Source organism: Bufo gargarizans, chromosome 1 (assembly GCF_014858855.1).
Source record: "Bufo gargarizans isolate SCDJY-AF-19 chromosome 1, ASM1485885v1, whole genome shotgun sequence".
Taxonomy (NCBI): Eukaryota; Metazoa; Chordata; class Amphibia; order Anura; family Bufonidae; genus Bufo; species Bufo gargarizans.
The window spans coordinates 40,933,151-41,221,508 of NC_058080.1; the positions used below are offsets into that span (position 1 = coordinate 40,933,151).

The following is a 288,358-nucleotide window of genomic DNA, read 5'->3' on the forward strand; positions in this document are numbered from 1 at the left end:
GCATCCATTATGGGATTCAGCGTCATGTTAATATCACCACCTATTAATCTGATTCCTTCAGCGAAAGAGGCAAACATCTTTAAGGTATTGACAAGCCATTTTGTTTGACCTCGGTTGGGACAGTACAGACTGGCTAGGGTCACTACTTGGGTGCCTATTGAGCCCTTTACAAATACGTAGCGCCCTTCTGGGTCATCCTGTATGCAAGATAACTGAAAGGGTACTCTCTTTGATATGGCAATGCCAACTCCTCTAGCTGCACTACTGAACGCGCTAGTGAACCAGTGCTGGAAGTAGGACTTGGGGAGAGTAGGCACATGTGCTGACTTGAAGTGTAATTCTTGGAGGAAACAGATCTCTGTGTGTGATTTTTTTTCAACACACGTATAACCTGCGACCTCTTCTGCGGTGTGTTAAATCCCCTGACATTAAAGGAGGTACACTTAATCAATGCCATGACATATTCCAAATGTAGACCTTAGAGCTACTAGTTGTTCGAAATCATGCGTGCGACCAGGGAAACAAAGTAAGGTGTCTAACCTCAAGAACAACCGGGGAGTGGAGAAAATCTCCAACATAGGGTTCGGGTGACTTGTGCCTAGCGCGCAGCCCAGCAAAGCAAGGCAAAGCGCGAATGGCCCAAGCCAGCCTCTTGTAAGGCGCTTGCACCAGGGTTGCGCCAGTAGGTCCCTGGTGAGTGCCATGTAGGTCTAAAGGCAAGCGGCTATACGGGAGGGAGTAAGCCAGCCTGTCCCGCGAGCCACAGCAAACATAACGTTGAAAACATTCAGTTGCTTAATCTAGCCAATAGATGAATGGCATGACCGAGCCAGGGGCCATTCAAAAGGACTGACACCCCATACCGCCATGCCATTACTATAGGACAATCAAGCTTATAAACAAACTCAGTATAAAACATGTAGATCAAACATGTGGAATAGGGTAATACGTATTGACCACAATAGTAGTGATGCGCTAATACGACGGCAGTTCACGGACCGCCAGTCCGGGCCGGCCCGACCCAGGATTCCCCCGCCCGCGGACCGTCTGCCCGAGACATCACAAATCCAGTCCCTGGACCGCCAGGCCATAGCCGGCGACCTGAAGCAGGCTGCAAACAAAGAAGGCACATATGGCTGTAACATATACTTGCGCTCAAGGACCCGAAGATCGTCCGCAACTTCCAGTAGCCCGGCAGCATCGGTTCTGTGAGCTACTGTCCGCTAGTGGGGCAAAAGCTGTCAATCAAGGCGTAGGGCCCTACAGCCTATTGTTGGCCTTTCTCTTTGTAGTAGCTTTAGACCATCTCTGCTCTTCCGGCAAGTCAGGCAGTGGGACTCCTGTGTCGGCCGACGGGAGCCATGATGGTATATCCAGGGGGGTTGTCTGAAGCAGAGTCCACGCCGCTGGTAAGTCTGCTGGTGTACGGATCGTGCATCTCTTGCCCTCAGATGCGAAAGTCAAGCCAAATGGAAAGAGCCACTTGTAGGGCATTTTAATAGCCCTCAGATGATCTGTAAGCGGTCGGAGTATCCTTCGCTTGTTCAAAGTGGAGGGTGCTAGGTCTTGAAATAAGAGGATCTTGGCCCCCTCATAGAGCGGTTCTTTCTGCTCTCTTGCAGCTTTAAGGATCGCTGCCGTGTCAACATACCGTAGTAGGCCACAGACCACATCCCTCGGTGGGTCATTGTCCCTTGGCTTCGGCCTGAGTGCTCTGTGGATACGTTCCACACAGATTTCAGCAGCTCTATCTGCGCCTAGCAGGCTGGAAAAAATGGCGATTGCCGCCTCAGGCAGTGCTTCGTGCAACACCTGCTCTGGGAGACCTCGCAGCCGGATATTCTTTCGTCGGCTGCGGTTCTCTTGGTCTTCTATCAGGGCGTAAGCATTGTCCAAGGAAGTAGCGAGTGCAGCACTGTTATCGCCCAGCGTGTGAGCAAAAGTCAGGATGGCCGCCTGTGTGTGCTCCAGCTTCTCAACGCGGTGCCCGATGTGTTTCACGTCGCTCTTAATTTCAGTGAGGTCTTGAATCACCGGAGCCAACGCTGATGATAGGGCTTGTTGGACGAACTAGCGCGAAATAGGTGCTGAGGTGTTGGTACGGGGCCCGGCGTCCAGATCTGATGAGACGCCGTCCGCTCCCTCTGCTTCCTGCAACCAGTCCTCGTGCTCAGGCAGCGCCATCTTGGCGGCACTCACGGCCGGAGGCCTCTTGTTCAGGAATTTATCCATTTCTTGAGGACCTCGATCCAATCTGGCAGGTTCTGGCTTGTCTCTAGGGATGTATCTTCCCACTTTGTCCATTCTTTTCAGGCTAGATAGCGAAATTAACCAGTTTGCTGGCTCACATGGAGAGGAGCTCTCTCACATGGGTCTGGCTTGGCCGGAAGTCAAGCTCCGCCCCATAGTAGTTATCTATAGTAGTTATATTCTTGTACATAGGAGCAGTATTATAGTAGTTATATTCTTGTACATAGGAGCAGTATTATTGTAGTAATATTCTTGTACATGGGAGCAGTATTATAGTAGTTATATTCTTGTACATAGGAGCAGTATTATAGTAGTTATATACTTGTACATAGGAGCAGTATTATAGTAGTTATATTCTTGTACATATGAGGCAGTATTATAGTAATTATATTCTTGTACATAGGAGGCAGTATTATTGTTAGTTATATTCTTGTACATAGGAGCAGTATTATAGTAATTATATTCTTGTACATAGGAGGCAGTATTATAGTAGTTATATTCTTGTACATAGGAGCAGTATTATAGTAATTATATTCTTGTACGTAGGAGGCAGTATTATAGTAATTATATTCTTGTACATAGGAGGCAGTATTATAGTAATTATATTCTTGTACATAGGAGGCAGTATTATAGTAGTTATATTCTTGTACATAGGAGCAGTATTATAGTAGTTATATTCTTGTACATAGGAGCAGTATTATATTAGTTATATTCTTGTACATAGGAGCAGTATTATAGTAGTTATATTCTTGTACATAGGAGCAGTATTATAGTAGTTATATTCTTAACCAAATTTATTTTTATTCAAAGAGTAAGGCATATTAATCGATCACAAACCATCGTAGCATCACTGGTAAGGCATAGTCACAAATCAGCCATGGACGTGACCACAATTGCATGTCAGTGCAACACATGTTGTACAAAATGATACATCAAATGTGACAGACAATAAAAATCTAATATAACACAAATAAGAGGAAAGGAGAGGGAAAGAAGGGAAAGGAAGGGGGGGGGGGGGGTAGGGGAGTTTTCCCCAACTCCGTCAGGGGAACTTCCTATATGTCTTCCAGGGCGACCAGATTTTCAGAAAGCGGGAACGCGTGCCAGATTCCCAGTGGGCCAGCTCCTCAAACCTGTAGATCTGATCCACCTTATCCCTCCACATTGAAACAGTGGGAGGTTCAGTATCCTTCCAAAGCAGCGGGATAAGCAGTCTCGCCGCCGTGATGAGCATAGTAGGAAGATCAGATCTACAGGGGGAAAGCGAGTCATTAGGGCACCAAAGCAGGATCAGTTTAGGATCCAGCTTAACCTGCTTAGCACACACCTCATTTATCAGAGCTTCTATACTGGTCCAGAACGCTTTAATCTTTTCACAGTGCCACCAAATGTGTGACAGAGAGCCTACGTCTTTTTTACACCTCCAGCACTCACTTGGGAAATCTGCGTTAAGCCTATGCAAAAACTCCGGGGACTTGTACCATCTCGTAAGCAGCTTATACGAGTTCTCTTGCACCTTAATACAGCGGCTAAAGCCGTGAGAGTGCGTAAGGACAAAAGCCCTTTCCGGGTCTGTAAGGTGGATGGACAATTCCCTTTCCCATGAAGAAAGGAAATGTAGCTCAGGAGGGGAGGCTGAGAGTAACTCCTTATATATGGTAGACAGCGGTTTAGGGATCCTACGGGCGTCTGATAGTCTCCTAGACAGCCAAGAGGGGGTTCCAGAGGTGGTAGGGGGTGGTAGCTTAATCATCTTAATCTCCTTCTGCAGGGCAAAACTCTGCAGGAAGGAAGCTTTTTTGACTTTAGGGTCATTCAAGACCGTGGACCAATCCAGGGACCCATCCGGGGACCGGATCTCACTTAAAGGGATCTCGGCCAAAAGAGGCCAGATACCTGAGGGCTTCTCAGCTTCCGGATGGACATAAAACTGTAAAGAGGAAAGCGGAGTACCCGGTATGGGAAACTCAAGTGTTCTATCCTTAAACTGCTTGGCCCACTCAACAAACATACCCTTCCATAGGAGTGGCAAAGAGGAACTACCCGGAGAACAAGGGGACAGCCCCCAGAGAATCCGCTTCATTCTAGTGGAGAGCAGGGAGCGCTCAAGACACACATATGGAGCACTATAAGTGCTATTGAGGAGGGATAGACCTCTAAATAGTTGAAAGGCCACATAGTAGGAACGTATGTCGGGCAGACCAAAGCCGCCAAACCTCCTCTCTCTGGTCAGCACCGAATAAGCAATTCTGGAGGGTTTACTTCCCCACAAAAAGAGGGAGAAAACTCTGCGGATGTCCACAAAAAATGAGTGCGGCAGCCAGATAGGCAACACCTGCAGAAGGTACAAAAATTTAGGAGCTATAAAGGTCTTGAGGTAGTTCCTCTTGCCACACCAAGAAATAAACGGCAGTCTAATAGAGTGCAGCTGCTTCCTAACTGAGGACAATAAGGGGGCATAATTCAGAGCAAATAAGTCCTTCGCCTGAGCCGGGACATGCACACCCAAAAATACTATGTCTGTTGTAGCCCAGTGAAAGGGGTTAGTATCCTGAAGGGCCTCTTTAACCGATTCTGGACAAGTAACGTTTAGGGCCATGGACTTGCCATAGTTAATTTTAAAGTTTGACACATAACCAAACTCCTCAAAAAGAGACAAAAGCCTAGGGAAGGATGTTTCGGGATTGGAAGTCATAATAAGTAGGTCATCTGCAAATGCGGCTGTCAAGTGGGTCCGAGAATCAATGGTCAAGCCCCTAACAGCAGGATCCTGCCGGATCTTACACAGCAAAGTCTCCATCACTATGACAAACAGAGATGGGGAGAGAGGACACCCCTGCCTTGTCCCATTGGATATGGAAAAGGAGGGAGAAAGCGTACCATTTATTTTGAGTCTGGCAGACGGGGCTGAATACAGAGTGAAGATCGCAGATATAAACGAATCTGGGAAACCAAACCTCGACAGGGCCCGTGACATATAATGCCAACCGACCCTGTCGAAGGCCTTCTCCGCGTCCGTGCTCAGCAAAGCCAGAGGCGCGGAGGAGCTTCTAGCCCAATCCATAAGATGGAGCAAACGTATTGTGTTTTCACAGCCCTGCCTGCCACGTACAAACCCCACTTGCTCGCTATCAATAAGATCCGGCAGGATCAGCTGTATTCGCTGCGCCAGTATCTTGGCCCACCACTTGACGTCCGCATTTAGCAGTGAAATCGGGCGATAACTGCCACAGTGGAGGGGGTCTTTGTTTTCTTTATGGATTATAGTTATGTGGGCCTCTAACGTTTGGGGGGGTAGAGAACCTCCAGTCAGGAGGAAATTACAAAGTGCCTGAAAGTGAGGGGTCAAAACGTCTTTGAAGGTCTTGTAATACGATATAGGGAGTCCATCCGGGCCTGGACTTTTGCCTGAAGGAATGGAGGAAAGGACCTTGCCAATTTCCTCTCTTGATACAGGGGCGACTAGTTGGGAAGCTTGCAGGGGACTAATAGAGGGCAGCTTCAGAGTGGACAGGAACTCATCTGTGGCTTGCTCAATAGAGGCTGAACCAGGACGGTCTGGAGTGGGGAGGTTATATAGATCCGCATAAAAAGCACTAAACGCTTTCGCTATATCGTGAGTCGACTTGTGCTTATTGCCTTCCGCATCTAGAATAGCAGGGATAAATGAATCCACGTGACGTTGCTTAGCCATGGCAGACATCAGTTTATTACCTTTGTTCCCATGGGCATAAGCTTTAAACCTGGAGCAGAATATAAGTTTCGCTGATTTGGCGTTGAGCAAGTTTTTCAGTCCCGTCCTGGCCTCCGCTAATTCAGCAGCCACAGCCTGAGCCTGGGTTTGCTTATGGGTCAGTTCAAGACTCGCTATGCGGGACAGCAGGTCATCTACAGCCTTGGAGCGCAACTTTTTAACATGCGAGCCCAGGGAAATTAATTCTCCTCTAACCACCGCCTTATGAGACTCCCACAAGATGGAGGGAGAGGGAGGAGGGTCGCCCACTGCATTAAGAGAGAAGAATTCAGACATAATCCGGGAGATTCTAGCCGCATTGGTAGGGTCGGAGATCAATGTGTCATTAAGACGCCATATTCTCTCACGTTTAGGAAGAGCTGTCAGAGACACCCGGAGAAATACTGGGGCGTGATCAGAAAGCGTAATGTTCCCAATCCTCGTGTCTACCACCTGAGAAATATGGGGGGAGGATAAAAACAAGTAGTCCAACCTATGGAAGGATTTTTTAGCGTTTGAATAAAACGTATAATCCCTACCAGAGGGATGCATAGTGCGCCACACATCAATAACCCGCAACTTCTTCAGCGCAGTCTTCAGACGTCGCAGAAGTTTGTGGGACAACTCAGACCTCTGAGAGGACGAGTCAAGGCCTGGCTCCATAGTCACATTAAAGTCGCCTCCTAGTATAAGCATGCCCTCACTAAAAGCCTGTAATTGCTCAAGAGTCCGAATGAGCCAGGGGATCTGACCCCTATTAGGGGCATATAAATTAGCCAGGGTAACAGGCGCGTCAGCGATGTGCCCCTTAACGAATAAGAAGCGACCATCAGTGTCCGCAAGGACAGCGGAGTGTTTGAAGGGTAGGCGCTTGTGGACGGCCACGCTGACGCCCCTGCTAGCAGAGGCAAAAGAGCTATGAAACCATTGAGGGAATGCGTTTTGGGACAATTTCGGGATCTTCCCTGATTTAAAATGAGTTTCTTGGAGGAATACAACGGAGGCCTCATCTTTCAGTAACAAAGAGAGCACCTGAGACCGCTTACATGGCTCGTTCAGACCCTTGGCATTCAGTGAGGCAACTACAACAGAGGCCATAGTGAAGACAGAGGAGGCCTGTCGGCCCAGAGCAAGAGGACATCCAGTCTAGAAAGCCACGGACGGAGTAAGAGGAAGAAAGGGAGGAAAGAGGAGGAAGGGAAAGTCAAAAGAAAAAACATAACAAATGAGACAGTAACACAACCCAAATAACAAAGAATGTCTCCCCATGGACAGGGAGCACGTGACCCCACCCAGCATCTGACACAATGGAGATCCTTTTTCATAGCGGCAAACAGCCGGGATCTGTCAGAGGGGGGCTCCTGTGGGGCCACCGGGGGTGGAAAGGAAGGGGGTGAGGGAGAGGACATAATCAGTAACATAACTGACAATAATGCAGGCATACAACCCCCGCATAACTAACAGTGCAATCAGTGCTCTAATACACAGCTTGTAACCTGCGTCTCATGCAGGCAAGGTAGTAAAGCATAGGGTCCGGCCCAAAACCCCTGAGAACGGGGCAGTGGGCCAAGACCTAAAATTAGTCCAAATGGACAAACGATGAAACTTCAGCTCAGGCAGAGCCAGACAGAGTTCCTACGTCTTGGGACCCAGCAAAGTCACAGAACATTGAACTCAATGGAGAGTGAACAAAAGCGCCTTCAGCGCTTCCCGGAGCAAAGTCAGGTAACAGGTGCTTGCGACCGGCCTTTTCCTTGTTTCCCAGCTCTGGAAGGTGAAATTTGCTGCCACGAATCTATACCCGGAGGGGTAGGCAGGGGGTCCCCTTGATCAGCCGGCATCCACGAGGGAACTGTGATGGGTTCAATCCCAAGAGGGCCCCATATTGCTTTCAGGTCTTCCGGGGTCCGCACCGTATACTGCCTCCCATTTTTCAAAATGGCCAGACCGAAGGGATAGAGCCATCGGAATGGCGTAGCTGTGGCTTTAAGGGCCTCTAGGAGCGGCTTCACGATGCGCCTCTTGGCTAAGGTGGAGGGGGCCAGGTCCTGGAAGAGAAGGACTGGGGTCTCACCGTACATGATGCGGTCGGCCTCCCTTCCCGCCTTGAGCAGTGCAGCAGTGTCCACATAGCTTAGGATGCCGCATACTACATCCCGCGGCGGCTCACCAGGTTTTGGCTTGGGCCTTAAGGCCCTGTGGATGCGCTCAATCACAATCGGAGCTGCTCTCTCAGCTCCCAGCAGGGAGGAGAAAATTTCGCATGCGACTGAATGAAGCGCATCAATCGCAATATTTTCGGGTAGGCCGCGGATGCGAATATTTCGCCGCCGGCTCCGGTTCTCCTGATCCTCTATGCGCATCAGCGCATCGTTTAGCAAGTCTCTGTGGGTTTGCAGGGCTGCGCTGGTCTTACCCTCATGCACCAGGATGGCTTCCTGTGCTAGCTCCAGGGACTCCACACGATTCCCAATCTGTCGCAGGTCTACTATTATCTCCTCTAAGTCCTTTTTAAGAGGTGCAAGAGCAGATTCCAGAATGTCCCTGAGATCTGCTTTGGAGAGTGAGGAGCTCTTTCTCAGTGGTCTGCAATCAGAGACATCAGAAGTGCTTCCTGCCTCAGAGCCTTCATCTGCTTCAGAGAGCTGCCGCGCCTTCTTGTATGTTTCAGCAGCAGGAGTCCTGGACTGTTTAAGGAATTTATCCATCTCAGGTTGCCTGGAACGGGCCCCTGTCGGCTCTGGTGTCTCAGGGTGACGGTCCTTGCCTGGTTTCCCCATTGGCACCGAGCAAATAGCTAATAAAAGGGGCTATAATAGCTGCCAGGGAGAGGAGCTCAGGAACAAGCAACCATGCAGCTCCAAGGTCCGGCTCCGCCCCCTATAGTAGTTATATTCTTGTACATAGGAGCAGTATTATAGTAGATATATTCTTGTACATGGGGGCAGTATTATAACACTTATATTCTTGCCTTGGGGGCATTAATATAGTAGTTATATTCTTAAACTTGGGGAGCAGTATTATAGTAGTTAAATCTGGGAACACAGGGGCCAGTACTATAGCACTTGTTGTTAGAAATAGTTGCTGGTATCACATATGCATCTGCTTTATTATCACTCAGTCACATACATTAGAATAAGTTGAAATTTACTATTAATCTATATACAAGTTGTAGAAACACAACATTCATCTACTATCGAGAAATACTAGCAGGTGGTTAGTCCGCGTTGTGTTTCCAGGAATATGTCAAATAACAGGACTGGATGTACTTCAAGCATGCTGGAAAGCCATTGACTACTGCAGGCACTGTCCTTCAGGACAGGGACCTTGGCTCAAACATTACACTTGTAATTATCATATGATTTTATGCCAACCATAGAATCAAAATATCCATGACCCGATCACATTGTGAGTGCAAGCTGTGACAGATCCATGTAGCACCGATATGTTGAAGCCTAATTCAGGTTTTCTGGGATTTCTTTTGTTTTTAGTTATGCCCTATAGTATGTATGACCTAATGAGAGAGTCATGCTCACCTGCTCCCTGCACATCGGTTCCCATTCGGCCATCTTACGATCCCCGGCTTGTTTACTGTTGGTCGGGGTGCGATCTTGATCACATGCGATGCTGCAGACAATGGCTGGCCTCAGCAGTGACATATCATCAAGCGGAACATGACCCAGCAGTGGCATGCTGCTTGGGGACATGTCACTGCTGAAGCCAGTCATTGGCTGCAGCAGCGCACCCTGGCTGTAGGTAAACAAGCCTAGGACCAGAAGTAGGCAAGTATGACTCTATTAGGTCATACACTCTATGAAGTGTAACTAAAGACTAAAGAAACGCCAGAAAACCCCTTCTCTATAATTCATGTAACGTACTGCCAGAGGGCAAATCATTTCCTTTCCTCAGTTCTCCTAGTTATGAATCACATCTATAAAAATGTATATAAACTACAGCGCGGCGGGCGGCTGATTAGTACCTGTTACACTGGATGTGATCGCTATCTTAATGACCGTCAGCAAATCACAGTAATGTGGAATAATACGCTGAGGAGCCAAAAGCCATTACTACAGTTCACAAAGCAGCCATAAGGTATCCCTGTCCTGTCATCAAACATGGAGAAGCTCATTACATTGTATTCTGGTCACACCCTACTGCTTATAATGGCTCAGGTCAAAGCTCGGAGAGCCCATGGGTCACTTAACGTTACGAAATGTGTTAAACACCGTAGCCTAGCACTGTGGAAAAGGTATACTGACGACTGTCTGATAATGTGGGAGGGTGAGGAACAAGGGTTAAAAGACTTCCTCAATGACATAAATAATAACAGCTGGAACCTAACGTTTACGAGTGATATCAGTTCTGAGAGTATCAACTTTTTAGATCTCACAATATTTGTGCAGGATAAGAAACTAAAAACGAGAACCTTTTTCAAGCCTACTGATGGTAATGGGTATATTGACACAACCAGTTTCCACCATAGCCCCTGGATAGATAATATCCCAAAAGGACAACTAATGCGCATCCAAAGAAATTGCACGGAAAGAGAGGACTACAGAGAACAAAGTGAAATTAAGATTAAGAACGATTTGAAGAGAAAGAGTACAACAAGGACGCTTTAGTAAAGATCAGGGACATTGTAGAGACAAGGGAGAAAAACCGTAATTACCGGTAATTTTGTTTCCTTGAATCCACCATGACGGCTACAATGGAGAACTACCAGATTACTAGGTAGAAGGGGGAATCGCTGCTTGCAGAATTTTACAACCGAAGGTCAGGTCTGCACTGGCTGAAACATCCAGACGATAGTGTTTTATGAAAGTATTTATACTAGACCAAGTAGCCGCTTTGCATATAGTATCCAGTGAAACACCGGCCTTCTCTGCCCAGGAAGAGGCCATAGCCCTAGTGGAATGGGCTCTAATGTTGGTTGGGCTATTCAGGCCCTCCATGGAGTAGCAGCATGAGATGGTAGATTTAATCCATCTACCGATGGAGACTCTTTTTTCTTTGTTCTTACCGGCGAACTGGACTAGGAGGTTATTTTCTTTCCTAAATTCTTTAGTAGCGGCCAAGTATAACACAATGGTGTCTCGTACATCAAGGAGATGGAATTGAGATTCTTCCGGCTGAAGGACATCTGGAGCAAAAGATGGAAAAATAATTTATTGATCCCTGTGGAAGTTCGATACGACCTTGGGGAGAAACCCGGGATCTAATTTTAGAACTATCCTATCTGGAAAAACTGAGAGGTAAGGTTCTTTACATGAGAGGGCCTAGGCGTCTTCTGGCTGATGTAATGGCAATCAGAAAAGCCGCTTTGTATGATAGATGTTTTAATGAGATGTCTGACAAAGGAGTGAACGGGGGTTTTGTCAGTCCTCTTAATACCAGATTTAAGTCCCATTTTGGTACTTTATTCGTAAGGGATGGTCTTATTCTGGAAGCCGCTCTCATGAATCGTTTAAACCACCTGTGGTTTGATAGGTCAGAATCAAAGAATGCTGCTAGGGCCGATATTTGCACCTTTAATGTGTTAGGTTTAAGCCCCATGTCTAGGCCCTTTTGGAGAAAATCTAGAATTTTCTGGATGCAGGGTGGTGATTTGTTAGGGCAGGTATCCCCTAGCCAGGAACAGTACCTTTTCCATATTTTTATATATATGGCCGTGGTTACTTTTTTACGGGTCAATTTTAGGGTATTGAGTCGATGACTTTCCCTGAGAGACCTTTACTTTTCAGCATTTCGCCCTCAGGATCCAGGCTGAAAGACGGAAAAGGCTGGGGTTCTGATGACTGATTGGACCCTGTGACAGCAGGTTCGGCTGGTATGGGATTTCCCATGTTTTCCTCTAAGGCTAGGTCTTTCAGGATGGAGAACCAGCTTCTTTTCGGACAGAATAGGACCACCAGTATTACTGTTGTTGGATCCCTCTCGATTTTTATAAGTACCCTGGGGATTATGGACCAGGGAGGAGAAGCGTATGCCAGGTTCCATGTCCACCTGGTTGAGAACGCATCGATTGCCCACGGTCGGTCTCTGGGATTCAGGGAGCAGAAGCGTCTGACTTTTGCGTTTTCTTTTGACACAAACAAATCTATTTGAGGAGTTCCCCACTTTTCGCAAATTTTTAGGAAAGCATCCTGGCACCGGGACCACTCTCCCTGATCTATAGTTTTCCTGCTCAGGTAGTCTGCTTCTAGGTTTTCTGAGCCCTTTAAGTGGACCGCCATTATTGATAGGACATGTTCTTCTGCCCACTGGAAAATTAGTTCTGCCAGTCGGATTAAACCTTGTTTTTTTTTGCCACCCTGGTGTTTTAAGTAGGCTACTGTTGTCGTATTGTCCGAAAATACATTTAGGTGTTTCTTTAGAAGTTGGCTTTGGGCTACGTTTAAGGTTTCCCACACTGCACGCAGTTCTCTGCAATTTGAAGATTTCGTACTTACTGCTTTTGACCATTTGCCTTGCCAATTTGAGGAGTCTATTTTGGCACCCCATCCCTGACTGCTTGCGTCCGTTATGATTTGGACCTCTGGGGTTGTTTCCCAGGTTACAAAGGGAGATATGAGATCTGCACGAAGAGGGTGCTCGAAGAGGACATGCGTCAATTGATTCCTAGGAGAAATCCACGGCACACCATATGTTCTTCATCAATTAGTGTTTTTTAATGCATAGTAATTTTTACATAATTTTCGTCCCATCCAGAGCAAATATTAAAGCAATACAATTGGCCTAGCAGTACAACCCCAACGTTTCGGTCAGTTGTCGACCTTTATCAAGGGATCGGTGGCTTAAGACATTCCAAATGCACTCTAGAGGGAAAGCAGGCCCACAAGCTTGAGGACGAGTTCCCTCCCGTTGCTCCACCTCTGCCCAGCATTGGAATGAACCGCAGGAGGGACGAGGGAGTTCAGGATGATTTCTTCAGGTGTATACAGGTACCCATAACCATCCTAACGATACCTCCTGCCGGAGGTGCTCTGTGTAGGTGCTCCAAAGGGACAGGAAAACACAGAGGGTGAGAGTGGGTGGTGGCCTGTTCCTGCCCCTATAGAGGTCAAGGGTCATCTCTCCATGGTAGTCGCCATGGTGGATGATAAGGAAAAAGATGTAGGGAGGAAAAAGAGAAGGATTTTAGGTTTATTTTTAAAAAAACTCGCTACGCAAAAATTGGTCAATATTAAAAAATGACCCGACTTTGGGGGATATTATCCCTGACAAAGAAAGGAAAACACCAATTCACATGGGGCAGTTTCTGCATTGCTTGCAGGAACTGCACCATAGAAGATGAAAAGAAAAGGAATATTCAAAAGATAAACATCTAAAAATGGTCAGATGTATGATATTAAGGGAGAAATCACTTGTGAGCTTATGGGGGTAATATATACCTTCTAAAATGCCTCTGTGGATTAATATATATTGGGAGGACCATGCGTAAACTAAAAAAGAAGAATCCAAGAACATATTAATAATATTAAAAAAAGGTCTTGAGACCCACAGTGTGTCCATGCATTTAAAAAAAATGCATGGAAAAAATCCAAAAGGGATTGTGGTTTGCAGGGATAGAAAGAGTTAAACAGAATTGGAGAGGTGGAGATCCGGTGGCGGCTATTAATCCCCGGGAAGTAGAATGGATTTTCAGAATGCGGTCCTTGCAACCGGATGGTCTGAACATCGACTTTGATCTTAAACCCTGCCTGGTTGATCAGCTGGGAGTAGTTGGGTTTAGTAGCGATATATGAATCAGAGTAGGAATTTTCATTGGCTAGTAAAAATCCCGGGGTGGACTTTTTATGAATGGATCTATGACGCACGAGTATAGTGAAATTATGCTAGGTAGTAGATTTAGTGTCCTTATGTTCTAAATTGTTTGAATAATAGGATTTGATAATAATTGAAGCTGTTACTGTATTATGTTTAAAGAACGTTACAATTTATATATTTTATGGAATTTAAGAAAATGAGTGTTTTAAATGGAAGGGGGTGGGAGGAGGATGTATGTTTTCTGTCATCCCAAGACCCATATAAAAGGAACGCCCATATGTGGGTGTAATATCCGCTCCTGATGAAGCTATCGTGGCAAAACCTGGGTTGGACGGTCCTGTAACTACGGTCAACTTTTACACTTTGTTCTATGCCTACTGATTTTATACTTTTGTGAGTATAATAAAACCTATTTCTATACCGAAGATTGGCGGGCCTTCACCTTTATATCCACAGAAGGGTTGTTTTGTGATAAAGACTATCCTCTGGTGGAATCTCAATGTTTGGCAGCACAAAAAAAAAAACTGACGTATCCTATCCTTATTAAGACTCAGGAAATATAGCCAAAGTGAGGCAGCGCGACTCCATCGTTGAATTGACCGTAGCCTAGAGGGTAAAATACAACGGGAGGAAGTTAATACAAGGTACTTACTAACGTATTGCTATTGTCCATATTGCCTCCTTTGCTGGCTGGATTCATTTTTCTATCACATTATACACTGCTTGTTTCCATGGTTACGACCACTCTGCAATCCATCAGTGATGGTTGTGCACACAATAGGAAACTAGCCTATGTGCACTCCCATGGTCCCAGCCACCAAGTTGTCCGGCACTTTTTCCTATAAACGTGCAAGCACGACCACCACTGCTTTATTGCAGGGTGGTCGTAACCATGGAAATGAGCAGTGTACAATGTGATGGAAAAATAAATCCAGCCAGCAAAGGAAGCAATATGGACAATCACAATACATTAGTCAGTGCCTGGTATTAACTTTGTCTACATGATAAATGTAATTTGCTAAAGTGAGACAACCCCTTTAGGAGCATCTTCTGCCAGTGCAAAGTGGAAGCAAAGACCGGCAATAAAAAAATAAATAAAAAATGGCTTTGTAAATGACCCCCAATAAGTTTCACAGTTCGCTGCAGTATGTCATGTCTAGTGGAGAACCTGAGGAGAAGGAGCATGGTACAAGAGATTCAAAGACCATCATCGAAGCAATCCCTGTGTCATGCAAAAAGTATAACATTATGTATTTGTTTGCACCAGGATATGTTGGAAACAGTCAACAAGCTGGCCACTAAACAGCTTAAAAGACCAAACCGACCAAGGACAACACATCATGGAGTTTGTATGTTCTCCCCGTGTTTGTGTAGGGTTTTCTCCGGGTTCTCCGGTTTCCTCCCACATTCCAAAGACATCCTGATAGGGACCTTAGATTGTGAGCTCCATTGGGGACAGTTGGATGCTAATGTCTGTAAAGCGCTGCGGAATATAGTAGCGCTATATAGGTGCATAAAATAAATAAATGGGTTCTTCAGGAATGGATGATGATAACCTATCCTGATAGGTCATCTTTATCAGATTGGCGGGAGTCCGAGTCCCGGCCCCCGATCAGCTGTTACAGGGAGCCACAGCACCCATCGCATCTCTGGTGAGCGCAGCCAGCCCTCCAAGCACAGCGCCGTACATAGTATAGTGGCTGTGTTTGGTATTGCAGCTCAGCCCCATTCACTTCTATGGGGCTGAGCTGCAACTAGACCAAGTGACTGATGTACGGCGACGTCACATGGCCTAGGAAGAGGCTGCTGGGCTCACGGAGCGACAGCCTCTTCTAAAAAGCTAATCGGAGGGTGTCCCGGGTGTCAGACCCCTGCCGATCGGATACCGATGCCCTATCCTAAGGATAAGTGATCAATAATAATTACCAGATAACCCCTTTAATACAGGGCAGTTCGATTTCCTAAAATCCTGCTGCAAATAAGGCTACATGCACACGACCGTATATGTTCTGCGGTCCGAAAAAAAAAAAAAACGGATGACGTTTGTGGATCCATTGTAATAATGCCTATCCTTGTCCGCAAACTAGAAAAAAAAATTAGGACAAACAATATTTTTGGGGCGGGGCAACGGAACGGATATACTGATGCAGACAGCACACGGTGTGCTGTCCGCCTTTTTTTGCGAACCCATTGAAATGAAAGGGTCTGCATCCTATCTGCAAAAAAAAACAAAACGGAACGGACACTAAAACAAACCACGTTCGTGTGCATGTAGCCTAAGGCATTTCCCAGAATGCTAATCACTACAGCGCACAACTGCAGACGCAGCTCCTACAGGTTTTGCAGAGATTTCAGCTCTGAAGCCTGCAGAATTTTATTTTGATTTGCATTGTAAAGGGTGAAATTCATGGTGAAGAACAACTGCAAAATCCGCAACGCAATAGGCATGTTATGGATTTGAAAATCTGCAGCGTGCCATGATATCTACGGTGGAAAAAATCTTCTAGTAAACCCCACTCCCATGTACTGTGCGGTATGGTACAGGTAAGGGTTGGATGTAGTGGTACAGTTAGACCTCAGTCACCTGGGCACCTTAATCAGTAGGATGAATGGCCCCATTCTGCCATCCCTCAGCGCCTACACAGTGGAGAGAAGCTGCACGGAGTGTCGACCATACAACTGCATGGGTGGTGTCAAAGGCAGAGCGCCTTCTGGGCCACAGCTCCATACAATTACAGTACTGGTCTGGCATCCCTGTTATCGGGCCCCAGTGTTCAGACCCCCGCCTTCTGGGCCCCAGCTCCATACAATTACAGTACTGGTCTGGCATCCCTGTTATCGGGCCCCAGTGTTCAGACCCCCGCCTTCTGGGCCACAGCTCCATACAATTACAGTACTGGTCTGGCATCCCTGTTATCGGGCCCCAGTGTTCAGACCCCCGTCTTCTGGGCCACAGCTCCATACAATTACAGTACTGGTCTGGCATCCCTGTTATCGGGCCCCAGTGTTCAGACCCCCGTCTTCTGGGCCACAGCTCCATACAATTACAGTACTGGTCTGGCATCCCTGTTATCGGCCCCAGTGTTCAGACCCCCGTCTTCTGGGCCACAGCTCCATACAATTACAGTACTGGTCTTGCATCCCTCTTATCGGGCCCCAGTGTTCAGGACCCCTCCATGATGTTCTACAGTAGCTGAGGTGTGAATTATTATGCCCTGTAGCAGATACAGCATGTATCATGATGTCCTGCAGCAACCAAGATGTGTCAATCATAATCGATTTCCTGCACCAGCTGACGGATGCAGTCAAATAAAGCTTTATTAACTCCTTCCTGACCACACACACCTTAAATTTAAAAGGTAGTAGTTGGGTATTTAAATTTGGCGCCCACTTGCAGAAGCCATAGCTGCCAGACACCTGGGACTAATGTCTGCAATTGGTGATAACACCGATCGTAGACATTTAATCCTTCAGATGACATTGTAAAATGTGACCATGGCATCTGAGAGCCAAAAACCCAGAAGAGCAGAGATTCCGGGGCTGGAATTGATTCCCCTAGTGAGGAAGGTGAGCCATTCATTTCCTGAGGCAGCCTCTGTCTGTCCCCCTGAATGATCCAAGGATGCAGCAGCCATGTTCCTATAGAGCGGGCTTGATAATGCTAATGCATTGGACTCTAAAAGAGATGTGAGCCGATGATTGCATGTTCAAGTTCCCTAGGAGAACTTTAAAAAGTGTAATGTAATGTAAAAAAATATATAAAAATATAAATCAACCCCCTTTCCCTAAAATTATACCAAACAATTAAATAAATAAACCCCATAGTCATTGCTGCACCCGGAAACACCTGCACTATTAAAATTAAAAAATATTTATCTCATACAGCGAATGGAGCAACAGGGGGGAAAAATAAAAATATCAAAATGGCTGATCTGCTGTTTTTTCGCCTACCCAAATGTTTTTTTTACAGTAGTAATTCATTTATGAAGTTATTATGCAAAGTCTCGTAAGACTTCGCGAAGTTATAACATCGGCTCATCTGAGCCAATACATTCTAATACTGTATGGAGCGCTCGCTCCGTACAGTATTCAAACCGAGTATTATGCGAATCGACTTCGGAGGTTTCATCCGAAGTCGATACGCTCATCTCTAATTGCAATGTACAGCTCACCCTGCAAAAAATAAAAAGCTAAGGAGGTCAGAATACAGCCATGCAAAGGTAAAAGTCGTTTTCAGTTTTTTCCAAAGTTTTTATTTTAAGTTTTACACACGATTGGCACAATATACTTTACTATAAAGCTATAGATACTCATCCATTTTACAATTGTAAACATTTACAGGCAGAGGTCCTCGTAAAAGTCCCACCTCTATAAGCACAGCTGTGATGTGGAGGACGCCAGGCAGCAGCTGTAAAGGCCAGAGTTCATTATTCCTGTAGTGATTGCAGCTCCGCTCACCGCTGAATCCAGCTGCTGGAGTCCGCCACCGCTGTGTAAGGCACTATCTGCTATATTAACCCTCTGGCGCCGAGCCTCTAAGTGTAAGTCCTTGAGGTTTATTTCATTGGCTGCTTGAGGTCAAACAATCCAGTGCCTCCTTTTACAACTTTCCCAACCACCAGACATGCGGACGGAGACTGAAGATGGTCCTTGGCACCTGGAAAAACATAACAATCCTTGTATTAGAAGCATTGGTTACACACATATGTAGCAGAGCTGTGCAAGATCATGAAGCGTTATCTCCGGATCGGTCGGGGTCCAACACCCAGCACACCCACTGATCAGCCGTTGGACTAAACAGTGGATGGGGCCGGAAGCAGAAGGCTCCATGCACGGTGTAGTGCGGCTCTGCTCCCATTCAGCGCCGCTGCCCCTTTACTTTTTAACAACGCTGTAGGTACCTTCACCAGATATCTACAACTTTAGACCTCATCCATCTCCAGCTCACTAGTGATAAATGAGATGAGAGCAGAGTTGTGTATGCAGCACGTACAGCAGACCCCGCGTTCATATAAACACAGTGCTGAGCCGCATTCACAGTGTATACACGCACCGCCATTTATGGCGAGGAGACCGGATCCAAAAATAGGGGAGACGCCCGGGTGTCGAGTGCAGCCGCCATAAGGAATGTATAGAAATGCCGGAGGACGGCACCAGCCGCATCACATTTACCTGCTAAATTTTTGTTGGAATAAAAAGATTCACAAAGCAAGATATTGCAAACTCAGACCTTTACACGGGGTCCGTCAGATTAAGACATGAAACTGATGTTCACACATTGACAATGTTATACATAAATTTGGCTTCCAGGGCACTAGTCAGTCATCGATTAAGTGTGAAAATAAACAAACTAAAAACAAAAATGCCTTTTGTCTCTCTTTTATATGTCACTTACTCAACTAACATGGGATAAGCTATGGCTGAATAGGTAAACGATCACTCTTGAGGAACAAGCGGAACTGGTCACATGGGCTAGAACCAGACTGTAGAGTCGTCCCCCCCGGTCTGCAAATTTAACTCCTACTCTCGGTCGGATCTGCATTTTTGACATGCGCCAACCACGGCTCCCACACCTGTAAATACCTTCCCCTAGCATTATATGTCCAACCCACTAACTCTTCCATACGACATATATCATCCATTTTCTCATACCACATTTTCAAGGATGGTGGTTCCTCGTCCCTCCATTTTATAGGTATTAAAAGTTTAGCTGCTGTGATCATATGCGTGGATAGGTTCGTTCTGCCCGGCCTAAAGTAGTACCAGCTCTGGTGAGAGTTTCAGATTCGTAGAGCAAATCCGGTTATTTATCCTCTCAACATCTTCCCAGAACTACTTCAGCCTCGGGCAGAACCACCAGATATGTGATAAAGAACCTTTATCCCTGCCACACCTCCAACAAAGATCATCGGATGTCAGGCCTATTGTATGCAGTAGTTCAGGGGTTCTATACCACCTGGTTAGAACTTTCAGGGAATTTTCCTGAATCCTAATGCATTTGGAGAATCCATGGGAGTGGGTCAGTATGTAATTTCTAGCTCTGTCATCTAGGGAGCAGTTCAGCTCTCTCCCCCGGGCTCCTATATATGAGGGTTGTTATATCTAGCTTTCAGCAGTTGTGTGTAGATAAGCGATATGCACTTTGGAGGGGCTTTTGGAAGCAAAGAGTATGTTTCCAACCAAGTGGGTTCCGGAAGGGGAATAAACTTAGATTTTTTTTTAAACTTACTACATGTGGCCTCAAAATCCTTTTCTTGCAAGAAATCACATTTTTTAACGTGCTCTCCGGTAAAAGTAGCATAATAATCATCTCGGATAGGTGTTTTTGCCAGGTCTCCTATCACAACTCCCGGCAGGGATAGCAGCTAGCTCAATACGTGTTGTATTAAGTATATGTGGTAAAACTCTAAGAGGTGCTGGTGGGGACAGTTTCCCCAGGCCCATATTGAGAGTCAATGTTTTATTAAGTGATGATAGTGCCTCTTGTGAGATCACTGATCAGGGAATCTTTATCCGTTTTTTTTTTAAAGGGAACCATAGCATGTAGTCAGCTGAGTTGTCCAACAGAGCTAGCTCCATCTCCACATGCATAGGTGGGGGAGCAGACCTCGTCAAGGCAACCCATCTCTCCAGATGTATGGCTTGCATATATTGTTCTAGGTCCGGGAAAGATATATGCCCCCTTGTTTCTTTCTCCTGGTGAGCAAGGCCAAGGGAAGCCTAGCTTTTTTATTTGCCCAAATATACCTCCCTACTATCGATTTCACTTTAGATATGTAGTTGGCCGGTAGATACAATGGTAGGGACCTCAGAGTAAACAACAGCTGTGGTCAAATATAAGCCGTAAATGACACTTTTCCTCCCTAACCAAGACAGGAACCGTATAGAACTTTTGGCTAGAAAGCTTTCAATCCTGTTCAGCAGAGCAGGGGATTTCAGTCTGAATAGTAGCTTAGAATCATTAGGAATGTTAATTCCCAGATATTTAATAGATGTTGAAGGCCACTTAAAGGGAGTCAAATTCTTAAGCTTATTTTGCTGTGTGGAGGAGAGTGAAATTCCCAACGCTTCGGATTTGTCTAGATTAATCTTAAAGTTTGACAATCTACTAAACTGCTGGAAAATGTTTAGAACCTCGGCCATAGTTTCATAGTTTCAACTGGGTCAGTAAGCATAAGGAGCAGATCGTCGGCATCTTATGGGTGTATGCACCAATTCTTAATCCTCGAATAGTAGGGGATTGTCAGAATTTTAGGAGCAAAGTCTCTAAAGTAAGTATAAAGAGCGTGGGGGACAAGGGGCATCCCTGCCGCGTGCCATTTCGGATCAAAAAGGCGTCCGACGGAGTCTCGTTTACCAAAATACATGCCGATGGGGAGGAGTACAATGAAAATATGGCTTTAACAAACTGTTCTGGGAAGCCAAATGCTTCTAAGGCGCTACGCATAAATAGCCAGTTGACTCTGTCGAACGCCTTTTCAGCATCTGTCCCTAGTAGAAGAGGTGGGATCCGGCTTCTCCTAGCATGGCACACGGCATGGACCACTCTGCTGACATTATGTCTTCCTTCACGACCCGGAACAAACCCTACTTGCTCTTCCCCTACAAGCCCAGGCAGCAGTTTTGAGATTCTAGTGCTCAACAATTTGGCCCACCATTTTAAAATCAGTGTTAAGCAGGGAGATGGGTCTATAACTCCCACCGGCCTCTTGGTCTTTCCCCTCTTTGTGTATCACCGTAATACGTGCTGTCTGAGCCTGAGGGGGCAGAGTTTCACCTTGGAGCAAGGAGTTGCACATTTGTACAAAGTAAGGGATAAGTATAAGTATGTCTCTAAACTCTTTATAATAAGCTATGGGAAATCCGTCCGGTCCTGGACTTTTCCCAGATGGGATGGTGTTCAGAACTTGTGTCACCTCCTCTGCTGTAAAGGGTCGAAGTAGACTAGACTATTCTCTTCCGAGAGGGTGGGAATTTGTCTTTAATATGCAGAGCCATATCAGAGTGTGGGGCTGTGTCTTTCAGGTTATAAAGGGATTCATAAAATTTACAAAACTTCTTTGAAATGGCCGGTGTGTTGGTGAGTCTACTACCTTCTGGGGATTTTATCGCCTGGATGAAAGATTTCTCTCTCTGAAACTTTACCAGGTTAGTCATTAGCTTGGAGCTTTTATTACCATGAAGGGAGTGTTTAAAACGCAATGCCTGCAATATTTTTGCTGTTTTAACGATAAGGTCTTTCACCTGTCTGCGTAGGGAGATAAGAGACTTCTAAACCTCTTCAGATTGCGACCTCTTATGTAAGCTCTCGAGTGTGGATATTTGTAGCAGTAAGGAGTTCAGCTCTTTTAATCTCTGTCTCTTTACCCTGGTGCCCAGACTAATAAGTTCACCTCTAATCACCTCCTTGTGCGCTTCCCACAAAATGGAGCTTGATACCTGTCCCGAATCGTTATTTTTGAAATAATCCCTTAATTTTTGTGAGATTAACTGCGCGTGTTTGGCATCATCTATTAGGGTGGTGTTTAATCGCCAAGTCCAGGATCTACGCGGCAAGTCCGCAAACTTTACCTTTACACTGAATGGGTGCATGATCGGAAATTACCATATTGTCGATTCTAGCATCTGTGACTAACGGGAGCGATTGGTTAGACAAGAAAATATAATCCAATCTCTGGTACGAATCATGTACCCTAGAGTGGAAAGTATAATCTTTATCCTTCTGGGTGGAATAGTCTCCAGACATCAGACACTCCCAGATCTGATAGAGTGAGGTGAGGTCTACGGAGCTGTATGGCCGACATGTTTCTGGCACTGGTTGTAGTATCTTTCAAGGAATCAAAAATCATGTTCAAATCTCCTCCTATGACTAGTAAACCTTCTGCAAAGGATTTCAAAGTCTCAAGCGTACGTAGAAGCCATCTAATCTGGTGACAATTAGGGGCATATCAATTTGCCATAGTGACGGTTAAATTAAGAATCTTCCCTTTAACCAGGAAGAATCTACCCTCCGGGTCTGCGAGTTTTGCTGACATTTTTCCCAACACCAATAGAGACCAATCTCGAGGCCGATGAGTGGGATGCTTGATACCATAAGGGAAATTGCTTGCTGACTACATTGGGTATGCGCATATGCCTGAAGTGAATCTCTTGTATAAGGGCAATGTCAACGTGCTCCTTCCTTAGGATGTGATAAAGTTGACCGCTTTTGAGGTATATTTAGGCCATTGACATTGAGGGAGTAGATCTTCACTTCAGCCATAACTACATGTACTTACATAAATGACTAGCAAGACCGCAAGTGACAAGGGAGACATGACAAGAACAATAACAGTTAAGAACTCCTATAAACAAATCAAATGGGCTATATGGCCCGGTGGCGTTCTATAATGCTAGGAAGCACACGATGGCCAAATAAGTAAGGCCGGTGGGGGGGAACATGGATGGAGAGGTCACAAGGTCTCATCTCCATTCACCCGGCTTATCATGCTGGTTTAGTAATACCCTTACTAACATCTAATAACACTGTATGATTGCAAATACTCAGTTGTAGAGACTAGTGGCTATTCCCTTTGTGGGCAAGGTAGCTATGCTACTCCGCTGTTAGACGTTAATACTCCAAACACAAATTGTCTCACAATAAAGACGAACAATGGACGCTCTATAGAGCAATGAACCTCGCTAGTGGGGTCAAAGTCCTGCTCCTCAGGAGGTCTTCTTCCTCGGTGAGCGGCTCTTGGTAGCTGTCTGCCATTGCAGATTCTGCGGGAGTTGTGGCAGATCTGGCAGGAAGGCTGTCGGCAGCCAGGTGAGGATCTTAATGGCTCCCTCCGTAGCGCATCCCACATCTTGGGCAAATCTTCTGGTGACCGCACCATGAGCTGTCTACCATCTAAGTGGTAGTTAATCCAAAGGGAAAGAGCTATTTCACAGGGAGCTTCCTCTCCCTTAAGGCATTTGTCAGCGGGCGAAAGGCTCTTCTTTTAGCCAGTGTACTAGCCTCTAAGTCCTGGAACGATAAAATCCTGTGGTCTTCTAGCATTAGGTCACCCGAATCTTTCGCTGCTTTAAGTAATGCCGCACTGTCTAGGTAGTTCAAGAGAGCACACACCACATCTCTGGGTGGATCAGTGGCTGGTGGTTTCGGCCGCAGGGCTCTATGCGCCTTTTCAATTATAATGGCGTCAGCGCGTTCTTTGCCTAGAAGCATTTCAAACACATGGCGCACTGTGGCGGTCAGGTCTTCTGCGTTGACCGACTCGGGGGTCCCTCTCAGGCGGATGTTCTTTCACCGTCCCCCGTTTTCTTGGTCTTCCAGGTACAAGAAAGCATTATTCACCTGTTTACAGACCGAGGCGAGTTGTGACTGCATCCCCATGCTGTGTTGCGTCATGAGGGTATGTGAGTCTTCTAAGGCCTCCACTTTGTGTCCCATATGAAGGACCTCTGTCTAAATGTCTGATAATTCCTTTAATACCGGGGACAAGGCCTTGTCTAGCGATTGGGCCAGGGATTGTTGCAGGAAGGCCCTGGTTATCGGCAAGGAGTCATGCTCACCTTGTGGCTCGGAGCATGCATCGGAGCTGTCCCCTTCAGAGTCGTCTTCCCGCGCCGCCTCTGTCAGTGCAGATCGCGCCATTAACGAATTTGCTCATATCACTCTGTGTATTCTTCACTTTCGGGGTACTCTCCACATCTCCTCTTTTCTCTCTGCCGATTTACCCCCCATAATTGAGATGGGTAGCTCTGAAATAGGCTGTAAGACCGGACTTATAGTGAGGAGCTCAGGCGCACACGTCCTCCACCATGCTCAGTCAGCTCCGCCCCCCCCCCCCCCCCGACTACCCCTACCTGCTTAATTTTTGGAAGTGCATTGCACTTTATTCATTTTGGACTAAAAGCATTTTTTCCAATTTGTCTTTAATAAAATATATTCAGCCATTTTTTGAGATACAAGTGTAATATTAAAAAAGAAAGAAAAATCTGTCTATTTGCAGACTGAGCCTCCTGAGTTCCATTAGCTGACGGCTCATGTGAAGCCTTTATCTCTGATCTCCTGACCTCATTAACACTCATTAGCGCTAAACGCTTTTCAAACATAGAGAAGATAAGAATATGGCTTAAATGAGTGTTTCTGAGATCAAAGATAAGGCTTCACATGAGCAGTCAGCTGACGGGACAAAGTAGTTTTACTCTGCAAACAGACTGATTGTTTAACCCTTATATCTATGTAAAGAAAAAAATCTGAAAATTTTTAATAAATACCAACTGAATAAAATATTTTTAGCCCAAAATGAGTAAAATGCGATAATAATAAATAAATAGCCCCAAAGGTGCACTTACCCTTTAAAGATCTGGAAGACTACAGCCCCGTACTCCGTGTAGTTCCTGTGCTGGTCCATTCAAGTGAACGAGAGCGGAGCTGCAGGATCTCAGAAACTACACAGTGTACGGAGCCTTCTGCTTCCATCCATACACTGTATAGTTTCCAGTACCATAAACAACTGATCGGTGGGGTGCCGGGTGTCGGACCGCCACCAATCTGACTTAATCAGAGGATAGACCATCAATATCTCTAGCCCAGGCAATCCCTTTAAACATTGTACCATCGCAAATACGGCATCTGATCTACCTTGTACCGATTTCACTTCTGCTCCATTCACACCCTGAGCTGCAGTCAAAATTCTACTGGCTTATTCCGACTGCACAGCTTTCTGGTACTAGTAGAATTTTGAATGCAGCTTTGGCGGTGGCTAGAGAATAAAAAAGAAAATAAAATCAATTTGTAATACAAGAAGGCAATTTTTATTAGGCCGTCTATGGACGGGGGGGGGGGAGAATGTGTGTGTGTTCTGTGAGGCTTTATTTACAAATTGATAACAGCTGTTAGGGTCTATTCATACATCCGCAATTTCGTTCCGCATTTTGCAAAACTGAATTGCGGACCTATTCATCTCTATGGGGTAGCACGATGTGCTGCCCGGATACGGAATTGCCGCAGTTGCAGACAAGAATAGGCATGTTCTATTAGTGCCGGCGGTCCGCAAAATGTGGAACGCACATTGCCGCTGTCCGTGTTTTGAGGATCCGTAAAACACACACGGATGTGTGAACGGACCCTTAGAGCACGACAGGACTGCAGATTACTGGCCTCTCTACTAAAAGGCCAGAATGGGTGACTTGTGGTTCCCATCCATGAAATGACATATGATCTATACTAATAGTACAATTGTATGACAGTCACCCTTCTACCACCAGGGCAAGTTGGCACACGCTTACTCCAAGAGCTGACAAGTCGTCAAGGGCATAGAAATGTTATTGGGAAACTTCATTACAAGTAATTTATTTTATGAGGACATGAGCAAATTCCTGCCGGGAACAATCATTGGATGAGAAGGAAGCAACTCAGGATGAGCAAACTGCGGCAGCTCAGAAAAGTCGCTTGGCACAGACATGGAGCTTTCTCTGGCACAACTCATCTGAGCAAACGAAGGGAACTGACGACTGTAGATTAGATGCCATTCCCCAACATAAATTCTTTAAAGGAACACTACAGGCAGAATGGATACATTGATTTATGCCTCGAACAGGGCCTAAGGGTACCCAGCAAGATGGTAATATCCAAAATAAAGCAGCAAATTGGACAGTTCAATGCGGGCGGTGCCAGCAAGGTTAGGCCTTAGCCCAGCAGGCCCCTGATCATCAAGGATTTGGGAGAAATACTGCAGCACTCGATGTCTTCAATGCAATTCCTAATTTATTCACCAAGAGTGCGACGTTTCGACTATAAGGAGTCTCTTCGCTCTGCTTGAAAAAAAGACTCATAGTCGAAATGTCGCATTCTTGGTGAATAAATTAGGAATTGCATTGAAGACGTCGAGTGCTGCAGTATTTCCCCCAAATACCCAGCATGAGGGCCACCTCTACATCTACAATGTGGAGCAGTAACTGTGCCCCTTTCCTCTTCTGGAGTACTCACCACTCATTGTAGCATCCTTCAAGAACTTGTAGCTGGTCTCAAAGGTCATTTGTTGGAAAGGGGAAGAGCTGGACTGAATCCCGTAGCGGTTGAGAGGCCGATAAGTTCCCTCAAAGCACATGTAGTCTGCTACCAGGGACAGGTGTCGGGGGTCTACCGCAATACCTGTAGAAACCGAGGCGATAAGTAATTAATCCTCCATGTTACACACAATTCTTAGCAGAATTTTGTCCTTAAAGGCTATGGACACCTTTGAGGCAATTTTAATTTTTTTTTTTATGATTGCATGTTACTCATTTTGGGCTTAAAATAATGATTTCCATTGGTCTTCATTAAAAATATTCAGCTGTCTGAGATACAGGGGTTAAAAAAAAAAATAATAATTGGTATGTTTGCAGAGTATCACTTCCCAGTCCCATCAGCTGACAGCTCATGTGAAGCCCCGGATCATAAACCTTCACTAGAGCTAAACTCTTATCAAACTGATAAGAATATGGTAAACAGACAGATTTTTTTTAACCCCTGTATCTCAAAAACAGCTCAATATTTTAAATCAAGACCAATTGAAAAAATTATTTCAGTGAGTAAAATCATAAAAAAATGCCCTAAGGTGCCCATAGCCTTTAAAGGCTATTTCTTATTGTGTATCCAGCTTCTGTGCAAACCTAAATATCTCCATGGTAACAGACTACAGCTGTGTAGTCTGCCATTATACTCCTTTCAATCTGTCCACTGACCTAGCGAATGCATGTTAGGGCGGGTTCGCACTTGTGTTAGGCGATTCCCTTATAGGTTTCCGGAATATAATGGAATTCATAAGACGGAATGCAAAATGGAAGCCTTTAATGAGGCAACGATCCGTCATAATAGAAGTCTATGGATCTGTTGACAGGACTTTTTTTTTCCATTTTGCATAACGGAAACAAGACAAATTCGTTATGCTGCCCCATAGACTTCTAATATGACGGATCAAAACGGAAGGCCTCCGTTTTGCATTCCCATTACATTCCGTTATAAATGGAACCTATAAAGGAATACCCTAACACAAGAGCGAACACACCCATAACAAGACGTCAAGACAGATGGAATGGATTATGACTGCAGGACCAGACTACACAGGGCATGCTTGTAGTCTGTTACTATGGCGATGCTTAGGTCTGTATAGCAGCTGTAGATAATTATTGGAGCTCCTTACCGTATACAGCAAACACATCTTTAATTTCTTTCTGCACCACCCTCAGCGCAGCCTCTATGCCGTACGTGTTGGCCATCGCATGGATATCATTGGTATACAGGCGTCTCAGGTTCAGGATCTATGAGGGAACGAGACACCAACGAAATGTATAAGCATGAGGGATCACTGGTGACAGAAAAGATATATGGCAAAAAGCTAAGGAAAATATTAGGATATGGATAATTTCTAGTCGGGTAAACATTCAGATCCAGTGGACGATGTATATGAAGAGAAAGAAGCGGAGTGGCACTGCAGTGAAACACGAGAACCCTACAGATCCAGTGGACGACCCCTCAAAAGTTGATCTGACACAATGTGCATAAATGTATGGGTCCAGATGGCGGTCCTATTCAATAATAAACACCCCTGCCGGAGTGTGCACAGATATAGCGGTCCATCAATGAGTGGGGCCGCCTACTGGAATCCTAAGTCCAGAGCAGGGAGGGACTTAAAGGAACACTCCAAGCCAAATCGAGATATTGTATTATGCCTAGGGGGTGGAGCATGACTTCAAATTTTTGCATCTGCCTCCTCCCTAAGTGGATAACGACATGTTATCCTGAATCTTTGCACTGCAGAGACACTATAGAAAGTATTATACCTTGATAGCATATCCCATATATCACTTACACATTGCATTTACGGTCATGATTTATTCCACTGGGAAACGTATCGGCGTATCTCATTCTGCAGGAAGTATTATTGTATAGTCTCTTATGAAACTCTGCAGGCGGTGCTGGCGACGTGCCCGCTGCGCATCAAAGAATAACTGAGGGACGCGGGCAAATCTCAGCGGCCGAGCAATAGCTCAGTAAGACATTAGGAAGTCGATTGTTCGGCTCAGTAGAAGGCTCCCAGGTTTTACTTTTCATGGTTTCTGTAGTGACCTCTGAATTTTATACCCATGGATATGCAGAGCAGGTGGACAGATAGAACATGGCACAAATAGACTGCCCCATGCCAATAGAGTCGGGAATGTCATTCAGGTTGTCATTTAGTTTGCCCGCTGTACCCTCACATTCTCTTCCCCCCCCCCCCCCTCAATTAAAATAGTTCTCCACCGCTTTGCCCAGTAGGATACACAAGATGAAGTGGGCGATCTCAGTGCCCGCTAGTTTTACTCATGGAGAACCCCACATAAAAGAAGAACCCGTCACTACTCCCGACACGTCTGTTATGGAAGCTACTCTGGACCATCTTTTTTTATAAAACTATGCATTGGGCTACTCCACTATTATTGCTCCTGGAAAAGTACAAATAATTGACCAGTGGGTGACTTTAAAGTAGGATGTCTCTATGACAAAGTCAACCCTGTTGGACAGGGGGGTAGAGAAACACCCAAGAGACAAGAAGGACAGTGATGCCCACTGATCAACTTATTTCTATGTTTCCAAGAGGAACGGCACAACTCAGAACTGTCGTTATTTCATGGGGAATCTGAGCAGTTACTAAAACAGACATGTAAGCAAAGCGTCGGTGTTGTTACAGCTCCGCTTTATTGCCTCTTGATCTGACAAATACCTAATGTAATAATGGAGGACTTCTCGATCATGCCGACTTACATCTGAATACTTGAACATCTCCTGGAGATTGATGCCCTCTGTGTTCAGGATCAGCTCCTTCTCTCCTCTATGGTTAGTGGTATCGTTGAGGAGACAGCGGCTTATTCCTCTGGTCTCGTGGATCACGACATTTTGTGCCAGGGACGAGATGAGAGAGGAGATATCGAAGTGGACCTTCATGAGCGGCAGCTTCAGCGTGATCTGCAGAGTAGACGTCAGCACATTGCAATACAATAGTATAGAGATAATGACAGTAATGCAGCAGACAGGACAATACTGATGCTACGCCGTTATATACTGACGACTGGGGATTATAGAGGTCGTCTTATCAGGGACTGTAGGAGCCACAGTGATCAGGAATGTTAACATAGCTTCCATTAATGATTCAATATACTAGGGCACCAAAGAGCGGGGTCTCCCAGGCACTCTAGGACGACCTCCACGGGAACATTTGAAGGTGTTCCTTGTTGTAACACTACATTTATTCTACAGGGGCTTCTAATTCTGCTGCCAGGGGTGATCTGGTCTTGCAGACAGAACAGTGCTGGGGGTTGGCTCCGAAGTGCCTGCTGCAGCAAGTTGACACCAGGCATCCGGGGGCAGGCACATCTCACAAAAGTGAGTCCACCCCGCACATTTTTGTAAATATTGTATTCTATCTTGACTTTGATACAATGTAAAGTAGTCAGTGTGCAACTTGTATAACTGTGTAAATTTGGTGTGACCTCAAAATACCTCAACACAGAGTACATGCAACAGAACTAGAGGAGAGAAAGTGTCACGTAAGGACATCGAGACGGAGGAGAGACAAACAAGACAGGCTGGCATGTCACCAAAGAGGCTTTTGGCAAGGAATAGAAGACATACTGGGTGGTAATAGCAGGATGAACTGCGATAGGATGGAAGCCTCCAGCAGAATCCGGGCACGTTAACCTGAACAGATATACAGGTCCTTCTAAAAAAATTAGCATATTGTGATAAAGTTCATTATTTTCTGTAATGTACTGATAAACATTAGACTTTCATATTTTTTAGATTCATTACACACAACTGAAGTAGTTCAAGCCTTTTATTGTTTTAATATTGATGATTTTGGCATACAGCTCATGAAAACCCCAAATTCCTATCTAAAAAAATTAGCATATCATGAAAAGGTTCTCTAAACGAGCTATTAACCTAATCATCTGAATCAACTAATTAACTCTAAACACCTGCAAAAGATTCCTGAGGCTTTTAAAAACTCCCAGCCTGGTTCATTACTCCAAACCACAATCATGGGTAAGACTGCCGACCTGACTGCTGTCCAGAAGGCCATCATTGACACCCTCAAGCAAGAGGGTAAGACACAGAAAGACATTTCTGAAGGAATAGGCTGTTCCCAGAGTGCTGTATCAAGGCACCTCAGTGGGAAGTCTGTGGGAAGGAAAAAGTGTGGCAGAAAACGCTGCACAACGAGAAGAGGTGACCGGACCCTGAGGAAGATTGTGGAGAAGGACCGATTCCAGACCTTGGGGGACCTGCGGAAGCAGTGGACTGAGTCTGGAGTAGAAACATCCAGAGCCCCCGTGTACAGGCGTGTGCAGGAAATGGGCTACAGGTGCCGCATTCCCCAGAAACAGCGGCAGAAGCGCCTGACCTGGGCCACAGCAAAGCAGCACTGGACTGTTGCTCAGTGGTCCAAAGTACTTTTTTCGGATGAAAGCAAATTTTGCATGTCATTCGGAAATCAAGGTGCCAGAGTCTGGAGGAAGACTGGGGAGAGGGAAATGCCAAAATGCCTGAAGTCCAGTGTCAAGTACCCACAGTCAGTGATGGTCTGGGGTGCCATGTCAGCTGCTGGTGTTGGTCCACTGTGTTTTATCAAGGGCAGGGTCAATGCAGCTAGCTATCAGGAGATTTTGGAGCACTTCATGCTTCCATCTGCTGAAAAGCTTTATGGAGATGAAGATGTCATTTTTCAGCACGACCTGGCACCTGCTCACAGTGCCAATACCACTGGTAAATGGTTTACTGACCATGGTATTACTGGGCTCAATTGGCCTGCCAACTCTCCTGACCTGAACCCCATAGAGAATCTGTGGGATATTGGGAAGAGAAAGTTGAGAGACGCAAGACCCAACACTCTGGATGAGCTTAAGGCCGCTATCGAAGCATCCTGGGCCTCCATAACACCTCAGCAGTGCCACAGGCTGATTGCCTCCATGCCACGCCGCATTGAAGCCTCCTGGGCCTCCATAACACCTCAGCAGTGCCACGGGCCGATTGCCTCCATGCCACGCCGCATTGAAGCAGTCATTTCTGCAAAAGGATTCCCGACCAAGTATTGAGTGCATAACTGAACATAATTATTTGAAGGTTGACTTTTTTTGTATTAAAAACACTTTTCTTTTATTGGTCGGATGAAATATGCAAATTTTTTGAGATAGGAAATTTGGGTTTTCATGAGCTGTATGCCAAAATCATCAATATAAAAACAATAAAAGGCTTGAACTACTTCAGTTGTGTGTAATGAATCTAAAATATATGAAAGTCTAATGTTTATCAGTACATTACAGAAAATAATGAACTTTATCACAATATGCTAATTTTTTTAGAAGGACCTGTATGTCATCGGGTCTTCTGCTAACAAAGAATGGTAGACCGGCTTGGATTTATCTATAGGCAGAGCAGGCCTGTTCCTATAGGTGGCCGTATGGGAAGGACACCTCCTGGAGGCTTTACTTATATATGAAGATGAAACATTGCAGTACATAGCTACAATGCTCTCTGGTAGTTTGTTGCAATGTGTAAGTCAGACTACTACTCCAATCAGACAGTGATGGGAAGAGCAATTAAGATGCTGATCCCTTAGTCCTGTCAGGATTTTACCCTCTTGTCCATCAGTAGTGTTATTTCATGGCTGCAGGAATGTCCTTACTGTAGAAAAGGGTTAATTACTCTGATCGGTAATTGGATTTTCCAATAGCCTTCCCCAACGGCACTGACAGGAGGGTGCTCCCCGCCCCCAGGACCGGACACAACACGGAAGCTCAAACTTTAAAAAGGGCCCTCTCCTGCCCTTACCTAATCAGTAAATAACAAAGTACACGGTAGTGAGGCAAGAACAAAATTATATTCGTCCAACCGGAACACAAGAATGAACATGAAATTACAAATGCAAGGAAAACCACAATGAAGGGTGGGAAACCCCCCAGTGCCCTCGGGGGAGGCTAATGGAAAATCAAATTACCAGTAACAGTAATTAACCCTTTTTCCCCCGGCGCCTCCCCCAACGGCACTGACAGGAGGAATAACAGAGTCTTACTAGGGTTGGATTACGGCATAAAGAATTCTGCGCCCAAAGGCTAAATCCTGATTATGCGTGACATTTAATTTGTAATGGTTGAAGAAAGTCATTGGATTAGGCGCAAATCTGTTCAATCGAGATGGTCACATTTTCTGCCCAAGAGGTAGACATAGCCCGTGTTGAATGGGCCCCAAGTCCCTTCGGAGGATCTAGGTTCTTTTAAGCATAACAGAGAAATTGCCTGCTTTATCCACCTTGCAATGGTGGCTTTACTGGCCCAGGCAAGCACAAGTCGTCTCACATCCAGGTTATGAAAGCGCCTCTCCAGGTCTGTCGAAGGCGACGGACAGAATGATGGTAAAATGATTTCCTGGATACTACCTTCGGTAGAAAGGATGGACAATGTCTTAAGATTATCCTGTCATCCAGGATCCTAAGATAAGGAGGACAGCAAGAGAAGGCCTGTATTTCCCCCACCATTTTTGCTGTTGTTATGGCCAGGAGGAAGGAAGTATTTAAAGGGGTTCTGCAGTTTGTTTAAACTGATGATCTATCCTCTGGATAGTTCATCAGCATCTGATCAGCGGGGGTCCGACACCCGGGACCCGCCGCCCATCAGCTGTTTGAGAAGGCAGCGGCGCTCCAGCAGTGCCGTGGCCTTATTACTGTTTACTGCAGGCCCAGTGACGTCATGACTAGTATCACTGGCCTGGGCGCGGCTAAACTCTGTTCACTTGAATGGAGCTTAGCCCCGCCCAGGCCAGTGATACTAGTCGTGACGTCACTGGGCCTGCAGTAAACAGTAATAAGGCCACGGCACTGCTGGAGCGCCGCAGCCTTCTCAAACAGCTGATCGGCAGGGGTCCCGGGTGTCGAACCCCATCTAATTAGATGCTGATGATCTATCCAGAGGATAGATCATCAGTTTAAACAAACTGGAGAACCCCTTTAAGGTCAGGAGTTAGAAAGAAATATGCTCAATAGGCTCAAACGGAGAGTCCACCAGTGCCGGAAGGACTAGGTTCAAGTCCCAAGGTGGAATGGTAGAGTGTAATCTGGGGGAATCTCTGATTGCTCCCTTGATGAACCGTCTGATTAGAGGATGATCAGAAAGATTTGTGTCTAGAAAAACTAAAGCGGTGATCTGAACTTTAAGGTTGGATGGTTTAAGCCCTTTGTTTAAACCCGTCTGTAGAAAATCTAAAATGACAGGTATGTTAAGTAAGGGACTTTGCTGAATCCTGTCACTAGAAAACAAAAGGAAGGCTTTCCACGTTCTGAGATAGATCTTGGAGGTAATAATTTTTCAACTCTTTATTAAAGGTAGAGATTACAGGGTCAGAGAGACCCTTCTTTTTCAGATTTTTGCATTTAATCTCCATGCTGTCAACTTCAGCTGAGAGATCCCTGGATGGTGAACTGGCCCTTGTTGAAGAAGGCCTGGAAACACTGGAAGGGTCCAGGATATTCCTTGCGACAGCTTGAGTATGAGGGGAAACCAGGCCCGTTTTGGCCAACATGGAGCAATCATGATGACCTGTGCTGTCTCCCGCCACTTTCATCAGGGTTCTCGGAATCAGGCTGAATGGGCCCCCAGGCCACTATCTCCAGACCCCCTAGGGGGGACAGGGAACAGAATCTTTCTACTTTCCTGTTCTTCCGGTCTGCGAATAAATCCAGAACCGGAATACCCCACATCTTGGTAATCTGAAGAAAGACATTGGTATGTAAAGTCCATTCTCCCTCTTTTAGAGTTTTTTGACGGCTGAGGAAGTCAGCCACCATATTGCGGTTTCCTTTTAAATGCACGGCCGTTAGAGAGGATAGGTGTTTCTCCGCAAAAAGAAAGCTATCCCGTATCCCTTGATGCTGCCAGAGATCTGCTCAGAGTACCTCCTTGCCGGTTTAAATAAGCAATAGTCATATTGTCCGGCAGGATTTTGATACGATCGACAGAGGTTCTTGAGTGAAGGGCTAGAAGAACTTTGTAGACTGTTCTGAGCTCTCTTTGATGATGCATTTAACATAGAGTCGTCCCAGACTCCTTAAACCACAAGGTTCCCCGCATGACCCCCTCCCAGCCTTGTCTGCTGGCATCTGTAGACACCACTAGAAGATTTTCTTGACGCCAGAAGACACCTCTCTGCAGATTTCTTCTTATCCTCCAACAAGCCAGGGAACGTTTTACGAATTGTGGATTTGAAACTTTCGTGTCCAGAGAGATTCTGTTGCCATCCCAAGATGCTAGAAGAAAGGCTTGCAGAATTCTGGTGTGGCTTTGTGTCCATCTGACAGCAGGGATTAAGGATGTCAGAATTCCCATGATTGTCATGACGTTTCTGATGCTAGTGGATCTTAGACTGCAAAACGGATTTACTTTTAGTTGAAGGGAGGACTGCTTCTCTTCTGGAAGGACATCAGTAAGCAAGAGTCGAGACGAACACCATAAAATACTTTTTGCTCAGCCGGAACGAGGTTGGATTTTTTGACATTTATGATCCATCCCAGATCTGTGAAGGTCTTTTGAACAAGGTCTAGATGTACTAGAAGCTGATCTTCTGATTCTGCTGCCAGACTCCACTGCAGCATTAACTCCGCATGGAGCCTAAGAAGGAAGGAGATTCTTCAGCCACCACTTTTTCAGCACATTTGGGGCAAAGTGATTTCTTGGCTTTAGATATAAATGACTTTTTGCAGATAGCACATTTTTTGCGACTATAATCAGACTCAGGTGCCTCGGAGGTGGAGGTGTCTCTACCCAATGAAATTTAAACAAAAATAAAATAAATAGGGTTCAGAAAACTTCCAAGGAATAGACACCAGCACCAGGCAGCCAAGGTGGATAATAGGCGTAACCCATACACCAATATCTGCCCAAGTCAGGAGAGGAGGCTTACTGGGCTGATGGTGCTTGCGGCCACATCCAGAGGCTTGCGGGCGGAATCTGGGTCAGTAGGAGCCGACATCGCAGGAAAGGGAACAGCACGTGTCGTTGCTCCCTGGATCCGGCCTTCTGAGTGATGTCTGTGACGTCATGACGTCCGTGCGCGCGAGACGCCGCAGCGCAACACCCCCTACCAGAACAAGACTCCTCCCCCTTCAGGAGTCTCCACCCATCGGAATGCCGCAAGAATATCCTGCTCTCCCCAAACGGAGCATGCAGGATAGAGCCCGGGGCTGCCTTACAACAGGACTTACGCCAAAGGTACAGTGAAGGGAGGCCACGCATCCCCGGAGCCCCTGTCCACTAAAACGGCCCTCCCACTAGTAGGGGGAAGAGACCAGGCCGTACGCTTGGTACTGCTGCAAACCTACTCAGGAACACAGGAGGAGCTTCCACGCTGTCCGGGACAGAAAACAACACTGATTATGTAAGGAGAGGAGGCCCCTTTTAAAGTTTGAGCTTCCATGTTGTTTCCTGTCCTGAGGTCGGGGAGCACCCTCCTGTCAGTGTCGTCGGGGGAGGCGCCGGGAAAACACAAAGCTGAGTAATATTTATTGCCTGAGAAGCAGAAGTAGGATTCCTCTACACGGCTTCTAAAATTACCAGCGCCACCGTAGGTCTAACCTGTTCTGCATAATTTATGAAGTGTGGTGAATGGGAGTCCTCAGGTGAACCTACCCTCATATTCTGCAATGCCCGTGAGCTGTAAAGCTACAACCATTACTGAACTGCAAAACCCACCGGTTAACATATTATATGCTCTCTGCAGTTTCCGTAACTCTTAGACTTTAAAAGCACATGGATGGTGATAAGTATTGTTCATGGGAAAACCCCTGTAAGGCTACTTTCACACTTGTGTTAGCCTCCTCCGGCAGGCTGTTCTGGCCGAGAGGCGGCCGGAATAAAACTGCATGTTTGCCGCGCTGTGGCTGGACTACCGGCCCGCCCCCAATATAGTGAACGGGGCTGGAGCAGACTTCCGCCAGCACGGTGGACTTGGGGTAGCACGGATCCAGGAGGCTGTTCCCTGCCGGTAAAGGTTGCCGCCAGTCTGAAAGTAGCCTTAGTCCTTTATAACCAAATGCTGAAGCCTGTTCCTCAGGAAGAAACAAGCAGCAATCACAATCTCATAAAAGGTTCCTCGTAGGCGGAACCCCATTTTCACCAACTAAGATTACAAATTGCCTATCCATAGGCAATCGAAGTAGCCAATGATATCTGCTAAAAATATTGCAGAGGTAAACTAAGAGTGACATTAGGTTTCTCGCAGGCGGAACCTAGTTTTCATCAGCTGAGTTTACAAAAGAGTGGACCAAATGTTAAAAAATCCCCTTGTGGTCCTTATGCAGAACCATTCACTTCAATGGGGCCACAAAAAAGACAGAAATGACTCAGTGTGCATTCCGTGTCCGTATGTCCTGATAGCCGTTCTGCAAAAAAATAGAACATGTCCCATTATTGACTGCATTACAGACAAAGTATAGGACTGTTCTATTAGGGGCTGGCCCTTCCATTCCGCAAAATGCGGTCTGCAAAACACCCAACGGTCGTGTGCATGAGCCCTAAGATTGAGCGCTTATCCACAGGTAAAGGAAATAGCAACAGATATCAGATGAACACACTGTACATGTGCGGAAGTAGACTCTCTACATAAGGCCTCATGCACACGTCTGTCCGTTCATTGGGGACTGCAATTTGCGGTCCCCAATGCACGGGCAACATCCGTGCAGCTGCTGAAGACGGATCCAGACCCATTCAACTTAAATGGGTCCGTGATCCATCCGAACCACCCGCAAAAAAAACAAAGAACATGTTCTATTTTTTTTTGCGGTGCGGAGGCACGGAGAGAAACCCCACAGAAGCACTCCGTAGTGCTTTTGTGGGGTTCTGTGCCTCCGATCCGCACCAGACCTTCCAGATTGCGGACCCATTCAAGTGAAGCTGTTTGCAGGCCACAATACGGGCATGGCCGGAGAGCGGCCATGTGCATGAGCCGTAACCAGCATGGTGGCCCACAGCAATGTCTTATTAAATAATGACCGTGGAAGCTTCAGGCAGATTCGGACAGTGGAGTCCACTGTTGTACCTCTTTCTTTAGGAGACCAGAATGACAACTCCTTTCTTTGAACTGTATTTTTGGTCTGCCTCACACGTGTCCTGCCGTATCTCACCTGACACCACAAGCTTCTTTCTGCGTCATAGGAGTAGTCTTCGATGCTGGGATTGAGATCCAGGACAGCGTTCACCCGGCCCTCTGACAACACGTTCTCCGTTATGTTTGTTTCGGTTTCTCTCTCTTTGGAGGAAGGTGAGGGACTGCGATCTTCTTCATCCTCCTCACTCTCAACCTTTTCCTCAGTGGAAGCATTCTCCTCGTCCTGCTCCTCTTCATTCTCCGCTCCCTCTTCCTCTCCACTTTCATAATCGACCTACCGGAGAAATGACTATGAAGACACTGCTATAAAAGCACAACATAAACCAACATGGCTGACACTTCAACCCATGCGCTGTAAAGACTGCATTATGTCCCTCATACAAGCAAAACGAAGAAGTGCAGAATAAGACAATTCTCAGTTATCTGGGGAAATAAATACTGGTTATACACCTGCTTGACAGAGGCCAAAAGTACAAGTTTTTGGCCTGTCGGATGACCTGGGGTCCATGAAAACGTCAGTGCATATGAAAAATAGACATTGCAAAAAGTTCATCTTGAAAGGTTTAGTGAAGACATCTCAGACACTTTACCTCCTCCTCTTGCTTTTTTTTCCGCATTGCATCTGTAGCATCGGCATCACCCTCCTCAGCATCAGCGTCCACAATGTCTTGTTCTTCAGCCTCGGCTTCTTGGTTCTCCTAAGAAACACAGGAGGGCAAGCTCTTACATGGATGAGGACAGAATGCAGGAGAGAATTGTGCACTTCGATCACCCCTCCGTTTCTGAAGTATGAGGCAATGGACTTCAAAAGGCTGTCCCCTCTCCGGTCGTGTTTGTGTCAGTAACCAATTCTATTCCCCATCTAATACTAATTCTAAACCATCTCTTATTACTCTATATTGTGCCAACCCTTTATTATTCCTGCTAGAAATCGTAAAGGAATTGCTAGCAGTTTGCAATGAAGGTCCAGCTGGGTGTTACCAGTTGAGGCTGTATCCCTGCACAGTCTGACCCTGGCTGCAGTAACTGAATAGTGTCAGACTGTGCAGCGACATCCCCCCCAACTGGTAACACCCACCTGGACCTTCACTGCAAACTGCTAGCAATTCATATATTCTAGCAGGAATAACAAAGGAATGGGACATCAGAGTTATAAGAATAGATACTCCAGAATTGCTATTACATGGGGAATGCAAGCAGTTACTAATAAGACAGACCTGTCAGGAGAGGGGACGGGGGCTCTCTGCCGCACCTTTAACCACTTCAGCCCCGCTAGGTGAAACCCCCTTCATGACCAGAGCACTTTTTACACTTCGGCACTACACTCCTTTCACCGTTTATCGCTCGGTCATGCAACTTACCACCGAAATGAATTTTACCTCCTTTTCTTCTCACTAATGGAGCTTTCATTTGGTGGTATTTTATTGCTGCTGACATTTTTACTTTTTTTGTTATTAATCAAAATGTAACGATTTTTTTGCAAAAAAATGACATTTTTCACTTTCAGCTGTAAAATTTTGCAAAAAAAACGACATCCATATATAAATTTTTCGCCAAATTTATTGTTCTACATGTCTTTGATAAAAAAAAAATGTTTGGGCAAAAAAAAAAATGGTTTGGGTAAAAGTTATAGCGTTTACAAACTATGGTACAAAAATTTGAATTTCCGCTTTTTGAAACAGCTCTGATTTTCTGAGCACCTGTCATGATTCCTGAGGTTCTACAATGCCCAGACAGTAGAAAAACCCCACAAATGACCCCATTTCGGAAAGTAGACACCCTAAGGTATTCGCTGATGGGCATAGTGAGTTCATAGAACTTTTTATTTTTTGTCACAAGTTAGCGGAAAATTATGATGATTTTATTTTTTTTATTTTTTCTTACAAAGTCTCATATTCCACTAACTTGCGACAAAAAATAAAAAATTCTAGGAACTCACCATGCCCCTCACAGAATACCTTGGGGTGTCTTCTTTCCAAAATGGGGTCACTTGTGGGGTAGTTATACTGCCCTGGCAATTTAGGGGCCCTAATGTGTGAGAAGAACTTTGCAATCAAAATGTGTAAAAAATGACCGGTGAAATCCAAAAGGTGCACTTTGGAATATGTGCCCCTTTGCCCACCTTGGCATCAAAAAAGTGTCACACATCTGGTATCGCCGTACTCAGGAGAAGTTGGGGAATGTGTTTTGGGGTGTCATTTTACATATACCCATGCTGGGTGAGAGAAATATCTTGGCAAAAGACAACTTTTCCATTTTTTTATACAAAGTTGGCATTTGACCAAGATATTTTTCTCACCCAGCATGGGTATATGTAAAATGACACCCCAAAACACATTGCCCAACTTCTCCTGAGTACGGCGATACCAGATGTGTCACACTTTTTTGCTGCCAAGGTGGGCAAAGGGGCACATATTCCAAACTGCACCTTTCGGATTTCACCGGTCATTTTTTACAGATTTTGATTGCAAAGTTCTTCTCACACATTTGGGCCCCTAAATTGCCAGGGCAGTATAACTACGCCACAAGTGACCCCATTTTGGAAAGAAGACACCCTAAGGTATTCCGTGAGGGGCATGGCGAGTTCCTAGAATTATTTTTTTTTTGTCGCAAGTTAGTGGAATATGAGACTTTGTAAGGAAAAAAGAAAAAAAAAGAAAAATCATCATTTTCGGCTAACTTGTGACAAAAAATAAAAAATTCTAGGAACTCGCCGTGCCCCTCACGGAATACCTTGGGGTGTCTTCTTTCCAAAATGGGGTCACTTGTGGCGTAGTTATACTGCCCTGGCAATTTAGGGGCCCAAATGTGTAAGAAGTACCTTGCAATCAAAATGTGTAAAAAATGGCCTGCGAAATCCGAAAGGTGCACTTTGGAATATGTGCCCCTTTGCCCACCTTGGCTGCAAAAAAGTGTCACACATGTGGTATCGCCGTACTCAGGAGAAGTTGGGCAATGTGTTTTGGGGGGTCATTTTACATATACCCATGCTGGGTGAGAGAAATATCTTGGCAAAAGACAACTTTTCCCATTTTTTTATACAAAGTTGGCATTTGACCAAGATATTTTTCTCACCCAGCATGGGTATATGTAAAATGACACCCCAAAACACATTCCCCAACTTCTCCTGAGTACAGCGATACCACATGTGTGACACTTTTTTGCAGCCTAGATGCGCAAAGGTGCCCAAATTCCTTTTAGGAGGGCATTTTTAGACATTTGGATCCCAGACTTCTTCTCACACTTTCGGGCCCCTAAAAAGCCAGGGCAGTATAAATACCCCACATGTGACCCCACTTTGGAAAGAAGACACCCCAAGGTATTCAATGAGGGGCCTGGCGAGTTCCTAGAAATTATTTTTTTTTTGCATAAGTTAGCGGATATTGATTTTTTTTGTTTTTTTCTCACAAAGTCTCACTTTCCGCTAACTTAGGACAAAAATTTCAATCTTTCATGGACTCAATATGCCCCTCACGGAATACCTTGGGGTGTCTTCTTTCCGAAATGGGGTCACATGTGGGGTATTTATACTGCCCTGGCTTTTTAGGGGCCCTAAAGCGTGAGAAGAAGTCTGGAATATAAATGTCTAAAAATGTTTACGCATTTGGATTCCGTGAGGGGTATGGCGAGTTCATGTGAGATTTTATTTTTTGACACAAGTTAGTAGAATATGAGACTTTGTAAGAAAAAACAAGCAAAAAATTTCCGCTAACTTGTGCCAAAAAAAATGTCTGAATGGAGCCTTACCAGGGGGGGGGGGGGGGTGATCAATGACAGGGGGGTGATCAATGACAGGGGGGTGATCACCCATATAGACTCCCTGATCACCCCCCTGTCATTGATCACCCCCCCCTGTAAGGCTCCATTCAGACATCCGCATGATTTTTTACGGATCCATGGATACATGGATCGGATCCACAAAACGCATGTGGACGTCTGAATGGAGCCTTACAGGGGGGTTATCAATGACAGGGGGTGATCAGGGTAATCAGGGTGATCACCCCCCTGTCACTGATCACCCCCCCTGTAAGGCTCCATTCAGACATCCGCATGATTTTTTACGGATCCATGGATACATGGATCGGATCCACAAAACGCATGTGGACGTCTGAATGGAGCCTTACAGGGGGGTTATCAATGACAGGGGGTGATCAGGGTAATCAGGGTGATCACCCCCCTGTCACTGATCACCCCCCCTGTAAGGCTCCATTCAGACATCCGCATGATTTTTTACGGATCCATGGATACATGGATCGGATCCACAAAACGCATGCGAACGTCTGAATGGAGCCTTACAGGGGGGTTATCAATGACAGGGGGGTGATCAGGGAGTGTATATGGGTGATCACCCGCCTGTCATTGATCACCCCCTGTAAGGCTCCATTCAGACGTCCGCATGTGTTTTGCGGATCCGATCCATGTATCCATGGATCCGTAAAAATCATGCGGACATCTGAATGGAGCCTTACAGGGGAGTGATCAATGACAGGGGGGTGATCAATGACAGGGGGGTGATCAGGGAATGTATATGGGTGATCACCCGCCTGTCATTGATCACCCCCCTGTAAGGCTCCATTCAGACGTCCGTATGCTTTTTGCGGATCCGATCCATGTATCCGTGGATCCGTAAACAGGGCCTGACAGGGGGGGTGATCAATGACAGGGCGGTGATCAATGACAGGGGGGTGATCAGGGAGTTTATATGGGGTGATCATGGGTGATCAGGGGTTTATAAGGGGTTAATAAGTGACGGGGGGGGGGTGTAGTGTAGTGTGGTGTTTGGTGCGACTGTACTGACCTACCTGAGTCCTCTGGTGGTCGATCCTAACAAAAGGGACCACCAGAGGACCAGGTAGGAGGTATATTAGACGCTGTTATGAAAACAGCGTCTAATATACCTGTTAGGGGTTAAAAAATTCGGATCTCCAGCCTGCCAGCGAGCGATCGCCGCTGGCAGGCTGGAGATCCACTCGCTTACCTTCCGTTCCTGTGAGCGCGCGCGCCTGTGTGCGCGCGTTCACAGGAAATCCCGGCCCTCGCGAGATGACGCGTATATGCGTGACTCTGCGCAGGGCTGCCACCTCCGGACCGCACATCTGCGTTAGGCGGTCCGGAGGTGGTTAATATGTAGCTAGCCGACTTTGTTAAATCAGGCCACGGGTGTTGCAGGATCCTCTCTGTAGTGCAGACCAGCACCCGGGTTGATCTAGTGCCACTGGGCCCTTCTTACCTATTCTTAATGAAGCTCTACAGGTTTGGAAGGTGGCCAAGTCTCAAACTTTGATAGCTCGCTCTGTGGGACAACCCTGCTCTTTCGCATCTCACCTCGGTGGGGCGGCCAGCGCTAGCAAGTGTCCTGGTTGTTCCAAACTTCTTACATTTAAGAATAATGGAGGCCACTGTGCTCTAGGAAAATTTTGGAGCAGCAGAAATTCTTTGTATCCTTCTCCACACAATCCTGTCTCTGAGCTCTACAGGCAGTTCTTTCCTCCTCATGGCTTGTTTTTTGCTCTGATGTGTATTGTATAAACCAATCCACTGTATTTACCACAGGTGACTCTAATCAAGGAAACATCTCAAAGATGATCGAGAGAAATGGGAGGCCCCAGGGCTAAATGTCAAGTGTCTGAATACTTATGTCCATGCATAGTTTTTCCTTTTTAATAAATTTGCAAACTTTCGTAAAAATTCTGTATTCACTTGCAGATCGATGGGGGAAAACTTCATTTTTTATTTCAGCACAAAGCCTCAACATAACAAAATATGGAAAAAAGTGAAAGGGTCTGAGAGCTTTCTGGATACACCGTATATTATCATTCACTTTAAAGTCTGAAATTCATTACAAAGCAGTTTTGTTTTTGAAAATGCAGTGTTTTTTTCAGGCATTTTTTCCTTAAAGGGCATCTGTCAGCAGATTTGTACCTATGAAACCAGCTGACCTGTTGCATCTGTGTGGGTCCCATGTTCATAGGTGCCCGCATTGCTGACAAAAATGATGCTTTAATATATGCAAATGAGCCTCTAGGAGCAACGGGGGCGTTACCATTACACCTAGAGGCTCAGCTCGCTCTGCAACTGCTGCTCCCTCTCCACTTTGATTGACAGGACCAGGCAGGGGTGATATTTTCACTGCCTGGTCCTGATATCTTCAATGCCCTTTAGGGTCCATTCAAATGAGCGTAAGTGTTGTGCGGTCTGCAAATTGCGGATCCGGAAAACACGGCGGTGTGCGTTCCGCATTATGAGAGAAATGCCTATTCCTGTCTGCAGACAAGAATAGGACATGTTCTATCTTTTTTGCGGGGTTGCAGAATGGAACTACAGATGCGGACAGCACATTGCGTGCTGTCCTCATCTTTTGTGGCCCCATTGGAATGAACGAGTCCGTCCCCGTTCCGCAAAAATCGCAAAACGGATGCGGACCCAGAAATACGGTTGCGTGTATGGACCCTTAAGCATCTCCATGGAAGCTGGAAAACACCTGAAAAAAGGCCAGTATAAGCTTCTGCAATAAAAAAATAAAATATTTAAATATAAAAATAAAAAAAACACGGAAAAAGCAAGACAAAAAAGGTAAAAAGGCACAGTATTTTTAATGGCAAAGAAAAAAAAATAGCCATAAAAATATTGTGTGCTAAGCAGTCACTTCATTAACATGTGACGGTCAATAAAGTGCAGCAGGCTGGCGGTATCCGTGCTTGGCACAGGCAGAGTCTGCTCACAGTCACGTCTGCCTTGTATTATGACTGGGCGCTTTCACATCGGAGCCCAGAGATAAGTTTATTGATTTTTGCCTGGATTTATGATTTGAAAGTGTTGATAACTTGTCGAGAGGACAGAGATCAGCGAGGGTTCGGCGTCTGGGTCCTCTAAGACAGTATCAGTCATGGCTGCCTATAGAAAGGAGGCCACACATATGCGGTGGCTCCCAAGTAAAGTGGATGAAGATGGGCAGACCCTCAGCCCGAAACTAACAACATAAGACCCCTTTAAAGAGGATCTGTCAGCATCCCCGACATATCAGTTTTAATGAATACATGTTTTACCTATAAAACTCTGGAGCACTCCCTGTTGCACTGTTCCTCTATTATTCCTCAAGGAAACGTATGAATGAACTGACAAATAGGTGCCCACTGTGAATGGGGTGCGTCTCTACAGAAATGGAGCTGTCAACACACAGACAGGGGATGGTAACACACACAGTTGTCAATATATTAATACATTTCCAGGAGGAATAACAGAGGAATCACAAAACACATTTACTACAGGGAGTACAAATAAAACAGACATGTGCAGGTAGCAGACGTGTCTACATGGACTTTAAAGGGGTTGTCCCATCTCATTGTTTTCACGGCAAGATGGGACTAAGTATGGGCCCCTAGGTGGAAACAGCAAGATGCAACAATCCCTTGAAAGGACTAGAATTTAGGATAGGCCCATCAATATGAGATTGGTGGAGATTAGGGATGAGCGCTCCGTGCAGTATTAGAACAAAGTTTTATGCGAATCGACTTCGGATGTTTCATCCGAAGTCGGTTCGCTCATCCCTAGTGGAGATCCAACTCTGAGTACCCCTACTGATCAGCTGATTGAAGGGCCCCCTTCACTGTCTACCAGGCACAGCTCCATAGTTTAACTAGTGGCCATGTCTGGTATTGCAGCTTAGTCCCATTCTCTTTAACCCCGAAATGACTTGTGCCAAATATGTAGGGTGCAAGTTGGGGGTTTAATTTAAACACAGCGCCTGATTAGAAGCCGACAGGCATCATAGTTGCTGGGCTCCTGCTGTTTTACACAGCAGACACCCAGAGGCATTGTCCATGATTGGTAATAATGGCGATCATGAACATTTAACCCCTCCAAAAGAGTGGTAAATTCCGGATGTTCCCCCCCCCCGGGAGCGCTTCTGAAGGATCCAAGGACTGCCACAGCAATGCCCCTATGGAAGATGCTGAAGACTAGCCGCTATGATAAAGTTTTTCAGGGGTCATGCGACCAAAGCGTGGCTTGAATCACCTACTGACTAAATTTTTATTTTTAATACATAAAACTTTTACTTTTATTATTGATATTTAAAATTTAACACTCTAAATTGATTTAAAAATTCTCAGAGCGAGCAGTGAGTACTGATATATATTCCTGTGTACCTCTGCTCAGAGTACACCACTGTGTAGGATAGCCCCTGATATTTTTCTCAGGGCTTCCCAAATTTCCTAAGCCTTTTCTGCAACTTTATGTTTAGTTGCACATATATCTCTACTATAGGGAAGCAGGAACACCTTAGATTTTAGAATCAGATGGGCATCGTGAGTCTCCATAGTAGAGATATATGTGCAACTAAACATAAAGTTGCAGAAAAGGCTTAGGAAATTTGGGAAGCCCTGAGAAAAATATCAGGGGCTATCCTACACAGTGGTGTACTCTGAGCAGAGGTACACAGGAATATATATCAGTACTCACTGCTCGCTCTGAGAATTTTTAAATCAATTTAGAGTGTTAAATTTTAAATATCAATAATAAAAGTAAAAGTTTTAAGTATTAAAAATAAAAATTTAGTCAGTAGGTGATTCAAGCCACGCTTTGGTCGCATGACCCCTGAAAAACTTTGTTATATATTTAAACAGCGTGGCCACCCACTGTAGGACCTATTAGTCTGTTGCACACATAGCCGCTATGATGTCTCCCATACACAGATCCTCTTCCCCTGTCTCTATGTAGCACACATTTAAAGGCGGCATGAAGGACATTATACAGCAGTATTGAGCAGTGTAGCCGTGAATCCAGCACTGGAGTGAGGTAGAAAACTTACTAGAACAAGAAGCAGCATCTCTGTCCCCCTGTCTAATTCCAGAAGATCATACTCCCTCAGTGCCCTCTCCTCTCCATAGACACCCATGGGCAGCAGCTGAAACCCGATCCCTCAATGTGCTGGTAATCTGTCTCGTTTCTTAAGATGGATTTTAGCAGTGAATTGAGGGTGAATGATCAGTGCAGGAGGTCGGGGACATCTAAGAAGCTGCTAGTATTATAAATGGCACATGGCAGGTGGAGAGAATCCTTTTACAGGAGCTGTGCTTCAGCGAGTACCTATTCAATGTTACCGACCTGCGTTGCTGCCGCTTCCCCGCCTTCATCCTCCACATCTTTTTGAGACGCCTTTCTGCTGGTTACATCCCTGTAAGAGGCAAGTTTTGCACTTCTCCTTTTGATGGCTTCCAACATAATTCGGAAGAACCTGCAGATATTGCAATGGTCAACATGCATTCATCATACCTCAGACACAGGATAACACGACAGGAATAACCATGGTAAGGCTAGGGTCATCATTCTTTAATGCCTCAGTACACTGCACCATATCCCTATGACTTCCCCCATACACAAGTAAAACCAGCAAGGATCTTCTATACAAGTCAATCGAAAGAAGAGCATGGAGAGCAACCACTGGCTCTCCAGATGATGCTGCAAAACTACAACTCCTAGCATGTCTGCAGCTGGCCTGCTAGGAGTTGCTGTTTTGCAACATATGGAAACCCACAGATTGAAAACGATTGCTTAAAATACTTGTTCTACTCCCGGGTTCTGTAGCTAGGGGCATGACACGTAGGTTCTGCTTTTGCAAGATGACTGCTGGGGCCACATGATCTGCTATAGCGAGGGAAAAATGGCCCCCAACTGGTGGCTGAACACAATCCGAAGCCCAAATTGCTCCCTCCTCTCCCGTATGTACTACATGAAAGAGAGAAGCTAAGTGAATATGGTAAATATGCCCCTTGCAAATGGCTCCTGTGTGGCTGTGCCAAGCTCCAGGAAGGTGGAGCTGTCCTCGAAATTTTGAAATCAGGCATACATACCTGGTCTCCATAATGCGTAGCACATCCTCAGGTCTCAAGCACTTCTCCCGCCGATAATATTCATATGGCAAGAAGTGGAATTTTATTTTGTAGACGTGAAATTTCTGGCATTTCTCTTCAATGCGGAAGGTTTCTTCTGCATCCAGCTTGTGCAATACCTAGAACAGGGAAATTACCACTCCGTGAACACCACCACTAGGGGGAAGCAAACTGAAGATGTGCAGTTTCATTGAGTACATTGCTGTAGTATGAAAAAGGTTACAGGCTCAAACATTCATTATTTTCAAACACCCCTAATTCAGTTGATCCTAGTTTCTAAGTTTTCTCATATAGACATATCCCTCCCAGATATATATTTTTTGATCTGTGTGTTCAGGATGCTGCTGCCTTCACTTGCTCTCGTATATCGGCACAGCTTCATCCCTGGACTGATTTCTTCTACATGTTATGAAGGATCTCTTCTCCCTTGTGCAGAAAGTCACTGTTGCTAAGGAGTGTGTGAATCCCACCTATCTGCATATTCTGCCATGGGTGCTCCGCTCTATCTATATTCTGATACAGAACAGATTTTGTGATCGGTCTTCCCTAAAAAAATTAAAATATAAGTGTTCCTTAGGCAGCCCATAGCCACTGCTGCTACGTTCTCCGAGGTGGGCATGAGCATTGTGCTGCTCACCTCCGCTCCGGCAGCTTTCATTTGCTCCCTCATGGCAGGCCTAGCTGTTGGAGCCGACTGGCTGTTCCTGGCTGTAGGCTTCTTCTTGCCGGCAAGGCCTCCTTCCTTTGCCCTTAGGGCATGCTCAATCACCCTCCAGCTCTTAAAAAGGACCAGTGTGCAAGCATTCTAATTCACACCAACCAACGCCTGATCACATTAGACTACTTAAAGGGTAACTGTCATGTTTTCATCAAAAAATCCTATTTAGCATATGTTACTGCTGCAGCAGCATTATGCATAAAGCAATGTTTAGTTTCTTCACATACCACTGTTTTCCTTGAGTTTTCCCCTTAGTAACGGATGTTTGAATCCTACAATATGAGGATCTTCTCAAGATGGCTCCTCTGCCAGTTCTCTCAGGCCAAAACTGCCTTCCCTCACTTCCCATACACACTTGCTGTAGCCAGCAGCTCCCTGCCAGCCAATCAGATTGGATTACTGAGAGACACGCCTCCTCACTCTGAAGACTAATGCAGCCATGCAGTGTGGAGGACCGCCCCTTCATCTTCTGTTTATGATTAGCCGGAGACAGACGAGCCATAGCAACGGTCTTTTAATGGAGCAGTGGAAAGGGACAGATGATTTTAATGAAAGCTGTTATTATAAGGTAATTACAGATCTTTTGACAATCATTGACAGACTAACTCAAGTATACATGCCTAGCTCTAATAAACTGGCAAATAAAATAAAAAATATATGACAGTTATCCTTTAAAGCAACTTCCTATATGGGAGAGTGCCTGATTAATAGGTTGTCTAGCCTGCTAGTTCCCTGGAAAGGTGCCTCTCTGACTGATCTCTGTATCGACACTGAGCTGCCCACCCTGACCTCGGACTGTTCATGAGATTTCACGTACTCTGCCTGCCCTGACCAAGGCTTTATCTGATCCCCAAGCGCCCTGCACTGGTGTCTCTGAAACCCATGGGTCAGCAGTCAACCAAACAGAATACTCCAGAAGGTAGCAGCCTGGTGGTTCCCCTGCAGCGAAGTCCAGGGTGAAAACCAGGGGAACGCCAGGAAAACGCCCTAAATTAACACAGTGGCAGCACACTCTCTGAGTATCAGCAGGGAGGAGAAGATCTAACAGAGAGGAGGGACAGCAGAACTGCGAGCTGTCAGAATCAGCAGCACCAACAGCTAGGTGAAGGAGTTACATAAACTTTGCAACAGCAAAATGGTAGGAAATGTTTTTTTTTAATAAATAACTTAAAAGTTACTTCATTCTGAAATCAGCAAATTGCACAAAAAATAAAAATAAAATAAAATCTGTGCAAAGATGTCTGAAACATTTTTGCCATCAAGAGGCCTCACAGTAGCAGATCCAAATAACTATTAAATATCATGTAGAGAAAGCACTGTGCCCAATCATAGAGCCACACAGACCTCCTTATCTCCACCCAGGACTGATCAGTTTGACTAGGCGGGAAGGCAATTCTGAACACAATATGCACCTCACTAGGTTTCAGATTCAAGTCAGAGACACAACATATCGCTGGAGTCTAAGGAGGTAACAAAACAAGAAGGGATTCCTCTACTGTACTCTAAATTACTAAGAAATGAGGCGTTACCACTAGACCAGGAGGGAATCAAATATGAAGCCCCTTCTTTTTACACTAGACACAAGAGCACCAAAAATTAACCCCCTTTTCTAACCTTGACTGCTGAGGAACGAAAGCATTACCCCTAGGCCACCAGGGAATCAACATCTTAAACATATCTTCTATCTTAGACCACCAAAGAAGGGGGCTTAACACAAGACCAAAAGGAATAAAATATAAACCCCTTCTTCTACCCTTCGACTATTACACTCGTGTTTTTTTGGGTGGATCCGATCTAACAAACGGAAATCCAAAACGCGAGTGTGAAAGTAGCCTAAGGATGGCGGCATTACCCTAGACCACCAGGGAATCAAACATGAATCACTTTTTCTACCCTAGACCATGTAAAGGAAGATTACCCTAGGCCACCAGGGAACCAAAAATTTTGCCCCAACCTTTTACACTAGATGCAAGAGAATCAAATATTAACCCTATCTTCTACTCTAGACTGCAGAGGATGGGGAAATTACACTAGAACACCAGGTAATCAGAAATTAACACCCCCCACCCCCTTCGAATTTATACCCCAAAAGAGCCCAGCCAAATATTTACCCCGTCTTCTACCCTAGACTGCAGAGCCTTATCCTAGACCAGCAAGGAATCCAATATTAACCCCTTTTTCTACCTGAAAGGAAGATTACGCCACTAGAATATTATCAGTCCTGTAGATTAGATCACCAAGGAAGAGGTCATTTTCTTAGGCCATAAACAAAAGTGTGTGATAAAGTTGTGCGCAACTTACAGAAAAGCTATCGGAGATAAGATAATGAGCCTCACTTCTCTATTCATCTCATCGTCTTTTCTGCGGAATGTGAACAGCAATCAATGCTTTTATTAAATATCTCATATTGGATAAGGAAAAATGGGGCAGAGAACGTGAGATGAACAGGATCCCTATTCTCGCTCTACCTGGGCTTGCTGTACTAAGTGGGCTTGTGAATAAGTGGAGTTTAAACCCTTCAGGACCCTGCCATTTTTCACCTTAAGGACCCTGCCATTTTTCACCTTAAGGACCAGGCCATTTTTAGCAAATCTGACATATGTCACTTTATGTGGTAGTATCTTTAAAATGCTTTTACTTATCAGGGCCATTCTGAGACTGATTTCCCGTCACACATTGTACTTCATGACAGTGGTAAATTAGAGTCAAAATATTTAATTTTTATTTATTAAAAAATATACCAAAATTGACCCAAAATTTAGAAAAATTCTCAATTTTCAAAATGTCAATTTCTCTGCTTTTAATGATAACTCCTAAAATAGTTATTACTTTACATTTCCCATTTGTCTACTTCATGTTTTGGATCATTTTGTAAATTACTTTTTTGGGGATGTTAGAAGGCTTAGACGTTTAGAAGCAAATCTTGAAATTTTTCAGAAAAATTTCCAAAACCCACTTTTTAAGGACCAGCTCAGGTCTGAAGTCCCTTTGTGGGGCTTACATAATAGAAACCACCCATAAATGGCCCCATCTGAGAAACTAAACCCCTCAAGGTATTCAAAACTGATTTTACAAACTTTCTTAACCCATTAGGTGTTCCACAAGAATTCAAGGAAAATGGAGATGAAATTTCGAATTTCACTTTTTTGACAGATTTTCCATTTTAATCAATTTCTTTCGCTAACAAAGCAAGGGTTCACAGCCAAACAAAACTCAATATTTATTGCCCCGATTCTGTAGTTTACAGAAACACCCCATATATGATCGTAAACTGCTGTATGGGCACACGGCAAGGCACAGATGGAAAGGAATGCCATATGGTTTATGGAAGGCAGATTTCACTGGGATAATTTTAAGTTGCCATAGCACACCCTGATGCACCCCTAGAGTAGAAACTCCCCCAAAAATTATCCCATTTTGGAAACTACAGGATAAGGTGGCAGTTTTGTTGGTACTATTTTAGGGTACATATGATTTTTGGTTGCTTTATATTACACTTTTTGTGAGGCAAGGTAACCAAAAATAGCTGTTTTGGCACCGTTTTTATTTTCTGTTATTTACAATGTTCATCTGACAGATTAGATCATGTGGTATTTTTATAGAGCAGGTTGTTACGGACGCGACAATACCAAATATGATAACTTTTTTAGTTATTTGTTTCAGTTTCACATAAAAAAAAGCATTTTTAAAAAAGGGCCATCGTTTTTTTATATTTTTTGGGCTATTGTTTTAGGTAGAGTCTCATTTCTTGCGGGATGAGATGATTGTTTAATTGGTACGATTTTGGGGTGCGTATAACTTTTTGATCGCTTGGTATTGCATTTTTTGTGATATAAGGTGACAAAAAAAACAGCTTTTTTTACATAGTTTTTATTTTATCTTTATTACGGTATTCACCTGAGGGGGTAATCGTAATTTAAAATGTATTTTCACAAATGCCAGAAGTCTAGCTAGAAAAATGGGGGAGCTGGAGGCTATGGTACTAGAAGAACACATAGATGTAGTTGGTGTGGCTGAGACATGGTTGGACTCTTCACATGACTGGGCTGTAGATATTGAGGGCTTTACACTATTTAGGAAAGACTGGGTCACTAGAAAAGGTGGTGGCGTGTGCCTGTATGTGAGGAGTGATCTGAAGACAAGGGTGAAAGAGGCAATTGTGGGTGAGGATGGTAAGTATGTGGAAACCTTATGGGTGGAAGTTCAAGGGGATATAAACACTGAAAATATAATACTTGATGTAATCTATAGACCCCCTAACATCACAGAGGAGATAAAAGCCCAACTGTATAACCAAATAGAGCGGGCGGCACAGGCTGGTACAGTGGTCATAATGGGAGATTTTAACTTCCCAGACATTGACTGGGGTCATGGTTCTGCCTCAACCGCAAAGGGGAGAAGATTCCTCACCTTGCTGCAGGACCACTTTATGGGCCAGTTTGTAGAAGCTCCCACTATGGGCGATGCTCTGTTGGATCTGATCATTTCTACTGATGCAGAGCCTGTTGGAAATGTTACTGTTCGAGAAACACTAGGTAATAGTGACCACAATATACAGTAATTATATTCCCCCTAAACTATAAGAAGCAAACTCTGTCCGGCAGAGCAAAGACACTGAATTATAAAAAGGCTCATTTCCCTGGGTTGAGGGCAGCATTTCAGGGCATAGACTGGGGGCAGCTACTGTCACATAATAATACTGAGGATAAATGGGAGAGCTTTAAATCCACATTGAGTAATTGCACTAAAAAATGTATTCCTTTAGGTAACAAGTATAAACGGCTAAAATTAAACCCCCCGCAGCTACTGTAAAAAGGGCAATAAAAGACAAAAAGAGGGCATTTAAAAAATACAAATCTGAGGGGTCAGTTGTAGGGTTTGAAGATTAAAAAGGGCTTAATAAAATCTGTAAAAATGAGGGGGAAAAAACGTATCAATGATGTAACTATGACCTCAATGGGCATGTCTCCCATGTAATATTCTAATTTATAAGCTGGTTTATAGGATTAACTAAACGCTTCCTTCCCGAGCCGCAGCCAGAAGTAACGCACACAGCCGAATCAAACATCTTATCTGCTTACAAGAGAATAAACAGCATTAGAGATAAAGCACCAAGACAAACACAACGATTATTACGCTGCCCTGTTAAAGGGGCAGAGCCAGAAAAACTTTCCTTATATCCCAGGCATCGAGGGGGGTCACAAATTAAATCTACAACAGATCTGCCCATCCTGGCTTATGCTCCCCTCTTCAGAGTTTACATAAAGATTAATCTACAAAAAAAAAAGGTTGCGTAGCTTGGTAAATACTTGGTATATCTTACAGCCTCTTTACAGTCCAGAGCTGAATTCACAATCCTGCAAGCTTCAGAGCTTAACTCTCCCAGCATACTGTGCTGGAAGAACGTCCGCAAAAGAGCTTGCAAAGCATGTACGCAACGCCTAAGGCATGGAATTCACAATTTTGCAAGCTTCAGAGCTTAAATCTCCCTGCATTTAACGCTGTAGCAATTTCCGCAACAGAGCTTGAAAAGCATTTACGCCACGCCTAAGAATGGAATTCACAATTCTCCAAGCTTCAGAGCTTAAATCTCCCAGCATTCCGTGCTTGAGGAATGTCCGCAACCGAGCTTGCTCTGGTGTTCTGCAAAGCATTTGTGCCATGCCTAAGCTGCTGTCACTGCAGCTGCTACGGTACTATTTATCCAGCTGCAGTTATGACATACCCACCATGACCATTCCAACCAATCGCTGTCCACAGCGGTGTATTGTGCACCGATCAAGTGGTTATCGGCCCGTCCTCACTGCAGCAAGTTAAACATGGGCCACTGCTGCGTTGGTGAACTTCATCTGGTGCAGAGACGTTCTTCTGTTGTTTAATGGCATTCCCTTTAGTCTATTTTTTACTAAAAAAATCTGAGCAGAATTGTGAATGCAGCTCTTGTGGTATAATACTGGTTGTGATTTCAATTAATAAAGTTAAGGTCCTTTACATAGGCTGATGCACAGGCAATTATCAGGAACAAACTCTTCGTTCCCGATGATTGCCTGATCATTGATTCGAGGGAGGGTTTCCACTACATGCAGTAATCCTCCCCTCTGTATGGGGGAAGGACAATCGTTACTACGATTGTTCATCCCCATTCAGATTCGTTGTCTGCCGCTTTGCACAGGACAATCTGCTGCCAGCAAACAATTTTATGTGCCACAAAAGATGACCACCTGATGAAGGACATTTACTCATTCGTTGGGCGATTTGCGACAATCATCACCCGATTGCATGATGGCAATTATTATTGTGGTGGTGGTGAATTCCTTCCCGACTCCAAATTAAAATAACCCCCTGGATCAATCATCCATATAAAGCAATTAAGCATGCCTTCCATAAAAAAGTGCAAACACAGATACATAAACACAGGATATGGTACTTATGACCTTCCAACACTGCACGTAGCAGAGACGAGTTAGTTTGGAAGCTCTTTGAGATTACATAGCTAGTCCATTGTGACTTATGCAGACGATCCAGCTCTGCTACATCCGTATATTGTAACGCAACAGCATCCAGCTATCTGATGGTGGAACCGCGATGTAAGCACCAACATACCGACACAACCCCGCCGTCAGCGTTCTGCTTACCTCACCCAGACACACACGGGTCAGTTGCTTCTTCAGTTTTTGTACTCTTCTCGTAGCTTTCTTAGTGGGCAGGACGGGCACGCTCATCATGGGAGTTTTAATATTGGAGCTTGCAATCAACAAAATTTCTCTGAGTCTGAAACACAAAAAAATAAATAAAGATACAACCTTAAAGTGACATCTATTAGGACGTACGGACGTAACGGTAAGGTGTCTTCTGCTCATCATCCCCCTATCTATGACCCAAAGTGGGAGCAGCACAAGGATCTTCGCATGGCTATTTGTAATACCGCATTTTACCTGTAGTGGCCGCTGCAGGGAAAGTGAGCAGCTGAGCTGCGTGGGGATCCCGCTAGGGAACGGGAAAGAAACTAAAGGGCGAGCTGATTCCCGGAAGCTTAAAGACACTTACCTGGGGATACCTAGAGTGACGTTCATCTCTCCTCTGCCTGCAAAGTGGAAGGTGTTCAGTGTCATCTGGGTGGAGGGTTCTCCGATGCTTTGAGCTGCGAGAAGGCCCACCGCATCCCCGGGGTCACACAGGGCTCTCTGCCATTTCAGCTGCAGCAAAGTCCTTAAACTGTAATAGTAAAGTAGTCATTTCAGGGACCTGTACTACAAAATGCAGAGCAAGGACTGGGCTTTCCTGCGAGATGTCCTGCATGCCAGGGTGCCATGTCACCTTATAGTCCCCCGCTGGTGCACAGTGTATCCAGAAAGGAGCCTCTATACAGCATGTCAAAGCCAAGATGTTGTATGGAAGACTATGCATAAATGGTTACCCTCCATAGGGGGTACGTGTCTGATTGGTCCTAGTGGTCAGACCTCCATGATCAGACATGTCCAATGCCGCACCGCGAGACTGCTGGACACTCAGTATAGTGCTCTCCAGCAGGATCCATCAGTCCCACAGAGATGAATGGAGAGACGGCGTGATCTGTGCCCCTGCTTCAAATGGGGCGGGAGATCATGACCAGCAAGGACCAGAGCAGTCAGACCCCCAACAACTAAAGGATCAGGCATGCAGTCTACTCCTTATGTCCCCTACCTCAGAGCCAGGAGCCCACATACAGTTTGGCCGTCAATCTAATAGTATGGCCAGCTTTAAGGTGGATTTAGACTGCCCGATCAGGAACGACTGATCCTGCAAATGGTTCTGACAATCTGCCCATGTAAAATGTGCCGCCAAATACTCGTTCATCAGGTGATCCTGTCGTTCATGCAGGCACCACCAATCATGGCTTGTGGGCAACAGATCGCGCGGTCTAAACAGCGATCTGCTGCCCAGAAACAAGGATTCTGTATGGGGACGAGGGATCGGTATAGCAGCGGTGTCCTTCACGGAGCGAGCAGCCGACTGTCAGGAAGGAAAGGCCGTAAGGCTGTGTGGTGTAAACCCGCCTGTAGTTTCACAGTTGCAGTAAAGCAGATCTACGGTGGATCTCTCGCCCCCTTTAGTGAATCCAGTATATCGCTCATCCAGCACTGAAGGGTTAGGCTACTTTCACACTAGCGTTTTTGCTGGATCCGGCAGGGTTCGGCAAAAAACGCTTCCATTACTTATAATACAACAATCTGCATCCGTTATGAACGGATCCGGTTTTATTATCTTTAACATAGCCAAGACGGATCCGTCATGAACTCCATGGAAATTTAATGGGGGACAGATCCGTTTTCTATTGTGTCTGAGAAAACGGATCCGTCTCCGTTGACTTACATTGCGTTTCAGAACGGATCCGTCTTGCTCCGCATCCTATCGCGGACTGAAAAACGCTGCTTGCAGCGCTATTCTGTCCGTGATGGGAGCGCAACCAAATAGCCGGAATGCATTCTGGTGCGCTCCGTTTTGTTCAGTTTTGTCTCTATTGACAATGAATGGGGACAAAACGGAAGCGTTCCCCCCCCCCCCCCACCGCTATTGAGATCCGTGAGGAAAGCGCAAGTGTGAAAGTAGCCTTAAAAGGCATTTCCATCTTTATTGTGAATACATCTGAAACGCTCAACTGTCACACGGTCTTATTCATGACGGATGATGGCAGCGGTATGCCCTGGAAGGCGTTTCAGATGTATACCTTTTAACCCTTCAGTGCTAGGTGAGCCCAGGCCCCTGGGTCATTTTCATACCAATTCACTCCCCCTCCTCCGCGTCTGCCCGCCCATGGTCTCTTCTCTATATTTCCTCCTACTGTCCGTAATCCCGCGCATGCGCTGTTGACCGCGATATCGGCGCGTGCGCATTGTATGACCACAGTCTGGCCGGGGCATCACAGTTTACTGTGCGCATGCGCCGACCCCGGCCTAACTTACGTTCTTGCTGTGATCACGGCAAGAACGTAAGTTAGGCCGGGGTCGGCGCATGCGCACAGTAAACTGTGATGCCCCGGCCAGACTGTGGTCATACAATGCGCACGCGCCGATATCGCGGTCAACAGCGCATGCGCGGGATTACGGACAGTAGGAGGAAATATAGAGAAGAGACCATGGGCGGGCAGACGCGGAGGAGGGGGAGTGAATTGGTATGAAAATGACCCAGGGGCCTGGGCACCGGCCGTTGTAAGGCCGCCCCTGGGCACCTTCACAGCCTCGTTTCCATACGGAATAAAAGTGTTTTTTGGACGAATTATGCTAGCAGGGAACTAATGGTGAGAACAGTTTTAATAGGGGGGATGCCGTGGACATAAGTGTGTTAATAGGTTAATAGGGTCAATCGGCGTGAAAGACTCCCTTTAAGTGGTTAAGATAGAACAAAAGGTGGTATTCCCAGAATGAACACTTATCACCTATCCACAGGGTACACAGGTAAGGGTCTTTTTCACTGGGGGTCCCACCGACCACGAGGACAAGGAGTTTTCCATTATTTTTATGCTGATGTCCTATCCTCAGGAGACAGACCCCCGTGGATCTCTTAGGATAGGACATCAATATCCTGCTAAAACAGCGATAAATATATTCTGGGAAAACCCCTTAAAGAGGACCCATCCCCTCTCCTGAAACGTCTGCTTTAGTAACTACATGCCTCCTCCCCATGTAACAACAACAACAACTCTGGAACATCTATTCCTTTGACTCTCCGATGTAGCATTCCTTTATTATTCCTGCTAGAAGATATGACTGAATTGCTAGCAGTTTGCAGTGAAGTTCCAGATGGTTGTTACGACCTGGGGACGTGATCCAATCAGTGCTGCCAGTGTCAGACTCTGTAGAGACACACACGCAACTGGGAAACACCCATCCGGACCTCCATTTCAAACTGCTGGACAATCATTCATAACTTCTAGCATGAATAATAGAGGAACGACTCAACAAAGAGTCATATGAATTGTTATGACATAGGAGATGCGGGTAGTCTGAGGTAGTCTTTTTGCATAAAATTCCGAAACCCGCTAACCTGGACTAGTGCTACCACCACACACTAAGGTAGACTTTGCTGTCAGTTACCTGTCAGATGGCACCTTTGACTTGCCGTAGCTGGAGTCGCCCCGCGTTTCCCGCTGCTCCATGTACTGATCGACTTTGTTTTGAAAACTTTCAGACACGGATCCAAAATAAAGATCTGGACGGAGGACTGAGAGGCAAGGGTCAGGCAGGCGAGGGGACCGTTTTATGTACTTCCTCTGCAGCTTTGGGTCCAGGGCACGCCAACTATCAATCAGCTGGAAGAAGAAAAATATTAAAGGTTTCTACGCAAGTCTTCCACCGTAAATGTACATCAGATGTCAGGTTTTTAAACATGTCTCCCGCTCAGAAGCCGAGCAGGCACAATGGGCACAGCAGACTAGGGCAGGCTAAGTCGGTGATAAGCAATAAATGCCGATCACAGGCATTTAACCTCCCAGATGCCGTGGTCAACGGCAACCAAGGCATCTCAGAGGGCTTTCCCTGGAAGCGCTGTGATCTCAGGGCCCGAACGGCTCCGCCGCGCCGACATTAGGGAAGCCATTCAGTTGCTGTGGCAGCCTCAACCCCTCTGAAGTATCAGAGGCCTGCCATAGCCATTTTCTTATGGAACCCTGCCTGTGGTTCCATAGGAACGTAGCGATTCTCCCATAGACTGCAATGGCAATTCACTGCAGTCTATGGGAGAAGCAATAAGATGATCAAATGGTCAAGTCAGCCTGGGGGAACTTAATAAAAATGTTAAAAAGTTTTAGAAAAATATTAATAAAATATAAAAACGTAATAATCTTCCTTTCCACATACATATATATAATAATAATAATAAAAGACCACAGGTATCGCCATGTACCAAAATGCCCAAACTTCCCCTCAAACAGAGCTCTGCTGTAATAACAGACACAACCATAGGGCAGCTGTGGCGCTGTTTTCCAAAGAAAGCAGTCATAATGACAACCCGTTCAGACAGTCTTGGTCTATAGGTTACACGTCGCACATAGGTCACAGTAACTGCGCTCACCTGAGTGACGGCCTCTTCCCGTCCATATTCACTCAGTCCCTCAGGTATGTGCTCTTTAAAAGCCGCCAGCTTCTTTTGGGAGTACAAGAGGAATGCCCCAAGCCTTTGTGAAGAACCAGCAAGTTTGTCTCTCCACTTCCGGATAGCCTGGCAGTAGCGGTTAGCCTGCTCGGAATCCATTTTACACAAGACTTCATCCAAGCGTTTCAACTGTCTGATCACCTAATAAAAGAGGATTCCAACAGAGGATAAAGGAAAGCTTAAAGGGCATCTCCAACACTGGACATTATTTTATATATAGATGTATTATGTACACTATGTATACTCCAGAGCTGCACTCAATCTTCTGCTGGTGCAGTCACTGTGTACATACATTACCTGTACTGATACTGATGTTACATCCTGGACTATACTCCAGAGCTGCACTCACTATTCTGCTGGTGCATTCACTGTGTACATACATTACTTATCCTGTACTGATCCTGAGTTACATCCTGTATTATACTCCAGAGCTGCAATCACTATTCTGCTGGTGCAGTCACTGTGTACATACATTACATTACTTCTCCTGTACTGATCCTGAGTTACATCCTGTATTATACCCCAGAGCTGCACTCACTATTCTGCACATTACATTACTTCTCCTGTACTGATCCTGAGTTACATCCTGTATTTACAAGCAACTCAATCAAATTGAAGGCAACGCCCCTTAAAGCAAACAGCATTTAAATCCTCACTCGCTCCTGATACAACACAAACCACTGAGGAAGGGACCAAAAGTGTCCCGAAACGCGTCTGGTCTAAGGAAGCAGTGAGGACGAAAGGATATCCACCACTTGGAATTATTTAACTTCCGCAAAGAACATATTCTTCTCAGCGAGAATCTTTTCAAATACCCCGCAGCAAAGGAGATTGGCCAATCAGGAACCACATCACCGTGTGACGTTGACCCGCATCATCATCACGTGCAGCATCACATGGTAAGGCGAGAGATCACGTGGGACGCCACGCAGGTCCTTGCATAAAGGAGTACACCGTAACGGAAGAAGAGGGGTAAAGTACAACCTTCTAATTACTAAGTATTCCATTAAACGGGACGAATATATCAATAGACTGCACCGGGAAACTATATAATATATAAAAGACTACTTCTATATATATTCTATATATATTACCAGCAAGGTACCGTTTCTACCATTAAAGGGCGGATGTTCCAATATTGGTGAATCCAACGAGTAGAAGAACAAGTAATGCAGATTCCCTAACAGTAAATATCTGACATTGTTCATAATATCACTCACACCATTATATTATATTTTATAATCAGTACTGATTATCCAATTTTTTATTATATTTTTTATCGTGCACTATATATTTGAGTGACCCAGCACCAATTTTTGCACTATTTTCTCATCTTATTTCCTTTTTTTCACGCTTTTTTACTATTTTCACGATTACTTTTGCATCAAAAACATATTGGATTACCTTGTACTTACAAGGTCACTGTACATGGACTGAAGAATACAAATACTCCAGAAAAACATCCCAACTATATGACTCTATATTCCAGGACTCATTGAATAGACTTTTTCAATATTCTGAACACCTGATACAATTTTATTTTTTATTTTTATTTTTATTTATTTTTTCTTCTACCTATTTCTCTCATTTTTTATATCTTTTAACATATGTCCAGATAATTTTTATACATATATACAATTAAAAATTAAAAATATAATTAAATAAGCCAATCTAGTACCTAACTGTAACTAATAAATACTATTTATCCAACCAAATGTGAGTGTGCCATCACAATTCTGTTTTCTAATACAATACATTCTCGCGGTTTTTAGGTGTACCGGTGATTGAGCACCTCCATCCATATTGACCAATCGGTGAGCCTCAGTAACACTTCTAATCACATCCTGTATTATACCCCAGAGCTGCACTCACTATTCTGCACATTACATTACTTATCCTGTACTGATCCCGAGTTACATTCTGGTTTATACTCCAGAGCTGCACTCACTATTCTGATTGTTATTGGAAACAGTCAGCAGGCTACTTAGCAGTCACATCCCTGAGAGCTTAGCTGAGCTTCCATAATACAGTGGAAGAGGCATGTTCACATATGGCTTTCTGTAATATTTGTTAATTCCCATTTTTCCTGCAGCCTGAAATGTAACAAATAAATGCTAATCTTTACAAATCATCCATGTTGGATATTCATACAAACCAGGAAAAAAATAAAAATAAAAAAAATAGATAAAATAAGATCAAAAGTAACAAGCCTGCCTGCTGATGCTTTCCAGGTATCTACCGCTCTTTTCTTCATTTTAAAATGAGCCCCTGACCAATAATGTGGCTAATTGCTCCTAAAATTCTGAATTTTAAAAGAGTTTTTGGCTCATTATTATTAACGAATAATAGGCAGACAGCGAATGGTCTCCTGGTTGTTTTAGGAGCATAAAGATCACTAAATGATGAATCCAAAGGTTATGGTGTTCAAAGGATTCATGCATGGGCCCCAAAAAGCCAATAGCAAACATCATAAATTCCATGTGTAAAGATTATTTTACGACCCTGTGGTATCAGCTCACTGCCATATGTCATCAGGTAAACGTTATATCCCCCCTATCACTCAAAAGGTCAATAGCAACCGATAAAAAATAGCAAGGTAATCTTACTCCGCTGCCCTTATCATAGGCTTCCTCTCATCACAGGTTTGATATTCCAAATGGGTTTGCAAGTTCAAAACGTACACGTGTCTTACATGTGAATTTATAAATTACAAAATATACATCCCAGGAACAGACAGAAGTAATCTGAAGTAACTACCATAAACTATACAGCGTATATAATACTGCCCCCTATGTATAAGAATTTAGCTACTATAATACTGCTCTCTCGGGGGAGAAAAGTGCATCTTAGGCCTGATGCACATGCATTTTTGCGGATCGGATGCGGAACTAATTACTTCAATCCGTTGCTCTGTTCCGTGGCCCCGCAAAAAAAAAGCCATGCCTTATTCTTGTCTGTTTTGTTTCTATAATGGGCAGCCCGTTCCATTCTGCAAAATGCAGAATGCACACAGCCAGCATCTGCAAAACACAGCACAGACGTGTGCATAAAGCCTTCTAAAAGGAAAAATATGGTAAGTACTATAATACTGCCTCCTATGTACAAGAATATAACTACTATAATACTGCTCCCATGTACAAGAATATAACTACTATAATACTGCTCCTATGTACAAGAATATAACTACTACAATACTGCTCCTATGTAGAAGAATATACCTACTATAATACTGCTCCTATGTACAAGAATATAACTACTACAATACTGCTCCTATGTAGAAGAATATAACTACTATAATACTGCTCCTATGTACAAGAATATAACTGCTATAATACTGCTCCTATGTACAAGAATATAACTACTATAATACTGCCTCCTATATACAAGAATATAACTACTATAATACTGCTCCTATGTACAAGAATATAACTGCTATAATACTGCTCCTATGTACAAGAATATAACTACTATAATACTGCTCCTATGTACAAGAATATAACTACTATAATACTGCTCCTATGTACAAGAATATAACTACTATAATACTGCTCCTATGTACAAGAATATAACTACTATAATACTGCTCCTATGTACAAGAATATAACTACTATAATACTGCTCCTATGTACAAGAATATAACTACTATAATACTGCTCCTATGTACAAGACTATAACTACTATAATACTGCCCCTATGTACAAGAATATAACTACTATAATACTGCTCCTATGTACAAGAATATAACTACTATAATACTGCTCCTATGTACAAGAATATAACTACTATAATACTGCCTCCTATATACAAGAATATAACTACTATAATACTGCCTCCTATATACAAGAATATAACTACTATAATACTGCTCCTATGTACAAGAATATAACATGGTGTGCTTTCTGCACCTTTTGTGGCCCCATTGAAATGAATAGGTCCGCATCCCTTTTTGCAAAATTGCAGAATGGATGCAGACACAAATATACGGTCATCTGAATTAGCCCTCACTGTCAAAGCTTCTAATGGAAGATATGGCTGCTGGAAGTGAAAAGAAGGAACAGAGTGCGATATTACAGAGGTGGACGGAAAAGTAAGGAAAAGAAGAAACAGCAGGTGGCGCTATACAGATACATTTTCTTGAATAACTCAGTGGCTGTACTAACTTTTTAATTACATTATTAGAAGTATTAAAATCAAGGTGCTGCTTTGAAAAATATAAAATATTTTGGAAATAGACCTAAAGGGGTTCTCTGGGAATTAAGAAAATGAAAATACTTAAATAGTACTTCATTATAAATACATTACCAAATACCTTTCATTAGTTAAAATGGCTCGTTTTGTCCGTGGAGCAATCAATAGGAGTAGGGCTGAAACATCCGAAGTCGAGTCGCATAAAACGTAGTTTCTGTACTGTATGGAGCGAGCGCTCTGTACAGTATTAGAATGTATTGGCTCCGATGAGCCGAAGTTATTACTTCGCGAAGTCTCGCGATACTGCGCATAATTTCAGAAATTGATTTATATTGTAAAAAAAAAATTGGAACCGGGAAATGTTTTTTTACAGTACAAATTAATTTATGAGGTTATTACCCGAAATATCGCAAGACTTGACAAAGCAATAACTTCGAATCATCGGAGCCAATACATTATAATACTGTAAGGAGCTCCTGCTCTGTACAGTATTAGAACAACGTTTTATGCGAATCGACTTCAGATGTTTCATCCAAAGTCGATTCGCTCATCCCTAATTAGGAGAAATAAAATGGCCGCCATCCCGTTAGTACACACAAAACCTGTCCCGATTACACAGGAGGACAAGTTAAAGAGCTGCGCCATCTTCCTCTCTTACTTGTCAGGGATTATTATGATCTTGAATACATTTTAATATGATCTTCAGATGAAGATCTGTAGGAATGGAGTTCATGAGGAGACATGAAGTACAGAGAAGGTGGGGATGTGGATAATGAGCAGCAGCTCTTGTACGCAGTCTCCATGACCTCCGTCTGTCCTGTCCGTCCTCTCTGTACTTCATGTCTCCTCATGAACTGCATTCCCTCAGATTCAGCTGAAGATCTTATCATCTGTATTCAGGATCATAATTCCCGACAAGCAGAGCAGAGAAAAGGATGAGGCAGCTCTTTACCTCAGTGTTCTGAAGTAACGTGTCCCCCTGTGTGATTAGGACGTGTTGTGTGTGTACTAATAAGACGGCGGCCATTTTATTTCTCATAATGATTGCTCCCTAGACAAAATTAACCATTATAGCTAATGAAATGTATTTGGGAATATATTTATACTAAAGTAATATTTAAGTATTTTCATTTTCTTAATTCCCTGAGAACCCAGAAATAAGGAAGCCAAACTCTCCCGCTACCGTTTCCCTTTCTTTGACGATTGGTAAATGTGGCCATTCCCATATGTGTCATCCTTTAGGCCTCTACTCCACACCTTTCTAGGGCCCTAGTGCACCCTATAGTTTAATCGGGCCCTTGTCATAGGTTCTCACAGTCTATGACTTGCTAAGTTTTTCCTCTTTTGCATCATTGTATTGGACTGTATGCCTTAGGATTGGGGCGCCTCGAGTAATTTGGTGTACCAGTGGCTTATGCTTTGTGGGTTCTGTCTTTTTCTTCTCCTTTCTTTTTCCTTCTTTGTCTAGCTTCCAGGATGTATCCAATGGGTGCCTCACGGTACAGGACACAGGACACCCTCTGATTGTATTTTTTGCCATTTTGCGCACTCCGCATTCTTAAGATTACATTCCTTGCCTATTCATTTTTATTAGTAATGTGTGAAATGCTGTATTACTTCATATATTCTGCTCATCCAAAACTTTATGCGCCTTGGTTTCTTGTTCAAAAATCTATAAACTTGATTATTCATAAAAAAAAAAAAATATAATAATGATGATTTAGAACTGCAAAATTTCCAGCTGGACTTAGACCCCGCTAGGAGGAGCCGAGGAGTCAAATGTATACTGATTATACATAGAACTCTATAGTAAAACAGTCTACTGGAACTTCCTTAGCTCCCCCTAGTGGTAGCTGTAAATAGTCAAAATGTTAGCATATAAAACTGTCACAACTCTTTGACCTTTGACAGTCACTTTACGCTGGAATTTAACTCATGTGTTACATACCCCGTGGCTAATAATTCACAGCTTACCCTCCTGTGGGTCACTCAATACAACAAACAACCATAGATTGTAGAGACAGGATGAGGATCAGAACTGTTAACTATTAACATGGGATTAGGTTATTGACTGTGCCGTTAACTCACCTTCCTCAGAACAAAATAAAAGAATAAAGCCTTAAAAATATTCACAGGATTCAAAAGTCACATGGTACTTGCGCAGGAGTCCTGGGTGCAGCGCTAGTAATCTCACAGGGACATACCTCGTAGTTCTCAGCAATAAACGGAAACTGATTCGGCTGCAGAAACTGCGTCTTGGGCACGTCCAGTCCGTCTTCGCCGTACAGGAACTGCACCACGCTGCCGTCGCTATCACGCACTGTGAGGTCATACTGAACCACCAGCCCCTCGAGATGCTTGATGATGCACCTAGAAGAGGGAGGAAGAGTCGGCTACTCAAAAGGGAGCTTTTCATAAAAATAAAAAAAAATGTAAATTAAATAAGAAAAAGTTATAAAACTAGTAAATCTGCAGGCTGCACAGAAGAGTCTCATAAGAAGACCATCATATCCAGAGTGAAGATCTATGACCACCTGATTATCTCAACCATTGTGTGACGGCAACCCACTGACCTCTGGAGATAACCGGAACGACTTGTCTTCACAGCAGTGTCCACCAGACCTTCTCTCCCGGCCATACAGTGATAGTAGAACTCCTACAGTAGGGCAAAAGGATACACAGGTTCAGGAAGCAGGAACATTTTTGGTTGGTAATTTTTATTTTTATTTTTTTATCAAAGATGGCTACAGCTTCTTCTGGAACCAAGTTAGACCTCAATCAACTGCCCGCTCTCCGATTCTGTTCCATAGTGCAACTCTAACGGTAGAGAAAAATGGGGGGAAAAAAGTGCTATTTATGTAGCAGCAGACAGCCACTATATCCATTAACTGGCTGGGAGGTAGCTTGCTGCAGTAGAAAGCTTCTCCCCAGTGAAGGAGAACACAGCTTTAAGGGGTTGTGTCATTTCAATAATGTCCGATAGGTGCAGGTCCCAGAGGTGGGACCCGCACTTATCTCTAGAAGGAAGCCCGCAAAGTGAAGGAGAGAGGACCGCAGCGGCCCTCCACTCATTTCTATGGGACTGCCAAAATTAGCCGAGTGTTGGCTCAGCTATTTCGGTCAGCCCCATAGAAGTTCATGGATGGGTGGCCACGCTTGCAGGACTTCTGAATTTAGCAGAGTGCGCCAGGGCAACCGCACATGTGTGGTCCTCTCTCCTTCACTTCATGGACTCCGTTCTGGAGAGAGGTGCGTATCCCAGAAGGGCACCTATCAGACATTGGTGCTTATCTTCACTTAAACGGTGACGGGCACAAACACCCTAGAGGCACTAGAACAGGAGTCGAATTAGAGCTTATTAGGCCCACCGGTGGAAATGGGTGCAGACCCACACTCCACCTTCAAACACAAGTCCATGGTATTTATATGGTGTCCATGGCTTCATCATCATTTACATCTAGAAGGTTATATGTAGAACTCCACATAAAGGCAGGATTGTCCATTGCTGGAGCTTATGGGCCCAGTTGTGGTGGAGCCTTAATAGGTCAGAACCTGTGTGCATTATAAGATCTCATCCATCTCTGTGGGGTGTGGAGAACAAAAAAATAAATACAAAATATTGACTTTCTTAAAGGGACTATGCCATGATTGATGTACACAATAAAAATCAGACATGATATAGTAGTGACATGTCTTTCTAACGAAGCTAGAACCAGCCCTGAACCTCACATGGATCCAGAGATCCCCACCACTCATTGCTCCAATTTATTTCACGCTGAAAGCTTGGGGGGGGGGGGGGGGGGGGGGGGGGATTGTCCTTTCTACTGCAGCTCTCTCCTTATAACAGCTCAGGAGGCATCCCTTTTCTGCTGTAGCTCTTTCCCTGCAAACGCCACAGCTGGTGGCAGTTGAAGATTTGAACTGGGCACGTGCGACCACCTCGGTGAGGTGGACAAGAAATAAGCAAAAGAAGAAACAGCAGGTGGCGCTATGCAGATACATTTTACGGCCGGTTGAGCAGGCAAACCCCAGGAACAAACCATTCGGCCCCGATAATGGTCTGCTCATCTGCCCATTACAACTCATGTTGACGAGCAATCACTACCTCGATCGCTCACCCCATAGAGAGTCATTGTTTCTGGGTCACAGAACTATCTGCTACCCAGAAGCTGTGAATTTAGTGTCTACTTCAGCAATGCTTTCACCTGATGAATGAGTGATCGGCGGCACTTTTATATGGGCTGACTATCAGAAACAAGTTTTGTATATGGACCTTCAGACTGTGATCTGGGAAAAAGTGTTGGTTCATTCCTCATCTTCTACTGTGAGGTCTATCAAACATCCCTCCTTCAGATAACTTAAAGAGCACCCGCTACCATGAAGGACTCCATATAAGAGGTCCACTACTTGTTTCCTCATAGTTTGGAATAGGTCGGAGTCTTCGAGAACTGACATTGTGCCATTCACACGGTAGAATAGTCACGTACCGGAGGTTTGATGCCGGTGAGGAAGCGTCCAGTCACAAAGCCGCCGGATCGTGGTGTAAAATCATAGGGTTGAAAACAAGGTAGGGATTTCCCAGAAGGCATCAGTGGTGGCCGCCGACCTTCCAATTCAATTTGACCCAAAAGGCAAGAGATCTGTTAAATAAAAAAAAAATGGAACATAATCAGACACTAGCACAGCGGCTGTACAAAGATACCCATATAAGAAGCATGTGCCTTGACCCAGCTTAAAGGGGTTCTGCAGCTTGTTTTAACTGATGATCGGTGGGGGTCCGACACTCGCCGCGGCCTTCTCACTGTTTACCGCAGGCCCAGTGACGTCACGACTTGTATCAATGGCCTAGACGGGGCTAAGCTATGAAAACTTTAAAATTTTTCGGACCTCCATAACTTTTTTTTTATAGTTATATCTGAGCTGTGTGGGGGCTCATTTTTAGCGGGGCGATCTGTAGTTTTTATTGATACCATTTTGGAGAGTGTGAATTTTTGGTCACATTTTATTAAATTTTTATGGGGAAGAGAAGCGATGATAAAAACGGTGAATCGCCATTTGTACACTTTTTCCTGTTACACCATTCACCTTATGGGATAAATATTTTTATATTTTAATAGTATGGGCATTTTCAGAAGTGGTGATGCCCATGTTTATATTTTTAATGTTTATGTATTTATTTATTTTTATTCTAGGGAAAGGGGTGCGATTCATTTTTTTTTTATATTTTTAATGTTTTTTTTTTTTACTGTTTTATAGCCCCTCTAGGAGGCTACAAAATACATTACTTAGATTTATGACAATACATACTGTATTCCCATTTAAGGACTGTAAAAGTTGATTTTGCAGATATCCTATGTTGGCCTGTCACCTGCTGGCCAACATAGGAACTGCAGTTCTAATACGCTGGGTCTCTTCAGAGAGACTTAGATTTTTAGAATGAATGACCGGCATTCCCGATCGCCGCAAGGGGATTCTTGTCTTAAAGCGGACCTTTCATGGGTTATTTTAATTCTAGATAAACACCTTTACTTGCTGCTGCTACCACCCTGCCCGTTTCTCCCTGGCTATGACGGTCTCTGCTGTGATTGGATTGTGGCATATCCAGGGAGAAACCCTGGCGTCCCTGTACTGATGCTCAGTATTTACATACCGAGCGGGAAAACTACAGGGGGCCAGTCGCAGACATTACCCGCGGGTCTCTCTCTTTGAAACAGCAGAGACCTGTAAGGGCTCTTTCGTGATTGACATAAAAATAAGATATGACATTCTCTTTCTAACAAAGCTAGAACCAGCCCTGTACCTCACATGGATCCAGACATCTCCACATACATTGCTGCAGCTCTCTCCCTAACAAAGCTCAGGGATGTGTCCTTCCTGCTGCAGCTCTCTCCCTAACAAAGCTCAGGGATGTGTCCTTCCTGCTGCAGCTCTCTCCCTAACAAAGCTCAGGGATGTGTCCTTCCTGCTGCAGCTCTCTCCCTAACAAATCTCAGGGATGTGTCCTTCCTGATGCAGCTCTCTCCCTAACAAAGCTCAGGGATGTGTCCTTCCTGATGCAGCTCTCTCCCTAACAAAGCTCAGGGATGTGTCCTTCCTGCTGCAGCTCTCTCCCTAACAAAGCTCAGGGATGTGTCCTTCCTGCTGCAGCTCTCTCCCTAACAAAGCTCAGGGATGTGTCCTCTCTGCTGCAGCTCTCTCCCTGTCCTGTCACAGCTTCTAACAGAGGACAGGGTTGGTGGCAGTTTAAGAATGGAACTGAGCATGCACGTCTACCTCAGCAAGGTGGAAAAAAATAAAAGTTAAAAACAGCAGGTGGCGCTATATAGATACATTTTATTAAAGGACTCTGTGGCTATACTAAATTCTTAAAGAGGCACTTCCGCAAAAAAATGTATTCTCTGACCTGTTAGAGAGTTACATGATTTAAACTGTAGTATAGGTAATGTTCTTACCAGTGACTGTATTTGCGAGTTATAACCTCCCTTCTGATTCTCAGCTGTGTCATGTGACCAACACTTTGATCTCCAACTGACACAGGGCAGGAAGTCAGTTACTTTTCTGACATTGAGGCTCCCATAGGAAAACACAATGAAACTGGCTTCCTGTCCACACATAAGATGCTGTGTTATTTGGAGAGTCAGAGTGAGGTCACATGACACAGCTGAGGATCAGAAGGGAGGTTATATACCCCTTATAAATATATTTAAAAAAAATGAAAATAAAGATGAAAACAATTATCTAACAATAAAAAGTAGGTGCTGCAATTAAAATGCAACAAAGATTATTGACTGGCCCAAATTTTTTTATCAGATCATTTAGGAACAAAAGACTGTGGTCTTTAAGGGGTTAATAATTGCTCCGGTTTCCGGATGTCGTTTTTGCGTTTGGATGAACCCTCGTTAGCAAGTACCGCGCAGCGTAATACTGCTGCTGATTGCCTGATGAACGAGCAAACTCATTAGTTTGGCAATCCAAATTTTTTGACAGATAAAAAATAAAATAATAAAAATCATAATTTGCAGACGGCAGATTGTGCCGTCTGATAATCTGCCGCCGTTAAAGCACTATGCAATACGATCACTCCTCCCCATGTTGTGGAGGAGATCACTGCATGTTATAGCAGCCACTAACATGGCAGTATTGTGGTGTCCAATATGTAACACTATGCAGAGATGATGCAAGCCGTGATTGGTACCTGCATGGTATTGACAGTGGATCCTTTAGCTCCAGACTGGACCATCAGCTGTAAATTATTCTCTGGGAACCGTCTGTGGAGACCAAGCGGCATACACACCTAGAAGATACAAAAGCCTGAATGAGGTCAACCTGGAAGACACTGTAGCCCAAGGAGCTCCTTTCGGACCTTGCGTGCCTTCAGATCCTCACCTGGTTTATCTCATTGCTCACTAGATTCACTTCCTCCTTGAACTTCAAGTCAACCATGTTGAAGTCCCTCTGGTCTTTACTTAGATGGGCGTCCTCCCATTTCTCCTTAGCCTCCTCATCGGAGGCCAGCTGAGAGAGGTTGAAAGCTGCTCGGATCGCCTAAAAGGTGAGAAAGCCCATCGTCAGCCTTGTCCTTTAATGCTATCTTTTGAAGTTTTGCCCTGACCCTTTGAGGGATTTGTAGAATACACCGCTCACGCCAACACGGCTCAGTTCCCAGTCATGACCTACCTGTGGACACCAGTTTATTGGACTCACTAACGTTTGCTTTGTTTTCTCCGTCTACTCTCCTTGTATTTCCAAGAAATAAAAATTCTAGAGCATAATTTCTTAGACCTCTGTGTTGTGCCATCCCTCTGTAATTCCTCCTGGAAACGCAAGACTAAAGGCTTCATGCACACAACTGTGTTTTGAGGATAGCACACTGACCCGTTCATCTCTATGCAGACATAAGCACACATTTGTATTTTTTGCGGATCCATGTGACCGTTCAGCAAATTGTAGAACATGTCTTATTCTGGTCTGCACTGCAGATGAGGATACCCCTTTGTATTTATGGGAGCGTGAAAAATGCAGAAAGCACGGAGTACCTGTTTGAGGACCAAAATATTGTGTGCATGAGGCCTAAGAGTTCCTGCTCTCCTTGTGAGCAGGACACATTGTTAGAACGGATAGGATGGTGCAATGGGACACGCTTTATTAGAAAAAGGGGAATGGAAATGCCCAGTGGTCAACTTATTCATACATTTACCAAAGGAACAACAGAGGAACAGCACAAGGCTATGTTTTAAAAATAAAAATAGGTATTGACTGCTAGATAGGATTCCTTTTTTTTGCCTGTGGATGGGGATGGTGAAATATGCAAATTCGGGGAGGCACATAAGACTGGTGGTCCCCTTTAGCTTTCATTCATCCTGATCAGCTCCGCTGTTAGAGGTACTCTATTCCGGGAATGGGAGGATGACCACCGCGGACATCCATGCTACTAATCACTGGGGCTCCCAACAGTTGGATCCCCCCACTGATGAGACATTTATAACCTAATGTTTGCAGTGGGATAACCCCTTTAAGGGCGCACCATACAGCCTATGGGGGCAGTCCAGCTCGGTCACCATATTGCAGATCTGAATTTGAACAGGAAACATGACGGCTTTTAGTGATTTTCATACAGACAGACCTACGGACCGTGTATACACGGGGATCAATGAGACATTCAGAACGATTTGGTGTCAGGCTGAGCAGAGGGAACAGCTGGGTCACTGCCGATAACGTATTGATGGGAACGAGTGGTGACGCAATGGGTTCATTTTATTCCTCCAAAAGGATCAAGTCCAGGGGAGGATTATTGATTTTATCACAAGACACGGAGGCTCCTATTGCATTAAACTCTCTTTACAGTTACCATAGCAGCAAGGAAAGAACATGTCAATCAAAAGAAAAAACCATAACAACTGACTCCTCCCCTCCCTCCCAGTATATATTGGCTCCACACTCTGAGACCATCCTCTTTCTTTGCTGCTGCCATGGCAGATAAGTATCCTTTGTTCTGCTGTATATCATTCAATGTTTTGGGGTTTCTTTTAGGTTTGTCCTCATTACTATTGCTAGGCCAGGTCTCCCCTGGTCACCCTATTCCCCAGTAGCCCTGCCGGGTTCTGCGGGTATATGCATATTTATATATTTATTCCCCTTCCTTGTGTGAGTCGCCGGTGGCACTTGTTATCCCACTGGTCGCCCCATACTGGCACCGCTATATTGTTTATCGGTTTTTCTCCTTCCCCTTGTGTTTTCCTACCTACTCCGGCTGCTTATCTTTCCGCGCTCCGTTCCGGCCGAAGTCTCGCGATCTGCGAGATTTCGGCCGCCATCTTGGTTTCCCCTCATCTGCGCTCGGCCGAGATCTCGCGATTCGCGAGAGTTCGGCCGCCTTCTGCTCTGAGGATACCTGCGTCGCGGGATTAGTGTCCGCTTCCCGCCCTCTTCTTAACACGCCCGTGGTCTCGCGGGATCTCGGGTCTTCCGGTTTCGGCGCGCTCTCTCCACGCTCACTCCGGCTCCCCAGTGACACCCTTCTCGTCTTGCCTGCAATTCCTTTAGGTAAGATTTGGCTATCCTATCAGCGCTTTAGCATTCCTCTAGGCGCAGGCCCTCATTAGTGTTTCTTTCTTTCTTTATAGGTCCGTTCTTTCAGGTGGTCTGGGGTGACTAACTCCTACCACTCTGGTGATGTCTCGCCGTAGTTCCTCATCCAGGCAGGATGCCCCTAGTACGCCCCCTGTACAATCCAGTGCCCCCGCCCGCAATGCAGACCCACAAGGGTTAGAACATACTGCGCTGCAGCAGTCTATTTCGGACGCAATCATGGCTGCTATGGGCTCTATGTCCTCAGCGCTATCGCAGTCAATTTCTCAGGCCCTGTGTGCGCAACCCACTGGGTCCATGCAGGACCAGGCCTTGGATATCGCCAGGTCATCTGCCTCCAGAACTGTTAGAACTGATGGTAATCCATCCCGTGACCACGCGGTTGTCCCGCGGAAAAGAGCCTGCGCACGACAGGCAGAACGCTCTCGTGCATGGAAAACGGCCAGGACTATGCCTGAGCCACTGTCTGATTCTGAGAAGGAATCGAACGAGGAGGCGCGGAACGAGTCCCTATATGACTCCTTAGATGAGCTGGAGGATGTTGAGGTTGATCCTCTTGATTTATTCCCTGTTCCCGGGCCGTCCACACCAGCGGTTTCCGCACCGGATAACCAGCCTCTCCCAGATGACCTCCTGGTTGACTCCCTGGGCACCCCTCTCTTCAACCCTGACGAGCTCCATCATCCCCGCTCTGCGGAATGGCTCCCCGCCACTCAAGTGGCACAGTATTTAGAGGCAAAGATCCGTGCTCCTCTAAGTAAGGAGTCCCGGAACAAATTACGGGCGGAATGCCCTCGGCCTTTAATCCCGAATAAGGTGTGTGAGACGCCTACGGTGGACCCGAAAATGGTCCAGTTCCTCACCAAGACTAGATTCAACCCGAAGAAAGGGCTGGATTCCGCTTTGCGGGCCGTTCAGGATAAGCTCCTGGACATCACGGGACCCCTCGCCAGAATCTTCGACATGGCGGAGTCCGCCAAGGCGGAGGGCAGGCCTGTCGACCCAGTAGAATTGGGCGGATGGGTCCAGAGGGCCATCTGCATCACGGGCAACGTGAACACCTCTCTGGCCATAGAACGGAGGAAGGCCATCCTGATGAAGGTGGAACCAAAGCTCTCCAATTTGGCCTTGTCTGAGGCGGGCAAGAATGCCCAGGGTCTCTTATTTGGAGACTCATTCATTAAAGAGCTGGGCAGATACGTAGGGGCCTTTACGGCTTTAGACAAGGCCCAAACGTCAATGAAACGTGTGTTCAACAACCGTTTTTCCAGTAGGGCCGGCAGCTCTAGGGGCCGTCTGTCCGGCCGGTCTGATTTCCACTCCCGCGGAACGGGACGAGGCTCCTTCAGTTATCGACCCTCCCTCCAGGACCCTAGGCACCAGCCGTCCTTCTTCCCGTCCAGGGGCACTTCGGGACGGTCCAGGAATTACCGCGGGGCTCCTTCCTATCGCCGACCAGTTGGTGAGTGCCCAACCAATTCTTCCTTTGCTTTCTTCAACAGGTTGTGTCGGGGGCAGACTCTGTTTCTGTTTCAATGCCTGGTCCGAGATCACCTCAGACCAGTGGGTACTCCAAACCATCAGGGGATTCACGATAGACTTGGTGGCCCCACCAAGCCAGCTACCCGCTCCCCGGCCTATTCACTTAACCGGTTCGCTACTGCGACTCTTGCACAGGGAGCTGGTGGAGTTGGTCCACAAGAGGGCAATAGAACACGCCTCACCTCGCTCCGCCAGGGTGATCAGTGGCATGTTCCTGGTCCAGAAAAAAGGCGGCCAGATGCGCCCAGTCATCAACCTAAAAGCTCTCAACTCACTGGTTCAGTACCGTCATTTCAAGATGGAAGGCATCCATCTTTTGAGGGATATGCTACTCCCCGGCGATTGGATGGTCAAACTGGACCTCAAAGATGCATACCTCACGGTGCCGGTAGCTCCGGCTTCCAGAGACCTGCTGTGTTTTCTTTGGGGGGACCAGGTTTGGCGGTTCACTTGCCTGCCGTTCGGTCTCTCGTCCGCTCCTTGGTGCTTCACCAAGGTGATGAAACCGGTGGTGTCTTGGCTCCGCAGCAGAGGGGTGCGCATGATCATTTATCTCGACGATATTCTTATCATGGCGCACAGTCCATCCCTTCTCCAATCTCATCTCTCCTGGACCATCGACCTCCTTTCCCGCTTGGGTTTTATCATAAACCACGAGAAATCTTGCCTCACTCCGGCTACCTCCATGGAGTTCCTGGGGTTCAGGGTGGATTCCGCGTCCCTATCTCTTCACCTCCCTCTGTCCAAGGTCCGTTCCATTCGCAAAGAGCTGCGCCACGCTCTTCTTCGACCACAGTTGTCGTTGCGACACCTGGCGCGTCTCATTGGCCTGCTGGCATCCTCTATCCAGGCCATTTTCCCGGCACCCTTGCACTATCGGGCCCTCCAGAGGCTCAAGATTGCCCATCTTCGGGCGGGATCCACATACTCGGACTTGATCACGCTGGACACGGAGACGAGGGACGAGTTACGGTGGTGGATCCAGAATCTTTCGGTCTGGAATGGCAAGGCCTTGCTGGGTCCTTCACCAGACCTGATCATCGAATCCGACGCCAGCTTGCAAGGCTGGGGTGCTCACTGCAACGGGATTTCCACCGGGGGCCCTTGGTCCCCAGAGGAATCTCGACTTCATATCAACGGCCTGGAGTTGCTGGCGGGGTCTCTGGCGATTCGCAGTTTTGCGAATGGCACGGTCACGACATGTATCAGGCTGCGGATGGACAATGTGTCCGCAGTCCGTTACGTCAACGGGATGGGCGGAACGCGCTAGTCGGTTCTGACGTACCTGGCACAGGACTTTTGGGAGTTCTGCCTCGCCAGGGGTATCGTGGTGGTTGCGGAGCACCTCCCCGGGCTCCGCAATGTGGTGGCAGATTGGAATTCACGTTACTTTTCAGATTCCAGCGACTGGAAGCTAGACGAGGAGGTGTTCCTAGCTTTGTCATCCCATTGGGGTCCTCCCTCGGTGGATTTATTCGCGAACCGCTTGAACGCACAGACCTCCAGGTTCTTCAGCTGGCGGCCGGACCCGCTATCAGAGGCGGTAGACGCTTTTCTCCAGCAGTGGGGGGGTACGCTGATGTACGCGTTCCCTCCATTTGCCTTGATTCCCCGGGTTCTCCTTCAGGTTCGACGCCAGCAAGCGGAGTTGATCTTGGTCATACCTCTGTGGCGGTCTCAGCCCTGGTTCCCGACGGTCCTGGACCTGTTGGTGGACTCTCCGTTCCTTCTTCCAGATCTTCCGCATCTCTTACGGGACCCCTTGGGGGAGTTCCACCCCCTCATTCAGTCACGCCTACTTCGTCTTCTCGCCTGCAGGATCTCGGGTGTTCCGGCACGCTGTCTGGAGTTTCGGACACGACTGTTTTCCTTTTGGAAAACGCATGGGCTCCAGGTACCAGACGTGCTTACCGAGCCGCCTGGGACTCTTGGGCTCGCTGGTGCGGAGAACGGGATCTGGATCCCCTTCGAGCACCTGTAATGTCGGTCCTGTCGTTCTTATCCTCCTTATATGATGCGGGCAAGGCTTACCGTACAATTAATCTGTACAGGTCGGCCATATCGTCGCGGCACGAGGGTTTCGAGGGTTGTCCTGCTGGACAGCATCCTCTTGTGTGTCGCTTGTTGAAGGGCTCTCGTTTGTCTCGTCCTCCCAGGCCTCGTTTTTCTGCAACTTGGGACGTGGGGTTGGTTTTGTCTTTCCTCCTTTCTTGGTCTCCTAATGACCAGCTGTCTCTGCGGCATTTATCTGCCAAGTTGGTTACACTTATGTGCCTCATTTCTTGTAAGCGGGTGTCTGACGTCCGGGCTCTGGATTACGATGCTCGATCCTTCACGCCAGACGGGGTCTCGTTTAACATTTCTAGGCGCACAAAGACGAACATTCGCTCGGTGTCTTACCCGGCATTCCGGCAGTCTCCTCTATTGTGCCCGGTGGCGTGCCTTCAGGAGTATGAGTCTAGGACTGCTGTCCTACGTGTTGCTTCTTTTCCTAATTTGTTTATTTCCTTTAGGAGGCCCTATGCTCCCGTTTCTAGTGTCACCCTGTCTCGCTGGGTCAAGGAGATCCTGGGTCTGGCAGGTATTGACACCTCTATCTTTACGGCGCATTCTGTCCGCAGTGCTTCGGCTACGTCCATGTCGGTCTCGGGGGCCCGTCTGGAGGACGTTATGCGTTTGGCGGATTGGTCCAGGGTGTCCACATTTCGGGAATTTTACTTTCGTCCCGAGTCGCATGCCTTTCATTCTGTCATTTCCCAGCTTTAAACTTGCAATAGGAGCCTCCGTGTCTTGTGATAAAATTTCATGATTTTCCTATTCCATGACGTAAAGTCATGATTTTATTAAAGACACGGAGGCGAGTATTGCCCACCCTCCCACCCAGTTTGGTTGTTTTTCTTGTCAATTGTATGGTATTTATCTTACTTACGCATTATTGTCCATCTTGCTGTGTTTATTTCCATGCTGCGCATTTCTTTGTTTCGTGCCGTGGTCATGTGATTTTACCTCGTGTTTGTTTTGTCCTACAGGTTGATTGGTCTCCTGGTTCATGGTTATGGTTCAGTTGGCGCTGTTGCCGTTTAGGTTTTCGGTGAAGTCTGTGTTCCCGGTCGGTTCCCGGGTCGCTTCCGGGTCAGGGATGTCGTTTGTGTTACAGAAGGTCCAAGATCCGTCGAAGTCCGCAGTTGGTTTTGCTGATCAAAGAAAGAGGATGGTCTCAGAGTGTGGAGCCAATATATACTGGGAGGGAGGGGAGGAGTCAGTTGTTATGGTTTTTTCTTTTGATTGACATGTTCTTTCCTTGCTGCTATGGTAACAGTAAAGAGAGTTTAATGCAATACTCGCCTCCGTGTCTTTAATAAAATCATGACTTTACGTCATGGAATAGGAAAATCATGAAATTAATGACTTTAAAACACACAGTCACGCCCTAGAGCATCAGACTTCAAGGGGGATGGGGCGAGACACTTACAGTTTTGTAGTCTCTCCAGCACAATGTATGCTATAGACCAGGCACCCTCAAACTGCAGCCCTCCAGCTGTTGTAAAACCTCTAATCCCACAATGCCCTGCTCTAGGCTGATACCTGTAGGCTGTTCGGGCATACTGGGAGTTGTAGTTTTGCAACAGCTGGAGGGCCAGTTTGAGGATGCCTGCTATAGACACACAGCATTGTGTGGAGATCGCCATTGCTCACATAGGTCACGGTCCGCACTGGGGCTCACAACCTAAATTCCAAATTCACCCATCAACATGTTTGCAGCTTCATCTCTCCCTGCATGGAGACCGATGCAGAAGATGACATACAGAAGCACATATGGAAGCTCCTGCAAGCTTAGATGCAATGCTCTACATCACCATTGCTGCCCGGGTGAATGTACCCCTCTTACTAATAGAAAGGACGATAACAACAATTATCACTATTAGAATGGAGGATCAAATCCTTAAAGGGATTATCCAACCCCAATAATTCCCCCCCAAAGGTTATACTTATCCTGGCACCCACGTTACTCCTGATGCCCACATAGCCCCCGCTGCATCTCCCCGACGCACGGATCAAACCATCTGGCTGTGGTAGGTGTGGGGCAGTTTCGGGGTGGGCGGGGGAAGTGGAAGCCAACAGCAGGCCGCGACGGGATTATTTAAATGGGCTCATCTCAGACAATGGAGGCATATCGCTAGTTGGGGGGACTCACACCTACACAGAGAATGGAACCCCGAAAGCTGTGGAGGGCGCGTTGTGCATGCCCAGCCATCCCCCATTCATTCCTATGGGGCCACCGAAAATAGCTTAGCGCTGGCCACAGAAGTGAATGGGAGCGGTGGCTGTTCATGCGCGGTGCACTCCCTTTCTCTTCTATGGGGAGAGCGCTTAGTGGTGGCTGCGCTCCCTACCGAGGCCCCCTGCAGCCAAAGGGGGCATCGGTAGTTGCAATTAACACTGTAAGCCTCACTGAGGAGGCATCTAGTGTTTATGCTGCAATTCTTATTTTGGCCACTAGATGGCAGGCCAGGATAAGAAATTAACAATCTGCAGTCCAAAACTCATTTTAAAAATCCCTGATAGCACAAAATGAAAACTTTAAAAACAGAATTTATAGGATCTTATATGAGCTTCAAAATCACAAAAAATAAAATATAATTATTTATATATATATATATATATCTCTATCTATCTATCTATCTATCTTAACTCACCCCCTCCCTTTTCATATAATAAGAAAATAAATGAATACCTAAATAACAATAAATATAAACATCAAAACATCATGGGTATTACCGTGACCGAAAACGCCCGTACTTTTAAAATATTTTAAAAAATTCCAATACGGCGAATGTCGTAACCGAAAAGTGTCAAAATGGCCGATTTGCCTTTTTTTTAATGCTTCTCTTAACCAAAGAAAAATTTAATAAAATGTGATCCAAAATGGTATCAACAAAAACAACAGATTGTCCCGCAAAAAACGAGATTTTTGTATAACTTACCAGTAAAATCTCTTTCTCGCTCTTCCTTGGGGGACACAGGAACTCTTGGGTATAGCTTATCTCCATAGGAGGCGTGACACTAAGTAAAAGACTGTTAAGCCCCTCCTCCAGCAGCTATACCCTCAGCCTGGAGAGAGAGACTTCCAGTTATGTGCCCAAGTAGTGCAAGACAAAGGCAAGGAGTAACCAAACCAATACCAACAAGTCAGAAAAAAACACCCGAAGGCCAACAAAAAAACAATGGGTGGGCGCTGTGTCCCCCAAGGAAGAGCGAGAAAGAGATTTTACTGGTAAGTTATACAAAAATCTCGTTTTCTCGCCCAATTCCTTGGGGGACACAGGAACTCTTGGGACGTTCAAAAGCAGTCCACAAACAGGGAGGGACCACAATCAAAAGCGAACCAGGCACCGTAAACATTAAGGCACCGCCGCCTGCAAGACCAAGCGGCCCAAAGCAGCATCCGCCGAGGCATAAGTGTTCACCCTGTAAAACTTGGTGAACGTGTGCAAAGAAGACCAGGTGGCCGCCTTGCACAGTTGTTCAGCCGAGGCACGATTACGCTGAGCCCAGGAAGCCCCGACCGCTCTGGTAGAATGAGCGGTAACACCAAGGGCGGATCCCTGCCCCGAGCACGGTAAGCCTCAACGATAGCCATCTTGAGGAAGCGGGCAACAACCACCTTAGACGCCGCCAGCCCCCTGCGCGGACCCTCCGGAATCACAAACAGAGAATCCGAGCGTCGAAAGGGTCTGGTCACATCCAGGTAGATCCTGAGAGCCCGAACAACATCCAGACGGTGAAGCTCCCGCTCCCGGGGATGCGACGGGGACGGACACAGAGAAGGAAGGACAATATCCTCATTCAGGTGAAAGGCGGACACCACCTTCGGAAGAAATCCGGAACAGGGCGGAGAACCACCTTGTCCTGGTGAAAAACCAAGAAGGGCTCCACGCAAGAAAGAGCCGCCAACTCAGACACACGCCGAAGAGACGTGATAGCGACGAGAAAGAAAACTTTGCAAGACAACAAGCGAGGGGAAACCTTGCGCAGAGGCTCGAAAGGGGAAGATTGGAGAGCCGCCAACACAACGTTAAGATCCCAAGCAGGAACGGGAGGGCGATAGGGGGGAGCACAGTGAGCAACCCCCTGAAGAAAGGTCTTAACCGGACCGAGCGGAGCCAGAGGACGCTGAAAAAGGACCGAAAGAGCCGAAATCTGACCCTTCAGGGTACTGAGACCCAAGCCCAGAACCAGACCAGACTGCAAAAAGGATAAAACCGTAGGAAGGGAAAACCTCAGAGGGGGAGTCCCCAAGGCCTCACAGAAAGCCAAATAGGCCCGCCAGGTACGATAATAAATCCTGGCCGAGGCCGGTTTTCGCGCACGAATCATGGTACGGACCACGTCAGCCGAAAACCCCCGCCGCGTCAGGACCGCGGTTTCAATAGCCACGCCGTCAAACGTAGCGACCCTAAATGCTGGTGGAAGATCGGCCCCTGAGAGAGGAGGTCTTCTCTGAGAGGCAGAGGCAAGGGAGCGTCTGCCAGAAGCAACATAAGGTCGGCGTACCACGGACGACGCGGCCAGTCCGGGGCGATTAGGATTGCTGGCGTGCCCTCCGCCGCAATCTTCCGAAGGACACGCGGAAGAAGAGGCAGGGGCGGAAACACGTAGAGGAGCGAAAACTCCGTCCAGGGGAGGACGAGCGCGTCCGCGCCGTAAGCGTCCGGATCCTTGGCCCTGGCCACGTAGATGGGAAGTTTGTGGTTGAATCTGGAGGCCATGAGATCCACGTCCGGACGACCCCAACGGAGACAAAGAGACTCGAAGACGTCGGGGTGCAGAGACCACTCCCCCGGGTCGATCGTCGTCCGGCTGAGGAAATCCGCCGCCCAATTGTCCACCCCCGGAATGTAAATGGCCGAAAGGGCCGGAACATGAACCTCCGCCCAGCGAAGGATCAGAGACACCTCCCTCATCGCCGCCGCGCTGCGAGTGCCCCCCTGGTGATTTATGTACGCCACAGCCGTGGCATTGTCCGACTGGACCCGAACAGGGCGACCCTGAAGCAACGAAGTCCAGTGTCGGAGCGAGAGGAGGATGGCCCTCAGCTCCAGAACATTGATCGGCAGTCTGGACTCCGATGGAGACCAAGTGCCCTGGACGGACCGAGGAGGAAACACTCCCCCCCAACCCCGCAGACTGGCATCGGTGGTAATCACCAGCCAAGTCATTGGCAGGAAAGACTTCCCCTGAAGAGGGGTCCGCAGCCACCAGAGGAGAGAGGAACGAACCTGGGGGGAAAGGGGAAAATGCCGATCCAGACTCTCCTGGGACTTGTCCCAGGCGGACAGAATGGCCGTCTGAAAGGTGCGGGAGTGGTACTGTGCGTAAGGAATCGCCTCGAAGCAGGACACCATCTGACCCAGGACCCGCATGCTGAACCGGAAAGAAGGACGGCGGTGGGACAGAAGGCTCTGAACCGACCGATGGAGGAGCAGGCGCTTTTCCAACGGAAGCCGAACCACCGCTGAATCCGTATCCAGCAGCATCCCCAGAAAGACCAATTGCCGGGAAGGAACAAGAGAGGATTTGGGTAGGTTGATAACCCAACCGAACCGGCGCAAGGTCTGCAGCGAGAGATCCACGCTGGCTGAAGTCAGTGACAGAGAAGGCGCCTTGATTAGGAGGTCGTCTAGATATGGAAGCAGAAAAACTCCCCTGGAACGAAGTAAGGCGAGGACCGGGGCCAGGACCTTCGTGAAAACACGAGGGGCCGTCGCCAGCCCGAAGGGAAGGGCAACGAACTGGTAGTGGTCGGACCCCACTGCAAAACGCAGAAAGCACTGATGACACCGTGCGATTGGAATGTGAAGGTAGGCGTCCTGGATGTCGATGGAGGCCAGGAACTCCCCCTGTTCCAGAGAGGCCACCACCGACCTGAGAGACTCCATCCGGAAACGCTGAAGACGAAGGAAGCGGTTCAGCCGTTTTAGATCCAGAATGGGTCGCACCGAACCCTCCTTCTTGGGGACCACAAAAAGGTTCGAATAGAACCCCTTGAACCTGTCTCCCATAGGAACCGGGGTGATGACTCCTTTGTCTAGAAGAGTCTGAACGGCAGCAAAGAAATCGGCCGCCCCTCGGGAATCCCGGGGAACCCGAGAGCGAAAGAACCGAACTGGGGGAAGGGACGCAAGCTCGAGTTTGTACCCGGAAGACACAACTTCGAGAGCCCAGGCGTCGGAGACGTGCGCCTGCCAGAAGTCCCTGAACAGGAGGAGACGTCCCCCCACCCGGGTGAGTGGGGGCGCACCTTCAGGCGGGGGCCTGCTTGGTCGCGGGAGCGCGAGCAGGTTGAGATTTGCGCCAGGAGGGCTGGGTCCGAAAAAAGGGTTTCTTACGCCTGTCCTGGACAGGGTTAGTGGACGGACCTGAGGCGGAGCGAGGAGCGGAAGCCCTACGAGAAGACCTGAAACGGGAGAAGGTGGGACGACCACGAGTGGAGCTCCTAGCCTTGGATTGGGGAAGATGGGTACTCTTCCCCCCCGTGGCTTCAGAGATGATTTCATCCAAACGGGTCCCGAACAAACGAGCACCAGAGAAAGGAAGGCTAGTAAGAGACCGCTTTGACGCGGCGTCCGCCGACCAAACCTTTAACCAAAGCTCCCTCCTAGCCGACACGGCCAGGGCAGACGAACGGGCAATAAGAGCCCCTGCATCCAGGGATGCTTCACATACAAATTTTCCAGCCTGAACGATAAGTTGAGCCAGGGCACGGAGGTCTTGAATAGGGACGTCGGATTCAAGCTCCAGATCCAGCTGAGACGCCCATTCTGAAACCGCTTTACCAGCCCAAGCGGAGGCAAAGACTGGCCTAAGCGCGGATCCGGAGGCCGAAAAGATACCCTTTGTAAGGGCCTCTATACGGCGATCCTCAGTGGATTGTAAGGAAGAACCATCTGCGACGGGAATAGCCGTGCTCTTGGACAAACGGGCCACAGGGGGGGGTCGACCTTAGGAGGAGACGCCCAGTTTGTGATGCAATCCGCCGGAAACGGATAACAAACATCTAACTTTTTTGGCGGGGTAAACCGTGCATCAGGACGGGCCCAGGCCTTAGAAACCACTGACGAAAAGTCAGCATGGAGGGGAAAAACCGCAGAAGCCTGCTTCTGGCGAAAAAAGGAAACACTGGTTTTCTCAGGATCAGGAGGATCATCGCGAATTTTAAAGGTATCACGGATATTGTTTATAAGGTGGCCCACAGCGGAAGCCAGCTTTGAAGGCAGTGCCGAATCCATATCCCAATCGGAATCAACCAGCTCCCCTTCAGAGGGCAAATCCTGCAAGGAGGAAGGACCCGACTGAGAACGCACCCTTGGGGGGGATACCGAAGCATCCGAGGATGACCGGTGATCCGCCCTTGACCGCTTCTGGGATTGGCGGGCTCTGGAGGAGTCGCCTGCAGAGAGAGACTCAGACGGGTCGGCCAGGACAGCGGACCCGGAGGGCCCAGCAGGGGAATCATCCGGCTGCGACAAGGGCAACACATCTGCAAGTCGGCCCACAACGCTAGTGAGACTAACCACAGCCTGGGAGAGGGATCTAGCCCAGTCAGGGGGATCCAAGAGGCCAGGGGGTGACACAACAGATGGCGGTCCCTGCGATGGGTCTTTGCAAAGCGAGCAATGCGGGTCAGACTGCCCTTGAGGAAAGGGCGCCTTACATGCGGTGCAGGTATGATACCAAGGACCCACAGGCACTAAGGGGTCAGACATGTTGGTAGGAGCAATAGAAAAAAACCTGAGTCCAGGCCAGGGGGCTACAGTGAGGAAGGGTCAACAGTCCTACCAGGTCACATAGGAAGCAGAACGGCAGCGGCAGCAGCAGAAGAACGGCGGCGGCAACCAGAGCAATGGTCCGTCCTGCAGTGAGTTCCCAGAAGCACGCAGGCACGAGAGTGGGCGGGACTAGTGAGGCGCGGGAAGAAGGGCGTCCGGCCCCTGACTGAAGACCAAGCAAGACGCTGGGACGGTCCGAAACTCCGCCCCCCACCGAAAACATTATCGCGCGCGCGATTCAAATCCCGCTCTGAACCATCACAGGTCTCCCCAATGGCCCCCGCCGCAGCGGAAGCGAGAGGTAGGAAGCCGAAAGAGGAGGACCGGGTGTAGGCGTCCTGCAGAGCAACGGCACAGCGGTCGCATACCCGGCCGCCCCCAAACAAGCCTCCCCCATGAGCGCCGCTCAGCTCTCCTGGGACTTGTCCCAGGCGGTACAAACAGGGCGCCAGGCCGCCTCCGAATCGGAGCAACGAGGCCATCAGCAAAAGGGAGAGCCAGAACGGAACGGAGAGGAGGGGAAAGGAAGGGAGGGGGAGGGGAGCGGAACGGCTGCACTAGCCACCTCACCTGCGACGTCTTCACCCTCTAGTCCATCCAGCTGGGACGCCCCTTCAGCCACTGGCACAAGAGTGACAGTAGCTGGAGAGGGGCTTGCAGGTGGGCGACCCAGTGCTGGCGGGATGCAGGGGAGCATGAGCTGCCCTGGTCCTCCTTTTCTTCTGTGGGGGAGGCAGCAGGGCGGATAACCGGCCCTGGTGCAGCTCAACCCCGGGAAAACAGAGAAGTCTACTGCGACTCTGTTGTCCCTGTGGAAAAAACCAAGTGAAAAAAATAAAAACTCTAAAATCTTCTCAAGACAACTCTGCAGTGCAGAGAGTGTCTTGCCTCCTTGACACTAAGCAAAAAACTGGCAGTCTCTCTCTCCAGGCTGAGGGTATAGCTGCTGGAGGAGGGGCTTAACAGTCTTTTACTTAGTGTCACGCCTCCTATGGAGATAAGCTATACCCAAGAGTTCCTGTGTCCCCCAAGGAATTGGGCGAGAAAGTGAGCCCCTATATAGCCCAGTGGACAAAAGTATAAAAAAAAGTTATGGGGGTCAAAATATGGTGATGTAAAAATTTGGGGTATCTTTGTAATCGTACTGATCCAGAGAATAATGGGCATGGGTCAGTCTTGCCGCAAACGAAACGCAGTGGGAACAAAACCCGTAACACGGTGGAAGAATTGCGGTTTTTTTCTTCCAATTCCACCCCATTTTGAATTTTTTTAATCGCTTCCCACTACATTTTATGCCATAATTAATGGTGGCATTAGAAAAGCACAACTAGTCCCGCAAAAAATAAGCCCTCAAACAGCTATGTGGAAATATAAATAAATATTAAAAAAAACAAAAAAACAAAAAAAAAAAAACACTTTCTTTGCCTTGGTTTTCCTGCTTAGAGCATCCCAATTGCTAATTTTGTTAAAACACGTCACAATCCTATTGGCGCATTTGTATTTTTAGGTTGTAAGGGTAACACCCAGGTTTTTGCTAATAAAAAAGGTCTTCTTTTGTTTGAGAGGAGGAAGACTCAAATACCACCATGAGTCATTGCTTCTCATTCTTTTACCCCTATACTAAATGTACAGATCTGGAGCATTGCAGACAACAGGGTTAGATCTCTTATTTAGGGATCATACAAAAATTCTACCATGACACCCCCCTCTGTCGCCATCTAGCTTACATACCAAATACTGCACCCTAGGTATTTCCTTGTATATCCTGTATTATGAAGGATTTAGAAAATATGTTCTAAAGAGACAACAGGTGAAAAGGACAGGATCCACAGTGTATCTCAACCAGCTTTCCCAGAATGTCCAACCTGCCTAGCCCTCTATTTGATGGGCATGCAGGAATGCCGGCCGACATCCCCGATGGCTGCAGAGATACGACAATGACATACCTTCCCACCACAAAGTGTGGAGCTTTCCACGATCTTCTGTCTGGCCGCATCAGCGTAAGGTCGAACCAGAATGTCCTCCACCCCTGCAAGGAAACGCAGTTACCGCACATGGAAGAAACGGACAATGTGACAGCTGGAAAGAAGGAAAAATTCATTGTAACTTACCCATGGTGAAGCCCCGGTAGAGCTGCAGGTAGGCTGTGAAGAGGCGGGCTAGGCAGGTCAGCAATTTCCCGCTGGTCTCGCCACCATAGAGCTCATAGCAGCAGTGGACAAGACCGAAGGAGGAGCTGCCATAATGCGCTTTATCCAGCACCCCGCAGAGCAGCTCTCCATCTTGTATGATGACCTGGAAGAGTAGACGTTTACAGGTAATCACCAGCACTAGTAAAGTTCTCTCTACTGGGGAGATTTCAATTCTACAAAGTGACAATTATAGGGGGCTTTTTGGATGGACCGAGTGGAAAGTACAAAAAAAACCTCAAGATACTCACCTTCGACTCGCACATAGAATCCGAGTCAAAACCAGGGATGGGCCGGGGGGTCTCCTTCACCCACGCTTTCCCATTGATCTTTGCTTTTCCCGTCAGGTTGAGAGGTATATAGTGATCTGGGATGACGTTGATCAGTAACGTAGAGACCACCTGTGATAGTAAAGATGGGAGAGAAGTAAGGAATTCTGGGTACTATTCTCTATAGAGAAGGAGGCCATCAAAAACCACACAAGATGTTTGGACAGTATTATATTGGGCGGTGACTGGTATGGCAGCTCAGTCCCATTCGCTTCAAATGGAGCAGAGCTGCCATACCAGACACAACCCATGGACAGGGGTGGTGCCGTTTCCAAAAGGAAGCAGCCATGCTGGTCTAATTCTGAACAATTCCAACGTGCCCTGGTTTACCCAGTAAGCAACACAGTTCTACCAGAGTAAATGCCACATGCTACAAGCACGTATTCCCCCAATGTGCTTACAACCTAACGTGTAAGTTGAAGTGTTAAATACTTTCTTATCACCGCTTTAAGATGGAGAATTTAGATGAACCCAAAGTGGTGGCCATCAAGTACCTTGTGTGTTTGGCCAGCACTGACAATGCTGCGGATGTTGCTCCCTAGTGGTCATAAAGTGCAACAACTGCTATAAATAAGTCGATGCCTGTTTTCTACATTTTCAGAACTGGACAAAATAGATTTTTTTTAACCCCTTAAGGACCCGCACCGTACATGTACGGCGCTGGTGGACGTTTATTTTTTGTCATTTACAATGTTCATCTGACAGGTTAGATCATGAGGTATTTTTATAGAGGTTGTTACGGACTCGACAATATCAAATATGACTACTTTCTTTGGTCGTTTGTTTCAGTTTTTGATTTTTTTTAGCGTCTCCATATATTTGGGCGATTGTCTTAGATAGGGTCTCATTTTTTGCGGGATAAGTTAACGGTTTGATTGGTACGATTTTGAGGTGCGTATGACTTTTTGATCGCTTGGTATTTAACTTTTTGTGACGTAAAGTGACAAAAAATTGCATGTATTGTTACCTTGCCTCACAAAAAGTGTAATATAAAGCAACCAAAAATCATACCAACAAAACTGCCACCTTATCCCATAGTTTCCAAAATGGGGTCATTTTTTGGGAAGTTTCTACTCTAGAGGTGCATTGAGGGTCTTCAAATGTGACATGGCAACTTAAAATTATCCTAGCGAAATCTGCCTTCCAAAAACCACATGGCGTTCCTTTCCTTCTGCGCCCTGCCGTGTGCCCGTACAGCAGTTTTACGATCACAAATGGGGTGTTTCTGTAAACTACAGAATCAGGGCCATAAATATTGAGTTTTGTTTGGCTGTGAACCCGTGCTTTGTTAGTGGCAGTGCACGCCGAGAGACAGCTGGACTAAGAGTACTACATGCACTACTTTTAGTCCGGCTGCCTCTCGGCGTGCGCTGCTGTGCTATAGTCAATGGGGACGGAGCGGCAGTCCGGGGGCACACGTGAACTAGCGGCAGGACGGATCCGACAGGCTGTTTACCAGCAGTAACAGCTTGCTGTAGTCCCCTGCCACTAGTGTGAAAGTACACTTAAACGGAATGTTCCTCGAAAAATATTCTACATCTTTCAAATGAGCACCTGAATCTGAATATTTTTGTAATTGCATCTAATAAAATATTTTGTATAGACAGTGTGCTATTCAAGAAAACATATCCGTATAGCGCCACCTGCCGTTTGTTCTTTGCCTTTTTTCTGTATCCACCTCAGTAACCTCGCTGAGGTGGCTGCACATGTTCAGTTCCATCCTTCAACTGCCACCAGCCCTATCCACCTGCAGTAGAAAGGACATGCTTCCTGAGCTGTCATAGGGAGAGAGGTGCAGCAGATAGGACACGCCCCCTGATCTCTGATAGGAAGAAAGCTGCAGCAAGAAGTACACGCCCCCTGAGCTGCCAGGCTGAAGATAATCCAGCAATTGGAGCAGTGCATTGGAAGATCTCTGGATCCATGTGAGGTGCAGGGCTGGTTCCAAGGCTGGTTTGTTAGAAAAAGATTGCCATGTCCTATATGATGTATGATTTTCAGTTTTTACAATAATCATTTAATAACCCCTTTAAATAGAAATCAAAATGTCACCTGTTTTCCAGTCCATAGTCTGCAGGGTTTCATAATTGCAGGTGGAAGGGTTTTCACCCGGCCCTTCTTATCAGTCAGACCTCTGTATACCAGCTCCATGTACTGATCTCTGGTAAAGAAGCAACCACGGATGGTCATGCTGGCTCCAGACACCATGTGATCTTGGATGAGTCCGGCTAAGGGAGTGCCATCCTGACAGACGGGAATGGAATAGATTAGCCTCCAATGAAAGGTTATAGACACACTAGATAGGTCTTCATTCACACAGAGGTACTGTGACCCCCCCCCCCCCCATGAGCAGGGTGCAACAATTGGTGCAGAAGGCGGCTCATACTAGAGTAAGGCCAATTTCACACTAGATTGCCTCTATAAGCTACCATTAAAGGACACTTAAAGGGGTTCTCTAAGACCGACATATTGATGACTGATCCTCGGGGGTGGACTCCTCACAGCGCCGTACATTGTATAGTGGCTGTGCTTGGTATTGCAGCTCAGCCCCATTCACTTAGGCCATGTCACCCATGAACGTAACATCTCAGGTCTAGGAAGAGGTCTAAGCGTTGTTGCCTCTGCGTATAGCGGATCACGATCTCCGATTGATGGCCTATTCTGAGGAAAGGTCATCAATATGTAAATCCTGGAGAACCCCTTTAATGCATTTTGTGTTATTAAAGGGCTGTTCCAAGTTAGAAACATTCCCTATTCACAGGAATTATCTGATCAGCAGGGGTCCAACTGCTAGGACCTCCATCAATATGAATGGAGAAACAGGTTGTGCATGTTCACATGCGCTCTATTCAGTGTCTATGGAACTGCCGGAGACAGGCGACCTCTGGAATTCTCCACCCGTCTCATACACATTGAATGAAGGGGCAGCGGACCAGCACAACCCGCTACTTCATTCATAAGGGTGCACCGGCCAAAGCCTATCCCCCTCCTTACCTTGGGCACTAAATACTGCTCGTCGGTACACGCTAAGGTGTAGGCCTCAGCTCGACCAAGTTCACTTTGAGGAAAATGAGCGTTCATTTCGTCTCCGTCAAAGTCGGCATTATAGGCCTTGCAGTTGGCGTAGTGAAGTCGCAGCACTTTCTCTCCTGGGAGGATTCGAGCCTTGTGAGCTTGGATGGACGGTCTGTGCAGTGTGGGCTGCCGGTTGAGTAGCAGGACATCGCCATTCTTGACGTGACGATAAACCTGGGATACACAGAGAAGCGGGTAACGATAAGTACACAGCCAGCCGCATAGTATATAGAAATCAGCGTATAGAGGCAACAGGGACAACGCTGGAGTCAGGAGGGGCGAGTAAACAACTGGACATCAGGTTTGAAAAATTGACCCCTTCTCTGCCCTAGACCACCAAGGATGCAAATATGTCCCCCTTTGGCTTGTTTAGTGGTTCAAGGCTCTAAAACGACCAGACGTCTTGGCATTAACCCCTACCCTACTCTAGACCGTAAGGAACATGGTAATAAACTCTTCCAGAACATAAGGGATGACCACCAGAGATGTATTAAAGGGGTTTTCTGACTGTTTTATACTGATGACCTATCCTCAGGACAGGTAATCAGTATCTGAGCGGTGAGATGCCTGCCAAATCAGCTATTTGAGGAGGCCAGAGCGTTGCAGCCTCGTCACAACTTACCAAGCACAGCCCCGTAAATTGTATAGCGGCTGTGCTTGGTATCGCAGCTCAGCCCCATTTACTTGAATGGGACTGTGCTGTGCCCAAACCACGTGAATGATGAACGTGACGCCATTGGCCTTGGGTAAGCTGCAAGAAGGCCATGTCGTTCCCCAGTGCTGAAAGTTGGGGGTCCGAGATACTGATGACATGTCATCTGTATAAAAAAGTTGGAAAACCCCCTTAACCAATTCACTGACCTAGAGCACCAGGATTTTTAACAAAATGCTTTTTTTATTCAAGGCCTTCATGGTTCTGGGTATTAAACCCTCCTGCACTCTAGAATACAACCGAAAATGTAGACAATAAACCCTTCACTACCCTAGACCACCAAGAAACTTACCATAAGCTCCTTCACTACCCTGCCAGGAATATAGGCATTGACCCCTTCACTGCCCAAGACCACCAGGGACGTTGGCACAGACACTAAAAAGCCATTTATCTAGACACTGAAAAAAAACCTTTGTCTGAAGGGACGGTACTGTGTAGCTAGCTGTCATAGGGGTATATGGCAACATTTACACCATTTTGGAACTACATAGTGCTCAGGTCCCTTACAGCAACACCCACTAGTAACAGTGGATACAGGGACCATCGCCTGCCACCCAGCTTCTCTAGATACAAATATAACTTAAAAAGGCCTGAGTGGGTGGCCAGAAAAGTACTGTACATGGCACACGACTGCGCTGTGTCCTCCACAGTAGAAGTCAGTCAACCCAACATAGACGAGGACAAGCGGGTGACCTCACTTTTAGGAGCCGCAAGGTGGATAAAGATGTGCACAATTATTGTATATTTCTGAGACATTTAAACACAAAGTCACTTACGATTTTCGAAGTCAACTTCTGTGAACCGGTGGATGGAGTGAGCAGCTGCTTGGCAATGGCTTCCCGCTGTGAAAGACTAGAGGTCAATATTGTGCGAGACCCATCTTCACAAACCACCATGGAGGCCCCGGGATGCACACTGGGTCCGTTGATGACCGCCTGCCTCAACTCCTGCACGTTCCACGTTGTGACAGGCTGGGGATAGGTTAACTTGGTGGCAAATACCTACACAAAAAAACAGCACAGGGATGAATATACTGTTAACCGCAGCGTTAGGCCTCATGCACATGACCGTATCAGGTCAGTGTTAAAATCTGCACGTTTTGAGATCAAGTATAAGACATGTTCTAAGTTTTTGTGGAACGGACACGGACAACAGATGCGGAATACTGTTTCTATACAACACAGGCTGCAGCAAGCTCCCTCTAGTGGTGGCTGCAGGCAGGCAGCAGGTTATCTTTTAAAACTATGTCTAGCTGGAGGATTTGGAGCTTGCATTAGAAAATTAAGCTCGCTTTCCATGAGCATTGTCCACCGGTAAGAAAAGATAAAGGGTCTCTTATGTTCCATTTCTGCCCCTCCTCTGTACTATGGGAAAGGGGAGCAGTCTTGTTGTAGAGCAGGCATGCTCAACCTGCGGCCCTCCAGCTGTTGCAAAACTACAGCTCCCAGCATGCCTGAACAGCCTACAGCTATCAGCTTACAGCAGGGCATTGTGGGAGTTGTAGTTTTACAACAGCTGGAGGGCCGCAGGTTGAGCATGCCTGTTGTAGAGCTTTTGCTCCAAATAAACACAATACAGATGCCCCAAAGAAAAGGGGACCACATTTCTGTGGGTACCTTCAGATACATACCATTGGGATGCCAATCTCATTAGTACTGATGTACATATCAGGGCAAATAACAGACCGAGCTGCGTAGTCCACACGTTTTCCCATCATGTGTTTCCGAAATAGACCATCCTTCTTCTCCAGTAGCTGTAATAGAAGCAAAGGATTCATATAGCGCGGTGATCAGTCATATACAGAAGTAATCTACATAACATATATGATAGTGCGTTGCAACCAGTACTGTACTCCAGAGCTGAACTCACTATTCTGCTGGTTTAGTCACTGTGTACATACATTACTTATCCTGTACTGATCCTGAGTTACATCCTGTATTATACTCCAGAGCTGCACTCACTATTCTACGTGTAACCCGCTGCGAGAAAGAGAGCCAATCTCCGCTCCGGACAGCAGAGACACGGAGCAGTAACATAATTGATGACGCTCCGTGCCTCTTTGGTCTTTTTACTACAAAATCACAGGGACAACTATCTCACTGAGAGGCACAGAGCGTTATCAGTCATGTTACTGCTCCGTGTCTCCGCTGTCCGGAGCGGGGCTTGGTTCTCTTTCACGCAGCAGATTACCCGCACGGCATCCGCTCATGTGAAAGATCTCTTAAGATTGGAGTACCTCTTTTAAGATAGTCATAATGGCCGTGAATCAGGAGGAGGAGGAGACAGAATGCACCAGCATCCTACCAGTAGCTATAGGGGAGCCTCCACATACCTGACGGATTCCAGGATACTTGTCCGTCATCAGTTTGTCCATCTCGCTATCAAACACGATGTTTACGTGCCCTTGTAAGCGAACCCAAGAGTTATAAAGCTTATCTGTGAGACTTCGGCCCTGCAGTGCCATCAAGAAGGATCGATCAACGCTTTGCACAGGGTTCGTGCTGTCCTGAAAACACACAAAAATAAAAATAATTATTAAAATTACCTTGAAGAGAACCCCCTCCCTGCACAATAACCTCTGCAGAGGTCACAAAGCATGCCCACACCACAAAGAAATCACTTCTCAACAGCCATCTCATCATCACAGGCAAGATTAACTAGGTAATATTATATAGATATAATAGATATAGAAGTCAAGGAGTCCCCTCTAGTCCATTGCTTCTATGCTCCTATGGGCTATTAAGCATCTCTCTAAAAGCTATTAACAGAAGCTCAAGATAACCTAATGTAAAAAAAAAATAAGAAAAATAGGATTTTTTGTGCTTACCTGTAAAATCCTTTTCTCGCTGAGTTCATTGGGGGACACAGGAGACCATAGGTATAGCTGTGGCCACTAGGAGGCGACACTAAACAAAAAAGGTGTCAGCTCCTCCTCTAAGCTATACCGCTCCTGCTGACACTGAGCTAATCAGCTTGTACGAAAGCAGTAGGAGAAGCCAACAGAAAATAATAAAAAGGAAGAAAGACTGAGATGGGTCAAAACCAAGAAACGGAGAGACCCATCAAGGAGAGCCAGCAATGTACTTACGGGGTGGGAGATGTGCCCCTAATAAACTCAGCGAGAAAACGAGATTTTTGTATAACTTACCAGTAAAATCTCTTTCTCGCTCTTTCCTTGGGGGACACAGAAGACCTTGGGTATAGCTTATCTCCATAGGAGGCGTGACACTAAGTGAAAACTGTTAAGCCCCTCCTCCAGCAGCTATACCCTCAGCCTGGAGAGAGAGACTGCCAGTTGCGTGTCCAAGCAGTGAGAAAAGGCAAAGTCCAACAAGGAACCAACAAGCCAACTACCCAACGGGTAACAAAAACTTGGAAAACGTACAGAGAAAAAACAATGAATGGGTGGGTGCTGTGTCCCCCAAGGAAAGAGCGAGAAAGAGATTTTACTGGTAAGTTATACAAAAATCTCGTTTTCTCGCCCAGTTTCCTTGGGGGACACAGAAGACCTTGGGACGTTCAAAAGCAGTCCAAAAGGGGGAGGGACCACAGCACCAAGGTGAAGCACCCGAAAGGCATCAATGAACCGCCGCCTGTAAACCCAGGCGGGGTAAGGCAGCATCTGCCAAAGTCAGAGTATGCACCCTGTAGAACTCAGTAAGGCGTGCAAGGCAGACCTGTGGCCGCCGTGCCCAAATGCACGGCCGAAGCCCAATGCCTCCGGCCCAGGAGGCACCGACCACTCTGGTGAAAGGAACGGTGACACCAAAGACAGAATCCTGCCCTTGGTGCGGTAACCTCAGCAATAGCCAATCTGATCAAGCGGAGGAAAACCACCCTGGAGTCTGTCAACCCTATGCACAGCCCTCCTGGAAACCCAAGAGGCCGAACGTCTGCAAGAGTCGGAGATCTCCAAGTAAAAACGGCAAGGCCCAAACAACGTCCAAATAGGTGAGGTGTTGAAGCGAAAGGCAAACACCACCTTCAGAAGGAAGGAAGGAAGGAAGGAAGAAACGGGATGCAGAACAGCCCTGTCCTGGAAAAGACAAAGCTCGTAACAAAAAAAGGGGCCATTCCGGCACCCGTCAGAGACACGACTGATACGGAACACAACCGTACAGGACAGAAGGGGTAGAGAGAACTCCTGTAACGGCTCCAAGGACAAGATTGGAGCGCCGAGAGTACAGTACAGAGGAACCAAAGAGCCACTCCGAGGAAGAAGGTCTGGACAGGCCCCGAGGGCCGGGGAACGCTGGAAGAGGAAGGACAGCGCCGACACTTGACACTTCAAGCAAAGGAGTCCCAGTCCCAGGTCCAGGCCGGACTGGAGAAAGACAGAACCATGGGGGGGAGAAGGGCAGAGTGGGGAATGCCCAGCTACCCACCGACACCCAGACAAAAAACCCTAAGTCCAACGACAGACAGATCCTGGACGAAACACAGCCAGGAGCGAACAGTAGCGAGCCCGCTGGAGTCACCTGGGCAAGCGGATAAAAACCCAATGTGACCAGGCGCAGACCAGTAACACGGGCAGAAGGGTCGGCAAAACTGGTCCCGTCGGCCTCCGAGCAACGTTGTCCCGTATCCACCCGGAGTGGGGGAGCAGAAGGACAGACGGAAGGGAACCGAAGGGTCCGCCCAGCATCCGCCAGATGCCAGGACAAGACAGGCTAAAGTCCATGCTTATGTAGCCACCACAGGAAGACTATCTACAGTCCTGGTGTGGGAGATCGAAGGACAATCTGGACCGAAGGGCAGTCCCCCCAAGTTACCAAGAAGGTAAGTCTACAGCAGGACCACAGCCTAGAATGGAAAACGCAATCTGCACCCAGCGGGAGGACAGAACGCGGTAGACCCAGCAAGAGGCACACAGCTAATACAGCCAGTGTGAACAAGGGAGACAGTACGAGACCAAAGGAACACCGGAACCATCCACATGAACAACCATGCTCCCCCCAGAGGGTAGGACAGTGAAGGAACAGCCTCTGAAGCCTGGCCGGGCAGAAGCCACATCGGCGTGATCTGTACCGAACGGGGAGCCAAACAGAGCCGGCGAGACAAGGTAGTCGAGACAGAGGCCGGCATCACACCCCCCAACCGAAAGGAGGAGTGGGCAGCAGGGAAGTCATAGGACAGCCCAAAAGCAGAACCCTGCTACACTGTGAGACGCCAGGTTCACCGCCTCGCAGAAGGCAAATACCCTGAAGAACCCAAGGTGGAAGTCCTCCGGACCTGGGTAATAGAGCATCCAAGAGAAGTTGGGTGATCTACCCGAGAAGAGTGGCCCGAACCTGGTAGCAGATCAGACCGAAGCGTAGAGGGCGCCAAGAGGAAGGACTCATACCACACTGCATCCGAAGAGGAGAAAATGGTAATAGGCGAAGGAACCATAGTCCCGCCAGAGCCAACGAAGAATCCGAGGGGCGCTGCAGACAACAGCACGCATCTAGGAACCACGAACACTTCCCGGGAGGAAGGGCCAACGAAATGAATGAGTACCACCCAGCTCGGTGCAGTAGAGAGCACAGAGCCCTCCGGGTCAGGTGGACAGAACGATCTCTGTAGAGACGAGTGCAAGGCTTGCGGCAAGTAACCCAAGAGAACAAAGGGATGTCGCAGGAAGGAGGGGAAGCATACGTACGAGCAGCCCCGTAAGCAGTGAGAAGGCATAAACGGCCCAAACAACGCACAAGAACGGCCGCTCCCTGCAAAAAAGTCACTCAGAGAAGAGGGCCAGCCACAGAGTGCCCCAGCATCTATGGAAGTGCAAAGTGCAACCTGAAAGGGAGTTATGCATAAGCCTAGCATGGCACGTGATGGAACGTAAGCAGTCCGCCCCGAAAGAGGGGAAATGTACCTGGCAAACTGCAGTCGGCAAGAGTGCAAAGGCCCACCCCAAAAGGGGGTGACGCCTAAGGCCGTACCTACTCCAGAGACATAGGACATACCATACAATCCTGCAGGAGCGCAGGAGGTCCACCTAGTGAAAGGGGGACATGCACAGGGTTATCCTAGCATTAAGAGAGCGTGCAATAATTCCCCCAACACCGAACTTTGTGAGAGTGCAACCACTCCGCCAATGAAGGGGACATGTACAAGTCCAGCACAGCACGTACAAGGACAGCCGTGAATCTCATGAGCGTGCAAAGGTCCGCCCATGGAATGAGGGGTGGTCACACACAAGGCCAGCACCGAATCCAATGGGAGTGCAAGCGTTCCACCCATGTACGGCGCTGGTGCGATGTGTAAACATGACGCCCGCTTGCACGTGCAGCGGGCGTCATGCACATGGCCAGCATCTCATCCAGGGAGAGTGAGAGCACCCTGCCATGTACGGGAGTCATGCACATAGCCAGCAACGTACTGGCGAGAGACAAACACAGTCAGTGAGAATGTGTGTATGTCGCCTGAGGAAGGGAGGCATGCCCATGGCCGGCAGCGAATGCGAATCCAGTGAGAGTGCGTACACCGCCCACGGAAGAGGGGCCATGCACATGGCTGACAGCGGATCCAGCGAGAGTGCAAGCACCCCGCCATGGAAGGGGTTCATGCACATGGCCAGCAACGCACCGGCGAGAGAACAACCACAGACAGAGGGAGTGTATGCATGCCGCCTGAGGGAAGGAGGCGTGCCCAAGGCCGGCAGCGAATCCAATGAGAGTGCAGCATACCACCTATGGAAGGGGGTCATGCCTATGGCCAGCCGCGAATCCAGTGAAAGTGCAGCGTTCCGCCTATGGAAGCGTGTCGTGCACCTGGCCAGCACCGCATCCGGTGAGAGTGCAGATTTCCGCCTAATAAAAGGGGGACATGCACATGATCGGCAACAAATCCAGTGAGAGTATAGCGTTCCGCCAATGGAAGGGGGTCACGCACATGGTCGACCGCGAATCCAGCGAGAGTGCTGCGTTCCGCCAATGGAAGGGGGACGTGCACATGGCCAGTACCGTATCCGGTGAGGGTGCAGTATTCCGCCTATGGAAGTTGGTCACGCACACGGCCGGCAGCGAATCCAGTGAGAGTGCTGCGTTCCGCCTATGGAAGGGGGACGTGCACATGGCCAGCACCGTATCCGGTGAGAGTGCAGTATTCCGCCTATGGAAGGGGGTCGCGCACATGGCCAGCACCGTATCCGGTGAGAGTGCAGTATTCCGCCTATGGAAGGGGGACGTGCACATGGCCAGCACCGTATCCGGTGAGAGTGCAGTATTCCGCCTATGGAAGGGGGACGTGCACATGGCCAGCACCGTATCCGGTGAGAGTGCAGTATTCCGCCAATGGAAGGGGGACGTGCACATGGCCAGTACCGTATCCGGTGAGGGTGCAGTATTCCGCCTATGGAAGTTGGTCACGCACACGGCCGGCAGCGAATCCAGTGAGAGTGCTGCGTTCCGCCTATGGAAGGGGGACGTGCACATGGCCAGCACCGTATCCGGTGAGAGTGCAGTATTCCGCCTATGGAAGGGGGTCACGCACACGGCTGGCAGCGAATCCAGTGAGAGTGCAGCGTTCCGCCTATGGAAGGGGGACGTGCACATGGCCAGCACCGTATCCGGTGAGAGTGCAGTATTCCGCCTATGGAAGGGGGTCACGCACACGGCTGGCAGCGAATCCAGTGAGAGTGCAGCGTTCCGCCTATGGAAGGGGGTCGTGCACATGGCCAGCACCGTATCCGGTGAACCTGCAGCAATCCGCCTAAGAAGGTCATACACAGGGCCAGCCCGCAGCCAGGGAGAGTGCAGTATCCCGCCTGGGAGGGGGGGGGGTCATGCCCATGGCAGGCACCATACCTGGAGAGGGTGACGAATGCTGCCTACAGAACTGACCGCATGCACTTGGCCCGCGCTGCATCCCGGGAGAGGGCAAGAAACCGCCTAAAAGGGGAAATGCACCTGGCAGCGACGCAGGCTGGGAGCGCGAAACCATGCTGCCTATGGAAGGGGGGCATGCAGACAGGCAGCACTACTGCGATGAGGCTGCAGCGTCCTGCGCAGCCCACAAGAATCTGTTAGACATCTGTTTATTCATTATTATTTCATATTTTTTTTTTTTTTTTTTATTTAAAACAGCCTCTCTGAGGCTAAAGGGGAACCACCATATAGGGGCACAGATTCTCTTGATGCAAGAGAAAAAAGGGGTGGCCAACCATACAGGCCCATTGGGAGCCGGCCTGCACCCAAAGGGTTAACAGGGAGCCGGCCTGGGGGCCGGCGCTGCGATCCACTGGGGGCGGAGGAAGCCCCAGGCGGGAAGAATTCGCGCCTGGAGAAGTACCCGCCCCCTCCAACAAAGGCCAGAATTTCGCGGCCTAGTAGGCCGTAAAGCCGGGGCCTAAATTTGTGCGGCGCCCGGCCGACCGGGGCCGCATAGTATTATATACCGCCGGGACTGAGGCGGAGCGGCGCATTAAACCGGCCGCGGGAGCCCACCCCGCAGGCCGGAAGAGTCGGGCCCAAATGGAGTGCCGGAATTGCGGCCCCGCAGGCCCGATGGCGGCCCAGCAGGTCATTGCGGCGCCCGGCCGCACCGGAATGTCCATGCCGGCCGGAGGCGAGGTCTGTCAGGAGCGGGCCCCAGGCCCTGAGCAACGCTCCGGTAAGGAGATGGGGGGACCCCGAGATCGGGTGCCCGCGTAGTATCATATACCGGCGGGACATCAAAAGATAAAGGGGGACAGCAGCTGCATGTCCTATGGGGCCAGGAGGGGGAGGGGGGGAGCAGGGAGCAGATTGCCGCCCTGCGGCACCCCAGGGGCCAGCCTAGATCCAGCAGTGGAAGGGTTAAGGTTTGTCCAGGGATTCGAACTCATGACCTCTGCCATCAGAGGCAAGGCATTCACCATCACAGCTATGAAAGCTGTTCAGAGAGGCACAGTATGGGCCATGGGGGGGGGGGGTTAGGCCCGCAGGAGACCGGGTGGTGGTGGTGGTGGAAAGGGGGGGGTCGTAGGGCTGGAGAAGCCAATCTCTCACCATAGCCGTCTTCACCCTCGGTCCATTCCAGCAGGGTCGCCCCTTCAGCTACTGGCACCGTAGTGGCAGGACGCTGGAAGAGGGGCTTGGCGTGCGGGCGACCCTTGCGCTGGCGGGATACAGGGGAGCTGGGCTGCCCTGGTCCACCTTGCCTTCTGTGGGGGAGGCAGCAGTGCGGTGACCGGCACTGGCGCAGCTCGACCCCGGGAGAAACAGAGAGGTCTAGTGCGACTCTGTTGTCCCTGATGATCTGGAACAAAAAGAAAAGAAAAAAGTAAAAGTCAAAATTTAAACAAGGAGAATCAGCCCTGCAGTAGCAGGGAGTGTCTTGCCTCCTTGGACACTAAGCAAAAACTGGCAGTCTCTCTCTCCAGGCTGAGGGTATAGCTGTGGAGGAGGGGCTTAACAGTTTTCACTTAGTGTCACGCCTCCTATGGAGATAAGCTATACCCAAGGTCTTCTGTGTCCCCCAAGGAAACTGGGCGAGAAAAGGATGTTACAGGTAAACACAAAAAATCCTATCCTTGCTCATATCACAGACACAGAAGACCATGGAACATTAAAGAGCAGTACCATGGGCAGGGAACAAGACCAGAGCAAATCCAAAACCCTTTATAAGGCCCCACACAGAATTGCAGGGGAAGGACATACCAAAAAACCCTAAAAAATTTTTTAAGAAAACGGGCAGGAAGAGCCATTCCCAGGAAGGCCAACCAGAGAGCGGCTGAATACACAGAGGCCAGGGACGGGGGTACCGATGTCAAGATTAGAAGCATTGGCTGCCCCGGAGGCATGCGACCGCTGTAAATGCACCGCAGGGCCTGGAGGAAGGTGAGGGGGCTGGGGACGGGAGATGAGACCGAGGGCTGGTGAATAATGGGCTACAGAAACAGGGCCGAGGTTCTGAAGGAAGAAAAAAAAAAAAAATTTCCTGTGTTCACGAGAGAACACAGGAGAGTGGGCCCAGCAGGGAAGATTAACCCCCTAGAACCCAAAAAAAGGAGGAGAAGGGGGGTCTCAGGCAAAGTGGGGCCAGCACTGTCACCTTCCTCATTGTGCTGCCCCTTGGGGAGGGTGTCTACACTGGTAACAGGGGGGGGGGGGGACGACGACTTCTAGAAGTAGGAGACAAGGTGACACTGTTGCTGGCGGGTAACAGCGGATTTGAGATCCACTGTTCCTCCTTGTCTTCCAGAGGTGGGGAACGAGCAGCGGGCTTGAGGACCCACTGGTCTCCCCCCTCAAGTGTGGGGAAAACAGGTGGTTGGAGCCCGCCTGTAGCCCAGACCTGAAAAATAAAAATGGAAAAATGAAAAATAAAAAAAGCTTTGGCAGACCAGCAGGAAAACATGTCTGCCTCCTATAGACACCAAGCTAAAACTGATTAGCTCAGTGTCTGCAGGAGGGGTATAGCTGAGAGGAGGCGCTAACACTTTTTTTGCTTAGTCTTCTGTGTTCTTCAATGATACGAGCAAGAAAAAAAAACTGCAATCAAAAAATAAAAAGTCGATTAGAAAATAAAGTGTGTGTGTCGGTATCTGGTTTATAGGTGATACATAGCCAGAAGGGACGACAGAAAAGGGAATGGACGTCGCAAACAAAGCAGTCACTCCCTCTGCTGGTGATCCTAAGCATGACAGCCCACTAATGCTACTTTAATACCGTATAAATATGAATATTTTAATACAGATGGAAATGTTTAATGCTGGAGATATTAGACGCGTTCAACGTGTGTGGATTTCATGCGATAATCTCAAATACTGAAACCATTTCCCAATTTCACTTGGGACAATTCGGAGTGAAGGTGCCACCTACTGTTCACATAAAATACTACATAATCTAAGAGTTATGGTGCCATCTACTGATCTCACAAAGTATTATCGTCAAAATATCCAAAGCTATGACGGGAAGGCGTTAGCGCGAATTTATAAAAAATAAATAAATAAAAAAAGTAATAATTAAGTAGGTCATCAGTATCTGATCAGTGGGGGTTGCGACAAGAATTTCCGCCTGCCGATCAGGTCATCTCCATCTAGCTTGTACTGCCAGCGATACAGCCTTCTGAATCATAATGGTCATGTAGATAAGTTGTCTGCTCATATTTCCAGGTGCTAAACGACCAGCACAAGTCAGTGGTCGTGTATTGTCGAAGGGAGCGGGAGATCACTTGACAACACTAAACCCTACAGTCTTCCGGTCACGTAATCCTACGCCACTGGGGCTATACAAACGTCTGCAAGAGTCGAGCGAGACTCTCAGATCACATCTTACCTCGATGACTTCTGTCTCTGTACCATTTGGAGTCTTTATTTGCTCCTCAGCCATCACCGCCAGCAACTTCTGTATGGTGGTCACATCTTTGAGGACGGCCTGGAGGTTAACCGTCTGCCCGTTGGTGTACATCTGATCTGCCTGGCGATTGATCGGGCGGAAACTGTGAAACCAGAAGTGTCCATTACAAGAGAGACAACACGAGAGGGCGATGTGTGAGGGGAGCCTAGTGGGGTAGTCACATCCCTTCTCTGACCCCAAGCACGACACAGACCCAGATTTTGGAGCCCTAGATTTTTGGACAGGAAGTAGTTGTCTGACGTTTACTATTATCAACCATATTGACTTTTTTGCGGCCAATTTCTTGGTCACACAGCATGCCGCCCGCCTACAATCACTCTTACGTCCATCAGCGAGAGCCCTATTCTTCCCCCTTATATTTCATTGTGCAATACTGTTAAAATACAATCTGATATCAGTGACCAATATGTCCATAATGGAAGGTCACATGCGAGAGACATTTCTAGGAAGCGACTGTCAATGCCAGATGTGGCTGACGACTCCTCCTAAAAAAGTGTTGTGAGTAACGAGGAAGAAATTACCGAGATGGAGGAACCACTACAAGATCAAGGAAGAACATGTCCAGGGAAAAGTTGTCGCCGATCGCCATGCCAGAAAACAGGCACTGGAGGAAGAAACCTGGAAACAGAACAAGCAGCAGTCACAAGACAGAAATTAAAAGGGAACCTGTCACCTCCTGAATGCCAGCAGTACCTCGGGGCAGCCCGAAGTGTGATACTAATCATACTTTTCATCCTGCAGTCCGATGCTGCATAAGGTCAGAAAACTATCTTTTATCCTCCGTCCGCGCTAATTTGCATGTCAGCTTGAAGTCAAGGGGGCAGCGGCCTCCTTGCTTCAAGTCAAGGTAAGGTAACCTAGCCCCCTCTCTTGCCTTTGAGTGACAGCCCACAGTTCGGCTTCACTTTCCCAAGTCTCTCTCTCTATTTTACTGTCAGGGCATCGGACTGTAGGATAAAAAGTATGATTAGCATCACACTGCGGGCGGGTTTACGTGCATTTAGGAGGTGACAAAATTATATAGATATTGGAGGATGTCGTTGACCAAAATAGTCAGTGCCTAGCCTAGCATATTGCTAGGATATGCCATGTCAGATAGGACCCGCACCCATCTCCAGGACAGGCCCACCCAAAGTTAAAGAGAGTGCACTGCGTAAGTGCGGCCACCATCCATTCACCACTATGGGAGTTCCAGGAGGTCCCTAGATGTCCACTGTCCATGCAGAAGCAGAGTACTCTCCACTCACCAATATGAGGCTTCCAAAACAAAGCGCGCTCACTTGGCTATATTCTTAACTCCCATTGCAGTGAATGGAGAAGACGCGGCTCATGCCTAATGTGCTCTCCTTCACTTTGGGGACTGCGTTCTGGAGATAGGAGAGGGTCCTAGGGGTGGGACCTGCACCTAGGATATTGATGGCATGTAGTAGCAATATGCCATCAATGACCTAGATGGTAACAGAACTTTAACCTCTTGCTCCCCTTAAGCGTCCATTCACACATCCATGGTGTGTTGCGGATCGGCCGGCACCCGCTATAGAAATGCCTATTCTTGTCGGCATGGCCAGAAGTACGTGACCCTCAATTCTAATGGCTTTTACCACCCCTTGTGTACCAGGCGATTGGCATAATGGGCCTTTCAGGCATGGTCAGGATAGGGAGTGGAGGGCAGAGGGAATTGAAGCAGCATCAGGATGGCAGGGGGGGGGGGGGGGGGGAGCATAGTCATTCATTTATGTCTGACATCACTGCCATCAATTATTATGCAGCTAGAATACCCCTTTAATTACAAGCATAAAATAATGCATCAAGTCATGTGGCAACAGAAACCAACCATTGTCCATAGTGATCACCACTTCACCCATCTTTGCATCAACACTGTGGCTGGTCATGTGGCACCAGATGGCATGCGCAGCGCCAAACAGAAATTATGAATGGCGATTTACTATTTAAGGCCTGTTTCGCACTGGCGTTACTCGATCAGCCTGCTGCCGGAACGAGTAACACCAGAGTGAAACAGGCCTATAGCCTGCAGGGGGTGCAGAAACCCCCCCCCAGGTTATATTGTGTGTCAGTAGGCACAGCATCATCGCGGCATTACCTTCTTTTTCCCAAAGTGCTTCTATGTGCTCCTTAGTAGTGCTAGGGGTCAGGTAGCCTCGCTGTGTGAGCTCGGCGGTGTCCTTAACTGAAAGAAATAAGAAAAAGTGAGAATCCCAGGGCCGAAACACCAAGAGAAGGAGTAAAGTTCTAAGAAAACACTGAAACTTCACACATTTTATTACATACTATGAGCCAAGAATCTACTAGGGTTCAAGCAAAACTTGGGCATGATGCCACCAGTGGCAGACGTACCGTGGTGGCAGTGCTTGGTAACACATCTCAGTCCCAGTCAAGCTGCAGTACCAGGCACTGCCACAACTTTATGTATGGCGCTGTGCTTGGGTACACAATGAAGAAAACACGATGCTTGATGCAATGCCGCTTCCCCTTTGCTTATGCCAGGCAAAGGACCCACACCGATCAAATAGTGGTGGTCTGTGCCAAGAATAACACCACGTGAGTGGTCCCTTCATGCAATCTCTCTCTAAACAAAGCTTATTCTTGCACAATGAATAGTTTTGCAACTTTTAAAACTCTTTACAAGTGGATTCATTAAGTTTCCTTGAATGGAAACTTGGGCACTGTAGCAAACAGGAGACAGGATTTGCCCACACAGCATTTCCCGAGCTGGATAAAACTGAAGCTCCTGGGAGTAAAAACAAGATTGTATCCATTCATTGACAGCAGGCAGAGCTCTTGGAAAGACAAAGAATTGACAAATAAAGTGCATTATACCAGTGCCGAAGATTACTTTACAGCTCCAAATAAAAAAAAAAGTCAGAATTAAAGGGACCACTTTGTTGACCTTTGATTCACCCACAGATAGCACGGGGGGGATCTAACTCACTTTCTGAGACTTCCTCGTCCGTTTTCTTGGAGCTCATCATGATGGTCAGCTTGCTGTTGTGCTCTTTTCGTACTATGGAGCGCGGTGCCCTGAGCGACAAAGAAATCATTGTAAGCAGCAGAAATAAAGCTGTAAGCGCCGCCTCACGCCGCTCAAGAGAACCGCTATATGGACGTATCCAGATGTCACATCGTAGGTTTTGGAAAGGTTGGGCGTCTGCGGATTCAGCTTCCTTTACAACTCATAAGGGGGCGATCATTCAGCTTTCTCAGGCAACCCAATGGCAAGACTGAGTACTGCAGGGGCAGGCTGTGTATTTTTGAGATCTGTACAGGCAGAGGACCTCCACCCCCTTCACTCAAACACTAATAATACCATTAAAGAGCTCAAACTTTTTCTATAGAAATTAAGACTTGCTATAAAATGAAGCAGAAAAAAGGGTTTGATGACCTGGTGGTCTAGGTAACCTGCGGCCCTCCAGCTTTTGTAAAACTACAACTCCCACAATGCCCTGTTGTAGGCTGTTCTGGCATGCTGGGAGTTGTAGTTTTGCAACAGCTAGAGGGCTGCAGGTTGAGCATGCCTGATGTAGGTGAATGTGGGGGCAGGATGAATTCCGGTTTCCCTGGTGGTCTAGAGCAGTGAAGGGTTTTTAATTCCAACTTCTCCGATGATCTAGGGCGGGGGATGTTGAAAAACTACAACTCCCACGACCCCCTTTTGTAGGCTGTCAGGGAATGATGGGAGTTGTAGTTTTGCAACAGCTGGAGGGCCGCAGGTTGAGCATGCCTGATCTAGAGTAATGGTGGACTGCCAGCACCCCTGGTGATCTTTATTAGTGAGAGGGATCTGCTTCCCTGATGATGTAGGGGAGTGGAGGAGCTTAAAAGGGTTTCCATGATTTTATAACTGATGACCTATCCTCTAGATAAGTCATCAGTATTTGATCGGTGAGGGGTCCGACACCCAGGACCCCCGCAGATCACCTGTTTGAGAAGGAAGTAGCCCCACTGTGAGAGCCAAGCACCGCGCCATACATTTTATAGTGGCTGTGCTTGGTATCGCCATATGGCCGATGAACGTGCTGTCACTGGCCTAGGAAAAGCTGACAGAAGGCTGCGGCGCTACTACGAGTGCTGGTGCCTTCTCAAACAGCTGAGCGGCGGGGGTCCCGGGTGTCAGACCCCCACTGATGACCTATCCTAACGATAAGTCATCAGTTAAAAAGCCTCAGAAAACCCCTTTAATGTCTGCATCCCTGGTGGTCTAGGGTAGTGAAGGGATTTAAAGGTTATCTCGTTTCAGAGGGAAACCAGCACATACAGTCCTTCCGCAATAAGCAATACATTTTTACGTAACCGATAGATCCTGTGCCTCTGCTCCGGTTCTCCTGGCTGGGCTGCGTTTAACCATCTGCAGTGGTGACCTCACATCGATGCTGCACCACTCACTGGCCTGTTCAGTGAACTGCTGAGGCCTCTGACTGGCTGCTGCGGTCAAGTGCGGTCAGCATGACATCAGTTCTGTAAAAATGTATTCCTTATTGAGGAAGGACTGCATGACAACCCCTTTAATTCCAAGTTCCCTAAAGGTCTAGTGAATGCTAGCTTCCTTCACGATCTATAGTCGCGAGGCGGATTAATATCTGCGGTAGTCGAGGGATTTAATGCCTGAATCATTGGTGGTCTAGGGTAGTGAGGGGAATGTCTGCTTCCCTGGTGGTCTACAGCAGTGATGGGAATTAATTTGAACTCTCCTGATCTAGTGGAGGCCAGCTTTGAAGGCATCTATAGTAAAGAGGAGGATTCATATTGGCATCCTCAAGAAGAGGCAGAAGGGCTGCTTTGAGCGCTCTCCACCTTCAGCTCTTATTGGCTTTGCTCCTCTGTCCATGCATATGAAAATATATGGGATTCTTACTCCACGCGCTCGGACAGTCGAGCTGAGGCGATAAGACAAAAGGTGCAGCTCACTGTTCCCGTTGACTGTGGAATGAATATGCTTCCTCGGTGGTCTAGGTAATGGGGGGAGTTTAAACCTTAGGCTGGTAAGCTAATAAAGCTCCTCAAGGTGCAGTTTCTTCTCCCTGCCCATTGAAATTGGTGGAAAGAGGGACAGAACGAATGGCGCAGCTGGGATTCTTACTGCTGGCGTGGCGGGCTTTCAGGAAAGTCTCATCTTATAGGCAAAGATCTCAATGTGGTCTCCTGCACAACTCACTTGCAATGAGGACATTTCTTGGAAGCCATTTCCGTTTTCCAGAAGTCACTTAAGAGCTTGTTCCTGGCCAAACAGATATTCTTCACCTGAGAAACAGAGCAGTAGAAGATCATCAGTCCAAGAAGGTAAGTACCGGGATAACACCACCACCATCCGGATACTTACACTGGATACGTCCCGCTTCTTCGGGTAGGCTTTAAGCACTTTTTTGGTGTAGGTTTCCAATTCCTCCTGAATCTCGTTACCGCTGACTCCAGTGTTCCCTTCTAAGAACTGGAGGCAAAAAATGGAGCAGAAGTAAAGTCCTGAATCTACGACTGGTCATAGAGGACGCTATACGCAGTGCTTCGCTTACCCGGCTGAGGACGGCCTCTACTTCGTACATCTCCTGGAGGGCTCCTCGGTCCAGTAACTTCAGCTGGTTAAGCAGCAGATGAATGGTGGAGCGAGGACATGTCAGCAGGTGACAGCGGAAGCAGGAGCCTCGCACAAGGAGGTACAGTTTCTGAACAAGGATAAAAATGAAATAGCATAAGTCAGCAGGGTCAACCCTATTAAACTAGGTAGGCCAAGCCATAAATGCCCAGTAGGTGCCTGTCCCATCTCTGGTATCCAGCCCGTCTGGCCTTTGTCAGGCCGGCATACCTTTATTGCAACTGTATCCTATAGAAAATGGCCACCACAAAAAGTACATTGTTCAGTATATGTTTTTTTTTTTAAGGACCTGTCTTTGCCGAAATGCCCCCTAAACCACCCACATTACCTCACAGCTGGTCTGGTTTCTAATGATGTCCTTGGCTAATTCGTCTGATGGGTGATGTATGCAAATAAGGCTCTTGAAGTCAAGCTCGTCGCGTCCCTTTCCTGCTCTTTGCTTTTGATTGATGGCCTTGACTTTATGTTCCTTCATGTGCGGTTCCTCAGGAGATCTTGCGCCTGCGCTGCACGCCCCTCTGTAGTGCACTTGACTTGGCTCGTCCCTGCAAGTCGGCGCCTGAAGCCAAGTACATTAGAGCAGGGCTCTAGGGCGCGAGATCTCCTGGGGAATCACACATGAAAAAATAAAAATACAATATAAGCGAACGGGCAGGAACGGGGGCGCAGCAAGTATGACGTCAAGCTCCTTGTTTGCATACAGTGAGTGGTGGGATAAAAGTTGTCTTCTCCCGATTTTGCCCATCAAGGACATCGTTGGAAACCAGTTGACTTCCGCTGTGAGGTACTGTGGGCGGTAAAGGCGGCATTTTGGTGGAGACAGGTTCCCTTTCATCCTATAATTCAAACAGTCTCTGATCTTTGTGGTTACTTATCGGCGCTGCAGTTCCACCAAGCGACGTGGGTAAAGTTCGCTTCACAGTCAAAGCTCTACCAGTTATACGTTGCGAGTGTATACCTCCGAAACAAGGCTCGAACGCTTTGTATTCACAGCCTTACCCCATTTACACAGTTCTGCGCACTTTCTTTCACATAATAATAAAAATAGCAGCAGGGAGGGGGAGGAGGCCGTATAAAGAAAATCAGAGAGTGGAGAGAGGACAAGCATCCAGGCTGCACGCCATCACGGTTTGCAAGAGGATGAAGGCGAATTAAATCGGCGTTGTAGGGAGCAAGCATCCATAGGAAACTCTACCGTGGGAGGAGAAGGAAATGTCACACCCCCAGCATCAGTGACAGTCACCACACGGGAGAGGAGATCCCTTAGGAGCAGTAGGAGGATGAAGCTGGACTGATACAGGAGAGAAAGTGAAGGCAGCAGCATCCAGGACACACAGACCTCACATCCAGCATGCATGTCCTTCACACGGACACGGTAATATTACAAATGGCAGAGATGAGTGATCACCTACATCAAAGAGCAGAGGATTATATACAGTGAGAGGCAGCTCGATGTGGCCCAGGTGTCCGGGGCAGCTAATGAAGTCCTGAGAGCAGGTGGCGCAAAATTCTTTGTTGTCTGGGGGGCCCAGGGCCAGGTCATACAGGCCGTTTATCATAGGATTGCCCGCCGGGTCCAGGTACTGGGGATTGGTGATGGCTTTCACACTCAGCATCCTAGAACACAAAGACACCGTCACAACTATCAGAAGGAACAAATACTTTCTGAATTTAGAGATTTCATCCAGTCCAGGGGTGAGAGCAACGACCAGCGGTCATCACACGTCTTCTGACTGGTCAGGATCTCAGCAATGTAATGTATGGACACAGTGACTGCACCAGCAGAATAGTGAGTGCAGCTCTGGGGTATAATACAGGATGTAACTCAGGATCAGTACAGGATAAGTAATGTATGTACATAGCGACTACACCAGCAGAATAGTGAGTGCAGCTCTGGAGTATAGTACAGGATAAGTAATGTATGTACACAGTGACCGCACCAGCAGAATAGTGAGTGCAGCTCTGGAGTATAATACAGGATAAGTAATGTATGTACACAGTGACCGCACCAGCAGTCAGATAAGCAGACGGACGCCATTCCTTCAGATGCTGGGCTCGGCAGTATAACACCCCTGTAATAGACAGAACAGCCGTTACCTGATCTCATCTGAAGAGTAAACGGCGAATGAGATGCGCTGCAGGCGCCGCCATGGCACATCCCTGGAGAACAGCATGGTGCTGAGTGCTAGCTCTCCGGCCAAGCCGCCTCACTGCTCCACACACGTGTAGGACCCGGAAGCGGAGTCCTCCACTGTGCAGCCTGGACAGGGGGAGCGACTGGGGAATATGACCTGACACGCACAGCAGTCGGTTTGACTGTTCTACATTATATGGGTATAACAGACGTATATTATAATATTATTTTATACTAAAGAAGCTAGGTTACAGGATGAGGCGTATGTGTATGACATAAAACGCCCCCTCTCTCTCCCCATTGGTACAGTCCGGTAGCTGAGGCTCTGTCAACATGGCGCTGCCCTGTGGGCCGCTGCGGGCTGCCTGTCTCAGGACGGGTCCACTGCTCAGGTAGAGGGGGGCACTGGAGGGTGGCGGTTGGGTTTGGGGGAGCAGAGTGTGCTAGGTTTATGTTTTGGGTTGTAAGGACGAAACCATTACATTTGTGGGGGTGATTGGGGTACATCACCTCTGTTAGAGGGCAAAGCTTCATTACCCTCAACCAAGATCAGGGAGCCTGGCGTCTATGGGATAGTGTCCCTGGGACTTGTAGTACTACCCCTGTATCTGGAGCTAGTGGCGTTTCGCTGTATGTCCCTTTCTGGCACTTGTAGTTCCTTAAAGGGATTGTACCGTTAGGATTTAATCTGGGACTGTGTGACTAGGTTGCATTATTTAGCATTCACCTTGTTCTGCAGACTGTATTGCTGCACAGTTCTGCTGGATGGAAACCGTCAGCAAGCTTGTTGTCCATGACAATACAATACATAGGGCTTACTGTGCAGAGCCCACACTTCCCAAGCTCAGTGCAGACGCTGAACCCGCAAGGAGAGCGAGATTACAGCTCTGAAGCCTGCAGAATTTTGAATGCAGCTCCGGGCCCTCACAGTACTGCCTGGAGCTCGCATTTTGCTGATCACTGCGAGTTACCCCCCTATGCTGTGGGACTATTAGATTAGTGGGGGGCCCCGCACCTTGGTCGAGCATGTCACAGGGCCCCCATTCTCATGATTGATGGAGGATGCGGCCTAATAATTATCCCCTATGGCTGGAATACCCCTTTAATACGGCAGTTGCAGAGAGAGCAGAGCCTCTAGGTGTAATGGTAACGCCCCCGTTGCTCCTAGAGGCTCATTTACATATAATAAAACATAATTTTTCTCATATGAACATGGGACCAACACAGATGTCCTCAGCTGCCGAGCGCACATGTAACAGGTCAGCCAGTGTCATAGGGACAAAACTGCTGACAGAGAAGCTCCAGCATACTGCTGTTCACGGCACCTGTCAGATCTGCCTTCAGCAGTTTGTTTCCAAGTAGTAATCCAAATTCTTTTCTATATTAGGCAAATAAAAATGCGTCGTTTTGCAGTGTTCTTGTCCTTTTGACATTTCTCTTCCGTTTTTTCTTGCAGACAATGGCCAAAAACCTCCCCACTATCTGCAGCTGGCATAGCAGGTAGGTGCTCCTCGTAGTCATGTCCTCTTCGAATGGGCCAACATGGCCGCCTTATAAGACTCTGTTGTGTTTCTGTCCCCAGCTCTCGTCCGGCCGCTGGCGAATCCCTGCGCGTCCGGCGATGTGCGACTTTTTTCTGCGTTGTGCTCCCCCCTCACCAGATCCGTCCTTCTTCCAGCGTCACATAGGCTCGCCCCCACCCAGGGCGGCTCCATTCTCGGCAGGTAAGTGTCCATGTCCATGCCTACATGTCAGCGTTAGCCTCCCCTGAGACAGTCTGGTTGCTAGGAATACTCGGCTTAAAGGGGTTGTCCACTTCTTTTGGGGGGGGTATGACAAACCTTTCTCCTGGTCAGACCTGCAAAATGGAAGCATACTTACCTGCTCCCCGCCCCTGCTTTGACACTGCTGCAGCCAGTCGATGGCTGCAGCGGTGACCTGCCCCCCCCCCCCCTTGCATCACATGACCAACTCGACTGATACAAGGGGAGCAGGTCACCGCTGAGGCCAGTGATTGGCTGCAGCAGTGTCAAAGCCGATCTTGACGGCGCAGGATCCAAGCGGGGCCCGGTGACAGGGAGCAGGTAAGTATGCTTCCCTTTACCAACCTCTGATCTGGAGCTGTCAGACGGCATTGCTCTAGTTACCAATCAGGACAGAGGCTTGGCAATGCCTGTGCCCTGGTGTTCCGTAGACCCTGTTGCCATAGTAATCATAAACTTGGGTGGAGACCCCCTTTAATTGCCAGGGAATATCGTGGTTTAGGCGCTGTTCACATTTGTGTTGTTGCCACTACCCTGTGACTGATCCATCCAGCGATGGACCCCAGTCACTTACAATAGAGCCTGTCGGGTACGTCATTTTACCGGAAAAAAAGTACCTCTGCTTGCTGCTCTGTTTTTCTGCCAGATGCAACAGGATTTGCGACTGAGGCTCAAGCAGATGTAAACTCAGCCTTAGGCTCCATTCACACGTCCGCAATTCCGTTCCGTATTTTGCGGAACGGAATTGCGGACCCATTTATTTCTATGGGGCCGCAAATGTGCATCCCGGATCCGAAAATGCGGACCCGCACTTCCGTTCCCGAAAAAAATAGAATATGCCCTATTCTTGTCCGCATATTCTATTAGTGCCGGAGATGTGCGGTCTTCAAAATGTGGAACGCACATTCCCGGTGTCCGTGTTTTGCGGATCCGCAAAACACACGGACGTGTGACTAGACCCTTAGGGCTCACGCACACAAACGTATTTTTGGTCCTTGTCTGTTCCATATTATTTTTATTTTTTTGCGGCCCATTTGGGGAGCCATTCATTTCAATGGGGCCGCAAAAAAACGGAAATCACTCCATATGCATTCCATATCGGTGAGTCCGCTTCGCAAAAAAGTGGAACGTGTCCATTTTGCAGGCAAGGACAGGCGTTACAATGGATGCGCAAAAAAAAAACCAGATGTAACACGGACGTCACACAGATTTGCCGATCCGTGATTTGCAGACCGCAAAATACATATGGCCGTGTGCATGAGCCCTTAAGCCTCTTTCACACGTCTGCGTTCGTGCTCAAATCCGTGAAAGTCGTCAGTGCTGCCTCCGTGAAGAATCCGTGTGTCTGTTTTTTGCTGTGTCATCCGTGTTTCGCAGACTGAAAAATTAATTTTCAAAGGATCTCTTCCTAATGATCCGTGAAACGTGGATGACATGCGAACGGCACCTGTGTTACATACGTGGTTTTCACGGACCCATAGGCTATAATGGGCATGGGGGGAAAAAATAGAGCATGCATCCTTGCTAAGAACACGGACCGTGGTACAAAACGGAAGTGCGAATACACACATTAAAATGGATGGGGAACGCATTATGTCCGTGGAATGCTTACATGTGAATCAGGCTTTAGTCATATCTAGTTCTGTGTTTTGTTTTTTTTTCAACGCATTCCTAATGTTTCAAGCATTCCCATTCTTTATTTATCAATTTCTTACCGTTTTCAAAATCTCTGCTTGCTGTCAGCGAATGAAAACACACTAGTTTCCATTCACAGGCAGTAAACCAGTACATAGCTGGTATCCAGTCTAGACAATGCTGTGGACCCCAGACTGATACATTGTAACAAACCAGCTGCTAATGTTCAACTCCCAGAGCATTGTCCAGGCCAGGGGTTGGCAACCTCCGGCTCCCCAGCTGTTGTGAAACAACTACAATTCCCAGCATGCTCCCTTCATTTCTATGAGAGTTCTGAGAAGAGTGGAGGAAGTATGCATGCTGGGAGTTGTAGTGCCGCAGTACAGTTGTATCCACTTCTCAGCACAGAGCACGACTAGGCATGTGCAGGTTTTGTAGCCTCTGGATGTAAAGAAGTATAACCATTCACTGACAGCAAACGCATATTTTGAACATGGTGAGAAATCGGGGCGTAAAGCAGATTACAAAGTTGTCCGTTTTTTTGCCTCCTTAGCGTGACTCCGTTGCTTCCCGGCCTCCTTCAGCAGCCTTCGAGGACGGTCACGTATATAAGCCTCCGGAAGGGGAAGAGCAAGACTGTGCGGTCTGTAACCCAGCGCTTTATGCGCCTGCACTGCGGCCTGTGGATCCGGAGAAGGGTAAGATACGTGGAAGTCTACATCCCCCTCCCAATCTCCAGCTGTTGTGGAACTAAAAGTCCCAGCAAGAACGGTGTTGCAAGCTTGCTTGCTGGGAGTTGTAGTTCCACAGCAGATGGAGGGTGTATATCTATGTCCTGCGGTTTCTAGATGGACGTCTTGCACCTAGAGCAGTGACGGCTAACCTCCGGCACTCCAGATGTGGTTAAACTACGACTCCCAGCATGCTCCGTTCATTTCTATGGAGCATCTTGGAAGTCGTGGTTTTCCCACAGCTGGAGTGCCGGAGGTTAGCCGTCACTGCTCTAGGTGCAAGACGGCTCTAGGTTAGCCGTCACTGCTCTAGGTTAGCCATCACAGACCTAGAGCCTCCATCTCTACAAAGAGATCTCTCTCTGAAGGACCTGACACATCCACTCATTACAGAGACGGTCCACTCTTCCACACGACCGTATGGCTTTTTCAGTGTTTTGCGGTCCGTTTTTCACGGATACGTTGTTCCGTTTTTTTGTTTCCGTTCCGTTTTTTCGTATGGCATATACAGTAATTAAATAGAAAAAAATTGGGCTGGGCATAACATTTTCAATAGATGGTTCCGCAAAAACAGAAGACATACGGAGTACATTCCGTATGTGTTCCATTTTTGTTTTTTGCGGACCCGTTGACTTGAATGGAGCCACGGAACGTGATTTGCGGGCAATAATAGGACATGTTCTATTTTTTTGCAGAACGGAAATACGGAAACGGAGTGCACACATTGAAATGAATGGTTCCGTATACGGTCCGCAAAACAATACGGAATGGACGCAAAAAGAAAATACGTTCATGTGCATGAGACCTAAAGGGGTCACCAACCAGTTGTTATGTAATTGCAGCTCCAAGCATGCACAACTTGCTCAAGTGTCCTCTGAATTCCTATAGAATGAAGCATGCTGGGAGTTGTAGTTTCACAACAGCTGGGGTGCTGAACCAGGCCCTATTTGCTTGAATAGTTACAGGTCATCCCGCTGCCGAGATCTCCAATGATCAGTTGGAACCCAGCAATAAGTGTCCGGCTCCCCTGCAGCGCCCCCACAGGGGAGATGATGCATTACACAGTGACTATTAGGCCTCCTGCACAACCATTTATTTAATTTTTTTCCGTTTACAGACCGTTTTTTGCATTCTGTATACGGCCCGCATATGAAACCATTTATTTGAATGGTTCCGCAAAAGAAAACGGAATGTACTCAGTGTGCATTCCGTTTCCGTATTTCCATTCCGTTGAAAGATAGAACATGTCCTATTATTGTCTGCATTACGGACAAGGATAGTGCTGTTCTATCAGGGGCCAGCTGTTCCGTTCCGCAAAATACGGAATGCACACGGATGTCATCCATATTGTTTTGCGAATCTGGTTTTTTTGTGGACCGCAAAATGCATACGGTCGTGTGCAAGAGGCCCTAAACTTTTACTGAAAGCTCAGAAGATGTAGCAGTACCGCACTCCGCATGCTGAGAAAGCAGAGCGTGCCCTGAAGCGCTGCTGCACCTTCCGTGCTTTGCGTAAAGTTTGACTTCCCCCTTTAATAGCTCTAAACGCGTCTGCAACCCACCTTTATTTCTAGTCTCTCAAAGCATGAAAAATGAAGCAATTTTGTAATAGGAATTAATTAAAAATGTCCTACCGCTTTGTGTCTACAGCTTCTATATAGTCTGTGTCTCCATGGTAACAGACTACAAACAATCTCTGTAGTCCTGCAGCTCTCCAAAGTAGGGACAAATGGAAGGACGTGTGGCAGGACTGCAGTACAGACTTTGTATGTTATCTGTAACCATGGAGACACATAGGACTGTACAGGGGCTGCACACAGACAACAGTAGATTATTATTATTTTTTTAATTGGGACCAATTGCTCATTTTTGTATTTCCGATCTATTAAGAGAAAAAAAAAAAGAGGTGCTGAAGGTGGACATAGCCTTTAATGTTTTGATAGTCAAGGACTATGATCCCTATTGGATGGAAGCATTTAAAGGAGTTTATTATTGCTGGCCTATATTTCTGATAGGTCATCAATATCTGATCGGTGGGGGTCTGATCAGTTGTTTGAAGAAGCTAGGGCACTCAAGTGTGCTTACCAAGAACAGTGCCGTACATTGTTTAGTGGCGGTGCTTGGTACTGCAGCCCAGGCCCATTCACGTGAGCTGCGCCTAGGCCACATGACCGGTGAACGTGATGTCAAGAGGCCGGAGCACTGTGGCCAGGAGTCGGACCCCCACCGTTCCATTTTTCCGTTTTTTTTTGCGTATCGCAAATGGCAACGGAAACATGGCATTTACAGTAACTACATAAAAAAATTGGGCTGGGCATAGATGGTTCCGCAAAAACAGAACGGATATGAAAGACATACGGATGCATTCCGTATGCGTTCAGTTTTTTTTGCGGACCCATTGACTTGAATGGAGCCACGGAACGTGATTTGCAGGCAATAATAGGACAAGTTCTTTCTTTCAACGAAACGGAATGCATACGGAGTACATTCAGTTTGTTTTTTGCGGAACCATTGAAATGAATAGTTCCATATACGGAACTCAAAAAAAGGCCCGCAAACGGGGAAAAAAAAAAAAACGGTTGTGTGAAAGAGGCCTTATCCTGAGGGTTGAACTCCCAGAAAACTCCTTTACTGACATGATGATGCATGTATAGTAGTATAATCACTCCCATCATTGTAGTTATGGAAGTTAGGAGCCCACCTTGTTCTACTGTCCATCTCCAGGCTGGTTATAAGAAGAAGCTGTGGAAGAAGAAGGCGGCCCAGAAGAAGCGACTCCGAGAAATCGTCTTCTGTAACAAAACCCAGAGCAAACTGCTGGACAAGATGACCACCTCCTTCTGGAAGAGGAGGAACTGGTACTCCAACGACCCCTACCAGAAATACCACGACCGCACCAACCTCAGAGTGTAGCCCCCCACCATGTGCGCCCCTTACTGTGCAGTGTAATAAAGTGCGTCTAAGCGGAGTCATCGTCTGTGGTTTTCACTTCCCGGAGTTCAGCATCAAAAGGGTTTCCCTGTAATATTGATGATCGGTCAGCAGCTTCCGGCACTCCAACTGTGGTGAAACTACGACTCCCAGCATGCACTCTTGCTCGACTGGTTCTCAGAACTCCTATAGATGTGGACGGAGCATGCTGGGAGTTGTAGTTTCACCTACTGCAGAACCATTCATAGCCACTACCCAATGTGTGGCGCTGTGTTGTTAAGGAGCATAGTTGGTGGGCGTGCCAGGAGTCAGACCACGCCCCTCCGGTATAGATGACCGATCGCATTCACATACAGTACAGACCAAAAGTTTGGACACACCTTCTCATTCAAAGAGTTTTCTTTATTTTCATGACTATGAAAATTGTAGATTCACACTGAAGGCATCAAAACTATGAATTAACACATGTGGAATTATATACATAACAAAAAAGTGTGAAACAACTGAAAATATGTCATATTCTAGGTTCTTCAAAGTAGCCACCTTTTGCTTTGATTACTGCTTTGTACACTCTTGGCATTTTTAGTACATGTCTGTGTGTGTGTCTTTTTTCCAGTCAAAATGGGGCTTTAGTTAGTTTTGTCATTTTTATGTTTGTTTTTTAATAACCAAGAAACAAAGGGGGGGGGGGGGCGTCTATCACATTTTTGTTGTTGTTGTAATATGTTTTCTCTAATCGCACCCTTTTAGTAAACAAGACTACATAGCATCAGAATTGAGGGACAATGCCCTTGTTGCCCATAGCAACCAAAGTCTTCCCCTTTAAGTTGGTAAATGAAAGGTGGACGCTGATTGGTTGCTATGCCCCGCCTCCATTGATATGTCGTGTTCTGCCAGAATGCTATACCCGGAAGTGACGCGGCTGCACCGGAATCAGCTGGAAGAGGGTGTGTGCGTGCGCAGATCCACCGGTAAGTAAAAATTATAGCACCGCAGTGGGAGAAGCGCGCCCACTTAATGAGCAAAACCGGCCAGGACACACTGCGCGCATTCTGCTAAGGTATAGTATTCTGGCAGGCCATATTTCTGAGGGGGCACAGCTGGGCATATTTCTGCAGCTATGTACTCCTGTCGGCCACACACATCACACCGTGCGTGGGTATAGCATTCTGCTAAGGTATAGTATTCTGGCAGGCCATATTTCTGAAGGGGCACAATCCTGCCCATATTTCTGTGGGGGCACAATCCTGGCCATATTTCTGTGGGGGCACAATCCTGGCCATATTTCTGAAGGGGCACAGCTGGCCATATTTCTGTGGAGGCACAATCCTGGCCATATTTCTGTGGGGGCACAATCCTGGCCATATTTCTGTGGGGGCACAATCCTGGCCATATTTCTGTGGGGGCACAATCCTGGCCATATTTCTGTGGGGGCACAGCTGGGCATATTTCTGTGGGGGCACAATCCTGGCCATAAAGTAGAGTACTGGTGGCTCACCTGACTAATACAATGTACAGGTGCTCTAGGTTCGGCTGATTCACCCAATCAGGAAAGGCTAGGTATAGATACTGAATATAATGAACCGCCACCCTTCACCTGGGCACAAGCAGTATAGGTAGAATCAAAATACATTTATTTCCTATAAACATCAACCACAAAAACGATTCAATTAAAAAGATGTACAATAAAATAATACATTCGCTGGATCCACCCTTTCATTGGGGGAGGAAACCCCCGTTACTATAGTGCCACGTAAATGGGAGTATAAATAGAAATAAGATCTCAATACATAAATCAATAAAAGCAACACGTGGGACGCCAAACACGGTGACATCATACCCACGTGGGACACCAAACACGGTGACATCATACCCACGTGGGACGCCAAACACGGTGACATCATACCCACGTGGGACGCCAAACGAGAAGACTCGGACGCTAAACAAGCAGACAAACTGTAATGAAGATTTTATCTGCATTTGCCGTACAATAACAGTAAAAGTCCGCCATGTGTGTGACCATAGAGTGGCGATATCACCAGCAAAGCAAGGACAGCCACTATAGATATGATTTACCTGCTCGCTGGAGAAATACTCCACCAATTAACATCTCGAGTGCTAATGACAAGAGAATAGCACTACACCCATCCTGCACTTTATATATGCTTTTATTTTTTATTCTTATATTATATAAGATTACTTTTTATTGATTTATGTATTGAGATCTTATTTCTTTTTATACTCCCATTTACGTGGCACTATAGTAACGGGGGTTTCCTCCCCCAAGGATAGGGTGGATCCAGCGAATGTATTATTTTATTGTACAGCTTTTTAATTGAATACTTTGTGGTTGATGTTTATAGGAAATAAATGTATTTTGATTCTACCGTATACTGCTTCCTGCTTGTGCCCAGGTGAAGGGTGGCGGTTCATTATATTCAGTACTCTATACAATCCTGGCCATAGTTCTGAAGGGGCACAGCTGGGCATAGTTCTGTGGGGGCACAATACTGGCCATAGCTCTGAGGGGGGACAGCTGGGTATATTTCTGTGGGGGTACAATACTGGCCATAGCTCTGAGGGGGCACAGATGGGTATATTTCTGAGGGGGCAGAAAACTGCATATTACCTTTGAAGAAATAAAGTATATTTATTGCTGACACCTTAACCGCCTAATGCAGGATCGCGGTCCGGAGGCGGTCGATTCATTCCTCCTGGACGCATCCGTGCGTCATCTCGCCAGACTGCGCACACAGCCGGCCCGCGCATGGCGGGCCGGCAAAAGTTAGAGGGGTATTACATCATCAGCCTGCCAGCCAATGATCGTGGCTGGCAGGCTGGTGATTTTAAAAAAACGAATCAGAAGCCATATAACACCTTATATTTATAAATATAAGGTGCTAAATGGCTGCTGTGCTCCTTTTCGTCGGTTGGTCCCAGCAGAGGAGCAGGAATCACAGTGAGTAGCACCAAACAGCACATTTAGCCCCAGATCACCCCCCCCCCCCATCACCCCAATTAACCCCTTGATCACCATTGTCAATCACAAGTAAAAAGGGCAAAAAAAGTGATCAATTAAAAAACTGTCACTTTTTTTTTTTCACTGGTATTGACTGATAGTTTTAGGATAGTTTAGGCCCCTTGGTTAGGTAGTTAGCGTCGGTTAGCGCCCAGCCCACCGCAGTCACCGATTCGCTGATTAGCGTATCGCTAATCAGCATTTGTACTTTTATAGTATCTGTAAGTGATCAGAACTGATCACAGTCAGATCTATAATAGTATTCGTGTCACCTTAGGCTTCGTTCACATCACCGTTCTGGCTTTCCGTTCTCCTTCTCCGTCTAGGAGAACGGAAAGGATGGAAAAGGCACATAACTGACGCCAAACTGAGCCCTTAGGACCCCATAGATTATAATGGGGTCCGTTATGTTTCCGCTCAGAAGATGATTTTTAAGCGGAGACAAAAGTCCTGCATGCATTACCTGTATGCTCAATATAAGGAGAATAGCAGAAACTCCTAATGCTGGCCATACATGTAATGATTGCGGAGACCCTTATTCTGCTTAAAAGTCTGATTATAATTAATTTGAGAATATAATTCCAGTAGGAGGGTTGCACATTGCTGGTATCATCCGCAAGAAAACTTTATTGGAGACTGCTCAGACAGAAGAACATGGTGTTTGGTCTGAGCAGTCTCCAATAAAGTGTCTTGTGGACAATATCAGTGATGTGTGACCCTCCTTTTCGGACTTGCATCATCTGCTACTGAAATGTGAGTGGGCTCTGCGCTGGTCTGCACCTGCCCTTCACAGCACTGCAATGGTTACATACCATGGCAGGTGGAGCGGTAAACTTTGGATATACTGACCACTTCCATGTCACTTTACAGTGGTATAGGGACCATAAACTACAATCAAATAACCCAAAAATGTCCAAGAAAAGAAAAGTTGATGCAGAGGGAAGGCAATTTCAGGAGAGATGGGAAAGTGAATACATGTTTGTGATTAATGGAGACAAGCCGGTATGTCTTATTTGCTATGAGGCAGTGGCAGTGATGAAGGAATACAATTTACGCCGGCACTTTGAGACCAAACATGGAGCCAAATTTGCTAACCTTAGCCACCAGGAAAAGCAACAAAAGGTCCAAGAATTAAAAGGTTGCCTGCATTCTCAACGGAATATTTTTGCAAAAATGACAGCAAAAAATGATGCAGCAGTGAAAGCCAGCTATCTTGTGGCTGAAGAAATTCATTTTTCAATAAATTGTACATTTGAATATCTACTTGCCATTATTCTGACTATATTTCTGCTTTCAGAGCTAGTTATTACTTACATTATTACAAAAAACTGTAATAATTGAATGCAGTGACAATAATTTATGATAATAAAGAGTGGACACATAGTCCTACAGATACAACCGGCCCTTTGAGGGTGACCAAGCTGCTGATGCGGCCCCCGATGAATTTGAGTTTGACACCCCTGCCTTAGGGTGTCTACTTTCCAAAATGGGGTCATTTGTGGGGTGTTTCTACTGTCTGGGCATTGTAGAACCTCAGGAATCATGACAGGTGCTCAGAAAGTCAGAGCTGCTTCAAAATGCGGAAATTCACATTTTTGTACCATAGTTTGTAAACGCTATAACACTTGCGCAAACCAATAAATATACACTTATTGCATTTTTTTTAATCAAAGACATGTAGAACAATAAATTTAGAGAAAAATTTATATAGAAATGTACTTTTATTTGAAAAATTTTACAACTGAAAGTGAAAAATTTAAAATTCATTTGGGTGATAAGTTGTATGACCGAGCAATAAACGGTGAAAGTAGTGTAGTGAAAGGGTTTAAGCTAGGGGGGCTGAGGTGGTTACCATGCTATTTGTTTTACTTCGCTACAAATAATGACAGCACTTGCATGTCATGCAACGGGATGCAGATGAATTGGTGATGGGAAAAAAAAAAGGTAACTCCGTTTCTGATGTTGAACACAGATTGGAGCGCCTTTTTATTGTTCTAGATGTTTTTGGCGACACGTAGTTGGACTCCGTTAATGACCTGAAGCTCCTCTACTCGCTGTCTGGGTACAGCTCTGTCCTCTTCATCTTACGCTGCACCTAACCGAAAAATAAAAACACAACATGTATATTTACATTATGGTAGAACATATTAAAATAGGATATTTGACGGCTGGAAAACCAATTGTTTAAATAAATGGTAACAATACAGTATAACTAAAAAAATAAAATAAAAAAAACTACTTTCGTAGTACAGTTTTAAAGGAAAAATGGAACTGATTGTTATGAAGATTAAAATGTTTATGGAAACAAAAAGAACAGGTTTATTTGCATATGCACACAACCTTTAAAGACAATAAAGCAAACCTTAAAGGGGTTGTTCGACATGCCTCCATTTTCACCCAGGCAGCCCCCCGATGATCTAACATAGTAACATAGTACATAAGGCCGAAAAAAGACATTTGTCCATCCAGTTCGGGCTGTTATCCGGCAAAAAAACAAACAAAAAAACCTTGCTCTCCTTTGCCCGATGCTAAATCACGCAGGGCAAAAGCATTTTTTGGAGTTCCGATGACGTACCGGGGCTCTCCATGGGGCTGCCAGGAAGCCCGGTGACATCACCGGCACTGATGGGCAGGATTTAGAGCTGCCCTAGCCAGTAAAATGGCTAGAGCAGCGCTAAAGCCCGCCCATTAGAGCCAGTGACGTCACCGAAAACACACTGCCGGGCGGAAGCTTCCACCCGCCAGTGTGTTATGATAAACAGAAGAGCCCGTGCCCTGTGCGATTTAGGGCAGGGCAAAGGAGAGCATCGGAGCATGAGATGCTCCGATGCTAGCCTCGGGGGGGCTGCCTGGGTGAATATAAGGGTATGTCCAGGTTCAGCTCTGAACCCGGACAACCCCTTTAACAGATAATAGTGTAACAAATAACATTCAGATGTAATGTGCCACATAAGTGGAATAAAGCAAATAGTCAAAACAAAACAATGAGTCCATGTAACATAGGCAAATATTTTACTGTGGCCGCGACAGACAGACAAATAAAAATAAATAAAAAAAACGCTACTCACCGGCAGAATAACAGGAACTTCAGCTGGGAAAACTGCCTCCCTCCCATACATGAGAACAAACGGAGAAAATTTGGTTGTGGTGTGGACCTTTGATCTGATGGAAAATAATGTCGCTTCCAAATGCACGTCCCAGTTGTTCTGTTTTTCCTTGACCAGTTTAGAGAGAGCTCTAGAACCAATAAAGAGACATAAAACACATTTACAAAACTCGACAAAGTAATGTTACATTTATAGCTCTAACCACTAATAGAAACAAGTAAAATGTAAGAATAAAATGAGTTAAAGTGAAACCTGTGAAGCAAAGTTCTAATAAAACTCTGAATGAAAAGTAAACTTGAATGACACTTACCTCCTAACATAGTCATTCGTTTTCTCATCCAGACTGTTTGCCTGCGGATGATACGCCGCTGTCACGCTTCTTTCTATGCCTAGAACACTGCACATCTGGCTATTAAGCTATAAGAAAAAAAGAAAAAAGAAACCCCGGTACATAAAATTCTCACTTAAATAAAAACAACCTGTTACTAAATCAGTCGGACGTGTATGGTAAATGGAAAGTAAACATACTTTCTTTACAAATTCTCGGCCCTGGTCAGAAAGTATCCTTTTTGGGCAACCATGTCGGTATATCAGGGAACAAAGACGACGTCCAACCTCGGCAGCAGTTTTGGTCTTCATAGGGAAAGCCTCTACCCACTTGGAGAAGTAATCTGTGGCCGTTAAAATGTATTGGAAGCCATCCGCTGTCTCTGGTATAGGGCCGGTCAGGTCAATCTCAACCAGCTCCCAGACAGCAGACACCTGATGGGAGGAAACAAAGATATATATTTATTTGCAATAGGCCAATGTAATAATAACGGATATGTAATGATATAGTAGACATTCACCTTAACACACTGTAACGGCTGGGGAGCAGCTAACGGGGGCTTTTCAACCACCTGGCACTTTGCGCATTCCTGGATCTGTAAGAAATCAGTGGGTAACCCGTGTACAGTATTCAGAAAAATTGCAAACCCCCAAAAATTATTTGTGCGTACCCAGTTCTTAGTATCTTTTGTCATTCCATGCCAATAAAATCGGGAGGAGATTGCCAACCGCGTCTTATTAATCCCTGAATGGCCGCCGATCGGTGCAGAATGAAATTCATCAAATATCCTCCTCGCTTCTTCTCTGCATTTTAAGACCGTTTTTCTGCCGACAAAGAGCTTTCCTTCTGTAATACAAGGAGACATTCAAGAGCAACGTTCTTCTAAAGCAGGCATCCTCAACCTGCTGTTGTAGAACTACAACTCCCACAATGCCCTGCTGTAGGCTGCTCGGGTATGCTGGGAGTTGTAGTTTTGCAACGGCTGGCGTGCCGCGGTTTGAGGATGCCTGTTCTAAAGCAACTAAACATTGCTCATATAGATGATCCTCACCCTTTATTGTATATTTGGCAGTGCACTTTCGAAAGCATTGTCTCTGCGACTTATTATACCCGGGTGGGTAATCTCCTGCTGAGAGGAATTGGAGGATTTCATCGTACTTCTTCTCCATACCTAGAAACGTAGAATACAATTCTTAGGTGAAGTATTACAATCCCTCACAGACATCATTAGCCATCTGCTCGGATTAATAAACACTAACCGAATTTTATTGCAGACAGGAGGCGAACATTGTGCTTAACCTTCTTTTACGACTCCCATAGCAGCAAGAATTACTACAACAGGTGTATGAAAACAGATAATCGGTAAATGAGGAGTGCTCATGTCCGTTAGCTATGGGGTATTAACTATGGATTCCATCCAACAGATGGTGGATCAATCCGTATCGAGATCAGCCATGGTGTCTATTCAGGACTCCATTACCAAGTCCTTTTCTTTAATGGTGAATCAGGGAACTCTTCAGGTTTACCCTTCTACCCCATCAGATCTCTCAGCGGAAGATTCTGTTACGGACCTAGCCAAAAGCGCGGAAGATTCTGTTACAGACCTAGCCAAAGGCTTTAAAAAAAAAAAAAAATCTGTCAAATCTGTCAAGAAAATAAAATTTTGTGATGACCCTATTGTCCCCAATATCTCCAAATCCCATACCATGGGGACAGGTCCAGACTCAAATAAAAACCCGCATAATTTAGGCAGCAAGAATAAACGTGGTGAAGAATCCCACATAAGACCCTCCTCCGCCCTACCAATATACGGGCTATGAGAGGGCTAAGAGTATCTCTTACAAAGAAACATCTTCCACATCTCCATCCACTGAGTCTGACTGAGTCGGGAGACAAATTACCATTTTACTCTAATGACGACGACTCAGATGATAATGAGAATTCAACCTCAGTTAACCAACTCTCAGACTCCCTGGTCCTAGACAGTCAGGGTATTCCCTTTTTCAGCCCTGACTAAATAAAACATCCCAGATCTGGAGAGTGGGTTCCCCATTCTCAAATATCAAAATTTCTCTCTATGGGTCAACAAATCCTTAGACAGATCCTCCAGAAACAAATTGAAAGCGGAATGTCCGAGGCCTACCCAACCTCAGAAAGCATCCCAAACTTTGGAACTAGATCCTATTATCACCAAATACTTAAATAAAACAGGTATAAATGCCAAAAGAGGCCTGGAGAGATCCTTCAAATGATGCCAGGATAAACTCCTAGACCTACTAGGACCTCTCACAAAAATCGGATTGGACTTATCTGAACATGCTACTGCTACAAATCAACCCGTAGACACATCAGTCCTCCGCTGCTGGGCCCAAAGAGCTTTGGAAATATCAACTCTGCTCTCAGCGCGGAAAGAAGACGTAATGTCTTAATGAAATTAGACCCACAACTCACTCACCTGACCAACTCAGAACCTGGTCCATCTGCTGAGGGGCTTCAAACCTCAGATAATTTCAGCAGGCCTCCTTCCACACAGACAGACCTACTACCTCTACATCATCTGCCATACCAGAGGACGTCCATGGAGAGCTTGAGGCCTTCGAGGTTTCCATAGATCTAGACCATCGTCAGGTAAGTCTTTCTACCCTAAACTATCCCCACATATCTCTAGGGGGAAGACAAACATTTTTTTCCAGACTTGGGCTTCACCAACTTCAGACTCATGGGTCCTAAATACTATCTTAGGAAATCTATCTGATAACCTCTCCCCTCCTTCACACCCCTCAACCAATACTCTTCTCTGGATCAGAACCTCATAGAATCAGAGATAAAAGACCTCTGGTACAAAAGGAGCCATCATCCTAGTTCCCCCCTACCTTCGGGTTTTATCAGCAACATCTTTCTAGTAAATAGAAAGATGGAGGTCACAGACCAGTCATAAATTTAAGAACCCTCAACGATTTTGTCACTTACCATCACTTCAAAATGGAGGGAATCCATGTTCTCAGGGACCTGTTATTTCCCCAATATTGACTCAAAGATAGATCTCAAGTACGCCTACCTTACTGTACCTATACACCCTTGCCATCAACCTGACCTACAATTCTTCTGGAACCACCAAAAATGGCAATTTACTTGCCTTCTATTTGGCCTATCATCCGCCCCTTGGTGCTTCACCAAACTAATGAAACCAGTAATTTCATCCCCTAAGATGCCGAATCGTACGTCTAATCATATATTTGGACGACATCCTAATCATGGCACAATCCCTTCCACTAATCCGACTTAATCTACAATGGACTTTATCCCTTCTGACCAATCTTGGGTTTCTAATCAACTCCAAGAAATCCATTCTCTCCTCAGTCAAGGAAATAGAATTCCTAGTTTTCAATATCGATACTGTTTCATCAGAATCCTTTGAATTTGGGAAGGCCTATAGAACCATAAACTTTTACCGTTCCGCGATATCAGCGGAACATGCCCCCGTTAACTCCATCCCTGTTGGTAAACACCCAATGATCTGCAAAATTATGAAGGGCATACGTTTTAGGAGACCTTCTGAACCTAGATACCACTCCACTTGGGATGTTACCCTCCTCCTAAACCTCTTCTCATCTTTGGAGGACAACGAACTTCTACCCCTAAAACTACTTTCCTTTAAACTCGCAGCTCTTTTATGTCTCATCTCCATTAAGAGAGTGTCAGACGTCAGAGCTGTGGACATCACTCATAGACCCTTTACCCCTAACGGAGTAACCTTCCGCATTGTTAGACGAACCGAAACCAACCTAAACACGGTCTTCTACCCAGCTTTCCCTTTTTATAATAAACTATGTGTAGTCTGCTGTCTAAAGACTTATGACCCAACCTCTACGCATCCCTCAATCTTCTCAACTTCTTATCTCATTCCGTAAACCACATCTTCCAGTATCTTCCCCTACACTATCCAGGTGGGTTAAACTTACCATGCAAATGGCAGGGATTACACATCAATCTTTGGTGCCCATTCAGTCCGAGGAGCAATATCCACCAAAGAGGAGGCCCTCTCTCTGATATTCTGAAGGCCGCAGACTGGTCTTCAGAGTCCACTTTTAAAACGCTTTATTTCAAACCTGACTCATATCTCTGTCCATTTTGTAAATCACTATTATTACCATGTTGTTTTTTCATTGCACAATGGGAGCCTCCTGTCTTCAATAAAATCTATATTTTCCGTTACAATAGCTAGGAAAATCTTCAATTACCCTATCAAATGGATTAATGAGCACCTGGGTCACACAATCATTTAGTAATGTCAGGATGCTCTTAGAGCAGCTTGCCTTTGATCCCGATTTTCTTCTCGTTTTCCAAGCCCCCTGTATCCCGTTAACACATTTTCTTTATGACTGTAGGAAAGTGTTTGCTTCATCAATTACCAGATTTCGTTAAGCTAATGCCGGGGAGGGTTCACTGGACATATGTAAATCCTAATGTATTGTCTGAAGACAACCCCCCCTTTTTTTGGATTTGTACAGAATTGGATATAAGATCTGAACATTTTGCACTGACAAATCTACCAACCCCTGAGCGCGCACGGTGTAAGGCTACTTTCACACTGGCGCTTGGTCTTGTATCTGCTCCGATAATGCAAACACTTGTATCCGTTCAAAATGGATCCATTTGCATTATTCTTTTTTTTTTTAAAACTGAAAGTCAATGGGGGACGGATCTGTTTTCAATTGCACCAGATTGTGTCGGTGAAAACGGATCCGTCCCCATTGACTTACATTGTAAGTCAGGACCGATCCGTTTGGCTCCGCATCGTCAGGCGGTCACCAAAACACTGCAAGCTGCGTTTTGTGATCGTCTAAAAAACGCAACGGAGACCAAACGCAGCCAAATTTATGCATTCTGAACGGAGCCAAACTGATGCATTCTGAACGGATCCTTATCCATTCAGAATGCATTGGAGCTGAACTGATCCGTTTTGGGCCGCTTGTGAGAGCCATGAAATGGATCTGACAAGCGGACCCAGAAACGCCAGTGTGAAAGTAGTCCTGAAATACGCCCGGCTGTGGCCCCCTCAGAAATACGCCCGGCTGTGGCCCCCTCAGAAATACGCCCGGCTGTGGCCCCTAACGTTACATTTCCCTACCCTCGTCACTTCCGGTCGCACCAGACATGATGTGAGGAGGTGTGCCGCGCACAATAACGGGGTAGGGAAATTTCACAGCGGAGTGCGCATGCGCCAGAAGCCTCACCAGCGGTTAGGGAAGGGAAAAATTACAGGCCAGTGCTTTTTCCCTACCCTAACCGCTGGTGAGGGTCCCAGCGCATGCGCAGTGTGAGCCGGTGTCCAGCTGAGAACTGGCCTGTAATGTTTCCCTACCCTAACCGATGGCGAGGCTCCCGGCGCATGCGCACTCTGCTGTGAAATTTTCCCTATGCTGTCGTTGTGCGCCTGCGCCTCCAAAGCTGGGAACATAATGTCCAGTGCACAGAAAGTGATGAGGGTAGGGAAAATTTACGGAACACTGTCCGGTTTCGCGCATTAAGTGGGCGCGCTTCTCCCGCTGCGCTGCTATTATTTACACTTACCAGTGGATCTGCGCTTGCGCAGCACCGCACAAACCCTCCTCCAGCAGATTCCGGTGCGGCCGCGTCACTGAGTGCTAGCTCTCCGGTATTCCGTTAAATTATGGTACCTGTTAAAATCTGGTACCCTCGTCACTTCCGCTATGACGTACCGCTTTAAAAGGAGGTGGAGTCGGTGTAGCGGCGTTATACTACCCTAGCTCGTGAGATTTCCCTACCCTCTGACTTCCTGTCCCAGATTGGCTGAAAAGAAGTGTTCGGCCAAGGGCAGGGGAAAACATGTGCATAACCCGGAAGTGGAGCGTACCAAATTCTTTAGAAGGGGGGGGAGTGTAACTCGTCGCTGCCCGTCAGTTTCAGGACAGTAGTGACGCGGAGTACCCCGCACACATGCTCGGGCACACGGGCAGTGGGTTCACAGCTGTGGCGTTGGTCGGATCCCAGACTCCCCCCGCCTTCTCTAGCAGTTGGTTCAGTCCGCTCGCGGTGTCATGACGCTGCCCTGTGTGAGGTTGGGAGTTGTGCGGCTTGGCAGCGGGGTTCTCCTCAGGTAGGGGACGTTCATGTGTTGTGTACATATGTAGCCTGCACATCCATGTGTGTGTGTTCAGCCAGGGGAGGAAGCATGCACATGACATGTCTAGAGCCCATACATCTACCTGACCTGTGACCTTAAAGGGGCACCCCCCCCCACTATGACCATCTCTTCAGGGGCAGTGGGGGTCTGGCGGTCCGCCCCGTCCATCTGCACTTCCTGTGGGTGAAGGGGCTGCTGAGGAATTGACTGCTGCATGCAAATAAATAGGGAGTTGTTAAAGGGGGCTTCCAGGTGAGCAGGGCTGTTGTGGCAGCCGTCTGACGAATGGGATCCTTACACAATCTCTGCCACCACCGTCACTCCAGCTGTTGTCAAACTACAACTCCCAGTATGCTCCATTCGCTTCTATGGGAAACGAAGCGAGTGTGCATGCTGGGAGTCGTAGTTTCACCACAGCTGAAGTGCTGGAATGCTGCTGATCCCGGTTCTAGACATTAGAAACTACAACTCCCAGCATGCACACTTGCTTGGCTGTTTTTAAATGGAGCATGCTGGGGGTTGTAGTTTGACAACAGCCGGAGTGCCAGAGGTGGCTGACCCTTTAAGTTAGAACAGGGATGCCCAACCTGCGGCTCTCCAACTGTTGCAAAACTACAGCTCCCAGCATGCCTGGACAGCTTATAGCTATTGGGGCATGCTGGGAGTTGTAGTTTTGCAACAGCTGGAGAGCCGCAGGTTGGGCATGCCAGCGTGCAGTCTCATCTCTCCATGTCAGATCAGCAGAGATGGCTGCCGGCTGTTCCTCTCCACCTCCTCCTATCTGTACTGGATCATTTCCTGCAGGATCGGGTCCGGGGATGTCCAGGGAGGCCCCCGTGTCCTGTGCGGAGGGCCAGACATGAAGAATACATGCACTGACTTATCTCGGTCCGTACAGACACCCGCTCCCACCGCTATGTTGTCAGCCAGATAATCTCCTGTAATCCTAGTGCCATACTGACTATAATCTGTACCCAGACAGCCTCCAAAATAAAAGCTGAGCCAAGGGGCACGATGTTGGTCAGCGGGGGTCACATCGGTTGGACCTCTGCCCGTCAGACAATGGCAGCATATGCTAGTATCGTTAAAGGGGTTGTCTCACTTCAGTAAGGCCTCATGCACACGACCGTTGTGTGCATCCGCATCCGTTCCGTCATTTTTCACAGTTTAGCGGAGGTCTCATTCATTTCTATGGTGCTGTGAAAAAAAATGATAGTCCTCCGTTTTTTCTCCGTGATTCCAGTCTGTCAAAAAAATATAACCTGTCCTATTCTTGTCAGTGGAAAACGGAGGACGGACCCATTCAAGTCAATGGGTCCGTCAAAAAAAACGGATGCACAACTGGTATGTCATCCGTGTCCGTTTTTTTTTCTACAAGACCTTGGTGCAATAAAATTACACTTTTCATTAACCTTCCTCTTTTTTTTTTTTCCTGTCAGACAAAAAAAAGGAAGACACAAGGAAACACAACTGAAGCCAAATCACTGACAGTGAAAAAACACTGCTGTGTGCATGAGGCCTAAGTGGCATTTATCATGTAGAGCAGGCATGCTCAACCTGCGGCCCTCCAGATGTTGTAGTTTTGCAACAGCTGGAGGGCCGCAGGTTGAGCATGCCTGATGTAGAGGAAGTTACTTCAAGGCACTTACTAATGTATTGTGATTGTCCATATTGCTTCCTTTTCATCACCTTATACACAGCACGTATCCAGGGGTTATGACCACCGCTGCAGCGCAGATACGAGGTGACCGCTGCGCATGCGTGCCTTTGTGCTGGCCACCAGAGAGACCGTCACGTTTTCCTATAGTGCGCAAGCACGACCACCACCGCTGCTGGATTGTAGGGTGGTCATAACCATGGAAACGAGCGGTGTATAATGGGATGGAAAGGAGGCAATATGGACAATCACTAAGTAAGTAACTTTCTCTACATGATAAATGCCACTTGCTGAAGTGAGATAATCCCATGGAGTCAATGTATTTTAAGTAGGGATCGACCGATATTGATTTTTTAGGGCCGATACCGATACCGATAATTTGTGAACTTTCAGGCCGATAGCCGATAATTTATACCGATATTCTGGAATTTTCATTTTTGAAAAAAAAATAAAAATTCCCACAAATCTGCTGAAAATTAATTGTTTTTTTTTTTTTTAAATCTTTCTTTTTCATTAATATTTTGGTGTTTTTTATTTTTTTTGTAACTTTTTTTTTTTTAACTAACTTTTAGCCCCCTTAGGGACTAGAACCCTTGTCCTATTCACCCTGATAGAGATCTATCAGGGTGAATAGGAGCTCACACTGTCCCTGCTGCTGTGTGCTCTGTGCACACAGCAGCATGGAGCTTATCATGGCAGCCAGGGCTTCAATAGCGTCCTGGCTGCCATGGTAACCGATCGGAGCCCCAGCATTACACTGCTGGGGCTCCGATCGGAGGAGCAAGGGAGAGGGGATCCTGTGGAGGGGCGCACTGCGACTGGGGTGGGGGGCCCTATGCGCCACCACTGCTTAATACTGGTGGGGAGGATGGGCGCACTGCGCCACCAATGCTTAATACTGGGGGGGGGCGCACTGCGCCACCAATGTCTGATACTGGGGGGCGCACTGCGCCACCAATGAAGCTTAATTTCATATACAGGAGGCGGGAGCTGCAGGATCACATAGCCGGCTCCCGACCTCTATGAGCAGTAGCTGCGATCCGCGGCACCTGAGGAGTTAACTACCGCAGATCGCAGCTACAGCTCATAGAGGTCGGGAGCCGGCAATGTGATCCTGCAGGTCCCGCCTCCTGTATATGAATGAATGATAGATTAATCTTCATTGGTGGAGCAGTGGCCATAGCTCCTCCCCTCCTCCTGTCCCCTGTCCTCTCATTGGCTGCAGCGGCAGGAGCAGCACAGGGGGAGGAGACACTGCTCCTTCTCCCCTGTGCTGCTAAGGGGAACACGGAGAGCGCTGTCAGCAGCGCGATCTGTGTTCCCCATACGCTATCGGAATATCGGCAAAATAAATGCCGATACCGATAGTGTTCAAAATCCTGAATATCGGCCGATAATATCGGTAAATCCGATAATCGGTCGATCCCTAATTTTAAGTAACCTATCAGTGTCCGTACTGAGCCTGAACTGTGATGCGTCCTGGTGTAACCCTCCGTGTTTTCTGCAGGGGTCTGTGTCGGAGCAGCAGCCGCCATCAGACATCAGCAGGTAAGTGTCTTCTCCGCACCGCAGTATATGTTCATACGTGACTATTAGGGTCCATTCACGGGTCCGCATCGATTCCGCAATATCTGGAACAGGTGTGGACTCATTCATTCACAATGGGGCTGGAAGAGATGCGGAGAGCACACTATGTGCTCTCCGCATCCGCATTTCCGGAGCGAGGCCCCAAACTTCCGCTCGGCAAAAAAAAAAAAATAGAACATGTCGTATTCTTGTCTGCAATTGCGGACAAGAATAGGCAGTTCTATGGGGGGTGCCGGCCGGGTGTATTGCGCATCCGCAATTTGCAGGAGATCAGAATGACTCCAGCACCGCAGGAGAAAGTAAATGGGAAATCATTGCTTTACATCCACTGCTCGGCACCATCTTAAAGGGAACCTGAGATTTTAATACTGATGACCTACAGTATCCTCAGGATAGCTCATCAGTATCTAATCGGTGGGGGTCCGACACCCAGGAGCTCCGCCGACATCGGCTCCTGGGAGCGCCGCTGCCTTCTCTCTGCTCAGCAAGCACAGCGCCGTCTGTTGTATAGTGGCTGTGATTGGTATTGCGCTCACACTTCAATGGGGCTGAACTGCTCCTTGGCCACATGAGCAATGAATGTGCTGTCACTTGGCCTAGGGAAACCTGTGAGAAGACAGTGGCGTTACTGGGAGCACCGCTGCCTTCTCGAATAGCTGAGAGGTGGGGGTCCCGAGTCTCGGACCCCCACTAATCAGATACTGATGACCTATTAAAAGCATAGGTCATCTGTATAAAAAATCTCAGAAAACCTCTTTAAAGGCATAAAAGCTGTACAGATCTAATGGTTCTCCCAGCTGAGGGGTTGTGGCTCTCGTAGCACAGAGGCGCTTACCAATAGCTGAGAGTCCTAAATGGGTTATCCTGTGAAAATGATCTACTACCCAATGTGGGATAACCCCTTTAAGTGGAAGCCCAGCTGGTCAGATATTAATGGCAAATATGCCGATATGAAGGGAGTCACTTATCAAACTGGTGTAAAGTAGAACTGGCTGAGTTGCCCATAGCAACCAATCAGATTCCTCCTTTAATTTTTCAGAGCTCCTTTGGAAAATGAAACGTGGGTTCTGATTGGCTGTTTTAGTTCACACAGAGTTTGACATGGTAGTGATAAAACCCTCCGCTGCTAAAAATTTTTCTTTCTTTAAATTTATGCCAAATTTGGTTTTAAATGAAATATGCATTTTTTTTTTATTCTAGTTGTGATAAAATGTTTGTTTCATTACTGCAGCTGCTGAAGAGATCGACGTTCCTAGGGGAAAGACCTGGTCAGTACCTCTTTATATGTAATGCTATATACTGTAGATGGCAGGGTGCACCCACTACCCGTCTGTGTATCTGTCTTGTGTGGATAGCCCCTGTCTGTACACTTTATTCATCCACAAATGACCCAGGAAGGGGTTCCTTGCTCAAGACCCTTCCTCTTTTTTTTTATTAGTTAAATCAGCGGGTTGCTTAAAGGGATTCTCCGGGAATTTAGAAAATGAAAATACTTAAATTTTACTTTTATTATAAATATATTCCCAAATACCTTTCATTAGTTATAATGGCTCATTTTGTCTAGGGAGCAATCATTAGGAGAAACAAAATGGCCGCCGTCCTATTAGTACACCCAAAACCTGTCCTAATCACACAGCAGGAGAAGTTACTTCACAACACTGAGCCGTAGAGCTGCCTCATCCTCCTCTCTGCTCTACCTGTCAGGGGTTATGATCCTGAATACAGGTGATAAGATCTTAGCTGAATCTATGTGGGAATGGAGTTCATGAGGAGACATGAAGTACAGAGAGCACGGACAGGACAGACGGAGGTCATGGAGACTGCGTACAAGAGCTGCTGCTCATTATCCACATCCCCACCTTCTCTGTACTTCATGTCTCCTCATGAACTCCATTCCTACAGAGATTGAGCTGAAGATCTCATCAGCTGTATTCAGGATCATAATTCCTGACGAGAGAAGCAGAGCGGAGGATCAGGCAGCTCTTTAGCATAATGTCTTGAAGTAACCTGTTCTGCTGTGATTAGGACAGGTTTTGTGTGTGCTAATAGGACGGCAGCCATTTTGTTTCCCCTGATGATTGCTTCCTAGACAATACGAGCCATTATAACTAATGAAAGCTATTTGGGAATATATTTATAATAAAGTAATATTTTAAGTATTTTAGTTTTCTTAGTTCCCGGAGAACCCCATTTAAGAGGGTGTCTCGTAGTCTGGTGGATTCCAGTTAATTTCAGTGGCCACCATGTAATACCACATTTCCCCTGTAGCAGCCGCTGTAGTGGAGATTTCCACCTCTCTGTGCACATTGTGTTTTATGCTGAACATGATGATTTCAATCAGTACTGTTCCTCTCTGTACAGGGATAAGACAGCAGTGCTGCAGGCCCTGGCCTACACAGGTCAACCATGTAAGATTTATTTATTTTTTTACCTTTTTTCCTATTGTGTTATATGTTGTATATATTATATTCCTGCCTTGCTGATCTGTGTCTCTTGCAGGACCCCACGTCCTCTGCTTACATGTTTCTGGATGACCCTTACCTCATTCCCAGCACATCCACAGATTATGTAAGAATTTCTTCTTCTATTCAGACCTTCAGCTGTCTGACATTTGCGCTTCCTCAGACCGGTCCCGTTCGCCGGCTTTACATACATTGATGACCTACTGTGTGGTGGTCTCCTTTCTTGTGGACAATATTCAGGTCTGTTGATTTCACCCTACACAGGCTTTATTCTGTATGTTCTTTCTTGTAGAAACTATTCTCCTTGTCCAAAGAATCTGGGAAAAATGCAGCGAAATATATCGTGAATATGTATCCGAACCTGTTTCAGAAAGACTTTGCAGAACCTCACATTCCAGTAAGTAGAGAGCGCTGATTGTTTTGTGTTGTAAGTTACATCAGTATCTGATCGTGGGGTCTCAGCATTGCTGAGAACTCTGAACTTTCCTCTCATCTCTCCTCCTGCTCCCTCTTTGACCGGCTACAATTCAGCTTCCGACCCCACCACTCGCCTGAGACTGCCCTTACCAAAGTCACCAACGACCTGCTAATGGCTAAAACCAAAAAACATTACTCTGTCCTCCTTCTCCTTGCCCTGTCCTCTGCCTCTGACACGGTCGACCACTCCCTTCTGTTACAAACTCTCTCATCTCTTGGCATCACTGACCTGGCCCTCTCCTGGATCACATCATACCTCACTGACCGGACATTTAGCATTTCGCACCACCTCCTCGTCTCGTTCCCTCTGTTGGTGTCCTGCAAGGCTCTTGTATTCTGCCCTCTCCTTCAGACCGCACATATAAGCCCTTTCCACCACCTGCTGCCTCCAACTCAAAAATATCTCCTGCATCCGTGCTTTTCTCAACCATGAGTCTGCAAAAATGCATATTCATGCCCTCATCTCCCGCCTAGACTACTGCAACATCCACCTATGTGGCCTTCCATCTAGCACTCTGGAACCCCTACAATCTATCCTCAACTTTGCTGCCCAACTAATCCGCCTCTCCCCCCCATTACTACTCTGCCTCTCCCCTCTGCCAATCCCTTCAATACTAGCAAATACATAGAAGGCCGTCCACAACCTGTCCCCTCCCTACATCTCTGAGCTACTTTCCCGATACACCCCCACACGCACTCTCCGATCCCTACAAGACCTCCTTCTCTCCTCTTATCACTTCTCTTCCCACAATCGCCTCCAAGATTTCTCCCGTGCATCCCCCACACTCTGGAACTCGCTACCCCAACATATCAGACTCTCACCGACAGTGGAATCCTTCAAAAGAAACCTGACAAGCCTACAACCAGTGACCCTGCTGCCTCTATACCGCCATGACCAGCTTCACCCGCACCTACTGTGTCCTTCTCCCATATCATGTAGATTGTAAGCCCTCACGGGCAGGACCCTCTCTCCTTCTGTACCAGTCTGTAACTCGTCTTGTTAATGCTTAGTGCAATTGTCTGTATTATGTATGTGCACCGCTTATCATATGTACAGCGCTAGGGAACGAATGGGGCTATAATGATAATAAAATGAGCATATAGAGTTTTCTCCACGGGAACATCAGAAACAACCAAACGTGCATTTCCAATGCTTCCATTTTGCTCTGAAGGGATAGTGCATGGTCATACTGATCTGTCATTTGTGCCAATGGCAAACGATAAAAAACAATGTGGATCATATAACTCCCCGCATCTCCCAGACATGTGACACCTGTATGTGACCATCATGCTCGAGGGATGTTGGTAGTAAGCACTGTAGCTGGAGATGTAAAAATGTTATGGGGTCAGAATATGGCATCGCTAAATAATTATTTTAATTTTTTCCTTGTTGCGATATTCACCAAATTGGATAAATTATGTTTAGATTCTGATATTGGGGACATGGCTGTGCAAATTTATGTTCATTTTTTGTTTCTTTTTATTATGTAGAGAGGGGGTGATTGGAATTTTTTTATTATTTTGTTATTTTTGAAAACTTTTTTTAGTTCTTTTTACAGTTATGTAAACATGCAATCGTTAGATCACTTCTCCCATAGACCACCATAAATTTCCACTGTGGGAGATCCACTGTGTTATGAAGCTATTGCTGTGGTACCCTCGGATCCTTCCCAAGGCTAACGCAGCGAACAAATGGCTCCCTCCATCTCTGCTTAGGGGCCCCATTCACCCTCAAAAATGCAGCACTCCCATGGAAAAGTCTCTCGGATGTCATGGTCACAATTTACTGTAGCATCTGAAGGGTTACTGGTCGGTTATGGGTGTTATTATCAATCGCAGACATTAGCTCTGGTCATCTGCTCTTTAAAATAGTTAAACCTGGCAAGTATGGTACCTACTCAGCTTCTGAGCGGACGCCATGTTTACAGTCCCAACTTCTGCTGTACATGAACGACTGCCGAGAAGGGGTTAATGGAGTTGTCCAACGTGCTCCAAGTTAGAGCTGGGCCAAAAAAAAAAAAAAAAAACTCAATTTATTTTCAATGTATTAAATATTTTTGTGTGTTCTCTGGTGTAACTTCTCTAGGATATGCCCCCGTTGTCTGATATGTGCTTGACTCGCCTCTGGAACCCGCACCTATCTCGTAAACATAGCCGACAAAGTGGAGGCCAGCAGTGCCACCGCCAAGCATTCATATTGGCCCGCTGAGCGGCGCGCCTGGCTATTTTCAGAATCCCCATAGAAATGAATGGTAGTGCACCGCACTTGCTCAGCGACCGCTTCCATTCACTTCTGTGGGGCTGACGGAAATAGCTTAGTTATGTGCGGTGCGCCCTCCTTCACTTTGCCGGCTGCTTTTATGAGATGGGTGCAGGTCCCACCTCTGGGACCTGCACCTATCAGACAATGGGGGTATATCCTAGTAATATGCCCTCGTTGTCTGATGGGAAAACCCCTTTAAGTCCCTGCTGCCTGTGGATGGCAGCGACTGAAAAGACAACACAAACTGCATCGGTGAAAAAAAATCAATATCACGATTTTTCAAAAAACAATATCAGAGGGCACTAAAGGGGTAAATTAGTGGAATTAATCGCCCAGCGCTACTCTAAATGCACTCATGTCTGTAATGTAAGTGTCTGGTACCCATGTACATATTGTAGCTACATACCCGGCCAGGTTTGCACTATTTTCTTGCGACCAGGAAGACGTGAGACATGACTGTGATCTATTCCTTCCAGTGTCTGATGCCCGAGAACATCCAGCCTCAGATAGAGGGGGTCGGCGAGGAAGCCCTGAAGGAGCGCATTCTGCTCAGAAGAGTAAACGAATCCGTCGACTTGTTCGACCAACTTCTTCAAGGCGGTACGTGACTAATTCCTCTTCCCACTAGATTTATGTCTTTGGTTTCTTTGTTATATCACGTGCTGACCACGCAGATAACATGTGACAGGTGGTTGCTTAGTTGACAGGTACATCCACCGACGATGTACCAGACCAAAGCAGACTGCAGCTGATGGATTTGTTATGCCATGGATGGCTCTAATAATAATAATAATCTTTATTTCTATACCACCAACATATTCCTCAGCGCTGTACAATCAGAGGGTTCATGTACATAGAAAATCATACAGTACACAAGTCAACAATTAATACGTGGAATGAGGGCCCTGCTCGCAAGAGCTTACAATCTATGAGGAGATAGGGGTGAGACATAAGGTAACAAGTGCTTGATTTGTATAGTGGTCTGGCCATCTTAACACAATGGGGCAGTAGATATAAAGCTGCATGAGCCGTCGCTAGCCGATATCTGTATAGATTCTGAGTGCATGGGGTGTGGTGGATACTGATGGATGATGGAGCAGGATGGGGTAAAGGGGTGGGGGGGGGTGTGAACGGAGAAGAGTTTTATTAGGGGATGTGATAGGCCAGCCTGAGATGTGGTTTTATGCAGGAGTTGGCGATTAACCTAATTACTTACGGTAGGACATTCCAGAGAACTGGTGCAGCTCGGGAGAAGTCTTGGAGCCGGGAGTGAGAGGTTTGGAATATTATGGTGGATGTCAGTAGTAAGTCATTAGTTGAACAGAGCATGGGTAGGGTGGTAGAGATGAGGGAGGCAATGTGAATGAGCAGTTTACATTAAATCCTGTGGCCAACCAGTGCAATGACTGGCGGAGGCATCGGAGTAGCGGTTAGATTAGTTAGGATAGACTTGTGAGGGGGAGACCAATTAGTAATGAGCTACTGTAAAAGATCAGGGTCACAATGAGCGTTTTGGTTGTTTCCACAGTAAAAAGGGTGAATATTGAGGTGCAGGTGGCATGGGCCCACACGTGATTTGAATATGGGGAATGAAGGAAAGACACCCAGCGGGTGTGCTGCCCAGGAGGTATAATAGTGCCACACGCTGAGAGCAAAACTACAAACTCATAACTGCAGAAGGGACCACTCCTCTCTCTTCAGACCCCCCAGTAAGGGCTCATTCAGACAAATGTAAGGGCTCAGTGCCTTTGTTGCGGACCACAAATAGCGGTCTGCAATGCATGGGCACCGGCCGTGTGAATCCCGTATTGGAATGCAGACCCATTGACTTGAATGGGTTCGTGATCCGCAAAAGATAGGACATGTCCTATCTTTTCTGGTGTGGAAGCATGGATCCAAAAGCCTACGGAAGCGCATTGGAGTGTTTCTGTGGGCTTCCGATCCGTGCCTCTGCTCCCCAAAAGATAGGACATGTCCTATATTTTGCCGTATCTTGGGGATTACGGACCCATTCAAGTCAATGGGTCCTCATCCGCAGCACTGAGTTCACACGGCTAGTGCCTGTATATTGTGGACCCGCAGTACGAACACGGAGCCCTTCATTCTAATGACACTGGTTATAACACTGAGTGATAGGAATATTGATTTATCTGGACCATGTGCTCTCCATGCTGCTGGCCTCCATGATCCAAGGCTGAAGAGAGGAGAGGAACTGCTGCAATGTGCTAGGCCTATTACAGAGTTTCACACGCAGTTTTCTAGATTTGTTTCTTGCTCACTTTTTTTATATCTTTCTGTAGGGGCAACCCCATCAGTGGAGACCACAAACAAACTTCTGGATCTCATTTGTTTCTATGGAGACCGCGAGCCCACCGCAGAGGACCAACAGCATCAGCAAGAGGATAATGAGAGTGTGAGTACTTGTGTGTTCTCTCTGCCTTTGTACACTAAGTTTAGATTTTAGGCTACTTTCACACTCGCGTTTTGGCTTTCCGTTTCTGAGATCCGTTCAGGGCTCTCACAAGCAGTCAAAAACAGATCAGTTTTGCCCTAATGCATTCTGAATGGAAAAGGATCCGCTCAGAATGCATCAGTTTGCATTAGTTCCGTCTCCATTCCGCTCTGGAGGCTGCCTGCAGCGTTTTGGTGTCCATCTGATGAAACTGAGCCAAACGGATCTGTCCTGACACACACTGTAAGTCAATGGGGACGGATCAGGTTTCTCTGGCACAATAGAAAACTGATCCGTCCTCCATTGACTTTCAATGGTGTTGAGGACGGATCCGTCTTGGCTATGTTACAGATAATACAAACAGATCCGTTCTGAACGGATGCAGACGTTTGTATTAACTGAACGGATCCGTCTGTGCAGATCCATAACCGTGTAACTTCATTACCTTTATTAGAATGATACCAAGTTATATCATGTGCTGTACTCCAGAGCTGCATTCACACGTCTGTTGGTTGTCATTGCAAGCTTCCTTTAGAGATGTATTCTCATCTTATAAAGCGATGGCATATCACTAGTATATGATTCAGCAATGTGTCCCCTTCATTCTTGACATTATAGGTCGGGCCCAGTTATCAGGTGATGGCATATCCTAGCGATTTGCCATTACATTGATTTGGGTTTCTCCTTTAATTCAGCAGGATGCTCACTTTTTGCTACATCACATTACTGTACAGTGCAAGATGTTAAGACGACCCATCCCATGGCAGATCACCAGACATACCTAAAGCAATCAAGTAATCCTGGGAGAGTGGCGAGTGCAGCTCTGGAGTATATTTGGCAGGACTTCAAGGGGTTCTCTGGGGTTTTAATATTGATGACCTATCCTCAGAATAGTGGAATCAAAGATGAAAACTGGAGATGCTACCGTGACCGTTTTTTGATTGCTATCCTCAGAATAGGTCATCAATATCAGATCAGCCGGGACCCGCGCCGATCAGTTGTATGAGGAGACGGCAGAGTGCACGTGCCGTCTCCCTTCTCTCTTCCTGCTCACCGCTGCTGTCTGTGACAAAGCAGCAGCAAACAGGACGGGAGACATCACACGCCATCTCCTCATACAGCTGATCGGTGGCTGTCGGACCCCGGCTGATCTGATATTGATGACCTGTCCTGAGGATACGTCGTCCATAGTAAAAGCCCGGAGAACCCCTTTCAGTGCTGAGTAACTAGATTTCTCTGCTGTTGATGACTATTGTTCCTGATGGGCACATTCACATTATTCATAAAGGTGTTGAATGTCTGTAGTGGAAGTTGTGCGACTACTACTTACAAAGCGTTCATACTGTAACCGTAGCTCCAGGAAAAAGTCAAGAAGAGAAATTTTCCTCTGAAAAGGATCCCTGCTGGAAGAACATGGAGGTAACGGCATCACCACAGATGTTCGGTAATCCAAGTGTGACGACCCAGTCATCCACATCCTCCTATTGGTTATAGAGGAGACCCCCCCCCCCCCCCAATCGGGGGAGACACTTGTGCACCAAGTCTCACCTCTATTACCTCCATATGTGCACATGTAGAGGTGTTGTCTACAACAACTTCTAATACACGTCCTTTCTGTGTTGCAGAGAAAATAACAATGCCGAGAGAATCTTCAACCTGATGCCAGAAAGGAACGCCCATTCTTACCGCACCATGATCCGAGGAATGGTGAAGGTACTGTACTAGTCCCAGGCAGGCACTTCTGATACGATGTCCATACCAGAATTGTGAACTTATTTTGTATTATTTCAGCATGGAGCCTACGCCCAGGCATTCAGCATGTACACAGACCTTCTGAACAACAGATACACCGGTGAGTCCAGCGCATGTAAGCCTGTGAAAGGGGGACCGTCCCCACCTTCTAATGCCGCACCGTTTCTGGATCTAATATTTCTAATATATTCTTGTAGCAGTCAGAACTCTGATACAGTGCACCAAATCCCCTGCATAGGTATAAATTAAAGGGGTTGTCTCACTTCAGCAAATGGCATTTATCATGTAGAGAAAGTTTATACAAGACACTTACTAATGTACTGTGATTGTCCATATTGCCTTCTTTGCTGGCTGGATTCATTTTTCCATCACATTATACACTGCTCGTTTCCATGGTTACGACCACCCTGTAATCCAGCAGCGGTGGCCGTGCTTGCACAGTATAGGAAAAAGTGCTGGGCTCTCTTGTGACCGGGACCGTGGGAGCGCACATAGGCCGGTGCTTTTTCCTATAGTGTGCAAGCACGACCACCACTTCTGGATTGCAGGGTGGACGTAACTAGAGTCCGTTCTCACAGAATCCATTGCGTAAGGCCTCATGCACACGACCATTGTGTGTTTTGCGGTCCGCAAAACACGGATGGCGTCCGTGTGCGTTCCTGCAATTTGCGGAACGACACGGACAGCCATTAATATAACTGCCTATTGTCTGCAAAACACTGACAAGAATAGGACCACGGAGCAACGGATGCAGACTGCACACGGAGTGCTGTCCGCATTTTTTTGCGGCCCCATTGAAGTGAATGGGTCCGCATCCGAGCCCCCAAAACTGCGGCTCGAATGCGGACCAAAGCAACGGTCGTGTGCATGAGGCCTAATTCAATGCCAGCATGCCGCATAATACAAGTGTATGGCCATCGCCGAGGCAGGTTTGCCCATTTCCAGGTGTAACTATGGAAACGAGCAGTGTATAATGTAATGGAAAAATGAATGCAGCCAGCAAAGGAAGCAATATGGACATTAACAATACATTAGTAAGTGCCTTGTATTCATTTCCTGTAGATAATAAATGCTATTTGCTTAAGTGAGACACCCCTTTAATTATAAAAGGTCTATTTTTCAGTATACACTGACCTCAATAACAATATTGTATACAGTGAGCGCCCCCTAGTGGTGTCTACAGGCGACCAGAATTGTATCATTGAACTCTATCTAGAGACCAGTCTCTGAAAAACAGAATCCAGACCATGATATGTCAAGAAATGAATCTGTGCAGAATTCTACATGTGAAAGTGTGTTTAAAAAGTGGACTGCCACTTGTAATTGTCATATTTACTGCTATAGGAACCCAGGTAACGTGTTCTTGTGCCATTTCTCTGCAGGGGATGTGTACACCTTCAATGCACTGATGTTAGCAGCTCCAGAGACAAAAACTGAGGTCAAGGATAAGTGCGCCCTGATTGTGGTAAGAGACTTTACCTATGGTACCATTCATGACCATAGTACTAGATATTGGTAAAATACTTGCAGACTGTAAAGATAGTCCTTTGTCTTGGGGATCATCTTCTTAAAATGTAGCCTCGCTAACTTAGGCTTCTTGGGTGAAGTTTTTCTTTGGAGTTGTGCTGTGAGGAGAGTGAATGGGGTCTTAAATCAAAAATGTCAAATTCCCTTTATTCTCCACAGACCTGGGATTTTTTTCTTATCGCAGTCTGTGACTAATATTTGCGGCCATCATCACATGCACTAGTAACGGGATATCCGACATTAATGGTATATGTATAGGATCTTCCCTAAATTGGCAGCAGTGTAGCTTATCCCTAAAGTACTACTACGTTACTAAAAGTACTTTAGGGACCACAGAGTGGTGGACTCGTGCGTTGTTACTTTCCATTATAGTGGACGAAAAGCTGGACACACTGATCTTCCACCAACTATATTACAATGCGAGCTTTTGTATGCAAAAGCAGGGCGTGAAAGAGAATATTTTACCCTTGTATGGACCCGAGGGCCCTATTTGTGCTCCCCCCCCCCCCCATGATGTAGTAGGTTGACAATGTTGTAGTTCCCATTGCCTTGTATGCGGGACTCTCCACAGGAAAGGATTTATTCACCTCGAGCACCGGCTTCCTCAGTTCTGAGGTTAGGTTGAACATTTTGCTGATTTCATGCATTGGTGATCATCCTATGTTATTTTCCAGGATCTACTAAACCACATGGTGCAACAAAAGGTTGCGCCAAATTTACTAACCTTCAATTCAGTCTTGAAGAGCTTACGAAAGATTGGGCCGTCGGTGAAGGGCATGGCGATGCAAACCTTAATGGAGATGAAGGCACTTGATATCGGTAAGTTAGTCTGGACTGCTGTTCCTGAGCCCTGTGGTGAAGTAGGGTCTTGTTCACTTTTTGTCTTTATACCAGACATATCTTAAAGAGGGCACCTAAACCTTTACTGAAATCCTGAAGGTGCAGCAGCGCTTCTCAGCGAGCTCTGCAGCTTTCATGGACTCCGCTCTGCTTTTCCAGTGTGCCGAGTACGGATCCGTGCAAAGTATATAGGCGAGTATAAGCCTGAGCAGAGTCCATGAGAGCTGATGGTGCAGAGCTGGCTGAGAAGCGCTGCTGCACCTTCAGGATTTTGGTAAAGATTTAGGTCTCCTTTTAAAGGGTTTATGCAATTCTAGTAGTGTTGCCTAGACCTGCCCGATGCAAGTTGGGGGTGATGCCTGATCCCACCACTGGATCCAGTCTGTCGGGCTCTCTGGCCTGCCGTTCCGCTCCTACGTGCACCAAGAACAACATCTGTTGACGGGGCACTCTTGACCTCTGCGGTGGTGACCTGCTCTTGTGATGTAACGCAGAGGGAGCAGGTCACCACTGCGGAATGTGGTCCGCTCTGCGCACGTGGAAGCGGAACTGCCGGCCCGGCAGACCGAGTCCAGCTGTGGGGATCCAGGTGAGCATCACCACCCCCACCCCCACCCTGGGTCGGGCAGGTCTGGGCCACTCTTTTATTATTAGATAACCCTTTTAAATTACATAACAGGGTATTGGATAACTTAAAAAATCATTTTAGGTTTCTTGTATTATTTTTTTTTACATAATTGTAATTTCCATTCTCCTCATTTGCTCACACAACTCAGTTATACTTGTCTTTCCTTCTAGAACCGAGCCTTGCAACATACAGCCATTTGTTGGGAGTGTTTTATAAACCTGGTGGGTACAGGAATCCTCACTGATGTGATTTACAGATGGCAGCTCATGAGTAATGTCGTCATTCTTACATTGAAGCCTGTATGCACTTCCAGCCTCATATGGGTGGTTTTCTGAAATTCTGCAAAAGTTTGGGGAAAATAAGAATATACCTTAATTTGTCTTTAAATGGCTGGGTATTGACAAGATGTCCATTTTGTATTCAAGTGACCTTAGCAGCCAGTGCTCCTATTTACATGGGGCTATGCTACGACTGGCTGCCTTTTCATTAGCTTCCTTGGTCCAGTGATGTCGTCATGAGCACCTCTCGATGGAATTATTCTCCGTTTACAGTATTTCCTGTCTGTCTTTACAGGGGATTTATTGGGCCAGTCCCAGCTGCTGACCTCCATCCTGGAGCAGGCACAAGGAAAAAGCTTTACAGCCAAGGATCCCGATGACAGTATGTTTTCTTTTATTGCTGTGGAGCAGCGAGGCACTTTGTGACTGAAGTGCTGTATTCTGTTGGGTAGCTTCAATCACTTTCTGTGCACGCTCCATTGATTTCAATATGTGGCAGAGAAGCAAGAGACTTGAGTAACTGCAGCCCATTATCTGTCACCAGTGACCTCCCTATTCAACTGTGGGCATAGACACAGCTGTGGTTCACCGGATTTAAAATGCTGTTTTTATTTTTTAATCCAAGGCTCCATTTCAGTTATGATACTTTCTTAATATGCAAATTAGGCTTTTGTTGCAATTTGGGCATCACTATTGCTTTTGTTACACCCAAGCGTCCTCGTTTTTGTGGGTAGCGCCTTCCTGGCTGCTTTCATTGGCAGTGGCAAAGCAGTCAAAAAGGGGCTAGCCACAGAAAGCAGCAGAGCTTGGGTGCAACAAGAACAATGGTGATGCCCTCATTGCACCAAAGGTCTAATTTGCATATTAAGAAAAAAATATCAGGAACGGCGCCTCGAATGAACAAAATAAAGACTGTGTTTTAATTAGGTGAACTACAGCTGTGTGTCTATGCAAACAGCTGGATAGGGAAGTCACCGGTGACAGATTCCCTTTTAATTCCTGCTGGGAAAGAGGGAGACCTAGATATAGCTAAATTAACTTGAATATCTGACCTGAACAAGCACATATCAGTTGTCTGTCTGTACAGGGAACTTGATGGGTAATAAAGTCAGGTGATTACAGCAGCCTCTGCACGGTTTCAGCACAGCAGTACTTGTAATCTAATAAAGGTCAGGAGAGAAGTGGCAAGTGTAATGTGGATTAGCAGGCTCGTAGAAACACTGGCCGGGGTATGTGCTTCAGGCTGCTCTAGAATAGAGCAGAATATGTGTCCTCGTGAAGAAACTTTATTCTTATCTATCCCATCAGTCTTGTAAAGCATCTACAAAATTAATAATTTGGATTATTTTTTTTTTTTCCAGTGTTCTTTTTCAGTGAAGCCATGAGAGTGGTGAGTAAACCTATGAGTCTCTTCTGACTAACCGCAGTGGGGAACTTTGCTGGCCTTTCCTTGTGTTGAGCTGCTCATACACATTCAATAGCTGTTGGCCAAACGTCATCCAACATCTCCCGGCTCTGTTCTGGCTTCACCGTACACATACACATTTGGCTCCGCCATACGTGTCTGCGTATTCTATAGAGAGAGCAGAGAAAGCCGCTGCCGGCTGCTTATCTCCCGGGAGAACAAAAGGATCAGGCAAAAGTATTAATTGTGCCTGATCCTTGTATCGACCAACATCATCTGTCAGGAGCTCCCAACACACATTAGTGTCAGTCGAACCTGCCGACACTAAATGGTAAAAATTTTTGTTACATTCAAAGACCAAACGGTTATCACAGCTGAGGTTTTGCTACAGTTATATCTTGGTTATGTAAATAAACATATATCAGACGCACACACTTTTTTCCTGTCCTGATATTTTGCTACAATGTATCAGCCTGAAGTCCAGATTACCTGGACTGGATGCAGTTGTAGTAAACTCTCCGCTGTGAGAAATATCATGTCTAAACTGGTTTTTAGCCACAGTAAGGACATTTTTGCATGCCGTCTTCTCGACGAGCATTTTGGTGCATTTTTATATAAAAAAAAATTTCCATTGCAAAGTCTGTCAAAAATTTACAGCAACTACCGCGTTGATTTGAAATGGGAATCCTCACTTCAGAATAAAAGGAATGAGCTGCAACTTCTGTGTCCTCACGTGGTGTAGCCCGCAAACGGGGATCTTAAAAATGGTGAGATATGGAAAAAGTGTATTAGAAAGTTGCAGAACTTTTTATTATACGGGGACTATTTTTTATCCACGTAAAAACTCAGACAGCTATGTAGAAAGAAAAAAAAAAAAAAGTGAGGATGCAGCAATGCAAAAACTAGATTTTTGTACTTACCATAAAATGTTTCTCTCTTCCGTTCATTGGGGGACACAGGCTTGACCATGGGGTATAGCTGCTGCCACTAGGCACAAAAGTTTGAGGTCCTCCCTTCAGCTACACCCTTTCTAAAGAGACTAAATCCTCAGTATCGGCAGGGCATAAATAGCTGAGGGCTTGCTGGGCTTTGTAGTGCACTTAAGGCCACAGGTTGCTTCTTTAACATGAACTTATTGTATGATGCAAACACAAAGCATCACCTACCTCAGGCAGTAACAGTGACAACCCCATGACAGCAGCTAGGGCCCACACAGCACACAGGGTGATGCACCAGCCCGAGTATCGTGCAGCAAGCCACACTAACCTGAAACCACTACACTTCCTGGCTACGCTAAGCCCCAACCCATTTATAGCCCATCAGCATTTGTCTTACCACTAACCAATCAGCGGGCCTGTTATGGCTGCTCTCACATGAGGTGTACACGAGAGAAGCATTGGGATTAGCTGGGAGCAGCTGCCTGAGGGATTGTCATACTGGTATGGAGAGTGCCGGCTCCTGCAGTGATCCGGAGCTCTGTATCAGTTCCTACTGTCTGCACCTGGATTAATGGTGCAGAGGCAGGGACTGAACAGACATGCTGCGATGGTACAGCATTCCAGAAGAAAGTCTAAAGATGGGCATGGAACTTTTTTTGAGAGGGGCGGGCTCATGGGGAAGAAGGAGCACGGAGAATGCGGCCGTTGCGCGAACTGAGATGTAAGCAGGCGGCATGACGTAGACATTTTAGAATCAGTCAGCACACATGCGACCGCTCCTATGACGTCATTAAATACTGCGGTTATTAGGAAACGGTGATATCGCTGTTAATACCGCGGTATATTGCTTAACCCTAGTAGGAGAAGCAAGAAAAAACAGGAAAACTGAACCATGTACAAACCCAGAACCAAGTTGGCCACAAAGACCAGTAGAAAGAGAGAACGGGTGGGAGCGGTGTCCCCCAGTAAACAGAAGAGAAACCGATTTTACGGTAAGTACAAAAATCTAGTTTTCTCATCCATATCATTGATGGGACACAGGCTTGACCGTGGGATACTACAGAGCAGTCCCAAGGGTGGGGTCATTAACTAAGAAACCTCCCGGCCAATCAGAGAACTTCCGTCTGCAACACTCTACGCCCCAGAGGAGCGTCAGAAGACACAAAGGTGTGTACTCTGTAAAATTTGGAAAAGCCGCCTTGCATACCTTATGGGCCGAAGCCCCATGATGCACCGCCCAAGAGGCCCCTACTGCCCAAGCAGAATGAGCAGTTACCCTGAAGGGTGAAGGCCGGTCACTGATGCGGTACGCTTCCACAATTGCCAAACTAATCCATCGGGAAATGGAAGCTTTGGACGGATCCAACCCTCGTCTCGGCCCCTCTGGAATGACAAACAGCAAAGCCGTCCGTCGGAAAGATGACGTCTGAGACAGATGCGAGCGGCTTGTACTAAATCCAGAGTGTGGATGTTACTCCCTGTAGGAAGGGTATAGCTGGAGGGAGGAGCTCACACTTTTGTGCTTAGTGTCGCCTCCTAGTGGCAGCAGCTATACCCATGGTCAAGTCTGTGTCCCCCAATGATACGAATGAGAAAAGAGGTTTTATTGTGCAGAAGTAGGAAACCATTTTTGGCATCGCTGTAATCGTACTGACCCAGAGAATAAAGTTATAATGTTATTTATTATTTATACCACAAATCGGATGTTGCAAAATTTACAACATAAAAATGGTCATTGAAAAACATGAATTGTCCTGCAAAAAAAAAGTCCCCCATATGGCTACATTGATAAAAACATAAAAGTTATATCACTTGGATGCGAAAAATGAAAAAAAAAAATTGCTTGGTCACTAAGGTCCAAAATGCATACGGGGAAAAGGGTTAATGTGAGGCTGCCTCAATATATACCGTGCTGCAGAACCCCAAATAAAGGGTGCACCCTCTTGACTGTGTGCTACTGGCCGAGCACCACTAGCAGGTTATACTCTGTCATTCTCAGCTCAGTCACATAAAATTTTATTATTTTTTTTTTCATCTCTGACGTTGCAGGATATGGCACCAATGTCAGATAGGTGCGCGTCCTACCTCTGGGACCTGCTCCTATCTGCAGAACAGAGCCCGGAAAGGAAAGGAGAGCGGACCACGCATGCATGGCGCGCTGTCTATTCATTTCTATGGGACTGCCTAAAATAGCTGAGCGAGTGCCCTGTATTTTCAGAAGTCCCATAGAAATGAATGGAGAGCGCACCATGTAAGTGTGACCACCGCTCCACCGCCCTCCATTGGACTGCTGGAGATAGCCAAGTGCTGGCTTGGCTATTTTTGGCAGTCTGATAGAAATCAATGGAGGGTGGCCGTGCATGCCGGGCTACTCTCTGCTCACTTGGGGCTGTTGCGTCCCAGAGGTGGTATCTACACCTATCTGACATTGGAAGCATATACTAGCGATATGCCACACATTTCCAAGATGAAACAACCCCCTTAAGTTGTAGAGTAGATTTTGTGCAAGTTCTGGGTTTGGGCAGATGATGTGCAGTCATAGCAGATACATGTGCTATAAGTAGAGGTGTTTCGGGGGTATTTATGTGTTAACCTATCCCGTATACTCGCAGTGTTTGGAATCAAAGGATTTGGACTTGGCGTATGAACTGCACAAGCTGCTGAATACTGGGGATAACTGGAGGCTGCTAGGAAAGACGTCCCAGGAATTTGCTTACTAGTGAGTATTTGGGGACTTAGTCACGATACACTTGGTGGTGGCCATATCTGCTGGTGACTGGGTTTTGCTCTCAGTCCCTGGATGACGTCACTGATGTGTCTGTCTCTTTGCAGTGGCAGGCTCTTCCACATAGTGTGCATGATGGAAAACGCTGACATGGTCTTGAAATGGTACCGAGAGCTGATCCCATCAGTACGTTCACTGAATGTCTTTCACTTAGTGTGATATATTCTACGCTTTACATCCTTGGTTCTTATGTTGGTCCGTTATTTTTATTGTTTTATTTTTTTTAATCAGCTCTATTATCCCACCTCCAAAGGCTTCGAGAACTTGCTTCAGGTGCTGGAGATGGAGAACCGACTAGATCTCATTCCTGAAATCTGGAAAGGTAGTAAAAGCGATCATCTCTAACCACACGCAACGTTTGGGGCCCATCAAGAAATGTCTTCGGCTTCTGCAAAGATTCATTCTGTTTTGCGCGTTTTTGATTAGCCCTCAAAATTGCCCCCTTCCGCTTGTGGAGGTAATGATGCATCTTAAAAATACAGAGTGTCTTAAACTTTGTACAATGTGTGCATGTTTATACCCTGTTGTGTGTGTTTTTTTTTTCAAGATATCAAACTACTCGGACATAGTAACAAGGAGTACTTACTTGAGGAGGTCCTGAACTTGATGGCCACTGGGAAACCAAATGCAGAGGTATATATCTGTTGTGCACACCCATCCATATCCAACATGAAATCTGGAATTATTACAGTTCTGACATGAGCCATTAGAGCAGGTACAGTAGGCCTACACTGCCTGTTTCCTGAAGCTTACTCTTCAGCTTTGCTGTATACACTGTGACAGCATAATCAGAGTCATCTCATTACCATAAGAGGGAAGGCAAGTTAAAGGGAACCTGTCAACGGGATTTTGTGTATAGAGCTGAGGACATGGGTTGCTAGATGGCCGCTAGCACATCGGCAATACCCAGTCCCCATAGCTCTGTGTGCTTTTTTTTTTTGTTTCAAAAAACCGATTTGATACAGATGCAAATTAACCTGAGATTATTGTTGAGTGAACTTGTGTTTTAAATTCGGCATCTAAAGTTCAGGTTATTGAAGAATTGCGTTATGGATTCCACTACCACGGACCATAAGTTATGGTCTGTGGTAGCGGAATCCATAACGTGATTTTTCAATAACCCGAACTGTAGACGCCGAACTTAAAACACAAGTTCACCCAACACTACCTGAGATGAGTCCAGCGTGAAGGAGCCAAGCACCGCCCCGCATCCTCAGAATCTCCTCCTTGCTCCCCGACGTCAAAGCTAGAGCGCCGTAATCTCGCGATGCGCAGTTTGTTCCCTGCGGCTGATGGGAAGGAACACTATGACGACACTGCACATGTGCTAGCTCGCGCATCACGAGATTACGGTGCTCTAGCTTTCTGACGTCGGGGAGCAAGGAGGAGATTCTGAGGATGCTGTGCTGGGCTCCTTCACACTGGACTCCTCTCAGGGACAGGACTCATCTCGGGTTAATTTGCATATCTATCAAATCAGTTTTTTTTTTACACAATAAAAGCACACAGAGCTATGGGAACTGGGTATTGCGGATGTGCTAGCGGCCATCTAGCAACCCATGTCCTCAGCTCTATACACAAAATCCCTGTGACAGGTTCCCTTTAATGACGGCTCTCTTTTACTTCAGGAGGCATAGATGGGGCAGGACAATAACACTATATACACACAGAGGAGGTGGGATAGTCACACTATGTTCACACACACACACAGAGGGGGTGGGAGAGCAATTATACACACACAGATGAGGCTTGATAGTCTTTATACACACACCTGGCAGGATAGTCACGCTATGCTCAAATACACGGCGGAGGCAGGATGGCCAAATGCACTTACTGGAGATGGTGGGATAGTCACACTATGCACACCTCCACAGAGGAGGCAGGATATTCACACTGCACACACTCACGCACAGGAGGCTAGTCACATGCCTACACAAGAGGTGGGATAGTCACATTACACACACACACAGAGGAGGTATAACTAATGCAGCTTCTTGTTAGAGGTAAGTACTTATGGCTGCCATGTTTGCAGTGCACAGGTCTATTCAGTTCTTTCTCTTTCCGTTACCTCCTTAGCTCCAAGCTGTATTTGCTAATACTGCCGTATCTATAAAGTCTGTGTATGAATCCAGTGCTACGTCTAAGTTCCAGCTGAAGGTGTCTGCAGCTGCATTCGGGAATATAGCATTACTGCTGACAAGAGCAGGGAGACTGGAGGAAGCCTGGTAAGATTCCTGCTCGTACATTTCCAGTAGATGCTAATTTCCTTCCAGGAGTTTAGAAGGGCCATCAATACAATGCTCCTCCTGCTGGTTAGTATAGACGCAGGTTAACGTGATTCTTCATACCACCAGCAAAAGATGAAAAGTGTGTATTGTTCATGGGGCCACGCGCATAGCATTTTGTGAAATCTTTCCCTTCAGAGCTGAACCCCTTGTGCTGCAGCCCTCTTGTTTTTCCTAATCCTCTAACAGAAGGTTGTTGGCATTGTCTGCAGTGTAACGGATACAGTGGAGCTGCAGTCCGGTCCTGGTCTCAATTATGGCAAGCCTGCTAGATCACATGGCACTCGCCAGCCATCCATAGACTTTATACATCTGCGTTTATCTCTGACAAGACTTTTCTGAATGTATTTGCAGAGAAGGCATCTGCACACTGAGCGAGCAGGAGCAGGTAGCCTGTTCTCAGCCTGTCCCCCCATTGAGGTGACAGAGACATTTTACTGTTCCTGCCTTCTTCTTGAGCGCTGTGTATACAGATCAGCGATCCACAATTCTGCTTCTTGCTCCGGTCCCAGCAATCAATAATAAAATTGCCAGAGGGTGGTGCATGGGATAAAAAATAAAAAGAAGCCGATTACCATGTTTGTGGCAGAGAGGAGTAGTGTTGAGCAAACTTGTGTTTTAAGTTTAGCGCCTAAAGTTCGGGTTATCGAAGAATCGCGTTATGGATTCTAAATTCTGTTATGGTTCGTGGTAGCGGAATCCATAACGCGATTCTTCGATAACCTGAACTTTAGGCGCCGAATTTAAAACACAAGTTCGCTCAACACTAGAGAGGAGCGTTTGTTCCATACTTGGGGCAGAGACCAGTTTAGCCTTGTGCAGGCTCAGATAATCAGTGCATCCCCATGTTGTGCTCCATCCCAGAGGATGCAAGTAGGAATACCTCATAAGCCATTTGTACTTAAAATACGTCACTTTTTAGACAGGTTTTGTGCAACTTTATAATCAGTCAGTGATTGCTGTTACATATTTTTTATTTTTTTTCTAAACAGGAAAATTCTCAAATCTTTCAAAACAAAGCATCTTGTTCCCCGGTGAGTAGAAGTAGTTTCGTGAACCACGCAGGTATAACCCCCAGTAATGTACCTGCAGTACTCATCCATCAGTCATGTGACAGGATAGAATTCATGCCTCCAGATTCCGGACAGCCGGGCTAATGGGGAAAGAGACCTTTTTCTTCAACCAGATACTGTACTGCGCTGTTTTATCTTTGGCCACAATATTGACTTTGGGAGAAAAACGTTTTTGTTTTTTTTTATATGGCGCAAGTTCCATGCACCATTTTCTAACATGAGTTTTGCTAGTGGGAACACACATTAAGTAGTACTCCTTATAACTAATGTGATTTGGGAATAGCAGAAGCCATAAGGATCTTTACTAGAACTCAGGACTGTAAGATCAGATCTGTCCCTTTTTAATATTCTCCTTCATGTTTCAGGTCCAATGTAATCACTGAGCTTTTAGATGGAGCTAAAGCTGCAGGGAACAAAGCTATGGCTGTAGATCTGGTGCAGCTTGTGGTCAGCTTCAGCTCGCCGGACACGGCCCAGATTGCTCAGCGAGTGCTGAACGACTTCACCCTGACAGAAGAACAGAGGTAAACCATGCTCTTTGGTACAAATATACATGGGGCTGCGCTCCACTCTGCTGAATAGTCAAGTGCATGGTGTAAGGACCGTTTCACACTTTGCATTGCTTCGAGAGGAGAATAGCTCAGTACCATACGACATCTGACGGAGAATTGTATGGCGGGACGCAGTCACATTCATGGTGCTGCCAAACACCTTCCTGATTTGTGATGCATTACCCACCGAGCCCATGGACTTGCGTGGGGCCATATACTGCCTGTGTATGAATCTGATTCCGCACACATTGCAGTTTTTAGGAGAGTGCGCTGTAATATCGTGCCACTCGCAGCAGTGTACACTTTTGCATGTTGTTTCTACTGCTCCTTAGCAAGGATATATAAGGATCGTTGAATAGTTACTTGTCCTACCGATCCTCATGAGATGCCGCCAGGGAAAGCTCATTGTTGTGATCTATGTTTCCACCCTGAAGATTCTGTCATTTTTTTTTATAGGATAATGTTACAAGACCTGGTCCAGAGCAGCGGCACCAGCAGCAGTAGTAGTGACAGCGACCATGATTAAGATGACAGTACTGGATTGAAGAACCTCCGTCCTCGCCACTGCAGATAACCGAAAAGGAAATTTCACTAAATATTAACTTTTTCTAAGTGCATTCATTATCTACTCCCTGGGGAGTTTACAATAAATTATTCCAGAAGTTTATTTTCTTCATTTTATACTGCTTATTGTACTGTGAGGGTTGCCGGATGCACATGGACCGCATATGTATTATTTGGATCCGCAAAATACAGAGGTGGTCTGTGTGCATCCTGGAACTTTCACGAGAGCCACGGTACAGAAGCAAATTTTTCACTGTAAAATGGACACTAATAGGACAGGCGCTATAGATTGCGGCCCGACCGGGGACCCATAGAAATGAATGGGTCCCTGTGTAATCGGCAATAAATGCTACACAGTCGAGTCCCATTATTATGAGCATGTCCTACTTTTGACGCTGGCAGCGTGTAGCTCAGGAAGGACGTCACGTGGTGAGCTGGCTTGTGGGTATATAGTGTGTGCGATAGGATGTTTACACACTTATCCCTCATTGCTGTCATGGGTAAAAGTGGCGATTTATCAGAGTTGGGATGATTATTGGATTTTGGGCCAAGGATGGCGGTTTTCTGAAACTGCTGTGGTGAAAGCGTATTGAGTGGACAAATGGCACCGTTGTGAATAAGTGACATGGAAACTGCAGAGCACCACGTGCCATTGGTGTGAAAGTTCAACGTCTGCTATGAAGGTACGCAAGGGCGGACCGATGCCCTACAATGGAGCTGCTCAGTGACAAAATAAACTAGGGGCTACAAGATGTGTGTCTAAGGGCTCATTCACACAAACGTTGTTTGGTTCCGCATCCGAGCTACATTTTGTGCGGCTCAGATGTGGACGCATTCACCTCAAAGGGGCCCCGAAACATGCGGACCTGCAAAAAAATTGGGATGTCCTATTTGTGTACGTTTTGAGGACAAAAATAGGCATTTCTATTATGGGCGGCCCATTCTGTTCCGTAATTTGTGGACGGCAAAACATGGCATGGTCGTGTGCGTCAGCCCTAAAACGGTTCAATTAATCCTACAGTGTATGGGGCGCCAAAGCATACAGATGTCCACTGCAGAATTGGACCTCCGCTGATCTGCAAAGGGATGTATTCTCCGATCAGTCTCCATTTTCTGCTTCGTCGAATGGATGGACATTGACGTGGCAGGTCAAAAACATCAGAGAACAAATGCCCTGCAACCACTGCTTGAAGAACACAAGCTGGTGACAGGGTTATGGTCTGGGTAAGGTTTTTCTGCCGTTCTTTTAGCCGACTAATCCATGTGGAAGGCACTGATTTGCGTATGAATCCATCCTTGCAGATCGGGTACACCCATATATGCTGATGGTCTTCCCTGGGGTGGATGGGATCTTCCAGCAAGACAATGTAACATGGCTTGAAATGTCTAATGTTGCTTTGAAGAGCATGACCAAGACTTCCAAGTACTACCCAGGCCCCCAAATTCCCCAGACTTGGACCCACCTTGATCATCGTATTTGCTCTATGGATCCTCAAGCAGCTGTGGGATGCAGTCAACATGGCTCTAGATACCAGTGACAACCTACTGGGACCTTATTGATGCACTCGGAGCCTGTCTAGCTGCTGCCCGTGCTAACTCTGGAGATTATCTGGTGGTGGGTGATAAGGTTACTGGACTGTGTAATACTACTGTCAGCCCAGCCGCCCGGCTTGTGGGAATCATTGCTGTTGGCTGAAAGAACATTCATCCACCAGCCATGTGTATGGGCAACTAAGGTTCCTTAGTATCAGGCATGCGATCACAGATAATGTATAAGTTACTCCATCTATCTGCCTAAGGCCCGTTCTGTCAGTCACAAAACACCAGATACCACCCATGTGCATTTTGCGGAATGGAAGGTCTGGCGTTCAATAGACCAGTCCTATCCTTGTCTGCGATACGGAAAAGAATAGGACATGTTCTACTTTATTTTTTTTGCGGGGGCCATGGAACAGAGGTATGGATGCGGACAGAACACGGAGTGAGGCTAATCAGCACTTTTCATCCTTTGCAGTTGCTTTTCTCAACCTGTGGAAGGGGCAGCTTGTCTGCTGTGTCCCAAGTGCTACCTTGGAACTGAACCAGAGTTCGGGAAATGTTTTTTTACAGTACAAATGAATTTATGAAGTTATTGCCCCAAGTCTCGAGACTTCAATAACTTTGGCTCAGAGCCAATACATTCTAATAGCGCTGTACAGTATTGGAACGAAGTTTTATGTGAATCGACTTAGAGTCGATTCGCTCATCCCTGGTGGTGATCTTTCTGCTTCTGAAGCTGCAGCATCTTCTCTGCTTGTCAAAAGCAATATCAACAAGCGACAGCACTACTGGAATTGCTGAGGTGGACAAAGAATGGATGTGCAACAGAAACAGCAGGTGGCGGTATGCTAATGGTGTATCTGGGGATATGAGGGATACACTTTGTTTAAATTTGGTTGTATTTAATTAGACTATTTTTGGTGGAACATCCCTTTTAAGAGTCCACTGTACTTTCACAATTTAAGAGAATGGTGTAAATAGCAAATTTCGAAATCACTTCATTTAAAAAATATAAAAAATCAGCCTGCATCCACCTGAAAAAATAAAATAAACTGTCACGTCATGGCCACTAGGGGTCTCACTTCCACCTAATTTGCAGTCCATTGCCTGTTGTCAGGCTCGGGTATCAGAGACTCAGAAGATGGGAGTGGGAGCGTGTCAGAGCTAGCTGAGATCCTGAGCCTGATTAACCTGCTTCTACACTGCTTCGGAAGATCCAAGTGTTATTTCGGAGCTGAAAATGAACATAGTCTGAAGTAAGGGAAAGGACGTCACACAGAAGTACAGTGCTGGAAGATTTCACGAAATGTATATTCCTCCTGCTTCTGAGTGAAATGCATCTATCTGTGCTGTGAAATAGGGAATAATATGGCTGAAATAGACATTAGGGAAGCCCAAAAATGACCTGCTCCTTAAATGGGTTTTACCATTACATACAATGGGGGCATATCGCTAGGATATGCCCCCATTGTCTGATAGGTGAGGGTCCCACAACTACAACAAGAACGGAGCGGGGAAATGAATGGAGGGCGCACTGCGCATGCGCAGACCCCCCTCCATTCATTTCAATGGGGCTGCCAAAAATAGCCGAGCGCTGGCTCGGCTATTTCTGTCTGCCCCATAGAAACGAATGTGAGCAGGGGCCGCGCGTGCGCGGTGCACTCCCATTAACTTCTATGGGAGCTGGGCTTGGTGGTGGACGGACCCTGGAAAACCCGAGGTCCTCCAGCCACAGCTCTCACCGCTCCATTCTCCTTGTAGGTGCGGGTCCCAACGGGGACACCTCTCAGACAATGGGGGCATATCCTAGCTATATGCCCCCATTGTATGTGATGAGAAAACCCCTTTAACAGTTATGATTGTACAAAGAAGCACAGCCATTAGGCTACATGCACACGACCGTATGTGTGGTCCGCAAATTGCCATCCATTTATTTTTATTTTTTGTCTGCATTTTTTGCGGACACATTGAAATGAATGGGTCCGCATCCTAGCCACAAAAAAACGGAACGGAACCTAAAACAAAACCTGTGTGTGCATAAGGCCTAATGCAAACTTTTTTTGAAACCGCCGATACGATTTAAGGCACAGCCATAATAGTGAATGTGTGCCATTATCTTTCTAATATGTGCATCGTATGCTTCTTCGAGAAAGCAGGTACTGTATGTAGTGCAACTTGGTTTCTGTTGCACCTGATCCAATATGAAGCAGCAGGGAGGCAGAAGTAATGAAAGGTATTATACTGTACAGTACTCAGAGATTGACCAGAGTAGCTGTGTGAATGGAAATGAATAAGCTTAATTTAGGATCCAACTCAGGGTTTGTCTGAGATTGCAAAATCTCCAATCTTATCCATGAACTCTATCTGGAATTGCAACCTTCACCTTGAATGGGGATTAGCTGTAATACCAGACACTTATTGGGGAAAAAAAATTAACAATTTTTATATTTCTAATCCACGGATAACCCATTTAAACGCACTGTCCACAATGGACGTTTGTTTGGTTCATAGGGTCCCCTGACAACAAGCTGACCATAACAAGGTGGTCCTCTGCTCTGAACCCAAGCAATAGGCCAGGGCTGGCCAACCTGTGGCTCTTCAGCTGGTGCAAAACTACAACTCCCAGCATGCCTAGGCAGCCTACAGCAGGGCATGGTGGGAATTGTTGTTTTACAACAGCTGGAGAGCCGCAGGTTGGCTAGCCCTGCAATAGGCAATAATTGGATGAAAAGTCCAGTAGCAAGTGTTCAGTTCCCCTGCAGCGTCAAATGATGCATTGTACAGTGCCAACGGAAATCAATGGGCTGTCTGGGTAATGCATGGACATCCTGGGTCCTCCAGACAGAGGGAAGTTCTTCTCGTCACTCTTTGTGCATTGTGGTGTAATATACGTGGTTCATGGTGCATTGTGGGCAGGAGATGCTGAAAGGTTAACAACCCCAATGATCCTAATCTTTGCCCCCATAAAAAAAAAAAAATAACTGATGCTTCTGGTCTCCACAGGACGAGGAAGTGGCTTGGTCTCGTGACCGCTGTGGCAAATCACTGGCCTCAGAGGTCATATGTGCTTGAACAGCTGTCACTAGCAGACTGCTGAGGCCTGTGATTGGCTGCAGCGGTCATGGTACGAAGCCACTTCCTGGTCCTGCGGGGGACAGAAAGTGGCTGGGAATGGACAGCAGCGCTTTTTTTTCCTTGAACATTGGGGTTGTCGGCTCCTAGGCCGGACAACCCCTTTAAGATTGACAGAAAGAACACAAACGGCAGTGAATCGGATTTCTGATTTATTCAGAGGTTCCAGGAGGCATGAACAGTAAATGATCAGAATTATTCTCATTTGGTTTGGATCAGTAAAACCTGAATACTTAAAAACGTAATACAGGGTACAGGGCGTGGCATTCCTGGAGAGTGCAGACATGATAAAGAAAGAGTGCCGTCATTTTGGAGGGGTCAGAGTGCAACAAATCTTTACTGTGATCTGCATAGTCTACAAACGCCAAACAACCAGAATTTAACTTAGGATTTTTCTGTGACAGGGGAACGGATTCTGCAACACTTCGAGCATCACATTACACTTCCCTTTAAGTTATTGCACTTGTGTTGTACCCAACCCAACGGCGCTGGCGTAGGCGGATAGGATGTCGATGACCTGCTTTGTTTCTAGGGTGAGGCGCGCCTCGGTTAACCAGTCACGAGCCACCCGTCTAGACTCTCCTCTCAACTGGTTGACAAATTTTGCTGCCAGCTCCAGGTCGCCATGTTCGATGCAATAGGAGGCATAAGAAAGCAGTTTAAATGTGTCCAGGTCCTCGGTGCTCAGCTCGCTGGGGGGTCGGAGATGTTTAGGTTCGAACACGAGAATGGACTGTATGTAGGAGAGAAAGTATTGGTAGAGACTGTTTCTGGTTTCATCAATCAGTGCCACCCGGCGGGCGAGGTTACGGACGGTATGAAATCGGGATCTCAGTGCCTCCTCGCTGTAGACACCGCGATGCAGCGACTCTTGGGGCAGAGCGGCGGTCAGAGCTCCTGTAAATTCATCGTTGGAGCAGCTTGCTCTTATTCCCTGGACAGCGCCCTCCAGAGGTTCGGTGGGATGTTCACCTGAAGCGGATCTCAATGTAAATTTTAAAGCTTCAATGGAGAGCCACAAGTGATGGGCTTTTCTGGCCTCTTCTTCAGCGACGGCGTGTCCTGCAGCAGAACGACATACAGTCACCAAGACATTCGAAATGCATTAAGGTTATACCCGAGACTCTCCTGATGTGGAGACATGTCACCCATTACTGATAAACACATATATATAACATGGCAAAATCTTATAGGCGGTGTTAGACTGGCAATGCCTTCCACAGGTTAAATTGCCCACATGGGGCGACCTAATGACAAACAGTACCGTACAAAATGTGGGCTTTCACTTTACTTAAACAGTTCCAAGCCCTTGATACAACCACCACTAGGGGGAGTTCACTGCATACAACTGACATGGCATAGGGATGGCCCTGGGGGTAGACTGTGGAAATAAACAATTCTGCAATTCTTTGCGATTACTTGACTTCCATCGTCCAAGAAATTTCAGTTAGAACCAAGTTTACTTTCCAAATCTCTCACCTTCCACTGCCTCCTCAATGCCCTTCAGCCTGGCATAGGCAGTGTTAATGTCCAGCGTGAAGCCATCAAGCTGCTCCTGAGAGAGACGTCTGAACTGCATTTCTTGTTCGGACAGTTTCTCGGAGACGGACTGTGGATAAGAAGCACAATGTCAGTCCTGTCCTACTAAAGCCCAGGTCCAGTCAGCCACCAGTGCTGAGCTCACCTGCTGGAACTCAGCCTTCAGCTCCTGCTCCTGGACACCAAGGACGTCCCTCAGGTGGTCAGTGTGAGCAGCAGCTTGTCTGCGCATCTGGGTCCTCATCTCCGCCTCCATCACCTCCCGCACTTCTTCCACCTGCAATGGAGCATGTTTAGTATTTAAAAGCAATGTAAGAAGACTCCAGGGGGTTCCCATTAAGGTAATCTGGGGCATCTTGGGTAAAAGTGGGAGTCAGAAGTCTGACCAACCCCTAACCTTTTATGACCGGTCTGACTGACAGCAGTTTCTCGTCTTGTACAGATCTTTGGCTACACCATGAGGTCTTCGCTTACACCCAAGTGTGGTTTCACAATGCTGTCGGTGGCTGTAAGGTAGCAAGAATTCACAACGCCCAGCAACCCTTACTGGTTCAGTGTCTGCATGTAAGTGCACTGAGGGAGGTGTCCATTTCTTCTGCCTCTTCCACAATGCACCTGGCTACAATAGCTCTTCTGTGGGATTGAACCAGACTGGCTAGCCTGCGTTCCCCACACCCATCAGTAAGCCTTGGGCGCACATTTTCCTGTCACTGGTTGTCCTTCATTGGACCACTTTTAGTAGGTACTACTACTACTACTACATAGGAACAAACCACAAGCCATACTAAATGGGAACACCCCACAAGACCTGCCATTTTTAAGATGCTCTTATCGAGCCGTCTAGACCAGCGTTTCCCAACCAGTGTGCCTCCAGCTGTTGGTTGTGCGGGCATGCTGGGAGTTGTAGTTTTGCAACAGCTGGAGGCACACTGGTTGGGAAACAGTGGTCTAGACAGATCCTTACGCTTGACTATTTTTCCAGCTTCCAACTTTTAAAACTGACGGTTTATCTCTGCCTAATATAACCTACCTTTTGACAGATGCCACTGTCACGAGATAATGTCATTCTTCACCTGTCAGCCAGTGGTCAACCGTCCTATGACAATTTAGACCAGGCATCCTCAAACTACAACTCCCACAATGCCCTGCTGTAGGTGGATACCTGTAGGCTGTTCAGGGCATGCTGGGAGTTGTAGTTTTGCAACAGCTGGAGGGTCGCAGTTTGAGGATGCCTGATTTAGACCTACTGGAAAACCCTTCATATGATTTGGGTGGTGAATATGGACGACCAACCTCCCTCACCCAGTCCTTCCTCCTCCATCTGTACCTTCCTGTCCTGCTCCATCTTGATCTCGGCACGGTAATGCTCCAGCGCCTTGGACACAGCAGTTTCCAGAGCTTTGTTGTTCTCCAGTTTCTGTTTGTCTAACGCGGCTTCGATGTGCTGCTGTTCCCGCACCCGGTACTCCGCCAGCTGCTTGTGTAACTGGTCGATGCGGCGGTGGGCATGGGCAATCAGGGAGTTCAGGTCTTCAGTGCTCAGCTTGCCGGCTGCACGGACAAGGCCAATTACAATATATACAGACTGTACAGGGCAAACTCTGCGGGACTGTCTGAGCGCAGGATACTACATCGCTTCCTATTTAGCTTTATACGCAACTTTACTAAATCCTTTACACTTTTTTGATATTGGACTCCGACTCCAGTCACATCTAGAGCTGCATTCCCCCGTTGTCCCCCCCCCCCCCGGCTCATTTATTGCACTGCTTGAAATGTTCTTTTGCTTTACACAGATTTTGCTGCCGGCATGAAGAAATGAGGCCAAGCACTCTCCTGGGAAACTGGTAGGATTGGGAATGCAGATCTGGGTGTGAATGGAGAAGACAACTTAATGCAGCTCGGGTTGGACTACTTTCACACTTGCGTTGTTTTCTGTTAGAGATCCGGCAGAGGATCTGAATACCGGAAAAAAAGGTTTCTGTTTAGTCCTCATACACTCTGCATGGAAAGAGATCCGTTCAGGATGTCTTCCGATCCGTGAGCTTTCAGTTTTGTGACCAGACACAAAACCGCTGCAAGCTGTGGTTTTGTGTCCGGTCATAAAAATGGAACAAAAATAAAATAAAATTACCCTGGCAATGAAAACAATGTAAGTCAATGGTGACTGATCCGTTTTATTAATTATAAGAGCTTTGTCGCACTCCGTATTGGTGTTGCTGTGCAAAGGGTTCCCACCCCCGTAAACAATTAAATATCACAGCAGATGATCTTCAATGAGCCCAAAAAAAAAACTGATCTGTCACCCATGGACTTTCAATTTATTTAGTGACCGATCCGTTTTTTTTACCGTCTTGATTTCAAACAACTGCATCCTAACGGAACGGATGAACCCTGATGTGCAAAATCAAAACTCCAGTTGGGGGGGGGGGCGAGATGGCTATATGTAATTGGTACGGCACCCATGCCCATGGCTGCTACATTTCTCAGTGTAGACATGCAAACCCTCCACCAATCAGCTGGGAGGGACAGTAGGGGCGGTGATTGGAGAGGGGGGGGGCAGCAGTGACAACCTCTAAAATGCAAGATAGGCACAGTAAACAAAACTTCGACATGTACTGTAATATAAAGTGACTGCCGGGTGCAGAGACACGGGGAGAAGAAAGCAGAGAGTTATCGGACTGACTGTAATCTCCTGGACTACAACCCCCAACACTCCAGTATACATCACAAATGAGTGAGCGACGCTCTTTATAACCGCTCTGGAGAAGAAATAAGGATTCATAGCAGAGGACTCCCCTCTATTACTGTAGAATTCACTAACGGTGTACAGAATTTTTTTTTCTATACTGTACAACCCCTTAGTGATATTAAATGGAGAGAGGACGCCATGTCCCATCACAGAAATCAGTGACTCCGTTACTTACTCATCAGAACAGTGTATCCCGGGTTATTATACAGAGGTGACAGACAACATGACATGCAGAGTACAGGTTACACGGGCAGAGTACAGGAAGGCGTCAGTGTTAGAGAGGAGACAGGAGCAGAACTCACCTAAATCGGAAATCTCTGAAACAGAAAAAGGAAGGTTTAGAGAGGTTAACGCCGGTCTGCAAAGCAACTTACAAGGCTCTACATGCAGACGTGCCATCATGAGACCCCAGCACACCTCCCATCCATTCTCCTTACAGAGGGAGGGTGGTCCCTGGACCCTAGAAATACTACTGCAATGCAATATACACATCTCCCTGGCACCCCAAGGTGCTCCTCTGGCTGCTGAATTTCAGTGGAATGAGCATGCACTGGGAGGTATGCTGGAGGCTGAGCGCAGAGAGCGCCATAGTAAAGAAGCCGGCATACAAAACCAATAGAAACACCAAACACATACAGTAAATGCAGGGGGTCCGGACAGGTCTCTTGTTACTCCGCCTGGAAATGTGTGAATGAGCTGGTAAGCCATGTCAGTGGGGCGCGTCTGTACAATGTCAGCAGCGACAAGAGAAAGGCAATTATTCACACATTTCTGAGGGACGAAGGAGGAGAGCTGCTCCAAAATGTTTATGTAGAATAAAGTCAGATTAAAGAACACATGTCGAAAGAGAAGACCGATCCTGTTCAAGGCTAGGGCTTCACAAGGATGTCTGCAAGTCTCTTCATAATTACTTCCCGCTACTTTAGTGTTGTCCCCTATGTAAGTGACCTTGCAACCATCGCACAAATAAAAAAAATAAAAAATAAAAAGCCATTTCTGCAGCAGTAGCACGGCCACTTGGCACATCATGGTCCTCCTGTGATTTTATCCTTGTTTGTTGGTGACACTATTACAGAACAAACACCCCAACCCCCACCATCTCCCCATCCGCAGGCTGCTCCCCACCCACCGACCTCTATTATCACTGCAGCACTAATGTAGTACAGGCCCCAGCATGCACCATGCGGTTATATCCTAGTAACAGCGGACACACAGAACCAGGGAGAAACGTGCAAAAAAAACAGCGGAGCCGCATGCATTTCACGTCACATGACACAATTTTCACTTCCATTATAAGGGTACTTTCACACCAGCGTTAAAGTTTTCCGGCATTGAGTTCTGTCCTAGGGGCTCAATACCGGAAAAAAACGCTTCAGTTTTGTCCCAATGCATTCTGAATAGAGCATTCCGTTCAGGATGCATCAGGATGTCTTCAGTTCAGTCCGTTTTACGGTATTTGACCGGAGAAAATACTGCAGCATGCTGCAGTATTTTCTCCGGCCAAAATTCCAGAACACTTGCCGGAATGCTGGATCCGGCTTTAATTTCCATTGAAATGCATTAATGCCGGATCCGGTACCAAGTGTTCTGGAAAAACGGATCCGGTTTCCCGATCTGCACATGTGCAGGCCTTTAAATCTGCGAAAAAGATTAAATACCGGATCTGTTTTTCCAGATGACACCGGAGAGACTAATCCGGTATTGCAATGCATTTGTCAGACGGATCCGGAAACAAACCATATCCGTTTGCACACGGATTTCCGGATCCGGCAGGCAGTTCCGGCAACGGAACTGCCTGGCAGATTCTTCTAACGCGAGTGTGAAAGTACCCTAAGGTACTGGTTGTGAGGACGGGATAACATCTGCTGCCACCACATGGTGGATACAGGTACTGCACTTATTCCAAGGCTCCCTCCCCTGAGTGTATAGTCACTATAGACAGCGCTGGATGCAGGCGAGACTTCATATAAGGGCATCCAATCCAAACACTGTGTGCTGCCGCATCCATACGTCAATTCTGCGGCCCCGCAAAATAACAGAACATGTCCTATTCTTGTCTGTTTTGCGGACAAGGATAGGACATTTCTGAAGGATTAAAAATGTTGGCAGGCTCTTGGCCGGTATCAGTGTTTTGCAGACCGCAAAAACGGATACGGTCATGTGCAGGAGCCCTAACTATGCGATTATCTTATATACTTTTGTTTCCCCATGGTAGGACTGGACCTTCTCATATCCAAGGGAAATAAGACATGGCTGAAAGGCTCAGACGGAAGCTCTAGGCACACACCAGCCATCAATCTGTCCCCGATTATACAGAGAGGGGCACGCAGCTCAGCAGAGTAAATGTCATCTTTCATCATTTATGTATGTGCCCGCCAAAGCTGGTCAGAGAAAACAGATAGCTGGCACCCATCATCCCTGACTCCTCTGTTACAGGGGTATTCGATCACTTTGAGGCCAATCCTAGCAAAATACCCTTTCAACATGAATAATTGGTGTGGCCGATTGTACAGGGATGAGCGGCTGCGGACATGACTGGTGCCGCCTCTCTCTCAGGAAGCAGGCGGGTGAAGCCCCCATATTGGTCCAAGTTTCTCCCAGCAGATATTAGGTCGGATCCTCCCGCAAGTAGCAAGGCAGGCAAGCAGCTGAGCCAACAACACCCAAGCTTAAAGCCGCCACATGAAGCAGGGTCAGGTCTGACAGGAGGCATCACAGAAATCCAGACATGTCCCATACAGGGACAAAATCCATTAACCCATTGAGGGCCCAGACAGTAAGGGCCTCAGGTCCCAAGTACTTGGTGCAGCCCAGGCATGCTCAACCTGCTCCAGCTGTTGTAAAAGTACAACTCCCACAATGCCCTTCTGTAGGCTGTTCGGGCATGCTGGGAGTTGTAGTTTTGTAACAGCTGCAGGGCCGCAGGTTGAGCACCCCTGGTGTAGCCTATACAGCAACCCATGGAGTTTGTATAGCTCCCTAGTACGTCTGTCCTGCCGTGCAGGTTGTCGGGTGCTGTAATTTAGTTTTAAATTAGAGGGGCAAAGGTTTAAAAGTAACATCAGGAAGTATTACTTTACTGAGAGAGTAGTGGATGCATGGAATAGCCTTTCTGCAGAAGTGGTAGCTGCAAATACAGTGGAGGAGTTTAAGCATGCATGGGATAGGCATAAGGCCATCCTTCATATAAGATAGGGCCAAGGGCTATCCATAGTATTCAGTATATTGGGCAGACTAGATGGGCCAAATGGTTCTTATCTGCCGACACATTCTATGTTTCTATGTATGGGACTGCAGGGGACAGAAGCTCTTTACATACAGCGTCCAATGGAGCACACCGACATTTTTTGTTGGATTCATTATTCGGATATCTTCCTACACAGTCAGCACAGATTACAGACTCGTCCAACTGAAAAGGGAAATGGCGACGCCAAGCTCTTAATTTATTTGTATATTTCCAGGAGGAATAACAGCGGGTGCTCCTACATTCTAATTCTGTGAAGAATAGAAGTATTTACTAAAACACGAGGGGAGCCGATGGCGACACGGCTATGGTTTGTGAGGGGTAGAAGAAACTGGCGTCCATTCCGATTTCTAGTTGTGGTGCTGCAGGGAAGTAAAGGTGGGAATACGTCCTAGAAGAGCGTCTTGCTGCAAGTCACACATTTCTATGATGCCAGCTTACGATGTGCAATTGTACGACAGCCGAGCACTCAGCACTGACCGGGCGCAAACATTAAGTTCCCATATACAGGAATACTGCGCACACTTACTTAACCCCTTCCAGCCCGGATGCACTTCCGGTGTAATACTGTCGAGCTCCTTCTGAAAATTCTCTCGGGCGACGGCCACCAGTTCATTGTACTGAGCCACGATCTTCGCTTCGGACTGAGCAGACTGCACCTACGGTAACAGGACACAGGTCAGGCCATATAATGATCGTAATAAGGGATGGGTACAGAAACGAGTGCATGCTGCAATACTATGTATGGGCAGTGCCCCAGGAAAGGGAGACGTGTCCATGCCGCTGCAGCTGCTGTCCGGCCACGTGCTACAAGCTTCACTTTAGACGGGTCTCCGAGAGGCTAAGCTGCGCTAATACATGAAGGCTTTTATGCATTTCGTATACCAAGCCGCTACCTTTTTAACAACGTTATCCAGGTCCACAATCATACGATGCAAATTTTCCTCTGCAGACATGATATGAGGTTTGGCGCCGTTGACCGCGTTCTTCTTGGAGTTATCAATAACGCCCCGCATCCGCTCAAGCTCTTCCCTGAAGCAAATAAAGTCAAAGTCACTGATGTGCCAGCAGGGGGCATGCTTTGCCTCTTAAAAGAGGACCTGTCACCGCTCCTGACAGGACTGCTTTAATAGCTTCATGCATTCCCCATGTAATAGCAATTCTGGAGCATCTATTCTTATGGCTCTGTGTTGTCCCAATCCTTTATTATTCCTGCTAGAAGTTATGAATTAATTACTAGTCGTTTGCAATGTAGGTCCAGATGGGCGTTACCAGTCTGACACTGGCAGCACTGACTGGACAGTTATGCAGGGACAACCTCCCCCCAACTGGTAATTCATTCATAACTTCTAGCAGGAATAATAAAGGAATGGCACATGATAGAGGTAGGATATTAGATGATCCAGAATTGTATGCAAATGAACTGTTCCTGTAAAATCCACCTTCCAACCATGTACTGTGCAAACAGGCAGGTGACTATACTGAGTTCATATGGCTTTACAGACACTTATTATGGAGCGGATCTTGTAAGATAATTTACAGGTCTATAAAGTCCAAGATATATAAAGATCATGCACTGGAAGCAATAGGCTTATGTAGAACGGGCTGATACGAACTTTGCTTTGAGTAGAGCATCAGCCGCCTCATCCACAGCTCTGCTGCGCACCTTCAAGGCATCCTCCAAATCCCTCCACTGCAAGGACTTCTGTTCAGCAGGCACCTGAGAAGCAAAAGCAAACCGTGATCACCGGTAAGGGGCAAAGCGGCAACTCAAAATCCATAAGGCATGACATTTAGGATTTCGCACACTGCGTCGTGGTGAGGGACGGAGCCGGGCATCTACTCACCTGGGTTTCATCCATTGCTTCACGCAGCTTCTGGGCATGAAAGTTGACAGCTTGTACAGCGGACTCCTGGGCGGTGACGGCCTGGAGGGTGACGCGGGCAGTACTGCTTAGAGCTTCCTCTAGTAAGACTGCTAAAGCTGAGGAAAGAGGGCAGCTTCTATGAATAGATATGAATGATAATGAAAGGGCTTGAGCCAAGTTTTCATGTTATCCACCGGTCAGCGGGGGCTGAGCTCTGGGACCCCCACCAATCCTGAGATGGCGTGGCAGGCCAAGTGTGTCCATCCATTCTCTATGGGACTGCCAGAGATAACGGAGTACAGTGCTCAGCTATCTCCACCACATGAACAGATCATTAAAGGGGATGTTCTCTCTTCAGCAAATCACCTTTATCGTGTAGTGAAAGTTAATACAAGGCACTTACTAATATGTGTCCGTATTGCCTCCTTTGCTGGCTGGATATACACTGCTTGTTTCCATGGTTATGACCACCCTGTAATCCAGCAGCGGTGGTCGTGCTTGCACACTATAGGAAAAAGTACCAGCCTACGTGTGTTCCCAGCCACCAGAGAGGCATGCACGACCACCACTGATGGATTGCAGGGTGGTCATAACCATGGAAACGAGCAGTGTATAATGTGATGGGAAAATGAATCCAGCCAGCAAAGGAGACAATATGGACAATCACAATACATTAGCAAGTGGTTTGTGTTAAGTTTTTTCTACATGATCAAAGCCACTTGCTGAAGTGAGACAACCCCTTTAAAGGCTATGGACACCTCTAGGGAAAAAAATTTACGATTACATTTTACTCATTTTTAGGCTAAAAAATCATTGTTCAGTTGGTCTTTATTTTAAATGTTCAGTCAATTCTGAGATCCAGGGTTTAAAAAAAAATTCTGTCTATTTGCAAGCTGTCACTTTGTTTGCTCTGAATCCCGTCATCTGATGGCTCATATGTAGCTCTAATCTCTGATCTCCTATAGAGCAGGAGGAGCTGAGCAGATTGATATGTAGTTGAAAGGGAAAATATCCAGTATAACAATTTATTAATTTAAATTCCTGCTCATTCGGAGCTTTGAAGTCCAGGAGGCGGTCCTATCGGTGATTCATAGTCTTCCCTCTATGACTGTGTATACAGAGGTAGCTGTCAGTCACTGATAGGACCGCCTCCTGGACGCGAAAGCTCAGAATGAGCAGGAATTTAAATGAATGAAATAAGAGTTTCACTGAATCTTTTCCTATAAAACTATACATCGATCTGCTCAGCTCCTCCTGCTCTATAACATGTGACCTGCAGCTGTTTAACCCGACAGGTTCCCTTTATGAGGTCAGGAGTTCTGAGATAAAAGCTGCACGTGAGTCATCAGATGACAGGATTCAAAGAAAACAGACAGTTTTGAAAAGGGACTGCAAATAGACTCATTTTTTAACCCCTGTATTTTTGGAAATGGATGAATAGAAGAAAAAAAAAATAGCCCAAAATGAGTAAAATGCAATCATAAACATCCCAGAAGGGGTAGATGGCCTCTAAAGGTGTTTTCTGATAATCCAATGACATTTATAGACCACGGGTGGAGAACAGAAACAAAGACGATGAAGGTACCGACAAGCACATTCAAAAAAAAGTCCCATGTGTTCCACTGACATAATAGGAGAGAAATGGAACTTTCTCTTCTGTGTTGTAAGCTAAGCTGTGATGTAGCCCAAAGATGAGGAATCACTGATGACCTACACTCAATCTTTTCCTTCTCTTCTTTCTCCTGCTGTACGAGGCGCGCGGCCACCTCCTCAGCGGGACGTTCCTTCAGGTGGTGAGATTCCTCATGCTCGCACTCCTTACAGTGCTCTGCTTCTATGAGGGGGAGAAGAAACAAGACGGCAAGGTGAGATGAGGGATTCAGATCCAGACTGTAGGATAGAAGGACGCAGTGGCCCTAGGGGCAATGATCACATCTCACATTTTGGACACCAGGAGCCCCGAGTACTAGCCTAGGGCATCAGTCACATCTGCGTTTTTTAAATCCGGTAGTCTGTCCTGGCAGAGGAAAAAAAGACTACCGGAGTCACTGTATCTGGCATATGGAGACCGCTGGGTTCCCATTCCCATGCATGCACCAGTATTTCTCCAGCAGAAAGTCGGTATTTAAGCTGGAAACCTACAGAATCCCATTATATCGAATAGGGACCCGGCAGTGGCGGATACAGTAACTCCAGTAATCTGTCTCTCCGTCAGACCAGACTACCGGATTTATCAAACGGGAGACGTGAATGAAGCCTAAGCTAAAGCCCACCTTTCTCACATGCTGCCTCCACAGCAAGACCATTGGCCAGGTGAGGTTTATCACACCATATATAGAGCCAGGACCTTGCACCAACTTGATGAATGCCCTGTTCCTGACATTGTCCTGGCAGCGCACAATAGGGTGAACTGATGACAACGCTGCTGCAGGACTACATACAGGTACACTATCCCGGTCCAGAAGTGGTGCATTTACCTGAACCTGCTGGGTGTTTGGGCTTCTTCTCTCCTGTCTCGGATACCTTGGGAAGCTCCTCTTCATGCACCACTGCCGCTGGGACTGAAACGGCATCACCAGTGGCAGATATGATCTGTGCTACGTGCAATGAAGCTGCAAAGAAAAAATACAGCAATTAAAAAACTAGAAAAAAAATTATGTTTTTCCCCCCAATTTTATTGCACCTTAAAATTTGTTAATTTCTTACGATAATTTGTTTTCCCTTAGTCCTAACATCAGCACAGATGGGGTTAACCAGTCCTCAGGGGGTGGTTAACCCAATCTGTGCTGCTGGTAGGACGTAAGGGAAACTACATTTCCGTGGACATGCCAGTCGTGTTAACAAATGGGACTGAATGCACTCCTATCATCCCATGTGCTTTTTGATTAGGTGATACATATAGCCGATTTTGCTCTCTCTCATTGGATGCTTAATCCCTTGCTAACGGGGCGACTTTCCATTTTTTACTCCCTGCCTTTTTGGAGCCCTAGCTTTTTTATTTTCCCATTCTCATAGGCGTATGTGGTACTATCTAATAGCACCATTTAATATTGCAAAGGATGAAGTGGGAAGCTGGAAAAAAAAAAAATATCCAAATGTGGTGCGATTGGAAACAAAAATGCAATTCTGCCAGTTTTATGGGTTTTGTTTTTACAATATACAATATTTGTATAGTTTTTCTTAATTTTTAATACAAAAAAGAAAAAAAACGTGAAAACGTTTGTTTTTTAATCGCTATATTCTAACTTTACACAGTTGTGTGTACAGAGCTGTGTGAGGGCTCATTTTCTGTGAAGTGATCTGTACTTTTCATTGATACCATTTTGAGGTCTGTGACTCTTTGATCACTTTTTATAAAAAGATTTGTGGGAGTTGAAGCGACCCAAAAAAACGCAGAATCGGCCATTTTGATTTTTTTTTATATTTGTTACGCCATTTACCATATGGGATTTAAAAAATATATATTTTAATAATAATATGGGTGGTTGAAAGTGCACTCTTCCGGGTTTTGGACATCTTGAGGGGTTAAATGTCTGTGATCGGCATTACTGCCAGTCGTGGACATTAAGCCCAGGTGTCTGCTGTTTGGAGCTGGAGCCATCTGTAAAGACCCGACATGTGACACAATACAACATCACATTTTGTGAAAGGGGTAAAGGCACGTAGAGGTAACACGCAGCAACACAGCCTATGTGCAGTCTGTTCTCCTGAATGTAGATGCCCACTGGCATAGAGATAGGTGTTAAATAGAGAAGGTTCCTGCCTGGACTAGGGTCACCTTGCCGTGGTAGGTGGGCACAGATATTTTCAAAATATATTTGCTAAGAACCTCATATTTATCATATCAAATGAGGTATTAGTTTATGTATAGAGTTTGCATTTAGAGCTTTGATAGTGCTTTTATGTTCTGTCTTTAATTATGATTGTGTACATCCGCACAGTTATATCCTGCAGGATATGCATCATTTTAACAAATGGGCCTGTTTGCAGCACGGAGGACCCGCAATGTGTCAGGTAACCCCTTTGATTGTTCACACACACACACACAACATTTACCTTCCACATTTTGACCAGGTACGGGTGGTGCTTCAATACTTTCTTTCTTAGGTTGTTTGGAAATCTTTAATGGCCCAGAATCCTTTACCTGGGACACAAATCAAAGAAATTATACTAAACTACCTTTAGAGAGCGCAGCATAGGCTAGGTAAGGAGGACATGTGGGTCTCTATTACATGATTTAGTATTTTCTTAGGTGCAGCATACATATGCTTAAAGGGGCCGTTCAGGATCTTACTACTGATGACCTGTCCTCAGGACAGACCATCAATATCTGGTGGATGGAGATGGTCACCACAGAACGGAAAAGGAGCGGCACTGCAGACCAGCTCTGTCTGCTATACAAAGGATGCATCTGTGTAGTTCTGGCGCCAAAGCTACACCAAAACAGCCAACTGGCATGGGGGTGGGGGGTGTTGAACCACAGCCAATGAGATATTTATGGTCTACATCAGGCATGCTCAACCTGCGGCCCTCCAGCTGTTGCAAAACTACAACTCCCAGCATGCCTGCACAGCTTACAGCTATCAGCCTACAGCCGGGCATTGTGGGAGTTGTAGTTTTACAACAGCTGGAGGGCCGCAGGTTGAGCATGCCTGGTCTACATAATATCTGGTCTGCATTTCTGGAGCGCGGCCCCGCAATTGCAAACAAAAATAGGCAGTTCTATGGAGGTGCCGGCCGGGTATATTGCGGATCCACAATACACTACAGACATGTGAATGGACCCTTAGGCTGCTTTATCAAACACACCTATCCACACATGGCTGCAGTAATGGATGCTCCACTGTGTGGTACGCCCACTTTTTCCTGTGAACCAGTGGGGATCCGACTCCTACCAAAGACAGATTAATGGTCCATCACCGGGGTTAGCAACCTTCGGCACTCCAGCTGCTGAGAAACTACAACGCCCAGCATGAAAATGTACTTGGAGGATTCTGGGAGTTGTAGTTTCAGAACAGCTGGAGAGTCGGAGGTTGACGATCCCTGGTCTATCCTATGGAAAAGTTCCTTTTAGGTTGGAGACACCCAACTTACTGGTTTCTTTGGCACTGGGAGGTTATATGGTGCAGGCCCTAGAGCCAGCTCAAAGAGTTTGTCAGAATAAGGAACAGACTTCTCCACATTTTCCCGGAACCTGGGATCCCAGTTGGCATAGAGTACGGTGCCCCCGACACCACCACCAGCGAAGAGGAGCCCCGCAGCAATGATCTTCCCAGCAGAAGACCTGCAAGAAAACACACACTTACTGCATAAGGAGAAGTATACAGACAGCGGAACCACCAAGTCTGGACCTGCATCTCTTGTGTTAGCCTGGGCTTCTGTTGCCATCTTGGTGATCACTCTTAGAGTACACGCACCCTATGAGAGGCATGCATAGGATTTCATACATGAGGACGATGCAGATACTTATATTTCAAGGGCAAAAATCCTCCAGAAATAAACCAGTTTACTCCCTCTGACTACAAGCAAATCATTTCACTATTACAAAAATTTGTAAAACATTCAATTGATAATGCAAAGGTTTGATTCATGGGCCGGACCACCACTCCCAGATGAGGAGTACCTGGTCCCATGTGTAAGCACATTTGAAGTACCTACCTAATGGAAACAGTCAGTGTGCCATAAATTATTTGTACGGCAAAATCAAATGTTAAGATTTATAGATTTTAGTCTACACCGTTTATTAAAAGGGAACCCGTCATCAACTTTATGCTGACCTTACTGAGGGCAGCATAAAATAGTGACAGAAATGCTGATCTCAGCTAAAAGTAAGTGGTTGCCGCAGCCCAGGCCTTGAAAAGAGTCAAATCTACCTGAGAAGAGTCCTGGTTATTCATAATCTCCTTCTCTATCGCCCATCTGCTGATGATTGGCAGATCTGTCCTAGAGAGAAAGGGAGAAAACTAGGTAGAAGACTGTCAGTCATCAGCAGGTGGGCAGGAGAGCAGGAATTCATGGATAACCAGGACTCTTCTCAGGAGGCCGGGACTCTTTTTCAGGCCCAGTCTGCAATGATTGTGATGTTGGTTCTCAGCAACCACTTACTTTTAGCTCACGAGTGACACACCGCTGAAATCAGCATTTCTGTCACTATTTTATGCTGCCCTGTGAGGTCAGCATAAAGTTGATGACAGGTTCCCTTTAAAGGGGTTCTACACCTTTTTATTACTAATGCCCTATTCTTTGGGTAGATCATCAGTATCTGATCAGTGGGGGTCCGACACCCCCACGAACAGCTGTTTGAGAAGGCAGAGGCGCTCACAGTAGCACTGCAGCCTTCTTGCTGTTTCCCGCAGGCCAGTGAAATCCTGACTACCATCACTGGCCTGGACGCGGCTCAGCCCACTTCAATGGAAGCAATGCTGCAGTAACCTGATCAGTCCACTGCACAATGGACAGTGCGGTGTAGTTCTGGCGCTAAAGCTACTTCAGAACAGCTAATCGGTGGTGGTGCAGGGCGTCACTGAACAGCTACAGATGGCCCATCTTGAGGATAGACAACCCTTTAAAGGAGTTCTCATGTCTGATTTTAAATTTTTTACATTAGTCATCATATAGTACATGACAACACCTTTATAACAAAGCTAGAACCAGCCCTGTACCTCACATGGATCCAGAGATCTCCTCATTCATTGCTCTGCTAGATTTATATCAAGCTGGAAGCTCTAGGGGAGTGTCCTTTCTGCTGCAGCTCAGGGGGCGCGTCTCAGCTCTCCCCATAACAGTTCAGGGGGCGCGTCTCAGCTCTCCCCATAACAGCTCAGGGGGGCGCGTCTCAGCTCTCCCCATAACAGCTCAGGGGGGGCGCGTCTCAGCTCTCCCCATAACAGCTCAGGGGGGCGCGTCTCAGCTCTCCCCATAACAGCTCAGGGGGCGCGTCTCAGCTCTCCCCATAACAGTTCAGGGGGCGCGTCTCAGCTCTCCCCATAACAGCTCAGGGGGGCGCGTCTCAGCTCTCCCCATAACAGCTCAGGGGGGGCGCGTCTCAGCTCTCCCCATAACAGCTCAGGGGGGCGCGTCTCAGCTCTCCCCATAACAGTTCAGGGGGCGCGTCTCAGCTCTCCCCATAACAGTTCAGGGGGGCGCGTCTCAGCTCTCCCCATAACAGCTCAGGGGGGGCGCGTCTCAGCTCTCCCCATAACAGCTCAGGGGGGCGCGTCTCAGCTCTCCCCATAACAGCTCAGGGGGGGCGCGTCTCAGCTCTCCCCATAACAGCTCAGGGGGGGCGCGTCTCAGCTCTCCCCATAACAGCTCAGGGGGGCGCGTCTCAGCTCTCCCCATAACAGCTCAGGGGGGGCGCGTCTCAGCTCTCCCCATAACAGCTCAGGGGGGCGCGTCTCAGCTCTCCCCATAACAGCTCAGGGGGGGCGCGTCTCAGCTCTCCCCATAACAGCTCAGGGGGGCGCGTCTCAGCTCTCCCCATAACAGCTCAGGGGGGCGCGTCTCAGCTCTCCCCATAACAGCTCAGGGGGGCGCGTCTCAGCTCTCCCCATAACAGCTCAGGGGGGCGCGTCTCAGCTCTCCCCATAACAGCTCAGGGGGGCGCGTCTCAGCTCTCCCCATAACAGCTCAGGGGGGCGCGTCTCAGCTCTCCCCATAACAGCTCAGGGGGGCGCGTCTCAGCTCTCCCCATAACAGCTCAGGGGGGCGCGTCTCAGCTCTCCCCATAACAGCTCAGGGGGGCGCGTCTCAGCTCTCCCCATAACAGCTCAGGGGGGCGCGTCTCAGCTCTCCCCATAACAGCTCAGGGGGGGCGCGTCTCAGCTCTCCCCATAACAGCTCAGGGGGGGCGCGTCTCAGCTCTCCCCATAACAGCTCAGGGGGGCGCGTCTCAGCTCTCCCCATAACAGCTCAGGGGGGCGCGTCTCAGCTCTCCCCATAACAGCTCAGGGGGGCGCGTCTCAGCTCTCCCCATAACAGCTCAGGGGGGCGCGTCTCAGCTCTCCCCATAACAGCTCAGGGGGGCGCGTCTCAGCTCTCCCCATAACAGCTCAGGGGGGCGCGTCTCAGCTCTCCCCATAACAGCTCAGGGGGGCGCGTCTCAGCTCTCCCCATAACAGCTCAGGGGGGCGCGTCTCAGCTCTCCCCATAACAGCTCAGGGGGGCGCGTCTCAGCTCTCCCCATAACAGCTCAGGGGGGCGCGTCTCAGCTCTCCCCATAACAGCTCAGGGGGGCGCGTCTCAGCTCTCCCCATAACAGCTCAGGGGGGCGCGTCTCAGCTCTCCCCATAACAGCTCAGGGGGGCGCGTCTCAGCTCTCCCCATAACGGCTCAGGGGGGCGCGTCTCAGCTCTCCCCATAACAGCTCAGGGGGCGCGTCTCAGCTCTCCCATAACAGCTCAGGGGGGCGCGTCTCAGCTCTCCCATAACAGCTCAGGGGGCGCGTCTCAGCTCTCCCCATAACAGCTCAGGGGGCGCGTCTCAGCTCTCCCCATAACAGCTCAGGGGGCGCGTCTCAGCTCTCCCCATAACAGCTCAGGGGGCGCGTCTCAGCTCTCCCTATAACAGTTCAGGGGGCGTGTCTCAGCTCTCCGTATAACAGCTCTGGAAGTGTGCCCATGCTCTCCCCTATCACAGCTCAGGGGGCGTGTCCATGCTCTCCCTATCACAGCTCAGGGGGCAGTTGAAGGATGAAACTGAGCATGTGCGGCCTTCTCAGTGAGCAGGTCAAAGAAATAGGAAAAAAAAACACTATACAGATATATTTTATGGAATAACTGTCTATACTAAATTTTGAATTACATGCAATTACAAAAGTATTCAGATCCAGGTGCTGGTTTGAAAACTGGAGAATATTTTTCGTGGGACAACCCCTTTAAAGTGTACTGCAACTGTGTACTTAACATTTGCTACATCTGTATGCCTCATGCCTGATATTAGTGCTAGGGATACGATTTACAGTCAGATGAAGCCTTTACTGTAGACGATTCACCTTCACACTGTAGAGAGGCTTCAGGTTACATATAAAGGGACACGCCGTCAAGGACACAGCGGCCCCAGACCAGCGCTGGATACTACTGGAATGTGCGTCACGGCTGAGATATGGGGACAAACAACCCTGCAGACCACATCAGCACTGCTTTATATACCAAAAAGAAACCAGATATTTGGGGTGGTGTTCTTTTTACTCAATGGAAAAAAAATTAAAATCCCTTGATTCTGACAACTATGTATTTTTGCAGTGTGATATCACTTCCTAGAAATGCCTATACATAAAATACCAGTAGGCCACATCTAATGACCGAATTGTGGGATTAAAGGGGTTCTCCACAAAAATACTGATTTTATTTTTTTCCCCCCAGCAAGTGCCCACAGCCTGCCTTCATAAATAGGATTCCAGTCCCCGTCACGTTTTCTTCTGGCTCTGCATGGGCATGATCACATGCTCCACTACAGCCAATGACTGGCCAGAAGCGCCACATACAGCTGAAGCCAGTCATTGGCTGCGGCGGAGCATGTGACCATGACCGTGCCCATGCAGCGCCGGGAGAAAACAAGCCGGGGACTGGAACATGGACACAGCAGAGGAGCGGGGTGGTGGGGAGCAGGTATGAATCTTCTGTTTATGAAGGCAGGATGTGGGCACTTGCTGGGAAAAACAAAAAACACCATTTCTGGAGAACCCTTTTAAATTGGGTCATGTTTTATCTCAACAGAATTTTTTTATTCTTTTTTTTATTTTTTTTAAGGTGCTGCAGGGCTTGACAGCGATGGTCTAACACAGGGGTCAGCAACCTCCGGCACTCCAGGTGTTGTGAAACTACATCTCCCATCATGCACACTTGCTCAGCTGTTCTCTGAACTCCCACAGGAGTGAAAGGAGCATGCTGGGAGTTGTAGTTTCACAATAGCTGGATTGCCAAAGGCCACTACACATCGCTAGCTGCACATGAGCTAAGAATAGCATATGCATATATCTAATGATAGGTGAGCAATGCCGACTTCCTGACACTGCACTCCAGAAATGGCCGCCGCTGGACGTCCATCAGCGGCCTCCATTCACTTTGGGACACACAGTGGGGGATAGACAGGGAAACTAGCTGATGCGCAGTCCATCTCAGGTGTAAGTGAATGGAGGCCACTGATGGAAGGGACCCCCCCAGCGGCGGCCATTTTTGAAGTGCAGTGTCAGGAAGCAGATGATCAGCCACAGTAAACCACCAGACATTAGCGCCAATTGTTTACTAACGCCTATGTGCAGCTAGTAATATACAGTGGCCACTGTAAAACACCCTAGGAAAGCGCTAAAGCCTGCCCATTAGTGCCAGTGACGTCACTGGGCTCACTGCTAGGCAGAAGCCTCCCCCTAGCATTCCCATACAGAGACTCTGTACATCACCGGATGCTGCTCCAATGCTCACTCAGAGGGGATATGTCCGGGTTCAGCTCTGAACAACCCCTTTAATTATTATTTCACAGCGCTGTCCGGAGATTGTCACAAGGCTCTGTCCCCAGTGCAGCTCAGGATAGGTCATCAATATCAGATTGGCTGACTGCTGACACCCCCACCAATCAGCTGTTTGAAGAGAGCGCAATGCTTGTACGAGCAATGCCTTCTCTTCTCTGTGTACCGCCCTACACAGCAAGGCGCTGTCCCATTGAAGTCCATGGGGATGGCATAGCTGTACTTACACCTGCTCACCGCTGCAATTGTGACGGCAAGCAGGTAAACAATGAAAAGATGGCGGCACTCGTTCAAGCACTGCGTTCTCTTCAAGGAGCTGATCGGCAGCAGTGCTGGGAGTCGCCCCACCGACGACTTTGATATTGATGACCTATCCTCAGGACTGGGCCCCTGGACTCCACCGGCCAGCAGAGCATATGCTGAGACCACCTTGTTCCAGGGCAGCATGGTGGCTGAATGGTTGCCACTGTTATCTTGCAGCTCCGGGGTCCTGGGTCCACATTTAACATCTCCAAAAACATACCAGAATTTAGATTATGAGCCCCAGCGAGAGGTGACAATTTCTATATGCAACCACTATATAAGTGAATAAAATAATTCCCTGCAGTGCTCAGAGCCACTTTCCACGTGGCTGAGAAACACCATCAACCACATGCACCGCCCTCCAACGTGAAAATCCCAGGTAGTACCCCCCCCCATGCCCTGGGATACGTCATCAGTGGTGAATCTTAGAAAACCCCTCTAGGGTACGGGTGCAGGTAAAATCCACACACATTTCAGCGTTTTCGCACCAAATACCATGGTTTTTAGTGCAGATTTGCAGACAAGAATAGGCATTTCTATAATGGGCCGTCTGTTCCGTTCTGCAAATCGTGGAAGGCACACGGGCGGCATCCGCAATTTGCAGACCGCAAAACACGGCACGGTCGTGTGAATGAGCCCTTAGGCTGCGGTTTTTCTGCACAAGAATCTGCATGTAACCTGCAATGTGTGCAGGTAGCCTTAGAGTATTGCATTAGTCCTGGGCTCCGCCCCCGCGGAGCGCCCATACAGCAGGTAATAAATAAATCAGTGAACACCATACCCAGATGGCTCTGTGGAATAAGCTCTTGTCACGCGCAGAGGGTTAAGTGATTTCTTCACACACAGACATTCCTACAAAAGAAAAAGAGAAAAAAAAAAGTGTCACAAATGACCCGACCAGGCCACATAGGACGTTTTATTTGACTCTTATTAAGGCCTCATGCACACGACAGTATTTTTTCACGGTCCGCAAAAACGGGGTCCGTAGGTCCGTGATCCGTGACCGTTTTTTCGTCCGTGGGTCTTCCTTGATTTTTGGAGGATCCACGGACATGGAAAAAAAAGTCGTTTTGGTCATCCGCCTGGCCGTGCGGAGCCAAACGGATGCGTCCTGAATTACAATGCAAGTCAATGGGGACGGATCCGTTTGACGTTGACACAATATGGTGCAATTGCAAACGGATCCGTCCCCATTGACTTTCAATGTAAAGTCTGGAGTTCTTTTATACCATCGGATTGAAGTTTTCTCCAATCCGATGGTATATTTTACCTTGAAGCGTCCCCATCACCATGGGAACGCCTCTATGTTAGAATATACTGTCGGATATGAGCTACATCGTGAAACTCAGATCTGACAGTATATTCTAACACAGAGGCGTTCCCATGGTGATGGGGACGCTTCAGGTTAGAATATACAAAAAAAACTGGCAGACCCCCCCCCCCCCCCTGTTTTTAACTCATTGGTGGCAGTGTGCGCCCCCCCCCCCTCCCTCCATTGTAATAATAGCATTGGTGGCCAGTGCGCCCCTCCCCTCCCTCCCTCTATTGTAATGATAGCATTGGTGGCAGTGTGCGCCCCCCCTCCCTCTATTGTAATAATAGCATTGGTGGCAGTGTGTGCCCCCCCCTCCCTCTATTGTAATAATAGCATTGGTGGCAGTGTGTGCCCCCCCTCCCTCTATTGTAATAATAGCATTGGTGGCAGTGTGTGCCCCCCCCCCCTCCCTCTATTGTAATAATAGCATTGGTGGCCAGTGCGCCCCTCCCCTCCCTCCCTCTATTGTAATGATAGCATTGGTGGCAGTGTGCGCCCCCCCCCCCCTCCCTCTATTGTAATAATAGCATTGGTGGCAGTGTGCGCCCCTCCCCTCCCTCCCTCTATTGTAATGATAGCATTGGTGGCAGTGTGCGCCCCCCCCCTCCCTCCCTCTATTGTAATGATAGCATTGGTGGCAGTGTGCGCCCCCCCCCCGATCATTGGTGGTAGCAGAGTAGAAGCATCATACTTACCTGGCTGCTGGCTGCTGCGATCTGTGTCCGGCCAGGAGCTCCTCCTACTGGTAAGTGACAGGTCTGTGCGGCGCATTGCTGTCACTTACCAGTAGGAGGAGCTCCCGGCCGGACGCAGACATCGCAGCAGCCAGCAGGTAAGTATGAATCTTCTACTATTGCTAAGGCTAAGTAACCATGGTAACCAGGACTGCAGTAGCGTCCTCGTTGCCATGGTTACCGATCGGAGCCCCAGTGATTAAACTGGGACTCCGATCGGAACTCCGCTGCCACCAATGATCTGGGGGGGGGGGGGGAAGGCCGCACACTGCACCCAATGTATTAAAAGAATAGAGGGAGGAGGGGGGGGGGCGCACACTGCCACCAATGTATTAAAACAATAGAGGGAGGAGGGGGGGCGGTGCGCACACTGCTACCAATGTTAATGCAATAGAGGGAGGGAGGGGGGGCCGCACACTGTGCCACTAATGTTATTAATACAATAGAGGGAGGGAGGGGGGGCGCACTGGCCACCAATGAAATTTAAACTGGGGAGGAAGGGGGGTTCTGCCCCCTGCTGCCTGGCAGCCCCGAGTCTCTTACAGGGCGCTATGATAGCACAATTAACCCCTTCAGGTGCAGCACCTGAGGGGTTAATTGTGCTGATCACAGCCCCCTGTAAGAGATCGGGTGCTGCCAGGCAGCAGGGGGCAGTCATGTACACAGTTCATTGTATAGTCTAACTAGAAGTGTCCCCATCACCATGGGAACGCCTCTGTGTTAGAATATACTGTCGGATCTGAGTTTTCACAAAGTGAAAACTCAGCTATGAAAAAGCTTTTATGCAGACGGATCTTTGGATCCGTCTGTATGAAAGCAACCTACGGCCAAGGATCACGGACACGGATGCCAATCTTGTGTGCATCCGTGTTCTTTCACTGACCCATTGACTTGAATGGGTCCGTGAACCGTTGTCCGTCAAAAAAATAGGACAGGTCCTATTTTTTTGACGGACAGGATACACGGATCACGGTCTCGGCTGCAAAACGGTGCATTTTCCGATTTTTCCACGGACCCATTGAAAGTCAATGGGTCAGCGAAAAAAAAACGGAAAACGGCACAACGGCCACGGATGCACACAACGGTCGTGTGCATGAGGCCTAAAGCTGATAAAAGTCATTTTCAAGAACATGAAGGAACAGTTACAATGAAACTAGTAATAACATTATCCAATCAGTTGTTAGACTGTGCAGGGTGTAACGCCCATCTGGACCTTCATTATTCAGTCACAACTTCTGGTAGGAATAATAGAGGAATGGAACAACAGAGTCATAAGGATAGATGTTCCAGGATTGTAATTCCTAAATCAGACATGTCAGGTGCTCCATCTTATCTTCTCATTGAAGAGAAGCCCTGGCTTACTCCCCTCGGAGAGCACATGAAGGCTCCGCCAAGCCGAGCTTGCATGTGTATGAGGGGATTGAGAGAACGCAATGCTGATTTTTCTCAGAAGCAGTTTAATTTGCTACAACGGCTTCTTTGACCTCCAGGATGCAGTGGGGCCTCATTCACACAACCAGATTTTTCTTCTCCATCAGATACGCATTTTTTGTGGACCCATAAAAGACAGTAACCCGGACATGGATGTTATGTGTGTGCTGTCCGCATCCATGTCTCTGTCTCGCAAATGATAGAACACGTCCGCTTCTTGACGGTTTTGTGGACATGAAAAGGCATTTCTACTACTGGGCCTGTGAAAAACGCAGCATGCACACGGCCTGTATCCGTGGCCAAATACATACGGTCGCATGCAAGTACCCCAACTTTATTTTTCGATGATTGCATTTATTTATTTTTTGCTGACAGTGTGATATCTTGATTTTTACAATTTGTGTATTTTTTTAATAACTTTTTCCAGGCATAACAAAAAAAAAAAAATTATATATATATTTTTTGCAAAAAATGCCATGCCACGCTTCCGTTACTGATAATACAACCGTCTGCATCCGCTATGAAAGGATCCGGTTGTATTATCTTTAAAATAGCCAAGACGGATCAGTCATGAACTTTATTGAAAGTCATCGGGAAACGGACCCGTTTTCTATTGTGTCTGAGAAACCGGATTCGTCCCCATTGACTTACATTGGGAGTCATGACGGATCCGTCTTGCTCCGCATCACATCGTGGACTAAAAAAATGGTGCTTGCAGCGTTATTCCATCCGCGATGGGGACGCAACCATAAAGTATGGAATGCATTCTGGTTCGCTACGTTTCGTTCAGTTTTGTCCCCATTGACAATGAATGGGGACAAAACGGCAGTGTTTTCTCCCGCTATTGAGATCCTATGACGGATGTCAATAGCGGAAAGGGAAAGTGCAGGTGTGAGAGTGGCCTTAGTGGTATGCCAACATTTTACAGGGTGCCTTCATTTTCACAAACTTTTGACATGCCATAGCAACATGTCAAAAGTTTTGATTGGTAGGGGTCTGGGTGCCGACACCCCCCCTGTGATTGCTAAACCAAGGGACCAGCCGAGCAGACACTACAGAAAACACATGGCTTGGCTAAGTGCTCCTGCAATCACTGACCCCCACAGATCTAAAATTGTGACGTGATGGGGAGGGGGTACCACAGTGTACAGTGAGCTCCCCCTAGTGCTGACTGCAGGAATCCAAAACCTTACCATTTCTCTTTGCGGGGGGTGGAATACATGTAACAGAAACATGGTGCAGACCCCTACTACAGAGATAGTGAGGGACCCATTCAGATAAATGCTTGCTGTGTGCATTAATATGGATGGCACAGCTCTACCACTCATGTATGAGGTTTCTAGTCCAGGGAGTGATTTGAAGCTTCATGTTGTGGGATGTATCTGTGCACAATGTGGTCAATCACCGCTAGTAATGTAGACACCGCTAGAAGTTTACGTCCATGGCCAGCATGAGACGCTATGTGACCTGCAGGTGGTCTGGCGGTGCCCACGGACTGTAGTAGACACTCCTCTCTCCACCGTCCCTCATCCTTTGCCGTCACCGGTGTAGACAGGATGGCAGTCTGTAGGTCAGCTTTAGGCTACACGACGACAATAAGCCGCACAACTACCCTGCTACACATGTCGCACGCCAATTTTTATAATGATAGTCTATGGTGTTGCACTGCGACGCGACAGCAGCAGAAAAATCCATCTGGCTGCATGTCGCAGTGCAACACCATAGCCTATCATTATAAAAATTGTTGAGACAAAATGTCACGCAACATATGTTGTTGTGTAGCCCTAGCATTAAAGGGGCAGGGGCAACTATTAAAGGGGCAACTACTGTGGAGGTCACTGTTAAGGCAGCGGGATACTGGGGAGGTCACTGCTAAGGCAGCGGGATACTGGGGAGGTCACTGCTAAGGCAGCGGGATACTGTGGAGGTCACTGCTAAGGCAGCGGGATACTGTGGAGGTCACTGCTAAGGCAGCGGGATACTGTGGAGGTCACTGCTAAGGCAGCGGGATACTGTGGAGGTCACTGCTAAGGCAGCGGGATACTGTGGAGGTCACTGCTAAGGCAGCGGGATACTGTGGAGGTCACTGCTAAGGCAGCGGGATACTGTGGAGGTCACTGCTAAGGCAGCGGGATACTGTGGAGGTCACTGCTAAGGCAGCGGGATACTGTGGAGGTCACTGCTAAGGCAGCGGGATACTGTGGAGGTCACTGCTAAGGCAGCGGGATACTGTGGAGGTCACTGCTAAGGCAGCGGGGTACTGTGGAGGTCACTGCTAAGGCAGCGGGGTACTGTGGAGGTCACTGCTAAGGCAGCGGGGTACTGTGGAGGTCACTGCTAAGGCAGCGGGGTACTGTGGAGGTCACTGCTAAGGCAGCGGGGTACTGTGGAGGTCACTGCTAAGGCAGCGGGGTACTGTGGAGGTCACTGCTAAGGCAGCGGGGTACTGTGGAGGTCACTGTTAAGGCAGCGGGGTACTGTGGAGGTCACTGTTAAGGCAGCGGGGTACTGTGGAGGTCACTGCTAAGGCAGCGGGGTACTGTGGAGGTCACTTAAGGCAGCGGGATACTGTGGAGGTCACTGCTAAGGCAGCGGGGTACTGTGGAGGTCACTGTTAAGGCAGCGGGGTACTGTGGAGGTCACTGTAAAGGTGAGTCGGCTGATGTGAAAGTCAAAGTTAAGGGGGATGGGCTGCTGTGCAGGTCCTATTTTAAAGTGGCGGGGCACTGTGTGGGGGGGTCAGTGTTAAGGGGTGGGGAACTGTTGAGTTCACTGTCGATATCTTTTTTAGCGACACACAGAAACATTAGATGAAATATACCCATGTGAAGCCGGGTCCTTCTGCTAGTGTATTATAAAAGTCCCATAGTATGATAAAAAGAAATGACGTAATATAAGCACAAGCCTTACAATCCATCCCATCTGTACAATTACCACAGATCCCATGGAAAACAAGCGCTCGTACAGTTACATCTACTAATAAAAGAAATAAGTTATGCCACAAAAAGCACGTGAGGACCATCGGCTCTCGTCTAACTTTCTATCAACTTCTGATTGGCTTCGCACAAGACAGATTCTTACGTCACCATTCTGGTACAAATTATCGCATATTTGGCTACACCGCAAAAAAACGCCGGACGCAGCGATTACCTTGCTCCTGGGATGTAACATTTGAAATCCAGAACACGTCCGAGTTTTGTGCGGACTGGTTTCCAAATACACACATTACAGTCTGTGCGGAAATAATGAAGGCAGGAAGAAATCCGCCTGTAAATCCTGAAGGTATATCATCCGGAATCCTGACGGATCTCAATACACTCGTCTGAAGGCGGCCGAAGGGACCTTGTGGCCAAAACGTCAATCTCTCAACATCCAACCTGCATGACCACTGTGCTGGGTACATCTGCTCCCCCCGTCTGTGTAAAGACCCCTTTAAACTGCGTAGATGTTTTCCTGTGGCCGAGCACTGCAGCACCGTGTGGTCCTAGCCTTAAAAAGTTTCTCAGTACTTCAGTATTGATGACCTATTGCAGTGGTGGCGAACCTATGGCACGGGTGCCAGAGGCGGCACTCAGAGCCCTCTTTGTAGGCACCCGCTTCCTGGAAAAAGTCTATGGTACACCAATATGCTTTAGATTTTTCCTGCCATTCATCATCGCAGGGCGCACTATGAACAGCGCAGGCAGCGCATTGAATGTGGGCAGGCTATTATAGTACATGGAGGATATACTATACTGGACTGTAGTATTTAGACTATTATAGCTAAATGATGAAGTACATGAAAGATATACTATATTAGTATATAAGTGCAAGATAATGCACCTGGGGCGTAAAAACCCAAGAGCAGAATATAAAATCAGTGATACAGTCCTAACCTCAGTATCTGAGGAAAGGGATTTAGGGATCATTATTTCAGAAGACTTAAAGGTAGGCAGACAATGTCACAGAGCAGCAGGAAATGCTAGCAGAATGCTTGGGTGTATAGGGAGAGGCATTACCAGTAGAAAGAGGGAGGTGCTCATGCCGCTCTACAGGGCACTAGTGAGACCTCATTTGGAGTATTGTGCTCAGTACTGGAGACCATATCTCCAGAAGGATATTGATACTTTGGAGAGAGTTCAGAGAAGAGCTACTAAACTAGTATATGGATTGCAGGATAAAACCAGGAAAGATTAAAGGACCTTAACGTGTATAGCTTGGAAGAAAGACGAGACAGAGGGGATATGATAGAGACTGCTAAATACATAAAGGGAATCAACAAGGGAAATTCAAACGTCCGCAAAAGGGTCCGCACCCGTTCCGCAATTTTGCTGAACGGGTGCGGACCCATTCATTCTCTATGGGCCCAGACGTGAAACGGAGAGCGCACTATGTGCTCTCCGCTTCCGCATTTGCGGAGCGCGGCCCCGAACTTCCGGTCCACAGCTCCGCAAAAGATAGAACATGTCCTATTCTTGTCACATTATCAGCCAATAGAAGCTCGCAGGCCCTTAGTCTCTACATACACACAGTTTTACTCCAGGTTTCCATAACAAACCAGCCATTTTTCTTCACTGCTGTACATCAGCTTTAGGCTAGGGCTACACGACGACAGTAAGTCGCACGACACATAAGGCACAGCTACACTGATGTCGCGCAACAATTTTTATAATAATAGTCTATGGCAGTGATGGCTAACCTTGGCACGCCAGCTGTGGTAAAACTACAACTCCCAAGATGCCCCCCTTGCTTGGCTGCTCTCAGAACTCTATAGAAATAAATGGAGCATGCTGGGAGTCGTAGTTTCACCACAGCTGGAATGCCAAGGTTAGCCATCACTGGATGGTGTCGCACTGCGATATGTGACATGCGGCAAGATGGATTTTTCTGCGACTGTCGCGTCGCAGCATGTCACATCGCAGTGCGACACCATAGACTATCATTATAAAAATTGTTGAGACAAAATGTTGCGCGACACATGTCGCCGTGTAGCACTAGCATTAAAGGGGCATGGTGCTGTGGGGGTTACTGTTAAGGGGGCAAGGGCCACTATTAAAGGGGCAACTGCTGTAGAGGTCACTGTTAAAGGGGCAGGCTGCTGTGAAGGTCAAAGTTAAGGGGATGGGCTGCTGTGAAGGTCCCATTTTAAAGTGGCAGGGCACTGTAGGGGGGGGGGGGTCATTGTGTGTGTGTGTTGGGGGTCATTGTTAAGGGGCTGGGCACTGTGTGTGTTGGGGGATCATTGTTAAGGGGCGGGGCACTGTGTGTGTTGGGGGGATCATTGTTAAGGGGCGGGGCACTGTGTGTGTTGGGGGGGATCATTGTTAAGGGGCGGGGCACTGTGTGTGTTGGGGGGGGATCATTGTTAAGGGGCGGGGCACTGTGTGTGTTGGGGGGGATCATTGTTAAGGGGCGGGGCACTGTGTGTGTGTTGGGGGGGGATCATTGTTAAGGGGCGGGGCACTGTGTGTGTTGGGGGGGTCATTGTTAAGGGGCGGGGCACTGTGTGTGTTGGGGGGGATCATTGTTAAGGGGCGGGGCACTGTGTGTGTTGGGGGGGATCATTGTTAAGGGGCGGGGCACTGTGTGTGTTGGGGGGGATCATTGTTAAGGGGCGGGGCACTGTGTGTGTTGGGGGGGTCATTGTTAAGGGGCGGGGCACTGTGTGTGTTAGGGGGGGTCATTGTTAAGGGGCGGGGCACTGTGGGGGGGGTCATTGTTATAGTATAACTGTCATCTTTTTTTTTTTTTGGGAGTATTGGATTGTGGTGATTAATATCTCCTTGGTGGCCCTATTTAAACTTTTCACTGTGTATTCAATTACCCCTTAATTCCACAGTTTAGTTCCCTGTGCTGCCTGCTTTTACCTCTGCTTAAAATCAGGTTGCTAGGCAGGTCCGTCTATGTGTGGAAGGACGGAGGACGCAGAAGCACGCAGCGTGCAGGGTCAGATTACAGCCAGGGACTGTAAGTAAATGATTAAAGCCAGGTCCTCCCCAGCAGCTGATACCAGTGCCTGGGCTGTGTGCACTTCTCCCTGTCCCTGCGCTTGGCAGACGCTCCCTCACACAGCAGACTGGGACAATGCAGAGCTGAAGCAGCGCAGAGCAGAGAAGGGAGATCTGCCGTCTGCTCACTGTATAAATGAAAGCAACATGTGGTAAGAGGACCCCTTTGTGCTGCAGGATATTAACCCTTTAGGGGGGAGGGCTCTGGTTACTGACACTTTTGGGGGGCTATTGTTACTGGCTAGTGAGGGCAGGCGGGATTAGCCTCAGGGTGAGGGCAGTGGCGGCCATCTTAACTGAATAGTGAGATTGCAGTTTTATGCAGACTGGTTGCTAAGGGCTGAATCTTATTAAATATGGGGTAAGTCAGTCTAATAGTAACTGATTCTGGAATATCATGTTATTAGCAACTACATATATGAAAATTTAAATTAGGGTCTTAACGTGACAGTTATCCTTTAAGGGACGGGGTGCTGTACAGGTCACAGTTATGGGGGATACTGGTCGATATCTTAACGACACACACAAACATTAAATGAAATAGATCAGAGATGCTCAACCTGCGGCCCTCCAGCTGTTGTAAAACTACAACTCCCACCATGCCCTTCTGTAGACTGATAGCTGTCCAGAAATGATGGGAGTTGTAGTTTTGCAACATCTGGAGGGCTGCAGGATGAGCATGCCTGAAATAGATGAAATATACCCGTGCGAAGCCGGGTCCTTCTGCTAGTGTATTAAAAAATCTTCCATAGCTACGAGTCTTCCGCAAACAGCGGACCGCGGTGAGGGCGGGTTCGCATCCACATTACGGAATTCAGTTACAGGTTCCCTTAAGGAAATATAAAGGAAAGCGAAGCGGGAGCCTTTAAGAGGCGTTCCGTTTTGCTCCGTCCTGATACATGTCTATGGGGGCACATAAAAGTTCCGTTATACATGATGGAAAAAAAAAGTCTTGACGACAGAACCTATAACGGAATGCCGTAACGCCAATGCGAACCCGCCCTAACACGGATATCTTCCAAACTCCCATGGCAATGAGTGATGAGCGCGCCGGTCTCTGAGGCACCTGGCATTGGGGTCGTGTCCGATATGTCAGTGTGTGAGACCGGAGTGGCCCTTTAAAGGTAAGAATATTAGTCTTTATTATTTTATTTGCCGTGTTTCTGATCTGCAGGCTTCTTGATGCGTTTGACCCTTTAGTGACCAGTGTCCTGGAAGCACACGGACCGTGGCAGTCCCTCATGGACTGACACACAGGATTCCTCAGCCAGTCAGGCCCAGGCACGGAGCTGAGTGACACCCACTACAAGGTCACGTCGTCCCAGAGCTCCGGACAGCCGCACAGTGTCCCTCAGCCGCTGCTGACAGGACAGAGCGGGGACTGTGGGGGGGGGCAGCTGCAGTAACCGCACCCCCCACCCTGTCACACCGCCCGGACACTGACTTGCTGCTCTTCCAGCATCTGCCCTCAGGACTTCCACTGACCTAGCAAAGCCAAGCTTTCCCATTGGATAAACCTCACGTCCATCACAATAAAACTAAACCTGATTGGACCGCGGACACGCCACTCACACGTAAGCCCGCCCTTCTACGTAACACAGTTGAAAGGTCTTTGAAGCGTCCAGCGATTGGATGGAGAAGCCAGAACGACGCAATGTGATTGGTTAGTCGGGTTACTGAGCTCGCAGCCGATTGGCTGGCGGTAAAAGCAATACGCGGTGCTCAGTCAGGCCGGAGCGCCCGGTATAATGCCACGAGACGCAGCTAGGAGAGGCGCTGATCACGGCCGGCCCGCGCCCTCCAAAACATGGCCCACGGCGCTGTGAGCGGCTTTGCTGTCAGTAGCATGCTAAGGTCGTGGGTATTTACCTTAGCGAGCGCCGCCGCACGGGCCTTCCTGCACACCCGAAGCATGTTCCCTGTGGTAACGGGGAGTAATCAGTCCGGTAACCGACTCAACACACCATGTCCCGGCACGGGATGAATGAGAAGAGTGACCGCGCAGCCCGAACTGACACCGCCCACGCCTCCTTCTCTGACCACACCCACTCTATACAGTAGCAGCGTGCGTCTCTCCTTTTTTTTTTTTTTTTTTTTTTTTCATTCAACAACTTTATTAAACCTCTCACAGATTAGAGCATATCGCTTTTTTTTTTTATTATATAACTTTATTAATACTGGATAGAAACAACATCATGTAGATTTCCAGTAATGATGCCTGACACTAACATGCTTTGTGACCCCCATTTCATGCTGCACTTATTTCATGAACAATCCATGGGACGCCGACTATAGAGTATGCCCACACGTAGTGGAAACGCAGCAGAATTACGTGCGGAAAATGTGCAGCATTTAAAGGGTTTCTGTCATCAGAAAAATCGTTATGTATCTGGGTGACATGAGCGATGTGCTGATGTCAGCAGAACACAACCGTACGACTCATATCTCCCTGCCTGCCGCCGCTCACGCTAAATAATGACTTTTATAATATGCAAATTAGCCTCTAGGTGCTAGTGGGGCGCAGCACCCCCAATAAGTGACCCCATTGTGGAAAGAGCACCCCCGTACGAACATTTTAAGTGGTGGAAACTGTACTTTTCAGCAAACAGGTGTCTCACAGAAATGAATATGTATTGGTTGGAGAAAAGTGGATATGTAAGCAACGCGGACAAAACTAGAGATATAAGGTGATAAAACTACAGGGAGCATCAAGGAGGACATTATTCCATGGATGAGCGGTAGATTCTGAAGCACTCCTGCATGCACAGGCCAGGTTTTTCAGGGCAGGTTTCGCAGTGGTAAATGACGTCCTTCCTAATCCCTCTTTTTGAACAAACTCTGCATCTTTTTTGGGGTCCTTCCTTTTCTTGCTGTCTGGGGGACTTCACCTGGGAAATGTTGTCCTGGTACAGCACGGCCACTGTAACTTACAGAAGTACTGGACCCTCTTCTGCTTGGTTTGGAAGAATTAGGGCCTTGATCACTACTTCTTGAAAGTGAAGAAATGTTCCTGTGTGCCCGCTAGACTTATATAGCACGTACGCATTGTACAGCGCCAGCTGTACTAGGTGTACGGCCGGCTTTTTGTACCACACTTTTGTGTGGCACTGTAGGGCTTCAGAACTTCATCTGAAAGATCAACCCTCCCATGTGCCTGTTGTAGTCCAGAATGCAGTCTGGTTTGGGGACAGTGGTAGCGGTACCACGTACAGGGGCAGGGGAGCTGGTGTTAGTGTGAATGGCGGTCAGCAAAAGGACGTCCCTCTTGTCCTTGTACTTAACCGCCAGCATGTTCTCATGGAGGAGAACCCTGCTTTCACCCATTCTAGTTGTTGCCATACCAGGGATCGAGGGAGGCCTCTCTGATTTTTGCGTACTGTGCCACAAGCCACATTACCTCTGGCAGTTAGGGACTTGAATAGGGGTATGCTGGTGTAATAGTTATCCCCATAGAGGTGGTAACCCTTATCCAGCAGTGGGTGCAGTAAGTCCCACACTAGTTTCCCACTAACTTCTAGGACGGGGGCATTCTTGGGGTTCAATCCGGGAGTCTTTCCCTTCATAAAACCGGAACCTATAGGTGTACCCGGAGCTACTCTCACAGAGTTTATACATTTTTATGCCATACCTTGCCCCAGGTCCTGGCTGAATCTTACCCTCCCCTTGAAATGTACCAGGGACTCATCTATACAGATATTTTTTTTCCGGGGTGTACACTTCAGCAGATTTGGTGCTGATGTGGTCAAGGATGGGCCTAATTTTAAAAAGACGATCAAATGTTGAGTCATTTTGGGGCGGACACTGTGCATTATTATAATGCAAAAATGTCAAAATCGACCCGAATTTATTCTGGGCCATGGAATTACTGAATATTGGAGTGTGGTACAAGACATCCGCACTCTAATACTGTCTAATTTCAGTTTTTTTAACAAGCCCCATATGCAGCAGAAGCTGCCAGATTTTCATTTCTGCTGCTGTAACTGGGGTCCAACCAAGGGGTCTTGCATATGGCGAAGTGGGGTTCTGGGTAATAAACTGCTGGGCATATACATTTGTTTGGGCCACGATAAAATCTACTAAGTCTTCACTGAAAAAGGTTTTGAAAAAATCCATTTCTGTGAAGCCCATGCAGTCAGTTTGGATTCCAGAGTTTCCCACAAACTGGAATTTGGGCTGATAGTCATTAGGGGGTGGGGTCCATATGGGTTCACTCTGGGGGCTGCCTCCGCTGTTGTTCTGGGGCGTCTCCTAGAGGGTCCCTCATCAGCGGATGATGATGAAGAGGGGGTAGAGAAAAGTGGCGTCCTCTTCTCCCTCGCTGGCAGTGTCAGTATCGGAGGCAAGGATGGCGTATGCCTCTGCCGAGTACATTCTCCGGGACATTTTTATTTTGAATGCAATCGCAGACAAAACTGACTAAACTTGTTTACAAAATGGTGCGAGTTTCACTGAACGCATCCGGAGCCAGTCCGTCACGCTCGTGTGAAAGAGGCCTAAAATGGACGTTAGCGATCAGCAAATGCGTGCAAAAATCTACTCTCACAGTACCTGAAATTGAATTATATATATACAGTATATATATATATATAGAGAGAGAGAGACTTTTTATATATATATATATATATATATATATATAAAACTCTCTTAGGGTCCATTCACATGTCCGCAAAATGGATCCGCATCCGTTCCGCAATTTTGCGGAAAGGGTGCAGACCCATTCATTTTCAATGGGGCCGGAATGTGCTGTCCGCATCCACATTTGCGGATCCGCACTTCCGCATCCGTGCTTCCGTTTCCACAAAAAATAGAACATGTCCTATTCTTGTCCGCAATTGCGGACAAGAACAGGCATATTCTATTAGTGCCGGCAATGTGCGGTCCGCAAAATGCGGAACGCACATTGCCGCTTTCCGTGTTTTGCGGCTCCGTGTATCCGCAAAACACATTGCGGACGTGTGAATGGAGCCTAAGGGTACTATTACACTAGCGTTATTCTTTTCCGGTATTGAAATCCGGTAAAGGGTCTCAATACTGGAAAAATCCGTTCAGTATGCATCAAGATGTCTTCTGTTCTGTCCCTCTATTTTTTCCGGCCAAAATCCCGGAACAATACAGCACTTGCTGGATCCGGCATGAATTTCCATAGAGATGTATTAATGCCGGATCGTCGGATCCGGTTTTCCGGTCTGCGCCATGATATAGGAGAAGCTGATTTCGCTTTTGATCTTTGAAAAAAATTTAAATACCGGATCAGTTATTCCAGATGATCCATCTAATGGATCCGGAAAAAAAGGATATCAGTTTGCATACTGTTTGCCGAATCCGGCAGGCAGTTACGGCAACAGAACTGCCTGCCGGATTCTAACAACGCTAATGTGAAAGTAGTCTAAAAAATAAGGTACCGGTTGGTGCTCAGGGCAAGACGTTTGATGCATCCGTGCAGACACTGCAGCATAAAGTTTACTGCAGATACAAAAAAAGAACACTATCTAAAAATCTACTTCTATATGTATAAGATTCTAACCATTACCTCTGTTACCTCTTAAATAAATTTAAAAAGAGCACTGCACCGAATAAATGAGCCCAGGTGCTGAACAGCGGATTACGCTTGGCGTTCACAGCTCACACACAAAAAAAGTGGTGCAGAGCAGGAAAAGAAAAAGCCAGATAAGGCCTCATGCACTAGTGTTGAGCGCGAATATTCGAATATCGAATTTTTTTGGCGAATATCGGCACTTCGCTAATTCGCGAATATTTCAAATATAGTGCTATAAATTCGATATTTCGAATATTGTTTTTTTTTTTTCGCTATGCGATTATATTACTTTGCTTTTTTTTATAAATAGAATAATTATAATAATTATCAGGTATTATAATTATTCTATTTATTAAAAAAAAAAGCTAAGTAATATAATCGCATAGCGAATTAAACAGCTGTCTCTGTAGTAAACTTTCCTATATGATTGCTAGAATTAGCGAAGTTGACGAATAGGTAGCTAAAATGAAGATGCAGAATACTTCGTTATCTTCGTTTTGTGGAATATAACGAATATATTCGTCATATTCGCTAATTCTACCAAGCCAACCATAGTAAACCAGGTCCAAGTTGAAATCGCAATTCGATTATTATAACTTGAATTAATCGAATTGCGATTTCAGCTTAGCACTGCTATATTCCATATTACAGATGATAACGGCCAAGAGGATAGAGAAGGTGTTCATAGGGTAAGTAAATTCAGCAAATCAGATTTCTAATGAAAGAAATGGTTTGCTCACCTATTGTGGTTGCATCAATTGGATGCAACTGCAATGGAGAGTGAGTGTAGATAAATGACGGTTGGTGCAGCCTAGATTCGTCCGATCGCCTTGGGCAGGAGCCACCCTGCCACTTGGGTAACGGTATGAAGAAGAGTACGCTAGACCTTAGGTAGAGCGTGTGGACCACAGAGGGCGCACAAAACAACCGGTCGAAGACAATATTTTGGTTTCAGCAGTATTCCATTTATTCGTAAGACAACGCGTTTCGGGGTGCTAGGGTCCCCTTTATCAAGTCTGAGCCGGAAGGCTGGAGGGATGTCACGGCTCGTCTACAGAGGCACGTGTAGAACCAAAATATTGTCTTCGACCGGTTGTTTCGTGCGCCCTCTGTGGTCCACACGCTCTACCTAAGGTCTAGCGTACTCTTCTTCATATTCCATATTAGGCTGGAATTAACGAATATGGAATATAGCAGTGCTAAGTTGAAATCGAAAGTCGATTTTTTTAACTGAAATTAATCGCATTGCTATTTCAATAGGAGAGTAGCCTTTAAGTAAAAATCGCAATACGCGATTATTTAAATCGCATATTAATCGCGATAACTAGAATAATGACGAATATTCGATTTCGACGACTATAAAACAAATATTCTATCGAATATTCGCAAATTTCATCAAAATCGAATATGGCACCTGCTGCTCATCACTATCATGCACACGACCATGCCGTTTTTTGCGGTCCGCAAACCACGGATCCACAAAAAACGGAAGCCGCCGGTACAATTTGCGGGCGGCCCATTGTAGACATGCCTATTCTTGTCCACAAAACAGACAAGAATAGGACATGCTATATTTTTTTTTCCGGTGCCACGGAACGGTGCAACGGATGCGGACAGCACACAGCCATCGCACCCCGGTTCCCAAGCGATTATGCCCGGGGGACAGGTGTTCGTCCTACCGTAGTAGTACGGCGCTGGTTGGCAAGTCACTTTCCGCAGCGCCGTACTATTACAGCGCTGGTCAGAAAGGGGTTAATAAAAAAAATCAAAAAGCTGAGTCATAATAGGGACAGCCATAGAACTCAGTTAACAGGGACAGTCATAGTACCCCCATACCAAGTATAGATCCCCATACCAAGGATAGCCATAGATCCCCCATACCAAGTACAGCCATAGATCCCCATACCAAGGATAGCCATAGATCCCCCATACCAAGGACAGCCATAGATCCCCATACCAAGGACAGCCATAGATCCCCATATGAAGGACAGCCATAGATCCCCATATGAAGGACAGCCATAGATCCCCCATACCAAGGACATACATAGATCCCCCATACCAAGGACACCTATAGATCCCCCATACCAAGGATAGCCATAGATCCCCCATACCAAGGACAGCCATAGATCCCCCATACCAAGGACAGCCATAGATCCCCATATGAAGGACAGCCATAGATCCCTATACCAAGGACAGCCATAGATCCCCCATACCAAGGACAGTCATAGATCCCCATACCAAGGACAGCCATAGATCCCCATACCAAGGACAGCCATAGATCCCCCATACCACGGACAGCCATAGATCCCCCATACCAAGGACAGCCATAGATCCCCATAACAGGGACATCCAAAGATCCCCCATAACAGGGACAGCCATAGATCCCCATACCAAGGACAGCCATAGATCCCCCATACCAAGGACAGCCATAGATCCCCCATACCAAGGACAACCATAGATCCCCATATGAAGGACAGCCATAGATCCCCCATACCAAGGACAGCCATAGATCCCCCATACCAAGGACAGCCATAGATCCCCCATACCAAGGACAGCCATAGATCCCCCATACCAAGGACAGCCATAGATCCCCATACCAAGGACAGCCATAAATCCCCCATACCAATGACAGCCATAGATCCCCCATACCAAGGACAGCCATAGATCCCCATACCAAGGACAGCCATAGATCCATCATACCAAGGATAGCCATAGATCCCCTATACCAAGGACAGCCATAGATCCCCTATACCAAGGACAGCCATAGATCCCCATACCAATTACAGCCATAGATCCCCCATACCAAGGATAGCCATAGATCCCCATACCAATTACAGCCATAGATCCCCCATACCAAGGATAGCCATAGATCCCCCATACCAAGGACAGCCATAGATCCCCTATACCAAGGACAGCCATAGATCCCCTATACCAAGGACAGCCATAGATCCCCATACCAAGGACAGCCATAGATCCCCATAACAGGGACATCCAAAGATCCCCCATAACAGGGACAGCCATACAACTGCCATAAGTCACAGCCATGGATCCCCCATAACAGTGACAACCATAAATTCCCATAACAATGTTAGCCATAGAAACCTCATAACGGTGGCACATTGTTGGAGAGTAGAATCATAAAGAAAATGCTTATAAAATAAAAAGGCCTTACTTATAGGTGTGAATGATATCACATGTGATAATTTTCATAATAAGATTGTTATAGGACGATCTCCACACCTCATGACTCTGTAGCATTGCCACAACAGCATATACTGCACTAAAGCATCAGAATATCAAAGTGAAAGAGCGCCACCTGGTGCCCAATCTTATGGTTGTCCTAATAAAGCTGAAGAAAAGACAGACAGTACGGCACATTTTACTGTTTTTTTTGTTTTAGAAGAAGACACTAAGTTTGAAATGGTACCTTTGCATGATATAGTTTTCAGTTTTAGGTATGGCCTAGAAAAACTGTTGGGCAAGTTACTCTGCTTGACACCATCGATCATTACAACCAAGGGCTCGCAGCAGTTGGTGCAGCCGTGCAACACGTTGGACTTTTATCAGACCCAGCTCCACCCTCGTCCACTTGTTGTGTCTGGCATTGCGGGTCCGGCAGCTGTGGCGCATATTAATGGTATCCTGGCTATAATCACTATTAGGGCTCATGCACACGACCATTGTTTTGCGGTCTGCAAATTACAGATCCGTAAAACACTGATACCGACCGCTTGCATTCCACAATTTGCGGAACAGAAGCGCCGGCCCTTAATAGAACAGTCCTATCCTGTAATGCAGACAATAATAGGACATGTTCTATTTTTTTTGCGGAACGGCCATGCGGACATACGGAATGCACACTGGGTCATTTCTGTGTTTTTTTGCGGCCCCATTGAAGTGAATGGTTCTGCAAACGGGCCGCAAAAAAAACAGAACGGACATGGGAAAAAAATACATCCATGCGTACATGCTGCATCAGGCGGGTTTAAAATGATCTCAATTCCTTAAAGGGTTGGTCTACTCTGAAGGCTTAGTAGGTAAGATTAATTGGCAACCTGAATCTCCCCTACCCTTATACAAAATCTGTGACAGACCTCATCTACAGGGTGCCATTTTTTATACTCTTTTTAGGTGGCAGAGGGGGCTGCACACCCCAGGCCAAAGATGTCTGCACAGTAAACTCCACAGTCTAAGGCCTCCTGCACACGACCGTAGGTGTCCCGTACTGTGGACCACATATGCGGATCCGCAATACACGGGCGCCGTTCCGTGGGCATTCTGCATCACAGATGCGGACCCATTCACTTCAATAGGTCCGCAAATCTGGAGATGCGGAATGGAAGCACAGAAAGGAACCCTACGGAAGCACTACAGAGTCCCGTACTTCCGTTCCGCAAAAAGATAGAACATGTCCTATCTTTTTGCGGAACGGGCGGATCACTGACCCATTAAAGTGAATGGGTCCGCGATCCGCTGCGGCTGCCACACGGTCGGTGTTCGTACATTGCAGCCCGCAGCACGGCCACGGGGGCGCAGGCGTTCGTGTGCAGGAGGCCTACAGGAGAAACTGTCATGATGGTCTGAACCAAATGGAGAAGAAGAGGAAATCAGCGGAGACGTCACCTGCGAGTTACTGGATTTACATTTGTTTGCCTGTGACTGCTTCTATTAAAATGTATTTAAATCAGTTTTTTTACAAAATCATTTTAAATTGATTCCTTCTGTGTGACAGAGTGCAAATCCAGCCAGAAGACAATCCGAAAAGTAGCTGAATGCTTATATTGCAAAGATAGTGACAATAGGTGGAGCATTTGAACTCAGAATGCAGAAGTGACAGCAAGACGTCTCCAAATACAATGACAGCCCCAGTGCCTCCCGATATAGTAACGGCCCCAGTGCCTCCAGATATAGTGACGGCCCCAGTGCCTCCAGATATAGTGACGGCCCCAGTGCCTCCCGATATAGTGACGGCCCCAGTGCCTCCAGATATAGTGACGGCCCCAGTGCCTCCCGATATAGTGATGGCCCCAGTGCCTCCCGATATAGTGACGGCCCCAGTGCCTCCCGATATAGTGACGGCCCCAGTGCCTCCCGATATAGTGACGGCCCCAGTGCCTCCCGATATAGTGACGGCCCCAGTGCCTCCAGATATAGTGACAGCCCCAGTGCCTCCAGATATAGTGACAGCCCCAGTGCCTCCCGATATAGTGACGGCCCCAGTGCCTCCAGATATAGTGACGGCCCCAGTGCCTCCCGATATAGTGACGGCCCCAGTGCCTCCCGATATAGTGACGGCCCCAGTGCCTCCAGATATAGTGACGGCACCAGTGCCTCCAGATATAGTGACAGCCCCAGTGCCTCCCGATATAGTGACGGCCCCAGTGCCTCCAGATATAGTGACGGCCCCAGTGCCTCCAGATATAGTGACGGCCCCAGTGCCTCCAGATACAGGGAGTGCAGAATTATTAGGCAAATGAGTATTTTGACCACATCATCCTCTTTATGCATGTTGTCCTACTCCAAGCTGTATAGGCTCGAAAGCCTACTACCAATTAAGCATATTAGGTGATGTGCATCTGTAATGAGAAGGGGTGTGGTCTAATGACATCAACACCCTATATCAGGTGTGCATAATTATTAGGCAACTTCCTTTCCTTTGGCAAAATGGGTCAAAAGAAGGACTTGACAGGCTCAGAAAAGTCAAAAATAGTGAGATATCTTGCAGAGGGATGCAGCACTCTTAAAATTGCAAAGCTTCTGAAGCGTGATCATCGAACAGTCAAGCGTTTCATTCAAAATAGTCAACAGGGTCGCAAGAAGCGTGTGGAAAAAACAAGGCGCAAAATAACTGCCCATGAACTGAGAAAAGTCAAGCGTGCAGCTGCCAAGATGCCACTTGCCACCAGTTTGGCCATATTTCAGAGCTGCAACATCACTGGAGTGCCCAAAAGCACAAGGTGTGCAATACTCAGAGACATGGCCAAGGTAAGAAAGGCTGAAAGACGACCACCACTGAACAAGACACACAAGCTGAAACGTCAAGACTGGGCCAAGAAATATCTCCCGATATAGTGACGGCCCCAGTGCCTCCTGATATAGTGACGCCCCCCCCCCCCCCCCTAGTGTTATTCACATCCTTGTCCCTTGGAGTGAAGCCTCTCTGAACAGGAGGCAGCGTCACTTTCTGAGCAGTGACTTGCTACTGGTGATGCTGCCCCCTGCTGGCTGTACTTGTTATATGGCTTCTATATAACAAGCCTCATCAACCCGCTTAAAGACCTAAAATCCACCAAACTAGAAGTTGAGCAGTTAAAAAATAAAAAAAAATTTGAGGGAAGCCTACAACCTTGGCAACACTATAGCGGAGGAACCTGGCAGAGCAGTTGATCGGCAGGGGTGCCAGGTGTTGGAGGACCCCCACTGATCAGATATCGATAGCTTATCCTGAGGATAGGTCATCAGTATTAATATCCTGGAAAACCCCTTTATTGATGTCCAGTATTTGATCCCTGGGGGTCCAACACCCGGGACCCCCACCGATCAACTGTTTAAAGAGGCCGCAGCACTGTAGAGAGCGCTGCAGCCTCCTCACAGCTTACCAAGCACAGCGCCGTACATTGTATAGTGGCCGTGCTTGGTATTACAGCTTCACGTGAATGGGACTGAGCTGCACATAGGCCGTGTGACCTATGAACGTGACCTCCGTGGTCTAGGAAGAGGCCGCAGCGCCACGGCATCCTCAAACAGCTGATTGGTGGAGGTGCCAGGAGTCAGACCCCCACTGATCAGATATTGGCGGTTATCAATATTTTACTTCTGGAGAACTCCTTTAAGGTTAACTTTGAAAAAACGACACCAACGCAGTCATGTCTTGAGCTTAGCATTTGTATTTATTTTAGTACGTACGGCTCTTCAGAAAAGAACTTAAAAAAAAAATAAAAAAAATAAACATGCAGCACATACAATGCAATAATACACCCAAAATGTACATTAACACCTGTAAAGAAAGTTCCTCTGGCCTGCCAGATACATTACACAAATGACAAGATGATTTTTTTAAATTTTTTTATTTTTTCATCAAATATGAAAATGACAGATGCCGAACTGGGCACTAAAATCAGTGAAGTTGAGTTTATTTTATTTTTTTATGATAAATTTTGTGAGATTAGAGCTAAATCTAAGATTGTGAAATAAAATGGGTTGTACTGGATTAGAAAAACACGGCTGCTCTCTTCCAAAAACAGCGCTCCACCTTTCCGCTGGTTGTGTCTGGTATAGCAGCTCAGGCCCATTCACTTCAATGGAGGCGAGCAGCAACGCTATACACAACCCATGGTGCTGATTTCAGAATTCTGAAAAAAAAGCAGCCATCTTCCAAATCCCGAGCAACCCTCCGAACGCCTGATTTTACTCCAGTGAACCTGTGTGTTGTCAGTGCGGTGTCACCATCATGGATGATATGAGTCGGTGCAGGTCTCAGCCAACGCAAAACATGTATTTTGGCTGAAGACAACAGTAGACATCACAGTGACACAATATTACGCTACAGTAAAAGGACGAGGCACTCATTGTGTGACGGGTGATAGCGGTGGACGGGTAGGGATACACTGATGGGGCTTCAAAAGGACTCTCAGAGCAACTGCAAAAAAATCTGATTACTAATGCCGCTCGACATGTATTGATTCACACAGGAGGCGGCAGGGCTTACAGGGTCAAATCTCACCCCTGGCAGTCAGGACCCTTGCTTACATATATTATTGGGTGTGCGTGCCAGTTTGATTGAAGACTCGGCTGCCAACCCCTCTATATAGGTTGTACAACATTAGTAAAATGTGTGTGTTTTCTTCCAAAAACGGTGCCACAACTGTCCACAGATTGTGTAAGGTATTACTGCTCAGTCCCATTCACTTAGATGGAGTTTAGTTGCAACACCAGGCACAACCAATGGACAGGTGTGGCGCTTTTTCCCGGAAGAAAGCAGCCATGTTTTTCTGATCCTCTACCCCATGCATCCTCAAACTGCGGCCCTCCAGCTGTTGCAAAAGTACAACTCTTAGCATGCCCGAACAGCCTACAGCAGGGCATTGTGGGAGTTGTAGTTTTACAACAGCTGGAGGGCCGCAGTTTGAGGATGCCCGCTCTACAACTACTTTAAGACTTTACAGAGGCAGATTGTCCATTGGAACCAGTGTGTCTTCAACTTCAGCAGAACTGAAGTTCAGATCTTTTGTCTCTTACTGCCTTATTAATCAGATTTTCTAAAACAAAATTCTGATGGAGAATCCTTTGAATCTGTTTTGTCAAGTTAGACGACACTGCGGCCACCACATTATAGTGCGTGTACTATATAATTAGAACATTGTCTAATGACAAATAAATTCACCTAAACACAGGGCGCAGTGTTAAAAAAAAAGTGGGGCAGACCCCAATCGACCAATCAGATTCAGTTAACTTTGAGGTTATTAAAAGTCAAAGCTGTGACTTGATTGGCTGCTATGTGTATCTCCTCCATTTTTCCTGTGCACTAGTTTTAAAGAAGCACTCCCACTAAAATAAATGTTTTATCTGACCTGTTAGAAAGGTTCATGATGTAAACTGTAGCGAAGGCAATTTTCTTACAAGTATTTGTGAGTTATAACCTCCCTTCTGTTCCTCAGCTGTGTCACCAATGCTCCAAATAACACAGCATCTTATGTGTGGGCAGGAAGCCAATTTCTCTCTGTATACCTAAGGGAGCCTCAATGTCAGTCTCAGGCTTAATGCACACAACTGTATGTATTTTGCGGTCCGCAAAAAAACGGATCCGTAAAAAAATACGGATGACGTCCGTGTTCATTCTGTATTTTGCGGAACGGAACAGTCCTATCCTCGTCCGTAATGCGGACAATAATAGGACATGTTCTATTTTTTGGGCGGAACAGAAATACGGACATACCGAAACGGAATGGACACGGAGTAACTTCCGTTTTTTTTGCAGACCCATTGAAATGAATGGTTATATATACGGTTCGCAAAAAAAAAAATGGAACGGACACGGAAAGAAAATACGTTCGTGTGCATGAGGACTAATAGGAATAAATAGAAATGTAACTGACTTTCTGACCAGTGTCAGTTGGAGATTAGAGTGCTGGTCACGTGACACATCTGAGGATCGGAAGGGAGGTTATAACTCACAGATACAGTTCACTGGTAAGAAGATTACATTCACTACAACATGTACCTTTCTCACAGGGAATCAAGAACATTTGTGGGAGTACTACTTTAATGACCTCCTCTGTCAGCATAGTTGCCCAAAGTCCCGAATTGGCAGGGACTGTCCCTAATTTTCAGAGACAGTTCTGACAAAATTGGGCTGTCCTAGGTTAAAAATGCGAAGGTTTTATGTATACCCTGGCCATAAATGGGTGGTCCCTTATGGGATTTGTGTGTTTCCAAATTTATCAACTGCTATGTTGGTATGTCTTAGTAGGCCTCAAATATAAAAGAAGATGTACCCATAGCAGCCAATCAGATCACTGCTTTCTTTATCAATATGCCTTTTGCAAAAACTAGGTCTAGTAACACAAGGAGTTGGATACAAGATGGCTGCTTCCATTTGTAAAAAGCATGGGTTGGTGAGGGTAGTGACCATTTACCTAAATACTTGTTCGTTAACACTAGTCTTATGACTATTTGGGTGCTGGCAGGTCACCAAATAGACCCAGTCATGTTAGAGTAGCAAGATGATATAGTAAATGGATCTGCAGAATAACCACATTTAAAGGGGATTCTTCACAACTTTGTAAAAATTGTTTATTAGGGGCTTATACATTTTATAAGCAATGAAGATCTCAGGTTTGCAACCTCAGGCTGATCTCTGTGATCAGGAGCCAAGATCACAACTTGGAGACCAACCTGAAAGGTTTATGACCACTTCCTGTTCTTCTCTCAAAAAAAAATCTTTATTGACACTGTACTAAAGGACCTCTCCCTGTTCTTCATTAAATAAACTTTATTGACATTTTACTAAAGGACAACTTTGGTACTTATATTATCTATTACTCAGTAGATATACTGTCGATGACATATATAAATTGGTACAAAGACTTCTACATAAGATTGACCCCTCAGGTTTAGTTTTTTTACACTTGGTCAATAGTTTTCTGTCTTTCCATAAAATGGTGGCCTCCTGAACTAACTAAACTTGCATAGTGTTCTGTGGTGATCTCAGGTCAGCAGACTTGGAAAGATTCTGGCTATAATACAGACTTATGGGGTCATTTATCAAACTGGTGTAAAGTTGAACTGGCTTAGTTGCCCATAGCAACCAATTAGATTACGCCTTTCATTTTCCAGAGGAGTTGTGAACAATGAAAGGTAGAATTCCGATTTATCAAACTGGTGTAAAGTAGAACTGGCTTAGTTTCCCATAGCAACCAATCAGATTCCGCCTTTCATTTACCAGGATCTGTCAGAAATTAAAATTGGAATCTGATCGGTTGCTATGGGCAAATAAGCCAGTTCTACTTTACACCAGTTTGATAAATGACCCCAATTGTGTATCATAAGATGGACCCTGGATATAAAAGTATAGACATCGAGGGAGATTTATCAAACTGGTGTAAAGTAGAACTGGCTTATTTGCCCATAGCAACCGATGAAAGGCGTAATCTGATTGGCTGCTATGGGAAACTAAGCCAGTTCTACTTTACACCAGTTTGATAAATCTCCCCCTTAGCCTTTTGACACAAATTTGCCTAAATACACCCCTTTCACAGCCCATTTGGGACAGTTGAACATTGGGATTTTCAGGAAGCCCCTTTAAGATTTAGTAGGACCAAGTTTCGTACACTAAATAAAATACTTATGGGATCTTGATTCTCATTCAATCTGCAGAGGCTGCAGCGAGTACAGTTCTCAAATTTTTTTTTAATTTCACCTGCAACGTCTCTAACAAGAGGCCCCAACATGTGGGATGTAAAATACAATAGAAAAGTCCAGCTTTTGCAGTGGAAATGGCTGTGGATTTCATCTCTGCATTGCAAAGGGTGAATTCTGTTGTGGAAATCCGCAGTGTAAATTGATAAGATGCCAATTTTAAATCATTGCCGCAAGTCATTAAAAAAAAATCCTTAGCGTGTGGATGAGAATTCTTGCAATCTCATTTTAAGACGAGAATCCATGATGGCAAATCTGCACCACATCCACCATGTGTGAACACGCCTGTACCGTTACATACGACACCTATAGACTTTCATTAAAATAAAGGTATACTGTATGATATACCAGTACTTTTTTTTTAAGATTAGTTGAATAGCAGCCAAAAAGACACTTTCAGCATACAACATGTAAGCCCCGCCCTGGGAACAACCTACTTATTATCAATTATTGCAACGGTCCAGGCTAATATACAACAGTCCTTATTTTCCTACGCTGTGGTTCAACACCTGTGGAAACTACAACCCTCAGAATGCTCTGCCGGCTATAGGTAGACTTTTGCAGGTGTCTAGAGCCACAGCCAAAATTAACGCACCCGGGGAGTTTGATAGTTTTTTCAATTTCGAGACAGTAAGCAGGGACGCGTTCAACATTTTTGTTTTTTTATATTTGTGAGACATTAAGAATTTAGTAGATTTTTTTTCTATTTTTCATAAATAATAGTGAAATAAATATTATGTACAACAGCTATTTACACATAGTACTACTGCATTGCTGCCACAAGCCATATTAGTAAACTCAATAGAGTCCTGATCTTTGATGGAAAAGTGGGTGTGACCATATATAAGGGGCGTGGTCACACTTGAAATAAGCGTGACTTATTAACTACAGTGCAGAATCCAGGGCCTGCATTATAGGGAGTGTGTGTAACTAGGGCCTCCACCACCTCAGGGACCTGAAGAACCTCTACCACCTTAGGGACCTGGAGAACCTCCACCACCTCAGGGACCTGGAGAACCTCCACCACCTCATGGACCTGGAGAAACCTCCACCACCTCAGGGACCTGGAGAACCTCCACCACCTCAAGGACCTGGAGAACCTCCACCACCTCAGGGACCTGGAGAACCTCCACCACCCTACCTGATCGTGCTACTTCCAACCTGGTTGTTAAAAATCACAACCAGATCATCAGAGAGCAAGGGAGTCAGAGGCTGTGCATGTGTGTGGCCTTTAAAGAGACTATCTGCTTTGGACAGATAGAAGGGTCCCTTGACAATACCAGGCCCATAAAGTGTCCTCCTGCTGGGACACCCAGCGATCAGCTATAATGTGTGGGGAAACCTGGCGGTAAGTGTTCAAATTTCCTTACAGCGCCATCTCAGGAGAAATGAAGCATTACATAGTGCTCAGGTGAATCAATTGGACGTCTGTGTATTGAAGAACAGGACGTGTCCTCCAGAACAAGAGACGCTCTGGCCAAGGGTTGATGATCCTGAACCTTCTTCTATTCCCTCAAACTTTACTAATAGGACAAGCCCCTGAGATCTAAGACTGGATTCACAAATGCTGTTTTTGAGTTAAAAGCAGCAGTGGATATGAAAGGAAAGAAAGATGTAAAAATATCTATATATCTTCTCTCTTTTGTAGCTCCCATAGACTACAGGTTGGGGGAGCCATCTGCATCCTATACAGCAGGTGATAAGTGGGGTCCAGGTCCCAGAGGTTGGATAGGAGCTCAGGGCATGCTGGGTAATCAGCTGGCAACTTTTTATTTTTTTGGGGTTGGACAAAAGCTTTTATGTAAGATCTTCAAAACTGTCTCCGAATGATACCGGAGATCTGAAAATTGAATTCATCTATGAAAGAAGGATTTTTCACCCAGAAACATGCTAATTATTGTGAATTTCTTGAACAGCACTTCACTTTGTCTCTTGAATGGAAGGTCTATCAACTTTTATTTGGTTTATTACTCAGGTACATGGTGACATGCTCTTTTAAATTGTATGAGAATTGGTGGTGCTGGTGCACATTTGTCTATGGATTATTTTTCCTGACCATAATGGTGGAAAGTGGTACTGCAAGTGGTACTCTAAAATACAAAAAGATTTGGCGAGAATATCCTGTAAAAATGTCAGACTGCTTTTTAAGTGTGGCGCTGTTTCTGGAAACCAAACCAGAGCCTCTTTTTCTACTCTCATACTACTACCTTGCAGGATGCACTGACAGCTGTTTATTCCATCTGGAACGTAATTTCGGACTAGTCCACTGGGGTAAACCTACCCGCATTGCCTAAAGATCACAGGTGAAGCCGAGACATAAAAAAAGACAATCATAATTTATACAAACAAAAAGTAAAGATGTAGCAGGTACAGAGAAGAGATTTCCGACACACATGGCTATTCATTGTCATCAATAAACCAATACTTAAGATGGGCATCAGGACGCGGACGGGCACTGCTCAGGACAACGGCAGCTTCCACGTCGTAGGCTCAGGGGGCTGCAAGGTCCCAGCAGGGCTCACAATCAGTCAGAAAGCTCGTCATGTCTTCAAAGGTTCTTGGAGCAGTTTCAAGCAGCTACGTAGTGAAAGCTGAACACTGACAGATCTGATGAGGGAGGTAAAGGATTCGGGTGAAGTCATGGCTGATTTGTTTCGTTTTTGTGAATTCTAGCGCCACCTTGTCACATGGTGCAAATTGCTCCTTTAAGGCAGTGAAGAGACATTCTGTGGTTCTTGATGTTGGCTGCATTCATGCAGTTTCTGTGTTAGAGGCAGAGGTAATTTTCTTCCTGAATCGAGGCTTATGGACTCTGGGCGGAGGCTGAAGAACAAAGGATACAGGAAAAATTATACAACAATACAATATTCTAAATATATCTATTCGTATCTATTTTTATATCTATATCTGTCTATGTATATATCTATTAATATCTATCTCATATCTATCTATGTACAGAGATTTCTGTGATTTCTAAGGGTTAATCATCTATTTAGATCTATCTAAGCACTGTTTAAGTCCAAAATGAAAATGTGTATGGTGTGCCAACAGTTAAATTCCTGATCCTGGAATATAGTTTATAAAATTCCAAAGAAAGCACAGCACTCCCAGATTTACTGAATACACAGTGATGATTTATTCACCCATCCATGTAACAGAGAAATGTTTTTGCAACAATGTTTCATGGATGGGGGAATAAATCATCACTGTGTATTCAGGAAATCTGGCAGTGCTGTGCTTTTGGATTTATCTATGTTTTTGTCTTCTATCTATCTATCTATTATCTATCTATCTATCTATCTATCTATCTATCTATCTCCTATCTATCTATTATCTATCTATCTATCTATCTATCTATCTATCTATCTCCTATCTATCTATTATCTATCTATCTATCTATCTCCTATCTATCTCCTATCTATCTATCTATCTATCTATCTATCTCCTATCTGTCTATCTATCTATCTATCTATCTATCCCTCTACCTATCTAAAAAATGCAAAAGAAACAGCAGCACAGTCGATAAAATGATCCATCCAGGACAATAGTCAGTAGTCCACTAAAAGATCCAAATATCAAAGATGAGGAGCACTCCAAAGCTAGTGTATAAATGGACCTGTTGCCTTGGGAATAAATAGGTCCATCACCCATACACTAACTTTGGAGTGCTGCCTCATCCTATCTATCTATCTCATATCTATCTAATATCTATCTATGATCTATACAGTCATGTGAAAAAATTAGGACACCCTTTGAAAGCATGTGGTTTTTTGTAACATTTTTAATAAAAGGTTATTTCATCTCCGTTTCAACAATACAGAGAGATTAAAGTAATCCAACTAAACAAAGAAAACTGAAGAAAAGTCTTTTCAAGATCTTCTGTAAATGTCATTCTACAAAAATGCCTATTCTAACTGAGGAAAAAGATAGGACACCCTCACATGTATTCCCTCTTAAATTGGCTCAGATCTCACACAGGTATATCACACCAGGTGCACATAATTAGTAGATCGTTACTCTGCATGTTGAATGAGGCTTGCCCTATTTAAACCTCAGACATTTAGTTTGGTGTGCTCCTGACTGTTGAAGTGAGAGTGAGCACCATGGTGAGAGCAAAAGAGCTGTCAGAGGACTTCTGAAAAAAGATTGTAGCAGCCTATGAGTCTGGGAAGGGATTTAAAAAGATCTCAAAAGATTTTGAAATCAGCCATTCCACTGTCCGGAAGATAGTCTACAAGTGGAGGGCTTTCAAAACAACTGCCAACATGCCCAGGACTGGTCGCCCCAGCAAGTTCACCCCAAGAGCAGACCGCAAGATGCTAAAAGAGGTCTCCAAAAACCCTAAAGTGTCATCTCGAGAACTACAGCAGGCTCTGGCTACTGTTGATGTAGAAGTACATGCCTCTACAATCAGAAAGAGACTGTACAAGTTTAACTTGCATGGGAGGTGTGCAAGGAGGAAACCTTTGCTTTCCAAGAGAAACATCGAGGCCAGACTGACATTTGCCAGAGATAAAGTTGACAAAGACCAGGACTTCTGGAATAATGTTCTTTGGACAGATGAGTCCAAAATTGAATTATTTGGACACAACAGCAGAGGACATGTTTGGCGTAAACCAAACACAGCATTCCAAGAAAAGAACCTCATACCAACTGTGAAGCATGGAGGTGGAAGTGTCATGGTTTGGGGCTGCTTTGCTGCAGCAGGACCTGGTCAGCTCACCATCATAGAATCCACGATGAATTCTACTGTGTATCAGAAGGTGCTTGAAGAACATGTGAGACCATCAGTTAGAAAATTAAAGCTGAAGCGGAACTGGACCATGCAACATGACAATGACCCAAAACATACTAGTAAATCAACCAAAGATTGGCTGAAAAAGAAGAAATGGAGAGTCCTGGAATGGCCAAGTCAAAGTCCAGATTTGAATCCCATTGAGATGCTGTGGGGTGACTTGAAAAGGGCTGTACGTGCAAGAAACCCCTCAAACATCTCACAGCTGAAAAAGTTCTGCATTGAGGAGTGGGGTAAAATTTCCTCAGACCGATGTCGAAGACTGGTAGATGGCTACAAGAACCGTCTCACTGCAGTTATTTCAGCCAAAGGAGGTAACACTCGCTATTAGGGGCAAGGGTGTCCTATCTTTTTCCTCAGTTAGAATAGGCATTTTTGTAGAATGACATTTACAGAAGATCTTGAAAAGACTTTTCTTCAGTTTTCTTTGTTTAGTCGGATTACTTTAATCTCTCTGTATTGTTGAAACGGAGATGAAATAACCTTTTATTAAAAATGTTACAAAAAACCACATGCTTTTAAAGGGTGTCCTAATTTTTTCACATGACTGTATATCTATCTAATATCTATCTATCGTCCTACAGGGAGCACAACACAAAGGGTTAATGTCTTGCTCCTTATGTCTAGGACAGAAGATGTTACAATTACAGAACTCTGCAAAGAATCCCATAAAGCCATAAATGTTAGTATGTGCATCAACTGTGGACAATGTAGGAAAAGTCTGCACCAACTGTGGACAATGTAGGGGAAGTCTGCACCAACTGTGGACAACGTAGGAGAAGTCTGCGCCAACTGTGGACAACGTAGGAGAAGTCTGCGCCAACTGTGGACAACGTAGGAGAAGTCTGCGCCAACTGTGGACAACGTAGGAGAAGTCTGCGCCAACTGTGGACAACGTAGGAGAAGTCTGCGCCAACTGTGGACAACGTAGGAGAAGTCTGCGCCAACTGTGGACAACGTAGGAGAAGTCTGCGCCAACTGTGGACAACGTAGAAGTCTGCGCCAACTGTGGACAACGTAGGAGAAGTCTGCGCCAACTGTGGACAACTTCGGAGAAGTCTGCGCCAACTGTGGACAACGTAGGAGAAGTCTGCGCCAACTGTGGACAACATAGGAGAAGTCTGCGCCAACTGTGGACAACGTAGGAGAAGTCTGCGCCAACTGTGGACAACGTAGGAGAAGTCTGCGCCAACTGTGGACAATGTAGGAGAAGTCTGCGCCAACTGTGGACAATGTAGAAGAAGTCTGCGCCAACTGTGGACAATGTAGGAGAAGTCTGCGCCAACTGTGGACAATGCAGGAGAAGTCTCCACCAACTGTGGACAATGCAGGAGAAGTCTGCACCAACTGTGGACAATGCAGGAGAAGTCTCCACTAACTGTGGACAATGCAGGAGAAGTCTGCACCAACTGTGGACAATGTAGGAAAAGTCTGCACCAACTGTGGACAATGTAGGGGAAGACTGCACCAACTGTGGACAATGTAGGAGAAGACTGCACCAACTGTGGACAATGTAGGAGAACTCTGCACCATTGCCTCCCAGCTGAAGGTCTCCAGTGCAGACATGGTGCAGAGATTGTGGAATAGTTTACTTCTCAGCAGGGCCGATGCAAGGATTTTTGCCGCCCTAGGCAAAGATCCATTTTGCCGCCCCCTCATGTCACTCACTCACTGACAGACACACACACTGACAGACAGACAGACACGCACTCAGACACTCACTGAATGACGTACACATACACTCACTGACAGACATACTCACTGACAGACACACATACACTCACTGACAGACAGACAGACACACACTCACTCACTGACAGACATACACCTACCCGCTGAAATACACACACACACACAGAAACTCACTGACAGACACTCACTCACTGGCAGACAAACACACACATTTACTCACTGACAAACACACAGACACTTAGGCCCCTTTCACACGGGCGAGTTTTCCGTGCGGATGCGATGCGTGAGTTGAGCGCATTGCACCCGCACTGAATCCCGACCCATTCATTTCTATGGGGCTGTGCACATGAGCAGTAATTTTCACGCATCACTTGTGCGTTGAGTGAAAATCGCAGCATGCTGTATATTGTGCGATTTTAACACGACGCAGGCCCCATAGAAGTGAATGGGGTGCGTGAAAATCGCATAGCATCCGCAAAAAAGTGCGGATGCGGTGCGATTTTCACGCACGGTTGCTAGGAGACGATCGGGATGGAAACCTGGTCATTATTATTTTCCCTTATAACATGGTTATAAGGGAAAATAATAGCATTCTGAATACAGAATACATAGTAAAACAGCGCTGGAGGGGTTAAAAAAAATAATAATAATTTAACTCACCTTAGTCCACTTGATCGCGAAGCCGGCATCTCCTTCTGTCTCCTTTGTTGAATAGGACCTGTGGTGAGAATTAAATACAGGTAAAGGACCTTTGATGACGTCACTCCGGTCATCACATGGTACGTCACATGATCTTTTACCATGGTGAATCACCATGGTAAAAGATCATGTGACGTACCATGTGATGACCGGAGTGACGTCATCAAAGGTCCTGTTGCTGTAATTAATGCTCACCACAGGTCCTATTCAACAAAGGAGACAGAAGGAGATGCCGGCTTCGCGATCAAGTGGACCAAGGTGAGTTAAATTATTATTATTATTATTTTTTTAACCCCTCCAGCGCTATTGTACTATGCATTCTGTATTCAGAATGCTATTATTTTCCATTATAACCATGTTATAAGGGAAAATAATACAATCTACAGAACACTAATCCCAAACCCGAACTTCTGTGAAGAAGTTCGGGTTTGGGTACCAAACATGCATGATTTTTTTCACGCGAGTGCAAAACGCAATACAATGTTTTGCACTCGCGCAGAAAAATTGCGGGTGTTCCCGCAACGCACCTGCCTCTAATCCGGGCCAAAAATATGACGCCCGAGGCCTTACTGACCGACAGACATCCACACTCACTGACAAACACACACAGACACTCAATGACAGACACACATACATTTACTGACAGAAAGACAGACATACGTACACTCACTCACTGACATAAATACACAGGCAGACACTCACTCAGTCAAACACTTAAACACTCACCTCCCTGGGGTCCAGTGTGGTGCAGCTCCTCAGTCCTCCAGCGCGCCGTTTAGTATGCCGGGGCCGGAATGACGTCATATTCTGGCATCACAGAGGGCGCACAAGGGAGGAGTGGGGAGCTGCTAGAACAGCCTCCCTTGCCGCCCGCCTCCTCTTCTCCGGTAATTTACTGGCAGAGCAGGCACCTGCCATCAGGGTAAGCAGATGCCTGCTCTGCCATATTTAAGAAGGACCTTCACCTCCTGGCCTCCCTGTAATGGTGCTGGGGGCGGCTCAAAAGCCGCTCGCCCAGGGCTGCAGCCCCAGTCAAGGGGAGCCCACCAGGGCGCCCCCAGCAGGCCGGTGCCCTAGGCGAACGTCTAGTTCGCCTATATGGTTGCACCGGCCCTGCTTCTCAGCAGTCAGAAGTTTTCACTCTCTGGTCCTTTCTGCTCATATCTCTATAAGACGTTTGCTTATCTACAACTCCTTTACCTCATCTCCTGCCTCATCCCACCTGGATGTGGACTATGTTTCTGTGAACAGGGGGATTTGCAAGATCTTTGTTTCATGGTGGCGTACCTTCATTATTAAAAGCTGTACTAGCTTACCTTGAAATGGTTGCACCCAGGGGGAAAAAGCCCAAAATGGAGGGGGGGGGGGGGGGAGTATGGCAGGAGTGTGGTTCCAGCCAGACAGGTAACATTATGTGGGAGCTAGATTACAGCCGTGTCTTACGGATCCTGCAGTCTCAGCTCAGCGGGGGTAACCCCCTAAGGTAAGGCTATTCCAGTGGCCAGTCTGTCTGGGAAGACTTTTTTCTGCCTGTCAGGTTAACCCTATGGTCAGAAAGATTATTTCCTTCTGAAACATAATAATTCCTTGTCTATGGTGGAGAGCAAAACTTCTTTGGCTTCAGTTTCCTAGTGTCATAGGGATTGCTTCTCCATGAAGTCTTGATTAGTCACTAAGATTGGGGGTCCATTCATAGAACCATATCCGATTTTGCGGATCACAAGTTGAAGATCCATAGGACATAGATCCGCCGTGGGCATTCTGCATTAGCGGTTCAGAACTTCCTGCCCTATATGGTAATGCCCATTCTTGTCTGCAATATGGAAAAAGGTGGGACATTTTCTATGTCTTTCGGGGGCGGTGAAATGGATGTGCGGATGTGGGCGGCACACTGTGTGCTGTCAGTGTCTCACAGTCCCATTGTAATAATGGGTCCGCATGGGATCAGCAAATAGCAGGAATGAAAAAATGATTTCATGTGAATGGGCCCTCAATGTGCCTTTCAGATCATGCGATCCCCATAGACACTCTGTGCAGAGGGACATTCTGTTAGCGCCATTTTTTTCCTCACCAAATTGATTCTAAATAGAATTAATCGTTGTTACAGAGGGGTCTCCTTTCCACAATATACCTCTAGGTCTAGTTTCATTCTTGTCATTTTCATTCGAGATCACCTAAGAGGGGCTCAGAAGGGTCAGATAGAGAAGAGTAAGTGCTATGTGTTCAGGCTCTCCAAGCACTAGAAAGTAAAAATTTGGAACGGGGAAACTTCAAATTTAGGACACCAGGCTTCCAGTGGGATTACAGAAACTTTTCTCAAATTGGGCAAGGATTACGTCAGACTCCTGGATAGAATCTTTTACCCAGGTCACTCCCTCAGGTTAAAGAAGTTGCCCCCCAAGGCAAAATGGTCAACCCTTCACAAAGCCTCATATGGTGGTTGTTTCAGAACTTCACAGGAAAATCTTGACCTCTTTCTGAGGAAATTTCTGGGGTCTTTTTAAGAGTGTATGCAGTGCCAAAGCCACAGGTAAGATGGAGGTTAGAGCGGACGTGTTTAAATAAATACCTTCTCGGAACAATTTCATGATGTAACATTCACCAGCAGGACGATTTTATAGCCAAGATCTCATATATATACTTATATGCACGTTACTGCCAACCCATTGCAAGTTCTCAGGTTGGCCCATCACTCACCAGGGTATCTCATCTTCAAATCACTGGCCTTTGGTTTCATCGCCTGGTGTTTTTACTAAGTAGTGGCACTAACTCAGCCCTTAGCTTCCAGTTAGACTCCAGAAACTGGTTGCTTAAGCTCTCATAGGAGCGGATCCAGAAATCAAGGTGGATGTGAGTTCTAAGGTCCCATCACCAAGTGCCAGTGGAGGAACTACAAATAACTGGGCCCCACACCAAATATTTGAACAGGGCTCCCCCCAACGACTTCTGCAAGCCCCCCCCCCCCCGGTCAACGGCCGCTCCTGTCGCTAGTCGAGATCGCTATCAGGCCAGGCAGACGCTCTGTCTACAAATATATACTTTCCTGACCTCTCGGATAGAAGCCGTAACATGGGCATTAGTGCACATTGCAAACCAGCATTGTTTCAGGAAGAAACCAATGTTTATCAGGTCTGGTTCGTCTTGTGGTGACCAAGCCAGAAACTCGGGAAGACCTGTATTGATGGCTTCGTCCAAGAAATACTGAACAAAGTAGATTTTTCTGGCCATTCCGATAACTCTGGTCAGGAAGTACACTTCCACATTCTTTGAGTTCAGGGGAGGCAGTCTCCTTAAGAGATGTATCTGTGATCCAATATCAGAGACCTAGGAGCAACATATCTAACTCTTCATTTAGGGGAGGCTCAAGAATCAGTCAGTGGGGGCAGCAAACAGAATTTCTCCACCATGTGCTATATCAACAATTGGCACAGGACTTGCTCTTATCCATGGTAAAGTCAATGCAGTCACATTTTGACTTGGGCAGTGGAATGTCAAACCATAGACAGCCATCCACATTCAAGGTATTCTGAATATTCAGACGGATCTGTTAAGTAGGTCACAGTTGAAGTCTCAGTGACTGTATTTTTTACAGATTGTATGCAGATGGGGTACCCCCATTTAGATGCTAAGGGGAAAAAGCCTCCTATACAAAGCTCAAGAAGTTCTGCTCCCTGAATCTAGCCAATCCACCAGAAAGAATAGATGGCCTTTCAGTTGGGAAGGAATTTTTCATCTAAATTTTCCTCCATTTCCTCTCATATCCTGAGTGCTCAGGAAAATAAGACAAGAGTCTCAGCCATAGCCATAGTGCTCATCTGGCCAAGAGGGCATGGATCCCTCACTGGTTACAACTTTCCAGTGGAAATTATTGGAGATACAGTCCAGCCGAACCTTCTGATTCAAGCAGGCCTACAGAATCCACCGGAGATGTTTCAGCTTATAGCCTGGAATCTGACAGTTCAGGACTGGAGAAGAGCTTGTAAGATGTTGTGGAGGAAACTTTGCAGAACCCTGATCGGTTTGAAGTCTTACATTTTTTTACAGGAAGGTTTCCAGTTTGTTTTAAAATCCAACACTGTAAGAGTGCATTTCAAGACCCCCACTGCTTGCATAGATGGAGTTTTTGTGCATTCAAATTTTTTTTTACGTTCTTTATTCAATTTAATTTAATCGGTAAGCCTCCTATTCCAGCCTGGGATCGGGCTGTTCTCCTCAAGACCCTGGTTGAATCTCTATTTCAGCCACTTACAGAAGCACCAGTAAGGTTGGTATCTTGGAAGGTTTTATTTCAGGTGGCAAGTGCATCAGCCAAGAAGGTGTCAGACTTTGCAAGGGCCATATCTGAAAGAACATCAAGAAGACTCGATTTTAAGGTTGATGCCCTATATTCTACCAAAGCTCTCATCTGACATGAATGTAAGTTAAGAAATTCATCTGTCAGAAGCAGCTGAACAAAACAAGCTTCATCTACTGGTCATTGGAGAACCAGGGTCCTTCAGGTCGGCTGACCAGCTGTTTATATAGAGAAGTATAAAAGCCAGCAAGCCTACACTGCTTGGATTAAGAATACTATAAAAGTCTGCTTCTAAATTCCGAGTACTCCAGTTACCAGGTGGAGTTACAGCGCACTCAACTTAGTCCACTTAGTCGCTTGGGCAGAGGAAAGAGAAAAAAAAACATTGGCTCAATTATGCAGAGCCTCTACATGGTCTTCTCCATGAATCTTTACAAAACAATATAAGTTGGATGTATCTGGTGCTTGCCATTCAGCCTTTGACAGACAAGTGATTATTAAGGCTGCGATTTCGACCTCCCCTTGTTTAATACTGCTTTTCAAATCGCTTTGTGTTGTGCTGCCTGTAGGACGATAAGGAAAGTCTAAATTTGCTTACCGAAATTTATCTTTCCTTGAGTCCAAAGGCAGCACAAATATCCCTCCCTCAAAAAGACATTGCTTGGAAAAAACACATCTACCTAGTGGGTGTGCACTCCTTTATAGGGGGGGGTTAATTAGGCTGATTTACTAATGATATATCTTCTGTCCTAGATGGGAGGAGCAAGACATTAACCCCTTATGTTGTGCTGCCTTTGGACTCAAGGAAAGATAAATTTCGGTAAGCAAATTTAGACTATCTATCTATCTACTTATGTACTTTAAGGAAACAGTATAGCTTAAGAAACATCAGAGCACTGACAGGCCCCACAGTATCCCGCCAGCCGGTAGAGATGGGGCAACCCCTTTAACAAACTTAATCATAATATAGTTGAACCTATATTTACAGATGTTTATTTTATGCTTCCTAATATTAGATTTTATTGTGTGTGGAAAAATTCTCTATTTGCTACATGGAAACCATTAACATGCTGCTGATAGATGAGTTATTGTATCTCTAATGGTATCCCACTGTGAATGAGCTCTGGAAATGATTGGCTCATAACACCTTATTGAACCTCCTCGTCTAAGGGCAGAGCCACACAGGTCAGCCCTGAAGGCAACTGAGAAATGCCCATGACGCGGCTGAGATGTGGCCTTCTGTGCGGTGTGAACCATGTGGCAAGTCACGGCGGCATTCTACTAAAGGGGTTATCTACTCCTTTTATATTGATGACCATCAATATGATCTGTGGAGGTCTGAAACCCCACCAATAAGCTGTGCTGCAGTAGCTCCGGCGCCAGAACTCAGCATTGCTCTGTCAGTTGTGTCAGTGGACGGAGGGGCTTACTGCAGCACTGCTCCCATTCACTTCGGTGGGAGCAGTGCTGCAGTAATTCACAAAACCACACACCCATTAACAATGAACACCAAATAATTTGTTTCAAATTAGTTAACAGAATACTGCAATGGCGTGTCTCAGCCGCGTCATGGCCATGCTGTGTGGTCATACTGTTTGAATGGCAGAAGTATAGCCACATTTTTCAAACTGATTGTTAACGGTCGCATAGTTTTGCATGTAAAAATGGTGTTTAAATGCAAAACCACAAGGTCATTAACAATTTTAAAACCACTCTGATATGTGATAAAAATGCATGTGTGGGCTCTAAATAAGGACTAGCCTATCGCAGCCACACCAATGTGGTAGAAATATTGGTAATATGTGGTTGTGTTGACCCTTCAATGTGAAAGCTCTCTGGTGCGCCAAATCCCAGCAGAGGACACCCTCTGAGATACCTTGTGCCTTAATAGGACATATTGGCAGGTGTTGAACAACTCTTTGAAGGCCATAGACACCTTTAAGGGCATTTTCTTATTATTACATTGTACTAATTTTCAGCTAAAAATCATCTTTTCAATTGCTCTTTATTAAAAATTGTTATCCCCTTTCTCTGTACAGCCTTGAGATTCTCTAGTATCATGCTCTGTTTATACCGCTCAGCTTACAACTCTTGTCTCTGAACTCCTTGCCTCATAAACACTTATTAGAGCTTAATTCTTATATCTTACTGATAAAAATTTGGCTTATGGCTCCTTTACACTGCTCCGTGGAGCAGATGATTGTCGGGAAGGAACGCTGCTCGTCAGTAAAGGAGAAAGCTGCAGTTACATGCAACAATCTCCTCCACAGTATGGGGAGGAGTGATCGTTAATGCCATCCTTCGTCCCCATACAGTATCATTGTTTGCCAGCAGCACAGTGCTGTTTAGACGGCACCATCTGCCGACAGTAAATGATTTAGGTGACCGCACAAACGATCTTATTACATGAAAATGCGAAAGGCTCATTCATCTGGTAATAGGATCGTTAATGCTGTCACCTAAATCCTAATTTGCCGTCAGCAGATCGTACTGTAATCGGCGGCAACTTTACACCAGCAAATTATGGCTAATGGTCATTCATATGACCTTTTAAATAGGTGTTCATAAGCTGTTAGTAGTTCAGAGATAAGGGCTATACATAGCTGGCAGATAATGGCTGAAAGTGAAAGTAAGATGCTCACAGCTAGACAAAGAGTTAGGCCCCTTTCACACGGGCGAGTTTTCCGCGCGGGTGCAATGTGTGCACCCGCACTGAATCCGGACCCATTCATTTCTATGGGGCTGTGCACATGAGCGGTGATTTTCACGCATCACTTGTGCGTTGCGTGAAAATCGCAGCATGCTCTATTTTGTGCGTTTTTCACGCAACGCAGGCCCCATAGAAGTTAATGGGGCTGCATGAAAATCGCAAGCATCCGCAAGCAAGTGCAGATGCGGTGCAATTTTCACGCACAGGTTGCTAGGAGACGATCGGGATGGGGACCAGATCTTTATTATTTTCCCTTATAACATGGTTATAAGGGAAAATAATAGCATTCTGAATGCATAGTACAATAGGGCTGGAGGGGTTAAAAATAAAAAATTTAACTCACCTTAATCCACTTGTTCGCGCAGCCGGCATCTCTTCTGTCTTATTTTGTGAGGAATAGGACCTTTGATGACGTCACTGCGCTCATCACATGGTCCGTCACATGATCTTTTACCATGGTGATGGGTCATGTGATGAACGTAGTGACGTCATCAAAGGTCCTATTCCTCACAAAAGAAGACAGAAGAAATGCCGGCTGCGCGAACAAGTTGATTAAGGTGAGTTAAATTATTTTTTTTATTTTTTTTATTTTTGTTAACCCCTCCAGCGCTATTGTACTATGCATTCTGTATTCAGAATTCTATTATTTTCCCTTATAACCATGTTATAAGGGAAAATAATACAATCTACACAACCTTGAACCCAAACCTGAACTTCTGTGAAGAAGTTCGGGTCTGGGTACCACATTCAGTTTATCACGCGCGTGCAAAACACATTGCACTCGCGCGATAAAAACTGAACAACATAACGCAATCGCAGTCAAAACTGACTGCGATTGCGTACTTACTCACACGGGTTTGCCGCAACGCATCCGGACACGCTCATGTGAAAGAGGCCTTAATCCTTTATGACAAAAACCGCGGAAAAGTTTTAAACTTTGAAATTAATAAAAATGATTTTTAGCCCAAAATAGGTAAAATACAAAAATTGCCCCAAAGGTATTCATAGTCTGTAAGCATGAAAACTTGGTTGTTCTTTGGTTACAGAGTCAATCTATTAATGGTATAAATGTACGGAAATAAAATTAAGCCATAATAAGATTGAGAGCAGCAGCTAGCCTGCTTGCTGATGGTTTCCGGGTTGCAATAATCAATTTTTTTTTTTACTAATATATAAATGAAATAATAAAACAATATAATATAAACAATGTGAGAAAGAGAACTGATCCTATCTACCTGCTTATGGCGTACCCATTCATCCATACCATGCCTGTCATAGCGCTTCCTGGCATAATTACAATACTTTTTTACCATGCTAGGTCAGGCGATGTTTTTGAGAAACTGGTGCAAAGTTTAACTTAATAAAGTAGCATAGAATTGGTGCAGTAATGATGGAAATGCATAGAAACTGCATTACCCCTGTATGTTAGATCGCAAACAGGACTGGCCCCAGATATATATGGGCTGTTCGTTGACCATGTAACCTACCTTCAGCTTGACAGCTTACCCAGATCATCATGAGCTCCCCAAGCCTAATGGATCTCAACACCTGCTGTTCTGGTTGACTCGGCCTGCCCATGTATTACATGGTTGGCCATTCATTTGTAAGGGGCTTTTCTTTGTGAGATAACCCCTTTAAGTAGCCACAGAAATCATGTGTGCGTAACCATAAGAATAACATAAAAATAGATGAGGATGAGTAAAGAGAGAACAGGGCATGCTTGAAATACTGTTATCCAAGTCTGGTGACCGGGTGACCGAGGACAGTTGCCCATTGGTTCCAAAATGTCTGACGATGGTTATCATGTCTTCTCTGTCTATGGGCAGAGTTGCTATCTTCTATTGGATATATCTATGACATGAAATTTGTAACAAAGCCTACACATGATATAATGATATCGTATTGACAATTACTGGAGAAATGTCCACCTGAAGAAAATGGATGGGCCAGGACTGAGAAGCTGTTGTGTTGCTGGTATAAAGGCTTCATAACGTTACACAGCAACGGACTTCTGCCCAGCTATTCCCAGGAAATTCTAAGAATCCCTGGGAGGTTTGAGGAGAAGCAAGAGATGTTTATGCAGCGACATGCTCATCTCCCCATGCTCTGAGCTATTTTTATTTTAAAGTACACCTTCCACATTCAAGGGTTAGAGCCCAAAGATAGTTTGTTGCAACTGCTGTCTAGTGAATAGGGTCACACAACCAAAAGTATGTGAACCTCTTCTAACCAGTGGTTCTGGCCCATTTCAGCCTCGCCACCTGATAAAATAAAGCATACAGCCATGCCATTTCCAAAGAGGAACCTTAGTAGATAATGGATCCTACTGAAGAACATGGCACTGTCACACAATGCCACGTTAGTTGGTCTCATTTGGTTGTAGTGGTATCTCCATATTTAAGTAGTTATCACGCAATGGCCCCACCTTTCCGTATGCCCTACATGTATGTCTTAGAGGGGATCCCATGTTTGGTAACAAGGAACAGCTTTTGCTATTTTGCTTGGACTTGGTAATACTTTATTTTCCAGGCAGAGTGTCGGCCCACAACGATCAGTTACTCACAGAGCTAGCTTTTGAGACAACCACTCAAATTTAGAGTTCACAGGGGTAATCCATGTGGTTTTCCTGTACGTCTCCCGTAATATTTGTTTGTTTGCTTTATACTTTTAATTTCTAGGTTTACCATTCCTTTAACTCCACTTTAATTAGGTTTGACCAGACCTCTGCAAAGTACTTGGCCGATTTCTGTCAAATATCTTGAAGAATTGTTGGATTTCTCCATGATTGTGTTAATGGAAATGTCTTACATTTTTTGATTATTAGAATTATGGATATGGTTACTTTGCATGATGCATTAGGCAGTGTGATTTCTATCATTCTTTTATGAGCAGTGTGAATCATTTATGCCTTTGACAAGGAAGAGTTTGGAGATAGAAATATTCCTCTACTTCTTCAGCAGACTAATGACTGGCTGTTAGCCCTTCACGCTTCAGAAAAGAGCCTGTATGTCCTATGTACAGGGCAGGATCATATGAAGGTCCCATCCGGCAAATGCCCTGGACTTTGCACTGCCTTTGGGACCTAGAAGGCCTCCACTCAGCCAGTTAGTGATCTTATTCAGCCAAAAAGAGGCAGTGCTTTCTCTTGACCTCTGACAGCCCATTCACAAGGTGGCGCCTGCATAGTGTCTGCGTCCCATTGTTTTCAATGGAAGGCAGCACTGCAGTTCCGCGGGCCACCGGTTTAATGCTGCAACCACCCCAAGAAAAGATATGTCCCTTTTTGTCGTGGTGTCTGGATGGACATCGCTTTAACCAATGACGGATGTCCGCTCACGGTTTAGCTCTATTCAATGGACTTTGTTAAAATCCGCCATGTGAACATACCCTTAGGGGTTCTCCTTAACTCCCAAACACTCCTTAATTGAGAGGGCAACATGAATATATGTGACTGTGGTGGTCAGGTTGGTCTGAGACCCAGAGGTCTCCAGCCCTGTCTATGTATACCAAGTCTATCAACTATGAATGAACTGCAATAGGCTGACAGGGTCAGACTGGCCAACCACGGCACCGATCAGTTTCGGCCCAGACTCTGACCTTATTTGTCCAAATAACCTATTGGGTTTGATTGAAAATAAGTCCTATGTATATAAAGATATGATATCTATTATACAAGGTCTAGGGTGGCAATGGGTACTGTCTAACATCCCTGGAGTTTAGTGGTCAAGAGTTTATAGTATATACTTATATGGTTTATGATTACATGGTTTCGGATGATAAAGAGCTTAATAAAATTAGGGCAAGAAAGTGTGCCTCTCATTTTAAAGCATACCTTCAGTAAACTTTTGATATGTTAAAGTGACTTCAGAAGTTTGCCGAGACCTCCATGATCTCTACAATAAAGGGACAAAATCGCTAATTTGCTTGACTCTCCTTGGAGATTCAAACAGAGCAATATACAGACTCATATTTTCTATTATCCCAGACTGCTGCTAACCCCGCCTCCGAGGATCAGCCAAGCAGAGCCAATCACAGCTGAAGGAGTACACCTTTCTGCTTACCGCTTATACCCTTTCGTTTCAGTAATAGTGGTGGTCGCAGCACCCACACAACACCTCTTAAAACTTATGATGTCATAAAGACATGTCAAAACTTTTCATAACTACAGCTACAGTTTAATCTCCATAGGTCCAGAATTCTTTTTAGGATCACAACTTTTTTTTTTTCTTTTTACAAATCTAAGGCAGCGCCAATGAATTAGCAATTGCAGCGTCCAAATACAATCACAACCGCAGAGAGGCAGTAAGGAATATTTGCAGCCAGTTTTGTCTGATCTTCTGCAGTCGCCATATTTCATATTAATATGACGGATGAGTCCGAAGAGGTAATCTATCCTCTCAGGTCAGTTTTGCCATAAGCATGAATCCAGATTATTACCGAAACCACATGGTATCTTAATACACAAGTGGAGCAAAATGCATTAGGGAACTATTCTGACCTATTGGTAATGATACATATTGGACTTATATTGGTCAGGAAGATATAGTTGCTATTGATTGCTGTTCTGCTGCTGTAAACACTCTCCTCGTTTGAAGCTAGTGAATTTCTGGACAAATACAAAAAATATGAGTTTTGACCGGAGTTGGAACCCCTCTGTAACCCCATGACTTAATATGGTGCTGATGTCTTTGCTGATCAGTCTCCATGTTACCTGACAACTTCTACCCTAGAGCCTTCTAAGGATGTTCTCCCTCTTCTTGGAAGAACTAAGGAGGCTGGTTGTAGAGATGCTGCACAGAAATGGTGGCCTCACAGTACGTAAGACTTTAGATGTTGAAGAGGGTGTGAACACTTAGAAGAAGCTGTAGAATACAATGAATTAACATTTTGTGACCGTGTCTTATTTGCCAAATGAGCAGGTGAAAAGTGGAGAAGTAGGAGTCCACCAAAAAATTTTCAAACCAAGATCACCACTCAACGGTATTAGCAGACTCGAAAGCAATCCCTCGTGTGTTGTCCTTTTCTCATCCACCAGAAGAAAATGCTCTGGCCTTGCACCTTTCAGTAAGGTACTACAGAAACGTACGTAGCGCTTAAGTTCCGCCTCAGGCTCCTACACAAAGTACTCTAATGTAGGACCTTATTTCCCCACAAGTGGATGAAATTGTGTAGAACTTTGGGTCATAAAGTCCCAAGTAACATACTGTAAAGCACTTACATAAAAAGTCAGCATGCCGTGCAGTAGTCTGACCACTGGGTTTCATGCTGTTGGCTTTTTTATTTTTAAAGAACGAAGTTTCTTCTGGTGGAAAAGAAGAGGCCTACATGCAAGGGATTGTCTGTGAGCTGGCTATCTAAAACCAGCATTACGAGGTCAGGTGCTTTTGCCTATACTGAGAAAAAGCTGAATTTAACACTTTTGCTCAGTTACACCACAAGTCGTTGCGATTTACTGGCACAAAAGCAATGCAGTAAAGTAGGTCAATGCATAATTGATATTTCTTGTAAGCAGAGTACGGCTGGTATCACCCGAACCCATTATGTCTTTCTGCAGGAATCGGATCCTATCCTGTGAAATCAGTACAACCTTTCTCAAGATCAGCTTTACCAATGTCACAAGATAGATCCAACTCTAAGTTGTTGTTTTTCTAACACCTACAGCATAAATATATCCATGTCTTACATTTTTGTGTTTTGGTAAAGTTTTCAAAGACAGATTGAGTTATCTGTGAGAGGTCAGGAATGGCGCTGTACAGAGCCACTGTCAAAATGACGTTGGCCTCTTCATTCTTGTAACTCTACAGATATGCCATAATTTGCTTAGCTTAGACGATGTGGGTGGTGTCACTTTTTACTTGTTTTCATGAATGTCTTGTTGATGAGAGGGCAGTATGACATTGGTATTATCATCAGTGGAACAAGGGTCTGTCCATGGGCCACAAAACCAACCAACTTCATCCATGAAAAGTGTACTAATAGAAAGCAAAATGTAAAGGATGCAAAGGTGTTGAGAAAACAAGCAAATCATGAGAAGGGAGACCTTGTAAACCCTAACGTCACATAATGCATATCATGCGTTTGTCATCTCCAAGACATAGAAATGGCAGGTGTCATACTCACATTAACCAGCAGTGTCATGGTTAATGGAGTCTTACTGCGGCTTTTTTAAGCTTGTTCTGCTCCTGGAGTCTTCTGGTCTTTTCACGGAAGCTGCTTTCGGTGGAGATTGAGCGACCTTCTGTTCGGTCTCTCCTGTGTCTGAAGATATATCAACCAAGGAAAGGAAAGGGAGAGAGGGGTGGAGAGGGTGCAGGAGTTGATCTTTATCTCAAGTCTAGGTCTTCACAAGAAAGACACATACATGGAAATGGATGTAATGAGTCTGGACAAGCTTACAGTTGGCACATACCGGGCAGTCACAAACATTACATCATGTAATCGTGAAGGGTGGACCAGGACGTAGGGTACTATGTTCCTTTGCAGATTATAGAGGCCAAAAGAGTAATAGAGAAACCTACAACATATTTTGAGAGCACCAATATCAGTACTGGCGCTGAATTAAACAGTTTTCTGCTGTAATCAGCTTCTACTGCGTGTAAAATATCTTGGCACTGACGCATTTTCCAACAGAATAAACCCTAACTTGGCAGTCAAAGGGCACGGATGTAAGGTGTAAGAACAAGAGCTCCTCTTCACCGGGTCTCAGCTCTGGCTACAAGAGGGCTGCCCCTCCCTTACAAAAAAAAAAATGCATCGTCACACTACAGACAATTTTTACAAGGTTTGGACCCAATAGTATCAGTCAGCCTATACTATGTCTATTACTGAGTATAATTTGCTCACCATGTTTACCTCTAGTCTGGGAGATTTTTGAATCCCTTTTGACTGCCCCACGTGCCATGCACCACACCTATGACCTATACCTTTTATATTCTCTAGAGAGCCATAGACATGAGCGTAACTACCAGGGTAGCAGACATAGCAATTGCTATGGGACCCAACCACGTGTGCATTATCCCTGTACTGTGACATCACTGTGTCCATTATCCCTGCACTGTGACATCACTGTGTACACTATCCCTGTACTGTGACATCACTGTGCACATTATCCCTGTACTGTGACATCACTGTGTTCATTATCCCTGTACTGACACATCACTGTGTCCATTATCCCTGTACTGTGACATCACTGTGTCCATTATCCCTGTACTGTGACATCACTGTGTTTATTATCCCTGTACTGTGACATCACTGTGCTCATTATCCCTGTACTGTGACATCACTGTGCCCATTATCCCTGTACTGTGACATCACTGTGTACACTATCCCTGCACTGTGACATCACTGTGCACACTATCCCTGTACTGTGACATCACTGTGTCCATTATCCCTGTACTGTGACATCACTGTGTCCATTATCCCTGTACTGTGACATCACTGTGTTTATTATCCCTGTACTGTGACATCACTGTGCTCATTATCCCTGTACTGTGACATCACTGTGTGCATTATCCCTGTACTGTGACATCACTGTGTTTATTATCCCTGTACTGTGACATCACTGTGCTCATTATCCCTGTACTGTGACATCACTGTGCTCATTATCCCTGTTCTGTGACATCACTGTGCTCATTATCCCTGTACTGTGACATCACTATGCTCATTTTCGCTGTACTGTGACATCACTGTGTGCATTATCCCTGTACTGTGACATCACCGTGTACATTATCCCTGGACTGTGACATCACTGTGTTTATTATCTCTGTACTGTGACATCACTGTGCTCATTATCCCTGTACTGTGACATCACTGTGTCCATTATCCCTGTACTGTGACATCACTGTGCACATTATCCCTGTACTGTGACATCACTGTGCACATTATCCCTGTACTGTGACATCACTGTGTTTATTATCTCTGTACTGTGACATCTCTGTGCTCATTATCCCTGTACTGTGACATCACTGTGTTCATTATCCCTGTACTGTGACATCACTGTGTTTATTATCCCTGTACTGTGACATCACTGTGTCCATTATCTCTGTACTGTGACATCACTGTGCTCATTATCCCTGTACTGTGACATCACCATGCTCATTATCCCTGTACTGTGACATCACCGTGTACATTATCCCTGGACTGTGACATCACTGTGCTCATTATCCCTGTACTGTGACATCACTGTGTACATTATCCCTGTACTGTGACATCACTGTGCACATTATCCCTGTATGGTGACATCACTGTGCACATTATCCCTGTACTGTGACATCACTGTGTTCATTATCCCTGTACTGTGACATAACTGTGCATGTTATCCCTGTACTGTGACATAACTGTGCATGTTATCCCTGTACTGTGACATCACTGTATTCATTATGCCTGTACGGTGACATCACTGTGCACATTATCCCTGTACTGTGACATCACTGTGTCCATTATCCCTGTACTGTGACATCACCGTGTGCATTATCCCTGTACTGTGACATCACCGTGTACATTATCTCTGGACTGTGACATCACTGTGTCCATTATCCCTGTACTGTGACATCACTGTGCCCATTATCCCTGTACTGTGACATCACTGTGTTCATTATCCCTGTACTGTGACATCACTGTGTTCATTATCCCTGTACTGTGACATCTCTCTGTCCATTATCACTATATTGTGACATTACTCTGTCCATTATCACTATATTGTGACATCACTGTGTGCATTTCCCCACTATTATTACATCACTGTGTGCCCACTATCCAACTATCATTTTCCCTGTATTGTCACACCACTGTCTGCATTAGCTCTGTGCATTAGGAAAGCCAATCATAAGCTTTTCTGAACTGCTGCTGAGAGCGGTCATGGTGGAGTGGGGCCCCCATTCCAATTTTTGTTATGAAGCCTCATTCACACGGCTAATAGGTGGTCACGTCACAGGGTGCACTCCAAAACACAGGGTCACATCACTCTCAGGAATCGCAAACAAAATCCTCGTCCCTCTGGTTACTTACTACCAGGACCTGAGACTACCACCTAGTTCCTCACACATGAAGTCATAATTCATACCATATGTATGGTGCTGCTCCCATAGTCCGCCAACACAGACTGGTGCTTCCTAAACTGGAAGCCTTGTTGGATGAGCCTCATTAACCACCCAATTGTCTGAGAATCAGAGGGAAAGACCCAATGTTCCCAGACTTTAGTTTCCCTCCCAGATACACTATTTTAGTGGAATTCTGGAAGTTCTGTTGTCCCATAACTGACATTCTGACAGCTACGTTGCCACCTCTCTGGCATTCTGGCAGCCGCACTGCCACAGTGGATATGCACATTAGACTAAGGTCAGCCAGGCCTACCGGTTTGAGTAGGGACCAGCTGACCATCTACCATGTATTGGATGCTCGGCTGATGTTTTTTTAAAAAAAAGGTTGGGCATGTTGATTAAGCCAGGGGTGTCTGGCGGTGGCTTATTCTGCTCTCCTCATTTACAACACATGCATGCTTGGCTGAACAAAGCATCCATGTGCAGGGTTGCCAACTGTTCAGAAATTTCTGGACAGTCTGTAAAAATAGTCAACTTTTTTCTTGTGTCCGTGAAAAAAAAAAAAGATGTGTCCATGATTTTATTTTTATTGTTTTGTGGCTGGTGGTACTTGAGTAGATTTTTTTGGTGGTAATCATCATCACTTTACAGCTCACAGCAATTGCTGGTAGTGAGTTCCTATCAGTACATTGAGCTATAGACATGCATTACTTATGAGCTTTATCATTCATTATAGTTTTCCAATTTGTCCGTAAAAAAATGTCTGTGATTTTTGGCATAAATTGTCCACAAAAATAAAAAAATTCTGATTTAGCAACCCTGTCCATGTGTATGGGGGGTCAGGAGGAATAGCTATTCAGCCAACAGCTATTGAATGGCCACCCTTATAGAATACAGTGGCTCGTGGAGATACCATAGCAAACAGAACATGCCCTGAGCAAGAGGCCTTATTTATGGACCAATGTCCCAATTATACATTGTTTAATGATTTCTATGGCGTCAGGTTATATTATCGTGTCAGGATAGACAGAAAAGGATTGTCTTCTACAAAAGACCCGTATGCAATGGCCCATAGAAACTATGGGATCCCATTCAAGGGTTTCCATTTATGGTACAAATGCAATATAACAATTAAAACACGGTAGTTAGTTACTCGCTGTAATAAATAGTCTTCCTCAAACGAATCACGGGCTTTATCCATCATTCTGACCCTCAGTGGAAAAAAAAAAGATGACTGACACTAGACTAAAAAACATGGTGGCTACATGGTCCAGCATTGGACCAGTGCCATAATTAGGCTGCCAGTACCTTCATCATATGGCCTGATCCAATGCCGAAACACGTCACTTCCATGTTTTCTACTTTCATGTGGTTTTCATTCCTATAAACCAGATGGCATCACAGTCATGTTTTAAAATCTGGTATCAGTCATCTTTTATGGAAGATGCATATAGCAAGGCTCCAAAAGAGAAGATTTTTCCAGTGATGGTCACATTCGCTGAGACACAATCCCAAGTGTTTGCGTCTGAAGTTGTCCACCATTACCCTCTCAGGGTCCAGTTGACTTGACTCAATATGCAAAATACCATAGCAGAACCCAGACAGGTGAGCTTCTGAGTCTGACCACCTTCTCAGCACTACAATATTACCTTCGAGGCATGCTCTTGTTATACCTTCTACCTTTTGTATTCTGTCATTTTTCACTTATCCATCAGATGTTCTTGAGAAAGAACTGTGATATGTTCCATCACCTGCCATATTACAGAGATATTCTAGTAGAGAATACGGTGGCACACAGGATGATATATTGCTCCATAATAAATTCATTTTTTTATGTCTAAGAATCTTAGGGTAAGTTTACACACAGTAGAAAAATTGCACTGCCAAGATTACTGCAAATCTGTGTCCTTCATGTGGATTTTGTGGTGGATTTTACTGAGCGTCCACCACATGGAAGATAACGGACATGCCACAGAGTTAAACATTTGTAGAATTTTACCATCTATTGTGTTGTACTGTAAATTACAATACTTTCACTTTTGCAAATGGTATCAAAAGTAGGCTTGTGCTTAATGTAGGAGTGTAGGGATTGAACCCCCAAAAAAGACCCATGAGACTCAACCCTCGCACAAGAATTTACTCTTTTTTTGTCTACATGAAGCAACCATACTGGACATAGGTGCCCAAACAAAAGAGGAGACATATGCAGCAAAACATGACGCATCTACAGCAAAAAAAAAAAAAAAAAAAAAGATATATTTTAATTCGTTATTTTTCTCTTGCTATATCCATGGTTCTTATTTTGCTCCAGAAGTGCACTAATGTATCAATCAACTGTTGCCATCATGTTGTCCATCCTTATCATAGCACCACTACACATATTGAACTCATCCGTGCAAATATCGTAGAATTGATGCAGATCACTGCTATGGCTTTCATAACATGATGGGAACTGTTGTTTTGAACCAGTAGGAGAACATAGTTTGGAGATCACTGCTATAGAACATCAGTTGGCAACCCACCTGATAACATTTTGAAGTCAACATATACTAGTTGACCCATGGATCATGTGAACATCTCCTTAGCTCCATGCATGATATTACTACAATAAAGCAGAACATAATCCTTGAAGGCACCATGCAACAAAAAATACAGAACCCTGGATGGACACACTCTTGTATAAACAGAACAATAGCTATGGACACAGGAGATCCTATACTAGTTCATATGATCCATAGGTCAACATCTCCTTAGCTCCATGCATGATATTACTACAATAAAGCAGAACATAATCCTTGAAGGCACCATGCACTGCTCCTGTACATCACCTAGTCCTTTTGATTAAACTGGGGCTCATGACATCAGTGGTCTCCACTCTTTATCCCCTGATCAATTTGACAAAAAGCAAATAAAATTATTAAGATTCCGTTCTCTGTACTGAAGGACTTAAAGAAGTCATTTTATAACTAAAAACAGAAAAGTAGAGACATGTATTCCACATTTGAAAATGTCAAAAAGTCATGAGAATGGATTGGGAGCGTCAATGAACTTGGCGGTGCCAAGCAGCACGTGAAAGGGACCTCATTTGTATGTTCGCTATAGGGTCCCTACACACCGCTGATTAAATTGTTTTCAGAATTAGCACTTCCTAGATCCCACACAAATTCTTGGTCAAGTAGGTAGCGTGTTGGTGGAGAGCACCTACTTTTTACCAAATCAGAAGAACCGTGTATCCACCAAAGCTTGCTGATACATGGAGAGGAATGCGCTTCCTTCTACTACTTGATAATATATTAATGTTTTTCCATGACCAACCTCAACACCCACCGATCCTGATAGTCAATGAGCTGTGGGACTGGTTCATATGGAGTAGGACCTCTTCACTAAGATGAATTTGAGTTATCAAACCCATTTAAAAAAGTCTCATTAGTGGGAGTCCAGAAGATTGGGGACCTACCCACCAGACTCTTAAGACATGACTCATTAGCATTTTCTAGAAGTCTATAGTTTAAATTAAAAAGATTCAAATGGCAGAGGAACTCAAAAAACCGAGCATCTACATCCCATACCTCAACAGGTCGGTCCTTCTTCCGTGGTGGTTTGTGTATAGGGGGCTGCTTCAGTATAACAATTCCACCATCATCTTCTTCATCTGAAATCATTTCCTGTGTCTCATAGGATGTGTCACTGGTTGTCTCACACTGATCCACCTCTACGACAGTTTTTACATAGAGCTACACATTAAATAAATATGAATATAGTCAAAAGGTAAAACGCTGCATAACGAGCAGGTTATGGAATATCTAATGTTAGTCAGGTCAGTCCAATTCTCTACACAAAAAAATGAGTTTTAGTCACAAGAAGGGGCAATAACTTTGCGAACAAGGGTTATAGCGTGTGATTTTGTCAAAAACAAAATAATTATACAAACATACTGCAAAAAGAACAAAAACTACAGAACCCTGGATGGTCACACTCTTGTATAAACAGAATTATAGCTATGGACACAGAAGATCCTCTCACATTCTAGGGGAGGTGAAAATCTTCCAGGAGGCCAAAGATGATACTTTATTTTTTACATCTACGCTAAAAGCAAAGTTTTAACTGAGAGTGTACAAACTAATGCAACTGGGGTGTATAGACGTTTGCACTGACTGATAAAATGGAGTTCCTCTCGTAATAAAAATATTGAACAATGTTTTGGGAAATCCTGCTCCAAAATGACGACTGCTCTTTAAATGCAATCCTATTCTAGAGTGGATAGGACTTGAGCGCAATCCAAGTCTGAATGTTGTCAAACACTTAATAACTACCATTAAATGGAGATGGGAAGCTTTCCAAATATTACTCTTATTTTTCCAGACAGGGCATAAATTATGATAGAAGCCAGTAGCAATGTGAATATACTCTCCTCAACATCGAAATTGCAACACCAAGAAGGAAAAGCCATACAGTTAGGAAAATAGAGGAACTAGCAGGTATTGCTTAGATTTGCAGTTGATTAAATTTTCAAGCACCTAGCTCCAATCTGTGGCATGTGAAAAGAACATAAAAGCCAGATTAAAAATGTTTTTTTGTCACATGTCATGTGAGATGATTATGTGATGCCTCCTGCTCGTCGTCGTGCCTTTGTTGCAAATTGAGCCTGTCCCCGAGGTTGGAAGTACAACGACAAACTGAAATGACAGCAAGAGGTGCACAGAGGCGAGGGATCGTCTGATTAGAAGAATGGCGTGTAGTGATCCATTCTGTAGACTGCAGATGAAATTACACGTCACATCCCAAGCCCTGGAGGCTGTAATGGAACTCTATCCTCTTCAGTGATGAGTCCTTCTTCCTGCATTTGACTTGTGGGCAACACGATGAAGAGGCCTTCACAAGGGAACATCACACTGGTCCAATTCCCGGGATTAGCAGTAGAACCCCTCTAGCCTTCATTTCAGGTACACTAACAGCTTATTACAGTGATTTGGTCATGGAACCAGTGGTGTGGCCATTTCTCCAAAGGAGATGTTTTTCAACAGGCCAGCGCCCGGCCCGTGCTACTGTGAGAAAACTGCGTGACCTGAATGTGCTACCATGGCCTAGGACATCTCCAGACTTGACTCCAATAAAGCACATCTGGGACATTATTGGTCGGCAATTACAAAGGAAGCTGCCAGCAGTGGATCTTGATGATTTCCTGTCACGACCATGGTCATGGCCGTGACTCCTGGAACCGTATGCAGTTGCCTGCGGTCTTGTCTTGTTGTTCAATCACAGGTGTGGGCTGAAGTAGTTAGCCTCACGTGTGGTTGCCGCTGGCAACATGATCTTATTTGGCAGTATAGCAGCCGGAGCAGTCGCTAGGCAGCTTGCTGTCAAGTGCATGCGGTTGCACCTGGCAACCTGTCTATGTATGTGTGCACTTTGTCTGTTTGGTGTGCACGGGGTTTATATGTTTGTGCACTTCCCCTTTAAGTGGCTTCACTACCTTGTCTGGCGTTGGAACGGTTAATTGAAAGGGTTAATTCCCTTTCCAGTGTGTGTCTGTGTGGGTGTGGCTACTTGGGCTATTTAGCCTCAGTTGAGACCTGAAGCTGAGGGGTACTCCACCCTTGTTGTAAGCTGGAGTCATCCTCCTGGTCTCTAATACCATCCGTCCAGTGAGGGCCACCCTTGTGGTCATAAACTATATGTCTGATGTTAATTTTATGTTTGTGTGGTGTTTATCTTTCTGCAGCTTTAGATCTGGGATCCTGTGTGTTTATGTGTGTGTGCTGTGTCCTTTTATGTTTGGTGTGGACATTCAGCATGTGAGCATGGGATCCAGTCAGTGTGTCTGTGGCAGGTAGTTGTGGAAGTGGTTTCACTCACCTGCCATATCCATAGGCTGTTTATGTTTCCCCTTCCTTGCAGTTTGGCCAGTTTAGACTCCTGTTCCTCCGTGTCTAGGAGGAACAGGTTGTCTTACCCAGCTCCTAGCTCAGGAATCTGCTGAGGACTAGTAGGGACCCGAGGTTCCTGAGTATGAGCCCTCCTACCATCTGGGTTGGCTCGTACAGCTAGGAGTCATGGTCAGAGTTAGGGATGCTGTAGGAGGCGACCTGCTCCCTAATTCTGTTGTCCTGGCCAAGCAGCTTCCACATACGTGTAACATCGCACGGCTGAGGGGTTTCCCCCATCCTCAGCCGTGACATTTCCATACCCAAGTGCATTCAGTGTGGTAGAACATTCTTCAGACAACCATTAATAACCTCATGGATAGCATGCCAAGGCGTGTAAGTGTATTTCTGTGTGTGGTGCTCATACTCGATATTAAATAAATTGAGATGTTTTGAATATTTTGTTAACATTTTTTATTATTTGCATATCATTAACATGTCTACTGATCCTGGGATTCCATGACTTTTCCTTATTAGTGTTGCAATTTCAACATTGAAGCGTGTGTTATAAGAGGATCTAGGCCGGGGAACTTGACTTGCTGGTTACTGGGAATCACACTGGTCAGTCTTTAAAGGGATTCTACCATTACACAGGCACCATATTGAAGTATTAGAGTAAAGGAGTTGTCTGGGACTTTACTATTGATGGCTAATACTTAGAATAGGTCATTAATATCAGATTGGTAGGGATTCGAAATCCAGCACCCCACTGATCAGTTCTTTGAAGAGGGTGCGGTGCTTGGGCAAGCATTGCAGTCTTTTTATTCTTGACTATGTAAAGTGCCATACATTTTGTAGTGGCTGTGGTATTGCGGTTTATAGCAGCTCGGAAGTGAGGGGGACAACCATTAAAGAATGTATAGCACTGTGCCTAGTGTTGAAGAGACTACAGAGCTTGCCCAACAACATGGCCCCTTCAAACAGCTGATTGGTGGGGGTGCTGGGAGTCAGACCGTTACTGATCTGACACGACCTACCCCCAGGACAGCTCACCAATACTAAAGTCCTGGACAATCCCTTTAATGCCTGTAACAAGTATAGAAAGCAAATACTATAAATCACGTAATCACTATTTTACAGCTTACATAAAAATAATCTGCAAACTGCCTCTATATACCCATGCTCTATATGTTAGAGCAGGGGGTAATAAACTGCCCCTCCTGCATTATAGGATCTCGTATAAGCTGTCTGGCAACAAGGTTTATTAAGAGTTTCCAGCAGAATAGTGAGTGCAGCTCTGGAGTATAATACAGGATGTATCTCAGGATCAGTACAGGATAAGTAATGTATGTACACAGTGACTGCACCAGCAGAATACTGAGTGCAGCTCTGGAGTATAATACAGGATGTATCTCAGGATCAGTACAGGATAAGTAATGTATGTACACAGTGACTGCACCAGCAGAATAGTGAGTGCAGCTCCGAAGTATAATACAGGATGTATCTCAGGATCAGTACAGGATAAGTAATGTATGTACACAGTGACTGCACCAGCAGAATACTGAGTGCAGCTCTGGAGTATAATACAGGATGTATCTCAGGATCAGTACAGGATAAGTAATGTATGTACACAGTGACTGCATCAGCAGAATACTGAGTGCAGCTCTGGAGTATAATACACACTTACTAAACTTTTTAAAGGGCATCTGTCAGCAGTTTTGTACCTATGACACTGGCTGACCTGTTATATGTGCACTCGGCAGCTGAAGGCATCTGTGTTGGTCCCATGTTCATATGTGCCCAGATTGCTGAGTTTTTATATATGCAAATGAGCCTCTAGGAGCAACGGGGGCGTTACCATTACACCTAGAGGGTCTGCTTTTTCTGCAACTGCCACGCCCTCTGCACTATGACAGGGACAGGTGTGATGTTTTCTCTGTCTGGTCCTGTCAATTACAGTGCAGAGGGCGCGGGCGGCAGTTGCAGAGAGAGCAAAGCCTCTATGTGTAATGGCAACGCCCCTGTTGCTCCTAGAGGCTCATTTGCATATATTAAAACTAGGGAGGAACGAATCAACTTCGGCAGAATACTGTACCGAGCGAGCGCTACGTACAGTATTAGAATATATTGGCTCCTATGAGCCAAAGTAATTACTTCGCTAAGTCTCGCAAGACTTCTGGTAATAACTTCATAAATTTCTACTGTAAAAACCCATTTCCCAAACTCGGGAACCGAACCCGAGTTCAGGAAATGTTTTTTTTACAGTTGAAATCAATTTATGAAGTTATTGCGCGAAGTCTCGCGAGACTTCGCAAAGTAATAACTTCGGCTCATCGGAGCCAATACATTCTAATAGTGTACAGAGCACACGCTCCGTACAGTATTTAAACAAGCTATTATGCAAATCGACTACGGATGTTTCATCCGAAGTCGATTCGCTCGTTCCTAATTAAAACATCACTTTTCTCAGCAATGCGGACACATATGAACATGGGACCAACACAGATGCCTTCAGCTGCCGAGCGCAAATGTAACAGGTCAGCCAGTGTCATAGGGACAAAACTGCTGACAGATGCCCTTTAAGTGATAACTAAATATAAACTGTAAAACGGTGCTCTGGGGTGGACGTATTCTTTAGGCGGAGAAGTAGAATCCCTTTAATACACAACAAAATGGTTAAAAGACTTCTACACTATCATGCAGACCTGTAACACTTACATTAGGCCCCAGATCATTGGTACATAGGAAAAAAAGAAAAAATATATTAAATTTGCCCCATAAAGTGACATAAATAAGGAAAACAATTCTTACATTTTCATTTTATGTATGTTTACATGCAGGTAGAAGGCACGCAAAACCCACTTTAAACCTGCCTGTTGGGCTCCATTCACACAGTGTTTGGTGTATAGCTCCTAACGTATAGTCCGCAGGTCTCTTCCATTAGGTCTGCCATTGACTCTCAGCTGGAGACTGATCCCCAACTTGCCAAGACCAGTAGGCAATATTTTAAAGGGGTTTTCTGGGACTTTGCACAGGTCATCAATATCCGATGGCTAAAGGGGGCAAAGCTCTCCGACAATAGACAATCCCATTTCAATGGGACGGATATCTCCTAAACAAGTGTACAGGAACGAACCGTCCCATTGAAATGAATGGGATGGCTTGGGTGTAATTACACCTGCTCACCACTGCAGATGCGACGGCGAGCAGGTAAACAGTGAAGAAGAGGCAGCGCTGGCAGGGAGCGCGCTTTCTCTTCATACAGCTGATCGGCGGGGGTGCCGGGTGTCGGATCCCCCCCCCCCCCCCCATCTGATATTGATGACCTATCCTGAGGATAGGTCATCAATAAATATAACTTGGACAACCCATTTAACTATTTACCGGGCATAGCGCCATACATTTGGTAGTGGCTGCGTCTGGTACTGTAACTCAGTATCATTCAAGTGAAGGGGACTGAACTGCAATACCAGGAACAGCCACGACCAAATGTATGGCGCTATGCCTGGTAAACAATAAAGGTACCATAGCTTGGCAGAGTACCGTAGCCCCTTCAGTCGGCTGATCGGCAGGAGTTGGACCTTCGTGGTCATCAATAAAGTCCTGGAAAGCCATTTTAACCACTACATAACCCTCATCATCCTCATTCCACTAATCCTATTCCTAGAAGCTGAGGCATAGACAACGCCGCTCATTAAGGGCAATATCGGAAACATGAAAGGTTTATTTCCAATTGACCGTAACGTCAGATTTGAGATAATATCCTAGTGATGTCCTGTGTAGTCATTAGCCTCCTAGGCACCCAGGAAATGGAGAGGGTGTTATGGGCGGCTGCTAAGTAGCAACTGCAGGCGGAGGCAGTGTGTAGCTAGGGTTGCACCTAAACTCATTGTAGTAAGGGTGTATGCACATGGCGCAATTACCATGAAATAATGGCAGAATGGCGCTTTAGTGCTGAGTGTTCTGCCCAGCAGGGTTAGAAAATGATTCTATTTCATTCTGCCAGGGTTTTGGTATTTCTCAAGTGTTTAATGTGGTTATAGCACCATCTAGCAGTGTTAAGTTGTATTACACTTAGTTTTTCCTGTTACAAAGACTGCTGCATTGTGGGTGGTGCAAAGCATCCTGGGAAAGAGAAGCCTCCAGTCACCAGGACACATCAGCAGAGCTGTCCTTTTGCATATCTCCTTCTTAAACTCCACCATCCTTGTAAAAGCATATCTCTTTTGCCAATCAATCGCACACTTGTACAATCTCTCACTCACGCGCAGAGAGTACAACCTGTTGACCAATAAACAAGTTAGTCTACAAAGAACAGTCCTCTTATTTGAAAGCCAGGAATGGTTTATGCTGAATGTCAGACTGCACACTGTGTGAATGTCTATGAAGACAGAACACTGAGATACCAGGAAAAAATAGTTTTTTTCGTAATTGCATCAATAAACTGCAATTTGACTGCATCCTGTGAACATACTCAAGATTTGTTCTAAAAATTCAAAGGGGGTTGTCCCACGAAAAATGTTCCACCGTTTTCAAACCAACATGTGGATCTGAATACTTTTGTAATTGCATGTAATTAAAAATCTAGTATAGCCAGTGAGCTATTCACTGAAATCTATCTGTATAGTGCCACCTGCTGTTTGTCCTTTTCCTTATTTCTCTGTCCGCTTCACAGACGTGGACACACATGGTCAGTTCTATAGTAACATGTATCTGTAGCGCTACCTGCTGTTTGTTCTTTTTCTTATTTCTCTGTCCACTTCACCGAGGTGGTCACACATGCTCAGTTCCATCCTTCAATTGCCTCCTGAGCCCTGATAGGGAGAGAGCTCCAGCAGAAAGTACACGCCCCCTGTCAGGGGTGTTACTTGAAAATGCTGGGACCCTAGCAAACTTTTAAAAGTCACTCTCTCCTCCCCAAGTAAATTTTAGAACCCCAGTGAGAACTTTATGTACTGGATGACACAGGACTTGACCCATTAAATCAGACTTGCTTTGCATGTAACGAGGTGGCTGATTTTATATAAAATCTTGCCACTTTTCAGTAAGTTTATGATTCCCAATTACAAATGATATTTCCAGCCTATTGGAAAATGAACAGACTGACCTGCTGAAGGACACTGAGCTGGATGTGGGAACTATTAGGACTAATTATAAGAGGTTATAGGATCTGATTTCTTTTTTATGTTTAAGAAATAGCACCACTCATGTGCATATGATATGTCTGCTATTACAGCATTCACTGCAGACACAATCAATGGAAAGTGGTGTTTTATCTGGAAAAAAAAGCACTTTTTTTTAAATCTCATACAACCAGGCGTTGTCCCATTACAACAACTTGTCCCCTATTCACATGTATTGTAAGAGTATTTTGTAAGTACTGATTGGTTCTTTTCCTTTAATTCTGTTCCCTTTTATTATTACCATTCTGTGTAATGATGTGCCTTGCAATGTAGCGGTTTAGAGAGAGTACCCATCCCCCACTATGCTCATAAGAACACATTCCTGAGTGATCTCAGAGACATGCATGTTACACACTGGAGGAGGGCCTGATGGGAATAACTGTGGTCTGTACTAAAGCGCCATTCTGCCAATTAATCCGGATTTGACCAGGCACTTCATCCCAGGTAGGATGTAGGTATTGATTTGCCCTAGCTATTGTACACCCTGGGGTGTCGGTCATGTGTTCTAACTTAGTAGAGAGCCATGTGTTATAGAATGATCGACCGGAACCCTACCACAGATTTAGGCTAGTGATGTTTATTCACTTTTTGTTATTCTGTATGTGATTTGTTTGTGTTATCGTATATTTAATCACACTTAAATATATTTATTCACTCGGCCTGCGTAAGCTTATTCATTCTCATATCTTTTGAATTCACTTTACGTCACATCACAGGATCAGGGATAAGTGTCTGATCAGTGGGGGTCGAATTGATGGGGCCCCTGCTGATCACAAGAATGGGAGTCTGTGCTCCACTGTTTGAATGGCCTGGTGGACACATAAGGGGAGATTTATCAAGAACGGTGCTATCTGCGCTGGTTTTAATATCCCCTGCAGACTCAGGCCTCATCATAAATTAGGGACATCATCCAGCAGTCCTTGCACCTAAACAGAAATCTACGGCAGCTCTAAGCGACTTTTTAACGCCACTTTTCAGGTGCACCTCTATTGGGTGCTGAACATGGCCGAGCACTTGCACATGTCTTTACCGTTCCATTCAAACTGGGAACACAGGCCCCCATTCACCTGGGGCCACAGTGGTTGGATCCCTGATGATCAGACACTTATCCCCTATCCTGTGGATCTTAACAGAACAACCCCTTTAAGTGAAGAATGTGGTTGGATCTTATCCAAACATTTTGGTCTATCTGTTTTCTAGGGATTGTCTCATAAAAGACAACTCCTTTTAAAATGTAGATGCCCTACATGCAATACCAGGATGGCTAGAATCCTCTATGGTCCTCTATGGCTAGAATCCTTCTATGGTCCTGCTCATAGAAGGAAGTCCCAACAGGTGGAACCCCCTCTATGATGTCTATATTCCCCAACTGGGCATATGAGCAGGGGCTGTCTTTATAAGAGAGGGAACAGTAAAGCAATATTTACAATATAAAGCATAAAGCAAAGGAAAGTGGACGGGCTTTATGGTGTGACACTACTGCTGCGCTCAGACACTTACGCTGGTTTCACACGGGCATTGCGGAAAAAGATGCGGGTGCGTAGCGGGAACATGCGCGATTTTTCAGCGTGAGTGCAAAACATTCATAGAAGTTCGGGTTTGGGTTAGATGTTGTGTAGATTGCATTATTTTCCCTTATAACATGGTTATAAGGGAAAATAATAGCATTCTTAATACAGAATGCATAGTACAATAGCGCTGGAGGGGTTAAAAAATAAATAAATAATAATTTAACTTACCTTAATCCACTTCTCTTCTGTCTTCTTCTTTGAGGAATAGGACCTTTGATGACGTCACTGCACTCATCACATGGTCCATCACATGAACTTTTACAATGGTGATGGATCATGTGACGGACCATGTGATGAGCGTAGTGACATCACCACTGGTCTTTTTCCTGTGCACAGCAAAGATGAAGACAGAAGAGAAGCCGGGCTGCGCGAACAAGGGAATTAAGGTGAGTTAAATTATTTTTATTTTTTTTTAACCCCTCCAGCCCTATTGTACTATGCATTCTGTATTAAGAATGCTATTATTTTCCCTTATAACCATGTTATAAGGGAAAATAATAGAGATCGGGTCTCCATCCCGATCGTCTCCTAGCAACTATGCGTGAAAATCGCACCGCATCCGCACTTGCTTGCGGATGCTTTTATTTTCACGCAGCGCTATTCACTTCTATGGGGCCTGCGTTGCGTGGAAAACGCACAATATAGAGTATGCTGGGATTTTCACACTACGCACAAGTGATGCGTGAAAATCACCGCTCGACTGCACAGCCCCATTGAAGTGAATGGGTCCGGATTCAGCGCGGTTGAAATGCGTTCACCTCACGCATTGCACCCGCGCAGAAATCTTGCCCGTGTGAAACCAGCCTTAGACCTCTCCCCACCTCTGCTCCCTCTCACAGCACACAGCCTCCCATAGACATTGAGGCACAGATACTGCAGCTGCACGCCCTCCTCCTCATATATCATTTACAGTATTACACTTGATGAAGTTATTGGTTCCTGAACATTTACAGAGAGCCTGCAGACTGGTGAATGGGAACGACGTACCACTGGAAGGTGAGGGAGATGCTACCTTCCTCCTATAACATATATACACAGTTTCATGTAGTCACGTGTACTATTGAGGTACGAGTTAAAGTATACAAATACATCACAGCAATCTCAGCTACACCACACTGCAAAACCTGCATGCAGAGTGACCACAGGGGGTGCTAGACTTCTCTACTGTACTGCTAGGGGCTGACAAGGGCTGTGTTCACACTAATGTTTATCTGTGTGCTTTTTCTAAGATAGGTTTTGAAAAAAATCCTAGATTTTGAGGGGCTCAGTTAAGACCCCTGACTCCATGTTTCCTATTTGCAGCAGAGAGGTGGCCAAACAGGCACGTTCAGTTTCCATCATAGTCTATGGGAGATAGAGAATCCCAGGAGTCCTGATTAGCACTGATGCCTAGGGTCCTGGGTTCGACCACAGACAATCGGCATGGAGTCTGTATGTTCTCCCCATGTTTTTGTGGGTTTCCTCTGGGTCCTCCTGTACTGCAAAATCAACAGACTGATGTGACTGATAATGATCTGTGTACAGTGCGGCGGAATATGTTGGTGGTATATCCGCAGCAGTAAATAAATCCATAAGTAATAAGCAGAGCATACGTATGGACATACTGTACAGTATACATTTGGAAGAATGTCATGTATGTCAGGATTCAGGACTGAGTACAGTCCGAAACGCGTTGACTGGTGTAGGGAGATGTCCTGCTGTTTGTTATTTTTGGACTTATTAAAAAATATTTGAAATAAAAAATTATGGTTTTAAGACCCGAGTGCTGGACCCACTAATATGTTTCTGCATTTGGAAGAGGGTATCAAGGAGCCTAGGGTGAGCAACTGATGGCCATTATTTTCCCACCGCTGCTCTAAAAAAAAATCACAAAAGAAGTTCCAAAAAAATGATGATTTTATGTATAATGATTTCATCACTTGTCCAATATGCATTAAAAAATCTAAAAAAAAACAACAACGCAGCAGACGGACACTAGTGTGAACCCTGTCCTTTACAGCACAGTGGTGTTACTACCAGGCACACAAGGCACTCAGGTTATCAGACTGCTATCACATTACTGTCAGTCCAGAGAAGCCATATCCAGGGCTGTAAGCGGCACAGGTGCCAGAGGGATCACTCACCTCGTATGAATTTTCCAGAAGAGCAACACGTACACACTGTAAAAAGGGCCAACGTCATACATCTGATCATAAAGTGTAATTTATCACTTCCTCTTAGGCTAGGAAGGTTTGATTACATTTCCATGATGTCTTTTCATGGACCATATATTACAGATTGTCTCTACCCTACCTGCAGCTTTCTGCTGAGCTCACCGTCGCCTCACTGTCATGGTATATCAGTAGTAATAAGTCAACCAGACTGGTAATTTTTTCTTGAAGACGTTGCGCTAGTTATCCGATGGGCTTTCTCAATTACAATTCTAACTGAGAAAGCCAGTTGGATGACCTCTTCAAGAAGAAAAAAATACAAGTCCAGTTGACTTACTAGTGATATACCATGACCTAGATGAATGAGAACCTTCACAGACATGTGTCCGATCCTTTGTTCTCAAGGAAGATAAGCCAGAAGTGCTGTGGTCTGGTCGGTTCTGAAGGGTACTAGCTCTGAAGTGCAGTTGGGGATATAAGCTACTTACAAAACGTTAGGGATATTTGGCTTGTGGGTAAAATTTCAGAATGAACCTAAAATGCACTCTAACCTTTACAGGTGACCTGAATGTGACCTTCTCTAAACTTTTGAATGCACATGTCCAACTGTTCAGTGTTTCAGTACGTTTTGCACAACTTGCTGTTCTCTAACAAGGAGCTTAATGGCAAAATAACATGAATCCATGAATCGCTCAATAAATTTCCTGGGTCAATTGGAATGGGTATTTAAACAGTCCTCCTCATCATGCTGTTCACATTTTGACATCATGAGACCAAGATGACACCTAACAATTGATCAACGGTATCTCGCCATTGCGAGGCTTCAAGCAGGATGTTCTCAGACGGAAGTGGCCACTGAGCTTAGAGTGTCACCCAGTGTCATCAGCAGGTTGCAACAGAGATACAGAGAGGTGGACGTCCTTTGGCCACATACCACACTGATGACCACTTCATTGTGAACAATGCCCTGCGGAACCAGATCATGAATGCCACACAATTCCAGACACATTTAAGGGAGATGAGAGACACCCAAGTGTCATGTCAGACCATTCAAAACAGTTTACATCAGCGTGGTCTGTGTGCTAGACGACCTGCAAGGGTACCTGACCACACCACCAGGCACAGGCGTCATCGTCTTGCATGGGCCAGGGAGCATCTACGCTGGACGAGGGATCAGTGGGCCTCAGTGCTGTTCACTGATGAAAGTCAGGGCAGAAATGATGGCCACTACCAATGTTAGAGAAGTTAAGGAGAGCGCTATGCATCAGCCACTGTTGTCACCAGACGAGCCTTTGGTGGTGGTGGTGGTATTACAGTCTGGGCAGGTGTGTCTAGTCAATACAGAACTGCCCTACACTGTGTGAATGGTACAGTGACAAGCCCATACTACTTGAATAACATCATTAATCCAGTCATTGTGCCTCTGCATGAACAACACAGGCCTAATTTCATCTTCATGGATGACAATTCAACAGCTCATTGAGGTCGCATCATTAGGGAATGGCTGCTGGAGACTGGGGAACCTCAAATGGAGTGGCCTGCACTTTCTCCAGACCTGAATCCTATTGAAAACCTATGGGATCAGCTGAGATGCCGTGTAGAGGCTCGTAACTCTGTACCGCAGAACCTCAATGACCTGAGGGCTGCCCTTCAAGAAGAGTGGGATGCCATGCCTCAGCAGACAATAAGTCGACTTGTAAACAGCAGGAGACGTCGTTGCTTAAGGTCACATAACAAGTTACTGAGACATTGACATTTTCTGTTGGGGTATACCCACCACTGGTGTTGGCTTTTGTTTCAATAAATTGATGAGGAAATCGCCATTTCTGCTTCTACTTAAATGCCCGACTTTCCTGATATAATATCACTGTAGTGGGAACTTTTACTTTTTCCATATATATTTTACCTGAAAGCCAAATATCCCAAACTTTTTGTGAGTAGTGTATATACACAGTATGGTTGACTGGGCAGATTATAGACATTGATGGGGGAATTGATCATGAGGGTAATATCTGAAGTTTTGTTGGTGTACTTTGTGGCAGATTTATCAAATGCCACGAGTTGCTTGTGAGATCAGTTTGGTTATCAGATATCCGTATATGAACAGATCTGTCAGTGTCAAAATGATGTCATCGTCATATACTGATCACATAATGATAGGATTATGATCATGTGCTAATGAGGGAGCGCTGACCGCACACATGTCCTCTGTACATAACAGTACTAGTGATCTCACTAATACCAGACGTCGCAGGAGATGTGACAATCAGCTCTCTGTCCCTTTCTCTGGTATACAGGACGCGTTTCATTATGCTTTATTAAGGGAAAGTCACTTGAGCCGAGATTCTCTAGATGAGATGATGTTATAGACTGCGGCCATGAAACAGTCCACTGAAGATCTAGTCTTTTGATGGCTCCTATTTGACAGCAGCAGTGGAGAACCCTGTGTCCACCACAACTGGCACCTTGAGGGACCATTTTGTGGACACGATTGCACTAGTTGTATCTGTGCAGAATATTAGATGATCATAAGAAACACCATCCTTTTATTTAAGCTGCATAGTCAAGTACTGTTCATGCAAGACAGGTTCTCAAAGGCTCTTGTCTTAAAGAGGATCCGTCACCTCTCCTGACATGTCTGTTTTAGTAACTACTTGCATTCACCCATGTAATAACATGTCTGGAGCATCTATTCATACAAATCTATGATGTGAAATTCCTTTATTATTCCTGCTAGAAGTTATGAATTTATTACTGGCAGTTTGCAATGAAGGTCCATATGGTTGTTACCAGTTGGGGGTGTGACTGTGTGACACTATCCAATCAGTGCTGCCAGTGTCAGACTGTGCAGGGACACACCCTCATCTAGTAACATCCATCTGGACCTTCTTAGAAATACGTTCATAACTTCACACATGAATATTAGGGGAATGGCATAACCTAGAGTCATAAGAATAGAGGCTCCAGGATTGATATTACATGGGGGATGAAGGGACGGCTCCTCTTTAAGAAATATAGTACAACTTTTACAGGATTCTTGCCACTTTCTTGACAGTGCAACATGCCCTATTCTTTTGTCTTTGTGGCACAATGTTGGTGCCCCCACAGATTCAGGTCTCCTAACCCTTGACACGGATGCGGTCTACCTTTGAGTATCTCCACACCACCTTCTTAACAGTGCCCAGAGCAACAGATATAAGTGCAGATGCTAAGTTTATACGATAAGTTTAGGCCTATTAGACTGCATGATTATTAGCGCAATTATCGGGAACAAGCGTTCATGGGAATGCCCATTCAGGATAATTGGCTTTTAGAATCGAGCAGGCGGTAAAAGAGCAAACACGCGTTCATCAGTATAATTATCGGCAGCACATCTCCCTGTGTAATCAGAGTGAATTAGAACAGGATAATGCCTGTATTAGACAGGAGATCAGCAAGCGATTGTTGGGAGAGAAGCGTTCCTTCCCGGCAATCGCCTGCTCGCTAGCGGCAGAGACCTCTGCTATTACATGCAGTGATCTCCTCCGCAGCATGGAGAGGAGCGATCATTATGCCATTGCTCGTCCCCATGCTGTCTAGTGTTTGCCGGCAGCACAGCCATGCTTAAAAATCACAATTGCCCGATGAATGAGCGTTTGCCCGTTCACTGGGCAATCGGTGGCAGTATTACACTGCAAGATGATCGCTAATGAGCGTTCATGTGAACCCTCATTAATGATTATTGGCCAGTGTAATACGGCCTTAAGGGAGGAACGACTGTGGTAGCGATCATTCCTCCGGCATCTACTTTGCATCGGCCTGTGCAAATGAGCACCATCAACAAAAGGCTTGGGGAACCCCTAAGCCCCCAACAGCAGAACCCTTGATTGACTGGTATACAGGCTGACCCTGCTCTATTGAACACAGAATCCTGCTGAGAACCGAAATTGGGGTGCATAAAAGACACAGCTGAATCCAACATTGGCCAAATCTGCCAATTTCATCGCCATGCGTATAGGGTTACTTCTCCCAACGGCAAATATCGTGAAGAAGGTTCAAGCATACTGGACTTCAAGACCCCCAATCCTTTGTCTGGTGGCAGCTTTTCTCCCTTCCATTCCCTACTGAGTAAGGGTTACTCAGGTGGGACCATGGGCCTAGACTCCTCAAGATCCCTGTAGCAGAGGGGCACTTGGTGTTTTTCTTTGTGCCAAGCCCTTTACCATTTAGCTTGGAGATATGCTGGTTATTTTCCAGACCTGGCACCTCCAGGTAGGTTCATCTACTCCTGCATCAATCTCACCGCAGAGACACAACCCTGCTAGTTACTAATGAAGTCAGCATTCTCACATTGCCATGAATGGTGGAAGCTATAAGACAGGATGACATGAGGGAGCAGGGTAACACAGGGTCATATGTGTACCAACCTGAGGGTTCGCTGCCCTGCGTTGCGCTTCGGGATAACTTAGCCTTGGTCGATTTGCTTGTTGTCCTTGCTGTGACCGGAGAGGCTGAGGGGCTATCACCACGAATTAGGGAGAGGTCCTGCATGCTGAAGCTCCTTAGTCTGTCTGACAGTGCTCCCTGCCCCTTGGGGGAAAAGAAAATATATGTTTTTTTCAGAAATAGCCATAAAAAGTAGGACACACATCTAACTAAACACTAATTTCATCCAAGAAACACCTAATTGCACTGGATTTTAATGATATTGTACAGTTCTAAGGGTTGTCAGGAATTAGAAACAGCGCCACTCTTGTCCTTGGTCAGTACGTGGCATTGCAGTTCAGCCTATCTCTGTATGCATTTGGGGGTCTTAGTGACCAAGCATAATTTTTTCATTGTTGCATTCCAAGAGCTAACATTTTTTTTCAGTTTTCCATCGATTGAAGGCCGTTAGAAGGCTTGTTTTTTATTTTTTGGACATAACTTACTGATTAACTTCTATTAGTTCTTTCTAGGGAGGGGTGAGAGTTTTTACATAGTAAATTTTGAGACATTCAATTTGCATAATTAATAACGATAACTTTATTCTCAGGGTCAGTACGATTACAGCTGATACCAAAGACAAATAGTTTTCTTTAGGTTTTGCTACTATTGCACAACCCCCCCCCCCATTTTTTAAGAAAATGTTTTTGCATTGCCGCATCTCAAGAACCATAACTTTTTTATTTTTTCTCTCTAAAGCTGTGTCAGGGCTTGATTTTTTTGCAGGATGACTTTTCATTGGCAGCATTTTGGGGTAACATAACACTTTTTAAATCACCTTTTATTTAATTTTTGTTCATGGTGAATAAGTAAAAAAAAAAAAGCAAATATGTATTTTTTTTATGCTGTTCACCGTGCGGGATAAATTACATGATAATTATATTGTGTGGAGCAATGCCAAATATGTGGATAGGATATTTTTTTCCATTGAAGAGCATTTTTTTTAGGGAAAATGTTTTTTTTCTTTCTTTCTTTTACTTTAGAGATTTTTTAAAATAAAACTTTAAGAGGGTAATTTATTAAGACCGATGTTTAAGACGCCGGTCATAATAACCCATATATCTGGAGGTGGATCCGCTGAAGTCATGTAAAGACGCAGGCCTCTACATAATTTCGGTGGATCCTCCACCAGTTCTAAATGTAAGAAAGTTTTCTTGCTGTCTTACATTTAGATCATTGGCTACACCTAAAACAGGCATAGAAAAAGTTAAATGAGACGGGCCTACCGGCCCTTCCCTTCCCCACGCGCGCAACACCCACTGTTTTAGACCTGGCGTGAGCGGGAAAAAGTCGCAGTTTGCAGGGCAAAGGACCTTTGCGCCGCAATCTGCGCCAGATATATGCCTAATTTAATAAATATAAATTGAGGAGGCACAAACATTTTAAACAACTTGATAAACGCCAGAGCCGTGAACTAGGTATTCCTATGGATTTGTTAGCTGATGTCCGACTAATATATGACCTTAAAATTGAAACGGACTTAGAGACGGTCAAAGGACCGTTCACTAAGCTAAGACTTAAGAGTAACAAGATGCCTCCCAATACAGGTGAAATTTCTTGTATAGATGTCTTCCTTAAAATGGTATTGAAGGATTTTAAAGGATTAAAATTACCAACCAACTATTGTAATTGTGGTCAAGTCATGACCACCGCCATTTCCAATCTTGAAAAAGACCCCAATATAATAATAAAACCATCTGATAAAGGGGGAAATACGGTGGTCATGAATTGTTCTCAGTATAAGTAAATGTGCAAATCCCTGCTTAAGGATAGGGACACATATGAGATACTAACCAAGGATCCAACAGATACTTATAGATGGGAGCTTAAAGCAATTTTGGATGAGGCCAAACAGCTCCAACTTATCACATTGGATGAATATAATTTTTTGCTACATCCATTTCTTCCTAAATTACACAAAGGGCTTACGCCTTTAAAAGGCAGGTCCATTGTGTCAGGGATCGGGAATGTTTGCCAAAATATAGGCATCTACATCGATCGAGTATTAGCTCCTTTTGTTTCAGCGTTACCATCATATACTCGTGACACAACTGATTTGTTGAAACGAATAGAGAGAGAGTCCAGCCTCCTTTCAGGCATCGATGTGGAGGCACTATATTCCTTGATCCCTCATGAACTGGGGATTAAGGCTGTTGACCAATTTTTGCAGACTCCTGGCTCGTCAACACCGTGCCCACAGCCTTTTTGTCCTCCGTATTCTTGAATTTGCCCTGACTAAGAAAGTTTTTAGCTTTAACAATAAGCTCTACCACCAGCTCAGGGGCACCGCGATGGGGAGCTCTTGTGCCCCATCGTACACTAATTTGTTCCTGGGCTGGTGGGAGGAGACGATTGTGTTTACGGATGAGACATTGGAAGCTACACGTACAATAGGCCTGTGGGCACGGTACATAGATGACGTCTTCATTATATGGAATGGAATTAAGGCCGATTTTGAATCCTTTGTGATGACTCTGAATTGTAACCAGATTGGACTAAGATTCACTTGTGAATCTGATAGCTTTTCGTTACCTTTATTGGGCGTTAGTTGCCCTTACACCTCTTTACCTCCTTTTAGGTCTAACTCTCAGAGCCTATCCATCTATAGCTCTTTTTTAATATACAGGGATAATTGCTATCTGACCCTTAGCTATATCTGATTATTACTTTATTATTTTGTTTTTGTAAACTCACAAATGTAACGGATTATATTTAATAAGTGTGGTGTATTTTGAGAAAAGCATCCATAAGTATAACCCCACTGCCAGCCTTGTACCCTGATTGGTAATTGCCTCACAAGTTTCCCAAAATCCGCTTTTTCTCCCCCCTTTTGGGTGTGGGTTGTATTGTAACCATTGACACTTTCATCTGCGTAATTTCTTAGCACCCGGGATGCTTTGCCTCTGTGCTGGCGTCCCGGTTGCTTAGCACCCAGACGCGCCCTCTTCCTTCACCGAATCTCCGCCTCACGTGATCCTTCCAGGGGTCACATGATCCGGTCACATGACCAGAACGCGGGTCATGTGACGGGGTGCGTCCTTATAAGACGGCGCACTAGATCGCACATGGCGCTGCCAGGCGACTCCCCCGTCAACATGGGGGGTACACACATCCTGTTCCACTGACAGGTCTGCGGTTTTTGAGGTGTACGCCACATTGGCTTAGTATCTGGGCATCTCCTCTATATTTTGGACCTAATCCCTTTTTTTTTTGTCATCATTGCCCCATCATTTTTGTTATGTTTCATTATTTTTTTCATGACATTGGAGGGCAAATTACCCCTATATTTGGAGTCTCCCCTGATGAGTTATCTAACGAAACGTGGCACGTCGGGACTTCCTTTTTGAGGGTTTCTATAGGGATACTGCCCGGGTATAGGGTCAGGTATCCGGACAGGGTCGCCCTTTTCGGGGCGAGTGCTCTGTATAGATAGGCAGGCCATTCCTAGCCCCCTTCCTTGCACTTAGGGCAAAATAGGGATAGTTTCCCGACGCCTACTGTATACAACTGCTGGTCTGACACGGAGATCCACCATTATCTGGAACCATCATTCTGCATTTTGAAACCACCCTGCACCACAGGACTGGGAAGATTGTTCCGATTTTTATATTATTAACAAACGGTGGATCTTCAGGATTGATATACTGGTATTGTAATTTTATTGCTTATTTGTGTTGGTTGAATAATGGTGTAGTCGTCATTTTAGTATTTATTATTCAGATTAAGGCCGAATGCACACGGCCGTGTTTCACGGCCGTGAGCGGTCCGTGGTAACTCGGGCTGGATTCCTGCTGAAAGCAGAAGCGCACAGGCGTCATTGGTTGCTATGACGCCGTGCACTTCTGCTCTCAGCAGGAATCCAGCCCGTGTTACCACGGACCGCTCACGGCCGTGTGCATACGGCCTAAAGGTTACGTTTTACCGTAATTCCCCTCCCCTTGCTAGGGGCTTTTGTTTTCTAATCTTCGACAAAGGCAAGACCACCTCTTCCAATCAGATATTAATGGCTTCTTCTCAGGATAGGAAATCAATATCTTGAAACTGAAAAAAACCTTTAAAGGAGTTGTCCCACAAATGTATAACTCTTTTTACTCTTTATCTGGAGGACTTTCTTTCCTTTCTGTGGGTGGGCAGCAGCTCATCAAGCGCCTGCATCTCCCAGGGTCCCCTCCAATTAGCTCTTGTTAACCCTCTTCCTCTCCTGCGTACAAAATAGTCCAAGAGATATTGTATGTAAGGCACCCACATTTTCCTTCTTCACTGTCTAGACGGAGATATAGCTCCACTATGAGATCACTAGGCCAGCTCTGAGGGCCAGAAGAAAGCAGGGAATCTTCTGCATTCAGTCCACCCCTGAATGCAGGAGAAGGTGAATCAGAAGGATAAACAGCATTGAGCGCAACCAAAGAGGAAAATATAATGTACATAAAATAACAAACAATAGTTTTTATTCCATATACCGTATATTGCAATAACTCATTTGAAATTTTTTATTCATTGCATAGGAATAAGTTTTGTGGTATAACCCCATTAAATAGGACCTGTATTAATGTATATAGTGAGCTCCACCTAGTGGTGACTGTAAGCAGACAGACTTTTAATGCACGGTTTATTGTCATATTGTTTACTAACACATTAGGTATTGTTGGAATATTTTCTTCTTGTATGGAGTGGTCTCTACTTATAACATAGGAGATGCATTTTATTGTATATACATATATCATTTAACTTTGAGAAGAGTTACCCTCCTAAATAAATGGGCTTATCAGCACCCGGCAAACCCGGGCCCACTCAGGTCTATGCTGAAGATCGCTGTACGGGGAATCCCCCAGTAGAACTGACCAGTCAGGACTCTAGTTCCCTGCTTAGGAGTCCCTGCTCTGACTCCATATATGGCTATGTCCATATATGGAGTCAGTGCTATAAACATGAAGGGGGTATCCCCAAGCATTATCAGTATGCTTGGGGACACCCAGTGTATTTAAGTCTAATTTAGCCTCTATTTCTGAAATGTTTCTGCCGATATTTGAACTCACAACCTTCTACATTAGAGGCAAGAACCTTAACGACTGAGCTTTGAAGCTCAATGCTGAACTGTGCTAGAAAAACCTCACAGTAGTTTCTCATGTATTAGGTATTCCTATACAGCAGAAGAATAATTTTATATATTTTTTTGTAATTGTTAAAAAATGTATGGCACAAAATAAATGTGTCATTACTAAAATTGATTTTATATATATATATATATATATATATATATATATATATATATACACATATACACTATATATATATATATAATCATACTTCTCATATATATGAATGCATATTATGTGGGAAACTACTACTGAGGTTTTTATCCATAATATATGTGCAGCAGGTTAACATGAAGCTCTATAGCCCAGTGGTTAAGGTTCTTGACTTTACTGTAGAAGGCTGTGAGTTTGAATCCCAGCATAATCATTTCAAAAATAGAGGCTAAATAAAACTTAGACACACCAACCTTTTTAATTTGTGTAACTATTATTTTTTGTTGGGGAAGGTGGCAACCCTAACAGAACCCCTGCTCCCCGGTGACCCCCATAACGTTTTTTTATAGTTATGTCTACAGAGACGTGTGGGGGCTCATTTGAGGGAATTCTGTCTTTTTTTATAATACCATTTTGGGGTGTGTATGACTTTTATTCAATATTCTTGAAAAATAAAATGAAAAAACGGCAAATCAGCCTTTTTTTATTTATTTCTGTTACATCCTTCACCATATGGGCTAACTTTTTTTTATATTTTAATAGTATGGGAGTTTTCGCATGCAACGATGCCCATAATTATATTCTTTTTTGTTCATTTTTGGGGAAAGAGTGGTGATTTTACGTTTTTTTATATTTTCAAAACTTTTTATTTTTTACCTTTTTTTAAAAAAATTTTCATTCAGATTGCAACTTATACAGAATAATGGAAATTGCTCTGTTATTCTCTATAGAAATCACTATATCACAGTTTAGTGCTGCCACCTAGTGGCCTGAATTGGGATATATTAACAATGAGCCTGGAAGCTTTCCCTGATCTCCGCTGGGGGAAAGCGCATCTGAGCATGAAGCCTGCTCTTCTGTTTTTTAACACATTTGACAAATGCCACAAGGGGGCCCACTGAGATTTATCGCCCAAGGGCCCACATCAACCTGGGGCCGGCCCTGCTTATCACAGTACTCATCTCAGCTCCAAGGAGCATGGCGTGTAGTCAGTTCCCATCCATCTCTAATAGACATAGTCAAAACATGTCATTAGAAGTATAAAATACGGCTGGAATATTCTGAGAGTAGAAACCAAATCTTATTTTTTTTAATACTATTTATTTATTCAGTTTTAATACAACATAGAAACCAAATCTTAAGACTCCGGAGACGAGAGTTTATATCACTGTTTTGGCAGCGGATTTATTCCGTGCTGCCAAGTGCTGGCGGGGTTATGAATGATGTTATTCTAGGGATCTCGGTTTGCGACAGGACAGCTCCGATCATGTATAAACTGAAATTAAGTCTGTACCTAAGCCTTATCCTACCAGAGGCAGAACTTGACGATCTTGGGGCTGGATTCAAAATCCATACCGGGGCCCTCTCCACCATCATGCTCCTGGGTAATCAGAGGAGGGCTCATTGAGCCCAGATGTGGCTGCAGCCTCTGCACCCGAGACAAGTTACCTCCTTACCTATGTAAAATCTCATAGCGAGTATTTCCTCTGGGCAATATAAACCCTCAGAAATCATTCTGTCCTCCAATTAAACATTATCTTCACATAAAATATGAATGGGATTTTCAGCTTTTTATGAAAATAAGGCCTTAAAGAGGCAGTGAGGTGCTCAGATCCTGATAACCTATCCTGGGGCTAGGTCACCAACATCAGATTGGCGGGGGTCCAACACCAGGCACCCCTGCCCGTCCGCTTTGGAGATACATGCGAGCAACATGTCCTCTTCACTGTTACCTGCTCCCTGTAATAGCTGGCGGAGGTGCTGGGTGTCACACCCCTGCTGATCTGATATTGGCGACCTATCCTTTGAAGGGGTTTGTCGGAATGACTATGGTATTTAACAGATCTGCTCATTTAGGTATTTACCTCCTGTACATCTTCCCCATATTTTATTCCCCAATTTGGAGCCTCCTGACCCGTTTGCACCATGTAAACCGATCCCTCTGGTTTGTGTTCATTCTGTATGGAGCACTTCCTGTTCCTGTATCCAACCAAACCCATGATGCACTTCTCCTTCCTATACCACAACTCCAGCCCCGCCCCTACCAATACCCAGCCAGTTTATAGCTCCTCCCACCCAGCTAGTTATATAGACACTCGCCTATCACTGCCCCTAACAACACCCAGCTAGTTTATAGCCCCACCCGACCTGGTTACATAGACACTCCCCTATCACTGCCCCGCCCAGGGACATTACATCACAGAAAGAGCTATATGGACAAGGTCATGTGACCACAGCCCAGAATGGAAGATAAGAGCAATAGAGAGAAAAAAAATACATTACAAAATTACAGCGACCTTTATAAATGATTATTTTAAAGGATGTGGATGCAAAACAGAAAACCCTTTTAATCGCTGCATCATGAAAAATTCAGCAGTCTTCTAATATATGTGATTCAAGTCCTCACCATTTTCAAGACCTCTGCTTGCTGTCCGTGACGGAAATTTTTTCCAGCATCCTGAAGAGAGCTAATACTTTTCACAACTACAATTGTATCCAGTCTAGACTATTCTCTGTGACTTAAAGGGGTTCTCTGCCTTTTGCTTACTGATGATTCATCAGCTGAGTACACCCGGTCCCTGAGCGAAATCGCTCAGTGACCGGGGTACGATGGCTGCCCTGTACGGCAGGCAGCCATGTTTCCTAGGGGCACAGGGAGGTATTTCCGCCCTCCCCTGCAGCCCCGATCGCTGCTATTGGCTGGATTCCGCAGACATGCGCATCGCATCTCAGACCTGCAGGGGGGGGGGGGGGGCGGGGGCTGTCATGTGGAGGTGACCGGTGCTGAACAAGTCCGCACCGGTCTCCTCCTAGGTGAAGCAGGGGACACCAGTGTTTTGGGTCCCCTGCCAGCGTTGCTATTGGCTGGAACAACGCTCCAGCCAATGGCAGCGCTATAGCTACACAGGAAGAGGCAGAACTTCCCTGCATGCAGCCATTCTAGCTGGTAACTGCAGAGAAGTTCTGTGCCTTTCTGTGCTGCTGTTGGCTTGATGGGACTTGTGGTGCACCACCACTGCAATTTAACCCTTTCCTGCTGAAAGAAGAAGAAAAAAACAAAAGAAGAAAAAAAGAACATCTGGAATAGCTGCACTGATTTATTTTTTTTCATTTGCAGCTGTTCCAGATCCCTAAACCACCCTCTGTCCGCTGTGATGCTGATGGTGCACGCAGAGGCAGTGGCCCTGGGTGCGTTGAAACTGTGCCTCCTGCCAGAGCACAAGAAAAATAATCATCCACGATACCTACCTTCATGTCCCATTTTGCAGGGCGGCACAGGACAGCGCTCTCGAAGTCAGACCAGTGCGACCAGGTTGTTGGTTGGATTGCAGCAGATAATGCTTCCACCAAGTCCAGTCCCAGTAGCCATCCTGATCCTTCTTCCTCCCACCATGGAGAGTCTTGCCAAACAAGTGATCCAACACTCGGATATTCCGAAGAGCTATTTTCAGCGCCATTACTTCATTTGGGCCTCTCAACAAGCCCGCTTGAAGAGGGACATGAGATCTTGTGCCCTAAATTCCCCAAATCTTAAAGGGACTCTGTCACCACTTTCTAACCCCCACTTTTAAAACTATAGTTCTGTCCATGGAGCCCCTGTGATTTCAATGGTGTTGTTATATGCGAAATCCGCAGGCTCGTTTTGATAAAAAAAGCTTTTAACTAACCTGTCAGTCATGAGGATAAGGTGCCCAGGGCGTTTCTCCCGGTCTGAACATGCCGCCAGCCGCCGCCGCCGTTGGTGCCCAGCTCCTCCTCTGCCTTGAATTTGCGCCGCCTGAATGTCAAGAAATACGCCTCCGGCTCTCCCTCAGTCCCCCCTCCTTCTTTTCTAAGATCCCGCGCGTGCGGCAGTGTTCGCGTTATCGGGAGGTTGAGCGAAGTGCGCATGCGCATGCGCACTTCGCTCAATGAGGCTGAATCGTAAAGTCTGCACGGGCGCATCAGGCACAGGCCTGTGCGCACGCGCGAAATTTTGGAAAAGGAGGGGGGACTGAGGGAGAGCCGGAGGCGTATTTCTTGACATTCAGGCGGCGCAAATTCAAGGCAGAGGAGGAGCTGGGCACCAACGGCGGCGGCGGCTGGCGGCATGTTCAGACCGGGAGAAACGCCCTGGGCACCTTATCCTCATGACTGACAGGTTAGTTAAAAGCTTTTTTTATCAAAACGAGCCTGCGGATTTCGCATATAACAACACCATTGAAATCACAGGGGCTCCATGGACAGAACTATAGTTTTAAAAGTGGGGGTTAGAAAGTGGTGACAGAGTCCCTTTAAGCATCCACAGTCACAAAAAAAAGATGACGGTGGGGAACGGCAATTTATTGTTTCACGGGGTGGATGATGATAATGAGACACAGTTGCCACTAAGTCAATGGCAATTTGTGTCTCAAGAGGTTGATGATGAGGATGAGACACAGTTGTCAATAACTGAAGTTGTTGTTAGGTCAACAAGTTAGGAGGATGCGCCGCGTGTGTGGCCATTTCCGCAAGTCATCGTCAGCTTCCGCCGGTCTGTCAACGCTACAGCAACGCTTGCAATTGACAGCTCACCGACTGTTGTGCAACGTGAGCACGCGCTGGAACTTGATGTTCCACATGTTGGCCAGGCTTTGTGAGCAGCAGAGGGCAGTAGTGGAATACCAGCTGCAACATGGTCGTTGCCTTTGCAGTCAGGTTCCGCTCTTCACAAGCGAGGAGTGGGCATAGATGTCTGACCTCTGTAAGGTTTTAAGAAACTTTGAGGAATCAACACAGATGGTGAGCAGCGATAACGCTATTATCAGTGTCACCATCCCACTTCTGTGTCTACTCAAACGCTCGCTGCTCACAATTAAGGCTGACGCTTTGCATGTAGAAGAGATGGAAATGGGGGAAGACATTACACAGGGTGATAGCCAGACCACCCTCAGTTCGTCTTCTCAGCGCAAATTGGATGATGATGAGGAGGAGGAGCAGCAGGAGACGGTTGCCTCCGCTACAGAGGGTAGTACCCATGGAAGTTTAATTCCATCTGTTCAGAGTGGACGGGAAGAAGAGGAGGAAGAGAATGAGGAGATTGAGAGTCATGCTCCTGATGACGACAGCAAAGTCTTGCCTGTTGGGACTCTGGCACACATGGCTGACTTTATGTTAGGCTGCCTTTTCCGCGACCCACGTGTTTTAAACATTTTGAACAACACCGATTACTGGTTGTTCACCCTTCTCGACCCCCGCTACAAAGAGAACTTCTCATCTCTCATTCTGGTGGTGGAGAGGACTAGCAAAATGGTGCAATATCAGAAGGTCCTTGTGGAAAAATTGCTCCAAATATTTCCAGCTGACAACAGCTGGCGGCAGAGTACGTAGTTCCTTGGGCAACCGAGGAGGGTAGACTAGGGGGACACACAGCAGTTCCAACAGAGGCAGGGCAAAACTCTCCAAAGTTTTATGCCACCCCGCCCGCACCCTCACCCTGATGCGCGGCCTAGTGTCACAACGACGGAAATTTTTTGGAAGATGGTGAAGGTGTACGTTGCAGACCGTGTCAGCGTCCTCGATGATCCCTCTGTGCCTTACAACTACTGGGTGTCTAAGCTGGACACGTGGCATGAACTGGCGCTCTACACCTTGGAGGTTCTGGCCAGCCCTGCCGCCAGCATTTTGTCAGATCGGGTATTTAGTGCTGCTGGGGGCATAATAACTGATAAGCGCATCCGCCTGTCAACTGAAAATGCTGACTCTTATCAAAATGAACAAAGCCTGGATTGCCCCTGACTTCTCTAGAGGAAAGCGGCAGAACATAAAGGCACTTTAAATGTTTTTTGTATAATGTACTGAATACACTGTATTCCCATGCACCCCTTCCACCACAAAAAGGGTATATGGTTCAATCTTCCTTTTCTCATCCTCCTCCTTCTCTTCCATCATATCAACATGCTTATTAGTCTGCCCTCGCTCCTAATGTTGTAGAGGGTCAGCTCACCTGCAGGCCCTCGCATATAATGTTTTAGAGGGTCAGCTCACCAGCAGGCCCTTACCTACAATCTTTTAGAGGGCCAGCTCACCTGCAGGCCCTCGCATGTAATGTTTTAGAGGGTCAGCTCACTAGCAGGCCCTTACCTACAATCTTTTAGAGGGTCAGCTCACCTGCAGGCCCTCACATATAATGTTTTAGAGGGTCACCTTACCAGCAGGCCCACAACCATAATGTTTTACAGGGTCAGCTCACCAGCAGGCCCTCACCTACAGTCTTTTAGAGGGTCAGCTCACCTGCAGGCCCTCGCATATATGGTTCAATCTTCCTTTTCTCCTCCTCCTCCTCTTCCATCATATCAAAATGCTTAGTCTGTCCTCGCTCCTAATGTTTTAGAGGGTCAGCTCACCAGCAGGCCCTCGCCCATAATGTTTTACAGGGTCAGCTCACCAGCAGGCCCTCACGCATAATTTTTTCAATGGTTATCTAAGCAGCAGGCACTTGCCCATAATTTTTTCAATGGTCATCTAAGCAGCAGGCACTTGCCCATAATTTTTTCGATGCTCAGATCAGCAGCAGGCACTCGCCCCTAATGTTTTAGAGAGTCAGCTCTGCAGCAGACCCTCGACCCTAATGTTTTAGATGGTCAGCTCAGCAGCAGGCCCTCACCTGTTATGTTTTAGCGGGTCACCAGCAGGCCCTTGCCCCTAATGTTTTTGAGGGTCACCAGCAGGCCATCAATCATAATTTTTCAAGGATGTATGATGCCCTCCATTATGTGTAATAAAGGGTGTATTGTAGTGCATTTTTTTTTTGGCAGCCCTTTCACTTAGTGCATAGGCTTTATGAGTGTAGGAGTCCAACTACATGAACAATTGTACCACAATGTGAATGAGGCCCTCCTTTATCTGATATACAGGTTGTATCGGAGGGCCTCTTCCTTGTAATTTTTGGCAGCACTTGCACTTTATATACAAGTAAATATAAAGGAAAGAATCCTAACGATTTTCCTAACGATTTTTTTCTCTAAAATCAATTTTATCTTCGGTTTGGTGCGTATTATTGTCAGTCTGTAAAAGTGGCGCACTACTTGGACAACATCGTTCCCAGCAGCGATCTGAGAGTCCAAGATGCATCCAGACATCCTCCCCATGCTGCTACCGAACCATTTCGATGGCGTTTTCATCAATTTCTGACCTTTTCCTATGAACCAGACACCCTCCCCTCTTCAGAGCAGGGGGCGCCTGGTTTAATGCTCGGGTTCTCCCATTGCACCCGAGCATCCCAATACTACTCACCACACATCTTGAAATATTCCTTGAGGGGTGTAGTTTCCAGAATGGTGTCACTTTTTGGGGGTTTCCACTCTATGGGTACCTCAGGGTGTCTTCAAATGCGACATAGCTAGAAAAAGCCAATCCTGCAAAATCTGTCCTCCATAAGACCTATGGCGCTACTTCTCTGTGTTTTGTGCATCCGCAATTTGTGGACAGCAAAACTCATACGCCCATCTGAATGAGCCCTTTAGAAAAATAGCTCTAAAGCAATGCTCCCCTGTCTTCTGTTTCCATAACTGTGGAGACTTAGCACTGACTGTGTAATGTAATCAGAAGACAGAGGAGCGTTGCTAAGGCTCAAAATGGGCCACTTTAGAGCTATTTTTCTAATAGAAATGTATGATTTCAATAATTAAAGTATATTACAAAAATGGTCAGTAATATCACTGCCCCTAAAAAAAGAATGACAGTCCTGACGGTCCTGAAATTACAATATAAGTACCTGGGAGATGTCCTCCCGCTTCTATTTTTTTCGGATGGGCTGCTTCGTTCCCCCGCTGTGCCCCCTGTTCTGGTTTCCCGCCTGGTATGTAAATCCATAGCATTGGTACAGGGAGGAGGATACGGCCGAATTTTTAATAAAGTATTATACTGTGTTATTACATGCAACATTACCCTTTTTTATATTTTGCATACATTTGTGAATGTGTGCAAGCCATTACCACATTTTTGCAACCTGCCCAAAAAGGAGGGGGGGGGGGTGTTATTAAATGGGTATCAAGTACATACAAAATGTCTCTGTATCTCTGTATAGTCCAAATATGATCTAAATCCCTTCAGCAGAACAGATCTGTGTCCTGTCATTGTAACCTTTCCCCCAATTATATGGAGGTTACTGTACTGTATACAGACAAGGACTTGGAAATGTACACGTTTGCTTTATCTTTACTATGCATGTAACAAAGCTGCACCAGTTACCTTGGCGGCAGCCGTGACCGCAGCTGTGGCAGCAACATTCAGACCTCTCTTGCCAAAATGTACCAGGGCGTCATAGCTGCGATCCTTTGCTTGGATGAGACACTCGTCAATTTCCTGAAATAAAATAGAAAATTTATTTATTATCAAGAAATTCTAATTATACTTCTAAAATATCTATCTCTCTCTCTCTCTCATGTCTATATCTATCTATCTATCTATCTCCTATCTATCTATCTATCTATCTATCTATCTATCTATCTATCCCATATCTATCTATTTATCTCATATCTATCTATCTCCTATCTATCTAAAGCAAAAATCTGGCAGCACTACATCCAACTTAAACAAAAAGGGTGCACGCCTGAAGGGAATAGACCATTGCCCAATATACAAAGTAGCAAAAAGGCAGCACTCCAAAATCAGCAAAAAAATTAAGAAAATGCTTTTATTCACCCATGTGGATACGCAACGTTTCGGCTCAACACTAGAGCCTTTTTCAAGCTCTAGTGAATAAAAGCATTTTCTTCCTTTTTTGCTGATTTTGGAGTGCTGCCTTTTTGTTACTTTATCTATCTCCTATCTATCTATTGATCTATCTATCTCCTATCTATCTATCTATCTATCTATCTATCTATCTATCTCCTATCTATCTATCTATCTATCTCCTATCTATCTATCTATCTATCTCCTATCTATCTATCTATCTATCTATCTATCTATCTATCTATCTATCTTCTATCTATCTCCTATCTATCTATCTATCTATCTATCTCCTATCTATCTATCTATCTATCTATCTTCTATCTATCTCCTATCTATCTATTTATTTATTTTATGCACTTATATAGCACAGCTATCAATTTGTCCCCAGTGTCTGTCTATCTACTGTATCTATCTATCTATCGATCTATCCCATATACAGTACAGACCAAAAGTTTGGACACACCTTCTCATTCAAAGAGTTTTCTTTATTTTCATGACTATGAAGATTGTAGATTCACACTGAAGGCATCAAAACTATGAATTAACACATGTGGAATTATAAACATAACAAAAAAGTGTGAAACAACTGAAAATATGTCATATTCTAGGTTCTTCAAAGTAGCCACCTTTTGCTTTGATTACTGCTTTGCACACTCTTGGCATTCTCTTGATGAGCTTCAAGAGGTAGTCACCTGAAATGGTTTTCACTTCACAGGTGTGCCCTGTCAGGTTTAATAAGTGGGATTTCTTGCCTTATAAATGGGGTTGGGACCATCAGTTGCGTTGAGGAGAAGTCAGGTGGATACACAGCTGATAGTCCTACTGAATAGACTGTTAGAATTTGTATTATGGCAAGAAAAAAGCAGCTAAGTAAAGAAAAACTTTAAGAAATGAAGGTCAGTCAGTCCAAAAAATTGGGAAAACTTTGAAAGTGTCCCCAAGTGCAGTCACAAAAACCATCAAGCGCTACAAAGAAACTGGCTCACATGCGGACCGCCCCAGGAAAGGAAGACCAAGAGTCACCTCTGCTGCGGAGGATAAGTTCATCCGAGTCACCAGCCTCAGAAATCGCAGGTTAACAGCAGCTCAGATTAGAGACCAGGTCAATGCCACACAGAGTTCTAGCAGCAGACACATCTCTAGAACAACTGTTAAGAGGAGACTGTGTGAATCAGGCCTTCATGGTAGAATATCTGCTAGGAAACCACTGCTAAGGACAGGCAACAAGCAGAAGAGACTTGTTTGGGCTAAAGAACACAAGGAATGGACATTAGACCAGTGGAAAACTGTGCTTTGGTCTGATGAGTCCAAATTTGAGATCTTTGGTTCCAACCACCGTGTCTTTGTGCGACGCAGAAAAGGTGAACGGATGGACTCTACATGCCTGGTTCCCACCGTGAAGCATGGAGGAGGAGGTGTGATGGTGTGGGTGTGCTTTGCTGGTGACACTGTTGGGGATTTATTCAAAATTGAAGGCATACTGAACCAGCATGGCTACCACAGCATCTTGCAGCGGCATGCTATTTCATCCGGTTTGCGTTTAGTTGGACCATCATTTATTTTTCAACAGGACAATGACCCCAAACACACCTCCAGGCTGTGTAAGGGCTATTTGACCATGAAGGAGAGTGATGGGGTGCTGCGCCAGATGACCTGGCCTCCACAGTCACCGGACCTGAACCCAATCGAGATGGTTTGGGGTGAGCTGGACCGCAGAGTGAAGGCAAAAGGGCCAACAAGTGCTAAGCATCTCTGGGAACTCCTTCAAGACTGTTGGAAGACCATTTCAGGTGACTACCTCTTGAAGCTCATCAAGAGAATGCCAAGAGTGTGCAAAGCAGTAATCAAAGCAAAAGGTGACTACTTTGAAGAACCTAGAATATGACATATTTTCAGTTGTTTCACACTTTTTTGTTATGTATATAATTCCACATGTGTTAATTCATAGTTTTGATGCCTTCAGTGTGAATCTACAATCTTCATAGTCATGAAAATAAAGAAAACTCTTTGAATGAGAAGGTGTGTCCAAACTTTTGGTCTGTACTGTATATCTATTAATCTCATCTATCTATCTATCTATCTATCTATTATCTATTACAGGGCTGGCCAACCTGTGGCTCTCCAGCTGTTGTAAAACTACAATTCCCACCATGCCCTGCTGTAGACTGATAGCTGTAAGCAGTCTAGGCATGCTGGGAGTTGTAGTTTTGCAACAGCTGGAGAGCCGCAGGTTGGCCAGCCCTGATCTATTATCTATCTCATATCTATCTATCTATCTATCTATCTATCTATCTATCTATCTCATATCTATCTATCTATCTCCTATCTATCTATCTATCTATCTATCTATCTATCTATCTATCTTATTATACATCAGTTTCTAACAATACCTTTTCTTTTGAGGATAGTGTTGGGTGAACAAATTTTCTATAAAGAAGGCTAGATCCTTTCGTGTAGGGAGACAGCAGCCAGGCCACAAAAGCAATTTTCAGCTCATAGTAAAATGGAAACCTAAGAGATACAAAATAACATAAAATGCCATCTATATAAAAACAAGCAGAAGGCCTCCCTGATGAGGCAACAGGTGCATGTTACAGACCACCAGCCCCAGAGTACTGGGTATGGGAACATTACCCCCTTTACCTCCCTTCATCAAAATGGACTATAAAGTTTTTGTTTTTTTTCGGGAATTAAGAAAATGAAAATACTTAAATATTACTTTATTATAAATATATACTCAAATACCTTTCATTAGTTATAATGGCTAGTATTGTCTGGGGAGCAATTATAAGGGGAAACAAATGGCCGCTGTCCCATTAGGTCACACAAAACCTGTCCTGATCACACATGAGGACAAGTTACTTCACAACACTGAGGTAAGGAGCTGCCTCATCCTCCTCCTCCTCTCTACTTGTCAGGGATTATGATCCTGAATACAGATGATAAGAACTTTAGCTGAATCTCTGGGGAATTACGTTCATGAGGAGACATGAAGTACAGAAAGGACGGACAGGACAGGCTGTGGTAATGTGTTGCTGTGGTAATGGAGACTGCATACGAAAGCTGCTGCTCATTATCTACACCTCACCCTCCTCTCATGCCTCATCATCATCATCTCCATTCCCACAGAGATTCACCTGTATTCGGGATCATCATTCCTGACAAGCAGAGCAGAGAGGAGGATGAGGCAGAGCAGAGAGGAGGATGAGGCAGCTCTACAGCTCAGTGCTCTGAAGTAACTTGTCCTCCTGCGTGATTAGGACAGGTTTTGTGTGTACTAATAAGACGGCGGCCATTTTGTTTCTCCTAATGACTGCTCTCTAGACAAAACGAACCATTATAACTAATGAAAGGTATTTGTGAATATATTTACAATAAAGTAATATTAAGGTATTTTCATTTTTTTAATTCCTGGAGAACCCCTTTAAAATTAACCAGTATTAAATAGCGGTTTAATGTTGGATTATGTGGCTCCTGAATGTCAGTATTATGTGAGCTCTATTTGACTATATGGGTGTTTAAAGGGGTTGCCTGGGCTGATCAGCGGGGGTGCTGGGAGTCGGACCCCCACCAATCTGATACTGATTACCTATCCTGAGGATAGGTCATCAATAGTAAAAGCCCAGTCAACCCCTTTAATTATTTGGATACTGTATGGTATCTATATGGAGTATCATGTGGACACCCTTATTTCAGTATTATTTAGGCACTGTATTGTGGTATTATCTGGACGCTATATGGCAGTATTGGGCAGGTACTACATGGCTGTATAATATGTGTACTGTATGGTTGTTTTATATGAAAGTGCTGTGTGTGCCTCATGTGTATATTCTTTCACTATGGCTATATTGGTGTATAAACACTTGGATAATTAAGACATATGTAGGTATTCATGCTGTAATCTTCTTAATCTTTCTAGGCCTCAATATATCAAAAACGTGCCCTGAACATACTACACAAATATGGGTCCATAAGATCTTGAGATATAATTATTGCTTTTAAAGCCGTTTTTTTAAAATGTGTGTGAAAATGTGCACTGTACAAGTGAGGTCTTAGATTTATACACAGCATGTGTTGACTGTATTCTAATAGTCACCAGCAGAACTGTGAATACAGCTCTGGACTATAATACAGGCTGTAACAAAGTTTCAGTGCAAAAAAAAAAAAAAACTTACTCCCTTGTCATGTTCCAAGGCTTGTTAAAAATTAAGGAGCCACTTCCAGGAGGTGGCGCTAGTGAGTTGGTTCTCTTTCCCTGGGAGACACTTTGCATCCCCCCCCCCTCCCCCCATAGACCATTGCCAATAAGTTTATATACACCTGGTCTCTTTAAGGAGAGCCAGCAGCTTGCCTAATTTACAATATTTCTCAGAATCACCAACTAGTGGTCACAGCTGGTACTGCAGCCTTTTCTTGGATTTTCATGCTACAAATACTTTACTAGGTACTTACCAGCACAGGAATATGTCTGTAAATGTTTCCAAGGTCATGAAAAGTGCAAATATGATCCAGTACATCATCCATTTTACCTAAGCAAGACAAACATAAAGGGTTTTATCACTTTTTGGTGATTTAAAGGGAGTCACTGATAAACCAGACACAATGGGGGTCATTTATCAAGGGACGTGTGACTATTTTAGTCATATAAATAGTCGCAAGTTCCATTTTTGACCAGCTGTGTGACAAGTGTAAGGCCGATTCATTGGCCTGTATTTGTGGGAGGGGCTTGGCCACCTACTTCAACGGCCGGCGCCCTCCCACAAACGTACGTAGTGCAGAGTCCTCCCTCCCACCCACCCTTTTCTCCTGTTACTCTCAAAGGGGATGCCCTCTTTCAGGCGTCCCTCCACGACACGGTCACGGCACAACTCTGACCGCTTAGGGGTAGGGTAGCTCAGGTAGGACAGACACGTACTTGGTTGCCACGACCACAATATGAAATCGCACAGCCGGTGTCGAAACATTTTCTACAGTTGGGCGGGACTCCGGGCCCCATAAAATTTACTAACATATACACCTTGAAACATGTGGGCGAAAAACTACATTAATCTGGGCCTGGCGCAGTTTTTCCACTAAGCGCGCAGCTGCCTTAGATTAGCCCGTAGATATGACCGCTGCAGGATGTCTTGCCTTGTGGAATTTGGGTCACTTCTGAAGAGTGGGAGTTCCAGAAGTAGGTCTCCCACCAATCCTATGCTATCCCGTGTATATGCCAGGATGTGTACTGCCTCGTCATAAATTAGTCTAATCCTCCAGGGGAAACAAAGACCGATGTGCCCGATGCCTTGTAGAGCTAGCTCAGCTAAATGTAATGATGCCATTCTCTTACAGATGTATGTAAATGAGCAGTTAAGTGCACAGGGGGCGGGCCCAAACCACTCTGTGCACCCTTGCTCCTCCTGCTTCCTCTGCTTCTCGATTGACAGCACCAGGTTCCTGCATTGTCATCTCAGCTAGCCCTGTCAATTAAGAACAGGGCGGTGCTGGTAGGGAAAGCAGGAGGGGCAAGGGGAGTGGCTTGGGCCCGCCCTCAGTGCACTTAATTGTTCATTAGTAATAGCATGCAGCGATCGAACGATGAGCGATAAATTGCTCCTTTTCTGTAGATAGGACAAATCTGCCTGACAAATTAGACTTGATTATTATTAGTCGCTGCCTAATCCACTTGTCTATTCAGAAATCTGCAGTGAGGTTTACAGTTAGAAGTGTAAATTCTCTAGGGGCGAATGAGCAATGTTCACAATAGTAATTCGTATTCGCAAACTGCAAAAAATACTTAGAGATTATTGCTAAATTGTTGCTTGCAGCTTGTTAATGAAAAAAGAAGTGCCCCTCTAAGGATACGGCCACACGGTCAGGATTTCCTGAGGCAGTTTTGGACGCCAAAACCAGGAGTGAAAAAAAAAAAAGAGAAGTCATACCCGCCCTTTATACTTTCTCTTCTTTATGATCCACTCCTAATTTTGGCTTCCAAAACTGCATCAGGAAACCTGACCCTGTGGCCGTACCCTGATAGGACCCAATAGAGTCCAATGGGGCTGTACAGTAACATGTGTCATGCAAGTCAGAAATGTCACCCAATAAAAAAAAACCTGCTCGATTGTCTGCAACTTGCTGTCTTGCGATTATTCTAGAACTGTGATATGGCTGTAAAAACACAACCAAATGTAACTTACAGCATGGTCTATGACGGCAAAGTCTTGTAGGACCTGTGACCAAAAATCGAATGGATTTTCTGCAACTGTCATTTTGCAGGCGCGGTATGTCGCGTGTTGCAGTGCGACACTATTGACAGTGATGACATGCAGTGTTGTACGACACGTCAACATGTAGCCCCTAAATAAGAGTCAAATCAAAGGGGTTTTCCGAGACTTTTATACTGATGACCTATCCTCTGGATAGTAGAACTGTATAGTGAAAGCTGCACCAACGTTCCCTCTAGACTCCCTCCGGAATGCCTCAGCTTATCAGCAACCATGCATCCACAGCGGTCGCTCCATTAACAATTCAAGTAAAATCGACGGCAGCATGTCCTTCAAGGGTTCTTTAATTAAATTGGGTCCATAAAAATGTACAAAAAGTGCCAAAGATAGTGAAACGTTTCGACTAAATCATAGTCTTTCTCAAGAAAGACTATGATTTAGTCTAAACGTTGCACTATCTTTGGCATTTTTTGTACATTTTTATGGACCCAATTTAAATAAAGAACCCTTGAAGGACATGCTGCCGTCGATTTTACTTGACCTATCCTCTGGATAGGTCATCAGTATCTGATCGGTGGGGGTCCGACACCCGGGACTCTTGCTGAACACCTGTTTGAGAAGGCAGCGGCACTCGCAGTAGCGCTGCGGCTTTCTTTCAGCTCACCAAGCACAGCGCCGTCCATAGTATAGCGGCTGTGCTTGGTATCGCAGCTCAGCCCTATTCACTTTAATGGGACTGAACTCAGCCTAGGCCATGTGACCAATGAACGTAATGTCACATGGCGTAGGCTAAGCTGCAAGAAGGCTGTGGCGTTACTGCAAGCACAGGTGCCTTATCAAACAGCTGATCAGCGGGGCCCCGGGTGTCAGACCCCCACCGATCATCAGTTTAAAAAAACTAGGAAAAGCCCTTTAAGAATCATACAGTCTAATAATAGGCGTAACTCCTCTTTTGTAACTTTTCTAACCCTTCCCACGGCTCCCTAGCATGCTTACAGTTAATCAAAACGTTACCTCTGGCATCTTTCCTGCTCTTATAAATCCATCAAAAACGATCTTTATAAGATATGCAAATGAGGGCTTGCAAGTGCCCAGGGGCGGCGTTACTCTCTTAGGTGCCCTGCTTGCTCAGCCTTTTCATTGCGTCCCTCCGCCCCTTCCTACCCTCCACCCGCCCATCCTTTCCCTCTGACCGCTTTTCTCATAGCTCATAGCACCGCAATGCCCATTCCTTGTACGGCATCACAGTAATTAATGCGCATGCGCCGATGGACCGCATCCTTTGTTGTGTTTTCGCGTCGTTAGCCGGCCGACGGACGGAGTGCACATGCGCGGGATCTCGGCGGAATAACAAGCTATGAAAAAAGCGGTCAGAGGGAAAGGATGGGCGGGTGGAGGGTAGGAAGAGGCGGGGGGACGCAATGAAAAGACTGAGCAAGCAGGGCACCTAAGAGGGTAACGCCGCCCCTGGGCACTTGCGAGCCCTCATTTGCGTATCTTATAAAGATAGTTTTTGATGGATTTATAAGAGCAGGAAAGATGCGAGAGGTAACGTTTTGATTAACTGTAAGGATGCTAGAGAGCTGTGGGAAGGGTTAAAAAAGTGAAATGCTGGTGACAGACTCCCTTTAATGTTTGGAGGTGGTCATGTACTTTTTGTCCAATTAAGAACTGGGATGTGTACAGGAGGTGTAGGTGAGGTCATCATGGGAATGATGTCATGTATGAAACACATTAATGTCTATGGACTGCAGTCGACTGCTGCATTTTGAGCTATGATAATCAGTGATGGCCTGCGAACACATGCGGGCTGCCATCTTTAGTAAGGTAGACTCACCCGTCCAGCGATGCACAGGTAAGCCCTTGGAGTCAGTCTGAAATCAAATGCAGTTAGCGGGAGCAGGCAGTTCCGAGAACAGCCCAATGAAGGCCCCCGGCAGCTGTTCTCGGAACTGCCTGCTCCCGGTGACTGTATTTGATTTCAGACTGACTCCAAGGGCTTACCTGTGCATCGCCGGACGGGTGAGTCTACCTTACTAAAGATGGCAGCCCGCATGTGTTTGCTGGCGAACACTGCGAACTGACCATCACTGATGATAATGATATGCCCTCATCTGGGGTATAAGAATCTATTGTTCGAAGAGAGACGCTGCCATCTAATCGCTATACGATCCAAGACCACCCAGCTTTCCGCAGTGTGCCTGAATTTTCAATCCACTCTGAATCCTGCTCTGCACTGTCTCAATACACATGATGAGGACAATCGACTACTTTTGTCGAAAAATAGTTGCGACAATATTGCACGGCCGCTTTCATCCGTGTTCGGCAGTTGGGCGTGACGGGGTATGTCAGGGGCCATGCTACAGCCCCCGTCAAATTTACAGGTGGAAATGTTGGTGAAAAAGTAACCCAGGCAAGGGCTTGAGTAGTTTTTTGCCAGTTGCAAAGACTGCCACAGATGCGCCTAATTTATGACGAGACACATGCCTCGTCATAAATTCGCTGAATCTTATGGCTGGGTGGAAACTAAGACCGGCATAAAAAGCCAGTCTTAGTAAATGTGCCCCGATTTCTTGTCCAAGAAGAAATGTCTCATGAATTTATTACAGGGACACGCAATTTCCAGCACTGGTGTCAGCGAACGTGCAGCCGTATGGCATTGTACTAGTAGCGCAGCGCACATGAATGCAGGGGTCCTGCTAAGGAGCAAGTGCAAAGATGTAGTAGTTTGTATAGGGACTTGTGAAGGTGGAGCCACGCTCACATCTCCGGCGAATGTTTCTGGCAGAGCTCACCGGAGACAGCACTGCTGGTTTCTACAGATCACCACTGGATCCCTATTGACTATGTGGGATCTGGCAGTGATCCGGCCGCATTCTGGCATAAATGGCATTGTATGCAACGGTTTTTGGTCCGGCATTTGTGCCGGATCCTCTTGCCGCAGATGCGAACGCGGCCTTATACGTTTAGACTGCTCATGGATCTTGCCCCAGCATCAGCCGATGTATAATATAATACCAGGAATACCGGAGCAGACGGTCTAATTGTTGCAGAATGTTGTGGAACGTTTATTTGACTTTTTTCCCTAAAGCAAATCCTCTCCTCTTTACTTTGGTCTTGAAATGGATTTTTCCATCTTACATGTGGTTTTCTGTTTCGCTGTGCGGGTCATGTGCTGTGACCGCGCAGCCCATTAACATTTTCCGTGCCAAGGGCATAGTCAAAAGTTTTTACATAATCTACTGCAGAAATGTAATTCTTTTCTATGGCAGTTTAGCTGCTGGGAGACTGGTGGACTTATCAGTAACCCACACACATGTCTCCTTTATCTCTCCGCACACACAACTGGTGGATGAGATGACACCGACTTATCCTACATGATACCCAATGTTGTGGTGACGCCAGGAAGGTGGATTTTACAAATGAGATACAATTCAGATGTTTATAGCTGCTATAAAGACCGGGGGGAGAGGGGACAGATCTGGTTGATCCAGTTCCCGTTATCTACTAGGTGGATAGAGCCTTCGCAGGACTCCCATTACAAGAACTTATCCCCAATCCACAGGATCATAGGGCAGTGATGGCAAACCTCCGGCACTCCAGCTGTGGTGAAACTACGACTCCCAGCATTTCTATAGAGTTCTGAGAACAGCCAAGCAAGAGTGCGTTTTGGGTTTTCAAAAAACAGCACCGCAATTGTCCATGAGTTTTGTCTGATATTGTGTAAGCTTAGTTGTGAATGAGAGCTGCCATAGCAACTGTAGACAGGTGTGGCACTGTTTGTGGAAGATGGCAGCCTTGTTTTTCTAATCATGTACAATCCCTTTAAGTGACAAAAAACAGCATTATAATTGAGAGGTTATTGCTATGCTATGTACTAATTAAGTCCAGCAAAAAGTAAGACCCTTAAAAACACACTTTAATTCATATAATTAAAAAATAAACCTAAAGTTTCCCAATACATTATTCTGATAATGGTCAATTTGAAACCTGATTTACTATACACCAGGATGGTATATACTATACACCAGGATGGTAACTCAGAGATGCATCAGCATAGGAACACTGGGGTGGAAAAAACTTTCCCTGTGATGACCCTACAGTGTCCCTTAGCCCAGAGACGGCCCCTAAAGGTGGAGACTCTCTGTCCTCGTACCTATCCTGCCAACAACCCTAATTGGCCCTCATGGGTCCCTGTGCCCCAACGCGTTTCCCCTACTTCTGGGTTCCTCAGGAGGACAATATCTCATAAGGTGGCTGATTCAATATGTGCCATCGTCAGGGTTATACATAACAAAGGTATAGATACTTTTATAGTATATATAGATAAATCAATATACTGCACCAGCAACCATTGATCATAGTGGGCGGTATTGGTAAGACATGACGTCAAGATTAGATGTAAACCAATCCATACAATGGAGATCGACCAGGTAATGATAGCCTATAAATGCGTTGACTATCCCAAGCTACCCAGGTTTCCGCCTCCTCTGGTATGCTGTACCATTTTGGGCTAGTTTCTCTAATTGGTGTAGCCTAAAATTTTGTACCTCATATTGATAAGCCTTCTCACCATACCTTATAGCCAATGGTGAGCCATACATTCCTACACTACACTATTAAAAAAGAAAAGTCTGAGCATAAACATTTAAATCAGGTTTTAGTCATGTTTTTTGTTATCCACATAAAAATGTTGAAACAGACACAATAGGCAGACACTTCTCATTTTCTGCAGTTCACTTGTCAGCTTTGCTGTATAGACTGGGACAGAATGAATAAAGCCATCAATAGCGTGTGGCCAAGATAATGGGTGCTGTATTGTACTTCTGGAGATCTAGTTAAGGCTGGATACTAATACTATACACTAATACTGTATGCAGCTCCCTTGTCCAACTCTGGGGTAGGGGTTATATGCCATCAGTTCCTGGAGACTGTAATAATTTATGACCTTTCTAAATCACGTGATTCCAATTTATTTTGGCTGCCAAGTTGCACAAAAGTTTTGGGTTGTGTGACTTTTCTAACACCTGCTGTTGCCATGTCACACCCAGGCTAAATACAATCCCAATTCCCCAAAAAGTTGTGTAAAATGTAAATACATGTCAATAAAAACAATGCAATGATTTGCATATCTCATATACCCATATTTTATTCACAATAGACGTTTTATAATTTCATGAAAAAAAGTTACTTATTTAGAACTTCATTGCAACAACACATCCCCAAAAAAGTTGAGACAGGGGCAACAAAAGGCTGGAAAAGTAAGTAGTACTAATAAAAACAGCTGGAAATGCAATTTACAACTAAGTCACATGACTGGGTATTAAAAGAGCATGTTAGAGGGGCAGAGTCTCTCAGAAGCAGAGGTTCACTAATCTGTGAAAAACTGTGTCAAAAATTTGTGGATCAATTTCAGTAAAATGTTCCTCAATGTAAAATTGTGAAATCCACGTGTGCAAGAAACTAGGCCGATGGTCAGTATCGGAAGCTTGTGATCTACAGGCCCTCAGGTGGCATCACATCAGCATGGCACTGTGCTTTAAATTACTGCACTGGCTCAGGAACACTTCCAGAAACCACTGTCTGTGAACATAGTTCGTCCTACAATCTAAAAATGCAAGTTAAAGCTGTATCATGCAAAAAAGAAACCATATCTCAACATGATCCAGAAACGTTGTCATCTTCTCTGGACCAAAGCTCGTTTAAAATGCACAGATGAATCAAAATTTGAAATTCTTCTTGGAAACCATGGATGCCGTGTACTGTGGACTCAAGAGGAAAGGGACCATCCAGCTTGTTATTAGTGCACAGTTCAAAAGCCGGCATCTCTGCTGTTATCAGGCTGCATTAGTGCCTATGGCATGGGCAGATTACACATCAGGAAAGGCACTATCAATGCTGAACCATATATATAAAGGTTTTAGAACATCATATGCTCCCATCTGGGCAATGTTTATATCAGGTTAGGCCTTACATATTTCAGCAAGACAATGGTATACCAGATACTGCATCCATCACAACAGCATGGCTTCACAGATGAAGAGTCCTGGAGCTGATCTGGCCTGCCTCCAGTCCAATTCTTCTTGGAAACCACGGATCCTGTGTCCTGTGGACTCAAGAGGAGAGGGACCATCCAGCTTGTTATTAGTGCACAGTCCAAAGGCCGGCATCTCTGCTGTTATTAGGTTGCATTAGTACCTATGGCATGGGCAGCTTACACATCAGGAAAGCCACTATCAACGCTGAACAGTGTATAGAGGTTTTAAAACAACGTATGCTTCCATCCAGACAACGTCTCTTTCAGGGAAGGCCTTGCATATTTCAGTAAGACAACTGAGTAGCAGATACTGCATCCATCACAGCAGCATGGCTTCACAGAAGAAGAGTCTGGGTGCTGAACTGGCCGCCAGATCTTTCACCAGTAGAAAACATTTGTCAAAATGAAAAATCTAGCAAAAAAGACCCAGGACTTTTGAGCAGCTAAAATCCTACATCAGACAGGAACGGGACAACATTCCTCTCCCAAAACTCCAGCAATTAGTCTCCTCACTTCTCAGACTGTTGATAAAAGAAGAGGGTATGCTACACAATGGTAAACATGGTCCTGGTCCAACATTTTCTGAGGTCATTCCTGCCATCAACATCTAAATAATTTTTTATTTTTCATGAAATGGTAAAATGTCTCACTTTCAACATTTGATATGTGTTCTATCATCTATTGTGAATAAAATATTGGTCTATGAGATTTGCAGATCAATTTGCTTTCATTTACATTTCTGGAACTGGGGTTGTACATGAGACATTCCCTTTAAATGTTATCTTGGTCAAAAACATCAGCACCTGGCATCAGGAAGTAAGAGAAACAATCTATATGTATAAGGTTCATACTGTATATATGAAGGAGCACTCCAGGCATATACTGTGTCCTGCCTAGAGGGGGCGCAGTCTAAGTATTTTTACCTGGTGCTCTAATTTTAAAGGGAATCTGTCATCCGGGGGAGCTTCATCCGTGTACTGCGCGTGCGCCGAACACACAGTAGCGATCGTGTCTACACGCCTTGCCCTGTCAGTCAAAAAGGTGGGGGCGCAACATGTTGAGTGGTGCAATGAGGTGCAACGAAAACGTCCTTGTTGCACCCAGGGACTAATTTACATGTGATTAAAAAGCTGTTGCGCTCTGCAATAAGGCCACGAGGCGACGTGAGAGCCAGAACATTAGATGCAGCTGGCAAGGGCTCATCGGACATGTAAGCTGGCTTTAGTAAGACAGATTCCCTTTATTAGGGCTTGGCCGAGGTGAGAGATTCCATTTAAATCACGTGTGATGCACCTCCCTGTATTAGACATAATAATACCCACAGCTGCACATAAAAGAAGCATGAAGATGTTTTATTCACAATACTTACATATTCCTTAATGTCCTTCGATTTCACAGCTTTGTAGGAGTAATACGCGGGGTACAGAGTGCCAAATATTAGCCTGGAAGACACAGACAAAGAGATTTACTACCGTATATGATTGTAGGAATGTTACAAAGTGATTTTTTTATGCTTTGTTCACACTTTGTTTTATAAATATGTTCAACTTATGAATCGGAAAACCTTGACGTATACCAGACATATGAATAGGCATATATGCATGCAGTATGTGACAAAAGGGTGTCCTTTCATCATACACTGGGCCGCATGCGTCATCTCATGTACAGTAAAACCGTAGTCTGCTCTGCTTTCCTATACAGACGGATAAAGTTATAACCATAATCACATAGTACATAGAGAAGAGTATTAGAGTAGTTATAATCTTGTACATAGGGGCAGTATTATAGTAGTTATATTCTTGTACATAGGAGGCAGTATTATAGTAGATATATTCTTGTACATAGGAGCAGTATTATAGTAGTTATATTCTTGTACATAGGAGCAGTATTATATTAGTTATATTCTTGTACATAGGAGCAGTATTATAGTAGTTATATTCTTGTACATAGGAGGCAGTATTATAGTAGTTATATTCTTGTACAAAGGAGCAGTATTATAGTAGTTCTATTCTTGTACAAAGGAGCAGTATTATAGTAGTTCTATTCTTGTACATAGGAGGCAGTATTATAGTAGTTCTATTCTAGTACATAGGAGGCAGTATTATAGTAGTTATATTCTTGTACATAGGAGCAGTATTATAGCAGTTATATTCTTGTACATAGGAGGCAGTATTATAGTAGTTCTATTCTTGTACATAGGAGGCAGTATTATAGTAGTTCTATTCTTGTACATAGGAGGCAGTATTATAGTAGTTATATTCTTGTACATAGGGGGCAGTATTATAGCAGTTATATTCTTGTACATAGGAGGCAGTATTATAGTAGTTATATTCTTGTACATAGGAGCAGTATTATAGTAGTTATATTCTTGTACATAGGAGCAGTATTATAGTAGTTATATTCTTGTACATAGGAGCAGTATTATAGTAGTTATATTCTTGTACATAGGAGGCAGTATTATAGTAGTTATATTCTTGTACATAGGAGCAGTATTATAGTAGTTATATTCTTGTATATAGGAGCAGTATTATAGTAGTTATATTCTTGTACATAGGAGCAGTATTATAGTAGTTATATTCTTGTACATAGGAGCAGTATTATAGTAGTTATATTCTTGTACATAGGAGGCAGTATTATAGTAGTTATATTCTTGTACAGAGGAGCAGTATTATAGTAGTTATATTCTTGTACATAGGAGCAGTATTATAGGTAGTTATATTCTTGTACATAGGAGCAGTATTATAGTAGTTATATTCTTGTACATAGGAGGCAGTATTATAGTAGTTATATTCTTGTACATAGGAGCAGTATTATAGTAGTTATATTCTTGTACATAGGAGCAGTATTATAGTAGTTATATTCTTGTACATAGGAGGCAGTATTATAGTAGTTATATTCTTGTACATAGGAGCAGTATTATAGTAGTTATATTCTTGTACATAGGGGGCAGTATTATAGCAGTTATATTCTTGTACATAGGAGCAGTATTATAGCAGTTATATTCTTGTACATATCAGCAGTATTATAGTAGTTATATTCTTGTACATAGGGGCAGTATTATAGCAGTTATATTCTTGTACATAGGAGCAGTATTATAGCAGTTATATTCTTGTACATATCAGCAGTATTATAGTAGTTATATTCTTGTATATAGGAGCAGTATTATGGTAGTTATATTTTTGTGCATAGGGGCAGTATTATAGTAGTTATATTCTTATATATAGGGGACAGTATTATAATAGTTATATTCTTGTACATAGGAGCAGTATTATAGTAGTTATATACTTGTACATAGGGGCAGTATTATAGTAGTTATATTCTTAACCAAATCTCTTTTTATTGAGAAGCAAATAGATATAAAGTGCCACAATACAGCAAACGCCATACGCAGATGGCATCAGAATAATGCAATCAAATATAACGAAAGTCAAACAAATGAAGGGGGGGGGGGGAACACAAATAGACAAACAAGACAACGGACAGGGATAAAGAAATACCAAGCAAGAAGAAGGGAGGGAGGGAGAGGGAGGGAGGGGGGGTGGTGGGTTCAATAATGGCGGTGTCAGTCAGATCATGACAGGGTCTTTCAAGACGCCGGGTGGCGATAGGCTTTCCAGGGACTCCATATGTCCAGAAAACGAGGGCGAGTGCGAGATTCCCAGTGAGCCAGTTCTTCAAAACGACATATCTGATCCACTTTCTCTTGCCACATCAGCAGCGTAGGTGCAGAGTCGTTCTTCCACAGCAGAGGGACTAGCAGGCGGGCAGCAGTTAGAAGTAACGTTGGTAGGTTGTTTTTAGAAGGGGCGAGGGTTATATTGGGGCACCAAAGCAGGACTAATTGCGCATCTAGACTTATAGGGGAGCCGCAAATGCGCCCGATTAGGCTCTCAATCTGTGTCCAGAAGGGACGGATTAGACTGCAGGACCACCATATGTGAGATAGGGACCCCTTCTCTGTTCCACACCTCCAGCACTGATCGGGTATTTCGTGATTAAGATTATGGAGGAATTCAGGCGTTTTGTACCAACGCGTAAGAAGCTTAAAGGAATTTTCCTGTATTTTGATACAACGACTGAATCCGTGAGAGTTGGAGAGGATAAATGCTTTTTCGGGTTCTGAGAGGGGGTACGAGAGCTCCTTCTCCCAGGCCACTAAAAAGGATAGTACTGGGGGTGTGGAAGAGAGTAACTCCTTGTAGAGAGTTGACAGGGGCTTCTTCGGGGGGATCGGCATATCTAGTTTCTTTTCCAGCCAGGTGGATTCTTCCGTGCAGAAGGGAGGGAGTTTCAAAATCGCAGTATCCTTGCGAAAGGCAGCAAGAGCCAAGAAGGATTGCTTTCGAACCTCAGGCAAGGCCCGAATCGTGTCCCATGCCAAGTCCCCACCCGCAGACACAACCTCCTGTAGTGTGTGGTTAGACAACTGATACCAAACACCTGAAGGGGCAGTGGTCTCGGGATGAACTAAGTTTTGCAATAAGTGCAGAGGGAGGCGAGGATTCGGGAATCTCAGATCATTAGATCTATAGAGTTTAGCCCATTCAACGAGCATGCCCTTCCAAATGGGGGAGGCAAAGGAATGTGAGGGCGTACAGCTACGGACCCCCCACAGGACGAGATAATCTTTGTATGTAACGAGGCCTCGCTCTAGAGCTGTGCATAGATTTGGGGGGCTTCGGGAAAGAAGAGAGAAGCACCTATTTAGGTGCGTGGCAGTGTAATACAGGTGGACATCGGGAAGGCCGAAGCCACCAAACCTCTTTTCCCTCGTCAATGTGGAGTAAGCTATCCTAGATGGTTTGTTCGACCAGAGGAAAAGGGAGAATCTCCTACGCAACTCTGTAAAGTACGAGCGCGGGAGCCATATGGGCAACGTCTGCAGCAGGTATAGGAGTTTGGGGACAATGAAGGTCTTGAGATAATTCTTCCTGCCTATCCAGGAGATGAAGGGAAGTTTTACCGACTGTAGATGGGATTTAATTGAGTTGAGCATAGGGGTGTAATTAAGGCTGTAAAGGTCATTCAGATTCGCAGAGATGTGAATCCCCAAAAATGTGATGTCCCGAGCGGCCCAAGTGAAGGGGGTGGAGCGTTTAAGCGACGCAACAAGAGCGGGTTTACATGTAACATTCAGGGCAAGGGATTTGCTATAGTTGATCTTGAAATTGGAGACCCAACCGAATTCTTCAAATATAGAGTGTAGCCGGGGGAAGGATGTCTCAGGGTTCGTGGTCATAATAAGGAGGTAGTCTGCAAAAGCCGCCGTGAGGTGAGTGTGGGAGGCTCTCTGGAGACCTTCAATATCGGGATCTTGCCTGATTTTGCACAGGAGAGTTTCCATGACTATCACAAAAAGCGAGGGGGAGAGAGGGCAACCCTGCCTAGTGCCATTAGTAATGGCAAAGGCGGGTGAAAGAGTGCCGTTGACTTTGACCCTGGCAGAGGGGGCAGAGTACAGAGAGAGGATAGCGGAAATGAGTTGGTCAGGAAAGCCAAATTTCGACAGAGCCAGTGACATATACTGCCAGCTCACTCTGTCAAAAGCTTTCTCTGCATCAGTGCTCAGCAGAGCTAGCGGGGTAGAGGTAGACCGTGCCCAGTTCATGAGATGAAGGAGGCGAACAGTATTCTCATTACCCTGTCTGCCAGAGACAAAGCCAACTTGTTCTTTGTGAATAACATCCGGGAGAACTTTTTGAATCCGTTGAGCCAGGATCTTAGCCCACCATTTAATGTCCGTGTTTAGTAGGGAGATAGGGCGGTAACTGCCACATTGCAACGGGTCTTTATTCTCCTTATGGATAATGGTGATGTGGGCTGTGAGTGACTGGGCAGGGAGGTGGCCACCACCCAGGAGATAATTACATAGGGAGCTAAATTGAGGTGCTAGGACAGATTTAAAAGTTTTATAATAAGAGATGGTGAAACCGTCAGGGCCGGGACTGCGACCGGAAGGGATAGTGGCTAGGACTTTCAGGACTTCCGGGCCAGAGATGGGAGCTAATAGTTGGGAGGACTGATCCGGGGATATAGAGGGAAGCTGAAGGGAGGAGAGGAATTTATTCGAGGCCTCCGCGACGGAGCAGGGAGATGACCCAGGAGGGGGCGGGAGGTTGTAAAGGTCTTCGTAGAAGGCACAAAATGCTTTGGCTATATCAGGGGTAGACTTAAGGTGATTGCCCGCCGCATCTTTGATCGCCGGAATGAAGGAGTCAGAAAATTGTTGTTTAGTTAGCGCCGCCATAAGTCTGTTCCCTCTGTCGCCATGTGCGTAGGATTTGAAGCGCGCACGAAGGAGTAATTTAGCTGAAGTAACGTTCAACATATCTTTTAATTGAGATCGCGCGACAGAAAGCTCCTCCGCAAGGCTTAACGCTTGGGATTGCTTATGGCTGAGCTCGAGGGTGGCGATACGGGATAGGAGGGTGGACATGGCCTGGGCTCTTTGTTTTTTAAGATGGGAGCCGAGAGCGATAAGCTCTCCACGGATCACGGCCTTGTGGGTTTCCCAGATTACAGCGGGGGAGGGAGGGGAGGGACCTGCGGTGTTAGTACTGAAGAACTCCTGGAGGGAGGTGGCTATTTTCCCCGATGACACCTGGTCCTGGATGATGGTCTCATTGAGACGCCAGTTCCATTCCCGTGTAGGGAGAGTGGACAGCGAAACTGTCAGAAAGACAGGGGCGTGGTCCGACAACGTGATGTTGCCTATTCGGGTGTTTACAATTTGTTTGACATGCTCAGAGGAGAGAAAGACATAGTCTAATCTGTGGTGTGAGGACTTGGCATGGGAGTAGAACGAGTAGTCACGACCCGTGGGGTTCAGGGTACGCCAGGTATCAATAACACCTAGTTTACGCAGAGCCACCTTCAGGCGTCTAAGACGTACGTGAGTGATAGCCGATTTCCCCGAGGAGGAATCCAGAAGTGGGTCTAGGGTCACATTAAAATCTCCCCCCAGAATTACCATACCCTGTTTGAATGCAGCCAGCGCAGCGAGGGTCTGAACCAGCCATGCAACCTGTCCCCTATTTGGCGCGTAAATATTGGCCAGTGTAACCGGTGTGCCCGCTATAGAGCCCTTCACAAATAAGTACCGGCCATCAGGATCCGAGGAGGAGGCTGTAACCGCAAAGGGTACCTGCTTGTGAATGGCAATACTGACACCCCGGCTAGCGGAGGTCTGTGCGCTGTGGAACCACTGAATGAACTTTTTGGAAGGAAGATTGGGAATCTTACCTGCCCGGAAATGTGTTTCTTGAAAAAAGGCTATTGAGACTTTGTCTTTTAGTAGTAAGGAAATCACCTGGGATCTTTTGCACGGCTCGTTCAGGCCCCGGACATTAAGGGAAGAAACTATAAGAGAAGCCATGTTAAGTCAGCAGGAAAGCACAAAGCAATCATAATCTGAGCGAACCAAGTAAGAACATTAGGATGGGATAAGAGGACACAGAAGGGGAAACACATGAGGGCAAAAGAAGGGAGACAATAATGCAAACAGTAAATCATAATCACAGAATGCAGAACTAAGAGCTCCACGGAGCGCCTGGGAATCAGAGGATCCTTTCTCATCACGGCCTGGTGCCGGGATCCATCAGGCGGGGGGTCTCGTAGAGCTGGGAGAGGCCATGAAAAGGCCATCAGGTAACAAGGAAGTCAATGAGGGAAACAACGGCAAACAAATCCCCTGTGCAGAGGGGGTGGGAGGGAAGAGGTAGATAACATTCAGGAGGGTGAAGTCCTCAGGGAGGTGAACAAAGGCCTGGATACACCTAGAAAGGCCATGTCAAAAGGCTAGACGGCTCCTATGCATGTCCTGAACAATATAACAGGAGAAAACCGTAACTTCCGGAGGTCCACTTCAGGAGAACACCTGAACTGTGAACGGCGAAAATGGTGGCCAACGTAGCAGAGAAGAATCAGCTATGAGGAGAGCGACCCGCAGCAGCGGAGGCCTGGGGACTCTGACTGGGTCGGGATTTCTTCCCGGCAGGCACAAGGGACCAGGTGTCTGCAGTCGGAGGCGAGGGTATAGGATCTCCCTGGTCTGCCGGCATCCAGGACGGAATTTCAATTGGAGCAATACCCAGAGGGACCCAGGCCCCGGATAGGTCCTGAGGCGTGCGTATGGTGATCTGCCGTCCGTTTTTGACGACGGCCAAGCCAAAGGGGTACAGCCAGCGGAACTGGGTCCCGGAAGATTTAAGAACTTCAAGAAGCGGACGCAAAATACGTCTCTTTGCCAACGTGGAAGGTGCCAAGTCCTGAAAGAACTGCAGCTGCGAGCCTTCATATTCCAGGCGGTCCGCCTCTCTACTGGCTTTCAATAGAGCCGCAGTGTCCACAAAACTGAGGATACCGCAGACAACATCTCTCGGAGGGTCTGAAGCCTTTGGCTTGGGGCGAAGAGCGCGATGTATGCGTTCAATGACAATATTTGCTGCTCTTTCTGGAGTTAAAAGATTCGCGAATATTTCTTTTGCGATTTTTTCAAGAACTTCCGATGCGAATATTTCAGGGAGGCCGCGGATGCGAATATTACGTCTACGGCTGCGATTTTCCTGATCTTCAATTCGCAGGAGGGCATCGTTAAGAAGATCTTTATGCGATCCGAGGGTGGAGCATGTTTCCTCACCGAAGCGAATAATCGCGTCTTGCGAGTTTTCCAGTGCAGCGACTCTCTGGCCGATGGATCGGAGATCGGTCTTTATTTCAGTCAAGTCCTGCTTCAGGGGAGCTAGCGCAGAGTCCAAAATTTCGCGAAGGATCGCTTTTGAAAGATTCGTTCCCCGCTTGCGATTTTTATATTCGGAAGCATCCGAAATACTTCCCGCTTCCGAAAATTCATCCGGATCGGAATGAATAGAAGGAGCCGGCGCCATCTTAGGTGTCCCAGCAGCGGTGCCCTTGGCAGCTTTCCTCAGGAATTTCTCCATGTCAGGCTGTTTGGAGCGGCTCACTGGTGGGTCAGCAGGTTCCCTGGGGCGATCTCTCTCCACTTTGCCCATTTCAAGCTTCTAAAAGGTGCTATAAAAGGGGGTTTGTGCCGGCTAGGATGAGGAGCTCAGTCACCGGCAGCCATGCAGCTCAGCGGCCAAACTCCGCCCCCATAGTAGTTATATTCTTGTACATAGGAGGCAGTATTATAGTAGTTATATTCTTGTACATAGGAGGCAGTATTATAGCAGTTATATTCTTGTACATAGGAGGCAGTATTATAGTAGTTATATTCTTGTACATAGGAACAGTATTATAGTAGTTATATTCCTGTACATAGGGGCAGTATTATAGTAGTTATATTCTTGTACATAGGAGCAGTATTATAGTAGTTATATTCTTGTACATAGGAGGCAGTATTATAGTAGTTATATTCTTGTACATAGGAGCAGTATTATAGTAGTTATATTCCTACCCTTGGGAGCGGGGTCATTATGAATGGTTTCATCATCAATACTATACAACTACATAAAGTTCAGAATCTTTTCCTTTACTGGATTTACAATATGACAAGTGTCAGGACAGCCAGGCGGATTATATGGTAGAGTGTAATATCTCTAGTTTTCCTTTTCCTGCATTTCCTCTCACCAGTGTCTGCCAAGGAATAAGGCGTAAATCATTCAAGGAACAAAGAGACTCCCTGAGCTAATGTGATAAGTAAATGCAGACAGACCTACATAACAAAGGAATAACTGAATAAGCAGAGCCTCCATGCTATATTTATCCCCCACCACCAGCATCTTGGCAGATAATGTATATTTCATGTACAATGCGCGTGTATGATGCATATTTAAGCAGAGAAGCTAGCAGCACATGGTAGTCACACTATGAATAAATGCAGCCTGACAATATGAATGTGCAGAGACGGGAGTGAATACAGTAGGTAAAGAGTCATTGCACTTTCCAGTTAATTGATGGGGAGCTTTAAACAATAGCGAATCAGGACACAGGAGTCAGGTAATGTGGGGGACACATGGATTCTACATGTCCATCACATCACCAGGGCAGGCTTTTATCCACTGGAAGAAATCAATGGAGGTCAGTGGTCGCTAAAAGAAAATTTCCAAATGGCTAGAAAAGCGTTGCGCTTCTTTGTCTCCAGAGGTTGTATGGTTGGCCATTTACTACAAGGGTTTGGCTACATGGCAATCTTGATTGCAAGACAGGTGTCATGCCCAAGTATCGCAGTGTAGCAGGGCAGTCAGAGAAACAAATTGAGTCGCAGAGCGTTTGTTGCGACCCCAGAATTGCAAAAAATCCATCTTTTTGTATTCTGGGGTTGCGGTCAATGTTCGAGTCATGCTGTGACCACTATGGCTGCCCTGCTAAACTGTGATACCTGGGCTCACAACCAAGATCACTGTGTAGCCAAACCCTAATAAATGAACCATACCACCTCCAGAGAAAGCCAAGTGGAGCTGTCAAGAGATGAAACCCTACTGATTGGACATTGATGCCCCCAAAGTGTATCCTGACACAGCCCAGGCAGTGTCTTGGTCTGTGTCGATTCCAATAAGAAGTCCACAAAACCCAATGGGCCCATTCTTTACCTTCAATGCTGCAAAGCAAGTCCCATCGCAAAGATATATGTCCATAGAATGCAATTCATGGAGGCACGATGTGATTTGATTATACAGGTCTGTACACACCATCGGCATGTGCATCAAGCCTAGCTCTCAGTTAAGCCTCTTTCACATGAGCGAGTTTTCTGTCCGGATGTGATGCACGTAGAGATCGCATAGTATCCGGACTGAACCCTGACCCATTTATTTCCCTGGGTCTGTGCACATAAGCATAGTCTTTAAGGCATCATCCTTGCGTTGAGGAAAAATCTCAGCATGTTCTATATTGTGCGTTTTTCACGCAGCTCTGGCTCCATATAAGTGAATGTGGCTTGTGTGAAAAACGGTAGACATCCGGATATGATGGTTGATGTAGATTGTTATTCTTCCGTTTTTCTTCAGGTGCGTGAAAGCGCATGTACTTCCAATGCAATCTGGACTGAAAAACGTATATACACAGAACGCAATCGCAGACAAAACTGATAAATTTTTCCCTGAACAGGTCCTGACACAATCCGTATTGCTCGTGTGAAATAGACCTTGGGGCTCATGCACACGGCTGTAGTTTCTGTCCGCATCAGACACTCATTTTGTGCGGATCTCAATGGGGCCACAAAAGATGCGGACAGCACACCGTCTGCATGTTCGTCCCGCAGCGCTGAAAAAAAGATAGAACATGTCCCATTCTTGTCCATTTTGCGGATGAGCATGAAAAAAATTGCATTATGCACACGATGGGGATCTGTGTTTTGTGGATTTGTGATTTGCAGACTGGAAAACGGATGCGGTCGTGTGTATGAGCCCTTATTCCGGCAGTGAGGATGCAATCTAATCACCTATCACCCCCCTCTAGCCCATGGTTTTATGTCCTGACACACCCTGTTCCTTCTCTGCAGAGATCAGCAGAGTCAACATGACAGCACAGAGGAGTCACTCGCCTCTGCTGCATCACACACAAGCTGAAATACAGCACCCCCACAATCAATATGGTGGATATTAGATGATCCCTGCTGGCTACAGAGGTTCATAGAGTTCAACCCGACGTCATCCAGTTGCAGCAAAACGGCGACTCATTCAGCAATTCTATACGAGTCTAACTTCCAATCACATTAGTATGTAGACTGTATACAGTTTTACAGAGCGGCACATGAGCTGCCACTTGGGAAGAACATAACAGTGAAAATAGGGGAGTCACAGTCAACCGAGGGTAAAGCATGGTCCACTACAGGTACAAGTGACATAACAGAGCTCCATAATTTGGCACGTCATACATAGGCAAGTGGTTACAATCACAGAGAGCGATGGCTGTATTCGTTTGACAGCCCCCACAGTTCACACGAGGCAGCATCCTGGCACAACAAAGCCTCTCGCCTGGAAACACGGCTTTTATATCTATCCCCAGCACAAAGACACTCGACATCTAACCGCTGCCGCACTCCGAATCACAGCCTGCTCACTGTGATATAGGTTTACTAGAATAGCGCTATTTATATACTGGGTGACATCACTGTGACCTGATTACTCAGCATTTTTCCTGGCACAGGAAAGCCTACAGTGAATGTCCAGCATTGATCTTAAAAATGAATAGGTAAGCTACTACCTATGGGTAATACTACTTAGGCCGGGTCCACATCACCGTTTTGTTTTACGTTCTTCTAAACCTTAAGAAGAACAGGAAAAAAAAACGGATCCTTTATTTTGAGCATCCATTGTGCTCATTTTGCATCTGTTTTTGTCAGATCGGTTATTTTATATGGGAGAAAGAGTCCTGCATGCATAGCAGATCTCTGACAGTACCGACACAAACTGATGCAAAATGAACACAACGGATGCTCAAAATAAAGGATCCGTTTTTTTGTTTAGTTTTTATTTTATTTTATTTTATTGTTCTTCTGACAATTCAGAAGAATGGAAAAGAAAATGGTGCTGTGAACCCGGCCTTAGCTGCATTTTCTAAAGCAGGGGTGCACACAATCTATTCTGGTCCATGGGTCATATAGTTTACATTGTGCTACTCTAAAAACGTATTTTGCGGATCGGATGCAAACCCGTTCATTTTAATGGGGCTCCGCCAAAAAGATAGAACATGTCCTATTCTTGTCTGTTTTGCAGATAGGACATTTCTATTGAAGAGAAAAAGAAAATGGCAGCATGCACATGGGCGGGATCTGTGTTTTACGGTTCCGCAATTTGCGGACCGCAAAACTCTTATGGCTGTGTGCATGAGCCCTAAAGGACAGCAATAAAAAAGATTATTCACATCTGAGACAGTTATGACATGTCGACAGAGGCGCAACTTGGAGATTCCGGGCCCCAGTGCAGTAGTTATGCCCAGATATGTGCCCCCTCACAGTAATATGCCCAGATATGTCCCCCCTTCATGTTAGTTATGCCTAGGTGTGTCCCTTCACAGTAGTAATGCCCAGATATGTGCCCCCTCACAGTAGTTATGCTCATGTATGTGCCACTTTACAGGCTTGCCCCCTCACAGTAATATGCCCAGATATGTCCCCCCTTCACATTAGTTGTGCCTAGGTGTGCCCCTTCACAGTAGCAAAGCCCAGATATGTGCCCCTTCACATTAGCTATGCCCAGATATGTGCCCCTTCATAGTAGTTATGCCCAGATATGTGCCCCCTCACAGTAGTTATGCCCATGTATGTTCCCTTTCACAGTAGTTATGCCCGGATATGTGCCCCTTCACAGTAGTTATGCCCAGATATGTGCCCCCTCACAGTAATATGCCCAGATATATCCCCCCTTCACATTAGTTATGCCTAGGTGTGCTCCTTCACAGTAGCTATACCCAGATATGTGCCGCTTCACAGTAGTTATGCCCATGTATGTGCCGCTTCACAGTAGTTATGCCCATGTATGTGCCCCTTCACAGTAGTTATGCCCAGGTATGTGCCCCTTCACAGTAGTTATGCCCGGATATCTGCCCCTTCACAGTAGTTATGCCCGGATATGTGCCCCTTCACAGTAGTTATGCCCAAATTTGTGCCCCTTCACAGTAGTTATGCCCAAATTTGTGCCCCCTCACAG

The 288,358-nt window shown here is 45.9% G+C and overlaps 5 protein-coding genes across 10 annotated transcripts in view; 2 read left to right on the plus strand and 3 right to left on the minus strand.

The window, feature by feature from the left end:
- Positions 1–17,980: 17,980 nt before the first annotated feature.
- Positions 17,981–110,260, minus strand: POLR1A (RNA polymerase I subunit A). The gene is made up of 34 exons (XM_044295081.1): positions 110,128–110,260; positions 109,443–109,647; positions 107,951–108,100; positions 107,761–107,868; positions 107,596–107,681; positions 105,376–105,464; positions 104,527–104,613; positions 102,947–103,043; positions 102,345–102,507; positions 93,434–93,607; positions 92,732–92,854; positions 91,878–92,102; positions 90,309–90,563; positions 89,367–89,558; positions 87,237–87,386; positions 86,908–87,091; positions 86,743–86,825; positions 71,223–71,381; positions 71,032–71,130; positions 68,324–68,476; positions 66,410–66,492; positions 66,041–66,206; positions 59,568–59,789; positions 58,592–58,806; positions 55,566–55,733; positions 55,154–55,289; positions 47,762–47,919; positions 47,016–47,145; positions 38,501–38,608; positions 37,927–38,184; positions 29,526–29,726; positions 27,925–28,042; positions 26,730–26,894; positions 17,981–18,407 (listed from the first exon to the last, which is right to left on the minus strand). The coding sequence occupies exons 1-34, from the start codon at positions 110,202–110,204 to the stop codon at positions 18,307–18,309; spliced, it is 5,088 nt and encodes a 1,695-aa protein (XP_044151016.1). The 5' UTR covers positions 110,205–110,260; the 3' UTR covers positions 17,981–18,306.
- A 190-nt stretch (positions 110,261–110,450) lies between these two features.
- Positions 110,451–117,260, plus strand: MRPL35 (mitochondrial ribosomal protein L35). The gene is made up of 5 exons (XM_044295094.1): positions 110,451–110,556; positions 111,621–111,664; positions 111,747–111,888; positions 114,116–114,260; positions 117,017–117,260. The coding sequence occupies exons 1-5, from the start codon at positions 110,498–110,500 to the stop codon at positions 117,203–117,205; spliced, it is 579 nt and encodes a 192-aa protein (XP_044151029.1). The 5' UTR covers positions 110,451–110,497; the 3' UTR covers positions 117,206–117,260.
- Positions 117,261–129,594: 12,334 nt separating this feature from the next.
- On the plus strand, positions 129,595–155,452 carry PTCD3 (pentatricopeptide repeat domain 3). The gene is made up of 24 exons (XM_044295144.1): positions 129,595–129,798; positions 132,990–133,030; positions 134,301–134,337; positions 135,431–135,468; positions 135,561–135,637; positions 135,824–135,928; positions 138,748–138,871; positions 140,572–140,684; positions 142,078–142,142; positions 142,349–142,436; positions 142,515–142,575; positions 143,858–143,940; positions 144,677–144,821; positions 145,641–145,691; positions 146,044–146,130; positions 147,110–147,138; positions 150,704–150,810; positions 150,924–151,002; positions 151,108–151,198; positions 151,424–151,509; positions 152,953–153,101; positions 154,154–154,195; positions 154,600–154,758; positions 155,242–155,452. Exons 1-24 carry the CDS (start codon positions 129,740–129,742, stop codon positions 155,309–155,311), a joined length of 1,986 nt encoding a protein of 661 aa, XP_044151079.1. The 5' UTR covers positions 129,595–129,739; the 3' UTR covers positions 155,312–155,452.
- Positions 155,453–160,159: 4,707 nt separating this feature from the next.
- IMMT (inner membrane mitochondrial protein) lies at positions 160,160–191,706 on the minus strand. Of its 2 annotated transcripts, XM_044295154.1 has the most exons (15): positions 191,525–191,706; positions 180,970–181,040; positions 174,515–174,704; positions 173,477–173,564; positions 171,898–172,032; positions 171,135–171,254; positions 169,400–169,536; positions 169,169–169,272; positions 168,449–168,584; positions 168,082–168,211; positions 164,611–164,625; positions 162,887–163,110; positions 161,705–161,836; positions 161,500–161,629; positions 160,160–161,082 (listed from the first exon to the last, which is right to left on the minus strand). In XM_044295154.1, exons 1-15 carry the CDS (start codon positions 191,567–191,569, stop codon positions 160,475–160,477), a joined length of 2,265 nt encoding a protein of 754 aa, XP_044151089.1. In that variant the 5' UTR covers positions 191,570–191,706; the 3' UTR covers positions 160,160–160,474. The 2 variants fall into 2 exon arrangements, with proteins under 2 accessions (XP_044151089.1, XP_044151097.1); XM_044295162.1 differs by lacking the exon at positions 164,611–164,625.
- Positions 191,707–204,958: 13,252 nt separating this feature from the next.
- Positions 204,959–288,358, minus strand: part of REEP1 (receptor accessory protein 1) — a 98,539-nt gene continuing 15,139 nt past the window's right edge. Inside the window, exons 2-11 of one of the 5 annotated variants that reach the window (XR_006390095.1) lie at positions 276,121–276,193; positions 266,964–267,040; positions 264,902–265,022; positions 262,029–262,142; positions 248,511–248,673; positions 244,078–244,113; positions 232,906–233,048; positions 232,165–232,221; positions 226,419–226,556; positions 204,959–208,931 (exon numbers count right to left, since the gene is read on the minus strand). Coding sequence is in view for 4 of the 5 variants with exons in the window: in XM_044295173.1 (XP_044151108.1) it covers positions 208,860–208,931; positions 232,906–233,048; positions 244,078–244,113; positions 248,511–248,673; positions 262,029–262,142; positions 264,902–265,022; positions 266,964–267,040; positions 276,121–276,193 (799 nt within the window). In the remaining variant the exon portion in view is untranslated. Of the gene's footprint in view, positions 208,932–226,418; positions 226,557–230,241; positions 231,561–232,164; positions 232,222–232,905; positions 233,049–244,077; positions 244,114–248,510; positions 248,674–262,028; positions 262,143–264,901; positions 265,023–266,963; positions 267,041–276,120; positions 276,194–288,358 lie in introns of those variants that run through there. The other 4 variants (XM_044295183.1, XM_044295198.1, XM_044295173.1 and 1 more) reach the window with 4 other exon arrangements.

Coding starts and splice junctions, on each gene's coding strand:
- POLR1A (XM_044295081.1), bottom strand. CDS start 110,204: ATGCTGTTCTCCAGGGATGTGCCATGGCGGCGCCTGCAGCGCATCTCA. Junction 104,614..105,375: donor GGACGAGGAAGTCTCAGAAA/GTGAGTTAGATC, acceptor TATTTCTTTCAG/TTAAGGACACCGCCGAGCTC. Junction 28,043..29,525: donor AGATGTTCAAGTATTCAGAT/GTAAGTCGGCAT, acceptor GTTCCCTCATAG/ATCCTGAACCTGAGACGCCT.
- MRPL35 (XM_044295094.1), top strand. CDS start 110,498: ATGGCGCTGCCCTGTGGGCCGCTGCGGGCTGCCTGTCTCAGGACGGGT. Junction 111,889..114,115: donor GGCGGCTCCATTCTCGGCAG/GTAAGTGTCCAT, acceptor TTGCCTCCTTAG/CGTGACTCCGTTGCTTCCCG. Junction 114,261..117,016: donor GCCTGTGGATCCGGAGAAGG/GTAAGATACGTG, acceptor GTCCATCTCCAG/GCTGGTTATAAGAAGAAGCT.
- PTCD3 (XM_044295144.1), top strand. CDS start 129,740: ATGACGCTGCCCTGTGTGAGGTTGGGAGTTGTGCGGCTTGGCAGCGGG. Junction 134,338..135,430: donor GTTCCTAGGGGAAAGACCTG/GTCAGTACCTCT, acceptor CTCTCTGTACAG/GGATAAGACAGCAGTGCTGC. Junction 142,576..143,857: donor TCTGAACAACAGATACACCG/GTGAGTCCAGCG, acceptor ATTTCTCTGCAG/GGGATGTGTACACCTTCAAT.
- IMMT (XM_044295154.1), bottom strand. CDS start 191,569: ATGCTTCGGGTGTGCAGGAAGGCCCGTGCGGCGGCGCTCGCTAAG. Junction 174,705..180,969: donor TATTCCACAGAGCCATCTGG/GTATGGTGTTCA, acceptor GTTTTCTTGCAG/GTCTTCTGCTGGGAAGATCA. Junction 161,837..162,886: donor AGATGGAGCAGGACAGGAAG/GTACAGATGGAG, acceptor GCTCCATTGCAG/GTGGAAGAAGTGCGGGAGGT.